This window comes from Ricinus communis, chromosome 3 (assembly GCF_019578655.1).
Source record: "Ricinus communis isolate WT05 ecotype wild-type chromosome 3, ASM1957865v1, whole genome shotgun sequence".
Taxonomy (NCBI): Eukaryota; Viridiplantae; Streptophyta; class Magnoliopsida; order Malpighiales; family Euphorbiaceae; genus Ricinus; species Ricinus communis.
In genome coordinates, this window is record NC_063258.1 from 32,728,242 (window position 1) to 32,992,565 (window position 264,324).

At 34.4% G+C, this 264,324-nt stretch overlaps 33 protein-coding genes, 3 long non-coding RNA genes and 2 pseudogenes across 59 annotated transcripts; 24 read left to right on the forward strand and 14 right to left on the reverse strand.

The window, feature by feature from the left end:
- Positions 1 to 233: 233 nt before the first annotated feature.
- Positions 234 to 1,510, reverse strand: LOC8265225 (protein ENHANCED DISEASE RESISTANCE 2-like). Its single transcript, XM_002515339.4, has one exon. The coding sequence runs from the start codon at positions 1,324 to 1,326 to the stop codon at positions 397 to 399; it is 930 nt and encodes a 309-aa protein (XP_002515385.2). The 5' UTR covers positions 1,327 to 1,510; the 3' UTR covers positions 234 to 396.
- A 2,975-nt stretch (positions 1,511 to 4,485) lies between these two features.
- On the reverse strand, positions 4,486 to 6,194 carry LOC107260943. Of its 2 annotated transcripts, none has more exons than XM_048371578.1 (3): positions 5,885 to 6,194; positions 5,698 to 5,767; positions 4,486 to 4,731 (listed from the first exon to the last, which is right to left on the reverse strand). In XM_048371578.1, the coding sequence occupies exons 1-2, from the start codon at positions 5,972 to 5,974 to the stop codon at positions 5,708 to 5,710; spliced, it is 150 nt and encodes a 49-aa protein (XP_048227535.1). In that variant the 5' UTR covers positions 5,975 to 6,194; the 3' UTR covers positions 4,486 to 4,731; positions 5,698 to 5,707. The 2 variants fall into 2 exon arrangements, with proteins under 2 accessions (XP_048227535.1, XP_048227534.1); XM_048371577.1 differs by having other exon boundaries at positions 5,694 to 5,767; positions 5,885 to 6,189.
- Positions 6,195 to 7,861: 1,667 nt separating this feature from the next.
- Positions 7,862 to 15,328, forward strand: LOC8265224 (uncharacterized protein slr1919). Its single transcript, XM_002515338.4, has 14 exons — positions 7,862 to 8,153; positions 8,374 to 8,494; positions 8,580 to 8,826; positions 8,943 to 8,984; positions 9,568 to 9,639; positions 9,778 to 9,913; positions 10,108 to 10,265; positions 10,472 to 10,556; positions 10,982 to 11,148; positions 11,295 to 11,456; positions 12,070 to 12,219; positions 12,681 to 12,941; positions 13,562 to 13,840; positions 14,352 to 15,328. Exons 1-14 carry the CDS (start codon positions 8,096 to 8,098, stop codon positions 14,610 to 14,612), a joined length of 2,199 nt encoding a protein of 732 aa, XP_002515384.1. The 5' UTR covers positions 7,862 to 8,095; the 3' UTR covers positions 14,613 to 15,328.
- Positions 15,329 to 16,795: 1,467 nt separating this feature from the next.
- LOC8265223 (probable protein phosphatase 2C 59) lies at positions 16,796 to 21,257 on the forward strand. Of its 3 annotated transcripts, XM_048371736.1 has the most exons (10): positions 16,796 to 17,026; positions 17,138 to 17,391; positions 17,981 to 17,995; positions 18,305 to 18,432; positions 19,276 to 19,374; positions 19,485 to 19,643; positions 19,741 to 19,827; positions 19,928 to 20,019; positions 20,507 to 20,581; positions 20,755 to 21,257. In XM_048371736.1, exons 2-10 carry the CDS (start codon positions 17,312 to 17,314, stop codon positions 20,923 to 20,925), a joined length of 906 nt encoding a protein of 301 aa, XP_048227693.1. In that variant the 5' UTR covers positions 16,796 to 17,026; positions 17,138 to 17,311; the 3' UTR covers positions 20,926 to 21,257. The 3 variants fall into 3 exon arrangements, with proteins under 3 accessions (XP_048227693.1, XP_002515383.1, XP_015572576.1); XM_002515337.4 differs by lacking the exon at positions 17,981 to 17,995 and having other exon boundaries at positions 16,802 to 17,026; XM_015717090.3 differs by lacking the exon at positions 16,796 to 17,026 and having other exon boundaries at positions 17,378 to 17,391; positions 17,981 to 18,102.
- On the reverse strand, positions 20,625 to 22,040 carry LOC112534119. Its single transcript, XR_003078431.2, has 2 exons — positions 21,414 to 22,040; positions 20,625 to 21,042 (listed from the first exon to the last, which is right to left on the reverse strand). It is a non-coding gene; the product is annotated as an uncharacterized LOC112534119 (long non-coding RNA).
- Positions 22,041 to 24,817: 2,777 nt separating this feature from the next.
- On the reverse strand, positions 24,818 to 26,255 carry LOC8265222 (zinc finger protein CONSTANS-LIKE 4). Its single transcript, XM_002515336.4, has 2 exons — positions 25,404 to 26,255; positions 24,818 to 25,314 (listed from the first exon to the last, which is right to left on the reverse strand). Exons 1-2 carry the CDS (start codon positions 26,094 to 26,096, stop codon positions 25,009 to 25,011), a joined length of 999 nt encoding a protein of 332 aa, XP_002515382.1. The 5' UTR covers positions 26,097 to 26,255; the 3' UTR covers positions 24,818 to 25,008.
- Positions 26,256 to 30,635: 4,380 nt separating this feature from the next.
- LOC125369414 lies at positions 30,636 to 32,336 on the forward strand. The gene is made up of 2 exons (XR_007214982.1): positions 30,636 to 30,981; positions 32,074 to 32,336. It is a non-coding gene; the product is annotated as an uncharacterized LOC125369414 (long non-coding RNA).
- Positions 31,303 to 32,075, reverse strand: LOC8265221 (protein GLUTAMINE DUMPER 3). The gene has a single exon (XM_002515335.4). It carries the CDS (start codon positions 32,058 to 32,060, stop codon positions 31,509 to 31,511), a length of 552 nt encoding a protein of 183 aa, XP_002515381.1. The 5' UTR covers positions 32,061 to 32,075; the 3' UTR covers positions 31,303 to 31,508.
- A 6,219-nt stretch (positions 32,337 to 38,555) lies between the features above and the next one.
- Positions 38,556 to 43,509, forward strand: LOC8265220 (uncharacterized protein At1g32220, chloroplastic). Of its 2 annotated transcripts, none has more exons than XM_048371722.1 (10): positions 38,556 to 38,802; positions 39,318 to 39,435; positions 39,547 to 39,635; positions 40,593 to 40,648; positions 40,740 to 40,795; positions 41,025 to 41,118; positions 41,798 to 41,847; positions 42,196 to 42,238; positions 42,544 to 42,635; positions 42,933 to 43,509. In XM_048371722.1, the coding sequence occupies exons 1-10, from the start codon at positions 38,744 to 38,746 to the stop codon at positions 43,110 to 43,112; spliced, it is 837 nt and encodes a 278-aa protein (XP_048227679.1). In that variant the 5' UTR covers positions 38,556 to 38,743; the 3' UTR covers positions 43,113 to 43,509. The 2 variants fall into 2 exon arrangements, with proteins under 2 accessions (XP_048227679.1, XP_002515380.2); XM_002515334.4 differs by having other exon boundaries at positions 38,558 to 38,802; positions 41,768 to 41,847.
- A 248-nt stretch (positions 43,510 to 43,757) lies between these two features.
- LOC8265219 (transcription initiation factor TFIID subunit 10) lies at positions 43,758 to 45,854 on the forward strand. Of its 2 annotated transcripts, XM_002515333.4 has the most exons (6): positions 43,830 to 44,280; positions 44,370 to 44,434; positions 44,573 to 44,635; positions 45,069 to 45,126; positions 45,207 to 45,257; positions 45,497 to 45,854. In XM_002515333.4, the coding sequence occupies exons 1-6, from the start codon at positions 44,167 to 44,169 to the stop codon at positions 45,575 to 45,577; spliced, it is 432 nt and encodes a 143-aa protein (XP_002515379.1). In that variant the 5' UTR covers positions 43,830 to 44,166; the 3' UTR covers positions 45,578 to 45,854. The 2 variants fall into 2 exon arrangements, with proteins under 2 accessions (XP_025012473.1, XP_002515379.1); XM_025156705.2 differs by lacking the exon at positions 44,573 to 44,635 and having other exon boundaries at positions 43,758 to 44,280.
- Positions 45,855 to 45,995: 141 nt separating this feature from the next.
- LOC8265218 (glutamate receptor 2.7) lies at positions 45,996 to 52,093 on the forward strand. Its single transcript, XM_002515332.4, is given in 6 exon segments — positions 45,996 to 47,840; positions 48,898 to 50,240; positions 50,343 to 50,655; positions 50,758 to 51,035; positions 51,037 to 51,162; positions 51,337 to 52,093. Coding segments are annotated over 6 exon segments (2,865 nt in total). The 5' UTR covers positions 45,996 to 47,575; the 3' UTR covers positions 51,877 to 52,093.
- Positions 52,094 to 54,095: 2,002 nt separating this feature from the next.
- LOC8265217 (glutamate receptor 2.7) lies at positions 54,096 to 59,787 on the forward strand. The gene is made up of 5 exons (XM_002515331.4): positions 54,096 to 54,596; positions 56,582 to 57,924; positions 58,027 to 58,339; positions 58,439 to 58,845; positions 59,007 to 59,787. The coding sequence occupies exons 1-5, from the start codon at positions 54,332 to 54,334 to the stop codon at positions 59,562 to 59,564; spliced, it is 2,886 nt and encodes a 961-aa protein (XP_002515377.1). The 5' UTR covers positions 54,096 to 54,331; the 3' UTR covers positions 59,565 to 59,787.
- A 1,620-nt stretch (positions 59,788 to 61,407) lies between these two features.
- LOC8265216 lies at positions 61,408 to 74,155 on the forward strand (annotated as a pseudogene).
- Positions 74,156 to 74,710: 555 nt separating this feature from the next.
- Positions 74,711 to 75,661, forward strand: LOC125369474. Its single transcript, XR_007215173.1, has 2 exons — positions 74,711 to 75,126; positions 75,246 to 75,661. It is a non-coding gene; the product is annotated as an uncharacterized LOC125369474 (long non-coding RNA).
- Positions 75,662 to 76,425: 764 nt separating this feature from the next.
- On the forward strand, positions 76,426 to 80,192 carry LOC8265214 (glutamate receptor 2.7). Its single transcript, XM_015716990.2, has 5 exons — positions 76,426 to 77,128; positions 77,293 to 78,623; positions 78,716 to 79,028; positions 79,137 to 79,546; positions 79,631 to 80,192. Exons 1-5 carry the CDS (start codon positions 76,855 to 76,857, stop codon positions 80,048 to 80,050), a joined length of 2,748 nt encoding a protein of 915 aa, XP_015572476.1. The 5' UTR covers positions 76,426 to 76,854; the 3' UTR covers positions 80,051 to 80,192.
- Positions 80,193 to 86,660: 6,468 nt separating this feature from the next.
- On the forward strand, positions 86,661 to 91,776 carry LOC8265212 (glutamate receptor 2.7). The gene is made up of 6 exons (XM_002515326.4): positions 86,661 to 86,777; positions 86,921 to 87,225; positions 88,739 to 90,081; positions 90,177 to 90,489; positions 90,576 to 90,982; positions 91,074 to 91,776. Exons 2-6 carry the CDS (start codon positions 86,949 to 86,951, stop codon positions 91,647 to 91,649), a joined length of 2,916 nt encoding a protein of 971 aa, XP_002515372.3. The 5' UTR covers positions 86,661 to 86,777; positions 86,921 to 86,948; the 3' UTR covers positions 91,650 to 91,776.
- A 186-nt stretch (positions 91,777 to 91,962) lies between these two features.
- LOC8265211 (histidine kinase 5) lies at positions 91,963 to 97,983 on the reverse strand. The gene is made up of 12 exons (XM_048372203.1): positions 97,549 to 97,983; positions 95,644 to 96,548; positions 95,434 to 95,490; positions 95,067 to 95,294; positions 94,888 to 94,981; positions 94,459 to 94,796; positions 94,324 to 94,373; positions 93,877 to 94,217; positions 93,678 to 93,781; positions 92,752 to 93,540; positions 92,400 to 92,579; positions 91,963 to 92,247 (listed from the first exon to the last, which is right to left on the reverse strand). The coding sequence occupies exons 2-12, from the start codon at positions 96,352 to 96,354 to the stop codon at positions 92,125 to 92,127; spliced, it is 3,015 nt and encodes a 1,004-aa protein (XP_048228160.1). The 5' UTR covers positions 96,355 to 96,548; positions 97,549 to 97,983; the 3' UTR covers positions 91,963 to 92,124.
- A 7,249-nt stretch (positions 97,984 to 105,232) lies between these two features.
- Positions 105,233 to 111,442, forward strand: LOC8265210 (ubiquitin carboxyl-terminal hydrolase 18). Its single transcript, XM_002515324.4, has 11 exons — positions 105,233 to 106,049; positions 106,490 to 106,685; positions 106,799 to 106,887; positions 107,084 to 107,169; positions 107,270 to 107,432; positions 107,540 to 107,663; positions 108,736 to 108,893; positions 109,226 to 109,310; positions 109,462 to 109,674; positions 110,140 to 110,201; positions 110,699 to 111,442. Exons 1-11 carry the CDS (start codon positions 105,787 to 105,789, stop codon positions 111,156 to 111,158), a joined length of 1,899 nt encoding a protein of 632 aa, XP_002515370.1. The 5' UTR covers positions 105,233 to 105,786; the 3' UTR covers positions 111,159 to 111,442.
- Positions 111,443 to 111,641: 199 nt separating this feature from the next.
- On the reverse strand, positions 111,642 to 119,656 carry LOC8265208 (B3 domain-containing protein REM14). The gene is made up of 17 exons (XM_048372392.1): positions 119,393 to 119,656; positions 119,004 to 119,313; positions 118,725 to 118,831; positions 118,396 to 118,633; positions 117,881 to 118,008; positions 117,762 to 117,801; positions 117,251 to 117,372; positions 116,929 to 117,169; positions 116,136 to 116,263; positions 115,829 to 116,060; positions 114,592 to 114,701; positions 113,607 to 113,919; positions 113,024 to 113,145; positions 112,698 to 112,953; positions 112,463 to 112,566; positions 112,145 to 112,382; positions 111,642 to 112,023 (listed from the first exon to the last, which is right to left on the reverse strand). The coding sequence occupies exons 1-17, from the start codon at positions 119,453 to 119,455 to the stop codon at positions 111,932 to 111,934; spliced, it is 2,844 nt and encodes a 947-aa protein (XP_048228349.1). The 5' UTR covers positions 119,456 to 119,656; the 3' UTR covers positions 111,642 to 111,931.
- Positions 119,657 to 121,907: 2,251 nt separating this feature from the next.
- Positions 121,908 to 125,766, forward strand: LOC8265207 (UDP-galactose/UDP-glucose transporter 7). Of its 3 annotated transcripts, none has more exons than XM_002515321.3 (8): positions 121,911 to 122,208; positions 122,306 to 122,499; positions 122,588 to 122,693; positions 122,811 to 123,056; positions 123,693 to 123,803; positions 123,908 to 124,066; positions 125,071 to 125,214; positions 125,305 to 125,766. In XM_002515321.3, the coding sequence occupies exons 2-8, from the start codon at positions 122,459 to 122,461 to the stop codon at positions 125,467 to 125,469; spliced, it is 972 nt and encodes a 323-aa protein (XP_002515367.2). In that variant the 5' UTR covers positions 121,911 to 122,208; positions 122,306 to 122,458; the 3' UTR covers positions 125,470 to 125,766. The 3 variants fall into 3 exon arrangements, with proteins under 3 accessions (XP_048228216.1, XP_002515367.2, XP_048228215.1); XM_048372258.1 differs by having other exon boundaries at positions 121,911 to 122,172; XM_048372259.1 differs by lacking the exon at positions 123,693 to 123,803 and having other exon boundaries at positions 121,908 to 122,208.
- Positions 125,767 to 129,105: 3,339 nt separating this feature from the next.
- LOC8265206 (probable xyloglucan glycosyltransferase 5) lies at positions 129,106 to 133,380 on the forward strand. Its single transcript, XM_002515320.4, has 5 exons — positions 129,106 to 130,440; positions 130,948 to 131,256; positions 131,359 to 131,649; positions 131,926 to 132,039; positions 132,122 to 133,380. The coding sequence occupies exons 1-5, from the start codon at positions 129,718 to 129,720 to the stop codon at positions 132,764 to 132,766; spliced, it is 2,082 nt and encodes a 693-aa protein (XP_002515366.1). The 5' UTR covers positions 129,106 to 129,717; the 3' UTR covers positions 132,767 to 133,380.
- A 1,656-nt stretch (positions 133,381 to 135,036) lies between these two features.
- Positions 135,037 to 140,942, reverse strand: LOC8265205 (probable cyclic nucleotide-gated ion channel 14). 2 transcript variants are annotated; one of them, XR_007215189.1, is made up of 8 exons: positions 140,039 to 140,942; positions 139,426 to 139,948; positions 138,702 to 138,914; positions 138,052 to 138,353; positions 137,622 to 137,733; positions 136,892 to 137,128; positions 135,840 to 136,650; positions 135,037 to 135,382 (listed from the first exon to the last, which is right to left on the reverse strand). XR_007215189.1 is itself a non-coding variant. In XM_015717070.3 (7 exons), the coding sequence occupies exons 1-7, from the start codon at positions 140,065 to 140,067 to the stop codon at positions 135,925 to 135,927; spliced, it is 2,142 nt and encodes a 713-aa protein (XP_015572556.2). In that variant the 5' UTR covers positions 140,068 to 140,940; the 3' UTR covers positions 135,037 to 135,924. The 2 variants fall into 2 exon arrangements, 1 of the variants encoding a protein (XP_015572556.2); XM_015717070.3 differs by having other exon boundaries at positions 135,037 to 136,650; positions 140,039 to 140,940.
- A 2,619-nt stretch (positions 140,943 to 143,561) lies between these two features.
- On the reverse strand, positions 143,562 to 145,480 carry LOC8265204 (serine/arginine-rich splicing factor RSZ22). Its single transcript, XM_015717067.2, has 6 exons — positions 145,326 to 145,480; positions 144,808 to 144,913; positions 144,604 to 144,692; positions 144,278 to 144,488; positions 144,038 to 144,151; positions 143,562 to 143,879 (listed from the first exon to the last, which is right to left on the reverse strand). Exons 2-6 carry the CDS (start codon positions 144,894 to 144,896, stop codon positions 143,843 to 143,845), a joined length of 540 nt encoding a protein of 179 aa, XP_015572553.1. The 5' UTR covers positions 144,897 to 144,913; positions 145,326 to 145,480; the 3' UTR covers positions 143,562 to 143,842.
- A 1,037-nt stretch (positions 145,481 to 146,517) lies between these two features.
- Positions 146,518 to 148,275, reverse strand: LOC8265202 (annotated as a pseudogene).
- A 4,393-nt stretch (positions 148,276 to 152,668) lies between these two features.
- LOC8265201 (cytochrome P450 714A1) lies at positions 152,669 to 156,773 on the forward strand. Of its 2 annotated transcripts, none has more exons than XM_015717083.3 (5): positions 152,669 to 153,259; positions 154,453 to 154,655; positions 155,233 to 155,486; positions 155,587 to 155,956; positions 156,182 to 156,773. In XM_015717083.3, the coding sequence occupies exons 1-5, from the start codon at positions 152,965 to 152,967 to the stop codon at positions 156,605 to 156,607; spliced, it is 1,548 nt and encodes a 515-aa protein (XP_015572569.2). In that variant the 5' UTR covers positions 152,669 to 152,964; the 3' UTR covers positions 156,608 to 156,773. The 2 variants fall into 2 exon arrangements, with proteins under 2 accessions (XP_015572569.2, XP_002515361.2); XM_002515315.4 differs by having other exon boundaries at positions 152,676 to 153,259; positions 154,429 to 154,655.
- Positions 156,774 to 156,902: 129 nt separating this feature from the next.
- On the forward strand, positions 156,903 to 158,847 carry LOC8265200 (trifunctional UDP-glucose 4,6-dehydratase/UDP-4-keto-6-deoxy-D-glucose 3,5-epimerase/UDP-4-keto-L-rhamnose-reductase RHM1). Its single transcript, XM_002515314.4, has 2 exons — positions 156,903 to 157,202; positions 157,389 to 158,847. Exon 2 carries the CDS (start codon positions 157,430 to 157,432, stop codon positions 158,537 to 158,539), a length of 1,110 nt encoding a protein of 369 aa, XP_002515360.1. The 5' UTR covers positions 156,903 to 157,202; positions 157,389 to 157,429; the 3' UTR covers positions 158,540 to 158,847.
- A 19,074-nt stretch (positions 158,848 to 177,921) lies between these two features.
- On the forward strand, positions 177,922 to 179,556 carry LOC8272784 (probable sarcosine oxidase). Its single transcript, XM_002535055.4, has one exon. It carries the CDS (start codon positions 178,111 to 178,113, stop codon positions 179,344 to 179,346), a length of 1,236 nt encoding a protein of 411 aa, XP_002535101.1. The 5' UTR covers positions 177,922 to 178,110; the 3' UTR covers positions 179,347 to 179,556.
- A 211-nt stretch (positions 179,557 to 179,767) lies between these two features.
- Positions 179,768 to 191,461, reverse strand: LOC8265195 (trans-Golgi network-localized SYP41-interacting protein 1). Of its 11 annotated transcripts, none has more exons than XM_048371982.1 (11): positions 191,191 to 191,461; positions 190,746 to 190,885; positions 189,709 to 190,224; positions 189,461 to 189,548; positions 183,756 to 189,370; positions 182,651 to 183,524; positions 181,890 to 182,557; positions 181,108 to 181,249; positions 180,916 to 180,997; positions 180,705 to 180,819; positions 179,845 to 180,109 (listed from the first exon to the last, which is right to left on the reverse strand). In XM_048371982.1, the coding sequence occupies exons 2-10, from the start codon at positions 190,794 to 190,796 to the stop codon at positions 180,717 to 180,719; spliced, it is 8,139 nt and encodes a 2,712-aa protein (XP_048227939.1). In that variant the 5' UTR covers positions 190,797 to 190,885; positions 191,191 to 191,461; the 3' UTR covers positions 179,845 to 180,109; positions 180,705 to 180,716. The 11 variants fall into 11 exon arrangements, with proteins under 11 accessions (XP_048227944.1, XP_048227943.1, XP_048227941.1 ...); XM_048371981.1 differs by having other exon boundaries at positions 189,700 to 190,224; XM_048371980.1 differs by having other exon boundaries at positions 189,461 to 189,559; positions 189,696 to 190,224.
- An 8,755-nt stretch (positions 191,462 to 200,216) lies between these two features.
- Positions 200,217 to 202,005, forward strand: LOC8265193 (probable WRKY transcription factor 11). Its single transcript, XM_002515307.4, has 3 exons — positions 200,217 to 200,996; positions 201,370 to 201,495; positions 201,579 to 202,005. The coding sequence occupies exons 1-3, from the start codon at positions 200,332 to 200,334 to the stop codon at positions 201,751 to 201,753; spliced, it is 966 nt and encodes a 321-aa protein (XP_002515353.1). The 5' UTR covers positions 200,217 to 200,331; the 3' UTR covers positions 201,754 to 202,005.
- Positions 202,006 to 207,721: 5,716 nt separating this feature from the next.
- On the forward strand, positions 207,722 to 211,006 carry LOC8265192 (exocyst complex component EXO70A1). The gene has a single exon (XM_002515306.4). It carries the CDS (start codon positions 208,335 to 208,337, stop codon positions 210,384 to 210,386), a length of 2,052 nt encoding a protein of 683 aa, XP_002515352.1. The 5' UTR covers positions 207,722 to 208,334; the 3' UTR covers positions 210,387 to 211,006.
- Positions 211,007 to 212,069: 1,063 nt separating this feature from the next.
- On the reverse strand, positions 212,070 to 218,151 carry LOC107260940 (LRR receptor-like serine/threonine-protein kinase EFR). The gene is made up of 5 exons (XM_048372393.1): positions 217,994 to 218,151; positions 215,458 to 215,583; positions 214,439 to 214,520; positions 212,386 to 212,590; positions 212,070 to 212,269 (listed from the first exon to the last, which is right to left on the reverse strand). Exons 1-5 carry the CDS (start codon positions 218,149 to 218,151, stop codon positions 212,070 to 212,072), a joined length of 771 nt encoding a protein of 256 aa, XP_048228350.1.
- Positions 218,152 to 224,638: 6,487 nt separating this feature from the next.
- Positions 224,639 to 226,055, forward strand: LOC8265185. Its single transcript, XM_002515299.4, has 2 exons — positions 224,639 to 225,405; positions 225,491 to 226,055. The coding sequence occupies exons 1-2, from the start codon at positions 225,089 to 225,091 to the stop codon at positions 225,948 to 225,950; spliced, it is 777 nt and encodes a 258-aa protein (XP_002515345.2). The 5' UTR covers positions 224,639 to 225,088; the 3' UTR covers positions 225,951 to 226,055.
- A 3,323-nt stretch (positions 226,056 to 229,378) lies between these two features.
- On the forward strand, positions 229,379 to 230,242 carry LOC8265184 (putative peptidyl-tRNA hydrolase PTRHD1). The gene is made up of 2 exons (XM_002515298.4): positions 229,379 to 229,803; positions 229,902 to 230,242. The coding sequence occupies exons 1-2, from the start codon at positions 229,426 to 229,428 to the stop codon at positions 230,082 to 230,084; spliced, it is 561 nt and encodes a 186-aa protein (XP_002515344.2). The 5' UTR covers positions 229,379 to 229,425; the 3' UTR covers positions 230,085 to 230,242.
- Positions 230,243 to 230,540: 298 nt separating this feature from the next.
- LOC8265183 (coatomer subunit beta-1) lies at positions 230,541 to 235,700 on the reverse strand. 3 transcript variants are annotated; one of them, XM_048371708.1, is made up of 7 exons: positions 235,454 to 235,700; positions 235,061 to 235,116; positions 232,575 to 234,631; positions 231,665 to 232,174; positions 231,391 to 231,476; positions 230,949 to 231,189; positions 230,541 to 230,852 (listed from the first exon to the last, which is right to left on the reverse strand). In XM_048371708.1, the coding sequence occupies exons 3-6, from the start codon at positions 234,618 to 234,620 to the stop codon at positions 230,985 to 230,987; spliced, it is 2,847 nt and encodes a 948-aa protein (XP_048227665.1). In that variant the 5' UTR covers positions 234,621 to 234,631; positions 235,061 to 235,116; positions 235,454 to 235,700; the 3' UTR covers positions 230,541 to 230,852; positions 230,949 to 230,984. The 3 variants fall into 3 exon arrangements, with proteins under 3 accessions (XP_048227665.1, XP_048227666.1, XP_048227664.1); XM_048371709.1 differs by lacking the exon at positions 235,061 to 235,116 and having other exon boundaries at positions 232,575 to 234,653; XM_048371707.1 differs by lacking the exon at positions 235,061 to 235,116 and having other exon boundaries at positions 235,454 to 235,699.
- A 6,256-nt stretch (positions 235,701 to 241,956) lies between these two features.
- LOC8265182 (15-cis-phytoene desaturase, chloroplastic/chromoplastic) lies at positions 241,957 to 243,607 on the forward strand. Its single transcript, XM_002515296.4, has one exon. It carries the CDS (start codon positions 242,002 to 242,004, stop codon positions 243,445 to 243,447), a length of 1,446 nt encoding a protein of 481 aa, XP_002515342.1. The 5' UTR covers positions 241,957 to 242,001; the 3' UTR covers positions 243,448 to 243,607.
- A 1,531-nt stretch (positions 243,608 to 245,138) lies between these two features.
- On the forward strand, positions 245,139 to 249,675 carry LOC8265181 (pentatricopeptide repeat-containing protein At5g10690). Of its 2 annotated transcripts, none has more exons than XM_002515295.4 (11): positions 245,139 to 245,645; positions 245,744 to 245,876; positions 246,214 to 246,311; positions 246,435 to 246,596; positions 246,713 to 246,781; positions 247,026 to 247,161; positions 247,639 to 247,871; positions 248,106 to 248,183; positions 248,539 to 248,607; positions 248,970 to 249,146; positions 249,338 to 249,675. In XM_002515295.4, the coding sequence occupies exons 1-11, from the start codon at positions 245,274 to 245,276 to the stop codon at positions 249,611 to 249,613; spliced, it is 1,803 nt and encodes a 600-aa protein (XP_002515341.2). In that variant the 5' UTR covers positions 245,139 to 245,273; the 3' UTR covers positions 249,614 to 249,675. The 2 variants fall into 2 exon arrangements, with proteins under 2 accessions (XP_002515341.2, XP_048228064.1); XM_048372107.1 differs by having other exon boundaries at positions 245,504 to 245,645; positions 245,744 to 245,872; positions 246,209 to 246,311.
- A 749-nt stretch (positions 249,676 to 250,424) lies between these two features.
- On the forward strand, positions 250,425 to 251,168 carry LOC8265180. The gene has a single exon (XM_002515294.4). The coding sequence runs from the start codon at positions 250,532 to 250,534 to the stop codon at positions 250,910 to 250,912; it is 381 nt and encodes a 126-aa protein (XP_002515340.1). The 5' UTR covers positions 250,425 to 250,531; the 3' UTR covers positions 250,913 to 251,168.
- Positions 251,169 to 251,358: 190 nt separating this feature from the next.
- Positions 251,359 to 253,981, reverse strand: LOC8265179 (uncharacterized protein ZK546.14). Of its 2 annotated transcripts, none has more exons than XM_002515293.3 (2): positions 253,762 to 253,981; positions 251,359 to 252,871 (listed from the first exon to the last, which is right to left on the reverse strand). In XM_002515293.3, the coding sequence occupies exon 2, from the start codon at positions 252,829 to 252,831 to the stop codon at positions 251,566 to 251,568; it is 1,266 nt and encodes a 421-aa protein (XP_002515339.2). In that variant the 5' UTR covers positions 252,832 to 252,871; positions 253,762 to 253,981; the 3' UTR covers positions 251,359 to 251,565. The 2 variants fall into 2 exon arrangements, with proteins under 2 accessions (XP_002515339.2, XP_015572496.2); XM_015717010.3 differs by lacking the exon at positions 253,762 to 253,981 and adding an exon at positions 253,418 to 253,723.
- Positions 253,982 to 264,324: the final 10,343 nt, after the last annotated feature.

Consider the following 264,324-nt stretch of genomic DNA (forward strand, 5'->3'; position numbering starts at 1 on the left):
AAAATATCAGTTTACTAATACAAGCCCCCACCACCACACCCTACACATGAGAGGGAAAAAACAAACACCAAATACAAACCAAAGCATCCGCTCAATTTTATCATTTTTCTTTTTCACTCATCTCTTTCCGCCATCTTCTTCTCCATACCACTGCTTGTAAAAAGAATAAAACAAAAAGTGCACGCATTCCTAACAAGTAACTAATATGGCGCAAATGAAATTAAAAATAATAATAATAATAATCCTCGCATCGTTATTTGTTATCATTTATTATCTACAACCATCAATCCCCGTTAAAAAGGGAACCACCCAAACCCAACATAACAGATTAACAAAAAGCTTAAAAATTAAAATCAAGTAAAATGAACAAGAAAAAGAAAAAAAGAAAAGCATGTGTCATGCGTTCTCGTTTTCATCTTCATCATCGCCAGACTCGTGGTGTTTGACTTTAGCTAACCCTAATCCACGCGCCACAACGTTCACACTCGGCGCGTCAACTACAGTTGCCGACGACATCTCCATTTGACAAATCCTAATGGCACCAATTAATTTCTCAGGCAACTCGTCTTCGGCTTGAGCTTCCACAACAAACCCCATATCAATCGTGACACTGGTGACATATCCCAATGCAAGATGCAATATAGCAGTAGCAATCTTAGAGCTACCTATATCAACATCAATCTCCAGATAGTTAACTCCTCTATGATAATTACAATTTAACGCTTTACCTAACAAACACGCACTATAATTTCCTACTGTTTTTTTCACTATCCACGGTCCTTTCACGATTCTGTTAACGATCTTAAACCGTTGATTCCTAAATGCATCATCACCGTTAATAAACCGATAGAGTAACGAACCGGTCGGGATAGGATCTTCTGTTACAAAGTAAAAAACTGCACTGTGTTGTTCTTTACCAGGAACTTGAAGATTAACAGCAAACACGAAACTTTTTAACGAGTTTCCTTGAGATTGTGATTTTTTAAGAGCCAGCGACACGCGGTTATCTAGACGAGCGAGTACGTTGTCGAGTTTTGTGCTCGACTTAAGCCAGTCCATGCCGGCGGGAGTGAGTAAGTATCCGCCTGAGGCGGGAGATTTTTGTCGTTTAGTGAAGTAGTGTTTAGAACGGAGAGAGAAAAGTTCACCTGGAGGTGATGCCCAGCCGTTTGAACCATTTTCGAGGTCTACGCGGCGGAGGGATCCACCGTTGATTGCATCGGAGATCCAACTGTCGCTGGACGTGGTGGTGGAGGCGGTGGAGATGGATCTGGAGACGGCAGTTTCGGTGCCAGAATTACGGTGTTTTTGTTTGGTTGGGCACATACTTAAAAAAATTTGTAGTTATTGCAATTGAGATGCTGGGAGAGCAAGTGATGTTGTAGAGTCAGAGACGCTGCTATTATGGTGGTTTAGGGGGAGGTAAGGAGTTAGTTTGCACCTGTATTTCCAAGAAACTACAATAGAGCCCTTCAGCATCCGAGTAGTTGGCAGTTGGCCCGCTTCTTTTTTTTTAGATTGTTTTCTTTTTCTTTTTTCTGATAAGTAAGAAAATTATAATATATATAATAAAAGATAAAAACCGAACGAAACTTTAACTTGGTTTATATTTTTAATAAACCCCATTTATTGAATTTGACTTATTTAATTTGGTTTGATTTAAAATTAAAAAGAATTAATTTAACTGAATTAAATGAGTTAATTAAGAATTTAATATGTTATTAAATCTAATTTTGAAAATACTTTATATAATTTAATTTAATTAGTTTAGTATCTCAGTTTAGCCTCTTGGTTTTCATTTATACAAAATTTAATTTATTCAATTTTGGGACATAATTCAGTCTTATTTAATTTATTAAATCAATTAAATGCAAACCTTACTAATTAGTATTCTTGTTCAATAAATTTTAATTCTTAATCCTTACCAATATTACCTAATACCTAAATAGCTAATCCTATGTCAAATGGGAAATTTTGGTTGATTTTTCTCCACAATTACTATCTATAAATTCTTTTCTAAGGTGCTATTTACAAGACAAGCCTATTATAAATATTATTACTATTGAAATAATTTTCATTACGAAGAAATTCATTTACTATAATTAATATCTTATTTATAAAATATTTCACATTTAAGAATTTAAAAGAAATCTAATCCTTATAAGATGACTATTAAACTAAACTTACTCAAAATAAATGGCTTAATCTTTCTTGAAAAATAGATATTGTGTCATGAGTTTAATATACTCTTTGTCCATCTTATGGTGTAATGTAGTGATTCTAGAAATTTAGATAAATAATTACTTTTATTCCTATAAACTTTTCATTGTTATTTCTTTTTATATTTAATATTTAAATATGCTTTGAATCTCAATGGCATGAATAAAAAAAAATTATCGACAGTCTTATCGCATTGCTTCACGTGTCATTTATAGATGAATAAATTTTATAATCTTAAAATCAATTTGTTCTAAAATAAAAGAAAACCTAACGCAATAGTTGCATTTTTGAATGCTGTTTCCATGTTCAATTAGATGCGTGCGAGAATTTTATAAAGTATTGATTGGTGGCGTTGAGATTTTAATTTGTTTGGTATATTTTCTTTATGTTGAGTTGTTATAATAAGCTTTTTCTTTAATCAGTAAGCTTTTCTTTATTCGGTCGTATTATTCAGCTTTTGTTCTTTTTCCAAATTTTAAACGAACTTTTACACTTAATAATGGCAGATGTGTTATTCTACAAAGAGAAGAGGGAGCTTTATTGGATCAGAAAATGGAAAGCCTGTACATTGGTGTTGACGATGGAGATAGGGACACGTGGGAATTAATAAGGATACTGAAGACAATTAATGATGCTACGACAAGGAGCATAATAAAGTCACACGAAAATTTGACATGCACAGGTCACCACAGGACTTCGTGGTAACACGTGGAATTATGCATCACAGCTCGCCAATAGCCACTGATTATTAAATTAAAATATGTTTCCACGAGCTCTTCGCTTCTCTTCATTCATATAAATTAATTAATTACTATAACTAAATAAACGCTTCTTTTATGTGATTATATTATATTACGATATATACTACTGCCTTTTTTCTTTTTCTTTTTTTTTTTGAATTGTACAGATTGTCAAAATTAGAGAAGTAGAGATATGATTACTAGAATTTGTTTTCTTAGGTGTAAATGAATGATTAACGATTACAAAAGAGGAATATTGCTTAGTTTGTCCATTCGCGTAAAATCCAAATATTTTATGTTTGTTTAGTATTATTGTCTTCTCACTTCACCATTATTACAAAAACAATTGCAAAAAAGTTTTGGCAGCTATGAATTTTCTAGTAATGATTTCCCTTTCCAATTTTATTTCTATATGTTTTTATGGATGTTGCTAGGTGGTGTATTAGGTTAGTTGTTGAATGCTACATTCTATTCACATTATTATCAACATTAAAATAAATTACATTCTTATTAATATAACAAGTATATAACAAAACCATATAATTCTTTTTTTTTTTCTGAAAATAATAAATTATAGGCTTTAGTGAGATGGGAAAGAAACAACATATTTGGCTTGGTAAGGCTACCAAATACAGACCCATATATGATAATTCTCATAAACTAAGTGGGTATTCCTGCATACTGTCTCGACACAATCTGTATTTTTCATTGTTTTATTTCTCTCCGAGTCATAGAAATCTTACTTTCGGTTCCGTGCAAAAATTAGAATATGACACTACCGCCACTCAATACATCACAAAGATTCTAAAATAACAGCCACCTAACATGTACCTTTTATCAACACTAAAATTTAAATTTAAATTTCACTAATTCATTATTTAATTATTGTCTGTACTATAAAACTGATAAAAATACTTACAGCTAAATAACGTTAATTTTACTTTTATAAGCAACCATAGAAGTGAATCTAAATGGCCAACACTGAATTTGTAAATATGTTAAAAGTTTTTTTCTTTTTTTTCCTCTTTTCAGAAAGAAGTCTTAAAGATTGTTAATAAGCCAGAATGCTCAGTGAAAAAAGTAAAGTGACATCCTCTTTGATATACCAGCAACCAAATTGGCGCACCCAACGTTGAAAGCAAAAGGCCCAAGTGAGCATAGCATATATACAATATGACGTGGAGGATAGACTCTTTTTGTTTTTGAGAAGCAGGCATTACTTTTGAAAAATGGACTAAGCCTGCTCCCCAAAGTCCAAATGTATGGCCCACATAAAGTTTCCCTGTTAAGCAAGAGGAATGCAGAATATGTCCATTAAATTCAATAGCCAAGTAATTGACTATTTCCTAATTCGAATTGCAAGAAAGGATAGTATTTTCGAATTGCAAGAAATGGACTAAGCCTGCTGCACTCTGAAGGAAGAAAAAATTTCAGTCTCCTCTTTACTCTTTCCTCTCACTTTTTGCTAACAACTTATATGCAATGTAATAAACAATCAAATATGGTATTGGTGAATGCAGAAAGATGAGCAATAGAGCAAGTATGATCAAATAATCAAGACAACATTTGTCCAACTATTCCATGGTGTAAACATCAAGGATAATACAAAGCACTCAGTGATGCTTAATGTAGCATCAATTCCAGAGTTAAGAAGCATGCAGTAATATGATGTACAAAAAGAACACAGACTACATTAACATGTAAATGCAACTTCTTTGAATTGTTGTATAACCTGTCTAACAAAATCCCATCCAGCACTAGGAACAGTTACCTGCAAACAAAAAGGAAAAGTGGCAGTTGAAGCTTAGTGTGTTGAAGCAGCAACAACCAAAAACTTGTAGCAAAACAAATGCGTTAAAAGGGTATGGACCTAGTAGAAAAGGAAACAAGGGTAAACAAAACATGTGCACATTCAAAAGCAGCAACTTAGCAATGCTTGTACCTTGCAGCAGCCTTAAAACATAATTAACAGCCAAAAACAAGGAGGAGGATCATTTACCATGAGGCTAATTACAATGAAAACACCAAGTTTGTACTCCATTTTGGGGGCTACAAAGGAACCAAAATAACCAAATACAATCTGTTCCTTGTACATATTATTCACATTTTGGGCAATAACCATTACTATGACTGGAAAGGGTAGCATAGCAGTTTTTAATTATTCCCAAGTTAGTTTCAAAGTATTCACATTTTTATCACAGATCTAACTGCTCGAGCTAGTTGACAATTAGGCTAGTAAGGCTTGAACCTAAAGTGTTGCCAACAGGATCATTCTCTGATCCCAAAATGAGGGCGCAAATAGATAAAGGTGCATACTAAATCATCAAAGTATGAGTATTTAAATTCATAATAGGGAACCCTAAATTTGCTAAGCAATTATTCCTAATGTCTAGTCAGTAGTACAGTTGACATATTATAGGCCTCATGGCCAAACATCATCAGTCAGAAGAATTGTATATGTCCGAAAGCATTCAAAATATATATATGTATACTAGTACCTGAAACTGGGTATTTCCTGATTATAGCAGAAAATGCAGATTGATCATGCAAATAAACTTTCTTAAAGAGCAAAACTAATTATTGGACACGAATATTTATATACCTTAGGAATCTTTAAATCTAAATTTCAGCAATTTGAAATTTATATTTAATGCCCAAACTCAACATAATTTCGTACAAGTTAAAGAATATATGGGAAGCAGGAAAGCATTTGGGGAGAAGTAGTTAAGAAACCTGCTTTATCTAATTCAATGTGCCTTTCTTCTCTGAGGCTGTTTGTCAGTAGCTAACCTGTACATCCAGTAAACCTAAACACAAAAATCAGAGAAACAAATCAAAGATCTACGCTCAAATTTGGGGATAAATCTAATTGAAATTAAATTATTTGAATTTATGAATCTTCTTTTTGTTCTTTTGGACAGTACCAATGCGATGACATGAGCTGCTATTAGAATAACCACTAGTAAAGGCACCAAATCGAGAAACCATGGTCGCGGTATAGAGTCCTTTGCCATTTTTTTTCCTTCAGAGGGAAGTGTGAGAGTGTGTTAAGCCCTGAAAGGCTGAAACCAGGGTTTTCGAATTTGCTTTGCCTTGATGCTGGATGTTAGAGAAGCATGTGTCGTATCGACGGGATTTTGCCGTTTTGGTTCCGGGAAATTACTGAAACACCTCTACAGAGTTGCCTGTCTCAAATTCATCTGGCGTGATTTTCTACCAGCTAAATTATATCTACGCGATGTTGCGAATTTATATTACAACGTAAATAAATTCTTAATTTTATTACACTACATATTTTGGGTGCATAAAATATATATATATATTTTAATACATTAATAAATAAATAAATATAGCTAAAAATATTGTATATGAACATGATAATATCTTAAATTATTTTTTAAATTATTTTTCAAACTCAATTATTTCTCAAAAGTATGTAGGTAATAATAGAATTTATAATAAAAAATGAGATTTATATAGTAAAACATACCATCCCCTTATACATAATCACATTCATATATATGTATTATTAAAAAAAATAATAACTCAAATTACTAATAATAATGAACATGATCAAATTAATAACTTGGCTAAGTAATATTGCAAATTTTGATTACCAAGGTCTCCTTAATGAAATTTAAATTATTTTTTTCAAAAATTATAAATACCATATAAATCAATTTAGAACAAATAAATTTTGAAAAATTATAATAAAATAAAGCGTTTTAAGTAAATATATATATTTATATATAAATATTTTAATAATTTAATCAGTTTAATATTTTAATTTTTAATATAATAAATAAATATTTAAATTTATATTTATAATATTATAATATTTTTAACTTTGTATTTATTTATATATATTTTATGAAGTTGTTTAAATATTAAATTAAAATTAAATATAAAAATATAAAAATATTTTTATAATTTAAAATTTGAATATTTATTAAATTAAATTTAAAATTAAAGTATTAAATGAACTCATCATCAATGTAAATTCTTCTTCACTAAATACATAAACTCTATTGTGCGAAATGACATGGAGACCGGCTGAAACAGCATTTTCAAGCCTAGAAAACAAAACGGCTCCATCAATTTGTGTTGTTGTTCCCACGTGTCATAAGAAGACCAAAATAATAGCCTTGATTTGGATAGAGCGGAAGCATAAGTAAGCGGCTGAACTTTATTGATCAGCGTAGGATAGACTACTTAAGATTCAATTCAAAAGGCCCTACTTAGTTTCATAATACGGCGCCGTTATGCATGGCAGCCGTGTGCAAGGCAAAGGAGGCTACGGCAATTGGACAGAAATGGCTATGTGGGCCGACGCCGTTTTGGAGTTCATGCGTACGCAAGGAAAGGGTTGCCAAAGTAATTTCAGGAAGTACAATTCAATTGCAATTACTACTGTTTATTGCCCATAAGGGCTTTTTATTGTTTTTAATAGATTATGCACGGTCACCACCATTAATTATGCATTTGATATTTTTTTTTGGCTTTCACCACCCACTGTCATTTTCTTCCTCACCATCATATTAATATATAATATTTAATTATACATTTTTAGTCTATAATTCAAAACATCTAAAATATAAATGGAGTGATAAAAATATTATAAAATTGAGCAGTCACTGCAGTTTTCAATTTGCATTTGACCCATTTTTAAAAAGCATCATGCAAGAAGAATTTTATATATGTTATAATTTTTAACAAATATTTTATAAGGCACATCTTATTAATTTCTTTTTATACGTTTATAGAAAAATATACTGATAAGGTTAACTTAGCTATAATGAAATGGTAATTAGGTAAATACAATAAGTTTTAACTTATAATATAATGGTTGCTCTCGGCATGGTTAAAAAGCTAAGGTATAATAAAATCCAAACCTCGGGTTTGAATGAGTTTTGGATTTATCCAGGCTTAGCCCAAGTGTAACGGACGACTCGTGGAGGTGCCGAGTATGCTAAACGTGGCAGTTTTCTGAATTCCTAAAGTGCAAAATTCACTAACCGCTTGTCGTCGCTTATGCATTTCAACAAACATTTACTTTGCAAAAACTCTTAACCAGTCACTGGTAGGAGCATGAGCTAATTCAGTTCCAGTCCTTTGATGAGATCTTACAATTCCCGATGAGGAATGTTTATGCAGGTCTCAAGCGTCATCGCCATGCCTCATTTCTATCCAAAAGTAACTAATCTTCCTTCTTCTTCTCCTGCTTTTTTTTTTTTTTTTCAGATTGATTTCGCTTGTTTATTTAATTATTTAAATTTAGATTCTAATATTGCATAAACTTGTATGGCTATAAATCATAATAGTTAAACAATTACCATGCTAATGTATATTATCAGTACGTATCATAACATTTAAATATGACACTTACAAGTTAATGTATGTGTTCTTATTGCAGCTTTATGTCGTAACGGTAACGTTTTGTTGATTCTGAGGAATTGTACATCATTAGGTCGCAAAGATATTGATTTCAGAAGGAGACGAGATACTTTGTTTCTGCCATACTTGCAGTTTCAAAGGTTACTAAATGCTGCTATTATTTATTATTTTTAGAAGGATTTTATCAAATTATTACTGTGTTTTTAAGTGTGATATTTGGTGCAGATTCTCCACAGGTTTTACTAGTGTACATGGCGAACGGCCATCTGCAGAGTATGCAAAATTGAGGAAGGAATCGCTTGAAAGTGAATTTGGGATAGCTCTTGGTGCTTATAGTTCCAAAAGAGTATCTCTCATGTACCGGTTTGGTCCATTTTTAGCCTTGTATAGAGCAGCTATCATTTCTTTTCATGTGTTGAAGTTAACTCTTTGGCAACTTTTTGTTCGAGACATTAAAAAACGTGCCATCAAGGTATTATTTAACAAATATTTGTTAGCTCATGTTGAAGAATTATTTTAAATTTGTATTGTGGAGAAGTAGTAATATAATTCTGGTATTTTGCAACGGTAATTTCAAATTTGTTGCAGTTTCGAGAAACTCTAATCCACTTGGGGCCTTTCTATATCAAGGCAAGTGATGCTGTTATGAAATTGACAAACTCAATTATCATTTTGATTAATGTTATTCCTTTGCTTACAATTAAAGCATGTAACAATTTTGCTGCTTCTTACATATTGCGCATTTTCATGCTAGATTGCTGTGAGACATGCTATCTAGTTCTACTGCATTCTCCTTTATGTGCTGCCTAAAGTATTTATTGCCAGAATCTGCTGACAGTTATTCTGCGACGTCCTTCTGAGAGTTTACATCTGTTATGAGAGGTTCTAAAGGATTGATTGTCTTCTGCACTTGTATTCCCTCTTCAGTGTGTAGTTATTATAATTTTAGATGAAAGATGTGAAACTGGATATTACCCTTTGATTTGTTTGTGACCATTAGTCTTCTTGGTGCAATAGGAGTTGAGAGGTTGTGCAAAGGATGGATTAATAATTACTAATATAGCTCTAGAGGTTCATCCTGGCCTTTATTTATTAAGATTGAAGAACTATGCTCCAGAAAATTCCTAACTGGACAGAAATTTTAAATATAAAGTAAAAATCTTCGGCCGCTTCCTGGGTTTGCATTTGTGATCAATCTTGTTTCAATCTGCAGCTTGGTCAGGCTTTGAGCACAAGACCAGATATATTGCCAACTGTGTACTGTCAAGAACTTGCTAAGTTACAGGTAACCGCTTTTCCCTTTCATGAGGCACTTCACTAATGGGTCATATGATCTGATATATGATTTGCATTTAAGATGTTACTTTCCATTTTCCTTTATTTTTTTCGTTCTTGCAGTCTTAAGTTTTTCTCTTCTTACTAGGATCAAATACCACCATTTCCTACCGATGTTGCAATTAAATCCATTGAATCCCAGATTGGCGTTCCAATTTCACGAATTTTTTCTAACATTAGTCCGGAGCCTATTGCTTCAGCATCCTTGGGGCAGGTGTATAAAGGTTCGGTACTCTCTTCTAATAAACTGAAACCAAAATCCTCGTTGTAATTAGTATTTGTTTACCCTTTATATGTCTTGGCCGGGCTATTTTTTCCTGTTACTTCATGTTACCAACATGTGGGTGTCAGCGGCGATGTTTATGTTATGGAAGTAACACAATCTAAATCGTGTCATTCATTGCTTCAAGTATTGCAGCTCATCTGCATTCTGGTGAGGTTGTAGCTGTCAAGGTACAGAGACCGGGTATGTCAGTTTTGTTGACCCTTGATGCGCTGTTATTTCATATGATTGGTGGTCAATTAAAGCGTTTTGCGAAGGCCCGCAAGGATCTATTAGTTGCAGTAAATGAGGTGGTGAGTGTTCTATAACTTGTGTGAGAATGCATATGCACACTAATACACACACATCCGCAATTTGCCTTTCTTATTTTATTCAGTGCACTGTATTCCTTGGTGCTAATTTTTCTCTTATTGTGCTTTATTTTTATCTTTTTTTTTTATAATTATTTTTAATAATATTGTACATGCTTGACATCTTCAGGTGTATCTTGAATAAACAGGTCAGGCACATGTTTGATGAAATTGATTACATCCTAGAGGGGAAAAATGCTGAACGCTTTGCTTCTCTTTATGGCCGTGACCCATGTATGTTATCCATGCTTATAACTAGTGCATTTATATTTGTTAGTTGAATGCCATTACCTTTTCCTGTATAGAACTTTTAGTGTTCTTATTGTGAATCCAAGTAATTTGTATGCTTACTGATGTTTCCAAACCTGGATTGCTTGGCAAGGCATTTCTTCTTCACTATGAGTTGATAACTAACTATCGTGCCAGTAGCTCATTCTGAACTCCCACCCCTATTAGCCATGTTCTTGCACCTCTCCTTTGACTTGGAGAACTTGCTGACTGGGTTTTAATATTGAGGATAGTTAAGTTTTGTATGTGTATATGAATCTGTCTTATTTCAAATTAAGCAACTGTTCGCTGCCTGCTTTCCATGCTTGCATGTGTGGTTGCATTATGTAATTTTGTTGTGTCAGATTGATAGGTTGTCTTGCATTTAATAGGTAACAGCATGCACCAGAAGAAAGCAAAGTCTGTTAAAGTTCCTAAAATTTATTGGGATGCGACCTGCAAGGGTGTGCTTACGATGGAATGGATAGATGGAATCAAACTTACAAATGAAGCAGCACTAAAAAGAGCGGGATTGAACAGAAGGAAACTGATTGACCAGGTAGAACCACAGGGCAGTTTACAAAACAGTTCCTTATGATTTCCTTTTGTTTGTGTTCTCAGTGTCTGCCATATCCATCAGTTATATTGTTGCAGACGATTTTGGCCTCATATACAAACTTAAAATGCTTTTGATTTGGCTTCAAGGGTTTATATTGCTCCTTGAGGCAGTTGCTTGAGGTGGGGTTTTTCCATGCTGATCCACATCCAGGAAACCTTGTTGCTACTGACAGCGGCTTTCTTGCATATTTTGACTTTGGAATGATGGGGGATATTCCTCGCCATTACCGTGTGGGACTCATTCAAATGGTAATATATCTGTTTGGTTGATATCTGTAGACAGCACAACTTTTTTTCTTTGGTTTGTATGTGCGACAGTGTGAGGCTTTCTTTGACTAATTGAGAAGAACTTTAGCATCCATGTATCACATTCTATTGGTATTAAAGAGTATTTTACTCTATTTGAATGCTTGGTTCACATATTCCCAAGAAGAAACAATTTTTTTAATCACATCTTTCAGTTTAACTGAACTTCTCAATTACATTCAGACATCTAAAGTACCTTAGTTATTCTCAGATTGGCCACTGCATCCTCATTTTTAATACTGAAAATGTCCATTCTTAGTCGTGCACATGTGGAGAGGCAGGTCAAATTCACACGCTATGTACTACTAGTCTACTCATTCCTGTTGTCCATTTATTTACAAATTGCAGTTACTCTTATTTATTATGTTGAGGATTTCCCGTTTTGGGTTTATAATCTTCATTCTCTTGCTTAAATTTCCATCTTTCTGTGGTTTTTGACCTGGTCATTGTAAGTGTCTAGTAAATCCTGTAAAGTCAGTGTATTAGAAATATGCATAATGATGATGATGACAAGTGACAACTGTTGTCTTTGTTCATAAGTTTGTATCTCTTTCAGCTTGTGCATTTCGTTAATCGGGACTCGCTGGGTTTGGCAAATGATTTTCTTTCTTTGGGATTTATTCCTGAAGGGGTTGATATCCAATCAGTTTCAGATGCATTGCAAGCATCCTTTGGTGATGGGACGAGACAATCTCGAGATTTTGAGGTTTGTATTACTTTTCTCTAAAGAATACATTTCTTTCATTTCCTTATTTCTCTCTGTTTCTTGTTCTTCTGGATCTATGTTGAGAGGTTCTGTCAGTTTCCTTCATTAGATCATAATATCAGCAAAGTAAGTATTAGCATGTCAAGTTGTTCAATTTATGTCCTTAAATTATGCAATTTCAGGATAAGAAAATAACATTTATGACAAGATCAGCATTTCAATTCACTAGGCAATATTTCAATTGGGAATACCATATATCAAAATTGGAGGTACTAGTGACATAATGTGAAGAATTGGGGTAGATGAGTGGACTGAGTAGGTTCTCAACATCCTAACATTAAACATGACGGCCAATAGGATGTTTATGGATCTATCAAGGCTCGAACTTTTATTTCTCTGCTGCTTTAGTTTGGAATAAAACAAAACGTCTTGACTGCTGTTTTCATGCTTGTACATTTCAGGCAATAATGAACCAACTATATGATATTATGTATGAATTTGACTTCTCCCTTCCCCCTGATTATGCTTTGGTGATAAGAGCACTTGGATCACTCGAAGGTACAGCAAAAGTTCTAGATCCTAATTTCAAAGTGATTGAGAGTGCCTATCCGTTTGTCATCGGGAGGCTTTTGGCAGACCCAAATCCTGACATGAGAAGAATTTTGAGGCAACTTCTTATCTGCAATGATGGGTCCATAAGGTGGAATCGATTAGAGCGCCTGGTAGGTCAATCTAGCTCCTTAGAATTTCGTTCTCTTTCACATATTTTGGTCATGCTTTCACCAAATTAGTTTTTGCTGCTTTGTACGGAAATCTTAGGATGTACTGCTAAGTATATACCCTACTGGTAATCTTTGGTTAGATTTATATGCTGTATGTTCTTTGAGATAAATCCACAGAAATGAACCTGTATTATCCTCAATACTGTGATGATTGTGAATATGATGATCTTTGCTTTTCATCATTCCCATCTCTTTTTAATAACACTTGGCAATATTATTTTCCCCATTATTTGCAATATACAAACTGCATGCTATGTCGGTATAGTATTAGTTTTATGCTTATTGATACCCAGTTTCTAATCCTTGCTTATAAGCATGCATTTTTAAGATGGTACTCAAAATATGCAGATACCAAGGGCCAATTTTTCATTTTTATTCCTCAGGTCCTAGTAGTTCTTTCTTTTGTTTGTTTCTATGATATTGAATTCTTTTTTTCCTTGGTTGGTTATGGTATCGAATTTGCTTTTAGAATTTAGATGGTTAATTACTATATTGATTTTGCTCACTGTTTCGCATCCATATATCCTACTTATTGTGCAGTCGTTCCTGTCTTTATCCAGATATTAGCAATATCTGAACAGGCTTCAGAGTCAACTGGAGAGGCTCCCAAGTCTGAAGAAGATCTTACAAATCCTTTTGGATGGAAATCATTTGACATGCGCTCTGTTGTTGGTGCAACTGAAGATCTTCTGCTCTTCATTCTATCTGAAAAGGGTTGGAGGGTTCGTGTTTTCCTTATCCGGGATTTGATTAAGGTAGTTGATGCATTTTTAGAAGATGAAGTTGTTGGTTGCATATCTGATGAAAAATACGAAGCAAGTGAGGCATCTAAGAGTGAGGTTTGTCCGAATTAGTTTTATTGCATCTTTTCACAATTTGGCGTTAATTGCTAAGCGAATCATATTCATGTCTGTGCTAGCTATGTTCCAAAGAGTTTACTAGATTTTGTCTCTATGTTTTTACTCTTTTTGGACATCCATATCAGTGATCCACCAGCTTCAGTTTTTTAGATGGCTCAAAAACTAGGTCTGGTCATTGTGTTGACCAAATAGCATTGTCGCAGCTCTTTCTTCTCTCCTGAAACACCTTTTCTCTGGCCAGTTATAATTATTGTATGTAGTAATAGCAAATTTGTTTTAATTGAAAGCAAACATCTTTTGGATCTAAATCTAGAATCACCGTCTCTGGTTTTACTTTTGCATGGTCATCTTGATTGCAGAAAGATGCGCATATGCACGCACAAAAAATTAAGGAAGCAATGAAAATAAAGAAAGCACATATGAATTAAAGATCAAGTGATGCTGTGTTTACTGATGTTAGCATGTTTTATTATTTGTTCTTCAACTGCAGAGTCATTCAATGGTCATGAGGGTAGTTGATGGGTTCCAGTATCTTCGTCAAGCAGTAAAGTTGGCCCCAGAGATGTGGACAGTAATGCTTATACGGTTGACATTGAAGCCCGAGTCCCGTGCATTTACTCTTGACATTATTTCAGCTCTTACCCTTCATCTTAGCCATAAACTTCCTGAAAATTTTTGGAATTCTATGTCTAAAATTCTTCATAAGTTGGAGAGGAACTACAGATTTGATGATAAGAGGAAAAACCCTTGATTTCTATTTATGATTTTCCTTTTTTTCCAGCATGAGATTTCCCACAAATGTTTGATTGAGAAGAAATAGATGATACCCTTAACATTCCAGGATAATGTACATATCTAGAGAAAGCTCACTGGTTTTAAAGGTGAATCAAACGCTATGGAGAAATCTCATTTCCCTGTTCTACTGTTGGATGGCAATGGAGGATAATCGAGAAGCATGTGCATTTATTGGGATCGATTGCAAATGTGTCCAGGTTTTGCACCCAAGGTCAATGGAAGCTTGGCATGGAAGGTCAAGAGCTTATTCTTTTAAGCTACATTAGTGGTGAGACCTTCTAGGTTGGTAACTTTTCATTTTAGCAGGGAAAATAATGAAAGCACCATATACTGGCACAATCTTAGATTTTGTTATGAGGCCTGCACAGGCCAGCAAAAAAACAGAGGTTTTTTCACTCTTTTATTCCCTGCTTTTGTTTTCCCTATTATTTGTAAGGCGCAGCGGAAGGGAAGAGGAGAAAGTAACAAGAGGGAACGATAGAAGCAACTCTGGTGACATGTCTCATTCAATTAATGTATTTTTCCTTGATCCAAGGCAACTTGCTTAGAAAAACCTTGAAATTTATATTGGTCGGCTAGGTTTGACAGATTCTGATTCCTGTTATGCAACCCATTGTTATGTATAATAATAATAATAATAATAATAATAATAATAGCATATTCATTGGTAAATGAAACCCTACCATGGTTTCATATCTTTAATCCTGACCCGGTCCCGGTTCATTTCGATTGATCAGTACGAAAAATCTCTAATGAGTAATTTCATTATCAAAGCAATCAATCTTAAAGAAGCAACAGTGACGTCAATATATATGTTTTGAGTAATGTTATTAATTTCAATATTTTCCTTATTAATTTAGTATATTGCCTAATGTGCTATTATGATATTGGTATATACAAAAAAAAAAAAAAAGAATAATATTACATCAATTGTTATCATGAATTAACTAAAAGTATGTCTTACGTACAAATACCAGAACAAACCAATGCATTCACCTGTTTTGATCCAAAACTATGGTCTTCTTCCTTTATGTTTTATTGGGAAATTTATATTCCTATTTTTAAATATATGTAAACTTATTTTTTTATAATATTTCTAATATATGTTTTTACTCAATTTGTCCGTATAAAGTTGTTTAAACATTATTAAAAAATAAAATTTAAATATATATTAGATAAATTAAAAATTAGATGTGTACATATATTATAATATAAAGTAAAATTCAGATACTTATTAAATTAAATTTAAATATTAAACTGATTAATCAATATAAATATATATTTTGCTATATTTTATTTCTCATTTTTTAAATTTATCTTTTAATATATATTTTCTTTTTAAAAAAAATTAAAATATATTTCCTTAAGTATATCTAATCTTTAACTTCTTTTCCCTATATATATATATAAAGGATATTGAAAATATTAGATTATTATGTTTAAATGTAAGATAATTGTTATTGATGTAACGAGTGTTTGTTTATTTTGATTGGGTGTCCTAATTTATTCTTTATTTTGTTTTAGCTTCAAAATTTATACCTAAACTAGCAATCAATAAAAAAGATATTTCATTCCATTTCTTTGATATAATTGCAAATTAATTTATTAGTAAAATACATAAATCCATATTTCTCATGATAATACTAATTCATTCAAGCATGAAAATTTAATAATTTAGATTTGTTGTAGTAAGAAATTTACCATTTTGTCCAAAATATGTTTATATTTTATGATATTAATTTAATTTATATTATAATTATTACTAGAGAGAGCCACCTAATAAAGTCAACAGGTGATTAGCTCACTTAAGATCCTTTTTAACTACTACTCTATAACACACAATCTGACCTTCATCCAGAAAGAAAAATTACCCTGAGACACACCAGAGAATTGAAAGCTATTACTGCCTACTGCATGGACGACACGTGTATACTTGATTTCATCAAACATGACCTGTCTTTGACATTGACTAGGTCCTATTGTAAGCTTGGCTCACGCATAAGACGACGCGTAAGGATAATAAATTAAAATTAAAAAACAAAATAAAATCCCATTTTTAGTATGAAATAACAACTCCCTTCTTTTTAGCTAAAAATAAAACAATTTTTAAAAAAGAGAATTCAGTTTATTAATTATTTTTCTTAATTTCAAAATTTTTTAACAGAAATTTGTCAGTCTGATCTGGTTTTTTGAGCTTCCCCTTTCTTTAACAGAAAGAAACAGTAATCGCCTCATTCTTTGCTTTGCTTTTTATTTTTGAGTTTCATTTTCTCTCTCTCTAGAAAGCTCTTAGCTCTCTTTTCTAATCTCTCTCTGAAAAGACTCAGAAACTATCTATGATGGAATTTCATTTCTGTTCCTTTCCTTCAGGTAATGAAAATTATATGTGTTGTTGTATAGCTTCATGAACATATGATTATGATGATTTTATGTTTGAATTGATTTTGAATTGATTTTGAATTGTTTTGTCTCTATTTGCAGGTTAAGTTTGAGTCATCTGCTGATGAATTCATAAATGTCAATCAAGGATAGGCTTAACATCTGCTGCAATAAATATCAAACTAAAAAGAAAAGCTGTTAGCTGTAGTTAATTTTGTTTTATTATAATAATATTTAAAAGATAGGAGAGGAAGGTGAAATTTAAAAGGAAGAATTATGGGATACCTAAATTCAGTACTGTCTAATTCAAATCAGGTTCATGCTGATGATGCGCCTGTTAGCGGTGGTGGTCTCAGGTAATTTTTTTTTTTTCTATCTTTTTTTTTTAAAAACCTTTTAATTAATGGCTTATTATTGTTGAATTAATAATTATTTGATCTAAATGTTTAGTCATATGTGTTTGCTTCTTTGTTGATCATAATTGATGTTTTGTCCTATAATGAATTTTGTTAAATTTAGGTGCTTTTTCTTATTTTCTTATTCTGATTGACTGTATGTTGGTTATGTATGTTAAAAATTTATTGAAGTTACACCATGTTTGTTTAAAAATGATGTATCTAGATATGGTAAAGTTGAACGATCTCTTCAATTTTCTTCCTTTTAGATTAGGTCTGCTATTTTTGTCTTCACCTAATTGCAGAACCATGTAGTGCTTCTTATTCCATTGGTTGTATGGGTGACAATCTTTTAAACGAATTATATCCGATGATTGAAGAGAGAACATAGAAAAGTAATTAATGTTTTGTTAGTATGTGGTGGAATTTTGTGGTCGGTTCTTTAGCAAATTAAATGACTGAAATTCAATTGGATATTCTGTGGAGACTAATTGAATTCAAAGGGTATCTATGTTATCTTGAGACTCTGTTTCTGTTGTCCGTTTTGCAGCTGTTTATTTCTATAGTGAGTATCTTGTGTGCTGTTTTCATATTTTGGGCAAAGTGCAAGATGAGACAAACACATCTTATTTCACATATTGGAATGAATTTGGAACTCCTCTTGCGAGAAAGGTTGTTGGTTATCATTTATTTGTTAGTTGTCCCTAGTGGAATGACTTATTATCCCTCTGGTCATACCGGGTCATATCGGGATATGTGGCTAGAGGGATCACATCAAAGGGCTTTAACTTCATCCCCTGATCAATAACCTTACATCTTATTTGTGTTAATAGGATTTTTCTGGTACTAAAATCTGGCATGTTTATTGCAACAGTCAAAATGGGAAGTTCAGTTATGGATATGCAAGCTCTCCAGGGAAAAGATCTTCCATGGAAGATTTCTATGAGACAAGAATTGATGGTGTTGATGGAGAGATAGTTGGCCTGTTTGGAGTTTTTGACGGTCTCTCTCTCTTTCTCTCTCTCTCTCTCTCTCTCTCTCTGTATGTGTGTCTTTCCACTTTAAGTATTGCCAACAACTATAATGAGCATACTAGGATTATTTTTGCAGAATACATGCTAATAATATCAGATTTTGCACCAAATGCAGAACACATCACTGCTCATTTAATTATGAATACATGTTCCTCCTGGTCATTAAAAGTCATAATTTCTTTTTTCTTTTTGGTGTGGGCAATGAGTTAATTTTCACTAAAAGGTTGTTCTTTCATTTATTATCATAGTGTTCCATCTCTGGCCTTTGCAGATTTTTGGGTTCGGTTGCTTTTGTATTTGAGTATACTATTTCATTTCACCAGCATTCCATTTCCTCTAAGTAGTCATTAAATAGAGGAAAGGTGGCTGAAAGTATTTGCAGACTGTTAGTTTTTGGGCATCTGCTCCAATGTGGTTGCAGTACTTGAAGCCATCATTTAGGTGCCATTATTGGCTGTGGAGCCAGCATGAATTTTGTTTTATGCTGAGGTGGTCTGTACCAGTTTGTTTGTGCATCTGCTCCAATTTGGTTGCAGCACTTGAAGCCGTTTATTAGGTGCCATTATTGGCTGGGAAGTATGGGATCAGCATGGATTTTGAACTTTTATGCTGAAGTGGTTCATACCAGTTTTGCTCTACCAATTCCTTAACATGGCCATTGCCTAACTGTGCTTGGTTTAATCGATGAGATAATTACTGTACGGCTTTGGCTTTAGTATAGTTGTAACATCACATAGCATGATCACATTTTGAAGAAATATCCTTTAATTCTATCAGTTTTAATGGTAGAAATCCCTGTTATGCTTTGCAGGTCATGGAGGTGCACGTGCAGCTGAATATGTGAAACGAAACCTTTTCAGTAATCTGATCAGTCATCCAAAGTTCATTTCAGATACAAAATCTGCTATAGGTCTTTCACTTTCTAAAACTATAACTTTAGATTTGATCATTTTGCGACTTCATCAGCCAACAAGGCAAGGCAACTTCATTTTCTATCTTAACTTTTCCCTTGCACCACAGCTGATGCATACAATCACACAGACTCAGAATTTTTGAAATCAGAAAATAATCAGAATCGTGATGCTGGATCAACTGCGTCCACTGCCATTCTTGTCGGTGATCGTTTACTTGTTGCAAATGTTGGAGACTCCAGAGCTGTCATATGCCGGGGTGGAAATGGTAAGATTCAAAAGAATTATTTTTTTAGGATGCTCAGTCTTTGAAATTTTTGGGTTTATAATGTTGTAAATTAAGCTATTATTTCCATTATATGCAGCTATTGCTGTTTCTCGAGATCACAAGCCAGACCAAACTGATGAGAGGCAACGGATTGAGGATGCTGGAGGATTTGTGATGTGGGCAGGCAAGGACCTTGCAAAGCCAATACTATACTTTTTATCAATGTAGTGAAAGCTTTTCAATGATGTTCTCACATTCTTGATGAATGAAAAAACTAACAACAGGGACTTGGAGAGTTGGTGGAGTTCTTGCTGTCTCCCGTGCATTTGGTGATAAGCTTTTGAAGCAGTATGTTGTTGCTGATCCAGAAATTCAGGTCCGAGTGTTCTTATTCTAACCATTTTTGTTTGTACATGTTATATTTTCTGGTAAATCTTAGCAAGCAAGAGATGAAAAGGAAAAGAGTTGGGTTGACTTTCAAATTTGAACTCCAAATTGATTTAACTTGTAATGATGGATCTGTCAATATTTACATGTGTTATGACAATTTACATGTGTTATGGAACTTCATAGATCTGCCAATGGTTAGATGGACCATGGACTTGTCTGTTTAACTGTATGGGCAAGCATGGGATGAGGGCTGTACCACGCTGCTAAATTTTGGAAGTCTTGTTCATTGCATTTGAGATTTCTCTAGTAGTTATCTTATCCAATCAATTACTCTTTTAATTTAAGGAAAGAAAAAAAATGCTCTTATATAATTTAGAGTTTGCTTCAGATTTCTTTTGTTTGTTTTTATTCTTTTTCATTCCATAGGAAATTCAAGTGTGATTTAGTCGCTGACATAGTTTTGGAAATTGCAGGAGGAAAAAATTGACAGTTCGCTTGAGTTTCTTATCCTTGCAAGTGATGGACTCTGGGACGTTGTGACCAATGAGGTTTGCCATAAAATCCAATTTGCCATAATGCACTTACATAATGTAGACTAGAGAAGGAATTTGTCCTTTATAACGTTAAATTTTTGTCAAACAATTTGAAGACAGAATGAGCGGGTTGTTCATTGCTGCTAGCACCATCCGATGCTTTATATATTCTTTTTCTTTTTTCTCAGGAAGCTGTTGAAATGACCAGACCAATCGAGGATCCTGAGCAAGCGGCAAGGAGTTTGCTGCAGGAGGCATACCAGAGAGGCAGTGCGGACAACATTACCTGTGTTGTTGTCCGATTTTTAGCAAATCAAGCTGCAACTTCTCGTGGGACTGCTGCTGTTACTTCCGTGTGAGCACCGTGCTATGTTGCTGTAGTAGGGTGTGATTTCACAGATAACCAGAGGAATTGTGGGACGATAGAGTTTGGTGGTGTATAGCTAGTCAGAGAAACTGGAGTGTGGCATCCTGTGCTAGGATAGAGAAGATGGACAAACTCAATGGGCAGTTAATAACTATTGCTTATTTTTTAGCCTCTAGTATAGACCTGTATCCCAGTCTAGTTTTGTGTACTTTGGTTCAAGAGAGATATAAATGTCCACTTGTTAATTTGTAAAGAGTCTGAAATTAAATGTTCCCTATATGTTGTAAAATGTGGTTTAAAATCCCTTCTGTTGCATTTCTTCAATATTGGTATATTCCCTATTGTCAAACTAAATGTGATACTCTACTATTTCATGGACTTGCACCACACTGGTTCTATATTTTATTTTTGATAGACTTGGGTGCATCAGAATTTAATTAAGTTGCATCCTTTTTCCAATCCCTTGAATAGGATTTGTACCTGAATCTGTAAACTTTTGATGATGGATTGAGCAGGGCTTCACAGATGATTCCCGAATGTTAGCCTTGAAGCTCCTCATAACCTGCCGTTGGATCTCGTTACCAAGAAAGGCACAACGAAGAAGAATGAGCTGTTAATATGCTTGAGAAAAGAGAACAGTTAATCTATCAAGTGAAGGTCTCTAATCAATTTACTTATAAATCCTTAAAATCGCAATGAATCAGGAATTTCAGAGTAATTGAACACACGACGAATAAGTATTCGAGCACTTGATTAAACTGAAAAGAGAAATGGAAAAGGACATCTTCATAATAACTAAAGAAAGAGAGGACTCGGACTCAGAACAGTAAAGCAGAGTCGGCAAGGCAGAGTTTGCCATTACGCACGACGAGCGAACAAAGCAATTTTCTGTCATCACCGTCCTCCCCTAACCATATATATATGCATATGCTAATAATTGAAAATATGCATGCAACTCATGACACATGAATCAGTTTGAAAATTAAACAGAAAAAAGAAGAAAGAAAGAAAGAAAGTAAGTCGCACATGAACAATTATATCAGCCAAAGCTAATAATAATATGAGTTTCCATAAGATGGCTGCTGCCTCTATGGGATAGAAATACCCAACTTCTATAACTATTTATAGGACTACTCTGCCTTGCTCTTCAAGGTTTTGAGTAATATTATAAACATTAATCATGATGGCTGAAAAGCACTTTCCTTTTTTTTTTTTTAAATTGATTAAGAAAAGAAAAAAAAAAAAAGGGAAGTTTCTATTTAAAAAGATTGAATTTTCTGCCTTGCTTACCTACCAAGAAGTTTATATTTTAAACATAGACAGCCATATAGATGAATTGACTATTCAATGATTAGATGCTTCTCATGGCCTAACTTCGTTTAAAAATTCTTATAGTTATAGAGACACTAAATAAATAAAAATGAGTATATATCAATTAATAATATCATGTAATCTGAGGTAGTTAATTTTAAATAATTTTTTAAATAACATTGAATATATTTAGTTAAAGTTAATTACTTAGGTAATATATCATCATTAATTAATCTAATCCAATTTTATTTAATTTATCCATAAATAACATCTACTTTATATTTATAGTTTTTAGAGAAGGAAAGGCATGGTTTTCATAGTCCCACCCCATAGTTATTAACAGTGATCACTCAATTATTTTAGTTTGAAACGAAATATCCAAACTATAGAAAAAATTATTAGGTAGATTTGTTGGACCAAACTAATTGTAAAGTGATATATGATATTCTTTCTATTAAATGTTGTATTTGTATTGGTTGATTTTTTTTTTATTATCATTAATTATCCATAATTAAAAATCAATCAATATAAATATAACATTTAATAAAAAATATCAAACGTCACTGTGAAATCAGCTTACAGATCTCATCTAAAAGCTAAAAAACTTTAGATATAATAATTTAGGTAGAATTTCTGTTATAAATAATAAAGAGAACTTTTTAAAAATATTTTGAAATTAATAAAAATATCATTTTTATTGTGCAATTTTTTTTAAATATTATTTTTCTAACTCCATTTTTTTTAAATTTATGGTGTAGTTGTTTTGCAGTTGTTTTTCAACTATTTTACTCAAAAATAAACCAAAAATAAACTAAAATCGTAACTTTAAAAACATATATTTTTGAATTCAATATTTTAACATAGTAAAAATAAAAAAGTAAAAAATATACCATAAACCTAATAAAAAATAAGAAGAAAAAAAAAAATTGGTGTTTCTGATTTACACTATATCCGTCTAAATTTAGAAATAATTGCAAAAGTCCTTATTTTATTTTGTTACATTTTTACGCTTTCTCATTGTACTACTTGAAGTGACCCATGGTTCGCTATAAGATTTAGTGGACCACTGCTTTGGGTGGAGAGGCTAATTTCATCATTTGAGATAATAGCCACATTGTCATGAAGTCTTTCATTTTTTACTTTCTAGTTATGGCAAATACTAGCAATTTGCTCATGTATAATTATTTTATTAATTTAATATTTAAAATTTTATTTTATATATTATATAAAATTTAATTTATAATTATATTAGTATAAAAATAAATTTTATTTTTAATTTTATGAAATTTTTATTTACATTTATATTAATTTTTTATAAAAAAATTATATAATATATTTTGAGAGATTTCTGTATATATTATATACTAACATAAATAAATATAAGTTCATCAATTTTAATTTTTTATGTATTTCATTGTAACTTTAAATAGTTATGCTTCATTTAATATTTATTATTTCTATTGAGTCCTTCTGTTAAATTTTTACATAATCTTTTATTGATTGTTTTAATATGATCAAATATAATGTTTTAATTTAAAAATATATTTATTGAAAAGTATAATTTAATAAATAAGTAAGTTATAGAAAGCACTCCAAGATAAATAGTGGTTAAAAAATATTATCATGGCAATTTTAAAGATTTAAGATATTAAAGTATCTTTTAGTGAACTAAAAATTTCAGCTAATTAAAAAAATATAATTAGATTAATAATATAGATTTAGAAAAATTTTTTAAAAAAAAAAGAGTAAGTTTAAAAATTTAAAAATAAATGAGTAAAGCAAAAGTATGAAAATATGTCAAGATAATTGCTTTCTTTAGGACAATACATGTGACACTAACAAAAACATTTCAAATGAAAATATTAGTACTAAGAAAAATATGTGAAATGTAGTTGAAAATTAAGAGTATATTTTTGCAAATATAAAATCAGCTTAAAAGGAGATATTTGTAAGTGTTTTTTTTTTTTTTTTTGAGTGGCTAAAAAAAGGATTTGTGTAAACAATCCTATATTTATTGGGTTCTGGCCCATTGACGTAATCCAAGCCCAAGAAACTGGAATTGTTTGTTAATTGACAAAGGAATGGAAGCCTGATAAGAACGCCACATGTCCTTAGTAACATGGATTGCAATTAATAGATTTGAATAATAATCTTAACACTACCAATATGGATCTGGATTCTGATTTACTGACTCAAATTTGCATTTAATTTAATTTACAAGTGAAGCCGCTGAGATTATTTCATATTTTATTGGTTTGCCTTTACTTTTTTTCTTCTCTTTTTTCAAATAAAAATTAAATACTTGACACTGATTCGTTTTTACTGCCAAAGCACCCAAAACAATTATTACAAAGAAAAAGTCAAAGATCATTATCCAGAGACAGAAAACTCTGAATTCCTTGCAAACATTTCCCAACTACCTGCAACGCTAGTTACTTTTCATAATTTAGTTCAATATGAACCAATAATCACTCAGCTTTTAGGAAGCCAGAAAATTTGGTACGGCCTTAACCAGCTCCAATTCTTCAATTTAGTTCGCCAGAGTCTTATGGGAGTATCTTTAGAAATAATGATTAAGAAACTCATACGTCATTACATTTATTTTAAATTAAAAGAGAGAGAAAGAAAATCAATCTAGGGTTTGTCTCTCCATCGTTGAGACAGTGTGCTTAACCTACATGATATGTACAAGGCAATAAAAACAACTGCAATTAACAACAAAAGTGAAACCGAAAAACACTAGCTTTATTAAGATGGGATTAATTTAAAACGACGGAACGACGCCGAATGCGTTGATACTACTACTACGATCAGCTTCGACGTCTATATCTGTACGTTTCGCGAATCTTCCTTTGATTCTTGGTCTTGTTTCGGCGTAAGCTTTTCGCGACGCGTATCTAATTGTTTTCTCGAACTTTCTGTTCTTCCTTTTCTCTCTGTACCTTAATACCCTGGCTTCTCTGTCAACTGCCGATAGCTGCTGGACTGACTCCATCGTCGATTTGCTATACGGATTCGATATATCCCCGCCGTCTGGCACCACTCCGACGTCTAGCGATGACGATGATACCTGAAGTCGCAACCATACGATTAGAAAACTTCTTTAAATTTGAAATTGTTACTAAATAATCACAAATCCAGAGGAGAAATTTAACTTACGCTATTGCTAAGGCATTGTGCGTTATAACCGTAAGGAAAAGGCTTGGATCCAGTGAAGTCAAGCTCAAAGCAGTTGTCGTTAACAAACGGAGCTTGAACGTTTTTACTACTCTTAACCGGAACAACGCCGTCTGTTCCGGAACTGTTCTGCTCCTGCGCTTCAAGTTTAGGATCTCCAGGTCCGTAATCCAGATCCAGGTACGGATCCATATCCGAGAAAACATACTGACCCGTATTTGGATCCGAATTCTCCACAAGCTTAGTGTTTGGAGGATTTGGAAGTAGCCACGATGCTGCTTCAGCTTCTTCTCTACTAACATCGGCAGCGTCGCCATCAACGTCTGAGAAGTAACGGTCGTCAAGGAGATTGACGGCGTTAGGTTTGTTATTGACAGAGGAGACGGAATCGTAGAAGGGAGTAATAGGAACACGCTCGTGACGGCGTGCTAGAGGATTAGCAGAGTGGATGTCCCGGTCGCAAGTGACGCAGAGTGCTGCAGCGTCGGCTTTGCAGGTGACGTGAGCTGGAGCTTGCTCGCAGACTTCACAAATAAGGACACGAGCGTGGCGTGAAGCGAGTTTGTTAGCAGCGTGGATTTTGGAGTCGCAATTGATGCAAAGAAACGCGGAGTCTGGTCGGCAAAAGAGAGTTGCCGTCGCCGATTTGCATGAATCACAGAGCTTCGAAGCCATTGCGAAAACTAAGCGGGGGTGTCTGTCTCTCCTCTTTGTTTCTTTTGTTTTTTTTCTCTTTTTCTTTGAACGCGAGAAACAGAAAGGTCTGTCTTCTGCTTGCTTGTGTAAGCATTGAGTCTATCTAGTGGGGCCAGGGAGATCTAGGGATAAGCGAATAGGAGACGGACATGTGGATAGGGGCTTAGCCAAAATTAAAAAAAGAATAAAGAGATTTTATGGGGGAAATATAATATGGGATTTATTAGCAAGTAAAATATATATAAAAAAAAAAAAGAAAAAAAGTGGAGCCCCCGTGAAAAGGGGTTGAAGGTTGGGTTCTGGATTGTAGTCGAGTATGAAAAGGAATAGTACCAAATTGGCTTCAAAAGAAGGAAGGGGGTAGTGTGTTAATAATAATTATAATAATAATAATGGAGAAGGTGGGACCTACTTTTCTTGACAAGTTGGTGTTCGAGATGGATCTGTCCATGCAGCATCAGCATCTCGGCCATCCTTATTCCTTCCCTATCCTTGGATATAGGCAAAGGTTTTTGTTGCTGCATTTGCTGGCATGCATTTTGCAGTCCAATGTAGACTTAATGTTCAATTACTTCATCAAATTGCATCTGTCCATCAACTTGACTTGAGTTTTATTTTTTTCATTCTACATAAAAAGCGCTTCGTACCCAAATCTAATCTATTTTTGTCTTAAATAATTGCTGTGTAACTTTAGCTTTTAAGTCCAAATATCATGCCTTCCCCAAATAACCCATATGCCCAAATTTATATATTTTCAACTGTCCTCGTCCTTGGGCTTCAATTTATTTTAAGTTTTTATGTGCGGGCCTATTCTGTACGCGAGTGGACTGGAGTGTGTGTGGTATGTTCCAAAGTTGAAACACAAACTCCTCTGCTAACGATATCTGTTACACGAGGAACTGACAGCAGACAGGCACTGTGAATCCAGAAATGGGTGCAAGATCAACGTGTTGAATTGCCTAGTCCCCTTTTCTCTTCTTTCTTTATTTTAATATTATACTGAAACTGTCAGCCACTGAAAAGTACTATCCAGCACATGCTATTGCAATAAAACTGGGCCCTCTCGTCTACTGTCCTCTTTTCTTATCCTAGCTGCTTTCTTCTGATTAAGCGAGTATCATTCAGTACTTTTGTTTATATATGACCCCCTCTCCCTCCATCGCAACAACCCCCTACATGTGTTTTTTACTTATTCCTGTTCCAAATGTTCAACGGCCATCAATACTTGTAGTGGTTTTTGTTTTGGCATACTATACTATATACTCTTTTCTAAAATTAACAAGGAGGGGGTTGTTTATCCTTTAGCCTTATAATTATTGTATGTGTGTTAATTGTGACAAGAAAATTTTGTTGAAGGGCGAGGCTTGCCTGGAATGTCTGTGCTTAAGACTCGAAGCTCATTCTAGTTGCCTATGCTGCGGACCTATGTTAGGCAAATTATGCCCTGCGCCGCACCATTGATCAGTTAGGGAAATGGAGGTTGAAATTATAATCGATGAATATTCTTTTCTTATCAATTGTTTTTGTTAAAGTGCTCCAAAATCAGCGAATGAGCTAAGCTTATGGTTGTAGCTTCCCGAAGCAGCTCTGCTCTCCTCGGTGCAAAGATGGCTACCCCAACATCAGTGATCCTTATTTCAATATCGTTGCTGGGAAGGGTATAAAATGTAGAAGCACTGTACGTTTACACTCTTATACTCCTTACGCAGGCATGGAGAATTAAGAAAAAACATATTATTTTTGAGCACCTCTCAAGATTAATATCAATGCTTCACTAGGATCAATCCTCGTATCCCCGGAAAAAGTTAGTTGCGCATGGAATAAAATGTCAAATTCTTCCTCCTCTTGCAGCCAACTAAGGCTGATAGCCAGACAAGAAGAGCATACACCTCGAGCACCACAAAAAGAATTTGAAAACCTTTATAATGCAATCACTCGATCACTGTAATTGTACTTCTCAACAGAGAACATAAAAGTTATACCAAAACCACATGTTTCATGAATAATGGCAAATTTAGTGCACAAAAATGTTGCTAGTAACAACAGTAATTATGATTGCAGCAATTGTTTTAACATCAAGAAACCAAATTTAGGAATCTCTGTCACACACATAAACACTGGTTTCTAATTAATGGATGGAGAATAGGCTTGTTGTAAGATCTACTATCAACTCAATGTTGCGCAGAACTTCAGTTAATACCTAGCAGCTCTTTCCATAATATAAAGCCTTAATGATCACAAATCAAGTGATCCACTTGGAACAGTTCTAGTTTGGGTTATAGCAGCACAAAAAGAGGATCACAAATGCAAAACTGTAGGACTCTATGCTGCTTTACTTCAGAATAAAGCGTATATTTAACATCAGGATGCTCCTTAATCTTAGCAACTTAAATCTTTGACTGCCTATAGCTGATAATGCAAGATACACATATGCCTAGCCTAATCTTCATCCACCTGAACAGCAATTTCAGAACCTTGGATTCGAGGATCCTAAACATCAATGAACTACTATTATAGCAGCAAAATCCAAGAGGTTATTAGCTTAATTGATGTCCTCTTAGCTCATATGAAATTAAACCCTTCTAAAGTCATTAATCGCAACAATGGAAAGAGATATTTTTACAGCAATGCTCTCCATTTCCGAGACCTTTATTGCACAGGTGGGTCATCTTGGTATTAGATCAATACACAAGTACATAACATTGAAGTCACATCCCCCATATCCTCCATAAATCTGTCCTTTTATACAAAGAGCCTATACTGTTAAAGTATAAAGCAAGGCCTATATAAAACTTAACAAAATAAAAGTTGAACAAAAGCCTCTGATTCGATTATTCAGCAATAAGATTGTCTCGTGAAAAAGAATTCAGTAAAAGGGAGGAAAAGAAATGCTCAAATTATATCACAGCAGCAAGGATAGGAGACACATTAGAAAAACAATATGAATTGGATATCCATTTAATTTTCATAACTATATGAATTGGATTGAAAATTGTATTTATATAAAAGAAAATGTTAATTATTAACGATCAATTTCATGTCCAGATTAGTTCAAAATTACTTACGGCTTGCTTTCTACAGAAACTACAAAAGGGCCGCATACAAGGGCCCAAACCCAATATTCATTCTTTCTTTCTCTTAAGATGTACTTTTACATGCTAAATTAAGACAAGGAAAGAAAATGGTACTGATCTGTTAGGGAAGTGTCTTCATGTGCTGGAAGACATACATCTGTTGCCATTTGTCTGAAGTTTGGTTAGTAGGTGGCAATTTTAGGATTTGAATCTCTATCTCTCTTTTAGTTTGTGCGGATAGATTTGTGGAAATTGAGGATTTGGATTGCGTCTTGTATAAATTAATTTTATAAGTTTTTTTGTGAATTTGATTTGTAAATTAATACTCTCTATATTCTTTCTTTTTTATCGGATTTAATTTTAATTTAACTAATTCAAATTTAGTAATATTTCCAAATAAGTTCACAACAATCGGATTTTGAATATTGACTGCATAAATTTTACGTTGCCACACTTGACGAAAATTACAAATTTCCTTTAATGAAGAGGGGCTGACGTGGGACTTCTTTCACCGTCGATATTCTAAAGAAATTATTGTTTATCGATGGTGAATATTATAATGCTTTATTGTTGATGAGTTATTCATAATTCATTGAAATTGACTAAAATTAATGTGAGATCCTTTTATATAAATTCTATAAAGATTGATTTGATCAATTTTGGATGAAAGTTAAAAGTTAGTAGAGAGACCAATCACTGTGAAATCATAAACAAACATTAATTTTAACCTCAATAATTGAGGTTCTGGTAAGGTCTTTTGGTTGGATTCGGACTTCCCAATGGGAGGAAAATCTTCAGGCTGGAATATGAAACAACTTTGAATTGCATATTGTGTCACTGAAACTACAAGTACAAAAATTTAATTTTAGAAAAAAAAAAGATATGCAGACGTAATATCTACTATCATCAATGTGCATGTATCTTATATGCTAGATTACTATTAGAAAAATTATGATCTTAACAAAATAAAATTAATGAGACTCGATGTATCAAAGTAAAAGTACAAAAATATAGTATGAAATTCTTTTATTTAGCCTGACTATAAGTACTCATTTATACATTAAAGTGGTAAATAAATAATATTATATATATATATATATATATATATATAACACTATTATTTTATTAATACTTTTTTTGACATTTAAATTTTGCTCTCGAGTTTTTAGAATCGGTGTACTGACTTGTATTGTTAAGCTATCAAGTGTATTGACTTATGGATAATATACTGAATAGCTTTTTTAGTTGTGTACATGGTTTTTCATTAATGAATTTCTTATTTGTTTGAAATATGTATATTTATATTTAAATTATTAAATATTTATTAATTTTTATTTTTAGAATAAATAAATAAAATATTAATTATTTAATATTAAAATACAAACAATTGAATTCTTTTTTATAAAAAATATATATTTCACTCGTTTAGTAATTAGGTGTAAAAACTAATACACACAAGAATAATGCAAAAATAAAAATATGGAGGGCAAATATGCGTTTTGCCAAAACATAACGTGGCATTCCATACTAAAAACTAGCGGCTTCGTCTCGCCGCGCAGACAGACAATCAATTTACACGTAGCTTTTCAAACCACTAATAGTCCAACACGTGTCTTTCTACTCTTTGCATCCCGAGAAAGACAACAAATGGCCTACCTCATCTTTCCTTCTTCTCTCTACTTTAATCTCCAGGTGCCTTCCTACTCCTCCGACTATCCTCACCGATCACCACAAGAATTTTCCGGCGACCCAGAATGAGGGAAACAATACTTAGTAGAGAATATGTTCAGGTCATTTTCTTTATACTTTTATTCTCTATTAGTACTACACTACTTATAAGTGAATCAACAATGCCTTGGACACAAAAAGATTGTTCCTTCAAATATCTTATTTATCACTAACATGTATTCTTTCATTCTTTTAGTTTTGTTCTACCTAATTCATTGTCCAAAAAAGAAATTCTACCCAATTCATTTCTGCAGATTTTATTTGATGGGTGTTAATTCCTCTGGCGTGGACAATTTCACTTAAGAAGGTATTATAAAATACATGGAAAACTGAAAAATGTGAATAGGAAAGGTTAATATTACTCTGTAAAATTTGAGCTGTAATTAGCTGGAAACAGAAACTCTCTCATGCTGCTCATCTATTGCATCTCAGCAAAAATTTACACTTAATTTGCCGCAGGAACAAAGGGCATATAACCCACAACCCGAACCCCCAAAAATATAACCAAAACAAAACCAAAAAAGGGAAATTGGAAAAAAAAAAGAAAAGAAGGCCAAAAAAACGAAAAAAAAAAAACAATTGCAGCAGCTCAAGGGCTTTGTTCTTGGGCTTGTCGGTTCTCTTCATTTTCACCTTCTGTTTCTGCTGTTGCAGTTGCGGTTGTAGTTGTTTGATCAAGATTACCAACTCCTCCTTTCGTTTTGCCTTCATTCTCTGTTTTCTTCGACTCTGTTTTCTCAATCTTAGAACTTTTATCACCAAAAGAGGGAGCTCTGCTAGAAACAGGAGTAGCCAAGAAAGTTGGCTTCTGATCACCAGCCATTATGACCAAAATCTTTTCCTCATAGACCTTGTCATTCCCTGCTGCCTTGTTTGCACCACCTTCTTTTTCATTACCATTTTCGAGATCATCACCACCATGACTACCTTCACGGTTGTCTACTCGACCAGAAAGTCTCCAATAAGAGCAAGCTAAGATTAACAATGCAAAAGCAATCAAACCCAACATCGCTGCCAAGCCTCCAAAGAGGTATGGAACTGGAGAGTGCCATGGCGAGCGTTGTGGCTGAGAGATCAATGGTGGTGAAAGAGTGGCCTCTGTTGTGGCAGCGGCATTGATTAGGATTCTGATGGGTCTCATTTTTGTATTTCAGATTTATAAATCGTAGGAAGCTGATGCTAATGTAAAGAGAGAGGGAAGTGTAGAGTTGGAAGCTGAGAAACAGAGGAGCAAGAGCCAGTATTTATAAGCGGGTAGTTTTGCTTTTTAATTGAGTTCACGGATTTGGCCCTGCTGTATACTCCTTTTTTCATGTGTATGTGTATGTTCTTTCTCATGTATGTAACCGTATTCAAATGGGTGCTTTTGGTGTGATAAAGCCCATTTTTAGTCCTTAAGCTTTTGTGTTTTGTTCTATTGGGTCCTTTAATTCCAATTTTGTTGCATCAAGCTGTCTTATATTAATTTATATACTACTCGTTAAGGGTTCTAGTTCAGCATTGATTTAGATTCGATAAACCTTAACTAGCGCTTATCCCTTAAGGTTTTGGATCAATTCATGATCCAAAATCATTGACCAAGATTGATTTCATGTTTGATAGTCAATTCGAAGTTCAATTTTGTTTGAATAACATATTGTTAGCTTGCCGATGCTTCTAGTCGAGAAGAGTAAATTTAGTAACCTGAATCTGTTTAGGAAGTCATTATTTTTTATTTCCCTTGTTTTTAGGCTTTACCCTTTTTATTTAAATAAAAAAGACACAGAAGAAGGTTATAATTGACTTTAAGTTATATGAAAGTTTCATATGACCACAAGGAATTACAAAAACATGGAGCACACCAAATAGCAGGGTGAAGACTCACGTTATTTCGACCATTCGGACATGAATGAATAAGAAAGTAACCGGTTTTTCTCATCGCAACTGCATGTATTATTGTTTTTGTTTAGATTAATTAAGAGTCATTGAAATATTGTGTTGTTTTATTTAAGGGTGACCTGCAAGATTAAGTGATGATAGGAAAATATATTGAATTTGCCATTCACAATTGATTTTTCATTGTATCAAAAACATATTGGATCCAGACTTTAATTTAAGACTCAATGTAACTAAATGATAAAGTAAAAAATAAAAATAAAAATGAAAGCTTGATTTAGCCAAGCCCACAATGCGTTGACATATATAGGGTGAATTTGAAATATCCTAATCTTCTTCTAGATATCTGTATGTTTCTAACAGAAGAAAACGAATACGACATTTGTAGATCTCAGTTGGGAATAAGTTTCTTGAAGATTATGATTGTGAAATAATATTCTTTTTGCATGGATTACTATTTTGATGCTTCATTCGGGTGATATCTTTCCACTGTGCTACTAATAGATTTCTACGTTGATACATTTTTGTGTTTCCTACGTGGATTCCTCAATTTCGACAAGGAGTAGATGTTAAACCCTAATAGTTGCATTGGAATGTTATTAGCTTCCATTATATAGAAAGAAAGATATATATATATAGAGAGAGAGCTTTTATATAAAATCCAACAGTAAATAATATAACAAATAATGTAAATTATTCCCAAATCCCCACTAGCCAATGAGCGTAGATTACAAGGCCAATTTCATGTATTTGATAAATAATGCAGTAATTTCCTATGCAAGCAACTAGCTAAAGCATATTAGCTGAGCAAGGGAGCACTATATATTAACTAATTAATTGCAGATACATTTGGTTGGGGGGGCGGTCCATATCTCATGCAACAGTTAAAACGCACTAAAATATGTTTGTTGATGAGATATGTGCATAAAGACATCAGAGAGAGAGAGAGCATAATCATTAAGTGAAGATAGAATGGAATAAACATTGTGGGTAAAGTGGCAGCCAAGTTATTGTGGCTTTTCCTTTGTTTCATCATTTGCTCTGTGATTTCATCCCATATAGGACTGTCTACCTGGAAAAGCACCACCTCACTTGTTAAGCCTTCCCAAATACTAACCCAAAAATAAATAAACCCATTAATTTCTTTTAATGTATAAAAGACGATCCATGTACATAGTGCAAATTAAGTTACCTAGAGAATCCATATTATGGTGGTAACTGAAGTCACATGTGAATATATACGTTGGTTTCCCAGTGCAGGGTAGACATTGGTATCAAGAACATGAACTTAAAATTGATTGAATTATATTACATTTTAATTATAAGAAAAGATTGAACTGTATATACGCAAAAAGCCAGCTTGCTACCTCTATATCATGATATCTACGCAGTTGACTTGATATCTGCAATTAAATCAACTGCATTTGTTAGTTCAGCCCTAAGTATCAGGTTCACTCGTGAAATTTAGTTAGGTTATCAACCAGCTGTTCTGAGAATATGCTTCTTTTTCATCTTTACATTCATTTCCCTGTGCTGATATTTTAGTTGTACTGGTGAAGAAAATTAAACATGTCTGCATCTATATTGCCGATCATTCAAGTCAAGTGGTCAACCTTGTGATCGTATGGACATACTGTACCTTATAAATGGGAGAAAAAAAAATCAAAATTTTCTTTATTTTAATGAAAAATCTAGCAACCAATCTGATTTCGAGGTCTCAAATTTAGGATTTTCTTTTTCCAGACACTTTTTAAAAAAAAAAAATTAATCTCTCTTATTTATTGGAAAAATGAATAAGCAACATCTAACTTATATGAGGGTTGATTGTGCAGAAAGTTTGAAATTTTTAAAAAAGAAAGAGAATTATATAGAGAAGAAAAGAATGAATAAGGGACCAGCTCAGGAGGATGACGAGTGGGGAGAATGGCACCCAAGAACTTGGTAGAAACTGTTGGGAAATGAGGCCTTTTCGCACTTAGCCTTTGTCCCAAGTTGCCACCATTATTTGCCTCTTGCTTTGGTTGCCACCGTCTCCGCTTGCCAACCAGGGACCCGCGCTTCGGGCATATTTTTGGGTCTTGGCTCTTTGCCCTTTCTACGCCTACTTAAGCTATGAAGCAAGGAGGTTGCCTAAGGTGGGGATAGAAAGGCACTCACAATTGAGGTGGTGGATCCCTAGCCCTAACATCTTCCATTGTGCCAATCTCCCCTTTTTCTTCATTTATTTTGTTTGTGGGTTCCATAAATCCGTCATCAGCATGTTTGTCGTACACTTGCAAGGACTAGTGCTTCTTTATCATACTTCATATATCTTGCCTACCCTTTCCTTTAACCAACATAGAAAGATTTATTCATTTTCAGAGTACATTTAAAATTGGCACATTTCACAGTAGTAGTGGTATACTTCTGAAAGAGACCGATTAAAATTAACACTTAATCTGATACTTCATTAGTAACATCATCTTATAAATGACTATGACAAATTCAAAACTCAGAATGTTGATTTATATTGCAAGTGAAAATCCATATTGCTTATGAGTGATTTGTTGTATTATTCTTTCTTTTTTTTTTTTCTTTATGTAGAGTTACTTCAAGTTTGGAATATATGTATTATTCCGTTATCTTTTTCCTTTAGTATAAGTTCATAGTGTTCCACTTTCTCGTTTAGTCATTAAACTAGTTCTTCTTTTAAAACTGGTTCTATTTCAATCTAACTTGCTCCATATCTTTCTTTATTTTATTTTATTTCATTTTTCTTAATTAATAAGTCTGAGTTTTCTTCCATTATTTAATGTCAATAGATATTCTCAATCTTCCACTGGGAGTTGAAATTCATTTCAATACTTTATAAAATTATTCATACTTTCTTGAGCAGATAATCAGATTCCACTTTTGTACTTAATCATGATCTTCATTTTTTAATCAATGTTCTCGATCACTAATCTTTCATCGTATAACAAATCACACCCATTGTAGAGATGCCATTAATCTGCTCGAGAGCTAATTATGTCTTATATAATCTATTACTATCCTCCTCTGAAGAATAAAAAATATCTAGTGGGTGCATAAAAAGTGGTGGCAAGTGACATATTAACAATGGCTTTAAATGGATTTTGTGGCGACCCTGTTCTTTTTTTGCTATGAAAAGCCATGTGTAGTAGTTATATCTCTATCGAAGCTTAATTAATTAAAGAAGAGAGAATAATATCATTTCCCATCATCATAGAAAATTGTTGGTAATGATATAAAATTAGAAATGTCGACACACACACACACACACTGGTAGTGGATGAGGCACTTGAATTAAATTGGGGCCAAATTCATTTCCACTTCTGCGTATAAACTAATCTATGTAAATCCCAAAGAGGAAGAAAAAAGAAAAATAGTTTTTACTTAAAGATTTAGATTTGGTGTTGGAATCTTTAGTCACAACACAAAAATATGATAGGGAGAGAGAGCACTTGGTTCTTCAACTTGGGTGGATCAATGACGTAAATAGAGATTCTTTAGTTTTCAATTTTGGGTTTGCTTTTGAATTTCACCTTAATTTGCAGATAACTCTGCCGGAACACAGGGATGTGCCCGCCTTCCACACATTTTTAAGACTCACATGCATATATTCTACCCATTTTTGAGTGTGGGGCGCCCTTCTTTTATATTCATTGTAAAGACGAAATCTTATCCAATCCAGAGGTAAAAACTTGAACTCAAGACCTGCACTTCTCAAGAACAATTGCTTTTATCACTTGAGCTAGACTTCAAGTGTGATTTTATCCTAATTAATTTTTTCAATTCTGAAGTTATAATAATCTATATACCATGTTCAGTTATTCATGCACATGCAGTATAAAATTTTATTATTCACACTAGTTAGCGTTGGCAAAATATATTAAAAAGAGATTAAGATCATCCATATAATATATAGGGTAATTATGGATTGTTGTCACACATTTATCCAAAACAAAGTGATAGCATAATCTAATTATAGATTAATGATGATAGTTAGATACTGGAGGAGAATTTAGGGTTATGCATTTTTTCATTCTGCAAAAGCACAAAGTGCAAGACATGTGAGTTTGTTCTTCATATACGCATAAAAATTTGACTCATCGAAAGGATCCTAAAAACATATACTAAAGTGACTAATATCTTACTTTTATTGCAATGCACCCTGCTGTGCCATTGCTGTTGAGAACAAAGCTTCCTCCACTCAAGATTTCTTTTGCTCTTCTAGTGGATCCTATATATGTTATATTCATCTCAAGAATTTAAACCAACTTTGTAGGCCAATTTAGCTCTGCTTCTCTTCTTGATTTGCGAATATCTTGTTGGGTATTTATTTATTTTCAAAGACAAGTCAGTTATTGTGCAGCAATCACCACCCTGACACCCCCACTTGAAGAAATAAAGAAAATTGAATGAAATGTTTCAATCATGGCATGTTTGTACCCCAGATCTTTCAGTAGCCCAGCTGTTGGAACTCATTTATGCTTACTCTCCAATCTTACAATTCTATTATTTCCAAAAAACAAAGAATGTTTTGGTATTCTGGAATAAGAGCAGAAGATATAATGCATGTGATTCCGCAGTCTTTACCAATAAAAAGGAAAAAATTCTTGCCTAAACTTGTTGTATATTCCCTTTTATACACCAAATTGATTAATAATTGACATATAATTATTAGTTTTAAATAATAAAATATATGTCAATTATTCAATAATAAAGTGCAAAATGCTCATTTATACATATCACTTTTCTATTTATTGTGATATATATACTAAGTCTATGTAAGAATTTCTGTTAAAAATTTCATATTTTTCATTCAATTAAAAAGAAAGTGTGGTAAGAAATAACTTGGCTATTACCAGCGTGTTGCATTTAATCATGACAAAATTGTATTTTAAGTGATTTATACTTTTTTTTTCTGATTTTTTATTTTATTTTTAAAGCAGATTTGGTTAACATGTTGGGTTAAAAAGAAAGAAATATCTTTTATTATAAAATAAAAATTAAATCACTGCATTTTTAAAAAATGAGGTAATTTTTGACATTAAACCACATTAAATCCTAGATTCTTCAGCATATTTTAATAAAGCCTAATTACTAATTAAATTCTAAATTTTATACTTTTTAAAAATTTTATTTAGTTCTTTTAAAATTTTAAAATCAATACTTATACTTTTAATTTATTTTTAAAACATTTCTTCGGTAACAATTTTTAAAATTTAACAATAAAAAGATGATGTGACAAGTCAATTTTACTTATTAACATAAGAACTAGTGAGTTAATAAAAAATTTATTATATTTAGATATAAAATATGTGAAAGAATGCATATATGTGAAATTTTTAATGGTTATACTCTTAAGTCTAAGATAAATTATTTTTACTGATTCATAATAATTATTTTATTAGTAAGTAATCGACTTTCCACATTATTTTTTTACCGTAAAAATTTAAAAATTATCATCAGAAAATATTTTTAAAAATAAATTAAATAAATTTATTAAATAGTATAAAATTTAAGATTTAATTTATAATTACATCTTTTAATAAATAAAAGAACAACATGTCAAATTGAAAAAGGAATGTGTGGATTGTTTCTCCATAGAAAGAAAGAAGGCCTAGCCGAAAAAACATAATGTAGAAATCTCCAAACCCAGCCCACACCAGAATCCATATAGGCCCAGTCAAAAACGCTCGATCCAGTGAAAAAGAAAAAGCACCGTTGATCAGGTACACAAGACAAACACCCTAAACATTCTCTTCACAGTTTCGTTCTCAAGGTTGACATCGAGCCACATGTGTCGCAACCTGTCACCTCCGTTACGCGCCATGTGTTCTTCCTTTGGGTGCCTCCTTGCGTGACTTTCCTAGTATTAGATGCTAAAGACACTACCGGAGAAGGGGAGTTCAAGTTGTTTATCAGCAAAGGTTAAGGAAGCTAATAATGAGGACGCCAGCCTCGAGATTGATCCACTCAAAGCCATCTCTCTCCGGACTACTATAGTATGCGCTCTTTTGATTTGTTTTTCTGTGAATAATTTTTTTTTTTGTTTTAATTATTATTACTGATGCCATTATAGAGTTTATATTGAGTTTTGATTGTCGACAGTTTTATATATGAATTTAGATTCTGGAGTGCGTATGCGCATTTGCGTTGAGTGTATGTTGTGTCGCCAAATAATGAGGATATGAAAGTTTTGTTACTTCTCTTTGTCCTAGGTGGTGTTTGGCTGGCACTAAAATTGGCAAAGGAATGCAATTCCTGGAATATAATTTTTTTTCTTCTTCTTAATTTTTGTGTGCTTGGTTCATAAAGATGTTTGATTGATTTGAATTTATATTGAAATGGCGTATATTTTTTTAAATTTTACTATTAGGATTGTCCCTAAATTTATATTTAAGTTATTTCAGAAGTAAAACTTGGAAAAGGATTCTTGGGAATCAGAGATTGATTTCCATTTCCATTCCAGTTCCAATTCCATGAGTAACCATACATGCCAACCATTTTTTGAAAACAGTGCAGTGGCTGCATCTAGGAATGGGAGATATCTATCAACCGATTCTAATAAGGTAGATGAACCATTTAAAGTTGAGGAAGCGGAGACAGTAAATGTACCTCCACCAGCAGCAGAGAAGGTATGGCATTGCTGGCTTGAGGGTTGCGTTGCAGGCCATTAGTTTGGTCTTTTTATATATACTCATCTGTGTGGTTTTGGGCATTTTGATTGATAAACTATCAATTTGCAGTTGCTTGTATTGGGTGGAAATGGATTTGTTGGCTCCCATGTATGCAAAGAAGCTCTGGACCGTGGATTAAAAGTTGATAGCCTTAGCAGGTATTGATACGTATGCTTCTCCTTGTTTATAATTCATCACATGCCTTTGATTGGGATTGATGCTTATTTTGGTCCACGTTCAGTTTATGTGTCTGTTTGTGCTCAAGTAGTTTATCAAACATCAAGGTTAATACATAGAAGTGGGCTTCTTATCAGGCCATGTAGATTCCCGCAATGTGATCATGGATTTTTGAAAATTGAAATATGCAGTTGCAAGGCCATCTGATATCAAACAAGTCAAATTACAGGAGATATTTATGTGTTTTATTGTTATAATCAGAGGCTTTTATTCATGTACTTAAATTGACAGATCTAGGTTGTAATCTAATGAAATGTGCTTAATCTTTATCCGCATAACTTGGTTGTAATACTTGCTAAGTTATGTCATATAGATTGGAAAAGTGCTTTGCCACATCTATCGAGACAGTTTGTATGCCTGTCTTAAGCCGTCTTTATTTTCCCTCAGGAATGAATTATTTGTTTAGCGACTCGTTACCTTTTTCCATAGTCACACAATAGTTTTTACTGGATAAACTTTTTAGTTGCATTTTAAACATAGTCTGTAATAACTAAGAAACTTTTGATTCATGATTTTCAACCTCAAATAGCTCAATGTATTTATAGACCAGTTAAAAAAAAAAAAGAGAAAAGATTTCTTAGCCTTCGTTTGCTGAAATGGGTGTGAAGCCTCCATCAACTTTGCGGCTTTTGGCTCCTCCATCAAGACTGATTCTTACTATCTTAACGTTGACAATGTGGCCAAAGCTGGCTAGAGGATACATTCTAGCTGTTTGCGCTTGCCAGTCCAGAATTTAAAGTTATGGGTCATTATTGATCGTGGAGATGTTTGTTGTACATGAGAAGCTTTGACCTTTCTAAAATATGCAAAGAATCTTTTCTAGTGTAGACAGTGTTGTTTTTGTTGGTTTCCTTAATCTTAATGTTTCTTCCTTTCAGATCTGGTAGGTCATCAGTACGTGATTCTTGGGCCAACGCTGTGACCTGGCATCAAGGTTTACTTTCTTCCATATACTTTCTCGATCATGTTATCTTATGACGTTATGATGCCTCTAAAACCTTGAACTGTTGATTATTCTTTTCCAGGAGATCTTCTTTCACCCAATTCATGGAAGGAGGCATTGAATGGCGTTTCTGCTGTTGTATGTGGTTCCTCACAATTCTGTAGATTATCTTATCCACTAGAAGATCAATTCTAAAATAGTTCTCGTGCATCTACATGTGCAACAGTCCTTTGAAAGCAGAGCATTTCAACAGGATAGATGTGTTCTTTGATGTTTATGATTAGCTGGTCCATTCACTAATTTTAGTGAATTTTTTTAAATTTCCTGTGTTGGTGGTCCATTCACTTATTTTAGTGAATTTTTCTAGATTTCCTGTGTTGGTGGTTTTGGCTCGCACTCTCACATGTATAAGATCAACGGAACTGCAAACATCAATGCAATAAGAGCTGCTTCAGAAAAAGGTACGGTATAAAGCAAATGAAATTTCTTGCTGGATCTGTCATTTTTTGTCAAAGTAGCTGAAAGTTGTTTAAAATAAAAGCCCCAGGCAGGCTGATGTCAGCTTTCACCCACCCTGCAATGCTTTTAGAAAAAAGAACTCCTGGTTTGTGGCTGTATTAGGTATCTAAACGGCTTCAGGCATATGCAGGACTATGTTGTATTGGTAATTTCAAATGGGGAAGTTCTACTTTTCTACATGGTTCTTGTTACCTTTATTCTTTATTCATCTTAGGGATGCAAACAATGAAAAGAAATTTAACATTGCATTTTTTGTATGGTTTTTGCTATTTCTTTTTCCTCACCTCCTTTTTTTTTACTGAAATTACATGTCTGCCATCTTGCAGAAAGCCTTTTTCCATCAATGGCATTAGAATTATAAATATTGATGGCATACTGAAATTGCCGAAAGCCTTTAGGATTGTATTGAGAATTACAAATATAATAACCTGTAATATGGCTTGCCCTTTAACCCAAATAGTTGTCTATTAGATAGACTTTTGCAGTTAATTTTCTTTCATAGTGATAGATTTCTAGCTCATTGCTTAATTAATGTTGTGGATTTTACTTGTTTTCTCTGCTTAGATAATGGGACTTCATTTTTGTTTACAGGTGTAAAAAGATTTGTTTATATCTCTGCAGCTGACTTTGGCTTGGCTAATTACTTACTGCAAGGATATTATGAGGGAAAGGTATTATTACTATTTGATGTTGATATCAATTGGCACTTAGAATTTAAAAGTTAATTCAAAAAAACTGAAATTATGGTTTCATTCTGCCGATATTTTTAACTTGGTTTTATTGTCTTCAGAATTTTGGAAGCAAGGGTTACTATCAAAAGCTTTAAGCTGACTATTTTTTCTTTTTATTTTTGTTGAATTTGTTTACTAACAGACTCTGTTGAGCTTACTATATATGCATTTGTTGTTTCACAAGAAGCGGAACACTCTTGATGTAGACATGACACATTGATACTAAATACCTTCCCTTTTGCATTCATATCTGATGGAAAACTTTTACTTGCATTCTCTTTGAAGTAGAGAGCTGCTGAAACAGAGTTATTGACCAAGTTTCCTTATGGAGGTAAAATCTCTTTGCCTCTTTGCAAGTTATGTACAATTTTGTGCTGACATGTTTGTCTACGTTGCTGAAAAAACTGGAAACTCGAGAGACCTGCATAAGAAGTTTTTAAGTTTGAATTTCTCTCCTTAGTTGCAATTATTATTTTTTGAATTTCTCTTCCTTTTTCTGGCTTATATCAAAATCTTTGTGCTACTAATGTATTTGCTAATAAAGTGGAAATATAATCTTCGTGTTACCAGTTAGTTAATACCATTCTTGTTGTGATGCGAACCTGTTGAGAACATTTTTCACTTTCCCATACTCAGGAATAATTCTCAGGCCTGGGTTTATCTATGGGACTCGCAACGTTGGGAGCGTGAAGCTACCTCTAGGTGTAATTGGTTCTCCTATGGAGATGGTAATTGCTTGTGCTTTGTCCTTATATACTCGTCTATTCTATTAGGTTTAGCCAATCCAATAGTGATGGGTAGATGAGATAGATGTGAATTTTTGGTTTTCATGAAGCCAGCGTGATATATCCTGTGCAATTTACCTCCTCGTTTAAACCCCTCGACTTGTGTTTTTCTCTCCAGCAAAAAAAATGCTTGAAACACCTCATGATTCCTGAAGTGTTTCAAGCAATTGTTCGATGTTGATTGGGTATTCTTTATTCCTTATTACTTCTAATTAACTAATAGCATATACATTGCTGCAGCTTCTTCAACATGCAAAACCACTGAATCAGCTTCCACTGGTTGGACCCCTGTTCACTCCCCCTGTCAATGTTAATGCAGTGGCAAAGGTTGCAGTGAGGGCAGCAAGCGATCCTGTTTTCCCTCCAGGCATCATAGACGTATACGGAATATTACGATATACTCAGCCAAGGTCAAGATGAGTTTTCTAGTTTGTTTTGCTCTCCTTGATTCCACATTATAGAGAAAAAAGAAGCCGCAGATGTCACAGCTTCGAGTTCTTCTTCACTGTTCAATGGAAGTTGTTAGGATTTTAGCTGTTAAGACTCCATTGGGTTTAAAGAGATTCGTTGGGATTACATCTCTCTGATGAAACAAAAATGCAAATGCCAGAATAATAAGTCGAGCATTTTGGAAATTGCCCCATAATTACTGAGCACCAAATGCAATTTTTGCATCATAGTGGTGGTCTAGTCTGAAGGAATCAATAATTATTTGCTCTTTTGTCAAAACGACGTCTAGTTCACCTTGTAATATATTTATATTCTAGATGAATTCTTATAATCCAGCTTAATTATTGAAGCTTCTTCGTTTTAGCAACTGCTAATTTTGAAGTCTTTATCTGTATAGAAAAATCCTCCATTCATTTTCTTTAAGAATTCTTTTCCGTAAAGACAGCTAATTGTATTTTGAAGGAAATTTTAATTCCTTTTAAGGAAGTTAGTGACATTAGACAGAAAGAACTTGATAGTGAGAGAAAATTATGTGATTCATATTGTTTTTTCTTATTTTTAATTTCTCTTTTTCAAAAGTAATTTAAAAGCCTTTTTAAATTATTAAAAAATCTTTTTAATAGTTTCTTTAACTTCGAAAAATGACTTTTTAGACGGTATAAAATCAGATCAAAATTCAAAAAATTTATATAAATCTTAAGCAAATTCTTTTTACACATTTTATTATGTGTGTGTATATTTTTGCAATTGCTATTAATATGCACAGTTTTTGGTAAATACGTAATCTAATGAGAACTGGAACCTTAAAAGAAAACCTAAGGTGGGACCCAATAGCTGGCAATCGTGAAACGCTGATATCAGAAGACAACGGCGTCGTGGAAGCCCTGAAGCCCCATCTTCTTCTTCTTCCTCGTATTACTATTGTTCGTTACTAATACATCCCAGCACTGTACAGAAGCCCCGAGTAATAAGTGTGCAGAAAAAAGAGAAACAACTGCAACAAGAAGAAATAAAAAGAAAGAAAATGAACCAAAACAGTAATAATAGCCAGCAGCAGCAGCAATCGAGCGATGGAAGGCATGACGATGACGCAGCTCTAACGGAATTCCTCTCTTCTTTGATGGATTACACTCCTACTGTAATCAAAGTTCTTTTAACTTATTACTTTTTGTATTTTTGGTAATTGGTTAATTAATTAAATTTTGTTTCTCTCTGTTGAATTTGCAGATACCTGACGAATTAGTGGAACATTACTTAGGCAAGAGTGGATTTCAATGTCCAGATGTTCGATTGTAGGTACTCTTATAATCTAGGGCTTGGTTGATTATGATTTTTAATTAATGCCAATTTATCAGAAATTAGGGTTTTATTCTTTGTCTTCTTTGAAATGCCATTGTCAAAGATTATTATTGTTACTTTCTTTTCTTCAGAGTTAGATTGGTAGCTGTTGCTACTCAGAAGTTTGTTGCAGAGGTTGCCAATGATGCTCTTCAGTATGTTTCTTTCGATAAGTATTATAATTCACTGGTAGACACGACTTCTTTTGGCTTTGACATGCAACATTCTCATTGAACATTTTAAGCTTTGAAGAAAATTAGGGGTAATCGCAGCTGAAGATGGTTGTGTACATGGCTATATAGATTTATGCTCTGTAAAATAGCATGATCTGGAGATGGCCCTTATTTTTCTCTTCCTGTTCACCTTTGTTGGAAAGTCTAAAACTGAAAGAATTCCATTTTATTTAGTTATTTTTTCATGTTTGGAAACCTTATAGTTGCTACATTTCATCAAGGCATGTCGCTAGATAATACAGTTTCTTGAATTCACTTTTAGGGTCTTTCAGCCACTTTATCCAGTGCTAGTACATTAGCTTCTCATTGCTCAGGTCACAGTGATGATAATGTCTCACTTGTTCACGTATTGTAGGCAATGCAAGGCGCGTCAATCAGCAGTTGTCAAAGACAAAAGAGAGAAGCAGCAAAAGGTGAGATGATGATCCTAGTACAATCTTATGTCTGTATATTGGTATAATTTTGCAGCTATCTTAGCATGCGTTGTCAACAGGATAAGCGCCTAATCTTGACAATGGAGGACCTCTCTAAGGCGCTGCATGAGGTTAGCACCAAAATATTCTAATTTCCTTTATCATTTTGGGGACCAAGTTGTATTCCAGTTCCAACCCCTAATTGCAGTCCTGCTTCTTAGGACCAAGGTTAATCATCATTTTTGTTATATAGCATGAGAAGTGCATGTAAATATATGCAGCTGCTGGTTGAGGGGCAAGTTGACACCTGATCTCTCTTCCTATTGTGCTTAGTCTCTAATATGTGATCCGCTTGCTACTGAATGTGCAGTATGGTGTAAATGTGAAGCACCAGGAGTATTTTGCTGATAGCCCATCAACCGGTATGGATCCTGCTTCAAGAGATGAGTAATCTGGCTTGGATTTACAAGTTTGTTGTTTTTCACATTTGTTTTGTATGTTTAAGTTTGTAAACAACTTCATACATTTCCTCTTGCTGTTCAAGCATTCTGCTTACGAAATAGACGGTGTTTAGTTTGGAGAGAAAATGTTTTAGTCCTGCATGCCATTGTAAACATTGGATGTCTGGCTACTCTGCCTTCATGTTTCCCTGACCTCTTGATACTGTATATGTATATGCCATATGCGATTCGAAAATTGAAGTTGGAAGCTACTGCTTTGGAATCTAATAGGTAACCTATTATTTGGGTGAGCTGCAACTGAAGCATTTTTTGTTCTTACAAATCCTTTTGACTTTAGCTGGGAATTGCATGACATGCAAAAAGTATCATTACATGCCATCTAAACACAATATCAGAAAGGGAAAGGGAAAAAAGAAAGCTACTGCCTTGAAACTATTCTAATGACTATCTTCAAACATGTGCTATATAATTTGGATTTTGTTAAGGACTTGATTACTAGGAATTTACTCTGAATCTACTTATTTCAAATAAATTACTAGGATTATGACCATGACTATGACCGTTATATGGAATTGGTTCTTGATTTCCTCCTCCAAATCCAAGTCGTTTGTTCACCTAATCAGAGTAAGGATGCTTCATAGAAATGGGAGCTATATGTGGAAAAATAATAGGGAAAATAATTATTAGACATGTTTGTGACTAATGTTTTCTGAGTCAAATTATATGATAATCATTTTGCAGTAAAGGTCTGATTATCTAAGATTCAAGAAGTTCAATTCTAAAATGGAGAATAAATATTTGCATTTATCCACAGTTATTTTACCCTCTTCTTCCTAATCTTCAACTCCTAAATAAGATTAATAAAGAGCCTTGAGCTATGGAAGATATGTGTGGCTTGTATAAAATAACCAGTACCATTCATTCATTATTACTATGTTTATTTTTTAAAGATTACTATTAGGCATTAGGACGTACCAATTGTCCTTCTATAGAGTACGTATGGTAATAATCTTTTTTTGCACAATCATACCTTCTCCTTATTGATTATACATATGCTTTCTGCCTCTCGAATTACATTTTCCCAACCGAAAGGAAGAAGTAGCTAGTAATCAATTAACTGAGTTGCCAAGAAGAAGACCGAATTATATACCTTAACAAATAAGTAAGGCTTCGGTCAAACTGAAAGAGAAGAGAATAGAAGAAAAGTAAATGCTAATGACATTTATAGCCGAGCTTTAATTTCCTGAAACCACACATGGCACGTCGATTTGGACTTCAGCCAAAATAATGAAAGGATCTCTGAGCTGCAGCACCTACTGTTCATGCTTCTTGTCAGTTTTATTGTTATACTATTTGATCACTGTTTGCTTTTACATTTTTCTGTAATACTGTATGTATTCTTACTCTGTAATTTTTATAAATGAAATTTCTGTCTAATGAGAAAAAAAGAAAACCATTACGGGCTATCGGTTGCTTCTCGCAAACTGACGGAGATAGAACTAACTAATGTACTTTTCTCTACCAAAAAAAAAAAAAAAAAAAAAAAAAAGAGGAAAAAGAAAATGAAAAATTGAATTGTCTGAAGAAACAAAGAATTTTCTGCCACCAAACAAGTTTTGATTTGGTCAAGCTGAAAACGAAGATACTATAACACAAGACATGTCTTGGATGATATTGCCGCACTCCCAAGTAATTAGGGAAATTAAACTCATTGTGGGCTGTGCTAGCTTCGCATCTAAGTGCATGAATGCTACATGTCATAGCGTATTAGCATGGAATTTCCTTGCTATACTAACTAGGTCACTTATTAGTAACCACGTACTGTTCTATCTTTCATTTGAAGTAGTAGTTTCATATGCTCTTCCTCCTGGCACAGAAGTAAACTCTTCTTTCATCCTTTTATATACTTTTCCAGTCCTGAGATCTTATATATAAACAAGAAATATCCTGTTGAGACTGGAGGCAACCCGATACCACTAGACAGACAGATGAGGAAGCACGCTTCAGTACTTGTCATCTCTTTCTCTTTTCTTGTCTTTATCTTGTTAACAAGAACGACAATGGCACAGAACACAGCAGTGTCTGTGAATATAGGAGTGGTTCTTGACTTAGAGCATTTGGCAGGCAAGAAAGGACTGAGCTGCATCAACATGGCCCTGTCAGACTTCTATGCTATCAATGGTCATTATAGGACAAGGTTGGTCCTGAATACCAGGAACTCCATGGACGATGTGGTTGGTGCAGCTGCAGCAGGTTTCTTTTCTTTGTCTCTCTCTCGCTCTCTCTTCCAATCTCTTTTTGGACGTTATATATTTTTCATTCGTATTGAGCATATATGAAAAGCCTCTCTCCTTAAAAATTATATTTAGATAGCAAGTATGCACTCTAAAACTCAAGCTCCCCTTCTATCTTTCACTTTTCCTTATTGAGCAGTATGTTTAAGTGTTGCTAGCTATTTGGGATCAAGTGTTGGCTTTTTCTAGATTTATGTTGATGATGGAAGAATAGTATCTGATATAGCATTTCTGATCGTGAATGCTTTTCTTTATTGGTTGACAAGATTTGGCTCAATCTTTTAATAAAAGATAGGGTCTGAATTTAATTGCAGGGAACCGACACATTTATTTTCTAGTTCTAAGCACTTATTTCATGTAATGAGGTAATGGAACAACCTGTTTTTAATTAGTTTGATGATAGGAACCATGTGACTATTTTGTACAATTGTAATGTGGCAATTTGAGTTCACTAGTTATCTTTGGCTGTTTATTGATAGAGAAGCTACTTGATCTACTACCCCAAATATCCTTAGAAAATCCTGACCGATCTTATTCCAGTAAGCAAGCATCTGATCCAAGCTTAAGCCGCGGTATTGACTAATGAACGGATAGCTTTGCTTGCTTTACCAAGAGCCCAAAATCCTTCAAAAATTTCGGCATGCTTCTACAGGTCACCCCAAAAAGCACCCTCCATAGGTCGAAACTGTTGCAGGAAAAATTGACTTAGACCACTTCCAAAGAAAGAAAAACAAAATCATACGAAGTTGTTTCCGATATTAAAATTGGATATTTGTCTCTTAATTAAAATGTCCGAGTTTAGTTTCTTTTTTTAATTCTTTTGAAAGAAACACTTATTTAAGCACATAAATATTTGCATCTCTCTCCTTTTCTTTTGGTTGCTATAAGGGACCACTATCATGAATTGACTATCAAACCCATTTTTATATACAAGATCAACATGTCATATAACGTGATCACAGAGGCTTTAGTTCTAGTCGAGTTCTGATTTTTCTAAATCTCCTTCCAAAACACAGCACTGGACTTGGTAAAAAATATGGAAGTGCAAGCAATTATAGGACCAACAACATCTATGCAGGCTGACTTTGTTATTGAGCTTGGACAAAAAGCTCAAGTACCCATCATATCCTTTTCCGCGTCAACTCCTTCTCTTACTTCTATCCGGAGACCATATTTCTTCAGAGCAACACAAAATGATTCAACTCAAGTGGGTGCCATCGCTGCACTAATTCAAGCTTTTGGGTGGAGAGAAGCAGTGCCCATTTACGTTGATAACGAGTATGGCCAAGGAGTCATACCTTATTTAACTGATGCTTTGCAAGCAATTGATGCCCGAATCCCTTACAGGAGTCTAATCTCTTTCTCCGCTACTGATGACCAAATTGCTGAAGAGCTATACAAGTTGATGAGTATGCAAACTAGAGTTTTTATCCTGCACATGCTACCCTCTCTCGGCTCTCGGCTTCTCACTAAAGCAAGAGAGGTTGGAATGATGAGTGAAGGCTATGTTTGGATCATGACAAATGGGATGTCCGATTACTTGCGTTCTCTAACCCCTTCTGTTATCGAATCAATGCAAGGTGTATTGGGTGTTAGACCTTATGTTCCAAAAACTAAAGAGCTGGAAATTTTTTACGTTCGATGGAAAAGCAAATTCCTGCAAGATAACCCAGGAACTGTCGATGTTGAGTCGAGCATTTACGAACTATGGGCATATGATGCTGCTATTGCGTTGGCCATGGCAATCGAGAAAGCTGGGGCTGCAAAGATTGACTTCCAGAAAGCAAATACTTCCAGCAATTCAACAACTGACCTTACCACTTTTGGGGTCTCTCTAAATGATCCGGACCTTCTTCAGGCATTGTCAAACACTGGCTTCAAAGGCCTTGCAGGAGATTTCCTTTTCGTTAATGGGCAGCTACCATCGTCGGCTTTCCAGATAATTAATGTAATTGGTGATGGAGCAAGAGGACTTGGATTTTGGACACCCCAAAAGGGACTTACCAAGAAATTGAACTCAGTGGCAGTCACAAATTTGTATTCTACTTCTGAATCCAATCTTGCACCAGTGATATGGCCTGGGGATTCATCTTCTGTTCCCAAGGGATGGGAGATTCCAACAAAAGGGAAGAAGTTGCGAATTCTAGTGCCAGTGAAAGAAGGTTTTAATGAATTTGTAAAGGTGACAAGAGATCCTAGTACTAATACCACAACTGTCAGAGGCTACTGCATTGATGTTTTTGATGCTGTAGTGAAAGCATTACCTTATGCTGTGACTTATGAATACACCCCCTTTGTCAATCCTGATGGAAGCAGTGCAGGAACTTATGATGATCTAGTCTATCAAGTGTACACTGGGGTAACTTCTAATCATTTTTGTGCTGATATGACATAAATTCCTCATACGGCTGAGTCATGAGCACAACTTTCTGTCACTTTTTTTCTTATTCTTTCATCACAGGAATTTGATGCTGTGGTGGGAGATACAACTATAATCGCAAACAGGTCCTTGTATGTGGACTTCACATTTCCTTACACAGAATCAGGAGTATCAATGATAGTGCCAATCAAGGACAACAATAGTAAAAATGCATGGGTTTTCGTGAAGCCTTTAACATGGGATCTTTGGGTAACAAGCTTCTGTTTCTTTGTTTTCATTGGTTTTGTGGTCTGGGTTCTAGAACACAGAATAAATGAAGACTTTAGAGGACCTCCTTCACATCAAGCCGGCACTGCGTTCTGGTTTTCCTTCTCGACCATGGTTTTTGCCCATCGTGATTCTACTACCCCTTCTGAATTCTCACAACTAATTTGTGCTTTTAACTTTTGGTACAAATTGAAGAACTGATACTCTTTGTTCTTTGTATTTATAACAGGGGAAAGAGTGGTTAGCAACTTGGCTAGACTAGTAGTTATCATATGGTGTTTCGTTGTATTGATTCTCACTCAAAGCTACACAGCCAGTTTAACAAGTCTCCTGACAGTCCAGCAGCTCATGCCTACTGTGACTGATGTTCATCAGCTCATTAGCAATGAAGATAACGTAGGCTACCTTCAGGGTTCTTTTGTTTTGGGAATCCTAAAAGGGTTGGGTTTCCATGAATCCAAATTCATTAGCAATTCTACTGAAGATAACGTAGGCTACCTTCGTAAAAGGAACTAGGAACGGCGGCATTGCTGCTGCATTTGACGAAGTACCATATATTAAGCTGTTTTTAGCACAGTATTGCTCCAAGTACACCATGGTTGAACCCACATTTAAGACAGGTGGCTTTGGATTTGTAAGTTCTCTCTTTTTTTTTTTTTTTAATTTTGTTTGTTTGTTTGTTTGTTTGTTTGAGATCCGAATGTAATTCCTACCCAGAAACCTCAAAGGGCCGGAGACGACTCCAGCATGATTATTTGTGCATTTGTAGTTTCTGACATGGGTTTCTTATTTCTTTTGCGAGTTTCAGGTGTTCCCTAAAAGATCTCCATTAGTACCTGATGTCTCAAGGGCAATCTTGGATGTGATTCAAGGAGATGACATGAAGAAAATTGGAGAAGCATGGTTTGGAAAGCAAAGCAGCTGTCCAGATCCTAGCACCACTGTTTCTTCCAATAGCCTTAGTCTCAGAAGTTTCTGGGGGTTATTTTTAATTGCTGGAACAGCTTCAGCTTTAGCTCTCATGATATACGGAGCCATGTTCACCTATGAGCATTGGCAGATTATCAGGCGTTCTGATTCAGAAGCTAGAATATGGAGTAGAATTGTTCATTTGTTGAGAATATTTGACGAAAAAGACTTGAAATCACACACTTTCAGAAAGAGTGAAGCGAATGAGATAAGTATGGGTGCTCCAAGTCCGTCAATCTATTCAGTCCAGACAGATTTTCCTGGGGAACAGGGCACACCTTCTGCAGAATATGGCGATCCAAATCCAGAAGAGCAACCAACTCAAGCAGTAGTGCTAAACATTGAGCTTGTCAACTCAAATCAAGATTCAAGAGAATAGCCAACAACTTGAAATAGTCTGTTACAACTACTAATTGGTAGATTATTAGCATTGCTTATATGACATTTGTAACACCATCATCCATAGTTGTATACTAAACTAGGATTTTAGCAATGTAAATATTATTACTTGTGGACTACGAAATGTCTCTTCGTTTAGGTTTTGGAGGACCTTGTTAATCTGGTTACTGCATGTAAAATGATATATTTTCCCTTTAGGCTGCGTCTTGAATTCCCAGGCAAAGCTCGAAGGTAGGCTTTAAATTTCAGGCCCTAATATAGAGCATATTTTACGATTCAGGTAAAACAAAGCAGTTCTCCAAATTTTAGCCGTACCGGAATTGCACAACGTTGCAAAAAGTAGCCTGTTACATGCCATCTAAACACCTTTGAGAAAAGAAAAGGAAAAAGGAAGCTACTGCTCTGAAATTATTGTACTAGGAGTGTATATGATAATGACTATGACCATAGTATGGAATTGTTTCTTGATTTCCTCCTCCAAGCTGAAAAATTGACAAGAATTCCAAGTTGTTGGTTTATCTAATCTTCTTAGAACGTCAAGGTGGCCTTGCTGCATTGAATTCCAAGTGTGCGTTATGTACAAGTAAAGACTTCATATTATAATATTTGTAAACGTCCTTGTTGGATGTTGTTCGCTAGTTGCTACTCTTGATTTTGGACTCAAGAAAATCCTGACCATAATTTAATCAAAGTCCGATATGTTATGGAAATTTTCTTCTCACAATCTCTGGCATTTTATGATTAAACAAATTTGTGAAATTCTAGGATGCTTCATTGAAGTGGAGGTAAGTTTGTGGAAAAGTAATTATTAAACATGTTTCCAACAAATTATTTCTTAGATGTTGGGGCTTGATGACATCACAGAAAAAGGGTTTTCTCTTTTTTCTTTTCTGGGATCTGAATCAAACTAATTTTCATCTGATCAAATGAAATGAGGTCATTTGCCACAAAGGCTTACATCAAAAGCTCAAGAAATTACATTTTAAAAATGGAAAAACTAATAAATTTATGCTTTTGTTCCCAATTATATTACCTTCTTTCTATTAATCTCAACTCCAAACTATATAAAGAAAGCCTTGAGCTACACATGTAAGAGATATAACTTATAGAAATATACCATCACCATAATGATCACTATTAGGCATTAGCGCTGAGCAATTGCCTTTTGCAATAAGATAAAGGTTAGTAGATCATTGACAGAGACATACAGAATAGAGTTGCCAAGAAATAAGACCCGAATACATACCTTAACTAATACGACTTGAAATCGAGACCAAATCCTACTTCAATCTGGACTTTAGACTAACGAATTTGAATAGTAAATGTGGTATAACAAAGGTCAGGAGTAATTGAAAAAGCCAAACTCACTGTTATATCTCTTGAGATTCTGAGTATGAAGATCCCAATGAATTGACTAATCCACAAACCAAAATCCTTTGTATGTTGTGACTTGTGAGAAATGAAAACGAAATTCAAAATAAAAAGGATCTCTTTAAAATTTTGCTTTTTGTTACTTATTTCCCTTTGACAGAAAATGATTGATGTTTTTATTAATATCTATTAAGATTGACAGGCTAGAACTTGGAGCTTCCTCCTTGTTTGGAATTATGATTTTAGAAAATTAGATATACAACCTAGATTTTCTTATATTCTTTTTTCTCATTGAATTTGTGGTATTATAATAGAGATATAAATTTTATTATTTTAATTAAGCTAGATTAAAAAGTTAAATTTTTTATTTATTTGTGCCTTTTTATTTTTATTTTTATCATCCTATTTGTATATATTACATATTTATTTATGTGTATATTTAATTGAAATGGTTTAAAAATATTTCTTTTCTCAAATTTATAGATATTTGAAAGCTAAAAATACAAATTTCCCAGTCGTTGTATTTTTAAAAGACAAAAGAAAAAATCAATTAAGTATTATGGGTTATCGGATGACAAAGATAGAAGTCAAATTCTGATACATTCATCCCTTGAAAAAAAAAAAAAAAACAAAACTGAACTGTCTAAAAATGTAATTTTCTGCCACCAATATACTTTGATTTGGTCAAAGGTAAATGAAGGCACCACTTAATAATATGGCCACATTCAGTAATAAGGAAAAATCAAATCGTCGTGGTTGTACTATCTCAGAAACTGAATGTATGAATAGTGATAATTCAAGTCGCTCTGCTCGGTCTGAAAGTGACCTATTACCAAATAATAAATGAGTTTTGTTTTGGTCTTTGAAGAGAGTGTATTTGGCATAAATTTTTGAGGCAATCACAGCATGAAATTTCCTTGCAATAGTAGCCACTGATTTGTGGCTACTGTGCTACCTTATATTCAAATAGTAGCACAATATGCTCTTCCACCAGGCGTAGGAAGTACACTCGAGTTGTTATCTCATAGAACTGGAGGCAACGAAATACCAATACAAATAAAAAGATGAGAAAGAACAACCCAGGATCTGTGATCTCTTTTTCCTTTCTGATCTCTCTTTTGTCGACAGAAATGATGATGGCACAAAACGCAACAGTATCAGTGAATGTAGGAGTGGTTCTTGACTTGGAGAACTTGGAAAGCAAGAAATGGTTGAGCTGCATCAACATGGCCCTGTCAGACTTCTACGCTACCAATGGTCATTATAAGACAAGGTTGGTCCTCTATACCAGGAACTCCATGGAGGATGTTGTCGGTGCAGCTGCTGCAGGTTTCTCTCCCTATCTTCTTTCTGGATTTTTATAGTGTTTTTTTAAGCATATATGAAAAGTCTCTCTTGGTTGTCAAGGAATCACGAAACCCAAAAGTTTAAGCTCAAGAATACTTTTTATATCTACATGTATAAAAATACAGATATTAGTTATGCAGTCTAAAAATCAAGCTTCTCTTCTATGTTTCACTTTTCCTGTCAAGTTATAGATTCATGAGCAGTATGGTTAAATGTTGTTATATATAATTACATGGTTTCTGTTGATTGGTTAAATGTTGTTATATATAATTACATGGTTTCTGTTGATTAATGTTGACGATGAAAGAATAGTACCTCATTCACCAATGGTGACCAAGAAAGATTAAATTCTTTATTGGACAGAATCATTTTATACTCAATACCTATAAAACATATTTAGATATTATTGAAATAATCTATATATATTAATTTTTAGGACCTAATTCTTTTTTATAGGTGTATTTAATTTTTGACACGTAAAATTTTTATTTTGATATATGTATTATTTTTGACATATAAAATTTAAATTTTTGTATAATTTTATAGTTTTTTCTATTAATCTATTGATTAACAAGTTATATTACTAATTAAACACATATATTACTAATTAAACACATACTCTTATTCTAAGAAATATCATATTAAATATATTTTAATATTATAGTAACCAATAAATAGTTTTCTAATATTATAATAATACTAATTTTATTCTAAAAATAATATATTTAATTATATTTTAATATTATATTAATTAATTAATTAATTTTTTAGTTAGATAATAATTCTAATTCTAGAGAATGACATTTTAAATTATATTTAATAATGAATCAATTATTAATTATACAATAAGTAATATCAATTATATTAATATATTAATTTATATAATATTAGAAGTAATTAATAAATAATTTTTATATCATGCATTAATAAAATTTTAAAATTTAAAAAACTAAAGACATTTAAAAACAATTACTTTACTATTATTTTTTAAAATTTTATAAATTAATATTAAATATTAAAATTATTATTAAATTGTATATATCAACTTGATTTTATAATTAAAATAATTATAACGGTCGCAAGTAACACATAGACAAAAGACTAGTATTATCTAATTTAGATGGATAAAAATTTTAAGTTTAGATTTTTGCATTTATACTCTGTAAGCTATTACTTGTGTGAGTATAAAAATAACTAATTGTATTATATAGTCTTTAAATAAATCTAATCTATCATGTAATATAAATAAAATTAATTATATATTAATATTTATTATTTGTAATATTTATATAAATTATTTTAATCATGAATGATTAATGCTAATAAATAATCAAGTCAATATAAAGATTAAATCCGCTAAGAATTACTCCCCAAATAGATTAGGAATAAAATTATTGAAATTACTAGTTTGTTTGGGTTTCACTTGTTTTGCTTGTCTGTGTGGTTGCTTGAAATGGGCAGCTTAGATAATCCTGACGTGGCCAGCTTCTGACCTAAGCTTAAGCGGCTGTGTTGAATAAGGAACGAACAGCTTTGCTTGCCTTACCACGCAGTGGCAGTATACCAGAAGGCTTCATAAATCGCCCATCCTTCTCCAAGTCACTCAAAAATGTCGTCTTAGATCGAAACCGTAGCCGGAAATTGACCAAAAAAGAAAAGAAATAATAATAGAAAGAGAGTTATTTCAAGTATTAAATTTACAATATATCTTGTTTATCAAAATGCATAAGGTGATGAACCCAAGTTCCTACAAAACAAAGAATTGAATTATCTGTGAAATATTAGTAATTAGCTTATTTATTTTGGGCTATATCGCTTAATTCTTTACACATAACAGACACTAGAGTTTGAAACTTGTCAAAAAGAAACATAAATATATGTGCATGTATGTCTCTCTTTTTGCTCTTTCTATTTAAGCCGCCACAAATCCATAATATCGAATTGACTATGAAACACATTTTACACAGCACTGAACTTGATAAAAAATGTGGAAGTCCAAGCAATTATAGGACCTACAACATCTACGCAGGCTGGCTTTGTTATTGAGCTTGGACAAAAAGCTCAAGTACCCATCATATCCTTTTCTGCATCAACTCCTTCTCTTACTTCTATCCGGAGACCATATTTCTTCAGAGCTACACAAAATGATTCAACTCAAGTGGGTGCCATCGCTGCACTAATTCAAGCTTTTGGATGGAGAGAAGCAGTGCCCATTTACGTTGATAACGAGTATGGCCAAGGAGTCATACCTTATTTAACTGATGCTTTGCAAGCAATTGATACCCGAATCCCTTACAGGAGTCTAATCTCTTTCTTCGCTACTGATGACCAAATTGCTGAAGAGCTATACAAGTTGATGAGTATGCAAACTAGAGTTTTTATCCTGCACATGCTACCCTCTCTCGGCTCTCGGCTTCTCACTAAAGCAAGAGAGGCTGGAATGATGAGTGAAGGCTATGTTTGGATCATGACAAATGGGATGTCCGATTACTTGCGTTCTCTAACCCCTTCTGTTATCGAATCAATGCAAGGTGTATTGGGTGTTAAACCTTATGTTCCAAAAACTAAAGAGCTGGAAAATTTTTACGTTCGATGGAAAAGCAAATTCCTGCAAGATAACCCAGGAACTGTCGATGTTGAGTCGAGCATTTACGAACTATGGGCATATGATGCTGCTATTGCGTTGGCCATGGCAATCGAGAAAGCTGGGGCTGCAAAGATTGACTTCCAGAAAGCAAATACTTCCAGCAATTCAACAACTGACCTTACCACTTTTGGGGTCTCTCTAAATGGTCCGGACCTTCTTCAGGCATTGTCAAACACTGGCTTCAAAGGCCTTGCAGGAGATTTCCTTTTCGTTAATGGGCAGCTACCATCGTCGGCTTTCCAGATAATTAATGTAATTGGTGATGGAGCAAGAGGACTTGGATTTTGGACACCCCAAAAGGGACTTACCAAGAAATTGAACTCAGTGGCAGTCACAAATTTGTATTCTACTTCTGAATCCAATCTTGCACCAGTGATATGGCCTGGGGATTCATCTTCTGTTCCCAAGGGATGGGAGATTCCAACAAAAGGGAAGAAGTTGCGAATTCTAGTGCCAGTGAAAGAAGGTTTTAGTGAATTTGTAAAGGTGACAAGAGATCCTAGTACTAATATCACAACTGTCAGAGGCTACTGCATTGATGTTTTTGATGCTGTAGTGAAAGCATTACCTTATACTGTGACTTATGAATACATCCCCTTTGCCAATCCTGATGGAAGCAGTGCAGGAACTTATGATGATCTAGTCTATCAAGTGTACACTGGGGTAACTTCTAATCATTTTTGTGCTGATATGACATAAATTCCTCATACGGCTGAGGCATGAGCATAATTTTCTGTCACTTTTTTTCTTATTCTTTCATCACAGAAATTTGATGCTGTGGTGGGAGATACAACTATAATCGCAAACAGGTCCTTGTATGTGGACTTCACATTTCCTTACACAGAATCAGGAGTATCAATGATAGTGCCAATCAAAGACAACAATAGTAAAAATGCATGGGTTTTCTTGAAGCCTTTAACATGGGATCTTTGGGTAACAAGCTTCTGTTTCTTTGTTTTCATTGGTTTTGTGGTCTGGGTTCTTGAACACAGGATAAATCAAGACTTTAGAGGACCACCATCACATCAAGCTGGAACTGCGTTCTGGTTTTCCTTCTCGACCATGGTTTTTGCCCATCGTAATTCTCCTACCCCTTCTGAATTCTCACAACTAATTTGAGCTTTTAACTGTTGGTACAAATTGAACTGATACTCTTTGTTCTTTGTATTTATAACAGGGGAAAGAGTGGTTAGCAACTTGGCTAGATCAGTAGTAATCATATGGTGTTTCGTTGTATTGATTCTGACTCAAAGCTACACGGCCAGTTTAACAAGTCTCCTGACAGTCCAGCAGCTCATGCCTACTGTGACTGATGTTCATCAGCTCATTAGCAATGAAGATAACGTAGGCTACCTGCAAGGTTCTTTTGTTTTGGGAATCCTAAAAGGGTTGGGTTTTCATGAATCCAGACTCAAAGTGTACAAGTCTACTGAAGAATGCAACGAACTATTCGTAAAAGGAACTAGGAATGGCGGCATTACTGCTGCATTTGAGGAAGTACCATATATTAAGCTGTTTTTAGCACAGTATTGCTCCAAGTACACCATGGTAGAACCCACATTTAAGACAGGTGGCTTTGGATTTGTAAGTTCTCTCTTTTTTCTAATTTTGTTTGTTTGTTTGTTTATTTAAGATCCGAATGGAATTCTTACTCAGAAACCTCATGGGCCGGAGACAACTCCAGCATGATACTTGTGCATTTGTAGTTTCTGACATGGGTTTCTTATTTCTTTTGCGAGTTTCAGGTGTTTCCTAAAAGATCTCTATTAGTACCTGATGTCTCAAGGGCAATCTTGGATGTGATTCAAGGAGATAACATGAAGAAAATTGGAGAAGCATGGTTTGGAAAGCAAAGCAGCTGTCCAGATCCTAGCACCACTGTTTCTTCCAATAGCCTTAGTCTCAGAAGTTTCTGGGGGTTATTTTTAATTTCTGGAACAGCTTCAGCTTTAGCTCTCATGATATACGGAGCCATGTTTACCTATGAGCATTGGCAGATTATCAGGCGTTCTGATTCAGAAGCTAGAATATGGAGTAAAATTGTTCATTTGTTGAGAATATTTGACGAAAAAGACTTGAAATCACACACTTTCAGAAAGAGTGAAGTGAATGAGATAAGTATGGGTGCTCCAAGTCCGTCAATCTATTCAGTCCGGACAGATTTTCCTGGAGAACAGGGCAGACCTTCTGCAGAATATGGAGATCCAAATCCAGAGGAGCAACCAGCTCAAGAAGTAGTGCTAAATATTGATCTTGTCAATTCAAATCAAGATCAAGAGAACGGGCAACAAGTTCTGAAATAACCTGTCACAACTGCTAATTGGTAGATTTATATCATTGACTATGTGATAATTGGAACACCATCATCCATAGTTATATACTAAAATGACTCTTTCTTAATTATGTCTGAGAGGTCTTTGGTAATGCATGTAATATATATGTATTTTATTTTGAAAAAAAATAAAATTCCTGTATCTGGAATTCCAAGGCAATGCTGGAAGCTAGGTAGTTGTCCAAATTCTAACACGTCTGTTTCATCTAATATCCTTTGTCTCCAAAGTATATATCTGGAGCCTGTTGCTTTTCTATCACCTGTAATCTGGCAATAGACTCTAACATTACATGTCATATTTTTTTTTTTTGTCATATATTTAAGAATTTATGTTTTTAATACTTCTTAGTTACCGTTTTCGTGGATAGTCCCATGCATGGTCAGTATTGTAATCCGCTACTAATATTAATAAAATAAAAATGATTGTAAGTTAGACTTAAATTTTTAATAATGTTGATTTAATTAAATTGAAATCAAAGATTAATAGAAACAAGTTTTCCTACTTTGCATAAAATAAAGTAATCATCCATTTCATTTTTTTTTTTTCCTTTAGAAGAGGAATCATCCATTTCTTAAACAAAATAATTATTACTAGGGAAAATTACTAATACCCCCTGGGGTTTGCCATAATTTACAACTCCAACCTACATTGTTAAAAGTGAATTAGTTACCCCTGTCATCGGCCCCTCCGTTTATGAACCGTCAATTGAAACGTTAGTGCTAGAGAAAATGACTTATTTAACACTATGTAATATGAGTCCCTTTCTCTTTCTTTATCAATTAAGGGTTTTAAACCTATAAAGAACTGTAGTTATTTTTTTTTATTTAATCTATTTTTTCTCTTTTTTTCAGTTACAACCGCTCATCGTGACAACAAGATCATTCTCTTTTAATTATTTTACTTCACTTGTTTTCCCCCTCAATGCACGCCCTCCGTTGTTGTAGCTGTTACCACCATCAACCACCACAAGAACAAGTTTTACTGATCGAACTTGTATTTGTTAGTTTTGAGTGGATCTATTTATGGTAGTGTGTATCCGTTTATGATGGAGGGCATTACTATTCTCCACAACAAGGATCTATCCCATTTATGGCAGAGATGGGTGGCAGTGATGAATGGAAGTGGTGGTGGTGGTGAGACAGACAATAATGGGGACATAATAAGGTTTAAGAAAACTGGAAGAAGCTTAAGTTTTATTTATGAGGAAGGGACATGAGCAGTTATAATAAAAGAGCCTATTCTTAGGGATGGTTGTACTAAGGTTTGAACGGATTCAATTTCCTAAAACTATGGAGGAGAATCTTCTGATATAGCTTGCCAAACAAAGACAAGAATTTATCCTCCTCATCTTTCCTTGCACCCCATCCAAACAAGGACTAAAAGGAAAGGCAGTGATCAATTAAACGAGTTGCCAAGACCAAGAAGAAGACCGAATATTAACCTTTAAATTATGGAAGTCTTGAAATTGAAGAGAAGTAAACGCTGACGTTACATCCGACGTTTAATTTCCTGAGAACACAGTATCCTTCAATTTGGACATTTTAGACAAATGGACATGCGTAATAAATGGTATATATACTATCTTTTTTTATTATTTTTATTATTATTGTTTTTTTTACTAAGAGGATATTAGAGCATTTATTTATTTATTTAATAAATTAAGAACTAAAAAGAAAAAAAGATTATTCCACTCCTTACATTTTTAAATTAAGAAAAAAGAAACAAATTAATTAAGCATCGTGAAATTACGATTTGCAGAAATACAACTCAAATTCTTATTAAAAATTGGCAGAAATTAAATAAGATGTATCACTAAAATAGTAACTGATACAGAGAAGATAATGATCAGGAAACTAAATTACAAAAAAGGCCTGAGCAGATAAATGAAAGCAAGTTAACTAGCAAGGCATGCTGACAAACTTTAAGTTTGTACCCACCAGACATACTTTGATTTGGTCAACACAAAACCGAAGATACTCACTCCAAGTAATTGTCAAAATCAAATCATTGTGGGCTGTGCTATCTTAGTATCTAAGTGCAACAATAATAGATGCCACATCTCAAAGCTGCATACTGCGTTTGATTGATTTTTTTTTTTTTTCTAATTATTTGAACAGATTGTACTTGATGTATTTTAAGGCAATTAAATTTCTTTGACACCTAGTTAGTGATTAGTCTGTTTTTAATTTGAGTAGTAGCATAACATGCATGCTCTTCCTCCAGGCACAGAACAGAAGTTAATTCTTCTATTCGTCTTCTTTTATACTTTTTAAATCCTGAGATCTTATATATAAATAAGAAATTTTCTGTTGAAAGTTGTTATCTCATACAACTGGAGGCAACCCAATATCTGTAGACAAAAGGATGAGAAAGAAGGCTTCAACACCTGTTATCTCTTTCTCTTTTCTTATAATTCTTTTTTTGACAGATATGGTGATGGCACAAAACACAACAATGCTAGTGAATGTAGGAGTGGTTCTTGACTTAGAGCATTTGGCAGGCAAGAAAGGGTTGAGCTGCATCAAGATGGCCCTGTCAGACTTCTATGCTACCAATAGTCATTATAAGCCAAGGTTAGTCCGTCATACCAGGAACTCCATGGAAGATGTCGTTGGTGCAGCTGCAGCAGGTGTCTCTTTCTGATCTCTCTCTCTCTCTCTCTCTCTCTCCCTCTCTCTCTCTCTCTCTCTCTGGATTTTATACATTTTTCATTAAAATTAAGCGTGTATAAGCCATCTTTCAAAATTTATCGATATCAAATTATTTAGTCTAAAAATTCAAGCTCCCCCTTCTTTCACTTTGCCTAGGACATTATTCTTTCTGTCAGATGAGCAGTATGATCAAATGGGATCAAGGGTTGAATTTCTCTATATAGCATTCGTGACCAAGAAAGCTTAAGTTCTCACTTCTCAAGTGCGTGGTCTTTTTTAATTATATTGTTTTTATTAATTACTTCTAAAATGAGGAAAAGAAATAACTATCCAGGCCGTAATTCCTTTCCTACATCTGAGGAGAGTTTTTATGTAGTAAAGCATATCCCAAAGCAGCTAAGGAGAGCATTGCAATTCATTTCTTACCCAGCTTACTGCAACTCAGAATGAATGGAAAGCATATCAGAAAAAGTCGTGAGTTCCAAAGCTTTGAGAATGGCAAGAATCTCCGCTAGATACCAATAGGAAAAGAGAATAGCCCTAGAACGACACCATCCGTAATCATACCCCTAACTACTCCACCAGGTTTCCAAAGGCCGATCCATCCATATTCCATTTAAAGGGATTCATCGATGGTGGAGAGCACCGCATGCTACAAATGAATTATTTTATTTAAAAAGTTAATATGACCGAGATTTTATATTACTGGAATAGTTTTTCGATTATTATCTTTATAACATCAAATTTTTAAATTATTTTTATACAGGCAAATGAACTTTGTTTTCTTATTTATGTGAAATGCGTCAAATGTTCTTTATTTTGATTGCAAAATTTGGTTCAATCGAGTGAAAGATTAGGCCTGAGTTTAGTTGCAACAGTTAAGAGGGCATCTCCAACGACTGACACAATAATTATAATATATATTTAGAAAATGTAACATAGATAATGAAATAACCTGTTTCCAATTAGTTTGAAAAGTTGTTATGATGCCATATGTGATGTGGGAATTAGAGTCATTATATGTGTGCATTGACAGAAATGTGTCATCTGCGAGGTGGTAGTACATATATCTAAAGACCCAAAATTCTTCATAAGTCGTGCCATGCTTCTGCAAGTCACCTAAAATTATTGTCCTTGGATCGAAATTATTACACGGCTTTAAAGAAAAATAAAAGAATTGGAGAATTATAACAATTTGTTCCAACTATTAAGTATGCTATAAATATATGTTTGTTGATTACATATTGTAATATGATGAGATAAAAACTCTATAACAAAATATATTAGCTCTAATCAATTCTAATTTCTCTTTTGAATCTCCCTTCCGAAACACAGCACTGACCTTGATAAAAAATGTGGAATTACAAGCAATTATAGGACCTACAACATCTACGCAGGCTGGCTTTGTTATTGAGCTCGGACAAAAAGCTCATGCACCCATCATATCCTTTTCTGCATCAACTCCTTCTCTTGCTTCTATCCGGAGAACATATTTATTCAGAGCTACAAAAAATGATTCAACTCAAGTGGGTGCCATCGCTGCACTAATTCAAGCTTTTGGATGGAGAGAAGCAGTGCCCATTTACGTTGATAACGAGTATGGCCAAGGAGTCATACCTTATTTAACTGATTCTTTGCAAGCAATTGATACCCGAATCCCTTACAGGAGTCTAATCTCTTTCTCCGCCACTGATGACCAAATTGCTGAAGAGCTATACAAGTTGATGAGTATGCAAACTAGAGTTTTTATCTTGCACATGCTACCCTCTCTCGGTTCTCGGCTTCTCACTAAAAGCAAGAGAGGTTGGAATGATGAGTGAAGGCTATGTTTGGATCATGACAAATGGGATGTCCGATTACTTGCGTTCTCTAACCCCTTCTGTTATCGAATCAATGCACGGTGTATTGGGTGTTCGACCTTATGTTCCAAAAACTAAAGAGCTGGAAATTTTTTAAGTTCGATGGAAAAGCAAATTCCTGCAAGATAACCCAAGAACTGTCGATGTTGAGTCGAGCATTTACGAACTATGGACATATGATGCTGCTATTGCATTTGGCAATCGATAAAGCTGGGGCTGCAAAGATTGACTTCCAGAAAGCAAATACTTCAAGCAATTCAACAATTGACCTTACCACTTTTGGGGTCTCTCTAAATGGTCCGGACCTTCTTCAGGCATTGTCAAACACTGGCTTCAGAGGCCTTGCAGGAGATTTCCTTTTCGTTAATGAGCAGCTACCATCCTCGACTTTCCAGATAATTAATGTAATTGGTGATGGAGCAAGAGGACTTGGATTTTGGACACCCCAAAAGGGACTTATCAAGAAATTGAACTCAGTGGCAGTCACAAATTTGTATTCTACTTCTGAATCCAATCTTGCACCAGTGATATGGCCTGGGGATTCATCTTCTATTCTCAAGGGATGGGAGATTCCAACAAAAGGGAAGAAGTTGCGAATTCTAGTGCCAGTGAAAGAAGGTTTTAGTGAATTTGTAAAGGTGACAAGAGATCCTCGTACTAATACCACAACTGTCAGAGGCAACTGCATTGATGTTGTTAATGCTGTAGTGAAAGCATTATCTTATGCTGTGACTTATGAATACTGTTAATATTGAAAGAAAATCATAATGTACATCATCAAAAGAAGCTTAACCTAAAAATAAAGGAAAGATGACTATTTATACTCTAACATGAAAATAACTATATTACCCTTACAATAAACATTTAATTACAGTATTTAACATTCCCCCTCAAACTCACGATGCGATATCAACAAGCATCGAGAGTTTGCCAGATAAAAAACGAAAACGTGAAGCAATTAGACATTTTGTAAATAAGTCTGCAAGCTGTAAGGAAGAAAAAACAAAAGGTAAAGTCAAGGTGCCATTCTGAAGATGATGACGGGTAATATGAAGTCGATTTCGATATGCTTGGTCCGTTCGTGAAAGACTGAATTGTGTGCAATCTGAATAGCGCTCTTATTATCACAATGTAAAGGAGTTGGTTGCCGCAGAAAGACACCCATATCAGCAAGCAACCATCGCAACCAAACTATTTCACAAGTAGTAGAAGCCATAGCGATATTGACATCCGTTGAGGATCGAGAAATGACGTCTTCTTACTTTTCCAAGAGATAAGGGAATCACCTAAAAAGATACAAAATCCGAGTAGTTGATTTGCGGTCGGTGGGATCACCAATCAGCATCGGAGTAAACACATAACTCTAAAGATGAAGCGGATGAAAATAGAAGAGGAGGTATCTCAAAATGAACGTAATGAATGTAGTAGGAGAAGTAACAAACCCATCGACTATATGAACAACATATGCAATATCGAGTGATAGTAAGATAAACCAAACTTTCAACAACAATCCGAGAACCATCAATAAGCGGCGTTGAGCTCAATTGGAGTAGCAACAGTCTTATTGTCGGGGAAAGGCGAGCACGCTCAAAAATATCGGAAATGTACTTAGATTGAGAAAGAAGATACCCTTTTGGAGAAGAAGCAACTTCAATACCCAAGAAGTAATGAAGGGAACCCAAGTCCTTCATAGCAAAACAATGAGTCGGACTAATCCCGACAACATCATCACCGTAATAATCATATCATCAACATATAGAGAAAGCAAAATTCGACCGGTAAGTATATTTGATAAGCGATGCGAGTCACGGTGGCTAGGATGAAAACCAAGTGAAGTAATTACAAGAGAAAACTTCTCAAACCAAGCGAGGAGCTGTTTGAGACCATAAAGAGCCTTTCTAAGTCCTGCGGACTTCACCGGGATGATGATCAAGACCGGAGGAGGGACCATATAAACTTCTTCATGAAGATCGCCATTCAAAAGGCATTTTGACATCCATTTGAGTTATATCCCAACGGCGAGCGAATAAGAGTTCGAACTGTAGTCATTTTAGCAACGGGAGCAAAAGTCTCTTCATAATCCATACCATATTCTTGAGAATAACCTTTAGCCACTAAACGAGCTTTATACCTTTCAATAGAACCAGCAGACTTAGTTTTAATCTTGTAGACCCAACGAGAACCAATAACACGTTTACCTGCAAGAAGGAATACTAAATCCCAAGTATGGGTTTGGTGAAGAGCAGTTAACTCCTCAGCCATGGCACGCTGCCAAAGAGGATCTAGAATGGCTTCTTTGAAAGATGAAGGTTCAAAAAGACGATGAATAGAAGCGAGAAAGGAAACAAATGAACTCGAATAACAAGAATAATCAAAATCAGGTTGTTTAGTGGACTTACGATTGCGTGTAGGGATACGATAGTATCCATGATCTCGAGGAGATGATTGGGGCGGAGTGTGTAGTAGAGGAGCCAATAGAGGTGTCAGGAATGTCAGCAGAGGATAGCTTATCAACATCAGTAGCAAAAGGGTCAATATGGATAAGATCAGACATAGATATATGGTGAGGACGGTCAGGAATTGTAAAATAAGGAATATGTTCAAGAAAAACAATATGACGAGAAACATATAATTTATGACTAACTGGATCAAAACAACGATACCCTTTTTGACCTGCACCATAACCAAGAAAGACACATATAGTAGATCGAGATGATAGCTTACTGCGTTCAACATGAGGAAGAAGAACAAAATATGTAGAACCAAAAACACGAAGAGAAGTATAATCTGGCGCACGACCATACAATCTTTCATAGGGAGACAAGCCATAATTATGAGAAATAGGAATTCTGTTAATTAAATGAACAGAAGTAAGAACTCCTTCCCCCCAAAATTCACTAAGAACACTAGCAGACAACAAGAGTGATCGTGCAGTCTCTAGAATGTGCCTATGTTTTCTCTCAGCAACTCCATTTTGTTCAGGAGTATCAGTGCAAGAAGTTTGGTAAATTATACCATCTAAAGTAAGTAGATCCTTAAAAGCATGAGAAGTATACTCTCCCCCCAAATCACATCTAAAACATTTGATAACAGCTGAATGTTGGGTTTTCACAAGAGATCGGAACTCATTATAAATGCTAAAAAAGTCTGAACGACGTTTCATAAGATAAACCCAACAATAACGAGTGCAATCATCAATAAAAGATACATAATAGTGAGAATCCCCTTTTGTAGAAACAGGAGAGGGTCCCCATACATCAGAATGAATAAGATCAAAAGGAGCAACAGATATAGTAGTGCTTTTAGGAAAAGGCAATGCATTAAACTTGGCTAGTTTACAACCACTACAATCAGAAATATCATGAGTTTTCAGATTTCCTAAAGCTCCTGTAGAAACTAAAAATTTTAAACGAGACACAGAGACATGACCAAGGCGAGAGTGCTACAAATAAAACACAGATGAAGAGGGATTCAAACGAAAGGATGACAAATTCACACCAGGAATAACAGCCGCAATGTGAAGGGTTTTGAGTTGATCCAATACATAAAGTCCTCCTTCTCTATGACCGATTCCAATCACTTTCTGAGACTGTGGATCCTGAACAAAACAAGCAGAAGAAGAAAATGAGACTGAGCATCCAGTATCACAAATATGACCAACAAAAGAAAGATTCAAAGCAAGACTAGGAATGTGATAGACATTAGATAAAGATAGAGAAGGCGTAATAACCAAACCAACACCTTGCAATGGCATAGGTGTACCACTAGCAGTCATAACAAGAACTGAAACTTTAGGGGTTAGAGAAGTAAATGATGATAAATTAGGTGACATATGGTTTGAAGCACCAGAATCTAAAATCCAGGAGGAAGGGAATATACTTGAAGAACTAGATGACAGACCTACTTGAGAGGAAGCAGACATGACATGAGGCTGAGAAGCAAGAAACTGCTCAATCAGTGATGGGTCTAAGGAGGAGGTTGACAAGGCATTGTGAGGACGAGGTAGAAGAGGAGGTCCATTGTGGAAGCTGCTGATGAAACTGTTGTTGTTTTCCTTTGCCCAATTTCGGACACTGAGATTTTCAATGACCTTTTTCCTTACAAAACCCGCATTCATCACGAGCAACAGATCCATATGGCCTGAACTGAGATTTAGAGTTTGATCGAGGAAGTATGGCAAAAACAGATGGAGTAGAAGCTGGAGAAACCTCTTTTACAACCGAGGACTTCAAACGAATTTCTTCAGCCAAAAGTTCACTAACAAGGAATCAAGGCGTTGGATGACGATGCGAGAATAGACCCACAAAGTTCCTCAAACTCATCACGAAGGGCCATTAAAAGCGTACCAATTTGCCTCTCTTCGTACAATATAAGGCCCAAAGGCTCGTGAATTGAGTTACGTGAGAGCCAACTGATCCCACAAATCAGTCATCGTAGAATTCCTGAATACTCATACTTTTCTGCTAAAGAGCACGAATGTCAGACTCCAACTGGTATTGCTTTGCAAAATTAGGTGATCCCAAACCTCCTTATATTTTGCTAATTGGGTGCCTATCGAATGCTTAAGGAATTATTGATCCAAGTAATAATTTTTGAATTATCAACTTCCCATTTATCCAATAATGCCACATCATCTTGAGGCTTAATATAGGCACCCGAAATATATCCCCACTTTTGTTTCCCTTTCAAGAAATTTTTCATTACGTAGCTCCAATACGCATAATTCTTACCATCCAATCGAGCGAATGGCGCTTAGGCGAATCATCTCTAGCTTGACCATACAGACATAAAAGAAAGGAAAATTCAACAGAAATCAACAACAATCAATTACTCCAAAGAAGGGGCAACAAACCTACTTTTACAAACCGATAACAATCTTACAAAGCCTCTTTTACAGATTGCTTATGTGCCATAACCATTTATCAATATGAAACCACAATATATAATTTTCCACCAAGCAAATAAATTTAAGCCACAGCCCCTATCAACAAATCCAACCTTAAAGAATTTTGTTGACCAGGTGGCATGCCAACATCATTGTTTGCTGCAACTATCTTTAACAATATTCTCGTCTTTACAAGAATTTCATCTGAAACCAACACGCCACGAACAACAATAGTCTGCACAACAGATTGAACAAGGGAGTTTTGTCGAGCAGGTGGCATGCAAAGTGGAAATGGCAGCGCCGGCAGTGCGAAAAGAAGAGGCAAAACCGCGCCTTCACGGGTTTTCTTTATCTTCAAATGGGTTTCCAAGATTTTGGTATAGTCGATGTCGAGGCGGGCCGTTTTCAGACGCAGACGTCGAGGCCGTTCGTGAAATCCAACGCCCTTTTGGGTTTTCTTTATCTTCGAATGGGTTTCATATTTGCGAAGCAACGCTTTCATGTACACACAGTCAACAACAACGACGTCGTTTTCAGTAAAAGCCAGTCTCTATACTAGAACGACACCATTTTCCTTATGTTATACCAGACAACACAGCAGCAGAGGCTAATCCTTCTGCTAGTCCAAACAACAAATAGAACCGAATGTCCTCATTGCAAAATAAAACAATTTAGCTCTGATACCATGTTAATATTGAAAGAAAATCATAATGTACATCATTAAAAGAAGCTTAACCTAAAAATAAAGGAAAGATGACTATTTATACTCTAACATGGAAATAACTATACTACCCTTACAATAAACATTTAATTACAGTGTTTAACAAATACATCCCCTTTGCCAATCCTGATGGAAGCAGTGCAGAAACTTATGATGATCTAGTCTATCAAGTGTCCACTGGGGTAACTTCTAATTATTTTTGTGCTGATATGACATAAATTCCTCGTACGGCTGAGGCATGAGCATAACTTTCTGTCACTTCTTTTTCTTATTCTTTCATCACAAAAATTTGATGGTATAGTGGGAGATACAGCTATAATCGCAAACAAGTCCTTGTATGTGGACTTCATATTTCTTTACACAGAATCAGGAGAATCAATGATAGTGCCAATCAAAGACAACAATAGTAAAAATGCATGGGTTTCTTGAAGCCTTTAACATGGGATCTTTGGGGGGGTTAATTGTACCGTTGGTACCAAACCTTCGCACTTTTTTCCAAATGGCACCAAACCTTCAATTTGTTTCTTTTTGGTACCATTCCTATTATTTCAAACAGAATCAAGCACTTATTTGCTGATGTGGCTGCCGGATTTTGAATTGATAACACACCACTTGCCACATCTGTTGCTGACTCAACAAATAGTTATCCAACTCAGCAATTAAAAACATCTAGTTTTTATTCCCAATTTATAACCCTAAACCCCAAATAAAAAATCCTAAATCAGGAAAATTTCCAAATTATGAAACCTAGTTTTTATTCAAACCATTGTCAGATTTGCAGAAAAATGGTAGTAGGAGGCTGCACTAGCAGCAGTAGCGAGGATGAGCAACTCCCTCCTCAAGCTCGACGTGGAACGGCGAGGAAGGAAAAGGAAAAAGGCGTATGGAGGAAGAAGTTTGGGTACGGTAGTAGTGATGGGTGGCTAGAAATGGTGGAGATGGGTGGGGAGAGGTGCAGCGGGGCAGGAAGAAGAAGCAAGAGGATGGGGGCTTGAGTGATATTTTTCAAAAGATAAAAATTTCCATAAGCACCCCCTCCAATTGCTGACTAGGAATTAAGTTGTTGAGTGAGCAACAGGTGTGGCAAGTGGTGTGTTATCAATTCAAAATTCGGCAGCCACATCAGCAAATAAGTGCCGGATTCCTCTTTGGTACTGGCGGAAGATATAGAAATAATAGGAGTGGTACCAAAAAGAAACAAATTGAAGGTTTGGTACCATCGGTGCAATTAACCCGATCTTTGGGTAACAAGCTTCTGTTTCTTTATTTTCATTGGTTTTGTGGCCTGGGTTCTTGAACACAGAATAAATGAAGCCTTTAGAGGACCTCCATCACATCAAGCTGGCACTGCGTTCTGGTTTTCCTTCTCGACCATGATTTTTGCCCATCGTGATTCTCCTACCCCTTCTGAATTTTCACAATTAATTTGTGCTTTTAACTGTTGGTACAAATTGAAGAACTGATACTCTTTGTTCTTTATATTTATAACAGGGGAAAGAGTGGTTAGTAACTTGGCTAGACTAGTAGTAATGATATGGTGTTTCGTTATATTGATTCTCACTCAAAGCTACACGACCAGTTTAACAAGTCTCCTGACAGTCCAGCAGCTCATGCCTACTGTTACTGATGTCCATCAACTCATTAATAATGGAGAGTATGTGGGCTACCAGGAGGACTCTTTTGTTTTAGGAATCTTAAGAGGCTTGGGTTTTCATGAATCCAAACTCAAAGTGTACAATTCTACTAAAGAATGCAATGAACTTTTCGTTAAAGGAACGGAGAATGGTAGCATTGCTGCTGCATTGAGGAAGTACTATACACGGAGCTGCTCCTAGCATACTTCTCCTAGGTTTTTTTTTTTTTTTGCTTTTTCTGTTTCCTTGCTTATTCTTTTTTCCTTTTATAATTAGGATTCATATGGCATTGCAACTCAGGGACCTCATAAGCCTGGAGACAACTCCAATATGACACATATATATTCTTATTTCGTTTGTGAGTTTCAGGTGTTCCCTAAAAGATCTTGTTAGGTATGGCTCATATACCAGTTTAAGGGATAGATGCTGTAGTAGAGCGGAGTGAGTGAGTAGAGCGCAGCGCAACGAGCGAATGGAGCGGAAAAATCATACATGGTTGAGAAGATGGAGTCTTTGCAGAAAAATCATACATGGGAGTTAGTTCAGTTTTCTGAGGGAAAGAAGGCTATTGGGTGCAAGTGGGTGTACAAACAAAAATCAGCAGTATCAGAAAAAGAAGGGGAAAAGTTCAAGGCTCGATTGATAGCGAAGGGTTTTTAACAGCAGAAGGGGATAGATTATGATGAAATTTTTTCTCCTACAGTTAGGCATACTTCGATCAGGGCAGTACTTGCATTAGTAGCTAGTTGGGATTTGCATTTAGAGCATACGGATGTTAAAACTGCTTTTTTGCATGGTGATCTAGAGGAGTAGATTTACATGCAGCAGTGAGAAGGGTTCACTCAACTTGGACATGAGCATCTGGTTTGCAGGTTACAGAAATCATTTTATGGGTTGAAACAGTCTCCAAGACAATGGTACAAGCGGTTCGACTCCTACATGATTCAGATTGGCTACAAGCGATGGGAGTATGACTGTTGTGTCTATGTTAAGAGCCTTGATGATGGTTCTTTTATTTTTCTGTTACTGTATGTTGATGATATGTTGATTGTTGCAAAGAATATGCATGATGTCCTTGGTCTAAAAGCTCTGTTGAGCCAGGAATTTGATATGAAAGACTTAGGTGCTGCAAAGAAAATTCTTGGAATGGAGATTCACAGAGATAGAGGCTCAAGGAAACTGTGGTTATCTCAGCAAGGCTATGTTGAGAAAGTGTTAGAGAGGTTTGGGATAAGCAAAGCAAAGCCAGTGAGCATTCCATTGGCAAATCATTTTAAGCTTTCTTCAGAACAGTGTCCTAGGACAGATAGGAAAATTGAAGACATGGCAAAGGTTTCATATGCCAGTGCAGTTGGTTGCTTAAGGTATGCAATGGTATGTACTCGCCCTGACTTGGCTCATGCTATTAGTCAAGTTTGTTAATACATGTCTAAACCAGGTAGGCGACATTGGGAAGCAGTCAAGTGGATTTTTAGGTATCTGAAGGGTACTATAGGACATGGAATTGTTTACGACAGTTAGTAAGATGATCCTTTAGTTGTAGGGTATGTGGATTCAGATTATGCTGGTGATTTGGATGATAGAAGGTCTATGACTGGATATGTTTTTACTCTTGGTGGATGGCCTATATGTTGGAAATCAACAGTTCAGTCCATTGTGGCATTATCTACAACTGAAGTTGAGTACATGGCAATAGCTGAAGCTGCTAAAGAAGCTTTATCGCTTACTGGGCTAGTAAAGGAACTGGGAGTTTAGCAAGGTGGAGTTCAGTTGCATTGTGATTGTCAAAGTGCTATTCATTTGTCTAAAAACCAGGCATACCATGCTAGAACTAAGCATATTGATGAGGTATCACAAGATTAGAGAGTTGATTGCATCTGATGAAATATTATTGTAGAAGGTTCATACTAGTGAGAATGCAGCTGATATATTGACTAAGCCGGTTACTACCAACAAATTCATGAATTGCTTGGACTTGTTGAACGTTTATAGTTGCTAGACAAGTATGGTAGCTCAATCCACTTTGGTGTGTGAGAAACTCCATGGTTTCATCTCCTAAGGGGCTTGATATTCGCTAAGGTGGAGATTTGTTAGGTATGACTCATATACCAGTTTAAGGGACAAATGCTGGAGCTAAGCGGAGTGAGCGAGTGGAGCGCAGCGCAACGAGCGAATATATCTTTTGTATTTATAACCTAGTTAGAGGATTAATAAAAGTGTACAGCCGCTCATCGCTTCCAAGGACGTAGGCACATTGTTGAACCTCGTTAAATTCTTGTATTCTTATTTTTCTTGATTATTTGTTCATATTCCTATAATTATTAGCCTAATTTCTCAACAGATCTCCATTAGTAGCTCATGTGTCAAGAGCGATCCTAAATGTGACTAAAGGAGATAAAATGAAAGAAATTGAGGAAGCATGGTTTGGAAAGCAAAGCAATTGTCCAGATTCTAGCACCACCGTTTCTTCCAACAGCCTTAGTCTCAGAAGTTTCTGGGGCTTATTTTTAATTGCTGGAACAGTTTCAGTTTTAGCTCTGATAATACGGAGTCATGTTCACCTATGAGCATTGGCAAGTCATTATGTATTCTGGTTTAGAAGCTTCAATATGGAGTAGAATTGTTCATTTGTTCAGAATATTTGACCGGAAAGACTTGAATTCACACATTTTCAATAAGAGTGCATTGAATGAGGCATGTACGGATGCTCCAGGTCCATCAATTTATTCAGTCCGCACAATTTGTCCTGAAGGACATGGGACACCTTCTGCAGAATATGTTGATTCAAATCCAAATGAGCAGCCAACTTAAGACGTACGTAGTGCTAAAAATTGAGCTTCTCTGGTGGAGTTGTCACTTTTGCTGTCACATTAGAATGATATTTTCATCTTTTCTCGTTTTTGTAGAACATATATGATGTAATATTTACTACCCATAGTTGAGGGTATGTCCTAAAATCCAAGAGTTAGATTGTTAAGAGTCGTCTCTGTAGTTGTTGGAACAAGGTATGGAATAGTTTTGTGTTATTTTTTCCTAGTGCAATCTTGGCTGCTATATAAGCAACTTTTGTTAACGTAAAATTAGAAAATGTTTCCAGCATTCTTCATTTTTCTTGGCTCTGGACTTCAACATTGTCAATACAATTCGAGATTCAAGAGAATACCCAATAACTACTGAAATAATTTGTCACAAGTACTCGTTTGTAGATTTTTCAAAATAACGAAACAAAATATTCACTAAATTTTGTATTTAGCTTTATTTTGGTTATAAAGGAAAATTCAGAAATTACTAATATGATACTTAAAAGAGAGGAATTCAGCGTTAAAATGAGAGAAGTAATCTTGTCATTTACAGTAGTAATTCGACTTTCCTTCCATTCTCATCTCAATTTTGGGAGAAAATCTTTTTATGGGTTTCTCAAATTTCTTTTCTTTCCCAACTTTCTTCCTCTCCCTTTGTTTCCTTTCTATTTCCAACCGTCTCCAAACAAAGGGCTAGATTGGGACGATTTGGCTATTCTGGAAAATGCATGTAAAATTAATTATTTCTTTTCAGGCCGTGTCTGGAATTCCCAGGCAAAGCTCTAAGCTAGGCTTATAAATTTGAGGCCCTAAACTTCTGCAGAATGTGAATTGCAATTCGTTGCTAAAGGTGGCTTCCTCTTGAAGCTAATGGTGATCGTTGGACTTTAGGGCAGCTCATACAATGTCGCCCCTACCTGGAAGTACGAAGATCAGAAAGTAATACAAAAAAGAAAAAACGGATGGGAAGCGAAGATCCAGGTAAACAAAGCAGCTGTCCAGATTCTAACACCTCTGTTTCATGTAATAGGTAGTATCTGGAGCTTATTTTAATTTAATTGCTGGAATGGATTCATTTTTAGCTCTGATGATATCTGCAGCGGTGTTCGCGTATTAACGCAGCAAGTGCTTTTGTCTTCCGACTCAGGATCTTCAATATGAAGGAGAAATATTCATTTGTTTATAACGTTCGAGAAAAGACTTGGAATCGCCCAATTTTAGAACGGATTGAAGTGAAAGATGTATTTTCTTTCTGTTATCCATAAATCTACTCAGTCCATACAGATTTTCCTCTGCTTTCTGTAGAATATGGATTCCGATTGCAAAAAACCCATCAGCTCAAGACTCGGAGATGGTATCAAATCCTGAGATTGCCACCCCGAATCAAGACCCAACAACAATTATTCAAATAACCCGTCAAAACTACTAATTTGTATGGTTTTTAGAATTTGTTTTGTACCCATCTCCCATCATCTATAGTTGTGTAATAATATATTGGCAAAATGCAATTTTTAAATCATTATCTTTTTAGTTTTATTTTATTAAGTACTATAATTTTTATTTTATCGTATTGAACTCTTGTATTTATATTTTTATTTGTATTAAAAATCTAATGGTCATTAATTAAAGTAAAACTAAATATAAAAGTTAATAGAATAAATAAAAATCTCATAAAATAAAAAGTCTTTGATAAAATAAAAAATAAAAATATAAAAGCTTAATAAAAAAATTAAAATCTTAAAAGCTCGATAGAAAAATAAAAAAGTCTAGGGGTTTAATAATAAAATTTGCCTAATTTGTTATATTTTCAATCTCTAACTTATTAGTTTTACATAGATAAAAATTTCAAATTTTATAATATTTCACTCTTATATCCAATGTTTTCAATTATTGTAAATTTATTATAATCAAATTGAATTGATTTTCTTAAGTGAAATTAAATAATTGTATTGATATAATAAATCATTAAACTTAATATGACTTTTCATCAATTTTACAAATGTTTGGTGTATAAATATAAATTTTTATTTAAGTATGGTTAAAGACAATAATTTTAGTTTTTTAAATAAAAAGTGAAGTGTCACATGAGTTCTTCGTATTTTAAATATTAAATTTCTTTTTGTATTTTAAATACTAATGTCAACAAGATTTTCGTGTCACACTAAAGGTCAACTAATTTTTTTATGGATTTTGTCAATTAATCAAAAGTATGAAATTGTTTATTTTGGATAAATTTGCAAAAATTAAAAGAATGTTCAAAACGCGGGATTTTATTATACCGAGTGAACGGAATTCTTTGAAGGCAAGGACAAGCGTAAAAGAAATAAACTGGGAAACAGCGGAGCGCTTGAAGATTAATCCGAGGAAATGTGCTATGAAAAACAATGAGGGAAAAAACAGAGGAAACAGAAGACATGTTGTTTGCATATATGATGTTGAAGTTTGTTGTTAATTTTGCGTAATTGTATCATGAAATTTACTTGCGAGCGGCAACCGGCTGCAGTCGGTGATTTCTATTCGTCTAATATATCTTCTGATTGGTTATGAGTAACAAAGTTAACCTAAAAAATTTCATGCATATCAATTCTTGTTGGCGGTATCCATAATTTGCATATTCCATGCGGGCTTTATATTTATAAATATTACTCGTATCTTCTATGTTCTGCTGAAGCACAAAAACCCAAGAGATCCAAATAAGCAAGCAAAAGGATGAGGAGGAGCCCTTTTCAGCCTATATTATTTTGTGTTTTCTTGTTTATTTATTCAAGGTTGTTTCTCATACAAATGGTGGTGGCTCAAAACAAAACAATCCAAGTGAATGTGGGAGTGGTACTTGATTTGGAGGATTGGGTTGGCAAGATGGAGTTGAGCTGCATCAATATGGCCCTCTTAGACTTCTACGCCAGCTATAATCATTACCAAACCAGATTGGTCCTCAACATCAGGGACTCCAAGAGAGATGTTATTGGTGCGGCCGCTGCAGGTTCTCTCTCTCTCTTTCCTATTGATGTTAGCTTGTAAATTATATTCTTGTTTCCTTAATTATGCTAGATATCTAAACATGGGACTTTTCAAGTATTCTTGCCTCCAATATCTAGTGTGATATGGTAAGAATGACTTTCAATTGTTGTTTCTTTCTAAATACAGCGTTGGACTTGATAAAAAATGTTGAAGTGCAAGCACTCATAGGACCATCAACATCGATGCAGGCAGAGTTTGTTATTGATCTAGGAGAAAAAGCTCAAGTACCCATCATATCATATTCTGCATCAAGTCCGTCTCTTACTTCCAGACAGAGTTCATATTTTTTCAGAGCTACACAGAATGATGCAACTCAAGTGAATGTCATTGGTGCAGTATTTCAAGCCTTTGGATGGAGAGTAGCAGTGCCCATCTACATAGATAACGAGTATGGCCAGGGAATTATACCTTATTTAACTGATGCTTTAGAAGCAATTGACACCCGCATTCCTTACCGGAGTGTTATTTCTCCGTCAGCTACTGATGACCAAATTGCAAAAGAGCTTTACAAGTTGATGAGTATGCAAAATAGAGCCTTTATTGTACACATGCCACCCTCTCTTGGCTCTCGGCTTTTCACCAAAGCAAGAGAGGTTGGAATGATGAGAGAAGGCTACCTTTGGATCATGACTGATGGGATGACTAATTTCTTGAGCTCAACAGCTCCTTCAATCATTGACTCGATGCAAGGGGTATTGGGTGTCAGAACTTATCTTCCCAAGACAGAACGGCTTGAAAATTTTCAGATTCGATGGAGAAGGAAATTTCAGGAGGATAATCCGGGTGCAGTCGGTGCTGACTTGAACATTTATGGACAATGGGCTTATGATGCTACCATAGCACTAGCCATGGCAATAGAGAAATCTGGGACTGAAAGCTTAGGCTTCCTAAAGGAAAATGTGTCTAGCAATTCAACGGATCTTGAAACATTTGGGGTATCTCAGGATGGTCCAAACCTTGCTCGAAGATTATCACATATTAGTTTTAAATGTCTTACTGGGGATTTCCTATTTCTTAATGGGCAACTGCAGCCATCAACCTTCCAGATAGTTAATGTGAATGGTAATGGAGTGAGAGGTATTGGATTTTGGACACCAGGTAAAGGTCTAGTCAAAATATTGAATTCAACAAAAAGTACAAGTGAATATGAGTCTAGTCTAGCTCCAATCATATGGCCAGGAGACTCAATTTCAGTTCCTAAGGGTCGGGAGATTCCAACATATGGGAAGAAATTGCGAATAGGTGTGCCAGTAAAGGATGGTTTTGGTAAATTTGTGATGACGACAAGAGAACCTACTACAAACACCACAATGGTGACAGGCTACTGCATAGATATATTTAATGCCATAGTGGAAGCATTACCTGATACTCTGAATTATGAGTACGTTCCCTTTGGCGAGCCTGGTGGAGAGAATGCTGGAAGTTACGATGATCTCGTCTATCAAGTGTACCTAGGGGTAAAACGCCTTAATTTTTCTCTCCAATTATGCACTTAACGCTAAATGCATATTTTTTCAATGTTTTCATGTCATTCTATCTGCGACAACAGAATTTTGATGCAGTGGTGGGAGATGTAACAATTATCTTGAACAGATCCCAGTATGTGGACTTCACCCTGCCATACAAGGAATCAGGAGTAAACATGATAGTACCAAACGAGGACAACAAGAACAAAAATGCATGGGTTTTCTTGAAGCCTTTGACGTGGGACCTTTGGGCAACTAGCTTTTGTTTCTTCATTTTCATAGGACTCGTCATATGGATCCTTGAACACAGAATAAATAATGATTTTCGAGGCCCTCCTTCACATCAATTCAGCACTAGCTTATATTTTTCCTTCTCAACCATGTTTTTTGCTCAGAGTAATTTCCACTCCTTTCCTTTCTTGTTTTCATGAATTCAGTTGTTTATGATTCAATAGATCACTGATGATCTTTGATTTCAACTTTTCATTTAAACTTTCATTACAGGGGAGAGAGTGTTCAATTGCTTGGCTCAAATAGTGTTAATTGTATGGTGTTTCGTGGTATTGATACTCATCCAAAGTTACACCGCCAGCCTCACAAGTCTGCTAACAGTCCAGCAGCTCCTGCCCACTGTTACCGATGTAAATCAACTTATAAAAAATAAGGAGAATGTTGGATACAAGAATGGTTCTTTTGTCCGACAAGTCTTGAAGAATTTGGGTTTTGAAGAAACCAAGCTCGTGGCTTATAATTCTTTTGAAGAATGTGACCAACTTTTGTCCAAAGGAAGTGGGAATGGTGGCATTGCTGCTGCTTTTGACGAAGTGCCATATATGAAGCTGTTTCTGGCACAGTACTATTCGCAGTATACCATGGTGGAGCCTATTACCTATAGGACAGATGGCTTTGGATTTGTAAGGATTTCTCATCTCCTCTTAGTTCTCTGCCTTTCGTTCTCTTTCTCTTACGTGCATCTCTTTTGTTTTGTCGAATACAAGGTCTTTCCTATAGGTTCACCTCTAGTAGCAAAGGTTTCAAGGGCAATTCTGAACGTGACTGAGGGACCTAAAATGAGGGCGATCGAGGAGACATGGTTTGGCATCCAAAACAATTGCCAAGATGTTAGCACGTCCATCTCTTCTCCTCGGCTTAGTGTTAAAAGTTTTTGGGGACTTTTCTTGATTGCAGGATTAATTGCAATTATTTCTCTTGCCATCTTCATATCCATATTTATTTACGAACACTGGCCCTCTGATTCCAGAGATTCTGGATGGAGTAAAATTATTTATTTATTAAGAATTTTCGACCAAAGGGACTTAGAATCGCATACTTTCAGAACTGACAGGAATACTACTAATCGTCCCAACAATCTCCACAGGTTTGCTAGAAGGAACAGGTTCACCATCTGGGGAACATAGTGATGCAGACACAAATAGGTAGGCATCGAAAAAGAGCAGTAGTACAAAATGTTTAGCTCATCGCTCTGTCTAGTTAGAGAAATAGCAATCAAAAGGAAGGAATTAGGTTATAATAATGATATTAAAGTGTGTTTTAAATCAATCCATCTTAAGTTCAGATTACATATATGTTTGCATCAACTTATGGAAAATTTGCATCACTCTAGGTTGGTGCAAAAATTCAGCATAAAATTATAACAAATTTGTAACTCAATTAACTATATGGTATCAGGATGCTTGTGTTATGAACCTAAATAATAATTGACCAAAAAAACACTCTTATGTTTATTCCATATATCTCAATGTATTTATACAAAATACCTAGATCTATTTAAGGTAAGTTAACTATATAGGAATAATTACAAGAAATAAATACAGGAGTATTACAGCTATAATTCCTAAATAAGTATATAGCTATATATGTTAACTCTCTCCCTCAAGTTGGTGCATAGATATCACACATGCCCAACTTGGATAATGATGCATAAAATGAGCCACTAGTAACAGCGTGAGTCATCATGTTGGCCAGCTGATCTGCACTCTTAATTCAAGGAACCTTTATCATACCAGAATTCAGATTATCCTTGATATAATTCCTATCAAGTTCAATGTGCTTAATTCGATCATGTTGAACCAGATTGTTAGCTATCTCAGTAGCTGCAGTATTATCACAATAAAGTACCATAGGTTTCTTTTGACTAAACCCGAGTTCTTTTAAGAGAATTTTTAACCAAGCAAGCTTTGTGGTTGCATGATGAAGAGCCCGGTACTCAGCTTCTGCACTAGACAATGATACCACATTCTGTTTCTTACTCCTCCAAGTCACCAGATTACCTCCAACGAATGACATATAGCCTGAAGTAGACTTGCTATCTAATTTAGAGCCAGCAAAGTCAGAGTCTGTGTAACCCATAATATCCAAGTGTCCATGTTTGGAGAACATAATACCTTTACCTGGAGAGGACTTCAGATAAGCCAAAATACGATTCACTGCATTCATGTGTCGATCACTTAGATTGTGCATAAACTAACTGACAACACTAACTGCATATGATAAATCAGGCCTAGTGTGGGTTAGATAAATCAATTTTCCCACTAGTCTCTGATACCTCTCCTTGTTAGTCGGAACCTGATCAGGATAGATAGATAAACCATGATTCAACTTAATGGGAGTGTTTACAGGTTCATGGGCAGAATTACCAGTTTCAGCTAAGAGATCTAAAATATACTTCCGTTGGGAGAGAAAAAGTCCTTGCTTGGACCGAGATACTTCAACACCTAAGAAGTATTTTAGAATCCCCAAGTCATTCATCTCAAACTCTCTGGCCAAGTAGCTTCGAAGTTTCTCTATTTCACTAGCATTACTACCTGTAACAATCATATTATCAACATACACAATAAGCAAGGTAATATCATCATTATGCTCCCTCTTATAAAATAGAGTATGATCTTCCAAAACTTGCTTAAAACCATACTCATTCATTGAGTAGCTCAGCTTGACAAACCATGCCCTTGGCGATTGTTTCAACCCATACAATGCCTTTTTTAGCTTGCACACCTTACCTCCTCCTAGTGTAAATCCTAGAGGAGGATCCATATACACCTCCTCTATCAAATCACCATGGAGAAGAGCATTTTTTACATCAAACTGGCGTAATGGCCAGTCTAGATTGACTGCAAGAGATAGAATGACTTGAACGGTGTTCATCTTAGCCACAGGAGTAAAAGTCTCTTGATAGTCAATCTCGTAGGTTTGAGTGTAACCTTTGGTCACCAGTCTAGCCTTGTACCTTTCAATTGTCCCATCTGACCTGTATTTCATTATAAACACCCACTTGCATCCTATTGTCTTCTTTTCCTGTGGCAACTCAACCATCTCCCAAGTAGAATTTTTTTGGAGAGCCTTCATTTCCTCTTCTATAGCAACCTTCCACTTAGGATCTCTAAGGGCTTCCGAAAATGACTAAAAATAGACACAGAAGACAACTGAAGAACAAAAGCTAGATGAGCCTTAGACAGACAATGATAAGAGATAAAATCAGAAATAGGATAATAGACATTAAAAGATGATTTGGAAAAACCCAACCTATCAGGTTCTCTACATTCATGAGGGGGATATCTCCTACATGATCGTGATCCATAACTTGTGGATTCAAAATAACATTTTCTAATGTTACAGGACTAGAATCTTTCTCTAAACTTGAAGTTGTAGGAGAGTGAACACATACCTCAGGGTTAATAGTAGAAGAGTCATCCGATGGCATGGTAGTATCATCAAGAGGGGCACTAGAGTCAAGAAAAGGCATAACAGTGGCATTATGTTTTCTTCTTGTATAACCGTTTTGAAATAACCTAGCTGGTCTTTCATTCTTTTTCTCCTTAAATTCAAACTTAAACTTAACATAACAAGTATTATCTAAAGATTTCTTATTCTCCATAATAGCTGAATTCTCCCCCTTACTCGACATCCACAACTTTTTCTCTTCTAACCATAATCATTCCTCTTCCTTACTACTAATCTCCCCCTGAAGAGGAAACATAGATACATCCCCAGAAAAATAAGATACTTGTTCACAAAACTGAACATCCATGGAAATATAATATTTACCTGTAGGAGGATGAAAATATTTATAGCCTTTTTGAGAATTAGAGTAACAAAAAAAACACATTTAAGAGCACGTGTATCAAGCTTATCCCTATATATAGAGTGTACATGAACATAACATACACAACCAAAAACCTTAGGACAAATATTTATAGCAGAAGGAATAGAATGAAATTGTGATAACATCCTTAAAAGGGTTTGAAAATTAATGATATGAGCAGGCATTCGATTATTAAGAAAGATAGCAGTCATGACAGACTCAGCCCAAAACCGTTTAGGAACATGCATAATAAAGCTTAAAGCCCGAGTAAGAAGTTGTTTGGTGTAGGATGCCATGTTCTAGGAAGAAATTGGTAAGAGACTAATTTACAAACTCACGACCATTATCATAATGAAAAACTTGGAACTGAGTATGAAACTGTGTGATAATCATTTTATAAAATTGAGGAATCACATGTATAACATTACTTTTAGATTTCATCAAATATACCCAACTCACTCTAGTACAGTCATCAATAAAAGACACGAAGTATTTATGGCCTGAGACAGATGGAGTAGAAAAAGGACTCACACATCAGTATAAACACATGAAAAAGGAATAGAACTCTTATTGAAACTGATTTTGAAAGGAACACGATGGTTTTTAGCATAAATGCATTGTTCACATCTTAGACTAGAGATAGCAACATTGTGAAACAATTTAGGAAATAAACGCTCTAAATAAGAAAAAGATGGATGCGCCAAACGACAATACCATAAAAGAATCTTCTCTCTATCAAATGACTCTCTCCACTTGAAAACCATGGCTAGGTTCAGATTTAAATTCCATAGCCCCCTCTAAGTAATAAAGACCTCCTCTTTCCTTACCAATACTAATCGTCATCTTTGTACGTTTGTCCTGAAAGACACAATGAGTAGAATCAAATATTCCATAACAATTAAGATTTTTGGTAATCTTACTAATGGAAAAAAGACTATCAGAAAGATCAGGGGCAAGTAAGACAGATGACATTGAGAATGTAGGAGAAATTGAGACATTCCCAACTCTTGTAATTGGCATAGAAGTCCCATTAGCAACCTGTACAGACTTAACAGGTGAAAACATTAGAGAGGCAAGTATAGAAGAATTACTAGCCATATGGTCAGTAGCCCCTGAATCAATAACACAAGTGTTAGAAGCAGTAGAAACATATGTCAAACTAGAATTACCTTGTTGAGGAGACACTTGAGAGACATGAGAAGCAGAAGGTGGAGAAGTGTCAATAACAACAATCTGAGCATATTTCTTATTTTTCTTCTCAGCTTGTTTAAGTTTATACCACTCTGGATAGCCATGCTTCTTCCAACAAACATCTACTGTATGCCTGATACTATTGCAATGAGTGCAGAAGTGAGAATTAGAAGCAGTAGAATTCATAGGAACAGAAGAAGTCACTTGAGATGTGCTCTTTTGGATCATTAGAGCTGAAGCCTCAGAATGATTTTCTGTTCCCATGGTGACTTGTCTCTGCACTTCACGATGAACTAAAGAGTAGGTTTCTTCCAAGCTTGGTAATGGGAAGGTAGCCAAAACACGACTACTAACTTAATCCAAACTGTGATCAAGACTTGCAAGAAACATATAGATATGATCCTCTGTAATATGCTTTTTTTGTTTCTCAATATCAGCAGCACATGTCATGTCATTGGGCCTACGATAATCAAGCTCCATAAAAATTGAGTTTAACTCATTGTAATATTTTGGGAGAGGTCGACCACTCTAGCGCAATTGAAATGACCTCTTCATCAGTTCATATATTTGGGAAGAGTCAGAAACATTAAGATAGCTCCTCTTAGCCGCATCCCAAGCTTCTTTAGATGTCCCGCACTGAACAAAGTGTGACATTAGATTATCAGTCATGGAATTAATAAGCCAAGACTTGACAAGGGCATCTTCAGCTTCCCATTCATCATAGCCCGGATCATCTTCTGTAGGTGCAGCCAATAATATAACCCTTCTTCTTCCTGCCAGCAATATGCATCTTTAAAATCTTTGACCAAACACGATAATTAGAACCATCTAATTTAATATGGATTTGAGAAGAGGTCTTATGAATGGTCACCGTCGAGAGTTTCTTGCTATCAGGAATCTCTTTGTTGTTAGTTTTAGTAGACATTGCAGCTAGATGACGGCTAGGGTTTGAACAAAAGAAGGCAGCGGAAAAAAAATTTCTTTTGCTCTGATACCAGAATAACAATTGACTGAAAAAACACTCTTATATTTATTCCATATATCTCAAGATATTTATACAAGATACCTAGACCTATTTAAGGTAAGTCAACTATATAGGAATAATTACAGGAAATAAATACAGAAATATCCAGCTATATATGCTAAGTAACCTAAGCCAAGAGAAGGAATGTCTCTTCTTAAAAATTATGTGGGGAATCATTATTAAATCCTCTTTGAAATTGTCACAACTGCACAAGTCAGGAGAGCTGAAAATGGAGTCAATTGCAATCTTGAATACTAGGGAGCTGGTTAGGAAGAAGAGTATGATTCCTCAAGTACTGGTGCAATGGGCTAATCTTCGTCCAGAAGATGCTAAATGGGAGGATATGCAATTTTTAAAGGCTCAGTTTCCTGATTTAGTCCTTGAGGACAAGGACAAACTTAAAGGGAAGGGTATTGTTACGAACCTAAGGCAAGGGAAGGAAAGTCCAATTATCAGGTCCAATAACAGTAGTAGCAGCAGTAGTAAGCTGGCCAATTCAGTTGTGGGTGATAAAGGAGGCACGAAATAATAAGCAAGAAGAGAATGAAAAGAATCTATTGTTAATTAGAGAATTGCTTGCTGTATATACTATTTTTTGTCATTTGTCATTATTTGTCATTTGTCATTTTCTTCATTTCTAGTTATTATACTATATTTTCCTATTATGGCAGCAGCTATATAGCCAATAGGAGAGGAATGCAATGATTAGCAAATGAGCAATACAAATTCTCTTCTCTCATCTAATTCTTTTTCTCTCTCTCTCTCTTTTCCTTCTTTCCTGATTCTTTTCTCATTTTTCCTCTAAATATTATGTTCTTTCTTAGATCCTTGTAGAGTTTGCTCGGTAATGTCACAGGTATACAGCAGCTTTCTAGAAAATTTAATGAAATATTTAACTAATCATATTACAATACTATTCATTATGCTGATCATTTTTGCATTAACTAATTAAACTATGAACTGTCATCTACATAACTTCATCATCAGCTTAACCAGCTCATTTGTAGCTTCCTAGCTCCTCAACTTCTTCTTCAGCTACTGTAATTGTTGGCTTGGACTGCCATATATATCCCAACACACATATATCTAGTCACAAGTGCCTTTTGTAAACAAAAATTTTCTTCAAAATTTTTTTTTTCTTTTTATATTCAGTATTCATGTAGGGTCATACTTTAGGAGATTACTGATGATTTCCAAGGAAAAGTCTGAAAGGATCCTAAACTAATTAATAAGATCTCGGACTTAAAACAGAAGACAAGAAAGTGATAGGCGCGCAGCTAAATTCTTTATTTTCTTGCAAGTTGCAACCAAACCATATATAAAGTCTACTTTGGCTCAGACTTCAGTAACATGAGAAAGAACATATGCATGTATTAAATAAATGGAAAGTGTATATGATTCAAATACTTTGATTTAGTCAAAGTAAACGATGATGGGTACAAGACAAAGGGAGATCGTTGACGATGAGAATGGGGCTCTCCATTTGTTAATCGGATGGCATAGATCCTCTGTTAGTAGGAGGAAAACAAAACCCTACTCATATCTTGAATTGAAGGAGTATATGAGTATCAAATATTCAAGTTACATTTGAAGAAGAAGAAGAGGACTACTCAAGAAAAACCACCCAACTCTACTTCAACTATAATATTGATGCTTAGCATGAAACTTTCTTTGCAAGTAAGAGAATACCATGTTAATTAATTAGTTAAACTAATTTCTCGTAAAGAGAAGTAGTAAACTTCATAATATTTAAGAATCTTTTATAAGCTTAAGCAATCCAAGGATGAAATTTCCTCGCAAGTCGCAGATTAATCAAGTAAAATAAAAGGTAATGAATGAGACAGTTGAGAACCCAGGCACATGCAAAAGTAAACTTTTCTTCTCTGATTTATTAAATACACAAACAAACACACAGACACACATATATATAGCTGTCGATTGATTTGGTAAATCTTGTATTGTCGTTGGCAGTTCTGTTTCATAAAGTTTGAAGCATCTGATGAATATAAGGAGGGAGATGAGAAAGAGCCCTTCAAAATCTGTTCTCTCTTTCTCTTACTTTCTTTCATTCATAGGAATGGTGATGGCACAAAACACAACAATATTAGTGAATATAGGAGTTGTTCTTGACATGGACAGTTCGGTAGGGAAGATGGGGTTGAGTTGCATCGACTTAGCCCTATCAGACTTCTACGCCACTCATGGTTATTACCGGACCAGGTTAGCCCTAAAGACCAGGGACTCCATGAGAGATGTTGTTGGTGCAGCTGCAGCAGGTACCCGTCTCTTTCTGGATTTAATTTGGTGTTGAATTTGGCAAAAAACATGTCATAATCGGAATAAAATTCTCTTATAATCAGATTTTTCTCTTCCCACGATCATAACAAAGATGGTAAATAAAATATATACAGCAATAATAAATAATTAATATTATAATAGAATAACTAATTAAAATTTCCTTCCGTTTTGAATTCTTTATTTAGCCAAATAAGTTATTAAGATTTTCACTCTATTTATGATTTTCCTTAATACCTATTCCAACTCCAAAGTCAGAAAAAGAAGGATCTAATTCATTGTATTTGTGTATACAAGATGCCACGCATTAACTATATGTATTTATTTATCTACTTATTTCTTTCACCATAATTAGATGTGGAGTTTATCAAGTCAGTCCAGGATTAATTGGTCGTGGTTTATATCATTAAGAAAAGTTAGTATTTGATTTTTCTGTGTGTTGTCTCTGCTGCAATAAGGTTTTTGTCGCTAGAAAAATTAAAAATGTCTCATCTTCCATAACAAGAATTCTAAGAAGATCAATTCCAACTCCAAGTTGTCTAGTATTGTTGACTAATAAACGGATTTGATTGTTTTATTAGGGAGACAAATAATCTTCAAAATTTGTTTCAGATTGCTACCAAATCTTATTTACAATATGCTTAAAATAACTGAGAGTACATTAATTTCACCAATCATTTTCATAGATAGGAGAAATTGTACAAATTTCTGAGAGTAATTCTTTTCTTTTGACTACTTCCATTGTATTTTAATACAAAATAGCTCCACATTTGGAAAAATACACCAAATTATTGATAAATTTTGTTTTCTTTTTTACTTTTTTTTTGGGGGTGTTTAAATTTTTTAAATTGTATGCTTTATTACTTCTGATTGTACTATGCAGAAAATACATGCAACACTAAGAAAGTACATATAATAACTAGAAAAATCTTATTTGTAAATAAGAAAGAAAGAATTGTAATACTTTTTATTTTTTGATTCATGGGATATAATTGTAGTAATTAGAATGTCATTTTTGCAATTTACTTTTTGAAATCATTATTTATAACTTAATCAAGCATTGTATTTTTTGCATTTTCTTATAAGAATTATAAACCAAAGAAGGGGGAGGAAAAAAAAAGGTATAATGTAGCTAATTACCGAAAAAGAAATATAAAGGGGAAAATTGAAAAATAAAACAAATCGGGCATTTAATTGGCTACCGCGTTTTTATGTTGCTAAAAACTCCACTTCGTTGCTAGAAATTGGTGGCAAAATATTCTTGCCAGAGCGTCACATATGTACAATCCTTTAATGTCACTAGATATTATTCGTCGCTATTGATAAAAAAAAAATTATTATAAGCTTTCAGACATCAAAATTTATCGGACACATCTGGGAAACTTTAAAAGTATAACTTATTATTATTATTTATTTATTTTTTAAATACTTTGAAAAAATATTCTATTTACGAAGGATTTTTAATTTTACGTTCTGAATTTCTTTCAAAAACAGCATTGGACTTGATAAAAAATGAGGAAGTGCAAGCAATCATAGGGCCAACAACATCTATGCAGGCTGATTTTGTTATTCATCTTGGAGAAAAAGCTCAGATACCCATCATTTCGTACTCTGCAACAAGTCCTTTTCTTACTTCCATAAGCAGCCCTTACTTTTTCAGAGCTACACAAAATGACTCAACTCAAGTTTATGCCATTTGTGCAATGATACAAGCTTTTGGCTGGAGAGAAGCAGTCCCCATCTACGTTGATAACGAGTATGGCCGGGGAATCATGCCTTATTTAGTTGATGCTTTGCAAGCAATTGATACTCGTATCCCTTACCGAAGTACCCTTTCTCCTGTTTCCACTGATGATCAAATCGTCAGAGAGCTTTACAAGCTGATGACTATGCAAACTAGAGTTTTTATTGTCCACATGTCATCGTCATCTCTTGGCTCTAGATTTTTTACCAAAGTAAGAGAGGTTGGAATGATGAGTAAAGGCTATGTTTGGATCATGACAGACGGGTTGACTAATTTCTTGAGTTTATTAACTCCTACTGCCATTGATTCAATGCAAGGTGTACTGGGTGTTAAACCTTTTGTGTCGGAAACTAAAGAGTTGGAAAATCTTCGAGTTCGATGGAAACGAAAATTCCAGCAGGAAAACCCAGGCAGTGATGATGCTGAATTGACTATTTTTGGACTATGGGCATATGATGCTGCCATCGCATTATCCATGGCAATTGAGAAAGCTGGGACTGCAAAATTTGGCTTCCGCGGGGCAAATGCTTCCAGCAATTACACTGACCTCGCGGCTCTTAAGGTCTCTCAAAATGGCCCAAGCCTTATTCAAGCGTTGTCAAATACTAGCTTCAAAAGTGTTACAGGAGATTTTGTTTTTGTTAATGGGCAGTTACCATCATTAGCTTTTCAAATTGTTAATGTTATTGGTGACGGAGCAAGAGAACTCGGATTTTGGACACTAGGAAACGGACTTCTCAAGAATTTAAGCTCAATAACAGCTACAAATATATATTCTAATTCTAAGTCCAATCTCGCTTCGGTTATATGGCCAGGGGATACAACTTCTGTTCCTAAGGGTTGGGAAATTCCGACCAACGGGAAAAAGCTGCGTGTCGGGGTGCCGGTGAAGGGTGGTTTCAATGAATTCATAAAGGTGACAAAAGATACTAGCACTAACACCAACACAGTCACAGGCTACTGTATAGATGTTTTTGATGCTGTGGTGAAAGCCTTACCTTATGCTTTGCGTTATGAGTATATTCCCTTTGCCAATCCTGATGGTAGCACTACAGAATCTTACAATGAATTGATCTATCAAGTGTATTTAGGGGTAAAACTTCTAATCTTTCTTGTATTAGTCCACATTGCATATCTTTGTTTTACTAATGGGCGTCTTTTAATCAATTTCTGTGACTCTATTAACAGAATTTTGATGCTGTGGTTGGAGATACAACAATTATCTTCAACAGGTCCTTATATGTGGACTTCACTTTGCCATACACAGAATCAGGTGTATACATGGTCGTGCCAATTAAAGACAAGAAGAAAAAAAATGCCTGGGTTTTCTTGAAGCCTTTGACATGGGATCTTTGGGCAACAAGCTTTTGTTTCTTTGTATTTATTGGATTCATTGTGTGGATCCTTGAACATCGAATAAACGAAGAATTCCGAGGACCTCCTTCATATCAATTGAGCACCAGCTTGTATTTTTCCTTCTCGACCATGTTTTTCGCTCAACGTCAGTATATTCCCTGTGTTTTTCGTTCTATTGAATATTGTATCTAGCTAGCTTGACTTTATTATTTTCTTTGACAACAATTACAGGGGAAAGAGTGGTTAGCAACTTAGCCAGGATAGTGGTAATCATTTGGTGTTTCGTTGTATTGATTCTGATACAAAGTTACACAGCCAGCTTGACAAGTCTGCTAACAGTACAACAGCTCCTGCCCACTGTTACAGATGTTTATCAACTTATCAAAAACGGAGAGTTGGTGGGGTACAAGAGGGGTTCTTTTGTTCCAGATATTCTAAAAAGCTTGGGTTTTGAAGAAACCCAGCTCGTGATTTATGATTCTGTTGAACAATGTCACGAACTTCTATCCAAAGGCAGTAGAAATGGTGGCATCGCTGCTGCTTTTGATGAATTGCCATATATGAAGGTATTCCTGGCTAAGTATTGCTCTAAGTATACCATGGTTCAGCCTATAACTAAGACAGATGGCTTCGGATTTGTAAGTTCCCACCATTTCTCTTCTTCTTTGTGCTTTTTGCTTATGCAAATGTAGCTTCTGATACGGGTTTCTTCTATTTTGTGAGTTTCAGGTGTTTCCTAGAGGATCTCCTCTGGTACCTGATATATCAAGGGCAATCTTAAATGTGACTGAGGGAGATCAAATGAAAAGAATTGAAAACGCATGGTTTGGAAAACAAGGCAATTGTCCAGATCCTAGCACCTCTGTTTCTTCTAATAGCCTTGGCCTCCAAAGTTTTTGGGGCTTGTTTTTAATTGCCGGAATAGCTTCAGTTTTAGCTCTGATGATATTTGCTGTCATGTTTGCCTGCGAATATAGGCAAGTTTTGATATCTTCCGAATCAGGAACTTCTATATGGAGCAGAATTCGTGATTTGTCTAGCATTTTCGACCAAAAGGACTTGAAATCACACACTTTCAAGAAGAGTGAAGCGGATGAGATTATTGTTCCTTCTAGCATGGGTGCTCCAAGTCCATCAATCTATTCTGTCCATACAGATTTCCCTGTAGAAGAGGAGATATCTTCTGCAGAATATAGTGATACAAATCCTAATGACCAAGCCCTTCAAGAGGTAGTGCTAATTAGTATTCAGCTAGCTGACCTAAACCAAGAAACCCCAACTACTGAAATAACCAGTGAATGGTAGTGATTATAGATTTTTGGCCATGATCCTTAGTTGTATATTGACATCATGTTCACATGAGAGTAGCAATGTAAAGAAAATGTTATTGTATGATGCTAACTTGTTGATCTTAAGATAACTAGTATCAAGCTCGCACATCTCAAATGAAGAGAGGCCAACAGATACTAACCAGGAAGACAATTAATTTAAAGTAGGAATAACTCAAGCAGCCAAAGATGTCCAAGTTAACTTCTTCTGTACCTACACTACTTCACTTTGAAGTGCAAAACCTTTACTGAGTCCAGAAATTTCTCCAATCAATGAAAAGACATAAGAGTTATAAATTCTCGGACCAAAAGGAGGAAAGGAGATTGGTATTGATGGATCTATACAACTTCTATTGAGATGTTAATGGCTGCAGAGAACATGATACATTGCTTACAAAACTTTCCTGGCATTCTGTCATTCATGTACAGGAGCATAAATTTACATGGGGATGTCATGGAAAATATTGTTCTAGGCACTCTTTTAGTTTTTGGAAAGTGACAGGCTTTGAAATAAATGAGTCCATACCATTAGCATAGCATTCCTCTGCGCTTTCTGACAATGCATTTGCGGTCATCTGCATTCACCGCCTACATTTGTTAGTGTATATGAACATACATAAATAACTAGAAAACATGAGTATTTTCATGTTTGTTTGATGATAAGCATGAACCGGAAACAAGAGATAACTTGAGAAGTGCAGTGGCTACAAGGAGTGAAAGAGCATACCGCAATTATAGGGGTCCGCCTTGTAGACGGCATACAACCTGGACTATCTGGTAATGAACTGGAGAAAGGTGCAGACAGTTCAATTCCTGCTTTGGTAGCAGCATCCCAACTGCCAGTTTCTTCAAAAGAACGAATCAATCTTGTGGCTTGAAGGCCATCCATAACTGGCATGCAGACATCCTGCAAAAATTAGTTAACTATGAGGGCTCAATCCAGATTAATACCATCTTTAAAACTAAAACGATCCTATTTTCTCCTGAATATTTATGTCCTACTGTTTGTTCTTGTATACTCATATCCACAAACTTGAACAAATGAAAGCATCAGAAAAGCATTTCCAAAATAAAATTACCATCAAAACAAGATCATAACAATTGCCCTGAACTGCACGCACAGCTTCAATACCATTGTTAACCACATCTATAGTATGGCCCAATTGCTTCATCATTGAACGTGTCACCATTACATTAACATTGTTGTCTTCTACAAGAAGGATCTTAGGCTGTAATTTTGACATTGGTACTTGTGGACTACGTCCACATGTGGGCTGAGAACTTATATCGGATTTCTCCTGTGCAAAACATGACCCTTGGGGTTCCCTTTCTATTGCCTGTGCATCCACTTCTCTGCATGGTTCTACGTGGCAAGTGGAAACCATGGTACAATTGTGCAGTTGACTACTGTCATCTTGAAACTGTTTGCTTCTACAAGCCACATTCTCATTATCAGGTTCGGGGCTGTGACTATACGAACTTTCAGGTTCAGATAATGTGTCAGCAACTTCAACTGTAGAACAGGCATCCTCAACTGAAGCTGTCTCTTTTAATCTAACGTTACTAGAGGGAAATGAGTAAAGATTATCTGAGAGTCCATTCAGTTTATGAGAATTATGGGGAAAAATTTTTTGAGTCCTGGTGGATCCATTAGAAGAGAATGGAGAGCCCAAAGTGAGTGGTTGGAACGAAAAGAAGCCAGCAGTTTCATCTTCTGTTCCAGCATCATGATCTGCCATCTCAGAGAGTTCCTCAGCATCATCAGAAGAATCACACATCGAGGATACCTTATATGGTAAAATAAACGTGAAAGTAGACCCACAGTTTACCCGGCTAGATACAGTAAGACGGCCACCCATCAGCTCAACCTAATCAATATTCACAGAGATGTCAGAATGTAGTCTGAAAATCTTTATTTGAAACTACGGGAATGGTAATTTGGAAAACCCGTTATATTTGGCACGTATATAAATGCAAATAACATTTGATGGTAAGAAGACTTCACCAGCTGCTTGCATATTGCAAGACCCAATCCTGTCCCACCATATTTTCGAGCATGATCTGCGCTGACTTGCATGTATTTTTTAAATAGAGTAGGTAAAGCATTTTCTGTTACATGACACCAAGAAAACGTAAAGAGCACTTACAATAAGAGAACTACAAAATATACTAGATAGCTGAAATAAAGCTGATTAGATTTGCACCTGGTATTCCAATTCCAGTGTCATAAACATCACAGCGTAGCCAGACTAATGTTTCTTGTGATTGTGCTTCCTCCTCTTTATCGCCATCCATTAGTTTTCTATTTCGACTGGGGGTTCTAGGTTCATCATTAAGTGAATGATTTTGATGAGGATTGTAGGAACCATTTTGATCATTGTTTGTTTGGGATGCCAACGTGCATTTCTCCTCTTTGGATGCATTTGCTGTTGACGGACTAGCAGATGACTTCTGATGGTTTCCATCTGCTTTTCCAAAACATGGATCTGCGACCACATAAAGATTTATTCCTACCTTGCCTTCATGGGTAAACTTGATTGCATTGCTGTAAAGAACAGATATTACAATGAAGGATCAACACAAAGCCTGTAAGAACACACACAATCAACATAATCTTCAACCGAAGTTCTCAAAGCTACATAAGCTAGTACCTGATCAAGTTGGTTAGGATTTGCCGTATTCTTAGAACATCTCCAATCACCTGAAATTGAGGCATTACAGGAACATCAAGGAATTGAGGTGGATTCAGCTTTACCAGCCTGTATATCAGAAAAGCAGCTTCTCACCTCAATAGGAACATCATCCGCTACACATCCTTCAAGGATCAGAAACTTTTTTAGTGATGCAGCAGCAGTTTGGAGTACATGCTTGACTACCTCTCGCGGACGGAATTTTGTAGCTTCCAACTTCATAACACCGGACTCAACCTTGGAAAGGTCAAGTATATCATTTATAAGTTGAAGCACCAGATCTCCTGAAGATATCATGACATTCAGGAGTTGTCTTTGTTCACGGTCAAGGTTCGTGGTGGAAAGAATCTCAGCCATGCTAACAACCCCTGATAGAGGAGATCTTATCTCATGAGACATAGTTGCTAGCATTTGTTTTGCGCGCATTGTCTCCTCTGCAGAAGCAACAAAGCAAGATTACAATGAGGTTCTCTTTTCTAGAAGAAGCAGAATTGGCCATCGGAAATTTTCACTGCAGAAATGAACCTGTTATATGGATTGTTTTATTCAGTTCTGTTTCTTTAGCTTTTTGTACTGCTATCTCCTCTCGAAGCTTTGCCATCTTCTCTCTTTTCCTTACCTATTGTATAATCAGGGGCTTAAATGCTCATTCCTTTTCAAGATAAAGAAAAATCCTGACCGACTATGAAAAGGAAGTCCTTTACCTGGTCAGTTACATCCATTCCCATATAATTTATCCCAATTGTCACCCCTGACTTGCTAAATACAGGTTCTACATAAATCAAAAATGTCTTCGACCCAAATAATTCAGTCTCAAAAGTAATTTCCCTCTTTGCAGGCAATCCTTTTTCCAGAACTTCTCTCTTGAAATCTTGTGATTCCTTAACTCCTGCTCCTGAAAAAATTTCCATATCTGTTTTTCCCAGTATGTCCTAGAACAAAAACTGAGAATATGAGAATCTTAACTTCACTCAAGCAAACAATTCTGTAAAGTGAAAACAATAGGGAAAACTTCAAGAAGGAAACAAAGACCCTACTCAAAGAGGAAAAGTACCAGTTGCAATTCATTACCTCCTCCCCTAGACGAGGAAAATGATTGTAGATAAAGCGATATCTTAACTCTTTGTCCTGAAAGAAAACATTTTCAGCAAATCAGCCTCTTCAACTAGAAATGGACCTTCAGTTAAAAGTAAGAATCATAAGATTACACAATACAAGTTGGAACTGGAAACAACCTGGCAAGAAGCAAAAAAGAGATTACAGTCTTAGAATCATAATTACCTGATGGCCCATGACAACAGGAGCATTTTGGAGTATAAAATGCAAGAAATTATCTGCTCTTTTCAGAATCTGCGAGAGTTCTTCTACTGGCGATGACTGCCTTTCCAAATCCTTTATGCTTTCTTGTAATTTCTCAATAAGTACCTGCTCTCTTTGAATGCTGGCCTCCAATAATTTTTCTAAATCCATGGTTCGCTGCTTCCAGTACGCAACAGTATCATATTCAGCATCTACTACTACTCTCTTGTTTTGAACTGTGACATCTTTCTTCCTTATAGGAAGAACTTGATATAAATCAATAACCTCATCTAGAATAGATATTGGACGTTTATCACTACCATATCCTTCTTCTTCAAATCGAAAATCTTCCAATATCTCTAACTTTTTGAGCTCAACTTCCTGCCTCTGTTGGCTTAGGATGTCAAGCTCTTCTTTAAGAAGGCGCACGGCATTTATCTGCTGATATTCCCAATGCTTTACAAGGTATGCCAGCTGAGAAGAGCCCCTGTCAGTGTAATTCGTTAGCTCTATCAGACGGTGGAAATCAACTATACTTGGCTCCTCAACTATTGTGACCTCCTCCAACATATCTTGATCCCCTCTTGGCTTTTCTACATTGTAAGGTTTTTCACTATCAATATCTTCAGGCCACATTGAAGGAACAACTTCAATGTCCATGTCTTCAATTTGCTCAGTTTGATCATTATCCATCTTGCTGAATTTGGAATTGCTTACATTCACTTCATGCACCTATGGCAGATATGAAAACCATGCAACATGCAGCAGTATATGCATCTGAGCCAACTGCAGTCCAACTTTTTCGAACATGTATCATACAAGATTATCTTCGAAGTACAATGGTAGAGACCAACTTTTCAAGGAGAAACACTGAATCTTATTAGGACCTGCAAAACAACAACAAATTGCAGATGGAATCACATCCAGATCATTACAAACAGAAAATTAAATAAACCTTACCAGAATTTTAAATATATACTATATTTACATGAGATAACCAGTAACAGTAACAAATAAGAAACCTACCATACAACAAAATTGAAAAGGGAAGTTCGAAAGATCATTTATCTAGGCCAGAAGGGATACAGAATAACAGAAAAGAAGAAAAATTAAGGGAGAATGACTATGTCACCAGCGAATTATGCTACTTCATAATAAAGTGGGTATTCTACTTCAAGGACGAAGATAAAAGTAAAATTGAAGTAAATTGAGTTATAAAAAGCAACTAAGTATTGCAAAACCAAGTTGCAGATGGTCCCAGGTACCACAATTCAGAGCAACTTTGTTAAATTAAGGAATGATCACCCTTTACAACTATTTATCAAACTGAGTAAGAAAACAAAAAGAAAAATAAAACAATAGTAGTCTTACTATAAATAACAAGGAAACTCAAAACTATGAAGTTGGCAAGTATGTTAGCCCCAAATAGTTAATGGAAGAAATAAAAGGCATTCATAAACTGAACAAACATATGGTAGAATACTAAAATTCAAGACGGTCATAAAAATCTAATCAGTTGATCAACTTCCATAACAAAATGATGATGTTGGATTCAAATTCTGCCATTGAATTGAAAACTAAGACTTCACATAAACTTGTTCTACCATTAAATTTCTTTTTTAAGAAAAGAAAAAAGGAGAAGTCTTTATTACATCACAATCATATCTCCTACTTAACAACTTGAATGTTACAACTGGACACATGTCTTTATGAGAAACTTCTAAAATCAAAATGTGACATTCTGCACAGTTCCAAAACTTCAATAAGATCCAACAAACAGAGCCAGGAGTCAGAATTCTTCCATGAAAACGCATACCTTTTGTTTGAAAATAGAAACCAATCAAATTCCAAAACCAAAAACAAAGCATTGAATTGAAAAGAACTGACCTTTTTGGTTAAACAGAAGCAGCCCAGAAAAGAACACCAAAGTAAGCTGCTTCTTTCTTCTTCTTCTTCTTTCTTTTTTCTTTTGGTTGCAGAATGGACACAAACCTTTTCACTGTAGATCTGAGGAATCTCCTAAACTGATGGGAGTCAATAGTATTTCAATAGAATTGTAAAAAAAAGGGAAATGGTTAATTAACTACTGCAAGAGAGAGAGAGAGAGGAGAGCATGTGAAGGAAATGAAAAACAAAAATGAGGGGAGAATAGAGAGACCCAAAGAAGCCATGTGCAATTGAAGGTCAAAAATATTAGAGAATTGTTAAGCCTTTTCAGTTACAAATTTTATATATTAATTTGTTATTTCTTTCTTTCTTTCTTTCTTTCTCTCAAGCTATCTGTGTATGTTTTTGAGGTTACATTCAGACTCTCTCTTCTCTCTCTTTGCAGAAATCTTTATATATATATATATATAAATGTGATTGCGTTTTCAATCTCTGTACGTGAATAGATATACATTCAACCAGTCACAAAGAAAAAAGAAAGTTGCTTTCTCTGTAAAAAATTTCTTTTTACTTGTTTTTGTTTTTTAAATGGAGCAAATTTTGTTCTTGTTCCCCGCCCTTCACTATTCCTAGGTGACGCGCGTATTTCCACGCGCATAATTGGCGACGGCGGAGTTGGATTTTAAATAGACGATGGTATTGACTGTGTGCTGCAAAAATCTTAATTACAAGGATTAGTTCTACTAGTTTGATTTATTATTAGTTTCCTAATTCGGAAATTCCCACTTCAATCTCAATTTTCATTTTTTCCTTATTGTTCGTTAATAAATACAGCAGAGTTATAATCCTAATTATTTAATTTCGTGTCCCACTAACAGAGATAAATAAGTTAAATTTAAAAAAGAAAACTAATAATTTTGAACTTTGCAGACAAACTTATCCAGAGACTTAAAGAAATCAAATTCAAGCTTTCACTTATTTATTTAATGGGTGATGAAAATTAAAGTTATTAATTATTTGATCTCTGAAATTTATTTTCTTGAACTTAAATAATATATTAAACTGATTTCTAATTTCTTCAGTCATATTTAAAAAAAATCATAATTACATCATTTATTTGCATGCATTAGAGTTTGGTCATTGCGAATACTAGAATCAGTTGGATTTGGTACCTCCATGAAAGGAATATATATATATAAAAATGCACTTGACTTTAAATAATTTCAAAAAAAATTAAAAAAGGCCCCAGTAATAATTTACATAAGGAAACAAAATATTGAATTCAATTAGTTGGAAGGACATGGTATGATAAATTGGTCTGTTTTTATAATGGGACAGTTTGAATTCCCATATATTTAATATTTATGCAACTAAACCATTTCCAATCTGGCATTTCTTCTTCTTCTTTGTCTGTGTAGCAATTCTCCACGTGACTAACTCTGCTAACTCACTTTCATGGCCAAGAAATCTAAACAATCACAAACTTTATTTATTTACAATCTCATCCGCGTTATGTTAGTTAGTTTTTATTTTTATAAAAATTATAAAAAGAAAAAGGAAAATGATGAAGTTTATCACAGTCCAAAATATTATGGTAAAAAAGTTTGCAGTTTATAGATGGAGACAGCATTCCCTAATACATGGGTTAGTTGGATTAAAAAAGATATATTGACTAAGGTGATACAGTCCCTCTCACTAGGTTGATAAATTAAGGGTTTATTTACCTAAATCCACTACTACTAGAGACCAATAAGATGGAAGCCAATGTTCATTCATGCAAACATTTCAGCTGATTGATTAATTGTTTTTCTATGTGTTCATGTGCACTGTTCACTAATAACAAGGATTTTAAGTAAAACAAATGCCTGTAGGCCTCTAAATAATTGACTTGTAATGGTAATTAATTAGTGAAATTGACCCTGCAAAAGTACATAATTTACACAACTATCTCACACATTTCCATACTTGTGTTTATTATTATGACTGACAGAAGTTTAAAATAATATATTCAGAGTGTCAAAGCTTAACCAATAATAAAAATTGGCCAACCCTGTCTCTCCCTTTTGTGTTGGGTTAGCCGGCCGGTTGGGGCAATCACATGGCCTTTGATTTATTTATGTATTTCTTGGCCGGCTTATGTCCTTAATAAGGTACATGTGCCTTCAATTTTTTTAGTTTTATTGTTTTCAATTTTCTTGGCCAGCTACGTGGATCGACTTCTTTCAAGTATAATTTAATTTTTCCTTTGGTAGTTTATTCATATATAATCAAAGTGAAACCTATCCTGCATATTAACTCATCTTAATTAGTAGTGTAGAAATTGGTTAAAGGAGCACTTCAATTTCTTAAGATCCAAGAATTTCACTTTAATTACATTAAGATTTTTATTTTGGCAAATTTATCTTAACCTAATTGGAAACAGTGATAATAATAATAATAATAATAATAATAATAATAATAGTTATTAAACTCTACATTTAATTTTAATTTGGTTATATCGTTTTAATTCGTTTTATTTTAATTATTTAATTTTAATTTTAGTTGTAATTCAGTCACTTTTTGATGTCATTTTTTTTCAATCACTCTTTTTTATTGACTATTTATGTCGTATATTAATTTTTTATTTATAAAATTTCTATGAAATACAATTAAAGCTGAATAATTGAAATGGAACAAATTAAAACTTTATAACTAAAATAAAATTAAATATAAGATTTAGTGACATTTATATTATTATCCTGAAAAATTACTAAATTTAAAGTTAAATTTTAATAGTAAAATATTCAAAAAATATGAGCACTTTATTTATATATTTTGATTATTTAAATATTAAAATTTTTTGGTTGTTCGTCTCAGTACTCTCTCAGCATGCAAGGTACTCGTATGCCACTAGTTCCTTCATCATTGGCCTCAAACTCATATTCAAATATGGAAAAGTTACACATTTGTTGGTTTAGAAACTGAATATCTCATTTCGATAGAAAGTGGATAATCTACTCTTTCCACGAGACGTAGGATCGAAAGGGCGAAATTTCATCTTCATCTAACCTCTACCACAATACCTTTCGATGGTGCGGTCACTAAAAAATTACTATCATTCTAAACTATTGACTTTCTCTTTTAAGAGAATTTAATTACAAAAGATCATTAGATTTGTTAAAAACTTTAACGGTTTTGAAAGATTGACGGAGAGTATAAAATTTTAGTAAAATTAAACTAAAAAGTCTAATTTACATAGAATTATATCTTAAAAATAATATAAAGATAATCAGATAGGAGAAAATAGTAGCATAACCAAAGTAAAGCCGTTAGCTAAAATAGGGACAAATAAATTGCCAGGACATATACTCCGCAAACAAATTAATCATCGGCGTGACAATATCTAATATTCATATTAATATTAATCTCATTATTTTCCTCCTTTTTGTGGGTCTAAAATTCTAGACGAACCTTCGCTATAGTGATTGTTAACTAAACATGCACTGCATGCATGAATCTTGAAGTTTATGGGAAAAAACGAAACACTACTGACGAATCTAAGCTTTGGCTACAGATTTAAAAAAATTGGTGTGCGAGCAGACGTGACTCGTGGATGCATCTGCTCGGGCAATGCGATTGCGATTAGGGATTTGAGCAATGCGCACCCTTTTCTTTATTTTATGGTTTTACGGATGGAAGAGAGGAAAGTAAACCGTCGTGAGGCGGCGGCAGCAGCAGACAACAGGTGGGTTTTGGGACCCACAAATGCTTCCTTGGGCAACTTTGTAATGCACACCCAAAATAGTTTTAGATCGCTGAGTCATAAATTATTTATATGGGGAAAATACTTCCACAGTTACAGGAATATCCCTCTTTGTATACACACTAGACAGATGATTAACATCAAATACCCAATTATTAAACTACTTGTTAATTATCTGCTCTATTATTTAAAATAATCTCTTTTTCTTTTTATTTTAAGACTAGAAAGGAAGGGTTCAAAATTTAGTTTATTTTGATCATTTACTATATTTAAAATATATATTTTTATTTATTTTAAAATAAAATAGTTAAGCCTCAAAACTTTAGCTCTATAAACACCATATATTATATATTATAATTTTAATTGTTAATATTTCTCAATACTAATAAAAAAATAATAACTTTTTTCAAATGAAAACATCCAAAAATAGCATAATCAATTAAATATAAAGCCAAGTTTAGCTTCCATCAGTCATAACAATCATCTTCGTACATATGGTTTTTATATTTTATAAAATTTTCCATACATTTTTTCCCATAGAATTATTACAAATCCTAACTGTTATTTAGTAATCAAAAGCAGCTTAGAATTATGAATTATTAATGATTGGGAGCTATGAAAGGAAAAGAAAAATGGTCGTGCTCTTCTGTCAACATAATGGATAATAAAGTTGCATATATATATAAAAGCTATAGCTGCAAGCAAGCCTTGGATCATGCAGAGGTCATCATAATGGTGACATAAATCAATAGTTCTCCAATGAACATATTCATGTGCGGGCAACAACACCATGATATATTATTAAAAGCCCTTTTTTTTATATTGGAATACACAGTTATGCACTATTATCATAAAAGCCCAAAATAATTGCTAATAAATTTATATTATAACTAGTAAAAATAAAAGAATTATTATTTTTGTAAAATAATTAACATAATCTAACTAATATAGAAGGCGTCGTAAAATATTATTTTATAATAATTATATATAAAAATTTTAAATTCTTATTATATCATTTATACAGCATTCATAACAAAATTTAATTTTTTTTAAGAAGAAAAAAAAGCAAGAGTTTGATGAAAGATATAGGGAGGATTAAGAGAAGATATGGAGCAATAGTAAGGACAAGGAGTGTAATCATGTAGATCCGTACAGGCACAGCAATAAGGGGGAAATATGTATGGGCGATGAAAAGCCTCAAACATGGGACCTCGATTCTACCATAAAACGAAAGGATCATTGGCCAATCCCCCAAATTCCGGGAGACCAAAAAAAAAAAAAACCACTTTCAATCTGTTAATTTTGTGTTTCGTTATGATCTTTCTCATTTCATAACTCCCATCATAGTATAATGCCCATGCAAAATGAGCTTTAAGACACACACACACAGACTCTCTCTATCTCTCTCTCCTGACAGGAGATCTCTTTTGTATGCATAAAACAACGAATTAAAATCTAATCCAAACCACCAATTAATTTCTCTAGTTTTCGGATACGATGCTACAAAAAATTTATCGTGACATAAAATAATAAATTAATAAAATATTAATATGTATAATAATGAATATTTACTGAATAATTAATTTTTTTTATCGTCATTAAATAGCTAGTGAATAAATATTTTAAAATAGTTTCTTTATATCTTTTCATAACATTTTTGCTTTATTTCTTAATTCGAAAAATCTAATTTATAAAATAATTTCACTCAGCGTCCGTTTTCCTTTTAAAAATTGAAACAAAAAAAAAATCTTAATTTAAATTCATCCTTATTTATAATTTATAAAAATTTCATTTTTCTACTACGACTATAATTATATGACTCATGAAATATAATTATAATTGTATAATTATAGACTGAAATCTCATTCATCAAACGGGATTTTATGTTTCTATTTAGGATACAGAGAATTTAAATTATTTTCTTATAATTTTATCATATTAAAAAAAATAAAATAGAATATTTTCTTTTTGAAATAACACACATTTCTATTTCTATTATATTTTGAATGCGCATCAAACATGTGCAATCACACGACACATTTTCATGTAATTGCAAATTAATCTGTGGAACTAAACAGTATGTCTAAGTGGTGGGTAAGCTAACTATTAGTGGACAGCACCACTCCGGGTTTTCTTGCTTAGTATCCTAATCCGGACCCCTTAATCAATTTCTCTCATTATAATTAACACACGAAACAATTATTTAGTTGCATGTCACATCATTTTCATACAAATGGTAATTTTGTTAATTTCTAGGTAAAATTTCGTAGCTTCAGGACAAAAGATTGCCTAATCATAAACCCACCCTACTTACCGCAATACTGCCCTAAATTTTATAAAGACTAGCCTTTTGCTTCTCATATATACAGTCATGCACCTACTCGAACCAACACGCACTTCTTTATAGGGGAAAAGGCAAATATGGGTTTATGGGCATTACTTTTTCTCTTTTTTTATTATTTTTTATGTTGCTCTCAGGATAGACACGTGCCTCTTTTTGCCACTTGGCAGTCCAATAATTTCACTCACATCTCCTATCAATCACTTCATAATAAAGCAGAAAAACATTAACAATAAAAAACTATGTCAATTATGTCCATGTACATATTAAATTAAGTCAAATGTTTTTAGATATTATACAATAATCAATTAATGTGGCAGAATAGAAGATTAATTAGGAGAGGAGAATTAGCTTTGGTTCCTTCCCCTCTTCATAAGAAACAATGCTTAAATTTCTCTTTTTGAAAAAAAAAAAAAAACTTTCAATCCCAATACTTTGCTAGAACTTTTTAATAGCATTAATCACTAATAGTTTATTACTATTATATAGTACAATATTAAACGAACACCATGTGGCCTTTATAAGATGAACGGAAGCATAGTTGGTAGTTTCCAAATGCAGCAATATCACTTAATAAGAAAGTGCGACCAAAGTTTTTTGGCAGGTGAACCATTAAGATAAAGTTTGGTTCTTAAGCAACACTTTGAGGTCAAAACGGTAGCTAAGTTGTTTTGTTCCTTGCTCAAGCAGCCACCGCAGTCCCCGATATCTCAATCTATTAGACAATTGCATTATCGCCCAATTCAATAAGCAACCGTTCGAAATATATGGTTGGGTTTTTCAGTGTCCGTAAATTAAGCAATATTTATTTTAAACATCTATCACAATCAAAAAAAAAATAACATTTATATATATATATATATTTTATTATTTAGAATTAATATTATATGTATCAATAATTTATTAATTTAATTTATAAATGGAGCGTGTACAGAAATCGATATAGAATTTAGAATTGCGGATATAAGTGTAGAAAAATATCCCTCATGAAGAATACCTATCTTAAAATCATTAATTATATGTACAGAAATTGGAAAAAAGAAAATGAAAAGTTATTCGTGGAGGAAACAGAAGGTGTGGTGAGTGGGGGGGAAGACGGATGAGAAATGCAGCAGGGGACAAAACGGTGAAGAGTCTTCTGATGTAAAGCCTCGTGCGCGTTGATAGATCTCAGCCCATTGTGTTTTGACTTGCATGGTGATGGCCCCCATTAATTCCCTTAAAAGGCCGAGCCCATTGCAATGTGAGCTCTGATGTCAAACCTTAAGAAATATTTTGAAATTTTCTTATACGGGTTAGATGATGTTAGTTTGGTAAGTTCAGAATGATATACTAGTTTTTAATTATTATTAAAAAAAAAAGAAAAAGAAATGGAAGGGGAAATGGGGGAGCAGGAGATGGAATAATTCCAATTCGGTAATGGGAGGCGAGTAAGATCCTTTGCTTGTATAAAATGAGCCCACAGACACAGTGCCACTCCATCAGCTGACCTACTTTAGCTCCTCAAGTCACATGCACTTAAAACTCTTAACCCCCTCATCTTCTCTTTCTCTCCTTGTTTTTTCTTAACTAAAGGTCATTATTTCCAAATTATCACGCTGACATATTATATTATAAAATCATATATTTTCAAAAAATATCAGACGTCAAAATAAAAAGAGGAAATAAAAATTTTTTAAAAAAAAGGGCACAGACGATAGGGAACCTAACCAGACAGACAATACAAACAAACAAACATACAAACATTTGTAGAGAGAAACACACAAACCCAAAGTCAGTCAGGCCCACCTCCCTTCCTCCTCCTCCTCCTCCTTCTCCTTCTTCTTCTTCTGCTCCCTCAATTTTTTTTTTTTTTTTTTTTTTTTTTTTTTTTTTTTTTTAAGTTTACACTCTCTAAACCCTAATTTAACACACACGTACCCATAAACACAAACTTAAAACTTCCCCTAATTTATTTCCCAAAACCCTAACAAGTTTCTATATCATTTTTTTACGTTCTTATTCATTTTTTCTTTTTTTATATATTCAGTCAGGTAGTTAGTTAGTTTCTAATTGCAAAGAAAATATAAAACTTAAAAAAAGTTCTAAATCACTTTGGAAGGAGAAAAGAGTCCGAATTGTGTATTTATATGTATGTATATGATAAAACGTGTAGATGCATGTCGGCGGAATAACGGTGGATCTCAATTGGTTCCTTCAATTTGTATTTACGTTATTTTTAATAGCTCTAGGATTGCTTCACTTGGTCAAGAACACGGCGTCGAAGTACTTCGAGGTCGACGCCCATTTCGAAGGCGGAGCTACGATTACTGCTGATCGGAATCAAGCCCCGGCGGTTCCGTCCATGGAATCTTCTTGTGCTAATTGCGGTAATCTTGGAACCAAGAAATGCTCCCGTTGTAAATCTGTTAGATACTGGTACTTTTATTTTACCTTCTTCTTTTTCTTTTTTCAAAAGATATATATTATGGATTAATTGTTTTACTTGTGGTTCTAATTTTTCATTTTTATTGTATTTCTTGATTCTTGTTTTATTGCCAGAATTGGTTACTAGTGGTAATTTATGAGGTCTTCTTGTTTTCTGATGTGAATGTAGGTTTTATTGTTTCTAGAATGTGATGATTTATTTACTTGTTTCTTTTTTTTTTTTTTACTTGTTCTATTATTTCATAACTATGTGTTTTGTATTTTCTCGCATACACTGCGTTTTATAGCTCTTACTTTAATGCTTGTGTTACGTAGTTTTGGTTCAGCAAATGACATTAGTCTTAGGGGCATTTTATAACTATTGCTTTTGGACCAGGCTTTGAGATTTTGTATGAATGCTCTAAAGTTTTAATCTTTCTTCTCGTTATCAGCTCAACAGAATGCCAAGAAGTACACTGGAAATCTGGGCATAAGTCAAAATGCAAGAATCTTGTCAGGGTTAATTCAGTTGAGAATGCAAAAACAAATTTTGGAGTTAAAGCTTCAGGCCTTGGAGGCAGAATTTCTTCTGGCATTGCGCTGGTTCCTTCCAATGGAATCACTAAGCTTATTAAGAAGCCAACAGAGGTATATATATTCTGGTATTTTCTTTTTGGTCCTGTTGTTTTCTGCTGTGTCACTATTTAACTGATTCTTATTTTATAAGAAGAGAAAATATTGATTTTCTATTACATATTCAGGTTCTGTTCCCCTATGATAAGTTCATTAAACTTTACAACTGGAACAAGGGAGCATTCCCTCCTTGTGGGCTCTTAAATTGTGGAAACAGGTCAGATTACTATACTTTACACTGCACATGCACATAAATCATGGCACAGATAGGCACAGTGTTTACTTAACTCAAGCAGTACTTAATCTTAATATAGTTGATCTATTTCCTATGTTAAAATTAGTATAGGGCATATGTTAGTTATGCAATGTTATCACTCGTTTTTTCTTTTATTCAATTGGCTATATGTCTACAGCTGTTTTGCCAATGTGGTACTGCAATGTCTCACATTCACACGGCCACTTGTTGCTTACTTGTTGGAGGAAGGCCACCAAAGAGAATGTAAGTTTGAATATTAGTTTGTTTATGGTCTATTTGTCCTCTTTTTGATGGAGGAAATTAGACATGCTTCACTCTCTGAAATCGTATATTTGCTTTGCAGGTAGACGCAATGATTGGTGCTTTCTCTGTGAATTTCAAGTGCATGTTGAAAGAGCAAGCAAAAGTTCGCATCCATTTTCACCAATGAGTATACTGTCTCGGTTGCCTAATATTGGCGGTAATCTTGGCTATGGGAAACAGGAGGATGCCCATGAGTTTATGAGGTTTGTATTACTTGTTCTGAATCCAGTTAAGTAGTTAACTTTTTCTTTTTGTAGGTTAAGCATTCCTATATACTAATTTCTTTTTTTTTTCCTCCCCCACTTTATAGGTTCGCGATTGATACTATGCAATCAGTGTGCCTTGATGAATATGGTGGAGAAAAGGCTGTTGATCCAGCCTTTCAAGAAACGACCCTTATTCAACATATATTTGGTGGTCACCTACAATCTCAGGTTATATATCTTATTATAGTGGAATGATGTGATTGGTGTTCTGGAATATTCCATGTAGTTGTGTGCATAAAGGGCATTATAATGATTTTTGGTCACATGCCTATATTGGGGACTATGTGATGTTTTCCTGTCAAATAAATGAAAGCAGTTATCAGTTAGCTCTTCTGAGCTGAGCTCAGCCTCTAAAAGATTTGATACAAGGGGGTGTATGCCTTGTAATACCTTTTTTTTCGTAACTTAAGGGTTAGAAATCAAATATAAAGGGCTCATCCAGTGCACAAAGTGCTTTCCGGCTAGTGTGGAGACAGGGGGAGGGTGAATGCATTAGCATGCAGCTTACCCCTTGGATATCGCAAAGGTCATGCCTTGAACTTGTATCCTATACATCATCAAAGGAGAAACTTTACCAGTTCCACAAGGCTCGCCCTCTTAGAAATCAAATATAAGGAGGAAAACAAAACCAAATTGCAACACAACCAATAATAGTTTGTTGCTCTGTTTTTTCTTTTTTCTTTTTTTTACATCTTTGCTGCTTATGTTGAAATGAGGAAAACAAAAGAACTTTTGCAAGTAAAAGGCTTAACAGATGACTGATTTGACTCGCTTGATTGGTTGAAAAACCTGTCTGCTACAGAATGTAACTTTTGAAATTGACCTTTGGGATGAAGGGAAGAGCTATGAGTTGTCTTAGCCTTTTATCAAGTCTTGCACTTGAATATCATGTGGAGACAATGTAAGGATAACATGTAAACTACCCTTGGAAAAAAAAGGAAAAAAGAAGGGAAGAATTGATGGCGGTGATTGCTTTCCTGAGGCGTAGCTCATTCACTTCACAACATGGACTAGCTTTATATATTTCGTCTTTTTAGTAGGCTTTTCTCTTTGAATATTTCCAGGATGCTTAGATTTTATTTGCAAGTGCGTGTCTTGTTTTATGGGTTTGACAATTCATGTGATTATGATTTCCCTGTAGATATACTTGTTATTTACTTAAACTAGCCCAAGCTCTACAGTCTATAGTTTTGATACTTCTTCTGAGAAGCTTTATGGTTCTCTTGAATAATTTTTGTAGGTGATATGTACGAAATGCAACAAGATATCTAATCAGCTTGAAAATATGATGGATTTAACTGTTGAAATTCATGGGGATTCGGGTTCCTTGGAGGATTGCCTTGAGCAATTCACAGACAGAGAGCAGCTTCATGGAGAAAATATGTACAGATGTGATGGGTATGGATGCTTGTCCTCTGTGCTAGTTGCCTCTTTTTTTGAACTGTCTTCTACTATTTGCCATGTATGTTGTAACAGTAGATCATTATTTTTCCTGTTGCATTTTATTTGGCACTTGTCCACTGTTTGCATCTTAGTATGGCCTTTGCACTTTATGTACACGATCAATTAAGTAGACTTTGTGATCTTCTGATATTAAACAGACTTTATGATCAATTAAGCCTTCTTATCTTCTATTTGGAGCATAACTATTTTACAAAGGATTTCTGTGCTCTCTTTTTTGTATGCATCCATGCATTTTTTATTTTAGGTTTGGTTTACCCTTGGTTCAGGTGCAATGACTATGTAAAAGCTTGGAAGCGTCTTACCATTCGACGGGCTCCAAATATTCTTACAATTGCCTTGAAAAGATTTCAGGTCTCATCTGAGCACATCTTGTATGGATGTTTCAAGTTTTTAAAACCCTTGTTAGCCTGAGTTTGCTCTTCTTGTTGTTAAATGTTAATCCTGAAATACACTTCTATAATTGATTTATACATGTAAAAATAATCTGACAATTTTTTTCCAGAGTGGGAGGTTTGGGAAACTCAACAAAAGAGTAGCTTTCCCTGAGAGTTTAGATCTCAGCCCCTATACTAGTGAAGGAGGAGATGGTACAGACGTATACAGGCTTTATGCTGTTGTTGTCCATGTGGATATGCTGAATGCCTCATTTTTTGGTCATTACATCTGCTATATTAAGGATTTCTGTGGGAACTGGTATAGAGTTGATGACTGTAAGGTACGAACACTATCTCTCTCTCTCTCTCTCTCTCTCTCTCTAGTAGCCAACATGCTCGTGAGCATTGTTCTTGCACATTTACGCACACCTCCCCTGATCTATGTATTACCAATAGCGCTCCATGCATATCTTGCCTTGCCCCCATTAAATCATTTGATCTAACTATAAGCATTTAGTTGGTCAGTACTAGGGTCTTCATGTGAAAGATGGTTTTTCGGTGGCTAGGATGGAAAATGGATCCCATGAGTGTTAAAGAGGTGGGGTAAGTTGGTGGGTTTATCGTAATAGTCCTTCTGGACTGGAAGTGTAAGGTTAAGTCCAATTCTCAGTTCTGTGATATGAAAACTGATTCACCACCATTCATTTAGCATGAACATGCATGCACACTTGTATAGTACTTCAAGTGTTATGTATAGTATGCTAGAATTTTTGCATTCCACTAATTGATGGTGCGATTTTTCTCAGGTTCGAAGTGTTGAATTGGAAGAAGTACTTTCTCAGGGAGCATATATGCTTTTATATAGCAGGTATACAGCTAATATTCAATGCTAGCATCTGCTGCTTAGCACCAAATTTTTTAATCAATCCATTAATTTTGGGAATCAGACTATAGTACCTTGTTATAACTATGCAGTTGACCAACTAGATCTTGAATGCTCATAACTGTATAAAGAATGGTGGCGATATATCGGCAAAAGATTGATATTATTTATTGGCTCAAGCGTATAGAACTTTTGAAGATGCACGGCACTGTAATAGTTCAGTGGGATCAGAAGGGGATAAAGTGGCTTCATTGAATTGCTTTTACTGTGAAATCACCAGTTTCCTTCTGCCCACTAGTCCATAAATATCCTTGTCATTTTCACGTGTATGGAGATGGAAGAACCACAAGTTAAAATCATTAGCCTCTGTTTGATCACTGTTTCATCTGGTTAAAAATAATTACATCCAAATGCATGAAAATGTTCTGTTGAAATCCCTTCTGATGGTGCTTTTATGATTTTATTTGCCTACTGTGTGGCAGGATTTCTGCCAGGCCATCATGTCTTAGAACCGTGGAACCTGCAAAGGAGCTGCAGCCAACAGAAAATGTAGGTTTAGGCTCCTGCACAAATGTAAAAATTGAATGTACAAACGGAAGAGTTGAATGCTTCTCTGGTGTAGAATCAATCAATAACACAAGTGCTACTGAGTCCCTAGCATCTGAAAGGAATTCAGGAATTGTTGATGATTGCGATGTTGAATTAAGTTCAGCTGTTCCAATGGACATGGATATTACTCGCACGTCAGATCTACTGGAGGCCTCTGATTGTGACAATGACACATCAGTAACATTTGATTATGATGCTGCAGGTGAAGATACAGTAAGGATTATCACAATTGATTCTGATTTGGATTCAGGTGTTCCAGTGGAATGTGGGAAGGATTCATCTTCTGTAAATGGCTGTTGTGAAAGAAGAATTGGGGAATGCGGATCTGATTAATTCTGAGGCAAGTTCTGGCATTGCGAAGTGGTGCAGATGACAGCGATAGGATTGGAGCTCAGAGAGCAGCAATAACAAATAGATATTGATGATTGCGGAACATTTTCGCTAATTATTTGTTAATATATTCTTTCTTTTTGTTATCCCATCATCAAAAGGAAAATTTGGGTTGGGAAATTTTTGTCTGGGGCTTCATTATTTACACAAATCTCGGATTTTATTTGTAACAACTGTAGATGTTGGCTTACCTTTCATTAAAAATGATAACCACGAGGATTCCTCTACGAATTTCCAGTTTAAATGAGTTTGAACATCATTTTACAAAATAAATGAAATTTGAGTCAAATTTGAACCGTTTGAATGAGATCGAAAAAATTATAAAACGGGTTAGAATCTGAATCGAATGCCAAGCATTTAGATGATTTTACATCCCTAGTTGTGGCCATCTATTGACTAACGCTCAAAACATTAGCAAGATAAATGAATAGAAATGGCATGTTAATATCATTAACTACAACTGCTGTGCTAACTGGAAGGCAGTCAATATCTACCTTTCATACCATTTACATAATTGTATTGATACCGAAAGGAGCATGTTCTACTTCTAGCAGACAAAACTCTTAAGCTTTCCAACTTTCAAAAGTAAAAACTGATTGCTGATGCAAAAATCCTGCCATATTTTACATGATCTGCTGAAAAAGAACTATTTGCTAGCAACTCTATAATTTCCTTAACATCTTCATAATCTTCAAAGCTCCACCTTCGGGTGGTCTTCATGTTGCAACATCTTCATAATCTTCAAAGCTCCACCTCCGAGTGGTCTTCATGTTGCATTTCCTGTTCCTCTTTGTGCCTTGGCTTTTACCTATCGAAACAACAATAAACAAACATTACCTTTTTCTACTTCAACATAAATTATGCTGTGATCAAAATGGTCTGAAGCTGCAATTAGCTATGAACTAGTTAAAACAGGGATTGAAGTTAACCACAGATTCTCATCACAGGCTTCTCTCCTCCCTTGATGACTTTTAACATCAATTCATCTCCCTCTCTTATGCCATTTGCTGCGGCAAATGCACTCCACCCACGTCCTATATAAATGTCATTGCTGCTACTATTTTTTTCCAGTGATACTGTCCATGAGCTTCCTTTTTCATTTGTAAGGATCATCTTGGCATACTCTCTGTTTAGATTATTCCTCCTTGCAAAATCTCTTGGAATTTTCTGCAAGTCAACTCCATATATCAGCAATAATGCATGATTCTTGATTGCAAGTAAGATGTATTAGGCTAACCAGCGCTCACCAGTTGGGAGTTCTTAGTATACGGTGCCTTCACGGTGACAGAAAACTGAGCATCTTTGGTTAATGAAGAGCCAACCTTTCTGGTCTTGAGACTTCGTTTCAGCCCTTCATATCATCATTGTTCACAAAAAACAAAAAAAAAAAAACAATCATCCCGATTATCCAGAACCATGTTCCTTCACAAGAAAAATAAGGAAATTGAAATAAAGCTTTCAAAAACCAGGAGACCAACTTACTACTCATTCTCAGTGTAGGTTTCTTCTCCTTTATGAGCTCAAAAATGAAAGAATCTCCTTTCTTAAGGTCATTAGCAATGCAGAAAGTACTCCAACCATCTTTAACGTAAACTGTACCGTCTGACTTCTTGTAACCTAAGTCCGCAAGCCAAGACCTACTTTCTTGATCCACAAGAACAATCTTGCAGTATCTATTGTAAAGACCATTTGCCTCTGCGAATTTCTTTGGAATATTCTGCTTGAAAAGATAAATAAATTTGAGGGGCTGATAAAAAAAAATGATTTTTTTTGAAAGAAAAACTCATATTCAGATTGTGTCTACTAACCTTTCTAGGATGACTGGCAGTGTAAGATGTCATATTCACCGCAAAGTGGGGGTTTTCAAACACAGGAGGATTACCTTTTCCTTCTACGCTAATCATGATTTGCTTGTTCTTTGTGAACTTTCCTGAAATATGGAACTCATTATTCACAAAACAACATTCTATGTAGTATTCTCCTCAATTGCCCACTAATATTGTCATAAATTTATTGGTACAACATTGTCCGAGTGATGGCAATCAAATTATGAACGTATCAAGTGGAATTAAGGTGTTTTGGGCTAAATAGTGTTTTCCCATTCTACAATGAATTAGTCAATCATAAAAAAGAACCTTGAATCTTATCACCAGACTCATATGAACATGTCGAAATCATCTAATAGGCAGGTAACTTGAGCAATTTTTTTGGCAAAGTTTGCCATGGTTGGTCCTCCCAAAAATTAGAAAGGAAAGATTGTTTCTACGTAGCATGTAGAGCATGAAACTGATGTTGAAGTGTAACATTACGAGATGGTGCATTGAACTTCTATTTACAAAACCTGCAAACATGCATGATATAATATTTAGTGACAGAGAGCAGTAAACTTACTAAGATCAGAGGTTTTTGCTGGTTCTTTTTCTTCTTCTGATGTTTCCATCTCTTCTTTTACATTAAAGGAAGTATATTCTCTCTCGCAGGCACTTGGATCAAACACCATGACATAAAAAACCATATCCCCTTCGTGTCTAAACACCAAGAAATCACCAATATGCAAGTCATGATATTTAGCAAAATCTTTCCATCCATCTTCAAACCGCCTTCCATTGATCTTCACATGCCAAAGCTTCCCAGCAGTGCTCCTTAGTACAGCTATTTCACGTCTATTTCCTTTCAAGTGCTTGAAAAATGATACAGGAATTGACTGCAAAGCAAGCATATTAGTCTTTAACTTGCATGTAAAATATGTTTCAAGCGTACTCACAAAAGAGAGCGAGAGAGAAAGTATTACAGGTTCATCCTCGAACCCTGGAAGTACTGGCTGAAAGAAGTGTGGTTTACTTGATGACATTCTTCTTATAGCCAAATTGAAAGAACTGTAAAAGTAGTTTCTTAGTTGCCTGGTTTGTTTTGCTGCTTGTTTTTTCTTTTATAAATGATGCCCATTGCCATCCTGTCTTTTTTTTGTGTCTTGTTGAACTTGTGTTATTAGCTCGAGTTGGTGGCAGTTGCAATTTGTAATTCCTAATTAAAAGGTCAGAAATTTCAGCTTTCAGGCTAAGTATGCCATAGGGTTTCTCAATTCCCTTTTATTAACTTGGGTTGAGGGAAGCGGCAGCTTTGATTAATTGGAAGGGTGATATTAATTATTAGGTGCAGGCATGCACTTGGAATTGACATACACCACCATCACAATAAGCATGCTGGAGAAGCAATTTAATGCCGTTTTTAACTTTTGAGTAAATGGTACTTTAGTTGACTCGACATATTCACTATTTTCAAAGCTGTACCTTCTTTGTTCGTTCTCCATGCATGTAGGTCATTTCGTTACAGGCTTTTCCCTTGATTTACAGCTTATAAACAAGCCAATAAGTACTATTCCCAAGCTAAGATCATTACCACAATCTCTGTAATCCTGTGTCACAATATGATGGGACAATGGTCTCAAGCTGCAGCTAGAAACTCCAGGAAATGCCGACAGAATTGCTGGAAAAGGGTCGCCAAAAGTTATGTAATTGGTAGTATTTGGGACTCGGACGATACCATTAATTTCCCATTTGCGTATAGAATCATTTTAGCGACGCAAGTAGTTTTGTCGGGACAACTGGACTTACTTTTAGCAACGGTATCGATAACATTAGAATGACGCTACGTAGTGACACGAAAAGGCATCGCGAATATATAACGACCATCGCAATTTTTACCTCCTTTTCCTCAATATGGTTGACAAAGAAAGGTAGAAGCTAGTTCCACATTGTTTGCAGAAAGAAAAACAGGAAACTGAAAATTCTACATCAGTTTGCCTTCAAGGATCCATACTCGATGAAACATCATGAAACGAAAGCAAACCATGTCTCTTGAAGGTTGGATCTGTCCTCACTCTGCTTCACAAATATCCTTGATCCTTTCCTTTCATAGCCTCATCTAAGGACTTTGCATCTGTCTGTTATACTACCATCAACAATGATGACAACAAATAAATGAACTCTCAATTCTGAGGAATTCCTCATTTTTTCTGCCCACGTCGGAATGCGCATCATTTATTATTTATTTGCATTGGATAGTTCATACATCTTATATCATGGATTCTGTTCAAGGTTTATCTCCCCTCTAATTATGATCAAATTATAAAGTTAATCTGTGTCATACCAACAACAGCATCTTTTTGCAGACAGCCCTTCACATTACAAATGTTGAGAAGCAACAACTATTTCAGGACAACACTTGGCGACAATGTTAACAAGGATGTTGCGGGTAACTAGATACTACTAACGTGATTCTCGCACTCTATAATTGGCTTGACAACTTCACAACTTTCTGAGCGCCCTTTTTCAGTGCTCTCTATGTGGTACTTTTCATTCCTTCATGTACCTTCTTTTAAACCTTTCAAAAGAGCAATGAGAAATAGTTATCTACTGCAACATTAACAACGGTGTGATCGAAATTGAATGAAAAAGGAGAGATGGTAGCCGAATTTCTTTAAGAGGATTTGGCTTGAACAGAATACTATTCTCAATCTATTTTGTAAGTAGTACCATGTACAAGAGGGAAAAATGATCTGAAGGCTGAAGCTGCATTAGCTACAAGTTAGATAAAGGAGAGATTGAAATTACCATATATTCTCAATACAGGCTTCTCTCCTCCCTTAATGAGTTCTAACATGTAGACATCTCCTTCTCTTACACAATTTTCTGCAGCAAATGCACTCCATTTATATCCTATATATATGTCCTTGTACTTGACTTTAAGTGAAACTAGCCATGACCTTCCTCTCTCGTCCATAAGGGTCGCATTGGAGCATTCTCTAGCTAGATTATGCCTCCTAGCAAAATTGATTGGAATTCTCTGCAATTCAATTACATACATGAGTAATAATTCATGATTTGTTTTAAGATTCTGAACTATTAGGCAAGTACTTACCAATTGAGAGAATTTAATGTAAGATGCTCTCACAGTAATAGCAACCTGGGGAAGTCTGGTTGATGAAGAGCCAGCTTGTGCAACATTATAAGTCTGCTCCTCTTCAGTCTTAGGATTTGTTTCTAACCCTTTATAACATAATTTCTCAGAAAAAGCATCAATGTTGTAAGCAATAAGGACAGAAAAATTATTATCCCAACCAATATAGACTTTGCATGTCAAGTTTGTTGATAAGTGTTTTTCTCCTAGAATCAGAAGCATGACTGACAAAGTGAGACAGAATCCTCATTTTCATGAATCATGTTGTCTTTGAGAGAATACGACAGCATTGACCTTTCATTTTTATGTAACTAGAAACAATTTATCCTTTGGATTAACACCATTACTTTTCGAGGCGCCTTCCAGACTCGCATACTATGTTGACATTTTTGTCTGTTACAATTTGGCTGCTGTTGCTAACTTAGTGATAGTATTGATATTTTAAGTGTTCTTGGGTAATATTTGCATGCTTTTTCTCTGCTTCAGTGATTGCCAAACATTGATTATCTGGACAGCTAAAGCATGTTTACTGATGTCCCTCATTAATATGACTTGACAGACATAATTATATGACATTGTTGCAACAATCATCATAGTCAAAAATTATCCTTGCCAATGCAGTGTTGCAATATATTTTCTGTATGATTAAGTGTGTTTCTTTAGATAGATTTTCCTTTGAGATTGTCGTAGAATAAGTTGGTCGAGGAGGAGTGCCTAGTACATAGATGCAACACAAATTAAGAGGAAAACTTACTATGTATTTTCAGTACCGGCCTTTTCCCATTCCCAATGAGCTCAAAAATGAAAGAATCTCCCTGCTTAAGGTCATTAGCAACAGAGAATGCTCTCCAACCATATGAAATATAAGCTTGACCATCTGTTTTTCTGCACCATAGTTTTGCTGGCCAAGACCTTCCCTCTTGATCGATAAGAATCATCTTGCAGCATCTATTGTCTAGACAATGCAGCCTTGCAAACTTCATGGGAATATACTGCTTGGGGATAAAAATTAGAGAGTTGATAAAGGAATTTTGATCCATAAATAGTTTCCAAAAGCAAAGGAATTAAGTACCAACCATTCTATACAAATTGGTTCTGCAAAATTTCATGTTTACCAAAAAGAAAGGGTGTTGAAGACCAGAAGGACAAGCTTTTGCTTTTGAGGAAGTTGTGGGTCGCTTTTTCTTTTGGGGCTTACCTGAATCATTGAAATACATCTCGGAAACAGCATTTGGTAATATAATAGCCAATAACTGTAAAAAGACATGCAAAATCTATCACCTTAATTAAGCAACCAATCTGCCAAGTATTAGGTGGTCTTTGTTGTGGTATGATTCAGCAACATTCAGCGTTATCTAGGCTATTTGTTCCATGATTTATCAACAATAAGTTTGAAAGAGAATTTTGTTTTACTTGGCATACAAAGTACGGAATTGACCTTGAAATAGGAGAAACAAGACTAATTGAAGATACAATCATACCTAATGATGAACTAAATGATCCATAGAAACTTTTGATCAGATATCAGAATATACATAACCCCCAACTAACTCAAACACACAATACATAATAGAGTAATGAACTTACTGGAACCAGATTCTGTTGCTACTTCATTTTTGGGGATTTTCTGCAGTTGCACTTGATCTATGAGTGGCAAATTATTATAAATAAATAATTAAATCGTTATGTATTGGGTTAGTACTTGCCAGTTGAGAGTCTCTAGAGTAAGATGCCTTAGAAGTTGCATTAACACTGTGACGTCTGGTTGATGAAGAACCAGCTTGTTCACCATCATAGTTCCGGTCCCTTTTAGCCTCAGTGTTTGCTTGTAATCCTTCACAACATGATTGATCAAAAAAACTTAAATTTTCTAACCATGAAGCGCTAATAAAAAGAAATTACCCTCACCAACACAAAGTTGTGCAAGTCATGAGGAATGTTTGTCTTTCCCCTAAAATCAAGCATAAACAATAAAAAGAGACAATATATCACATGTTAATCAATCATAATTTCTCAACAATTGATGCTATCATTGATAATAATCCAGAAAGCAAAAGCATATTCATCTATGTCACTCGTGAGTGTGCCATGAACAACTTGGTTACATGCATATGCTAGCTTAGTTGTCTAACAAAGGATGAAATTTGAATAGCTGCTGTGAAATTGGAGTAAGAAAAAACAGAAGTTAATATGAAACGTGAAAAAGATCAGGACAACTTACTATTCATTTTCAATAAAGGCCTTTTCCCATTCTTAATGAGCTCAAATCTCAATCTATCTCCTTGCTTAAGATCATTCACAATGCGACAGCTAGTCCAACCACATCCAATAAAAACTTGACCATCTGACTTTTTGTACCACAGCATTGTTGGCCAAGACCTTCCCTCTTCATCCATAACAATCATCTTGCAGCGCCTATTGATTAGACCATGTAGCCTCGCAAAATCCGTTGACATATGCTGCTTAAATATACAAATCAGACTGTCCAACCAATGTGTGCATATAAATATAAAACCATACATGTTCAGAGCATAGGTACTAATTACTGACCAGTCTAGATTTCTTGGCGCTATAAGATGTCAGTTTTATCTCAAAGTAAGGGCGTTCGAGAACAGAAGAACTAGCTTTTGCATATTGCTTCTGATTTTTGGACTTCTCTAAATCATAAAAACACAGTAACAGCATTCCGTAATATGAGATTCAGTAAAACATGTTTAAACAATCTATCACCATAAGCATCTAAACTTTGAATGGGCCTTTAATTTGTTCTTGAAATGGGGAAAGAATTTTATACCTAAATTACTGGTGAATAGTAAGCAATAAACTTACTAGGACTAGATTTTTGTGCAGGTTCTTCTTCGTGAATTTCAATTTTCTCCTCTTTTATAGAGAAGAAAGGGTAGTCTCTGGCACAAGTACTTGAGTCAAACACCTTGACATGAAAAAGCATATCACCTTCATGTCTAAAAACCAAGAAATCACCAACATGCAAGTCATGATGTCTAGTAAACTCTTTCCAACCATCTTCAAATCTTCTACCATTGATCTTAATAGGCCAAAGCTTCCCAGGACAGCTACTCAATACAGCATTTTTACACTCTTGTCCTTTCAAGTACTTGAAAAATGAGACAGGAATTAACTGCGAAACATAAACGTTTGACCTTAGATTCTTTGTAATTATATATAGAAACTCTAGAGAGAGAGGAAGACATTCTTACAAATTCATGCTCAAAACCTGGAAGCAGAGGCTTGAAGAAATGTGGTTTACTGGGAAGAAGCATTCTTGTTCTTGATATTGCAAAGGCTTCTTTTTTTACTTGCCTGTTGCATCTTTTTTATATGAAAAGGGCCAACATGCTTTTTCCTGGAAGGAAGCACAGGCGTCGAGTCTGTAACTGCTGAAGCCTTGTGCTGCTACTATTGGCCAAGTACGCTATTTAATCTTTGGCTCTGTAATCTAGGCAGCCAACTTCAGGACCTTGTGACAGGTATCTTTTGTTGTTTTTCTTCAATGCTTATACCACGGTCCGTGAATCCATACGAACCGGAGTCTTTACATTTCGTGTTAGGGAGGGAGCTACACCTCACTTTTTCTTTTAAATTTTAGAAAAATTTTATTTCTGTTATTTCACTTTTTTAAAAAATTGAACAATATTCTTTTAAATTTTTAAATTATAATAAAATAAGTTTATAAGAATTTATATTATATTAAAAATCATATATTAAATAAATTCTTTATATTTAAAATATGAGTCTTGTTTGACATATTATACAATTGTTATAATTATTTTACTATTAATATTTTAAAAATTTTTATTTTGATACGTGTGTTTATTTTTTAAAATTACAATAAAATGAGTTTAAAATATTATTAGACTAGATATATATTAATATTTTTTATTTATTTACATGTATTAAAATATTTATTTTCTATATGTATTATATCTATTAGATGTAATATTTTATACTAATTAATTTTTTATATTTAAATATTCATTAACTATCAACTTAATATTTATTGTGGTTAATGTTCATTGTTCATTTCGTTTAATATATTATTCATTAGTATTAATATTAAAATTTATTATCTAGTACTACAATGTTCATTGTCCGTACATATAATATTCATCAATATTTTCAAATAAAAATATAGACTATTTATGAAAGTTTTAATTGTTTTTGTAATGTATATTAAATTTTTTTATAATTGATATAAATATTTATCATCTACAAGCATCATATTTATTAGTTTGCCAATGGATATTCGTTATTGATGAAAATCATACCCACTAATCCATTCAAATGAATATATATAATATAAATATAACATAAATCGTTCTTACACAGTTGGTAAATAGACAAAAAAATCAAATTAAAGTTATACTATAAATTTTTATATTGTGGTGCATTTCTTTCTAAAATATGTGGTGCATTCTACTTTTAAAGTGTATAATATGGAGATTTTTGTTCACGTTTCTTCATTATTTTTAAATATTTTATAAATTAGAATAAAATAAATTTATAAAAATTAATATTATATTAAAAATTATATATAAATTTGAATTCTACATGTCAAAATTAAAAAAATAATATGTGTCAGAATATAATAACACATGTCAAAAAAAATGTATTAGACTATATATATATATATTAATATTTTTTATTCATTTACATGTACTAAAATATTCATTTTCTATATGTATAATATACATTAGATGTAACATTCTATAATAATTATTTTCTTGTTATTGAAATAATCATTATTTATGAACTTAATATTCATTATGATTAATGTTTATGTTCATTTTCTTTTATGTATTATTCATTAATGTTACTATTTAATGTTTATTGTATGGTATTGTAATGTTCATCGTCTGTATATATAATATTTATCAATATTCTTAAATAAAAATATTAATTATTTATAAAAGCTTTTATTGTTTTGTGATGCATATTAAATTTTTTTTTACGATTGATATAAACATTCACTATTTATAGGCATAATATTTATTAGTTTGTCAATGGACATTTTTCATTCATAAAAATCATAATATTAATTCATTAAAATGAACATTTATGATATAGATATAACATAAATTGTCCGTACAAAGTTGATAAATAAAAAAAAAATAAAGCTAAAGTTATACTACAAATATTTGTATTGTAGTACACATAAATTTTTAATAAAATTAAGTTAACAAACAATCAATATTTTATGTTTAAATAATAAACACTCAACACAATTTAATAAACATAAATTAATGATCATTTAATACAAAAACAATAAACATAATATTTTTTTTAAATCATGTCAGCATCTCACACGTGTCGGTATCTAATGAACATGTCAATCACTGACATAAATTTTTTTATAAATAAAATAACACCGGCTGAATTCGAGTTGATAAAGCTATAGGAACCGGAGTTGATCTTACAATTTGCAGTTTTTCTTGCTGCAGGTATCATAAGCTTGATTCAGAGTGGGCTGGCCCAAGCTCAAGCCCACTGCAAGTTCTCCACAACCAATACGACAGCGTCTCAACTTTAAACAAAGAACATTTACCGCCAAAGTATATAATCACGTTTTACCGGCAAAGAAGAGTAATTAACCAAATGAAGGCGACAGGTTTACTCAAAGTGACATTGATAATGAAGCGATTAGAGCTGTGATGGGGTACGGATGGCCCCATTAGATTAACTTAAGTGCACAATATCTAAAAAGCAATGACCCATGAAAGTCTCAATCTTAGCGCTCCAAATTTCTGCAAGAAAACAGAAGGCCATCAGAATCCATCACCATTTTTCTATCATGATTCATGGCTTTTGGACCTTCCATGCTCTTGCCAGCTGTTTCTTCATATCACACATTAATTTATATATATACATTTTTTGCATATACCAGTCTGAAAACAGACTCTACAGACACTCCTCACTCTACGCTTAAACCAACTCCAATTTTTCAATTTCTAGATCCAAGAATACAAAGAATTCTTATTATGTAATTTTTTTTTTTCCTTGACTATCTGTTTTCCAGGTATCTCTTTTTTTTTTTTTTTTTTTCTTAATGCTAAAGATGATTCATTTCGGTCTTTCTTGGTTTTATTTGAGTTGGATTTTGATTTTATTTGCAGGATTTTTAATTTGATACTATCGGTTCTTCTCTTGATTTGATGATGTGAACTGGGTAGACCGGCTGCAAGAGTGAGATTGTTCAATATAAAGAGTGATAGTGAAAAGTCGAGTTTTTGAATTCAAATTGATTGAATTGATATCAGTTATCAGCCATGGAGAATCGCAGCGATCAGGAAACTACTTCTTTTTTAAGGTTTTTATTCAATTTCATTGATTTTCTTCTTGTGTTAATTTGATTTGCATGAAGCGTTTTTAACTTGATTATGATTTTGGAATTGTAGTTTGTTTTCTGCTTTATCATATGGGATTGCGTCTATGGCTATGGTTTTTATCAACAAGGCAATTCTAATGCAGTATTATCACTCGATGACCCTTCTCACTCTGCAGGTATTTATTTTTTGATAAAAGAGAAAATAAAAGTTGAAGCCTTTATTTTTGTTCACTTGTGTTTTTTGGTCTACGATTTTGTTAATAACAATTATGTTCTATATTTGGTTGTTTTAGCAATTGGCAACCGCTTTACTTATTCACTTCGGCCGCCAAATGGGTTACACAAAAGCCAAGGGAGTAGACATGCAAACAGCGAAAAGCCTTCTCCCAGTCTCATTATTTTACAATGCTAATGTGGCTTTTGCTTTGGCAAGTTTGAAAGGAGTTAACATTCCTATGTATATTGCTATAAAGAGACTTACCCCACTTGCTGTTCTTGTTGCTGGCTGCTTTTCAGGAAAGGGAAAACCTACAACACAGGTTTGTGGTGCCTTATTTGATCTAGTGTATATAGTTACTGGTTTTAATCTGGTTCATACATATTGAGCTTTGTTTTACTGCTGTTGTGTCATATGTTTCTAAATTTTGTATATTTGATGTGAATGGAATTTTATTAGGTGCTGATTGAATTAGGAAAAAGTAACCACTTGGTTCATTCATTGGCTTGATTATGATCTGCAATGAGTTTGGATTAACACTTGCATTTGCACAATCACATTGCTTCTCCTTTTCTATCAAATATATTTTACTGGTTTTAATCTGTTCATACATATTGAGCTTTGTTTTACTGCTGTTGTATCATATGTTTCTAAATCTTGTATATTTGATGTGACTGGAGTTTTATTAGATGCTGATTGAATTAGAAAAAAAAAATTCACTTGGTTTATTCATTGGCTTGATTATGATCTGCAATGAGTTTGGATTAACAGTTACATTTGCACAATCACATCACTTGTCCTTTTTATCAAAATATTAGTAAATATATGACTAATGAAAGAATTGGGTTTAGCGAGACTAGATTTCTGTCCCATAGGTTATTGAAGAAACTTTTTCATTACTAGTGCCCTTGAATATGGTATTTCATTTAAACAATGATATGTCTCCATTCTATTTCAGGTGACTCTTTCTGTATTATTGACTGCTGCTGGGGTTCTAATAGCAGCACTTGGTGATTTTTCTTTTGACCTAATCGGTTACAGCATGGCTCTTACTTCTGTTTTTTTCCAGGTTGACTACATAGTCCTTAATTGCTCATGCTAATGTGTATTGCCCCATTGTGTTTTTCCCCTCTTTTTTTGCTTGCTTATAGTGGTGCTGCTTTAAAAATGTAGACAATGTACCTTGTGCTGGTTGAGAAGTCTGGTGCAGAGGATGGGCTTTCTTCAGTTGAAATAATGTTCTACAATAGCTTTTTGTCTCTTCCATTTTTGGCATTTCTAATTATAAGTACAGGAGAATTTCCAAATTCTTTGTCATTGCTATTTGCAAAGGTCAGAATCTCAAACCCTTCTTTAGGTTTAGATCTGAGTTATTCCTGATCACATTAGGAGTCGATCTCATGCATATGTTATGAAGCTGTTCACAGAATGCTAACTACTCAAAAATTTGTGCAGGCTACTGTGGTAACTCATAGTTATTTGGCACAGAACTAAACTGTTACAATGGTTTTTCAATTCTCAAAGTTATGTAGACTGTATAGGTGGTCACTTGACACCATTGTAAATTGTGATGGGAAATACCAAATTATTTGAGAAGTCTTTACTTTTCAAATTAACATCTATTGACTGTTTATCATCTCTATCACCCATTTACCAACATGAATCCTTTAGATGAATTGAGTTTGTGCCAAACAACCGTTAATTGCCCTATTAATTGGTATGCCATCTACAAGATATCTTTAAATTGATGGATCACCTTATATTGGTATTGCTGTGTATATTTCATTAGTGAGTTAACTGGTGCTGGGAATTTTGGGACTGTGGTTTGATGCAAATAGGCTGTTCTTTTAATTAATGATGTTTTAAGATAGTGTGTATAACTGTATCAAAAAGTTCCCTTTTGGTAAGATGCTTCATTTTGTAGTTTGAGGCTTAGATTCAAGGCAGATAAAAATTATTCTACTAGAAAAAGTCTTTGAAAAGAAAAAAAGAAGAAAAATTGTGGAGGAGAAGGAATTGCATAAATTAAACAAGAATCAGAACTTTCAAATCATTGTTTCATGGCGCTGTTATCTGGGTATTCTGAAAACCTGAGGTTCTATTTGAATGTCTCAAGTAGTCTTTCACCACCATGTATGGTGCTTGGTACATGCCTTGTTGTAGAATGATTTTTCTAGTATTATTATGGTCTACTTGTGCCTGATATTCCTAACAATTGCATTTGAGAGTACCTTTATCCCCTACATAAGGCTTAGTAATTCAAAAGGTCTAAAATGTGTGTTCAGTTAAGTAATATATCGTACAGATTTCTAACTTCAAAATGTTTAAAATTGCAGAGTAGTTCCTTATCATTTTTGGTGATTCTTATTCTTTCATTGGTGATGGGAATAGTTCTCAATTACACCATGTTCTTGTGTACTATAGTCAACTCTGCTCTAACAACTACTATTGTGGGAGTCCTTAAAGGTGTTGGATCCACGGTATGTGCAGTTTATCTTTAAGGTTCTGTTGCAGGGAATTGAATAGAAGCTATTAGTACATAAAAGTAAGTTTGTTTGTTTGATGCTCAGACTCTCGGGTTTGTCTTACTGGGTGGCGTCCAAGTACATGGTTTGAATGTGACTGGATTGGTCATTAACACATTTGGCGGGGTGTGGTATTCATATGCCAAATATCAACAGAAGAAAAACAAGCCACCGAAGGTGATGACAGACATCGAGGCTCATCGGAGATAAGTTTTATTTTGTAGAATAGCTCAGAGCCACCGCATAGCAGTGAACTGCTGTTTTTGTTTGTTTTTTTTGTTGACTCCCATATATTATTTTATTTGTATCATTTACTATGAGCTAATAGTAACTATCAAAATGGGAAATTATGAGGCGAGAGTGAAATAATTTCTTGTTTTTTCTTTTCCCTTGTTTCCTATAATTCTGTATGTTGGTAGATAGCGTACAGTATTTCTCTGTTTCTGAAATAAGCTTGAATATGAAAACAGCATTTATTTTTTAATGGTACTTTGCTGAATTTACGGATTTTTCTCTAATCAGGTGCACAATTATTGGATTTCATTATATGGGATTTCCAGCTTTTAATGGACTTTTTAGCCATATCCTGTAAAATGGACATGCAAGTTTCACTCGTCTCATTTTCCTGTTGCATCATTGTCACTGGTGTTTGAAATGAAAGAACTGGACTCGAAATGATCCCATAATACTGTAATTGGATATAGTGTTCCAAAATTAGAGAGACGGTGTTTTATTAGGTGGATAATGGTGTGGAATGTTCCACATCCCACCCCAGTTTTAAACAATAAATCCTTTCCTCTGCACAATGGAGTGGAAGGTACCACTTGCCTTAAGCAGCTGTAATGTAACTGAGCTATCCCTTTCCTTTTTTAATTTTAGCCCATGGTTTTAGAGCTGTTTGAAGCAGTGTTTTGGAAATGCTTGCTCACATTACCAGTGGGGTTTCTGTTATGCGGAACATTAGATATTTGATGGATGGTAGGTGGGGGCAGAATGCTTATGGATGGAAGAGAGAGTTTGAAGGACAAATATGGTTTTGCCATTACTATTTTGCTTTGCAGTTATGTTTGAAAATGAAAGGTGGCCGTGTTTAGCAAAATGTGATTCACAAACCCTTCTGTAAGTGGCATGTGTGGACCTTCTGTAGTTAGACTTGTTGTATTGTTAGTTGTTACTTACATTATTTCAACTTTGTACTTGAACATCCTTCCTTCCTTCACTAAAACACCGGTATACCATTCCTCTCTTTTTTATCAGGCTTGGAATTATGGAGTTAGCCTATCCCTTCCTCCTCCTTAAATCTTACCCCACTAAAATTCATTAACAAAAAGCAACCCCTCCTCGTCACTTAGTTCTAGAATTTATCAATTTTTTAACTACTCGCCTGCATAATCATTAGATTACTAATCTGATGATTGAGCTACAGAGATCAATACATACATAGCTCAGTATAATATACTACACACCAACTAAAGTAATAAATTGGGGGGACAAATCCAATCGCATACATGTGCAAACATGTGTTTTTAGTGGATTAAGCCCTATATTTTGCATGTGCAACTATATATATGTATGCCATTCGTGTAGGTCCAATGATTAACTTTGTGAGAATTTTACAAAGATTCTTATGCACTTGTAAAAACCTTGTTTTAGCTGGCAGCTCTTAAGATGGCTTTGCACTTGTTTTTCAGATAGATAAAAAGAAAAAAAAAAAAAAAAGGTGTAAAGAGAAGTGATTATTCCTTCCTTTAGCATACTGATGGACTAGTGGTCATATATTATTAAGTCCATAAATTCGTTTCTTTCACATAATCTGTAATCTTCGACCGACAATATAAAGTATATTTCTTTTGGCATTATGAAGGACTTGTGGTGGGTATCTGTAGGGCACTGGCTGTTCTTCGATTCAAAATTAGTGACCCCAAAAAGGTAATCCAAGGACTTGCTTTCACTCATTACTGATTTGCCCATTTTTACTTGATAACCCAATCATATGACCATTAACATTATAACAATTAAGAACACCGCACCATATATTATTTTGTATCCCCACCCTTTTTCTATTGTTCTTTAGCCTAATTTAATTAAGGTAATGATGATAGCGGCATACTGTTTATTTTTTGCATAAGAAACAGCCATATTCTATAACTATAACTGCAAAGGAAAAAGAAAATTCAAGGGAATCCTAACCTAATAAATTGCCATTCATTTGCATAACATTAATTAATTGACAGGCATGTGTGGTTAAGAAGCTTGTTAATGTCATGTCGGACTTATGTCAAAATGAAGATAGGGTCTGTTCCTTATCAATTTTGAAAAAGAAAAAAACACAGTATTTGATTCTAAATATTATGATTATGAAAAAAATCAGTAAAAAGATTGTTAATTGAAATGGTATTTAAAAACCGGAAATGAAGGTAATCAATTAAAAGAAATAAATCCCTGGAGATATGATAACCTGTTTTTTCAAATGCATGCACGTGTTATGTGTCTGTGTCCAAGAGTATGCAAATAAAGCAGCCATTCCATTGGTTGCATTGAGGAGAAGTAGTCAATAATATTGTTTTCATGAAACAGGTGTAATAGATGAGAGGTGAGTTTGGTGGGTGGACTCAGTAGCAGACCAGCCTTCCTTAACTTCTCCGCCTCACCGGCGTTCACTTTTCATTGATCACGTGTAGATATCCACATAAAAGCATTATATATGTATAAATGAGTTTAAATTGTATTAAATTAAAATAATTGAATTTATTGTGTAATAAAAGTTTAAAAATGTAATATATATATATATATATATATATATATATATATATATATATAATAGGTAAGAAAAGCAAGGAAATGAAGAGGTGGTGGTCCTGAAGAATAATATTCTTGTGCTGAAACACAAGCCAAGAAAAGGATCAACGGAAGTTGAAATACCCAAAGTGTTCGAAAAGGAAATGATAAAAGAAAATATCAAAAGAGAGCATAAATCCATTGTCTTTCTCTGTAAGTAAAGTTACATTTTATTTTCATGTCCACACACATGTCAAAAGGAATTTCGAGTTACGGTTCATATCCAACTTAATTCTTTTAATTTAATAAGACAAAATAAGATAAAAAGTATAAATCGTAATTCAATTTTCATCAAAGTTAAAATTGATATAATATTAATTTCATTTTGCTTTTTTTTTTTTCTTTTAATCTAAAGTTGCTCTTTTTTCTTGAGAAAGAAAGGAGATGACATCAATTTCTTGGAAGTCAGTAGTCAAAGACATTCAAACCCCTAATACAGATGGCCTTTTTACAACAATGATGAAGGGCAGTGTTGACATTTCAAGAGGGCCACCATACCCATTTTAGAGTATCTTTTTCTTTTGATATTGTTCACTTTATATAATTCAAAATTGTAAATATAGACAACATAAAGACCAAATAAAATAGAGAAAGGACCTGAGAATATTCTTCACTCATTTTTGCACCATAACCGACATGTTCCGGTCAAAATTTTAGGTTAAAATTATTGTTTAGTTATTATGGTTGTTTAGAGTTAAGACTGGTTTGGATAATTGTAGGAATAGGAAAGAAAAAAAAAAAGAATTAAAAAAATTACTTTTTCTTTTTCTAAGATTCATGAAGCTTAAACTCTAAAAGGAAATTTACTATTTTTCCGTCAACATTGTATTTGTATGAGGAATATATGACATGTTATTAATTAAAACATACGTTTCCTGGACAGAAAATTCTCCATTATTAACACAATATTTTTAATTTCCAATTATTAGGAAATACAATTTGGTCAACACCTAAAAGACCCAATTTCATCTAGATTTTCAGAGATTGAGGTGTTTTAGTTTACTTGCTAGTCAACTGATGTTTTCTCATGAGCTGATAATGATGTATAGTTAATTTTAGTGTGTGTATTTATACTTTTTCTTTTTCTAATCTACAAATGTACTTTTTAATTATATGGGGCAGATTCTATAATTGCTAGGTAATCCACCAAAGTGGTAAAATTTAGCAAGTTAAAAGGGGAATGGTTGGGCTTCGTCTTTGTTTCGTATTACTATTAGACAAATACACATGGTGTTAGGGTCTCTTACAGCTGCAGCAGATACCTTTCCTCTGCCAATTGCCATGTTGGATCTCTCAGTGAAGATTGTGTCTTTAGGAGGACAGAGAAGAACATCTCTCACTTCTCTTTCTTAGCTTCTTCTCCTTGCTACTACATTGTCTGTAGCAGGAGTATATAGCCTCAAAGCGAGCTTCTTTTGGTTTTTGATCTTGAGGGATCTTGTTCATTCTAGTTTGTCGTAAAATGGGCCTGTCACATTTCTTGGTTTTGGGATCTGGGTTTTGAAGATTTGTTCAATAAATTTTTCTTTTTTGTGGGTTTTGGTTCTTCAGTTGTAGATAGTTTATTTATTATTATTATTTTGTTGGTTCTTGTTTTTGTGAAGAAAGAGGAAAAACGAAATGGCTCCGAGATTGGATTTTTCAGATTGGTGGGCAAAAGATAGCAAGAAGGGTACTCCAGTCGTAGTCAAAATGGAGAATCCGAACTACTCTGTTGTAGAAATCAACGGCCCAGATGCTGCATTCCAGCCGGTTGAGAAGAGCCGAGGCAAAAATGCCAAGCAAGTCACATGGGTTTTGCTCCTCAAGGCTCACAGAGCAGTAGGTTGTGTTGCTTGGATAGCTACTTTCTTCTGGGCATTTCTTGGAGCTATCAAGAAAAGGTTGATCTACAGACAAGGAGTTACAGTGGCCAGTGAGAAGCTGGGCAAAGGAAAATTGGTACTTAGAATCATTAAAATGTTTCTAGTGACTTCTTTAGCAATCTTGGCTTTTGAAGTGGTTGCTTATTTTAAAGGCTGGCATTATTTTGAGAATGCTAATCTACACATTCCGAGGACTTCAGATTTGCAAGGCTTGCTACACATGGTTTATGTTGCTTGGATAACATGTCGGGCTGATTACATTGCACCTCTAATTCAACTTCTTTCTAAATTCTGTGTTGTCCTATTCCTTATTCAATCTTTAGATCGCATGATACTATCTTTAGGTTGCTTTTGGATTAAATACAAGAAGATAAAACCAAGGATTGTTGGGGATCCATTCAAGTCAGATGATGCTGAGGCACCAGGCTATCAGTATCCCATGGTTCTTGTTCAAATGCCAATGTGTAATGAGAGGGAGGTAAAAAGACTCCATCTATCTCTTATTCTCTTGTGTGCTCTTATGCTTCATAAAATCGATTTATGTTGCTTTCTGCTGGTGGCAAATTCTGGATTTAGGGGTTACTCTAGATTCTGGAATGATTGGAAATGCATCTTAACCAGTTGTAATGAGAAGGATTTTCCAAACTTCTTACAGATTTAAGTACTACGAAAAAGATAATATTTTGGAGGGCAAAACATTTTTGTACGAGTCATTTTTCTTGTTATTTTTTGACAAACAGGATGAGGATTTATTATATTGTTACAGAATTATTGCCCAAGTCAGATGCCACTAGCACTTCTGTGAAAAAATAAAAAATTTATGTCACTCCGATCATTATTTTAGCTCCCCATTGAATAGAAGTATCCACTGGAGATCATAGTAGGTATTGACATCGAAATTAGCATAAAGTAAATTAGTGGTAGAATTTTATGTTTGGTACTCTGTCCTTGATTTTGATACGCACTCTGCTCTCGCTTGATGCAGGTATATGAGCAATCTATCTCTGCAGTCTGCCAACTTGATTGGCCAAAAGATCGATTACTTGTTCAAGTTCTTGATGATTCTGATGATGAGAGCATCCAGTGCTTGATCAAGGCAGAAGTTGCTATGTGGAGCCAAAAGGGCATCAACATAATTTATCGGCATCGTGTGGTTAGAACTGGTTACAAAGCTGGCAATCTCAAGTCTGCAATGAATTGTGATTACGTGAAGGATTATGAGTTCGTTGCAATATTTGATGCAGATTTCCAACCTAATCCAGACTTTCTTAAGTTAACTGTGCCTCATTTCAAGGTGGATAAAGCTAAGAAATCTCCTTTTCAGTAAGCTGCCCTTTTCTGTCTAATTTTTATGTGGAATGAAAGCCAATTCACTTTCCTATATCTTGTGTTACAGGATAATCCTGAACTAGGGCTGGTTCAAGCGAGATGGTCCTTTGTGAACAAGGATGAGAATTTATTGACTCGTCTTCAAAACATTAATTTGTGTTTCCATTTTGAGGTTGAACAGCAAGTTAATGGTATATTCCTAAATTTCTTTGGTTTTAATGGAACTGCTGGTGTCTGGAGAATCAAGGCCCTTGAGGAGTCCGGTGGATGGCTTGAACGGACCACTGTAGAGGACATGGACATAGCTGTTCGGGCACATCTCAATGGTTGGAAATTCATTTTCCTCAATGACGTAAAGGTACTCTTCTGTTCCAATCAGCATAAATTGACTATCAATTTCTTTCTCTTGACAAATTATTGAGCATATTATGCAAAATAAATGCAGAATTGCTTGAAAACTGTGCTTGTCATAAAGTTCTGATAGTTTTCCTAAATGATTATCATCTCTATGTGCATGCTAATTATTAGTACATAACCTTGTTGAAGAGGAAGCAGGTGCATAATATTCTTTTCCTGAAAACATTGCAATTTTTAGCACATTTTGACAAAACAAATTATGCGCACAACCTTCTAGGTTCTTTGCGAAGTTCCAGAATCCTATGAAGCTTACAGGAAGCAGCAACATCGCTGGCATTCTGGTCCGATGCATCTCTTCCGCTTGTGTCTTCCAGCAATTCTAACTGCTAAGGTATCTTTTATACCAAATTATATGTTCAAAGAGACAATGCACTCTGTTTTACTAAAGGGCCTTCAATGCTCCAATCCTGCAGATGGCAATATGGAAGAAAGCAAATTTGATACTACTCTTCTTCCTATTGAGAAAACTCATCCTTCCATTCTATTCCTTCACGTTGTTCTGCATAATTCTTCCTTTAACCATGTTTGTCCCTGAGGCTGAACTTCCTATATGGGTTATTTGCTACGTGCCTGTGTTCATGTCATTCCTCAATATTCTTCCAGCCCCAAAATCCTTCCCTTTCATTGTTCCTTACCTCCTCTTTGAGAACACCATGTCAGTTACCAAATTCAATGCTATGGTATCTGGATTATTCCAGTTGGGTAGTTCTTATGAGTGGATTGTCACCAAGAAAGCTGGGAGGTCTTCAGAATCTGACTTGCTTGCTGCTGCTGAGAGGGACTCAAAGGCAACTAACCTATCACAGATACATAGAGGAGTTTCTGAGAGTGATCTTGGAGAACTGAACCGATTAAAAGAACAGAAAGAAGCAGCCCCTAAACCTGTCAAGAAGGTGAACAAGATATACAGGAAAGAGCTAGCTCTGGCATTCCTCCTGCTCACAGCTGCTGTCAGGAGCCTGTTGTCTGCCCAAGGAGTCCATTTCTACTTCCTACTCTTCCAAGGCGTGACTTTCCTCGTTGTGGGTCTTGATCTAATTGGTGAGCAAATGAACTAAGAAGAAATATCAGCAAGACAGAGACATGAAACATGCATGAGGTGATATTTGGCTAATATGCATCATAACCAATTCATATCACTGTTGCAACTGAGGAAGCTCAGTCCTTTCCTTTCCTTGGAAAATATGGGTGAAGGGTATATGCTCCAGTTCAATAAAATGAATTTTTCATTTATTACATTTGATTTGGAGATTCCAATAGGATTTTCCCTTTTCACCAATCATCCCACACCCCCAATATAGTCACACTGTTTCTTATTTTCATTTTTCACAGGGTACCAGTCCTTTTAGCTCTTGTTAAGCATTGAATTATTCTTGATTGTTATAGGAAGGATAATATGTTTCATTGTTTTTTTACGGTTGACTTAAATTCTTGCTTGGTTGTGATTTAGCAATTAAGATTCAAGCAATATTGTACTTGTAAAGTCTTCAAAAAAAAAAAAAGAAATGTTTTGAGTGAGGTTGAAGGATGAGCATCCTTCATGCTTTCTGGTTTTCAGCTTCCATCTTCCAAGTGTGTTTCAGAAACTATATGTATATTCGCACTTATTCTATTTTTATTTTATCTAATGTAACAAGAATTATCTTAATCTTAATATCTCCATCTGCCAATATATTATTTTTGTTTCTTCTGTTATTTGCTCATGTTGCATTGGATTTTGTAAATCTCAAAGCACGCCCATGTGTTTGTTTCAATAATTTTATTTTCCAAGAAGAAAAAAACAGAACAAAAGAAAGTGTCGGCAGGAAATGTGACCTAATAGGCTGAAGAAGATTTTAGCAGTTCTGAGATTAGTTCATGCAGCCATCAGGAACCACTGATCCCAATACAAGGGTCTACAGGGGTAATAATGGCCAACAAATCTTTAGCGGGCATATGCTGATTCTGGTATTGGTGTAGGGTTGATATTGGTGGAAAGGTATAACTAGCGGACAAGCTGATTCCTCTATCTGGTCCACTAAATTAAAATTTTTGTCATGGAAAGCCTATGATAGAAAATCTCATGATTTGACAGGTCACCCGTTCCTTGGCTTCTAACTTCCAACTTTTTGCATGCATTTATATAGAGCTGGCAACGCCCTGGAAAACAAGTAGGTTCGGCTTGACAAATAACATTCAGTAGGTCAAGCTTTACCCTTCATGCCAAACTATCTTCTTCTTTGTCTTGCTTATAGTAAGATCTCTGATAACCAGCTTATTAAAATAAAATCTATCCACCAAGCTCTAAAATAATTGCTATTCTGCACCTTTGATTTCGTTATTTCAGAATTAGGCAATTTTGGTGGTTTCTTAAGGTAACTACAACCCATTCACGACGTTTATGTTAACTACACTTTATTGTCGCTCCAATTGATCGGATTGAATTTCTTTTTTTTTTTTTTCATTTTTCTACATTTTCCATCTTTCCAACTTCTTTCTCTTTCTCATATTAGTCCTGAAGCTGCTTAGATCTGTCAGGAACTGAAAAACTGTCAAATATGTGACGTGCGTAGAACTTAGCTAGCACAGGCAATGAGCACAAATTGGAACTAGCGTTTCCAGTCACAAGCAAAACCAAGTGTCTGCAATACTATCTTGCCCTAAGGAAAAAGTTAAGGAGATCAAGACTGTTATTTGTAACGGATCATTCCGAAAGAGAAAAAGAAAAAGAAAAGCTGCCATTAGTTTCGGACGTTTTTTCAACTTTTACATCAGACTTGTTTCTCTTGTTATAGCGGTATCCTTGCGATGCAGCCAACACCAGAAAAGTAAACAAAACATAATTCATGATTAACTCAAATAAAAAAAAAGAACTTAAAAGAAAAAAAAAAGGCAGAATGACAATAGTAATAAATAAAAAATCCATTAAGGAAACATGTGAATGGAAAAATTCACCATCACTAAAAGGCTGGAAGAAACAGTTATATGAATTGTACGACAAGTGCTCTTTGACCTGTAATAATGGTGAAGCCATAGTTGCCTGCTAAAATATCTTTTCAATTGATAAGTGAAAACGGAAATAAAAATGCACAAAAAATTATTTAGAAAAACAAAAAAGAACTTGTAAGCCAAAACTCTGTAAAAAAAATTTTTCTTGCCTTTTCCTCGTTTAGAAAATTGGAGAGGGAAAAACATGCTATTCAGTTCAGTTATGTGTGTTTTGTAGGGATCAGAAGGGGGTCACAACGACACCCATAACGTCACACAATCAAAACAACCAACCAATTATGCAATCCAATCAACCTAAATTGTCACACAATCAAATTAACAAAGGAAACCAGCAACTAAATGCAGTAAATAACCGGCTATAATAAAAGAAAATAATAGCAAACAACATACACGATTTATACGTGGAAAACCCCTTCGATGTGAAGAGTAAAAACCACGGGACCTTTTGAGGAGTCCACCCTTAACTTCTCTTATTTATAAATTGGAGGAAAAAGAACCCCAAATCAGTCTACAAAAGATTCACAGCCCACCAACAAACACCAACAATGAGAGAATTGAAATAGAGAACAAAAAAGTGTAGAATTCACCCAAAAACAACAGCTCTGTCCAGAGACAATTCCTGATGAAACGGGGATCCAATTGACGATCCGAACGGTCAGAATGTAGCCCCGTGTGTCCTCAACAAGCTGACAAAATTTCAGCAAAATCTAACGGTAAGATCTTCTCCAGCGACCAAAACACTAGGACTGGTGCTGAGAAAAACGAGCAGGACAGCACCCTTTGGAACTCTCTAGTTTCCTCTCTCTTTTGTTAATGTTTTTTTTTTTTAACTGAAAATTGCTGTTCCCTTCACACACTAAGTGTTTACACAATAGCCTCTACAAGCTTCTCTTGAAAGCCATAAAACCCATGCCAAAGTGGACCCAAAAATAAGACATAACAAGTTTATCATAAAAGCCCATAATACATGTGTCCCAAAACAATAAAAATATTGTAAAATGGGCTGGTCCCATAACATGTTTAACTAGTAAACTATAATGAAACCCTACATCTAACAGGCATGCTACATGTACATATATAGACCGAAAACCACCGAGGAATCAGTAACCACATGATATTTGCAGGGAGCATTTATCAAAATACCTTTTCAAGATTAATCACTGGACTGGCTTTGCAGCGTTTTCAGTTAGGGGTGAGCGTTATGGCTGTGATATAATCAAGGGTCCAGCTAGTCATCGTCTGGCTCTGTCGAGAAGTCTGGCTCTTCAGGCTTTTGCAACTTGGGCATTTCAACATCCTTGATTTTTTGAGCTCCCCTTCTTGTGTTTGCAGCAAATCTTGAAGCCAGTATAGTCACACCAAGGTTCTGTTTTGCTTGAGAGGAAGTTGAAGATTTCATACTCTCCTCTTGAGTCGTTTCAGAAGCTACTTGTTCATCAACAGAATATGCGAATGACTCGCACATGGTCAGACTCCTCGCCATCATTCTCTTCTTGTGCCGACGCCATGCAGCCTGTATAAAGCAGGCGCCCCATGTCCTCCAGTGGTACGAGTAGAAACGGAATGTATGTTGTAGCTTTTTGCTATGGAGGCGTCTAAACTGATTAGCCACAAACTTGAGGTCTTCTGCGCGCAAGGCAAACGCTTCCACTTCCTCCAGTGCTCTTACTGTCCTCGTGGAAGATGGCAAGTTGAGAGTAGATTTTGGAAGCAAAGCCCACGCAAGAAGCTCTTCACCACAGAAATCGCCAGGTCTCAAAGTAATTGAATTGAAGAAACCTGTTCGGCCTCCGTTTGTGGTTGAGCTTTCTAGCCTCCCCCTGATGATGAAAAGCATCTCTATAACAGGATCACCTTCACGAACTATGCAAGTGCCTTGGGTACTCAACGAGGACACTAGTCGCTCGCATATGGCATCAAGTAGCTGATCATCCATCTGTGAGAAAAAGGGAACCTAGAAGAGGAAAAAGCATAAGCGCAAGACATCATTGCAGTAAGACACTTAAAGTCAACAGTTGAAAAGGAAACAGATAACAGAGAAAGAGAGAGAGAGAGAGAGAGCAAATTTATGTGGGTAACACTAACTAGTAGGTAAAATTTATGTAAACCCCATTACATTGGAGCAGAAGATGGTATATATCATAGAAAGCAAACTTTTTTACAGTCCTTAATGGTAACATGAGGGAGGAACTTACTCGTCGAACAAGATCCAAGCACAGGTGGCGCTGGATGACTCGACGAAGATCTGTAGGTAGTGCACGCAAGATCGTTTCTTCATCAACCCCTCGAGTTGCAAGCCACTTGTATTGAACAAATCGCCTAACTCGTTCTCGCAGATTTTGAGGGAGTTGGCGATGTCTCATCCACTCCTCAGTGTCTCGCCGCTTGAGCCTCCACTCTTCAAGTCTGACTGTTATAGATTGCAAGTAGGTCTACACCACAGAGAGCATCTTATTTATTCCAAGAATGAAATGTTAACCAGATGAAAAGTTTGTATAGACCAAATACAAACTGATGCATACTGCAAACCAAAAGGATGAAGCTCAAGAATGTAAATGAAAATAACTGCAGTTTCCTTGCAGCATATTCTGGAAGATACAAAGTGCATGTCTAGTACTGATGAAGATCATATCTTACGCTAAAAATTCCATTTTCCAATAAGGCTCTGTCTAGTATGCACTTGCTGTAATTTATTTCCTAGTACTTGATAGTTGATTTTCTTGTGACAAAAAAGAAAAGGTGAAACCAATGGTTTTTTAGGTTTCAGAACCAAAATCAATATTTTTGTTATCTGTGGGAAAGAACTGAAATTATTTTTATGATGGTGTATTGCATCCAAATATTTAACCTGTTATAACATAGAAACAGCAAATACAGTCCTATACAGGCTAAAAACAGTATAAAAGGTGCACACTTCCACATTACCTGCATATTTCCAATTAAATGGGCAAACAGAACCAGACCCAAGATGGCAATAAGTGTAGCAAATGCAGTTTCCCCAATGAATGTGCTTGTTTCCAAACCCTGGCCATAGGAACTGAAAATATAACAAGCAAAAAGCATCCATTAAAAGGTTATAATCAACCAATTTACATGGCACTTTTTACCACTACTCGCACATTATACACAGATGAAGTATATAAGCTTGCAGAAGAGCTATTTTAAGTTATGTGACTATCAATTTGTGACTCATGAAGATAATCATATGGTCGGTCTTTACATGAGTACTGGGGGGACCAAAAACTTCAAGTGATTTCCAAGCATTGATTCAAACAGCAAATAAAGATGATAAAGTTTCATCTGTCATCACTTGAAATGGAATTTAACATTTTGGTGCACTTTCATAAATTTGTACCTGAGGTTCTGCAAGCCCCACCAAAGACAATAGAAATACTTCTCAAGAAAGTCAGACGAGACAACCTTTTGTGTTACAGCATTTGCAAATATCCCATAATCAAATATAGTACTGTTTTTTGGATCACAGCTATTAAACACCTGAGTACTGTTTTCCCATAGTCTGCGTTCATCTTTGCTCAAAGTACCACAGTCTAAGTAAGAGAGACTGCAATTTACTGGACTTATTTCATGTCTACAAGCATACTTCCAGCATGTCGCCTGACGCTCAATTGACAACAGATACCATGAGGCCCCTAAAACCTACAAGATCAGAAGGCCAATCATTGACAAGACTGCACGAATGGCTAACAATAGAATAATATTCAGACCCAAAAGCATTTTTATACAGAAATAGACAAAATAGTAATGCTAAATCATTTAAAATGGAAGGCCAGTAGCCTGTTATGCTCCAACTGAAGAATTAAGGATACTGGAAGACAGAATAGGGAGAGTCTAGCTCTTCAGCATTTTCACATAAAGTGGCTGCTGCTCTTAAAAACATTCCTCTACCCTTGTGGTTGAAAGAGCAAGACTTGTACCATTGCAACATGCAATGGCCTAGGTATTAACAAAATATTAGCATACAAAATTTGACTTGAGATTACATACATGACTAGCCAACATATAGAGCAGGAGGTTGTAGGCAGCCCCAGCCCAAGCAGTCTTTGTGACTACTCCAGTGGCTTTGATGATCTCAGAACTTAAAGGAAAAATCAGATACAATCTTGGAATGTACTGAAGCAGAACAATCAGTACAAGAGCATTGTTGGTATGATCAGAATGGGAGCCTCTAATTGCCGGAATGATAAACCATATCACAATCTGCAAAAGAAATAATCTGAACTCATTTTTGCTTATGATTCAAATTCTGTGAATTAAAAGAGGATAAGAATACAAAAGCTCCACATACGAGGATACATAAAACAAAACCTGTCACAAGCCCGCAACTAATATCTTTAAAGAAAGGAACAGCCATAGTCAAGTTTATTCAAATGTACCCAAATTCAGAAATTGCAATCAAGGCTTTGAGAAGTGAAACATATGTCTAACAAATTGAGGAGAAACAGCAGTGACAAAAGCCACTTCAACCTCATCCCACTATATAAGGACTCCAAGTTCTTTATTTGATTTTTCTTCTAATTTTTCCACAAGCAAGCAGACCATAATATGTGCCGGATTATTCACTCTGAATAAGAGACTTCAATTCAGAAACTCAAATGAAAAGTATATTAGCTTTTAGGGAAAATCTTGCCTTCAATTCTCTGTCTGCACAACCAATTAAGTAAACAGGAAACAACATAGATGTCCAAATATGACAATTAATTACTTTTACCTGTGGAAGAGGTAAGGCTGCAATAAGATCGATGAAGAAATCTGATTTGAAATAACGCCAGGAAATTTTCTTGGGATCCACAACAAGTTCACCTCTGCCAAAAACTCTTGAACTGGGTGCTACGTAAGCTGTCCTGAACTTAACCACTAAATGTAATATATAGAATATATCAGCGAAAGTTCTAAAACATGTCACGGTAATCCCCAAATTCAGATCAGTATCCATACAAGAAGTAACACCCCTGTTTGCAACTGATGGTAGGTAAAAAAACAATGGATCAACGAAAAGTGCTACCAAGCAAGAGAACAGGAATACCCTGTTCCACTGCAAATAAACATCAGTTCCTGGATCAAGAATACGCTTCCTCCATGGCTCGTGATTTTCTGGGAATACTTTAAACCTTCCAAGTTTAGGAAATTTATGACCTGTTTTTGGATCACTTGCACTGCCTTCAGCTTTCAACAATTGGCCAGAAACTGTATATAAAGGCAATGGCTTTTCTAAATGCTGGATTTCATTAAACCTATAAAATTTTGAGAACCACTGATTAAATAAGCAAAAGCAAAGAAAGTATTTAAGGCAATCAAAAAGTTAAAACACTTCAACAACTTACCTCACTAGCTTCTCTTTCTTGAAATCCATGATTAATATTTAATCACTAAACATGCATCGTAAGAAAGGAACTTGAAAAGAAAAGCTAGAGCTTTTAAAAAAATTTCTCAAACAAGAATTGCCATTACAGGAACTTCAAGAAATGGAGGTTAACTTAAACTAAACCTCAAGCAAAGAGAAAACCCCAAGTTTGAGTACTAAAAGGAAAGTTAGAAAAGTTATTGAGAGAGAAGGGAGGGATAAGTGGTGAAAGAGAAATGTGGGGTTTTGACTTTCCATTAAAGAGCAAGCAAATAAGTAATTGCAAAAGAAGAAGAAAGACAGCTTGGATATTCAGTTATTTCCTTTTCTTTTTTTTTTTTTTTCTTCTGTGCATGTTTCTAAGTTGCCTGTTGCAAGGCTTAGGCAGTGACTGAGTTTGATAGAGAGAGAGAGAGAGAGAGAGAGAGAAGACGTGAAGGGCATGAAGGAATTTTCCTAAAAAGAAATTGTCTTAGTCAGACTCAGAGATAACCGAGTCCAAATAATAAGACAACAGCAGGGAAGATTTTTCTTTATGTTTTTCTTGCGAGTTGCTTTTGCAGAAGTTTTGATTGATTAAGCCCATGATTTCCTTTCGTCTTTTGCAGACGAAAAATCTGCACAACAGATAAAAGCAAGCAAATATTCATAATAGGAATCTCCTGCCAACGTGCGCCCTATTTCTTGCCTCTTACTTCACCAACCGTATCACTTCCTATTACTTCAACTCATTATTTTATTAATAATTCTAAATTATTTTTCTAATACAGTTTTAATATGCACTAAACAAGATAATAATGCAGCAGGCTATCACTGCTCATATACAGCTGTGGTTGGTAATTGGTGTGAAAGTGAAACTATTTTGGAATCTGCAAGCTAATGAGTGAATACTAAAGAAGCAGTTGCCAAATGGGAATTGCAAAGCAGAAGACATTAGAGGTGACAGAGCAACTGACATTCTTAAAACTAGAGATTCTGATGCTCAACTTTAAACACCAATTTGGCATGACAATCAATAATAAATCAATTCTGTTATTTGTATGGTAAGGTTTGCCATATTATTCAAATAAAGTTTAAATTAATATGGAAGTAAGTGGATATTTTAATTGAAAATCTGACAAAATAAATAAAAGTCTCAAATTTGAGATCCAATAATAAGGGAGTGATGGACAAGTCTTTCTGTGACTGATTGTGACTGTGAATTTCAGAAGAGATTTGATTTGATATAATTGGCCATAGACTTAATGATGAGTAATGTCAAAATTGAATTTGGAGTATTAATTATGTATTAATATAAAAGACAAAATCAGAGGATAGGAGAGTGCTGACATGTGTTAATATTATACGGTAACCCTCCACAGGTATTGCGGTCACTGGAACGTGCATCGCGTGTGCTTAACTTTGCCACCACGTGACCCATCCATATATTTATCTAATTTCTATCTAATGCCATGCCAGTACTCCTTTTAAGAGAATGGAGAACTAAGTCAGCCCAAAATGGTTTTTGCTCCTTTTTTACTAATTTTTTTTATTAATAGAATCACATAATGTTATAAATTTGATTCAATAAATTTAACACCGCATATGCTAAATTTGAAAGTGAAGATTTTATTTAGACAATTAAGCCGCTACTCAAACTACAGGACTCCTCCGCATCAATTTTTTCCCTTTGAAGATAGATACATTAGCCTGCAATTCTCCCCTCCTGTAGATAGATAAGGCTAATCGAGTGACCGACAGCTAGGCCATCTTTTGTACCCAGATGCGCTATCCTATTAGCTTGAAGCAAATTCTTTTAGGTTTATTATTAATCAAATTTTTAATTTTATCTAATTATTTTATAATTCTCAAATTTTAAAAATTATTATCAAAAAATTATTTTTAAATATTTAAATATTTATTTTAAATTTTAACATAATTACATATAATTATTAAAAATTTAAAATTTACTTAGTAATTAGGATTTAGGGGTTAAAGTTTAGTTAGTATAAATATTTTTAAAGGCACCATTTGTCAAAAAAGAAAAAAGAAAAAAACAAATTATATAAACAGATAGGTATTGCTGACATTATTTTCCATATGCCTGCAAAGAGCACAGATGCTTAAGCATGTTGTGTATCTGTATTATTTACAGCACTTCCATGAATGATTCTAACCTTAAAAATGAACTTTTCAGGAGCCAAATGAAATGAAACTAAAATGTATCAATCAATCTAAGTATGAATTCGTGTGCTGGATATCCAACAAATGTACTTGGAAATGACATACACCCATTATATAGCTTAAATAACACTGGCGAGGCACATGCAAAAGGAGTGCTCGTCTCTATCAAAAGACCTCATCCCAAAGCCCGCATTCTCAGACAAGATGCCAGTGTTTGCAGGCGCATTGTGGAACCACGATTAGCTAACCACCTTACCCACAGAATCAGGTCATGATGAAGGTATAAAATCTTCCTCAGTAAACCACATTTATGAGAAAATGCAATCTTAAGACGGATAATGCTAGTAGAATTCTGCTGGTCAAATACTCTAGACGAATCATCAAAACAAAACCAAGCATTTCCAGAGAAGTCAAAGTTACCAGGGGGTGGAAATTGCTGTCGGCTTGTTGGGACCCAAGGTTGGAGGCCGTGAAGTGTCTGCAGCTAAGGCTTGCATGCACTGGACATGTTGAAGATAAGAGCTCTTCCAGCAGCTCAAATATTTCACTAACTTGAAGTACACAAGACCAGCTCATAATAGTAGCCACAACACCCAGAAGATGACACGAGCAATTTCCAAAAGCATATGATAAGTGGAATAATAAGTTTTTTAATTTAAAAAAAAACCCTAATAATGAGATAAATTCCTTCACTTCTAGTCTCTAAGCAGCATGAAAACTCATTTTTAACCAGCATATGAAAACAGTCCACAGTGAGTGGCCGAGGTCATAAGTACCCTCAAGAAATCAACCACCCTATTTCAAGAGTTTCTCCACCACATCACAGCCTACAGAGCCAGACCACAACAACCTCCGACTCCCTTTCTATTTCAACCAAATATAGAAAAGCAGAAACTATTAAAACCAAATACAACCATAAAGGAGAAAAGCTCCTCAGTTTTACAAAGAAGAATGTCCAATTTAGTTTTAACTGTGCATTCCCAAATTTCAACCAACAGAATCTTCAAATTTATCATTTTTTCCCCTCAATAATTTATTTTCTTAAAAATATAGCGAGACTCACTTGTTTTAAAATTCCTAAAACCCAACTTCTGTGGAACAGATATAAGTACCTGCCAGAAGCGTTTGAAGCAGCTCTCTATCCTTTTAACTTAAATAAATAGAGATTGTGAGAGGTGTATCACAGCCGGAGAGTTCATTCAAACAGAAGCAGACATGTAGTTAGCTGGGACCCCAATTGGATAATCAAAATTGAAGATCCCAATGCAGAGCAGCCAAGAATGAAACCTCAAGTGTAGAAGCACAAAACCAACGAAGCAGACCCAGAAGACACCTCAACACAAAAACAAAAGCATAAATTTTTAGCACCAGTCTTACGGACAATCTGTCTCAATAAACTCATAAATAATACCTACAGAAACTTCTTCCAGGAAAAGTCCTAAACTATCCTACATGGAATATAGAAAATAACCAACATAGTAATAAGTATAAGAAACTTATCCAAATCCAAGAGGCTGAGGGCGTTGCCCATTTAAAACACAGTCGTACTGAAGTCCAAACATAATAAACACACTTAATCTTAGTATCGTCTCAACAACGGCAATTATACCAGAGTGCAACTTTAGCTCCTGCTTCGGCGTCGATCCCTTATACCATTTCTGCATCAAACACAGCAAAATGTGTGAGCATTCAGTATCATAATACTGGAACCAAACAAAAATTAAGATTCATAAAAGCTTTTCACTCTTTGAAAAATTTACTGGCTATGACCAATGAGTCTTGACAAGAATAACACCTCAGGGGAAGTACACCTCACCCATTGGCATATGGCAGCTCTTCACGACCACGGTATGGTGGTGACCTGCTATAACTGCGCCCACGAGGTGAAATGCTGCGGCGCTTGGGAGATCGTCCACGCGGGCTGTAGCTCCTGCTCCAGAGTAGTAATGTTACAAATAATTCATTTTGATTTCCAAGAAATCCAAAATTTTGATCAGAACATTTGGACATGGAAGAGAGACAAAGGAATTAGACAAGAGAAGAATCAAGATTTTACCTTCGACCATAGCTAGGACTCCTGCGATATCTAGGGCTGCGGCTGCGTCGCCTTCCAGAACCAACACGTAGGCGGCATTCACGGGCAAAATGACCAGGTTCCCCACATTCATAACACTTCAAGTCGGAACCACCAGAGCGACCACGGCCACCACCACGGCCTCCACCACCTCTTGAATTGTGAGAAAGCTCAACTCTCCAACCATTCTTGCCTGCAGCAAAAACAATTCATCATTTTCTATAACAGAATTTCCAGAAATAAAGATTGTAAAAGCTCTACCACAAATATTTAAAATGTGACAAGATGATACTTTATTAAAGATATACCATCTAATTCATGGATTGCATCATCTGCATCCCTTTTATCATCGAAGTCAATAAATGCATAGCCTGGTGGTCTTCGTGCAACCCATACACTGCACATAAGTTATACACATATTGTCAGCAGAATTTGGGAAAAAAAGAATAAAATAAAATTATCCCTGATAAACAAATATAGCTGATACAGAAAAATAAGCTAAAAATCTAAACCTTCTTATGACCCCAAATCTGCGGAACTCATCTTCAAGATCACGCTCAGTGACTCGAGGATCCAAGTTACCCACATAGACACGAGACATCGTATCAAAAGAAAAACCTGCCAAATGGAATAACAAAATTGAACAAATAAGCTTCAATATTTTCCTTTTAACCCTCAAACAAGAATAAACATTAACTAAAACCTTCCTCATTCTTATCAGTAATGAAAATATATCAGCATCTAATTATGTATCAAAAAGAAAAAAAGACCACAACCAGCGATAATTATTATTAAGACAGCTGCAAATCTCATGAATTAAACGAATTCTAATCTTGCTTCCACTAAAAGAAGATCCTGGAAAATATCACTAGTTTATCTTATTGTAAGAAGCTACTTTACACGATTAATGCTTCATTCGTTAAAATTTATATCTCTTCTTGTTTCTATCGTTCGTTAGGAATTTAACAGATAATACAAAAAATCTGATGCGGCAACAATAGAATAAAGCAAACAAGAAAGAGATCTGTACCGTCAGAGATTTTTGAAATCGAAAGAGAAGAGAAAAACCCTAGCAGCTAAATCTCGCTGCTTCGCGTTTATGTCTCTTTCTGCGTGCTGTTTGCGCTGTTAGGGCTTTTTTAAATTATTAAATAACGATAATTTACTTGTCAAGACCCTTCCCTTTCTTGCTATTTTTACGTTTGCCCCATAACTCAGGCAGGCCCTGTTATGTAATAATGTTTATAGGAGGTAAGGCCCATTTTCATCTTTCTGATTTGGATTTTAAGTATATGGCCCATTTAATACAATTTTTAGTCTCTTCTTTTATATTATCTTTTTTTAATTCTTAACATTACAGCTGCAAACGAAAAGTAAACTTTTGAACCTTTGCTTAGAAAATAAAAAATTTGGACCTCTGTTCTTCCAGCCCTTCTTTTTGGGAGGCCCCATATATAAGAGTACGAGTCTGTCTCCTTAGAAAAGGGGGAAAGAAATGTTTTAATGGCATTTGATAAAACACCTGTATAGGTTGAATTGGTAACACTTTGGCTTTTAAAAAATAAAGCAAAACCAGTATTGTTGTGAAAAATCAAGCTAATACAGTAAAAGACATTAATATAAATGAACAGAAAAATCATGGATAGTATGAATCTCAACCAATTTATAGGTTGTGATCAAGAGTAATTGACTCCTCCGAGTCCAAATCTCGTACAATAAAAATATATGCTTTTACATAATGGAAATAAAAGTATTGAAGTTTTTTATTCAAGAGTGTGTAGACAAGATGGTAAGAATTTCTTCTAGGTTAACTAAAGTTTATGGTTGTATTAAAACTCTTAAGGAAATATTTTACCACCCATAAAGATCTTGCTCGATTCGCTCTAAATTAAATCTAGATATGTACACAAAAAAAGTATTAAATTTTTAAAATTTAAATGAGTAAATAAATAGTTTTTAAAATTAAACAATGATATTAATTTTTATAAAATGGTTGTTTAATCATTAGAATGTAGTTATTTTATTTTGATGCTAATTATGGAAACTTAAAATATTAAAAACTATTAATTAAACTACAAAATCATTATTATTCTGAAAAAAAAATATTTATGTTAAATATTTAGAATATAATTTTTATTTTGAAGATTAAAAATATGTTGTGCTTTTAAAATTTTAATTAAGAGTTTCTTTTTATTAATTATTATCATAAAGATGAAGAGAAGTAAGAAGAAAAAAAAGATATTTTGAGGTGATAAAATCCAAAAATAGAGTACGCATAGAACAACTTGTATAATGAATGTTGTGGGTTATAGGTATAGTTAATGACAATATGAACCCCATCAAAAGGATAAATAAAGCCAATGGGATTAGGTGGGGAAGAGCAGAATTTGGCTAAGAACGACGAAGTTGGGGAAGAGCTAAGAACATGGACCATGCTTAGGTGGTATCCAATGTAACGTGGTCTAGCATGCACGAAGTTGGGCAATCATCTTCCGCAAAGTATAATATGAGGATCCACCTGGTTGCACTGCCCGCCTAGCCACGCGCCCTAAGGCTTGCGCCCTTTCCCTTGCGTTTCTACCCTTGTCTCCACTCATCAACTCCCTCACTCCCTCGCATATTGCTTGCCTCGAAACAAAAACAACTCCAGAGTCAGACCTGTTCACTCGTTTGATACTAATCCCAGCTCCAAGTCCATCCACTATCAACTTCTCATTCAAAGGTTGCTCGGCTATCATAGGTCAAGCAAGAATTGGCACACTACCTGATACATTTTCTAGCACAGAATTCCAACCACAGTGACTCAAGAATCCTCCTGTTGCACGGTGAGATAACATTGTACGTTGATCAACCCATTCCTTAATGACCAAACCTTTGTCATTGATCTTCTCTTCCATCCCATTAGGCAAAGACTATGTCTTTGAACGAACCACCAAAAGAAATGGAAATCCTGACTCCTCTAACCCAAAGGCCACCTCGTCTAATTGAGCATCCGGTACATCAGCTTGTGTACCAAATGAAATATATATCACTGAATTTGGAGGTTGCTCAGAAAGAAACTGCATCAGCATAAAGGAAGTCTTTTTGTTGGTATTTTCCATTTTGTCATACAAAAACAAGGGCCCCAAGAACCAAGCCTTAGCTCCTCCGCTATAATAGGATTCAAAAGATGGGATGTGACTTCTTTCTAGCTCTTCAAAACTATTAACAACAACAACCCAGCTATTAGCATCGGCTGCACCCACCTCTATGACTTGAGAAAGTAGGTTATCATGATCTTGCATGTTAAGTGTCTCAGGCAGGTCAGAAGGTGTTAAAGTGAAAGGAAGATTCATACCAGGCAACTCCAAAGGATAAAAAAACTGAAGCCGTTTTCAAATGTGGTTGATGTACCCAGACAGATTTGCTATTTGCCATAGATAAAACACCCATACCATGAAAAACCAACCTCGGAACACCGAATGACTGGCATACAGCAAGCGTCCAGCCTAAAAAGAAATCAGAAATGACACGTACAGGAGTAGCATGAGAATCCACCATGCTCTGAAGAATGTTCTCAAATGGCCTTTTGAGTTGTTTGGTGGCTTGAACAAAAGGAAGGTGGAATTCCATGGATGGAAGTTGACAAGTGCTTTCACAACTTATAGGCAGGCCATCAACAGCAGGAAAAGGAATTTCAATGAGAGATATAAGCGAGTAAGAGGCAACATAGTCTGAGATTGATTTAGCATTTCCTGGAGCGGTAATGATACTTACTTTAATGTGTTGGCGTGAAAGAGCTTTTGAAAGGTCTAGCAATGGAAGAGTGTGGCCATGAGCCATGAAAGGAAACACCACAACATGGGTTTGATCAGCAGATAAAGCCATCATCTCTTTCTATATATTTTTCATTTTTTCTCTTCAAGTGTTGTGTGTCATCGTACATAGAGGACAGTTTGCTTATATAAGCGACCTACGAAAGGACTTAGGAAATATCTTAACGCGGCTTATTGTAATGAAATTACTACTCAAAATTTGGAATTTGTAATCTTGCAGCGATACCAAACAAATCAATGAATTAAAAGAAACAAATACAAAACAAAATTAATTTTCTTGGCAGGAAAGACGAATCAGTCGATGATAATAATAAAAGATGGCTCTCCTAAAAGAATAAAATTTTGGTCAAATTCGAAACATAAGTTATTGTTGACCTTCACATGCTCTCTTCTTCCTTTCCACGCAGTATTCATTGTTAGGGCTGGCAGATTAATTTTTTATTATTTATTTGACTATATACAAAGAAAATTAATCATATTTATAAAACTCATAAAAATATTATAAATATAAATTTATGCATAAAAATACAATTTGTAGTATATAAATATATCAAGATGTCCATTACCTTGTTTGAAAAAAAAAATCAAAAAATTTTATTACCATTTCGGTCCAACAAAAATATCAACTAATAATTACTGCCCAAATATTTTTTTTAAGATTTATACATTTTAGTTTTACTTTCTTAAGAAAAAAGTTAATAATACAAATTAAAAATGAAAATAACTAAATTTTTATTTTATTTTTTAGCTTTAACAAGAGAAAATAAAACCATATTGCTTTCAAAATGTTTCCGATAAAAAAAGAAGAAGCCTTTATATAAAAGTTTAGAGGCGAATTGGTTTAAATATTTGATATAACTGATAGTTATTTCTCACTGAACAATTATATTAAATTATTTGGTAAAAATTTAAAAGATAGCAGTTAATAGCTAATTTAATACCATCCGGATGTTGATTGTATCATATCTTTTCCAGAATTTTTTCTTATCATTTAATAGCTTATTTTACTTTTTAATTTATTTGACCACTATTATCTTTATTAAATTATTAATAATAACTTACTTTTAGATGATATCAAAATATTAAATTTTTATATTTTGTAATAATTATTATTATTTAAAATTATTCTTAATGGTTAAATAATTATACTATTTATAATTATGGTATTTAAAATTAAATTTTTTATAATATTTATAATTATGGTATTTAAAATTAGAAATTCTTATTAGTAGAGTTTAAATTTAAATTTATACTTTTAAAATAGTTTTTATAAATTTTTTTAATAATAAATACTATTGAGCTAAAAAAAATAGCTATAATACTTTTAATTATTATAAGTTATTTTTATTAATTTATATTATTAAATATAATACAATATATTTAACGATAATTTATATCCTTAACGGTTATTTAACATGCTAACATTATTTATTAATAAAGAATTTCAAATAGTTTAATATTTTTACCCATCAGTATTAATTATTAACTATTAGTTATCTGCTGCATTGATTAGCCAAACAAAAATAGATTCTAAAAGAAAAAAAAAAAAAAGCAATCGTCTATTTGTTCAGACTTTATCATCACAAAAGAAATTATTACTCTAAAAAAAATTAGATTATATAATATTATAATAAAAATAAGCATCAGATACCTTTTTAATTATAAATTCTGTGACTTGCAAATTTTAGTTAAAAATAAATCAGACATCTTTATGATTGTCATATAAACATTAAAAAGAGAGATAAAGATCAAAACATATATTAATTAGTCTAAAAATACTCGGAATGGTATTTTCTTCAAAAAAGAAAAAAGAAAAGGAATAGCTTGGAATGTATATGATGCCCATTAACAATTAGATTTCAAATTAATTACAACATAATAAGATTCCTCTGCTTTCGTAAATATAATATTAAAAGAAAAAAAAGGCTGCATTCGGCAATGTATATCAGTAAAATGGAATTGCTTGTCCCAATTATTGAGTGGAATACTTGTTAAAATATTATGTATTAATTAATTACGTAATGGAACCAATTCTCAGTAGTTTGCAATTCCAATCTCTACATTATGTATTAATTATATTTAGTGGAATGCTTGTTGCAAAATTATGTATTAATTATTTAATGGAATGCTTCGTCATGCATCATTCTTATAGCTACTTTTACATATTCGTATAGCTTTAATAAAGAGTAGGAAAATAACAATTAAATTGATCAGTATATTAATCATTAATTATATAAATAATAATTAATGATTTTACTAAATATAATTATCAAATAGTTATTATTTACTGACTACCAGTTATCAGTAACAACTACTAATTACAGTGCCAATAACAACTTAATAAATATATTCTAAATTTTTAAATTCTTTCGTGATTTATATCACACGCATACATTTATAATTATATACTCATTAAAATGACAACCTAATTAACCAAATTATTATAATGGAATGCTTGTTAAAAATCGACTTATTAGTTTTATAATTTTGTGATCAGAGTGTTAAATTTCAAGTTTTTCTAGACCCGTCAGCCAAATTTTGAGTCAAGAAGAGAAAAATAGATGGAATTTTATAATTAGAGAACTATGATTCAATGAATATTTTAATAGGTTTAAGATTAAGAAACAAAGAATGGGAGTAAAACAATGAATGAAACAAGTCATTCTCAAAAAAGAAAAATACAAAAACAGAATAAAAATAATTGTTTTACAGAGAAATGTGATGAAGAAACTTGTTTCATCGTTATAAAAAGATCAGTCGTAGGAAGTTTGAAAAGTTTTTTAAGATTATATATATTTTATTTTGCAGGCCCAGTCAGCAATTTTCAACTTTTAAATTAATCCAGAATTTCACAATTATAATACCCAGACACAAAAGCACAATTTTGCATCAGAATTATGTCCTGTGCATTAAAATGGGGAAAAGAAAACAAAGAAGAATATTCTATTTAAAAAGCTGAGTATTTATATTAGGGACACCCATGAATCATGAACTGTACTCGCTCTCAACTAATTCCTCTTCACTTTCTAGTTGGATGGTTGCATTTGCATGCCCTCATTTCAAAGGATTTTGAAAGTTGACCTAACGGAAACATAGCTCCCATGGCCACGTGGGTGTAATTAAACGCCACCTTATCATATTAGTAAAACAATATCATTTTTTGAATATGAAATTACTCAATTTAAAGGCCGAACTGAAAAAATCGATTCAGCTGAAGATCAATAATCAATTTAATTATATACAACTACTACATTTCATAAAAAAAAATAATAATTCTTTTTACCCAGAAATTAGTATCGATTAATAAAATAAATTAAATAGATATTAACACTGAATCTTCAACCTAATTTTTAAATAAAATAGTTGACATATAAATTTTGAACGCGAGAGCTAAGTAGAAAGGTAGATTTTCAAAAATTTGAAAGCTGTATCAATAAATTACATGAATATAATTAGTTATATATATTAGAATATAAGTAGAAGAGAAATAGAAGTCTAGTGTTATATTTGATCGAGGCCAACCCTAAGAAATGTTAGGACAGGATTAGCGGTGGTCCAATGTGCTCCACTTTTATGTGACGTGGTGACCTATACAGAGTCCAATCCAACCGACCAAACCCTAGTTTTAGCAAGTTCCGGCCCTATGCAATTTTGGATGGCCCAAGCTTTCTATTTAAAAATGACCCTCAAATCTTCCCATGGAAACTACAGTTTAAAGTACCAAAAGTTACATATAATAATAATAATATTTAAATAAATTAATAAAAATAATTATTACTAAAATTAACAATTATAAAAAAAGTAAACTATATTTTAAAATAAAAGAAAAGAATAATGAATTATCAATTTGGGATGGAGAGAGTATTAAAAGTGCAAGGTGAAAAACCAGTTCCAAATGAGCATACGCCTTTTGTAATTTGTATGGATATTGCTCAAGTTTAATCATGAGGGTGGGGGCAGTAAAATGCATTGCCTTTGGTTTGCTAGCTGGCTATTAATGCTATCTACTTGTTAGCAATAGATAAGTACGCTACTCCTTTGAGTAATCAAAATCAGAGATGAAAATGCCTTTTTAATGGATAACTATTACTTATTTTAAGAAAGTAGATGAAAAAATCACCTCCTCCACGTCATGACATATGATTCTTTTTCTTTTTTCTTTCTCTCTTTTAAAAGAATAATAATAATAAAAGAAAATCTATGAATATTCTTTTTGTGTTACTATCTACTTGATGGTCATTACTGATTGATATTTAACGCTTTTAATATAATTTTGATTTACAGTTAAAATTTATTTGAAATAATGCAATTTTGTGCTTGTATGGTTAGATGGGGTGTTGTATTGTACGAATGCTTTAACTTTATGAAGTAGTGATTTAGAGAAAATAATGAAATATGGGGCGTGGCTTATGAGAAATGATATTCATACATAAAATAATTGAAGGGAAGCTAGGTAGTATAAATAATAGACTGCTGCTGGGTACCACTCCCGCCCTGTGATCCGACTCAATCTACCAATAAAAAGCAACAGTGTTTAGTTACTTATATCGCTGTTATCCTACTCAATCCACCAATAATAGTACTATGATCAGTTCCCAGAAGAGTCAATTCACTTTGTCCAATCATCAACGAGTATCGTGTCCTTCAGCTGCTTAATCCAATCATTTTAATGTCTTAAATATAATATCAATTGCTAATTAATTTAACTCCATTACATTACTGACACCTGGATTATTTCTTTTAATTGCCTTGTATATGTATATATATATATTGCAAGTGCCACCAGCACCATACTATCAAAAGAAACTTCCAAGTCTCTGAAAATCAAATTAATTCAGCAAAAGCGTGGAAGATATGGAGGTCTCTCTTGCACTGACACTCATCGTGTCTTCAGTGGTTCTTCTTCTACTCGCTGTCTGCTTCATCATTCATCTCTACAAAACAGTCTTGCTCAGCTCACAGAGGTTGAAGACGAAGCTCCATGTTCAGGGTATCAGAGGTCCTTCTCCTTCTTTTCTCTACGGCAATCTCTCTGAAATGCAACAAATTCAGTTGAAGGCAATGAAAGCTCAAAATCACGGTGAAATTGTTGCTCATGATTACACTTCCTCCATCTTCCCTTACTTCGAATATTGGAGAAAACAATATGGTAAGATTTTACATCTACTCGCCCTCCTTCTACATATACTTCTCTTTAGAATTAATTCCTTTCTTCTTCTTCTTTTTCTCCTTTGTTTATCCTTAATTCCTTTCTTTCAAAATAAAAATAAAAATAAAACCAATTAAATTTAAATAAAAAGAGTTCTTGAGGCACGTTAAATATAAACTCTCTTTCAAATTCTTAAATTTAAATCTCCCTAATATTATGGGTGAACCTAAAAAATAAAAAATAAAAACGTTAGTCTGTTTCCTTTCTACTATAGTTTCTTTCTTGTGTATTTTGGTTTTTAATTGGCAGATGCAAACATTTTTTTCTTTAAAGTAATAATTGTAATAGGAATCTTACCTTGTTATATATACCTACGTGCCAAAATTATCATTCACATTAAACGATACATTACATGGTCTGAAAATGATATTTGCTAGCATTCTACTTTTTATTATTCTTATTCTATCTCTTTAATCAAATATGCAAAGGAGGTGAAGAATAATATTTTAAGTAATTGACCAAATATATCTATATAATAGACAAAATAATAATTGCAGTCTTACCCTTTGCATCTTTAGAAAACTGACCAGCATATATGGGATTTATTTTGAGTGATTAATGTTTATGGACCCAAGGCAACCAGGTCTAACTAAAATATTGATGAAGGTCCATGCTTCAAAAGGAAGCAACTTCCTCTATCTTTCTTGTTCAAAATTAGATTTGAATTGTTGATGTTGGAACTTTTAAAGAATAATATATATTTCTAAGATTTATAAATCACCTTATTGATTGAGTTACCTAGTAATTTAATTTTATAATAATAAAATTCTCTTTTACTCCATGATGCTCATTCTTTCCATAATTGGTAAAAAAAGTAACTGCTTTTATTTTTATTTTTATTGCACTCTCTGAATTGGACTATTTTTTTTATGGGCCAATGGATTCGAGTTTTCTATTGTTTTTCTCCCTCTTTTTAATTAAATAATTTTTGTCATGCATATTGAAATAATATTAAGATATCATCGTTGATATATAAAATGATTTGATTTTATGTAATGGGCGGTCGAGAAAGCAATGGATGTGTAAATTGCAAGTGGAGTTCTGTAATGAAAAAGGATTTGAATAAGTTTAGACTAAAAGAGATTTTGGTTGGTGAAAAATGATTGCAGGTCTAATATACACATACTCGACAGGGTTTAGGCAACATCTGTATGTAAACGATCCAGAGGTAGTGAAGGAAATGAACCAGTCAATTAACTTAGACCTGGGGAAGCCTACTTATTTGACTAAAAGACTTGAACCCATGCTTGGCAACGGCATTATCAGGTCCAATGGCCACCTCTGGGCTCAGCAGCGCAAAATTATTGCTCCAGAATTCTTCAAGGACAAGGTCAAGGTATGCTTCTTCTAACATCTAATAACTCACTGATTAATGTCAGTATAAATTTATATAAATGTCATGCAACTAATAATTCACTAATTAATTCTTTGCCTCGTCTCGAGGGAATGCCTTCAAATCGCGACAGCAATTTCTGCTGTCTAAAAATTTTAAATTTAATGTTATTAATGCTTTAACAAATTATTAAAGCAATGGGATAGCCTTATTTAATCCAATTATTGCTATATATAATATTTTTATTAAATTATTTTTTAATTATAAGATATTATGGAATATAATAAAAATATTACAAATCACATCAAGTAAATAAAAATAGAAACAAATGAAGATGAAATGTGCAGGGAAGGTAAAGTGTGTAACATTACTTATATATATATTTCAACAGCTTGGTACTATTATTTTTTTAGAAAAAGAAAATATCTTCAAGGGTATTTAAGAATTTATGAGCCTATTGCTGTCATGATATCATTCTTAGAATAATTTAACATATAGATCTAATTTAAGATATGCACATACATTTGGGTCCATTTATTGTGAATGAAAAATAATTATTAATGTTAGGAGCATTGGACAGGGTATGGTGGGGCTAATGATAGAGTCAGCAGAAGCATTGGTAAGAAAATGGGAGGAAAGCATCACCGAAGCTGAAGGGGGTAGCCAAGCAGACATTAGAGTTGATGAAGATTTGCGAGGCCTCTCCGCTGATGTCATTGCAAGAGCTTGTTTTGGGAGCTCCTACTCCAAAGGCAAACAAATTTTCTCCAAACTTAGGAACATCCAAAACCTTCTCACCAACCAAAGCATTCTTTTTGGTGTCACAAGTTTTGGGTATGTTTTAGTTTCTAATTCGCACTTTATTATCTGATCTGATGCTGCAAATTCTTTCAATGCACCCATCATTTTCCATCTGTAATTGGGTCAATTGCAGGTTTTATGCTAGCAAGAACCACAAGATAATCACTAACTTGGAAAGAGAGGTAGAGTCATTAATTTGGGAGACAGTCAAAGAACGAGAAAGGCAATGCTCAGAGAAAGCTTCAATTGAGAAGGACCTAATGCAGCAATTACTTGAGGAGGCAGTTAACGATGGTGAGGCTACCAAGTTTTCACCAAAGCGATTTATAGTCGACAATTGCAAGAGTATATACTTTGCAGGTCATGAATCTACTGCCACTGCAGCCTCCTGGTGCTTGATGCTTCTTGCACTACATCCAGAGTGGCAATCTCGTATCAGAGAGGAGGTGAATCAAGTTTGCAAAGATGGGCTAGATGCAAATTCAATCTCCAACTTGAAGATGGTAAGTTAATAGCCATATATTAACAAATACATTTCCATTTTTTATGTTTTAATCAAAGTTCATATACGGGGTATTCGAGGCAAAGCATGTGAACTTAGGTACTGCCTTCTGAATGCTAGCCATGGGAATTGAATCCAGGGCCATAGACTGAGAAGCAAATCTAGCTACCATTCAGACCAATCCTCATGGTTCCAAAGCATAATAATGTTTGTTCTCTCTAAATAGGTGACCATAGTGATACAAGAGGCACTGAGGCTATATCCGCCGGCAGCATTTGTGTCAAGGGAGGCACTTGAAGAAGTACAAATAGGAAAATACACAGTTCCAAAAGGTGTGTGCATATGGACTTTGATTCCCACTTTGCATAGGGATCCAAACATATGGGGACAAGATGCTAATGAGTTTAGACCAGAAAGGTTCGCGGATGGTGTCTCTAAAGCTTGTAAATCTGCCCAAGCTTATATACCATTTGGAGTTGGAACTCGTTTGTGCTTAGGCAGAAACTTTGCTATGATCCAGCTGAAGGTCGTTCTCTCCCTCATTATCTCCAAGTTTACCTTCACCCTATCTCCCAATTATCAGCATTCTCCTGCTTTTAGAATGATTGTGGAGCCTGAGCATGGTGTACAGATTTTAATCAAAAAGGTTTAGCAGGAAAGAGTGCTGAAAAATAAACTTAAAAATAACACAATTATGCTATGTGTAATGGGCTCTTTTGTTGTACCATGGAGGAATATATGTGTCCTTTCCATGTCTTGACAAAAACAGTGTTTATTAGATGCCATTTAAGAATGTATTAATATCATAATTAAGTTAATTATCCTCCCAATGCTCTCTCTCTATATAGAGGGACTTGATTTGTATAGAATAGGAATGAAACATGTAAAACATAATTAAGAAAAGGAACTAAGACTTCATCCTTAATTACCAATTAAAGAGCCTTGGAAAAAAATTAATAGCAGCAAAGTAAGGATTCAAAAAACTAACTCCAAATAAAAGGGAGAATGCAACACGTTCGTATTCATATTTTGAGGTCAAAACAGAGTTCAAGATTAAATCCTTAATCTCTAACAATCTATGATCTCTCCGCTTCTTTCTTTTGTTCTCTAACCGTAAACATCATGATCCTAAATCAGAGATCAGCCACTGTTCTTTTCCTTTAACCTTTCATGAACATACCCCTGCCACTATTCTTTCGCTTTCACCTTCCATTAACATTCCCTTTGAAACTTGTCTTACACTCTTTGTAAGTGTGCTTTCTCTTTCTCTTTTTCTTGTTAATATTAATATTTGTGTTTCTTTCTTTTTTTCCTTCTTTTTAATGCATGCCATCTTGCAACAGGAGAAATCTATTGTTGGTGTTGGTTTCATTTGCTCATAGTATTGCATTGAAAGCAAAAAAGTTTCTAATCATTTGTTACGTTTCATGCAGTGACTATTAACATTTTTATACGGGCAGTTAATAAAGAAATCATGTCTTCTAATCATGCTCCATACGAACCCAAAAAGATCCTTATAACTGGTGCAGCTGGTTTCATAGCCTCGCATGTGACCAATAGGTTGATAAGGAATTACCCTGACTACAAAATCGTTGCCCTTGACAAATTAGACTACTGCTCTAGCCTTAGGAACCTTACTCCATGTCGGTCCTCTCCAAATTTCAAGTTTGTGAAGGGCGATATTGCTAGTGCTGATCTTGTAAATCACCTCTTGATAGCTGAAGATATCGATACTATTATGCACTTTGCTGCCCAAACCCATGTGGATAATTCTTTTGGGAACTCTTTTGAATTCACCACCAACAACATTTATGGCACTCATGTTCTTCTTGAAGCATGCAAGGTCACTAAGAAAATCAAGAGGTTCATTCATGTTAGTACAGATGAAGTTTATGGAGAAACTGACATGGAGACTGATATTGGCAATCCTGAGGCTTCTCAGCTCCTTCCTACAAACCCATACTCAGCCACAAAAGCTGGGGCTGAAATGCTTGTCATGGCTTACCATCGATCTTATGGCCTTCCTACAATTACCACCCGAGGCAATAATGTATATGGCCCTAACCAGTATCCAGAAAAACTTATTCCAAAATTCATTATCCTTGCGATGAAGGGTGAACAATTACCAATTCATGGTAATGGCTCAAATGTGAGAAGCTATCTGCACTGTGAAGATGTTGCAGAGGCATTTGATGTGATACTTCACAAAGGGGCTATTGGACATGTCTATAATATTGGAACCAAGAAAGAGAGACGAGTGTTAGATGTGGCAGAGGATATCTGTAGGCTGTTCAGACTGGATGCCAAGAAAGCTATCAGGTTCGTTCAAGATAGGCCTTTCAATGATCAAAGATATTTCTTAGATGATCAAAAGCTCAAGAAACTGGGGTGGCAAGAAAGGACTCCTTGGGAAGAAGGGTTGAAGATGACAATGGAGTGGTACACAAAGAATCCAAATTGGTGGGGCGATGTTTCTGCTGCTCTCCATCCGCATCCTCGTATTTCAATGGTAGTCCATTCGAATGATGATTCGTGGTTGCTGGAGGATGGATGTGCAAAAGAAGGTGACAATAATAGCAGTTGATGAATGAAGTCATACTAGAGGTTTTAATTTCAATCGACAGAGCAATGCCATGCTGATAATAACATCAAAAATGGAAGAGTGATGCTGGAGATGTTATACAATTGAAGGAGTTTCCTGATTCATTGTCAATTAAATTAGATTCCACATCAAGACTAGACTTCAGAAAATGAGTTATTTAGCACACAATTGCCTAATTTCTTTTTCAATTTTTGTGTAATTGTTTTGGTCTTTTAATTGCTCCCATTGTCAGGCATATTATATGTAAGTTATTTTCTTTCTCAAAATAAATAAATAAATAAATTACTATAGAGGATGTTCGGTTAACCATATTGTAACTCCATGAGTTATACACTTTTTCGTTGAGATGTCTCCTTTTTATTTTAGATGAAGTTGGGTAATTTTGTAGTCCAAAGTTTTTAAGTAATTTCTTTTTACTGTTGGAACATGTGAGCTTGTCTTGGAAACAAGCACATGGTTTCCAACTGTTTTCCATAGCTTGTAAGTCCCCATATAGTATTTAATTTCTTGTTTGACTTTGTACAAGTTCCTATGTTAGTGGCATTGGGAACTACAACTTTTGTAATCTCTTTCTCTATTTAAATCAAATGTTAAAGGCTGAAAATATAAGAAAAAAAAAATATATTTTTCTCTCAATTTCTCTTCATCATTTCCATATTTCTTAAGAACTTGAGCTCAGATTTAGCTCAATTTATAAGAACTTTAGCTCAAACCCAGCTAAGTTCTATTTCATTTCCGCATTTACAATGGTATCAGAGCGCTTGTCCTACGGGCTGTGAGGCTAAAAACAGAAAATCTAGAGAGTCAAACACGTGAGGGAGAGAAATACCGAGTGTTTGAAAGATTTGTGAGATTTTTTGAAAAGAAAACGAAGAACAAGAACAAGAATAAAACCAGAAAAATGGCTTCAAGTAGCCTTCAACGGATCACTTTATCATTTGTGGTCGGTGAAGATGAAAACTTGCCTCAAATCTCAAGGTCTATGGAAAGTGGTTGAGACAGATGAAGATCCTCCCGCTCTTGGGCCAAATCCAGCTCGGAGACCATGAAGAAAGATAAAGCCTTGACTTGCATCCACTCGGGGCTTGGCGGATCATGTTTTCACCAAAGATCATGGACTGGAAACACCCAAAGCTGTTTGGGATTACCTCAAAGAGAGCCTTGAAGGCAAGGCATCGAGTGAAAGTTGTGAAGCTCACGCCTCAAGATAAAGGATGACGAGCTAGTGAAAGATTATTCATCAAGAATGATGGATCTTGTAAACCAAATTAGGCTGTATGGTGAAGCTCTACCTGATCAGAGAGTGGTGGAGAAGATTATGGTCAGCGTACCAAGAAAATTTGAAGCTAAAATTCAGCTATTGAAGAGTCATGTGATTTGCAGAGGCTAACAGTAGCTGAGCTCACTAGCAAATTAGTAGCTCAAGAACAAAGAATCTCAATAAGAGATGAAGAGACAGCTGAAGGTGCTTTCTTTGTTTCTCGTAAAGGAAAGAAGCCAAACAGCAGAAATAGAAGAGGTACTAGCTACAAAAATCGAGCTCAAAACAGGGCAAGCTTCCTCCTTGCTCCATTTGCAAGAAAACAAACCATGCTGAAAAAGATTGTTGGTACAAAGATGGTGAAAAACCAAAGTACAAATGCAGCTTTTGCAACAAGATTGGCCACACCGAAAAGTTTTGTAGAGCTAAGAAAGTTCAACAAGCTTAGACGCAAGCTCAAGAGCAGGTCCTTGCAGCTGAGGAGGAGAAATCACATCCAAGAGAGCATTTATTCATGGCTTATCAAGCTAACAAAACAGCTCAGAATTACCCTTGGCTCATAGACAGTGGATGTACTAGCCACATGACACCAGATGCTACAAGTTTTACTAGCCTTGACGAGTCAATAATAACCAGAGTGAAACTGGGAGATGGCTCAACGGTTCAAGCTAGAGGAAGAGGCTCAATTTCTGTCAACACTAAGAAAGGTATCAAAGTTATCTCAGATGTTCTTTACATACCTGAGCTCAATCAAAATTTGCTTAGTGTGCCTCAAATGATTAGAAAAGGTTATGGTGTCTATTTCAAAAATGCATGCTGCTATATTTTAGATACCTGTGGTGTTGAGATAGCTAAAGTCAAGATGATTGGTAATAGCTTTTATTTGAAGCTAGATGTTATTCAGACATGTGCATTTAGTGTAAAAGAGGATGATAGCTTGAAATGGCATAAGAGGCTAGGCCACTACAATTTTAGAACTTTAAAAGAGATGCATAATTTAGAGCTAATTTTGAGTCTGCCTGAAATTGTAGCTCCAGAAGTAGAGTGTGAGGGCTGTAAGCTCGGAAAGTCACAAAGAACTCCTTTTCCAAAAGGCAGAGTCACAAGAGCTACTGAAAAGCTAGAAATTGTGCATTCGGATATTTGTGGTCCTATGGCAACACCTTCTTTGAGTGAAAACAGGTACTTTGTGCTCTTTATTGATGATTTTTCAAGAATGACTTGGGTGCACTTCCTCAAAACCAAGTCCTCAGTTTTTTCAATTTTCAAAAATTTCAAGAAGCTAGTGGAAACTCAAAGTAGCTGCAAGCTTAAGGTGTTAAGAACTGACAATGGTGGAGAGTACACTTCATAAGAATTCAGCTCCTTTTGCCAAAAAGAAGGCATCCTACGGTTCCATATTCTCCACAACAAAATGGAGTCTCGGAAAGAAAGAATAGAAGTGAACATGGCTAGAAGCATGTTGTTTGAGAAGAAGCTACCAAAGACTTTTTGGGCTGAAGGTGTAGCTACTTCAGTATATTTGTTGAATAGAATTGCAACGAAGGCAGTGGAAGGCAAGACCCCATATGAAGCTTGGAATGGTGTCAAGCCTTCAGTTGAGCATCTCAGAATTTTTAGCTCAATATGTTATTTTCACATTCCTTCAGTCAAAAGAACGAAGCTAGATCAGAGAGCTATGAAGGGTATATTTGTGGGCTATTCAACAGAGTCCAAAGGCTATAGAGTTTTTGAGCTCAGCAGAGATGTGAGCTTTGATGAGAGCTCTTTTTGGAATTGGGATTCACATGAAGTCGAGAAGCATGAGCTCCCTTCCTTATTAGCTCCTACTTTTGAAGTGGAAAAAGAAGAGAACATCAATGACGAGCTATTTGATGTGCAAGAGGTGTATGAAAGATGCAATTTTGTCTTCACGAGCCTTTGATGAAGCTTCCAAGCATCCAGAATGGATTGAAGCTATGAAAGCTGAAATTCAAATGATAGAAAAGAACAACACTTGGCTGCTCACTGAGCTACCACAAAACAAGCAAGCTATAGGAGTCAAATGGGTGTTCAAAACCAAGTACAATTCCGATGGCTCAATCAACAAGCTCAAGGTCGGGATTAGTTGTGAAGGGCTATGTAGTGACTATGGAGATACCTTTGCTCCAAAGATAGCTAGACATGACACTATCAAGTTCTGCTATCTATTCAAATGGGTCGGAAAGTTTTCCATCTCGATATGAAATCAGCATTCTTGAATGTTGAGCTCAAGGAGGAGCTCTACAGCCGACGGAAGGTTTTCAAGTGAGAGGAAGAGAAGATGAGGTGTACAAGCTAAGAAAGGCATTGTCAAGCAAGCTCCAAGAGCTTGGTACCAGAAAATTGATGCTCACTTGATGCAACAAGGGTTCAAGAGAAGTGATAATGAAGCTACTCTTTATTTGAAGCAAGAAGATGGAGAGCTCAAGATAGTGGTTTCATTGTATGTTGATGACCTCCTTGTTACTGGTAGCCAAAAAGAAGCTGTTTCAGAACTCAAGAAGCAAATGGAAAGTGTTTTTGAGATGTCCGATTTGGGCTTAATGAACTATTTTCTTGGGATGAAAATTCATCAATGCTCCTCGGAAATTTTCATATCTCAAAGAAAGTATGCTCTTGATATTTTGAAGAAGTTTAAGCTAGAAGCTTGTAAGGAAGTTGTAGCTCCAATAGCTCAGAATGAAAAGCTTTCGAAGAATGATGGAGAAAGCCTAGAAAACCCAACTGTGTACAAAAGCATTGTTGGCAGCTTGTTGTATCTTTCAGCTACAAGACCTGACCTAATGTATCCAGCTAGCCTTCTTTCAAGATTCATGAGCTATCCTACGAGTGTGCATCTAGGAGTAGCTAAAAGAGTTCTCAAGTTCTTGAAGGGTACCGTGAAGGATGGTATTTGGTATCACAGGCTTGACCAAATTGAGCTACAAGGTTATGCTGATAGTGATTGGGCTGGAAGTGTGGATGACATGAAGAGCACTTCAGGCTATGTGTTCTCGCTAGGCTCAGGTGCAATTTGCTGGAACTCAAAGAAACAAGAAGTTGTAGCTCAATCAACAATTTCGAGTATGTGTCGATTCGCATCAAATCGAGCTATATGGCTTAGGAAGCTCTTGTCAGATTTGTGTGTTGAGCTAAACAAACCAACTACAATCTATTGTGACAACAAGTCAGCAATTGCTATAGCTGAAAATCCAGTTCAACATGGACGAACCAAGCACATCAATGTGAAGTTTCACTCCATTAGAGAAGCTGAGAAGAATTTGGAGATCAAGCTCCAGCATTGCTCTTCAGAAAAGCAGCTTGCTGGTCTCTTTACCAAACCATTATCAAGACCAAGAATTGATTTTTTCCATAGCTTGTAAATCCCTATGTAGTATTTAATTTCTTGTTTGACTTTGTACAAGTTCCTATGTTAGTGGCATTGGGAATTACAACTTTTGTAATTTCTTTCTCTATTTAAATCAAATGTTAAAGGCTGAAAATATAAGAAAAGAAAAACATATTTTTCTCTCAATTTTTATTCATCATTTCCATATTTCTTAAGAACTTGAATTCAAATTTAGCTCAATTTATAAGAACTTTAACTCAAACCCAGCTAAGTTCTATTTCATTTCCGCATTTACATTTATCCAATAAAGAAAAATTGTATTAAGCTGAGAAAATATTATTGCCCACATAGTGGGCCAGAATATTACAAGTATGAGGAATATAATTAGACTTGCGGCTATTAAAAATTTGCTTAATGGTGGCAATATCATCAGATATTGTCTTAGCCGAAAAGGGTATTGGAAGGTACCCTGAGCCATCTGAATAACTGCTCAAGCAGCATCTGAGAACATCACTTTCCTCCAAGACTTCATGGAAGCCCAAGCCACGCTGTCCCTAAGAGCCAAGCTTTCGAGAATAAAAGGATCAGCAATGCCCAAATACACCTGAGCATGAGAGCTTCAAATAGTTGAACTATTCCTGATAGCCACGTAGCCCACACTTCCCCGTTGAAGAGATGATCGACTGGCAGCATCAAGATTAATTACAATCCAGTCTGACTCTACTTCTACAGGTGGTAAGGATGGGTGACCCCGGAGATTCCTTGGTAGAATATTATCCTTTGAAGCTTGTTTAAATTCATGGATGTCTTTTGCAACCTGGGAAACAACATCTATTTCCTTTTGCCAGATATTTCCAAAGACTAGCTTGTTACGGGACTTCCAAACTTGCCATAGAGTATGAGCTAGGATTTTGTAACACTCTTTATCCAATTGTAAAGCATTGAATTCAGCGCATATATGATCCCAAAACCTGAGTGATAGATGTGAAATGGATTGCTGATGAAATAATGCCCAAGGAAGAGATTCTCCAGACGTGCTGGGCAAAGGAACAGTGAACAAATAACTGCATGCTTGATTCCAAGCGCCACATCTTGGGCATGCACCCTCATGGTGCAGACGTTAAGCCCACCAAAGATCCCACCGGGATTGCATTGGAGAGCAATTTACAGAAAGATCTTGATCTTGTTGGGAATATGCATTTTCTATAAGTGCTTCCATCGAGGGTTGGGTGATAGAAATTGTGAAGTCTGGCTTTGCCTATATTTCCGCCAAGCATAATAGCCGGATCCCACTGAGTATTTTCCGGAAGGATGAAAATGCCATATCATTGTATCTGGCGTGTTAATGAATGCTGATTGGGATTTTAATGATTTTCGAGACTTGACGAGCTTGAAAGTGACGATGGAGCAAGGATATTTTCCAGGCTTTTGATGATGAATCAATGAAATAATCGATTGCTTGCTCCATCATATTGGGAGAAGAACTCAGGTTTATGACCTCCGAGATTGGAGTTGGAATCCAGGGATCTTGAAAGGCCTTGATAGTCCTTCCATTGCCAACTTGCCATCGAAGACCTGACTTTAGTAATTCTCTACCTGCAAGTAGACTTTTCCAGGCCCAGGATGCGTTGTAACCCACTTCGGAGTGCAGAATGTCCGAGTCGACGAAGTATCTTCCTTTCAATACTCTTGAGGTTAAGGAATCGGGGTTAGATAAAATCATCCAGACCTGCTTTGCAAGGAGAGATAAATTAAATCCCTGCAGGTCTTTAAACCCTAAACCTCCTGAAGATTTGCTGTGGCATAGTTCTGACCATTGTTTCCAGTGCATCCGATTTCCATAGCTAGATTGTCCTCACCAAAAATTTGCCATAAGCCGATTGAATTCCTGGCATATTCCACGAGGTAGTAGAAAACAACTCATGGCAAAAACTGGGATAGCATAGATCACTGATTTAAGTAGAATTTCCTTTCTAGCTTGAGAGAGCAATTTTCCTTACAACCCATAATTTTGCGGCTCACCTTCGTGATGATTTCAGTAAAGGTTTTTTTCTTTGACTTGTCAGTAATTGCCGGAAGACCCACATTCTTGATTTGAAAGAGACCAACTATGTGAACTTGGGTCCGAGATGGAGTGTTGGGACTAAAGAAAATAGCTGATTTGGCCGGATTTATTTGCTGGGCACTGGCTTGTCCTTAATTTTGAAGGATCGTGTTAAGATGAGTCGCCTAGTCATCCGCGAATAACAGATGGTTAATCCTTGGGTTGTGTCTAGCAATTTTGATTCCTTGAAATTGACCCCGAATTATTGATTGGGAACACATATGAGATAGTCCTTCTGCACACAATAGAAAAATTAGAGGGGAAAGCGGATCACCTTGTCTGATATCCCTGCATGGTTGAATGTAAACTTCTAAGGATCCATTGGTGTTTATAGAATATGAGACTGATGTGACCCATCCTATAATCCACCGAATTCAGATAATCTGGAATCCCATTGTTTTGAGCATCTGATGAATGTAAGCCCGTTCCAATTGATCATAAGCCTTGGCCATATCCATTTTTATAGCCATACTCCCTGTTTTACCTTGGCGCTTGTTCTTGATGCAATGGGTGGTCCCATGACATATGAGAATGTTGTCTGAAATCAGTCGACCCTTTGTGAAAGCACTCTGATAAGGGCCAATGAGCTTTGGCATTAATTGCTGGAGGCGTGTGACCAATAGCTTTGAGATGATTTTATAGTAAACTGAGCATAAGCTAATAGGTCTCCAATGGTGAATTTGCGAGGGATTGATACATTTGGGAATCAAAGAGATAACTGTGTGGTTGACATTTCGCAGCATGTGACCTCCTCTGACGAAGTCTAAGGTTGCTGTGAATGAGTCTTCTTTCATAATATCCCAATATTGTTGAAAAAAATCTTCCTATAAAGCCATCCCAGCCTGGGGCCTTGTCCGGGTGGATAGAAAAGACTGCATCGCGTAAGTTCATCCATTGAAAAAGGCGCTGTGAGCATTGTATCATCCGAAGCTGAAATTCTAGGTCGCAGATTTTCTGTGACACAGTTAAATTGAGTCGGATTAGCAGAAGTAAATAGTCGAGTGAAATAATCAATAGAGTCTTGAGTAATAGCCTTATGAGATGAAACCCAAAGGCCATTATAATCAAGAAGTCCTCGTATTTGATTGTTCCTTCGTCTTTGAGATACCACGGCATGAAAATAGCCCGTATTATTTTCCCCCAATCTAATCCATGACTGATGGCCCTTTTGAGCCCAGAATTTCTCCTCTTGAACAATAGCATGTTGAAGCATATTTTCAATAGCTCGAATGTTGTTACAATCTGTCCCTCCTGATGCTTCTTTAACCTGAGATAGTTGCAATTTGAGAGAAGCAAATTTCATTCTTGGAATTTTGATTGTGCTTTATTTACCAATCTACTAAAGCATGCCGGCAAAGTTTCAGCTTAGTCATGACTTTGTACATAGACGAGCCAGAGCAAGGATTGTGCCACTTATTTCGAAGAATTGAGACAAATTCCAGAGTATTTTCCCATCTGCGATCAAATCGAAATAGTTTTTTATGCTGGTGAGCAAAAGGAGATGATTCCAATAATAAAGGCTGGTGATCCGAGTCTATATCTACCAGATGAGAAATGATGGCATTGGGAAACTGAGAATGCCAAGCTATTGAGCATAAACCCCAGTCAATTCTTTCTTGAATATTATGCCTCCAAGCTCGCCTATTGTTCCATGTGAAAGTTGGACCTCTAAGAGGTACTGTCAGTAGCTCGATCATCCTATTAAAGAGAATGAAACTGTGCTGTTTGTGTCTATCAAATTCCTTACTCCCAACTTTATCCTTCGGAGATAACATTGCATTAAAGTCACCTATGTACAGGCAAGTCTGAATATCCAGTGCACGACAGTAAGCATATAATTCGCCCAGTTGATTACTTCTAGTTTGATAATTACAATGTAAACAGCAAGCAAACAAGTTCCAATCCAAATCAATATTTTTTGACAACACAATGACAGAAAATTGTGATTTAAGTCGGACTTGAATATTGATGCCCTGCCACCCTAGTGCTAGACCTTCCGAGATACCCACAGGACTTACAAATGCATAATCACAGAAACCACAACCATTCAAAATTTTGCAAACCCTAGTATCCGAGATTTTTGTTTCCATAAGATAAATAAAATCGGGAAGATGAGTTTTCACTAACTCTTTAAAATGACGAGTTATCAGGGGTCTTTCCAAAATATATAATTGCTATTATTTATTCTCTTTTTATAATTTTGTTTGGAGGTATAGTCATAATTTTTTTAACTTTCACATGGATTTCATTATGAACACGTTACACTATTATTTTTTATATGTTTAATACGGAGAGAACTTTTAAATATATTTAATTTGTTATATTATTTACAGATAAAATTAATTATGATATTATTTATTAAATATAATATTAAATTTAATAAATAATATCGCATATGTATTTAGTGTTATGGATTTTTTTAATATTAAATTAATAATTATATGCACGAGTTTCTCATACATGCATCGTGCAATATAGAGGATGAGAGCAGACGTGTCACTCTCCACCTTCTATTTTAATTATGTGCATATGTATATATCTGCTCATGGAAAATGACTCGTAGAGTATATGTTGTTGGGAAGTCATGTTACTGAACCCTCTGGATGACATGCTTTTGTGTGCTTTCTGCTTGATAGATATGCACTATTGGCTCCTAATTTTGTTGAGAGACAAGAAATCCAAAATGCTGCATTATTGTTCTTCATCCTCCATGGGGCATTAATCATTATCCTGGAACTTTAATTACTGATGCACATCATCAAACACTCAATTGGCTCAAACATTTTAGTGCTTTCTCCTCTCTTTTATGTAAAGCCATTTAAACGTAGACACATGCTTGCTTTTTTGTACAAGTGAATAGTAGGGTAATATATTGATCAAAAAATGTTTTTTTTTTTTTTATTATAAAGTTGATGTATGTCTTTATCAATTTTCATATAGAATTGATATATTATTTTTATCTATATATTATACTGATAAATGATTAATACATATTTAGTAATAAAATATATATCAATTTTTTAATATTAAAATATAAAATATTTATATCACGTATCATATTTTATGGCTTTCTTATCCCGATGGAGTTTTAGTACAATTCATATGCTTCTTTCTCCCTTAGAAGCTGTTCAGGATGTGTTGCATTGGTCGGTAGAGATAGGTTTGGATCTTTGGTGGATGAATCTTCTAAGTTTATCTTTTGCAGGTCTCCTCTAATGGTAAAGGCTATTACTCTAAGACGCTGTCAGACATGCAAGCTTTGAAGAGTGGCCTGTGAATCTGACTCCTTACTATCGATCTCATTTGTTCAAAATCATCACAAGGAAGGAGATCTCTTGGGAGCTTTGACCTATAATTAAGGATAAAAGAAGTTGTGCAACTTCTTTTTTAGTTTTATTCTTTCTCTTTTGTCCCTAGAAACTGTAATAGGAAGCTCAGTCCCTTTTGTGTCCTTTCCCAGAAGAAAAGAAATCCATTCACCAATTAAATGGATAAACATCACATAACCATATTTTATATAAAAGAAATTCAGCACTCTATATATTCAATTACTAATTTTTGTGTTTGTCCTCTTACTTAAAAGTTATTTTAAATAAAGGAGGGCATATATGTGTGTATATATTTTGGTTGCATATAATATTGACCACTTGCATAGTATATATTATGTAATGTTATTTGGACATTATGGAAAACCAGACAACTGAACATGCAAGTGGTCCAGCCCTAAAGAGCATTTGAATCTTAATGGACGCTGACAAAACAAACACGCATGCATGTCATTGTTAGAAGAATCAAAATGGAATCCCAAAGTCATGTAATTGGCAATATAAAGTTGTAAAATTTATAAAACCCATTTAGAGTTTATATACTTTAATTATTTTAAAATATTAAATAACGAAATCCTCCACCAACTTATGACCAATTAGAGAATAACATTTTGGACAGAATTCTCAACTTTTTTAAATTTCTTAAGCAAATTTATAAATAAATACTCATATGTAATTTGGCACATTTGACGTAAAAATAAAAAAATATTGTTCTAATAGGCTAATATATCAAAGAGATTCCTATGCTAATTATTATCAGCTATGGACTAGACCACGAGTATCTGGTTTTGCTGTAAATAAAATCGTGCATACTTTTAATGTGAGAATCGGTATTTACATTACATTTCTTTTCTTTTCTTAGTAATTTGAGGCTGTCACATAAAAAAGTCTGCTGTTGCTGTTCTATTAGTACATCCGTGGCCTTAAAAATCAATTTTGTTTATTAAGCTATAAAATAATTAATTTTACGATTTAGATTTTTTGATAGAATGAAAATTTTCCGGATGGCAAAGAAATGAAAATGTTGGAACATTTTTCGGAAGGCAAACCAACAATTATATTATAGCATTGGATAAGGGCTTCAAAAATTTATATTAATAATTGATTTAATCTCAATTAGTTGTTCATTGTATCAACTCTATCTTAAAATTTTTCTTTTATCAGTTAATAATTGGTTTGATTTTTTATTTATTTAGGTACTATTATTTTTATTAAGATTTATTAATAATAAGTTACTTTAAGTTGATATCATATAACTGAATTTTTATATTTATAATAAATAATATTATTTTAAAATATTTTAAAATTAAATATTTATAATATTTATAATTATTATATTTAAAATTAAAAAAAATCTATTTAAATTTAGATTTCTATTTTTAAAATAATTTTTATACATTTTTTAATAATAACTATAATTGAGTTAAAAAATTGACTATAAAATTTTGATTATAAATTATTTTTATTAATATTATTATTAAATAATATAATATATTCAAAAATTAATTATATATTAATATTTATTTAATTATTAATAGTAATTACTAATAAAAAATTTATATTTTAATCAATAAGCTATTACGCACTAGAAAAAAAATATTTATATCTAACAAAATTAAGTGAATATCTAAAATTATTAACCAGTTTAATTTATCAGCTAACTATATTATCAGCCGAACAAAGAATTGTGTTCGCGGTCAAAAGTTTTTAAGTATAAAATGTGTTTAAACGTGAGGCATTGAGATTAGTACTTGAAAAATGTAAAACCAGCTATTTATCTTGATCCTCAGAAAAGAAAGTTTATTATTTAATTTAGTGAATAATAAACGTTTTAATTAATAGTATAATGAAAATGGTTGCAAGGGCAATAACTATCTATTATCCAGTACAAGCGGTGGTCAGTGCAACTGGCTTGGCAAAGTCGTTCCACGTCAGAAAGTAGTGCGAATAAATGGTTGGCAATTGCCATATCTATTGTCTTCTACAAGCGGTTGACGGTGAAACTGGCTAGCAAAGTCATGCCACGTCAACATAGAAGGTCCTCTGCCCGTCAAATCAATCAACTCCGTGACACCAGCCGATGATTTGAGATATACACGTATACTTTGCATCGACTCTAAGCCCATCCTTTGATAACCCCATCAAGAAAATCAAAATTAATAAATAAAAGTTGAAAGGAATTTCTCTTAAAAAGAATAAAACCATAAAATAGAAGACTTATTTTTCTTTTCTTTTTTTTTCTTCCCTAGAAAGAATAACTAAAAGAAAGAGAACAAATAAAAAATATAAGCATGCTTTTATGATTAGTCTTACTATTTATTATTAAAAAAACTATTTTTCATTTATTCTAAATAAGAAAAAAAGAGCATTGGGACAGACTTATTTCCTCTTCTTTTATCTTTCCAATTGTAGCTTTAAAACGTATTTAGTAATTAAAGGTAATAAAATACCAAAGGGGGTTCATGGTACCACAAAGAGGCACCTTGCCATGGGGATCTTTCTGCTCTTTTGGATTTCGATAGCCGAATTAGCCCTTTTGGATCATACCATAAACAGATCGTAGCAACTATTAGTTCATTGTCATTGGATCGAGAAGAAGAGAGGAGAAGAGTTTAGAAGGCCATGAGAGAGTAAGAAATTGCTTAATGGAAACTTGTTTGATCTTTATTCAAAATGACTTCTCCTTATATAGGGAGGAGAGTCTCAACAAGAGTACAAAAGGAGGCTAAGTGAGAATCCAAATCATCCTCCACTTACAAGACAATAAGGACGACTCATCCTTCACTCACATGCCTAGTAGGACAATATACAATAATTCACTCTACTCACATACCTAATAGGACAACATACAATAATACACTCATATGCCTAATAATACACTCCACTTTCAAGACAATAAGGACGACTCATCATCCACTCACATGCCTAGTAGGACAATATACAATAATTCACTCAAAATAATAGGAGTGGCCGACAGCTTCACATGCTTAGAAAATATCGTCATATTAATCATCATCCATTGGCTGGGAGTCTTGCATGAGAGCTTCTTGTTGTGCTCTGGTTAAGGTAGGATCATCCAGTGGGGTCGGAAGATTAGAGAAACAGAAATATTTAATGGATTGTCCAGTTGATTGATGTCCATTGAATGTGCATACTAATGGTATTGAGACATTAGTCATCCTTGATTCATTTCTGTATTGCAGGGCCTGTTTTAGGTCTTCTATGATTGCTGGCGAAGCAAGATGCAGAGGACTATTAAGTGTTCTCCAATGGTAACAGATATTCTGGGTTGCATATGTATTTTTTGTCAGCCGGAGATAGGGCCTGTGTAATATGAAAATAGCATGGTATTCCGAAGCTTTAGAAATATTGTCTGAGAATAACTGATGCTCATGGATAAGTTTAAGGAGATCTCCTGTCCATTGATATGGAGTTTTGAACCAGGTAAAGAATTTCTATGGATATGACCCCGAGTTTGCTTCATTGTTGAAGAAGTGTAAAAGATTCATAATGGGCACTTCTATAGCATGATAACAGACTATAGATAGGCACCATAGGAACCATAACTCACTTTCATGCTTTGGATGTTCAGGAGATAAGTGATAAATCGGACACCAAGGGTAGTCCGGGAGTGAGAAGGTTTGTTGAAAAGTTGCCAAATAATGGAACATCATGTTCCGGGCAAAGTCAGTGACTTGTTTGGTTGTGAGGTTGTTGGGAAGATCTGGTGGTGAAGGAGATTGCAGGTTGGTTCTGGAAGATGAAGAAGCCATAAAAATTATGGGAAGATTTATGGTAGAGGTGAGAAGGACTATAGGCTGATTCTGAGGTTTGAAAAGTCTGGATAAGAAATCCGGGATTAGGTTTCTTATCCCTTTTATATGCTCAACCTTAAAATCATACTTGGCCGAACCATGACTTTAATCGCGATTGGGGCTCGTGCAAGGTCTTCCGGTTGGATTCAAGAATCTTTGGGAAGGAGGAGTTGTCCATCCGAACCGGGGAAGTGTTGTCCAATCAAGAAGAATTCAAACTTTTTTTTATCTCGACACCGCCCAAAATTTCCTTGTAGGTCGTGGTGATAATATTTTTCAAGAGGAAAAGCGGCCCGATGCATATCCACATAACTGTTCCTTGTCGTGGAGCTTTTCTAGGAGGATGGCCCTCCATGCATAATCGGATGCATCATTTGTAGAATAAGTTCTCCGCTGATTGTGAGGTAGCGGATTCTTTGTTGTTTGTTCCGCTCCCCATGGAGGAGGGTTCTTCTTGAGCATCTTGAGAGGTGGCACGTGTAACTAGACAGGGTATGGAATGGCCTCTCGAACATAATTTAGGATTCCAATTTGTTTCACCGATAAATTCTCTTCCGGAAAATTATCAAGTTCCTTTGTTAGGTGGGGACCATATGTAATCGGCCATTCTTGAATGCATACCGAGAAATTCAATTTCTTTTTCCGATAGCATAATGTCATGTGGTGGTCCTTTACCGAGAATAGTAGGATGTCGCCGATGTAGATCAAAGAAGAGTAAAGGATAGGCCTAAAAATCTCAATCATGGTCTTCCCGGAATTGAGATGGGGTCGTCTTGAGCCCAAAGGGCATAACGATCGGTATTAGGCATTAGGGATACAAAATGCGCCTTGTATCTCTGGGTTGGATACCGAGTTGCCAAAAGCCCGCCTTTAGGTCAAATTTGGAATAGTATTGGGCCTTTTTAGATATGGACTTTTTAGATTTTAGATCCGAGGAAGAAGGAAAGGAAATTGTCTTCGTCTTGAAGGAAATGGTTTAAGGGCTTATAGTAAGACTTCTACAAGCCTCTTTCTTTTCGGACCTTTTCCACATAAAAGGTTTTGGCAAGCCCATCTGAAGTAGTGGGTTCAATTAGACCATGCCGTAGCCTTCAAGCCGCATCGGAGCAAGGTGGGCGTCTCTATCAAGGTGACATTCCATGTGTGTAGCTTTAGTGGTTAATGTCTTCATTAAGTTTCGAGAGGCTAATATAAACGATTTTCACAGAGCAGCTTGAAGTGTGATTCGGACGGATTCTCGGCAAGAATTTTTTTTCTTGTGCTTAGGATGTGCTGTATAGAATTGGTGTCCAGGCTGACAGTTTGTTTTAGTGTAGTATAAAGTATGAAGTCTCTTGAACTTTATGCCATTGGAAGAATTTGGAGCTTTGAGCTTGATGATAAACATCAAACCCTATCGATATCCTTATCAAGATCCGAATGATGTCGTGCCATACAACTAGTAATCATCGAATCAGTATTCGGATCTTGCCTCGTCGCTTTGCGGAGGTTTGAAGGTTTGAATTCACGTACTACCTAAAGAATCGACTCATGATCACTGGGCTTCCAATACGAGGCCACATGAACTTGGATGTACACTGAGCCATTTTAGATTTGTATGGGAATATATGGGAACCGGAGGGGGTTTTGTAGTAAATTGAAAAGTTTCAAGAGGTGGAGAAGAAACAAAAGAAAAGCGATGCGGGGTTGGAGAGGAGGATATTGTATTACATCTTCCGAATATTCTTTCCTTCCGACTTTCTTTTCTTCGTGGTCGCATCGCATCAATCATCAAGATTGGTATTTTTCGACGATGTCTGAGTCTCCGTCAAGAAAGATTCTTCGTGAGGACTACGGAGTCCTGAGAACTCCATTTCTAACCCAAATAAGCTTTACCGGGGTAAGATCCTCTCTCGTCTAAAAGTAGAGATTCTATCTCCACTTGAAAAGAGTCCGGAAGATATAAAGACATGCCGACTTGTTGAATCATCTTTCACGACTTTTTGGATTCCTAGGACAATTTTTTGCATAGTGTCCCTTTCTTTTGCAGATGAAACATTTGTCAGATTTGTACCCTTGATTCCGTTTCTTACGGAAGTATTTGAATCTCTTTGGGTTCTTTTTCCTGAACTTGCTGCATTTCCGGAAATGATGTCCGGACTTCTTCTTATGATTTGGCGACTTTGCACTTAATCTTGAGGTGGTTCTTGTTGCAAGCCTTTTGGACTATCAAGTCCCTTTGAGATAACCTTTTGAATAACTCTTGTTGATCATACAGTCTCTTAATGGAAGAGAGTGTGAATTGCCAGATTTCGCCAAGTGTAATAGAGGTGACTGGTCTCTTTGTTGCCGCAATCATATTATTGACCTCAGATTGTATTTCATCCGGTAGAGAGGTGACGAAGGTATACTTTAGTGTATCGTCACCATCATGTCCTCCAATGACATAGTAGAGTTTGGACATAGCCGAATAGTGCTTTTCCAGATCCTTCATTTTTAATGAATAGCATTTTCGATCAAAGAACTCTTGTTTCTGCTGTCTTATGATAAGGTCATAACTCCCAAGGAACTGGTTATGGAGGATTATTCATGGAGTTGGCGAGTGACAAATTGAAATGTACTCAGCCGAGATCAAACCAATCTCTTAAGCTTCCGGTAAATCTTGTGATAAATTCGGCAATGACCTTTATGAGTGTGGCCCCTTCAAGGGTCATCTGAAGATCAATCCATGCCAAGAATTCAGAAAGCTTGTCCTTCCATTTCGATGGGGGTAGGTCATCAAAAGTGAACCAAGGTCCCGTGCTACCGGTTTTGACCTTGGGTTTGGAGCTCCGGAGCAAAGAATGACCGAGCATCCTCATCCTCAGTTCCACTATTTCGGATCGGAAGTGTTCATGAGAATCTCGGTGATGTCCGCCATCTCATAAGTATTTGAAAAGGATTCCGAATCATACGGTGAGAGATTGCTCGTATTTTTCTGGTGAGGAGGAGAGGTTTTCTTTTTTAGGTTTTGGGGTGTTTTGGGTAAAGATGAGAGAAAGTGCCAAATGGTCGATAAAGGGTTTCGTTCTTGTCAGGAAAGAAAAGGGAATGAAGAATAGTACGAAGGAGCAATAGCGATGACGGGCCAAGTAAAGGATGGAATTATAGTAGACTGGTCTCTCCGAAGATCATGCTTAATTTGATCTATTTGTTTCTTCAGTGTGATCTCCTTTTCTTTTTGTATGAAGGCGGGAGTAATGGGTCGAGGTATCCAAGCCTCTATCCGAGCCCGATACTTGAGCGATGAATGGAATGGAGTACTTCTTGTGAGAAAGTATCTAACTTATGATCCAGTTTTTGAGCCAGGTGTAAAGCTTGGTCCAGTTTCCCATCTATCTTTTTTAGATAAGTATTCTGGATGATCGAGTTGGAGGTTTGCCAGTTTAGCACCTCTTCTGGTGGTGTCAGGGGCTCTATAGATCTAGAGGGAGAAATCCTTGAAGGAAGAATTTTTGATCTCTTGTTCTCCGTTTTTCCTAAAGGAGGGAAATCCTCTGGCTGGAACATATAGCATCCTTGAATTAATGGTTGTGCCACTGGTAGATTTGGCTAGATCTCCTTTCTGCAGGTTGCAGAAGGGGCTTTCCCAAATTCGAGACCGAGTTGGGCTAACAGTACCTTAAATTCATCGAAAGAGATATCAAGGACTATCTTTCCTTCTTTTGCAAGGAGTTTGATAGCCTCATCAAATATTGGGAGTGGTGTTTTGCTCTTCTGTTGTTTCTGGGAATCATCTGGATCCCGGTCATCCGGCTTTGATCTTATCTCTGAACATGGAGTGTCCGGTGACATATTTCGAGGATTCTTCTTTGGATGTCGAAAGCAAGGTTCAGCATAGTTTAAGTCATCATTACAAGTGCATCCCGAGCGGCACATCTCTAGGGCAACATCCCAGACGAAGTGTCCTTTGACATGGACGGCGTAGATCTGGTGTCCAGAGGATTGGAATGAATGAATAGGGATCTTTTCCCTTGGCCTTGATATTGGTTGTATCATGGATGCTTGAAAGATGGATGGAGCTGAAGAAGTTTCTCCAGTCTTTGTGAAGATCGTTTTAACAGTCCCGTCTCTTTGTTGGATAAAAAGAGGGTCTGTAGCTTGAACAGGTTTAGTTTGGGATGCCTGAAGCTTCTCATAGTTAGTGACCCATTTTGTTGGGATCAGCTTTTGTAGATCTTCTTTTTCCAGTTGCCTGGGAGCTTGGACAATAGTAGGGATCTGGCCAGAGTCGGCCATAATGAACAACGCATCAGAGGAGGCTTGAAAGCCTGGGATGTGTAGATTCAATGCATGATCCTGTAGTCTATAGACTATTTGATGGTGTAGGGTTGCAGAGAGAGCGTTATCGACTTGATTCGCTCCTGTTATCTGGACTTGAACTTTTAGTGTAGTGGAAAGATAAGGATCACTGAGGGATAGATTGAAATTAGGGAAGAAGGTCAAGACAACACTTCCTGTGTTGAGTGTTGTGACAATCGTTCTGATCACTGCATGCTCATACTTGAGGTATCTTGTGTCCGGTAAACCCATCCTTCCATGATAGGATATGACTAGTCTAACCGAGATGGAGGTGTGTGTAGCCCTGTTTTCTCCAATTCTATGAAGGAGGTTGGGATTTCGAGAGTAACGCATCGCTCTTGTGTGGTAGGAAAGAGAAGAAGATTGGACATATTCTTTTACTGTAAGGGGTTGTTTATGGATAAGCTGGTTAAAGGTTTTTCTGACAAAGTTTTATTTCTTGAAAATATTGTAAGGGTTCATAATAGGTACTAGGGTGTTTTCTATTTGAACATTTTCTGGTATATGGGAGATCTCTACAAGATGGTATATCTTGTTAGATATGGTTTTCTTAAAAACAAAATATTCTTAAATTATAATATAAATACCAATTCAAATGTCTTTATTATTTTTAAATTTTTCTATAATATTATATCCAGAATTAATTTAAACCGCAGAATTTAATCTTTATAAATAATAAGACATTACTTTAGTAATTTTAATATAATTATATATTTAAAATTTAAATTTAAATTTTTTATTAAATTAAAAGAAATCTTAATCTTTCATCTATATACTATCAAATAATTATTTATTTAGATATATATACGTAATAGATTAAAAGAAATTATAGGTCGAGCCTTAAAACACTTACCTTCTTTAGTTTCTAATCAAATATATTTTGAGAATTATTTGTTTAGTGGGCAAGTGTTATTATCATTTCCTTTAGAATCAAATGTGTTTAAATTTACAAGGAAATACTTTCCTTATGGTCATGTAATTCAAACTTTAATTTATAGAGATACTGACAAATTTTATTGGCAAACCAATTTAGTTTAATATGTTTAAAAGAAATTATATTAATGATTTACACAACTATTGAACACGACAAAGGGAAATTATTATCTTCATGCAATAAAGCAGAAGTCAGAAGATATTATTGTCGGAAATAAAATGGTTTGGATTGCATTTATGTAAATCATAATATTCACTTTCATTGTAAACACCAAGTGGCACACATGAAATATACAATCTAACAAGTGGCTCTTTACGAGACCTCTCATAGAACGTTAATAATAATAATAATAATAATATCCATCTGCACAACTCAGATCCAGTCTCTCCTTCTCCTTCTTCTCTTAATATCTGCATTTCTTTGTCTACACAAACACTCATAAAGATGGAATATTCCGGCAATGAATTCGATGCTATAGTCATTGGTGCAGGCATCATGGGCAGCACCACTGCCTATGAACTAGCAAAACGAGGCAAAAAGACACTTCTACTTGAACAGTTCGATTTCTTGCACCATCGCGGATCATCACACGGCGAGTCACGCACTATCCGTGCTACCTATCCGGAGGATTACTACTGTGCCATGGCCATAGAATCCTTCCCGCTTTGGGAGGAAGCACAGTCAGAAATTGGCTTTAAAGTTTATTTCAAAGCGCAGCATCTAGATATGGGTCCTTCAGATAACAAGAGTCTACTCTCAGTCATCTCAAGTTGCAAGAAAAACTCGGTTTCTTTTCAAGTGCTAGACAGTCAACAAGTGCCTGAGAAATTCTCTGGTAGGATTAACATACCAGAGAATTGGATAGGCGTGTCTGCTGAGCTTGGTGGGGTATTAAGACCCACTAAAGCAGTGTCCATGTTTCAATCACTAGCATCTAGAAAGGGCGCAGTCTTAAGAGATAACACGGAAGTGAATAACATAATTAAGGACGACGTGAGAGGTGGCTTATGGGTGTTCGCTGCAAATGGTGAGAAGTTTTGGGCTGAAAAATGTGTTATTACAGCCGGGGCTTGGGTTAGAAAGTTAGTTAAAACGGTTAGTGGGCTTGATTTGCCTATACAAGCACTGGAAACTACAGTGTGTTACTGGAGGATTAAGGAAGGGCATGAGAGTGAGTTTACTATGGGAGTTGATTTTCCTACATTTGCTAGTTATGGACAGCCGTACGTATATGGCACGCCGTCGTTGGAGTTCCCGGGATTGATCAAGATAGCGGTGCATGGAGGGCGTGCTTGTAATCCGGATAAAAGGCCATGGGGTCCTTGTCTGACGTTGAGTTCTTTGAAGGAATGGATTGAGCGAACATTTTCAGGGCTCGTTGATTCTGATGGCCCAGTTGCTACTCAGTCGTGTATGTATTCAATGACTCCAGATGAAGATTATGTGATTGATTTTCTAGGCGAGGAGTTCGGGAAAGATGTGGTGGTTGGTGGTGGGTTTTCAGGTCACGGGTTCAAGATGGCCCCAGTCATAGGAAGGATACTGGCGGATCTGGCTCTTGATGGGGAAGCAAAAGGAGTGGACCTGAATCATTTTAGTATACAGAGATTTCGGGACAATCCTCAAGGGAATATGAAGGACTATGAAGACCAAGTTGATTTTTTTTCCAATCATAAGTAGATGTACTACGTTACTCAATTTCATGTAGATTAGCTTGACTGTCATCTTATCTGAATTTCGTTGCACCGCACCTCGCTTCGAAATGGCCCTCCTGCACGATGTACTAAGTTAATGTTCTTTTGGCCAAATCCTAAGTCTGGGCTTGCAGTGATCATTTAGCACATCAGTGCCGAGCATTTGCTGATATAAACTCAAAACGGTTCCAACTGATATCTCTTTAATCGTGTATTCGTGCAGTATGTCGCACCGAAGTATGAACTAACACTACAATTCCCAAACAAAGTGTCGAATAGGAATTCTACAAGCAATCCATGCACAAAATTACTTTTGTCATCAGACAAGATTTCCTGCTAACCTCAAGTGACCTGCCCCATAAGTCAAATACGTACAGAACAAAATTCCATACAAAGCATTGCCAGTGTTTAATTTCAAGAGATGAACCCTTTTTTCTTAAGCTTATAAAGAAATGCTGTGATGACAGCAACAAGATACCACCTCTGGTTGGATCCGAGTAAATAAATTCTGTAACTACGTCCTGTATAATGGTGGTAACAAGGATTTTCTGTCTTATTGGACGCAACCAAGCAATCTGAGATTTGTAAATAAAATGACAATCACAGTTGCTTGGTTGATTTGAACAATAAATCAATCTGGCTACATATTGAAAGGGAAAAAAATCACTGTACAAACAGGCTCAAAATCCATTAGGGTCATATACTGGACGGGAATTTGCAACCACCTTGCCTTCAGAATATATGAGAACCTGCAGATCACAGAAATCAGAAATTGATAAGTACAAGAAGCGCCGGCCAACACTCTGTACTTAAACCATAAAATTCAATGCATCCGACTGGCTGCCATTACACATAGATTTCAAAGTGCAAAGTATTCTTGGGCTAAAAGCATAGAGCATAAACACAGGATTGCTATAATAAGCATAAACTACAACAATGATCAGTTGATGACCATTACTTAACCCTCAACCCCAATAATATTTGTAAGTACAATATAATAAATTAATAAAAAAATAGTCATTTTCTTGTAAAATAAAATCTACTTCACAATTTAAAAGACAAGCTAAGCTAACTATTAAACTGGTCAAGTAAAAACTCAAAAATTAAAATGAATATAGAAAAATAAACTAGTGAAAAATGTACAATACAACTCTGAAGGCATTATGCTGCCAAACTTATAGGGAAATGGGAAAAAGCAAACTGACTAGAAGCGTAAAATACAAAGCCTATACGTTAATGATCTAAAAAGTACAAAATTACAAATGGGGGACAAGAGAAGCTTCCTCACTAAATTAAACCGGTCAGCACCAACAAGTAACTGAATGAGAAGAAATGATCACTAACCAGTTTGGCTGCTCAAACCACAAAAGTTGCAAGCAATGCGTGCAATAATGCCCAATAGATCATAATACCAAGCCTTAAGCCGGGTTGTCGCATTAGTGCCCTATCACAAGAAACCCTGGTATATTCCATGAATTAAATTAATTTCTTCATTAGAGAAAGATAGGTAAGCTTTAGATTAATACGGGACAAAGAGGACTATAAGAGTGCCTACCATAGACCATCAATCATGTCAGTTACAGGTCTTGTAAATTTTGGGACAACTCTGGATGTAGTAAGTGACTTGAAACCATGAACTGTAGTGGCGAAGGAAAGAAGCATTGTAAAATGTCATTGTTAGGCTACAAACAAAGTTGCTGGACAAAAAGAACAAAAGACCAAAAAAAAAAACTGTCCAAACTAGAACCTTTTTCGTCATCTTCATCCTCTAGCCTACTACTGCCTCTGCGATCCTTGTCAATATCGATAGCAACTTGATCATTATTGACTTTGCGTAAACTGCGAACTTGAGAAGCAGTGGAGGGCCCAGATACCGTCCATTTGTTTATCTGCATAAAGTCCATCCATAATTAAGATTTTATAACAATAAAAAGATTTATCAAATTTGCACTGCAACTACTAAACAGTTTTCACCTAGGAATTACAATGATTAAAACAGTGAATACACTTAAACTGTCTATATTGAACAATTTCACAGGAAAAACATCTGCATAATATAACCATCTAATATTGCATTACATGTCATAATCACAGATCCTCAACCTAAGAGTATACACCAACTTGCATTCACATTTATGATCACCAATGTGCATGTCTATGTACTCTGATGCACTGACTAAGATAAAGTAAGGTTCAAGTTGCCTTTCCTCGAGTTATTCACTGCTTTTGCTTCCTAATGTTATGTGCATAAGTCAAGACAGGACGAGAGGGCGAGAGAGAGAAAGAGAGATCTTCTGTGCATTATAGGCACATGCACAACATGTTTAACGAATCTTGGAATAAAATGACAAAGAATTACATGATTGATGCATATTATCAATCATCTGGCGGTCATCTGATACAAAAGTTACTGATGGAAATGTCTCACACAATCTCAGGCATTAAACAGGAAATTAAATGTTCTTACTGTTTTAAAAGGGCATAATGTAATTGCATATGTTACATTAACTTGTGCATTTAAAGACTCACCACAGGTTCCACTTCAATAATTTCAGAGTTTGAACTGGTTGGCTGCCCCAATTCTCCAGCAACTGCAAGCATATCTAACTGGGATTCTTTCTCACGCAAAGACTTCTGAAGATTTTCTTCTCTGCGTGTCAAATCCTCTACTTTACTCCTTTCCATTTGCAATAAAGCATCCCTAGTTTGAGCTGCTACCCGTAGATCCTCTAATTCAGACATAATTAAAGTGATCTTTTTCCGAATTATTTCTTTGCATTCGTGAACCTGACTACTATCATGAAGATTGACATCTACAGAAACCAGTGTGGCTAGCCATGTCAATAACTCACAGATCTCATCTGAATTTCTTTTATTGCTCGTCTGAGATGCAACAATAGCATCATTTGTGCATCTAGTGACTTCTTGTCTTAAGAATGAGATCTCACCATCACGATCTTGCAACTGTGACTGAAGCTTTTCAACCTCTGCAAGGAGACTTTCAGAAAAATGATGAAGCTCATCAAACTTGCTCACAGTGATGGAGAGCTTTTTCACAGCCTTCCCACGAGAAGCTTCAAGGTTTTCCACATCTAAATTCTTTTGCTGCACAACTTTCTCCAATTCATCAACTCTTTTTGTTAAATATTCCATCTGCACCTCCTCCTCATCAAGAGCTTGCATGAGGGCTTCAATTTCTGTAAATGGACATTCAATATTTTGCAATGTCTAGATTAAAAGCTAAAATAAGGTAACTAGAAAAAGACACTGAGAAAGGAAAACAATCTAACCTTGGTCTTTGGCAGACAGTATATCCGTCAACGATTTCACTTTCTCCTGTAACTCTGTTGAGGTGGTTTTCTGATCTTGAAGCTCCTTCACTTTTTGCTGCAATAGATCCCTTTCATCTTTGATCATTTCAACCTTTTTCTCCAAATCTTTCACATGAGATTTTGTGGACTGAAGATTTATGGAGCAGCTTGTTGCAGCAGCTTCGGCTTGCTTAATTTGACTAACGAGATCCTTGCAAATCATCTCTCTCTGAATGTCCTTCTCCTGAAGCTCCTTCTGCAAATTTGATATTATGATTTTCATTTCTTTATTGTCGCCCTCTGTAATCTCACATTTTAAGCTAGCAAATTGCTTCACAGACAATAGCAGTTTTTCTGCTATATCCTTGACATGTTGCTCAGATGAAAAATTACTCTCTCCACCAAAATGAAGGCCACCGTCACCAAATGTTGAGGGTTTCAAGTTCATCCCTTGATCTCCAAGTGTCAAAGAATTTGCAAATTCCGATCTTCTGTTTTCAATTTCCATGAGTGAACTGGAACAGGCTTCATAAAGCAAGGCCATGTTCCTGCGCAGTACAACAATTTCCATATCTTTTTCTATTCCGGCTGATTCTTTAAGTTTAATGTCTCTCTGCATGGTCTCAAATGATTCTTTTTGGGAAGTGATGCCTCTTTGAATGGACACCATTAGTTTGGAGACATTGTTAGCTTGTTGGTGAAATGTAACTGAGTGTTCGTGTAATATTACGTTAATGGCAGCAATTTGTTTAATGACTTCTTGCAAAAATTTACACACTTCAATAATAAAATCATCATCGAAATGGTCTGTAACAGTTGTTACTGATGAAAAATCCACAGCCATGAAATTTACCTGAGAAGAAAAGCTCAAATTAGAGAAAACAATTATGAATAGCACAAGCACCAAGCCAAAACTATTACAGGAAATTAAAAGGTCATGACCCATGAGAAGCAATACATGCAATCAACAACAAACAAGATATAAATAACAAAAAAAAAGGGATGTCTTTGGTTCAATAGCGGGTTTAGTCTGATTCGAGAAAGAAAAAGTAACTAATATACAGAATAAACACACCAATTATACCTTGTTTTGTGAAGGACTAGAAGTAATGCCATCAGATGCACTAAAAAGAGGCATTTGAACCCCATGATCAGCCTCTACTGTTTGAAGGCATGACACCACACCAGACTCAAGATTTTGCAGAAATTCCAAGTCTTCAGAGAAAAAGGCAGATAGTAAAACAGTGATGTCAAAGAAGCTCTTCCTGAGTTGATTTGCAGCAGATTTTAACAAGACAAGTTCAGAATTTCTTTTGTTTTTCTCCTCAGTGCGAACCAAGGATAACTTTTCAAAACGTGAAAGAGCTTCAAATTTGGCAGCCTCTGCGACATCCCTACCTTTGGAGAGTTGTGTAAGTTCAGCAGTGACTTTGGCTAGCTCATCTTGGAGGTTGTCATTCCTGTCTTGAACCTCATTCAGTTCTGCGAGCAATAGTTCTGCTGCTCTTCTAGATTTTCTAGACTCTTCCTCAGAAGAAGCCACAGCAGCATGCAAATCACGGCATAGTTTCCCGACGTGTTCCAACTTCTTTATCGGATCACTGTTATAAATTTCACCACCGACATCAAAATCTCCTAGAGCATTCAAAATCATGGAAAGAATATGTTCTTTCTCCCGTAAAATACTATCATTTTCAGCCATACGATTCCTCATGACCAAATTCTCAGATTCAAGGGCTTCTACCCTTTCAGAGAAACTAGTTAAGTCTCTCATCTTCAATTTGTAGTCTGTAAGAGCATTTTCACAGTGCTTAATCTCAGATTTCAGGTGCTCCAACTCAGTAGTCAACTCTTCAGTCATTTTTTTCAGACTATCACGTTGTTGAACCAAAGACTTTCCTTTTCTAACTGCAACATTTAACTTCTCCCTTAAAGAAGTAGACTTCTGCTCCTCTTGACTGAGTAGCTCTTGCAACTCCACTCTTTGTCTTTCAAGTGCTTCAACTGCACAAACCAAAGATTGTTGCTTCTCCATATAACTATCTCTTTCCTCCTTCACATATATTAGCTCACTCAAAGTCTCCTCCAGCTGTTTCTTCAGAACATCCACATTTGGTTCAGCACTATCCACTACATCTCTCTTCAGAAGAGCTACATCAGATACCAGATCATCCTGGATAGCTCTAGTTCTCCCTTTATAGAAATCTGCATCAGCTTCTTCAGCATGGTGCTCTTCAACAGAAGGAGTTGTGCATTTCTCTACAAGCTTCATCAGTAATCCTTCTAAACATTCAATATTATCTCCACCAGATTTCGAGTCTTTCACACCAGGATCCTTCAGTGCATCACAAACCAAATCTTGCAGTCTGCATATCTCGCCATCAATTCTCTGAATATGCTCCTCATTCCCAAGCTTTTGAACCAATTGGTTCTGCAAATCAGTAACCTCATTCTGCAGATTTTCGTTGTTGAATGCAAGCTGCACTGCCTTTGCTGAAAGTTTCTCATGGTCCCAGTTGAGAATCTCCACTCTTTCAGACAGGTTCTCTTTCTCTTGGATAACTGCTTGAATATCCTTCTCAAGGTCAGATATTCTCTTCTGAGATTCCTTCAACTCAGCATTCAAGGAAGATATTCTCTTTTGAGACTCTTCCAAATCTGCAGCTAGTGATCCACAATGGTCTTCGAGTTTACCAATGTTCTGCAGCAGAGAATTCTTATCATGGTTAGCCTCCGAAAATGCACTTCCTAGCCACTCAATCCTATCCTCTGGTTCCACAGACCGCAGGTGTGCGGGCATATCGATCCTGTCCAATAGTTCTTCCCATCTTTGCACCAACTGGTTCCTTTCCATCAATGACTGTTCCAGCATTTCATTTTGTTCAGCCAATCCATAAAATTTGCCTTGAAGATCCTCATATTTCCTTCTCAAGTCATCTCCTGAATTTGAGCTAGGCTGTACATCCTCCTTCCAGGCATCCATCATGACAAAACCAGCATCAGAATACGAACCGCCCACAGAACCCTTCTGGTCCAGATCAGCTGGGGGCAAAGAGTTTCCAGTCGCTGACCTGGCTAGCCAATCAACCTTCTCAATTATATCTCTTGAATGAAAATGCTCTGGCAGATCTAGATCTTCTAAAATCTCTTCTATCCTTTGAAGCACAGAATCTTTGAGAAGAAATGATTCTCTTAATGCAGTAGCAGAGTTGCGAATGTATGAAAGCTCAGATTCCAGAGCCTCAACACGCTCACCTGCCTCTGAAAAAGTCTTCAGTTTAGTTTCTAGCTCGTTCATTCTGGCATCCTTCAATTGTAACTCTTGGGAGCATCTTTCCAATTCACTGGATCTCTCTGAAAGCGACCGTGTGAGACTGTCACGCTGCTTTACCAACCCTTTCCCCTTAGCAACAGCAATGCCAAGCTTCTCTCTAACTGAAGCTACCTTTTGCTCTGACTGCTCAAGTTCACTCAGTTTCTCCTGTAATTCAGATTGCATATGAGAAAGGGCACCTTCAACCTGGCCTAAGTGTTCCTTAAGAAGAAGAATTTCAGTTTCTTGCTGAAGTTTCAAGGCAGTCAACTGATGTATTTTTTCCCGCAGTTCTGTCAATTCCTCCACCTTGGAAGAGCTAACTCGCTCATCAGCCTCCTTGTATTTACGAACAAGGGAAGACAACAATGACTGAAGACGTGTAATAGGTGGGCCATCTAAATCCACCTCACTGTCCTCCACTTTAACTACACCCTCGACATATTCTATTAACTTCTCAATGGACCTTATATCAGAACATCTTCTGTTCAATTCTTCAACATCTTCTGTTCTACTCATCAAGTCCAAATTAAGCTTTCTGTTGACAGACTGAAGCTGCAGCCTCTCAGCCAGAGCATTCTCCAATTGCTCCGTAAGAGTTTTATAGATATTGTAATCTGCAGGATCAAGCAATTTCTCATCTTGTAAACCAATCTCGTTGCCACCCTCAGAACTACATAAATCTATCACTAGTTTCCTAAGATCACAATACAGTCTATCCAATGTGCCACTGGTTAATACATTCTTCCCAAGTAACTCACTATACTTCTCATTCACTTCCTTTAATAAATTAAGGGTTGCTTCATGGTCTGAGCTAGCCACCTCAAGTTTCTCCTTCAGGTCCTCAATGGTCTTAATAGCTGCATTAATAGAAGAAGTAGCATGGCTACTTATGTCCGCAGAACCATGACCACCACTTGTTATGATGGGAGAAGCCGGAAACCCAGTGGAGTCATCAAGCCTCTTGACTGCTTCAATAATTTGAGCAACAGTAGAGTTCCACTCCTTCTCCGCTTCAACTACCCTATCAGCCGCTTCCTCCTGAAGATTTTCCAGTTGACCACGAAGTACAGAAGCCAGCTCATCTGAACTTAACCGTAAATCATTAAAATTACTCTGCATATCATTAATCTGTAATTCACAAATGGACAATTTTTCAAGAAGTTCACTGTTTTCTGCTTTGAGATTACTGTTTTGTTGCTTCAGAATTTCATAAAGACCCTCAAGCTCTTCATTCTTTTCATTAACAACAAAAACATGTTGCTTCATGGCTTCATAAAGAACCCCAAACTGAATGTTTGTTGCTTCTAAATTGTCAGTGTGTCTCTCCATGGCTTCAAACTGAAACTTGAGCTCCTTGATTGTGACATTAGCAGCATCAGTACCATCTCGCTCTGCCTTGAACAATAAACTGGCATTTACAGCATCCAGTGCTAACTGCTTAAGCACAGCCTTCAAATTTCCTGCATGCTCTTTTGTTGATGCAAATGGATCAGCCAATGATGATCGATCCTCTGTCAAGGCTGCTTCCTCCGTGTCGTGCTCTTCATGGTGCGTCTTTGACTCAAAAGCTTGAATCAGTTTCGATACAGCCGGAGCTGCCACTTTACTACTAGATCTACTCAAGAATCCTGCATGAGAATTCATGTCTTCAATTCCTTTCTCAAGTTTTTGCAGCACTTTTTCTCCCTCCTCCAATCGTCCTTTCAAGACTACAAACCCCAAAGAATCATCAAGAACTTCCAGCTCAAATGACTTGTGTGGTGGGACTCCTGAAAAGGCATCATGCAAGGACTTCTCAGTAGCTTCAGCATCTTGCTTTCCATGCTTTTCATGTGACTGATCATAAACAGCTTCACTTTCACAGCCTCTGCTCTGTAGTTCCAAGATCCCAACTTTATTTTGAGCTTCCCCTACTGATGATCTTTGGGCTTGCATGTCATTGATTTCCTTTATCTTAGCTTTATGTATTTCTAAACTGCTTTTAAGAAACATGTTCTCCTCAGTTAGCTGTTCAAGCCGTGTTATCACTTCTTTTAGCTCAAACTCCAACTGCTTGAAATCTCCATGATCTTTAGTTAACCTCTCACGAAGAACAAGAAGCTCAGATGAAAGTCTCTCCATTTCATGAACCGAATAATCTTTGTCCTCTTCAAGTTTCATTCTGTCCTCTGTTGCAATAGCAAGCTCCACCCTTAAATTGACATTTTCGACCTGTAGAGACTCCATCAAATCTTTAAAATCAGACAATTCAATAGACAGTTTCTCATTTCCATTAGCACAAGACTCCTTCTCCTTTTCAAACTTCTTGCAATCTGCTGTCACTGAAGCAAGAGTTCCACTTAAATTGGAACTTTCCACCTGCAAGGCTGCCACCCGATTTTTGCAGTCAGCTAACTCCTTCTTCAGCTTCTCATTCTCACTGAGACAAGCGTTTTTTTCATCTACAAGTTTCTTTTTCTCCTCAGTCAGCAAAGCAATAATCTGATTCAAGTTCTCATTTTCTGCATGTAGTGTCCCCACCAAATCCTTAGAGTCAGCTGATTCCTTTGACAGGGTTAATAAATCTGATTGAGACCTTTCCAGAGAGTTATGCAACTTGTTTGCTCGGGTAGAAACTTCCTCAACCTCAGCCTTAGCCGCATGAAACTGGAGTAGGAGCTCCTCCCTCCCACTAATGCTAGCCTGGAGTTCAGACCTACATTCTGCAAGTTCTTCAGCAAGGGAGTCACATTTATCACGAGCTTCATTGAAAGAAACTCGTAGCACAGATATTTCACCATCCAATTGCTGAAACTGGTGATCATATTCAGTTTGCAGATTTGACTGTTCAGTGAGTTGCAAGTGCAGGATATCCTTCACACAACTTGTGAGAAATAATTCTTCACTGAGTTTCTCCAGTAAAACGGGAGGATCATGCTGCAATGACATCGAACTACCAGTTGATTCTCTTGACAGAAGAAGCAACTTATACTCATCTTCATTGAGCTGTTTGATCGCCTCAATTAGCTGTGAGAAGCTGATTGGGCGCACATCAGCAGGAGAACATGCAGTGCATTCATCATTTGAATTTGGCAATTTAGTGAAAAGAGAGTCCTCGTGGCTTTTATCCACAAAAATAAAAGACTCCTCAGGCATATGTTGTAGCTTACAGGCCTCCACAGTTCTATTAGCTTGACTATCTTTCTTGTTTTCTCCAAAATGACCAGTCTCAGACAACGTCTCAGAATCTTCTGCATTAGATGCACCCACATGATCGACTTCCCCTGGTTGATTTGCCACTTCATGAACAACACCAAAAGTTCCATCTGCCACTGGAGAAGACATAGTAGATCCTTGAAACCCATCTAACACGTCCATAGCACTAGCAGAAGCAGATCCATCACCTGCACCATCATTTTGCTTCAGTTGAGAGGCGCTATCTTCCGTGACAGCCTGTTCTGAAGCTGCCATTTCTACAATTTCAGCATCATTACCTTGCTCAGTCAAAGCAGTTCTCCCATCTCTTTCAAGTGCCATGACATGGTCAGCACCAAATTGCTTCAAGCCCAAAACATCATCTTCCTGCATTGCCCCTACCCAGCAACAAATAAGAATTTAATTATACATCACATCTGTAAATTCGTTGCCCCAATCAGCCTAACAGATCTCCCCAATAAATGTAAAAAGAAATATGGACACAAAATAGTGTGGAGAGAAGAAGAGCACAACCTACATCTGTTACCTGATCTCCCCTTGCATGAGTCAAGGACATATCAGGGGAATCTTCTTGAGATGGAAATGAATCCTCCTCCCTATTTCTGCTCTCCACTTCATCTGTAACAATGTTATCATATCGAATCTCAACCCTGGCAGGAGGAGCTGAAACATTAATGCTTTCCCCAACATTAGGGTTCAAGGAGTCGACAACATCCTCATAAACTTCCACTGCCTCCTTATCCATATTGGTATTATCAGCCAATGAGGATTCAGGTGTTATCAAAATTGGCAGTGGGTCAATCGGCATAATATTAGCATCAGGAACTACTGAATCCTCAGTAGAATGAGATAGGGCAGAAACTATAACTCCCACATCGGAATCAAGGTTATTTTCCTTTTCCCCTTGAAGAACTTGAGGTAGGGCTGTGGCGTTTAAAGTATCAGCGTCAGATTCATGCTGCTCAGATTTGCTAGATTTTTTTGAGGATTTTCCATGGCTGCTACTACCTTTACCATCTTTTTTCTGACGATATTGTTGAAGCTGATGAGAAAACAAAATATTAGATTCCCAACAATCACATATATACGCTCTATTTGTTTGATGAGTTAAAGATCAAGCAAAATTATGAAAATCTTAGTGTTAGAACACAAGGTCCAATTTAAAAAGATCCTACTGCAACAATTTAGCGTATCTAAGGTTTTAAGTTTTGGTTTCAAGAGAGCAATAACAAAGCCATATTTCATTTTCATTATTTCTCGGCTCCATCCACCATTCAATCTGTATCTAATCTCGTGTCACAATCGGACAAGTAGAAACCTAACACTACACTCCGAAATTAAGGAAGAAAATTAATAGTAGAAAAGAGGGAGCGTGCATGACTATTAAATTACAACCTGCTTCACAAAATTAAGACCAAATATACTGTAAAGCAACTAATAATCAGAACTAATTCACTTCAAGTTTGAATGCTTGTTTGTTTGCACAAAGTGTCAGCTATGGATGAAGAAGTGAAAAGTATAAGGTCTAAAACAACCAAAAGTGTTATGAAAGGTCTGAAATACCTTTTTACGACCAGCAGCGAGCAGATCGGTACGGCTTTTATTCTTGTCCATCAAATCCACTCCGTTTTTCGAACCCACGCTTACTCCTATCCAATCAAACCCTTCTCCCTTCTCCAACTCTCAATCACCATTAGATCCTCCTAACCATGCCCAAACACAATAAAAATAATAAGCACAATAACACACATAAAACAAATATTAAATTAAATTCTTTTCTAAAAAAGAAAAACTAATTTGATAATGTTCATATCGCAGCCATACTGTAAGCATTGAGCTGTTAATATAAACTCTCGCATTTCTAACATTTCCTCAGCAACCAGAATAAGTTGAGAGTTTAGAATGTTTCACGAATCTAAAATCCAACAAAATAATCGTAAACCTGAAACCAATAACATTGGATTCACGAATCAGACCAAATTAATTAGACTGAAGAAATGAAGGATACCTTTTGATTCGGCTTCTTCGATCTATAATTGGTGTGCCGCGCAGTGGAGATTAGAAGCTGTTTGTTTCGTGGCAATTGCTTAGTTGGTAAAGAAGATTGTGTGTTAAAATGTATACTATTGTTGTTCTTTATGTTTCTCTTAGATCTAACGCAAAGTTCGTTCTTTTTCTCTTCTTGCTGGTGAAATGTCGTCGATAGAAGAAGGAGAGAGAAAATAAATTTTACTGTTTGGTTCATAGAACGGTGGCGTTTTCATGATTAACCGGTCAGGACCAATACCCACGTTACATTATAAATGGTTTTGCGTTGTCCTGTAAAAACTTCCCTCCTTTATGTCGTCCAAAGTCTATCCCAGAAATAAATGAAATTATATTGTTAAATAATTTATAAAATGCTATCATTCATTTAGAATTAAAATTTACTTATATTATATAATATATAAATAATATCGAAATAGGAAAAGAATTTATTTTAGCAAAAAGGTACAGATATAATCTTTTGTATGAATTATTTCTTTTCTTATTTATTTCGAACATAATGAATTATAAGTTGCATGGAAATAGTAGTTAAATTTTATCCCTAATTATAGAAATAATAAAATTCTCCTTAATATTCACAAATTGCAAATAATAAATTTGAGATTTATTAATTATAATAAAAAAAATTGAAAGCTCTCCATAAGAAAAAAGGATAAGCTAATTGATTGATACAGCCTGACAAAATAAAAGAGAGATTTCATTGCTCAATGTCTTTTATCAATAATTTTTATTTATATGGTTAGTTTTATATTTTATATTTATATGGTTTTAATTTTTTATTCTTTTTTTTTTTTGTATACTGTTATTCATTTTATTGACTGATACTTTTTTTTGTGCCCTTTTTTTTCCGTTTTCTTAGTGTATTTTTAATTGTTTTCTTCTTTTCTTTTCAGTTTTTTTATTTTATTTTTTAATTTCAAATCTTACCATTTTTATCTTTCTCTTATTTAAAATTTATATCTTTTTTATATTTTATTATTTAAATTAAAGAGTCATGATTCGGTTAGTTTTAATATTAACTTCAAATAGTCAAATATTTAAAAATTTAATTAAACGTACTCTTACCATTTTTATCTTTCTCTTATTTAAAATTCACGTGCTTTCATTTTCAATTATAAAAATACTTGTTCCGTATGTAGCTAACATTATTTTTTTAGTATAGTATTATGTATAATATTTATATAAATTTAGATTAACTTGGAATGAATGATGTTTATACATGAGAACGTGGTTTCTCATTAATGTGGAATATGTTGCATTTACATGTTCACTTTTCTACATCAACGTGAACTTTTTATCCATTTATTATCACATCATACACTTGATCACTCGATGATTTCATTTACAGATATTTTATATGCTTAATTACTTTGTATCTTAAATTGTAATAAACACAATTAAAAGCAAGTATTTTTTATATAATAGTTTTAAAAGTTGTTATTTAGATATTACAAAGATACGAAATATCACTGTATAAATTATTGAAATATATTATTTTTATATTTTTTTAACAAGATATTTAAAGTATATTACGGATATACTATATTTATATTTGAATCATACCTACATTTTCATTGATAAGATGTAGTTCTCATTTAATATTTTTTATGCTCTTTTTGATAGTTTTAACAAAATATCTATTAATATAGGAAAGCTTAAATTCTTTGAAATTATAATGCCATAAACTTCAAAGTTAACAAATTTTATATTTTCATCCCATTGTCTATTGAGTTGGAGCAATATTGGTATTTTTTCTATTTCTAAAAGAAAATATCAAATAAAATCAACTATAATATATCAATAAAATACTGTTAATATACTATTAGTTGTATATTTATAATTGTTTTAATTAAATTATCATGTATGAAATTATTATTAAAATATATAAATACATATAACAAAAATATTTAAATATATTTTTATATTATAATTAATAAATATTTTGATGTACAAGAAATACTTTTAATATATTTTCTGCTATTTATTGTGAATATGCAAAAGATACCAATAAGATATTAGAAAGACATCATTGATGTATCTTATAATGTTATGAAACTTTAAAAAATATATTGATGCGTCAGTTTTTTAAAATAAAAATTAAAAGTCAAAATAAAACGGTATTGCATGGATTCTCTTCAATATTTTATTATAACATTACACATAATATTTTTTTTTTTTTTACAATTAGAAAGCATATTTTTATTTTTTTAAATATAATGACCTTCAATTAAAATTTTTATATTTATCTCAACTTTGATATATTCTATTGAAATTTCTTTCAAAATATTATTTGAACTGCAAAAACACTTACATCGTTACTGACTTATGAGATGTAACTTGATTTGGATGTTCAAAGTTAAATCCACTTCGATTTGAATATGTTTTTTTTTTTTATTGTTCAATTTAGCAGTTGCAATAAAGTTGTTGTTGGATTAATCTGTTTTTTCTTTAATTTTTTGATTTTATTTCAGTTTGGGTGTCTCAATAAAGTTGATTTTTTTTCTTTTTGTAAGAGCACATGTGTTGAAAGGAAAACGTTATGCTTGGTAGGAATGAACTAAAAACTTAGAAATAGTATAAATAAATAAAAAATTCAATTGAGATGCCGAATAAACAAAATTAAGTATTTTTTACAGTAAAAACCTCGTATATACACGTGCTTTTCCTAAAATAAAAGGCGAGACCATTCAAAAAATGGGCTTGATGTTCTGTGTGGGAGTTATTGGAGGAGTAGGGTCCGAAATCAGTTTGTTAGTGCCTACAAACTGTAAGGGCTTCCTAATTTGCCATTTATGAACTTCTGATTGGGCCTTGATTTGCTAAGCCCGTTGATCATTCCATGGGCCATGGAGGTGTTTGTGTTTGGGACAGATTCTGTATTGGTTTACTTGTCGTCGTTCTAGGATTGTTAGAGAGTTGATTTCATTATTTATGCTATCTTCATTTGGAATCTATGAAGAAGTTTATTCCATCCAAATAAAAACATAGAAAATAAAATAAATTTATAAAATTAAAAGAAATATTTTTAACTCATTAAATATATTGACTTACTAATATGAAATTCATTTCATATTTTATTAGAATTTAGTTAAGTTATGACTAATTCTACACTAACTTTTAAACTAATTTTAACTTCATTCAATACATATAAATTTTAAATTTATAAAAAGAATTTATGATTTTCAACGCCAATAAATTTTAAAATTGATTTATGAAATAGTAAGAGGATGATAAATGATTTTCTGTACCGTTGGTTTTATTTAAAAAACATTTAAACATTTTTAAGCTGAAAAAATTAAATCAATAAAATGAATACTCATTCGAGCTAAAAATTAGATAATGATATTAACATTTGGATAATAATAATGTAGAGAATTACAAAAGATTGTTTTTGGACTATTTTTATAATAGATTATATCTACCCTAATCCTAATGGTAAACATTCATATATCATTATTACTATTTTTCCAAATCTTGTATGTTAACTATCTTTTAAGTGTTGTGCAAAGAAGCAATCTTAAATTGTTAAGGAGAGGAGCCTCCCTTGACCACTTGGACCTCAAAGTGGTCAAGTTGTTAATAGGGTCCTCTTTCATCAACCGCTTGGACTCATTGAGAGAGAAATCTTTCCCTGCCTTGTTTTTCTTTCCTTTTTCTTCAAAGGAAAATGTCCTTTTTAAGGAAAGCGCTGCCGTTAACTCTTTTTTAACTTTTTCTTGCATCTCAGAAGTCAAACTAAGCAAATTACAGTTTAGGCATATGTTTCCTTTAATGTAAAGAAATCGAAAATACTTATTAATTTTTCTTTTATAAAAAAAGAGAAAAATAGATTTAAATTTTGTCAAATTTGAAATATACACAAATTATCAGTCTAAATAAAACATTGATACTCAATGAATATTTATTTCCAATAGATAAAAGAATTTCACTCATCAATCGAACATTACAAACAATAAGATCTGAGATGCATAAAAGGAAAAGATTATGCGTATGTCCCAAATCAAACAAAATACAATCATTTTAGTCAATGAGAATATTAAAATCTCTGTAATAACTAAAATACAATATTCTTACATGAACATCTATCAATATCTTGTGTCCAAAAACATAGGGATCTGTTTTTCAGGGAAAAAAAGAAAATTGAATTAAGCCGGTCAACTCAAATTTTGATTAACAGATTAACAACTTAAAACAAATAGTCAGCTAACATTGGATTAAAATTAAATCAAACCGATAAGATTGATTAACTTATATTTAAAATTTGGTTCCAATAGGCTCGGTTCAGCTAATCTTTTCCCACCCCTAATAAGAATACACCGCCACAAATAACGAATGAAAAGAAAAAGAAATACAAAGAAGCAAAATATTGTTAGATTCTATATCATTTTAAATAAGAAAAATAATTTATTGCTGAGTGGGAAATTAAATATATTCAGGGGGGAATCAAATCAGGGGACAAATCCTTTCAGATGTCGTCTTGATAGCACTTAAAATGTTTGTTTTATATGTTGTCTTTTATTATTATTTATTATATAACAAAGAAAAGTCAAATTTGTATGGTCAATTCGTATCAAATGAGCTTCCAGATTCATGAATGTGATGATATATTTTAGGTAATACTTTTATTTTTATTTAATAGAAGATATTATTCTTCCGTATATAAATATCATATCGTGAGGTTCTTAAATTTGAAAAATAAATAAAAGAAGAAAAAGAAAACACCTTCAGATACTCTAAGCATCTTCTATTGACTTTCGTTTTCTCTATGTTTCCCAATCAATAGCCTCTGCTTATTGATTTGCTTTTAACAAATCCAGTGATCAATTTAATTATTATTGAGCATATAAATTTTTCATCTACACCAATAATCAGATGGATCATGGAATATATATATATATATATATATATATAATTCATGAGGCAATAAAACCTAAAATATATAACCACAAGATCAGTAATGGAAAAATTTCTAATATATTTATAGAATTAATTAATTAATTAATCTCATAAAAATTACGAATTTAATAATGCTATATCTGGCTGAAATTTATTAAAAAAAATATTCGTGAGAAAAAGTAAAATAAAAATAATAAAGTTGGAAAAGATATTTTAATGTTACGAAAGAAATTGATAAATTAATGTAAAATTTATTTAAAAAAATTATTTATTTTGTTAAAATTTAATTAACTATAATCAATTTCACGTAAATTTAGATACAAAATATATAAACTTTAAATTTATAATAAATTTATTTTATAAATTTTATAGATTTTAATCAAACATATTGTAAAAACTAATTAAAAATAATGGAGTCAATACTTACATAATTTTATTATTTATTTATTTGAAGTGAATAGCTTAGAAAGGAATAAATAGGGATAAATCTTTTTAGATTTAGTGGCACCCAATGTTATAGCAACTACTATTTCTTTGAATAATCTTTTATGACATTTATTTATTGAAGAAAATATTTTAAATTATATATACTATAAACCAAATTAGCTGCTTCTCCAGTTCACGTAATACAATTTTGTTGAAAGGTTCTAGAACACTCGTTGCTACCTGTTGATGTTTTGAATTAATATGTATAACTAACACATTGCATATTATCTAATACAAAATAAATTATGGAAATATAAATGAGTAAAGGAAGCCACTCATAAGGTGAAAGTAGGCTTTATGTTGGAATTTGATTAATGCAGAACTTATATTTGTCAGTAGGTAAGCCACTCGTAAAGGGTTATGTTAGTATTGTGAAAGTTAAATTGATATTAGTTGGAGCTTATTTATTTTGTTGTTACATTATTTAGAGATTTCATAATCATTTCACTTCCCACTAATTTAATTTTCATTTAATACAAGTTGTATAATAAAAAAATTAAGAAAAAATGATATTATAATTTGATATATTTTAATTGTAATACTCTTTGACAAATTTTGAACGATCTTATAAGACTAAATAATTCTACACTTCGCCATTTATCAAACAAATCTAATTTTATAAAATAAACTTTGTTATTCAATGGCCAAACTATTACTATTACTGTTAGTAATAGATTTAGACATAAGTTGTTAATATGATAAAGTCCAATGATCTCTTGTATAAAAAAATTAAATCATATTTTTTACTTTTTTTAAAATAAATTTTATATCGATATGTAATAAATAAGAGCAAAATGAAATGATGTGATGGAAACATATATATATATAAAATGTAAAAATTTGCAAAAAATGAGAGCCTTCACAATGATATTAGTTAAAGAAGATATAGAAGTCAGCGGTAGGCCAAAAAATAAAGTAGTTAAAACTCAATGCGGTTGTCATTCAATGGTGTATTTATTAGCAATCGTTTATTACACAAGTTGCGATGCGAATCATAAAATATTTGGTTGGAGGAGTTGCCTAAAAGAGAAGCAAGGTCAACTCCTTTGCAAAAGCAACACATTCGTGCAATTATACTATCATGCTTAATTATTAATATACATCAATCAACCATCCAAAAATACCTCAAATTTAAATTTTAAATTTAAGGTTTTAATTGTACTAATATATTTCACTGCGCAGCCCATTCTACAATAAATAATATTAATAATTTGTTACTATTATTATTATTATTATTATATTTCCTTAAGAATTAGAGGAGTTAACTAATTTGTTAAAATTGTCAACAGTTATTAAGATGTCTTTAGTCTTTATAAAGCAAAACGTGGGCCGACCACTAACTTCACCTGGTCGAGTCAACCTCACGTTTCTTTTGATCATTTCAGCCCTTCCGTTGACAATCTTTTCTTTTAAGTGCTCCTCTCTCTCCATCCATTTCTCTTCATTTTTCTCAATTTTTAGCTTTTTAAAATTTATTAAATATAAAAAAATACAAGATAAAAACAATAGATATTTCCTTTTATTTTAATTAAAGTTTTAATACCTGTAAAAAACTTATCCGATGTATTTTAAATTAATTATAAATACATCTATAATAAAAATTAAAATAGCTTATTTTATGTATGATTTTATAAATATGTCAACCCATTTTTAGAATTTTTATTTTTTCTAATATTGACTTTCATAAAAAAATATTGTCAACATATAAGTGAAGTTTGATTAGTCCACAATATTAATGATAAATTTTAATTTATATAATTACAAAATGCAAGGTTGAAAACCGAGTATTAACTTAGTAATTTAGTATTTTATTTTATTCTAATTTAAAAATTAAATTCAAAAAAATAATTTAATAAGGTATTGAGAATATTATAATACAATGGCATAAGAATTTGCAAAAAAAATACACAAAAAATCGACTTAATTATTATTTTATTAATTAAAAATGAAAATATTTTTTAAATGTCTAATTTTTTTTATTTAAATGAAGCAAAAAATAATACTAGTAGATACTAAATAAAATAAAATAAATATTTAAAATATTAACTGAATTTAAATTCAGTAGCAGTTTAATTTAATTATAGAATAAAAAAGAAAAGAAAGGTTTTTATGGTAAAATCTCAAATAAGAGTAAATTATTTAAGAACTACGGATGTGCCAAAAAGGAGATTTGTCTTGTAATAGTTTTTAATAAAAAGAATAATAGAAATAATAGTTATACCCACTTGAATTGGCTCCAGCTAATTAAACTCCGAGCAACGTGGCGGAATATTAATAGTTCTACCACTTCGAGGTTCTCGACAATAAATAAAATCGTAGTCAACTCTCACAGTCTCATCTCACCCGTTGGATTAAATATAAGTAATCGGAGGGTACAGGAAAGAGTTACCGGCAGCACCCGGTCAGCGTAGAAGAAAAATAGTTGGTCAACATTTTCGGGTTAAAAAAAAAAAAGAGCATGGCTCCACGTGATCCCCACTTCTGGTCAGCTTTCTTTCCCGCTTTGATTGCTCCTTTTCTTTAGCTGTGTTGATTATCCCATCATTAGTTGCGCATTAACAATTCCATTAGTGAGAAAATTACCTTATTAATCTTTTGATCCTTTTTTACAAATTAAATAAAAAAGAAGTTCTAGAAGGGGGTTTCTCTATTTTGTGCTGGAGAAATATTGACTTTTAAGGTGGGTATACTTATTTAACATTTATAATTGACTAATAAGATTAGGAATATAAAATGGAAATATGCAATTGATTACTTAGAAAAATGGACCATGAGCTATGATGCCAACAAAAGAAACAATCTTTATTTATTTGACCAGATATTGAGAAAATCCGGATAATTTATTAATTCCAGTTTCCTGTTTGGCAGCAAGACTGATATGGTTAAACCTTCTAGTGTTTTTCATCCCCTTTTGGAAGTATGGAAATGTTGAATGGATCAAATAATAGAAACTTGAAAGAATCTCACAATTCAATAAATTATTAATATATATTAAAGAAAACACAATCTTAACACCTTCAAACCTCATAATCAAAGAGTGAAGTAAAATTAACTTAAAAATTATAACTATCTAAGAATACGTAATGCTGAATTTAATATAGAGTTGTCTTAATTTTTGAAAGAAAAGAAAAAGATAGAGTTTAGTTATTTATGTTAACTTTTTTACCAAACAATTAACTAAATTCAAACAAAAAAAACTGATCAAGACAAACAAACATAACCAAAGATAGCTTTTTCAGCTTTAAGAACAAAGTTCATCTCTCTCTTCTTCTTCTTCTTCTGGTCCTGTCAAAGCAACACAGTTCACACTTTTCCTCTCTACGAAAAATTCAATTTCTTATTTATTTACTGCTCTTACAGCTCAAATTTGTCATTTTCCAACATGGACCCCACTATTAATTCAATTTGTTTTTTTTTTGGTCTTCTTCTTTCTCTTTTCTTTCTTTCTTTATATATTTATTACCCCAATCTCTCCCTTAGAAATTTTCAAACTCATCTTAGCCGTCAGATTATAACTGCTCTTTGACTTCACTTTTCTCTTTCTCTTCCTTCTCTCGCCCGGTTACCGGTCATTCCTTCCCCTATATCACCCCCCTCTCGCTCTCCTTTCCCCTACTTCCTTTTCTCTCTCTAACCTTAAAACCTCTAAAGCTTTTTTCATGGCTCATTGAGTTTGAGTTTTCAAGTCCTTTTATTCTCTCCTTCACAAGTTACTAAAAATATGGCAGTTGAGCTTATGAGTTTTGCAAAAATGGAAGATCAAATGGCCATACAGGAGGCTGCATCTCAGGGCTTGAAGAGTATGGAACACTTGATCCGTCTCATGTCTCACAAATCTAATCACGTGGATTGCACGGACCTTACTGACCTCACTGTTTCAAAGTTCAGAAAGGTTATCTCTCTTCTCAATCGGACCGGTCATGCTCGGTTCAGACGCGGTCCTGTTCAATCTTCATCTTGTTTATCATCCGCACCTGCACCGTCTGCCTCTCAAAGTATAAACTTAAATACTACTCGTATAGCCGCACCTCCAGCTCCAGCTCCGGGTGTCCATCCGGTGACAGCTCCGGCGGCGAGCTTTGTGCAGCAGCCTCAGAGTGTGACCCTTGACTTTACAAAGCCTAACATATTTAGCTCTAACGGTAAAAGCTCAGAGCTTGAGTTTAGTGTGTCATCGAGCTCGTCTTTTATGTCCTCAGCTATAACTGGAGACGGCAGCGTTTCCAACGGGAAACAAGGATCTTCGATCTTCTTGGCACCTGCTGTTTCCGGTGGAAAGCCGCCGCTCTCATCTGCGCCATATAACAAAAAGAGATGTCACGAGCACGATCATTCGGAAGACGTCTCCGGATCCGCTAGCGGCAAGTGCCATTGCTCCAAGAGAAGGTATGTGCGTGTGTGTTTGGTATTAGCATCTCCCATGCCTTTAGAATGATACTTTGACTTGAGTAACTTGACTCGCATGAATCGTTCGAGTTGGGAACGAGTTGTTTGAGTTGACTCGTCATTATTTAGGTCAACGAGTTAGGTTGTGGTTGAACGGTTTTGGGCATTATAATAATGGACACAGCGCAGCACGCGTGACAGTGACTTGAGAAAGATGACCCTTTTTTAAAAGCTTATTTTTCAACAAGGTGTAATTATGGTCGTCTCTTATCTTTGACCCGCTGACATGTCGGCTCGTAATATCAAAATATACGCATGATATCCAAATAATAATGGAAAATAAATTAATTATGTTTTTCTTTGTTAATCTCAGGAAAAACCGGGTCAAGAAAACAATTAGAGTTCCAGCGATTAGTTCTAAAATCGCCGATATTCCACCGGATGAATACTCCTGGAGGAAGTATGGTCAAAAGCCAATTAAGGGATCACCTTACCCACGGTAACTATCATAATTAATAACTGATAATTTTTGATAAATCAGGCATCATCTTTTATTTTGACTGTTTTCTTTTTCTTATATAGGGGATATTACAAGTGTAGCACTGTGAGAGGGTGCCCAGCAAGGAAGCACGTTGAACGGGCTACTGATGATCCGACGATGCTGATTGTGACATACGAAGGGGAGCACCGTCATACTCAAGCCGCGATGCAGGATAACTTATCTGGTGGTATTGGATTGGTATTCGAGTCAACGTAAAAAAATAGAACATATAGAGAAGAATAAACAGATAGCGTAGGGAAGATTAAAAGAAAAAGAAGGGAAGTTTAGATGTTAGTGATATCAAGGCGGTTGATTTGGATTGTAAATTTTTTGTTTTTAATTGGGAGGAGGGATGAGATAGATTAGCAGAATCTCATTCTGCCAAATCTTGTGGTCAAAGTAAATCTTAAAAGAAATTCTAATTATTTGTGACTTTTCCAGAACATTTCTTGTTTTGGTTTTTTGGTATTTAATCTTCTTAATTCAAAACTTCAACTTGGGTTAGACTGAATTAACTCTTTTTGATTGCTTGGTAATTAGGCTGTGAGATCTAATTTCAGTTAATTTTATATCTGTCTTGCTGTTATTACTCCGCTTGTTCTTATAGGGCAGGTCATAGTATTGAATTTATTATTTAACAAATATTGTTTTTCAAATTCAATATTTTAACTGTTCAATTTAAAAATAAATATGAAAATTATAAGTAAGACCAATAAAATTTACGTCTATAATTATAGTCATATACTTAAAATTAAATAAAATTTATTGACTATTAAGAGATTATAATTTATTGAATGTTTGATTTTTTAAGATTTAAAATTGAATTTTATTAGTAATATAATAGTAATCAAATATATGTTTATATTTTATTAAATTATAATAATAAAATTTGATAAAATAAAATAATAATAATACAATAGAGAAATTGAAAAGAAGAATTATAATAATGATACCTATAGAAGAATATATTATTAAAATAGAATTTAAACAATTATTTTTATATATAATTAGATTAAATTGTAATTAAGATCTTATATAATTATATAAAAATTATTTCTATATAAAATATCACGACATATCATTATGTGAAACATATCTTTTATAATAAAAGAATAGGAATCCATGTTAATAATGTAAGGAGTAATGATGTAGCAAATACATAGTTCTGTAACTAAAATAATATAACAGTATTATTTTGCATCTAGTTTAATGAAACTTTTGGGCTACCTTTCTGATAATTGGCATTAATTCTCAACGCAGTTTCACATGTATGTTTTAAAGTATAAAGATATGTAAATGAAAGGGAAATGCCGTAACGGATAGAAACATTGCCCATGAGTTTCCGGTGGTAGTCAAAATTCATCATTTGGACGAGTAGAAGAAGGCGCGGCCGCGCGTAGACTTTTATAATGGCATATAATTCTCCTATTGCTGTTGAAGATGGACACTCCTTTTACCCAAATAAGTCAAATTTCAAAAGCAAAATTGTACGAGTCCACTTAAAGATGGTACACAAACTCTATGAAAAATTAAAGACGCGTGATAGTCAAAATCGTCATCTCTTGGCTGCCAATGGTGGAGGGTTTGTTGTCGTATGGTATTAGATGATGATGCATCAGCTGATGTTGAAGGAGATGCCGATCGTGCCGGCGTTCACAGATTTGGTGTTTCCGACGATATCTTGCTTTACTCACTGGTGTATTTGAGCCACTACCACAGTATTTCTAAGTTTATTTCTTCGGAAGATGCTTGCCTTGTTTTTGTCGAGTCCGAATTGCCTCAAGTTTGACATCTTTATGGCTTGTCTTTATATTTTCATTAATTTCAAGGTCCTCAAATTTATCTATGTCTTCTGCTTTATGAATGAGATCTATTTTAATTGATAAAATAAATAATAATATGATTATAATCAAAATCATCAAATTAAAATAAGATCAGATTTGACCCATAAACTCATTATAAATATCCAAATCACCTTTTTAGAACTTCCTGTACTATTTTAACACACAACTTCCCATTGGTAGCTTATCGATCCTTTCTTTGCAGAGGGAACAGAGACATGCATACACTTCTCTTCTTGTAATAATAATAATAATAATAAAATGACAAGGATTTAGTGTATTATGTAAATGTAGCAAAATTGTTTTGTTCTCTTTCTTTTTTTTGGAAAGGAAATGTACCAAAATCGATGCAATTCCAACAACCAGCAACGAATTTTCAAATCAACAGCCTAAACCACTCTAACAACACCAAACACAAGAAAAACTATCTCTAAAAACACTTACTTGAAAACATTAAATTTCAGAGAACAACTTGGTTTTAATTCAGAATTTAAAGTTATGATACAATGATAAACCATGATATATTATCAAAAAAAAAAAAGTTAAATAAGGAAAAAATGGGATTTTTTTTTGCTAAAATGGCCGAAACATATTCAAAAAAGAAATTTTTATTTAAATTTAATGTATAAACTACAATAAAAATATTATGAGTATTTTAGATATTTGATGATTGATATATAGTTTATTATTTAAAATTAATTAATTTGTGTATTATATAAGAGAACATACACTAAAATTTAGATAAAAAAATTTATTTAAAAAAAGTGTTTGAGCCATTTGCAATAGTTTCGGTGGCTAAATTATAAGTAAAAATAGAAATGAAAATATAGTAGAAAAACAAAGTCATCACCCATATGTATATGTTTTTCATTTTATATGTCATATCTCTTTTTCAATAAATTGATGCCCGTTCTCATGGAATCCTTACATTTAAAAGTGCGGATGACGAAATGACCATTTGGAGGGTCAAACCGTTACAACAAACTAACCATGAATTTTGAACAAGAACGTGAACCCATTTTTGAGCGCTAGAATTTCTTTGTCAAAGCACATCTATATTAATAACAATAATAATAATAATAGTATATGGATTATATGCAATGACTTTCCTACCATAAAAGAGATTTGAATGAGAGGAAGACTCCTCGAAAGCAATTGTTATAAGATGGATCTCGATTTAGGATTTTATATTAACCGGAGTGTATAAATACGAGTGAAGAGATATTTTGCAAAACACACTATAACGATTCAGAATCAGATCACATGAGATATTGTCCGCTCAATCTAGGATTTTACATGAATCAGAGTCTATAAATACGAGTGAAGAGAGATTTTGCAAAACACACTGTAAGGATCCATAACCAGATCACATGAGATATTGTCCATTTTGGCCGCCAATAGCCTCACGGTTTTGTCCCTTTTTACAAAACACACTGTAAGGATCTGAAACCAGATTACATGAAATATTATCCGTTTTGGCCCTCAATGGTCTAACGGTTTTGTCCCTTTTTACAAAACACATTGTAAGGATTTGGAACCAGATCACATGAGATATTGTCCGCTTTGGCCCCCAATTGCCTCACGATTTTGTCCCTTTGACGGATTCGAGAACTTTCCAAGACATCACCCATCTTAAAATTTCTCTGAACCAAACACGTTTAACTTTAGAGTTCCTATAACTCCATAGCCAAATAATCAAAAGACATTACAGGTGATTAGTAAGCCAGGCTGTCGCACGCACAACATTAGTCATTTAAAATTGAAAGTGGAAATGAGAGAATTTACATTTTTAGCCAAGAAAACAACCGCATCTCATGTATTTAAAAAAAGTTGGTTTCTTCTCTTTTTTTGTTTTAATATAAAATTGTATTATTCTTATTTTTCTTAAATTATAATGAAATGAATTTATAAAAATTAATATTATGTTAAAAATTATATATTGAATAAATCTTTATATATTTATAAAAACTAGTAATTTATTTACGCGTTATACGACTTTTATAATTATTTTACCGCTACTATTTTAAAGACTTTTATTTTGACATATGTATTTATTTTTAACACATGATATTTTTATTTTTTAAAATCGTAATACATAAATTTAAAATTAATATTATATTAAAGATATTATTTTGAATATATATATTTATATATTTATAAAAATTACTCGTTTACCCACTGTTGTACGACCATTGTAATTATTTTGATTATAAATAATAATATAAATTATATTTATATATAAAAATTAGATCTTTTAATATTTTATAATTAATTAATTAAAAATAATAATTAATTAAATATTTTTAATGTCTTTGTTAGTTTTTTTATATTTTAAAATTCTATTAATATAAAAATATAAAATTATAAATAAATTAATAAGAAAACTACAAAATTATACATAAACTTGAATTCTACGGTTAATAATAAATACATGTGTCAAAAATAAAAATCATATGTATTAGAATATAGTAACATATGTCAAAAAGTTTTTATTAGACCATATACATATTAATATTTATTTATTCATTTACATGTACTAAAATGTTCGTTATTATATATTAGATGTAATGTTATATAATAATTAATTTTTTTCTATTTAAATATTTATTATCTACGAACTTAACATTCATTACGGTTAATGTTTATGTTCGTTTCGTTTAATGTATTATTCATTAGTGTTAATATTAATGTTCATTATATAGTACTGCAATGTTCATTGTTGGTATATATAATGTTTATTAATATTCTCAAATGAAAATATTAATTATTTATGAAAGTTTTTATTATTTTTATGATGCATATTTAAAAAAATTCATAATTGATATAAACGCTCATAATTTATAGACATAATATTTATTATTTTTTCAATGAATATTTGTCATTAAGGAACATATATAATATAAACATAACATAAATTTCCTTATATAGTTGGTAAATAAATAAAACACTAAGTCAAAATTATATTACAAATATTTATATTATAATATATATATATATTTTCAACAAAATTAAATTAACAAACAATAAATATTTTATATTTAAATACTAAATATTTAATATAAAACCAATGAACATAAATTTTTTTACAAACTAAAACGATGCGGATAGACCCCTCGACTCGAGAAAGCTATATGAACCAGGTTCCAATTACTGAGACTTATGAATCGGAATGGGCCATTAACATTTATACGGCCATTTCTTAAAGTTGGATTTACCTTTGGGCCTACACAATGATATTGGCAGGGCTTTTGCTTTGTATTTATGATATATATGTTTCTTTGCTGCACTTTGGCTATTCCAAATTTATATGCTTGCTCCCACTCCACTTGCCTTTTGTGTTTCTGAATGTGCCTATTTGATATTAGGAAAAAGTAAGAATATATATTTCTTAACAAATTAGTATATATAGTTTTATTCTACTTAAAAATTAATTTTTTATTATCATATTATTATTAATTTTTCTGATGTCATTTTTTTGCAGTATGCTTTTTCATTTTTATGACACATAATATTATATTTTATTAACTGAATTATTTTTAAGAAAATGTATATTTAAAATGAGAAATTAACCAAATCACAGCCCAGTGTTTAAAAAACTTTCTCCATAATCAATAAAAAAGAGAGTAAAAGAAGAAAGATGAAAAATTCCATTAAGGGATGTTGACTATTCTCAAACTTTATAATGAAATGATGCACTTATTTTAATCTCATCAAGAAATTTAGTGAACCCATTTGAACAATCATTGTAGCAAATGGGGTTGGGGTCAAATCAATGGTTCAAAAGCTTTGCAATAATTTCATCATACTTGTTCACTTTGGAATCATATTTTGTCATGATGTTCTAAGATCTAATAAGTACCAAAATTTGGATCTTTTTGTAAATCACTTTGATGGAGAGTTTGCAAGTGAAGGAAAATCACTTTAAACATCAATCTTGGGAGTATCTTATGATAATAAACCTCATTCTAATTCAAATGAGATGATTTTAGTATTTAAAAGGAAAACTGTTAAGTACCCATGAAAAATCATATGATGAATGCTATGAATGAAAGCCACGTGTACAGAACAACCTGATTAATACACCTGCCTAACTAGCTATAATTAATTTAAGTCGCTTTAATATTAATTAACAGTCTCCAATCTCTATATTTGTGGCTTTTTATACTTTTATTTTATTTTATATGTTTTTTAATTAATTAAATCAAACTCAGTCCTTTCTTTGTAATTTTATTCTTTACATCTCAAAAGGCCATAAAAATGAATCAGATTGTTTCCTAAAAAGCCACGATTGAAATTATTAAATTTTTTAAAGTACAATTAGGAAAAAAATAAAGGGAGAAGCTTTTTTGCCTTACTGTCAACCACTTTGGCATTGCTCTCTCAGAAAATGCAACACAAAAAGAAATAACAGGTGTAAATAAGATCTCTCTCCTTTCTCTCTCTCACAAGATTTTAGGGTTTTTCTTTCTCTCTCTGAATCCATAAGTCCCCGATTCAGATTCCTACACTACTCTTCTTCCCCAGCTCCGCTCTCTCAAGCTATTGAGCTAAAAAGCACCAAATTTTGACAACCAATTTCAATTGAGTTTTTTTTCCCCTTTCTCTCACTTCCTTTTTGGTGGTTGCGGATTTTAGTGAAAATTTCCATTTGCTACTTGTTTGGTTTGATTTGGTGAAGCTTCGGTGGAGAGCAGAAAATAATGAAGATTTGTATTAATATGAGTCCAGGTTGATTTTGAATTAAAGACATTTTCATTTGATAAATCCGACGACAAAGATCATGAGATCATTCATATACTAAAAAAGATGAAAAAAAGATCATCAATTCTTGATTGCGCCATGTGCCTTTGAGCTTATTGTAGCAGTCTCAGTTGAGTAAGATTTGAATTTTAAACTCCAATGTTGTAAATTTTTTTGGGGATTAGAGTTTAAAGTTAGAAACTTTGTAGGATTGGGATGGGGGATTCAGTTAGTGATAAATGTAATGGTAAAGATAGGATTCTAAATTTGATAGCTGCAAGAAAGTCATTGAAGCTAAGCTTGGACAAATCAAAAGCTTTAGGCTCTTCTCTTGAGAAAGCAGGGCCTAGATTAGATGAGATTAACCAAAGATTGCCTTCTTTAGAGGCTGCAGTCCGCCCCATTCGTGCAGACAAAGATGCCCTTGCTGCTGTCGGAGGCCACATTAACCGTGCTGTTGGTCCTGCTGCTGCAGTTCTTAAGGTTTTTGATGCGGTTCATGGGTTAGAAAAATCACTGTTATCAGATCCAAAGAATGATCTTTCTGGATATCTGTCTGTATTGAAGCGTCTCGAAGAGGCATTGAGGTTTTTGGGGGACAATTGTGGATTGGCAATTCAGTGGCTGGAGGATATAGTTGAGTATTTGGAGGATAATACTGTAGCAGATGAGCGGTACCTTTCGAATTTGAAGAAGTCATTGAAGAGTCTTAGGGAGTTGCAAAATGAAGATAAAAAAGCCAGCCTTGATGGTGGACTTCTAGATGCTGCATTAGATAAATTAGAAGGTGAGTTCAGACGTCTTTTGACAGAACATAGTGTGCCGCTCCCTATGTCATCACCTCCGTCACTGGGTCAACAGGCAGTGATTGCACCGTCACCATTACCTGTGAGTGTAATTCAGAAGCTGCAAGCTATTCTTGGGCGGTTGATTGCGAATAATAGGCTTGAAAAGTGCATATCAATTTATGTTGAAGTTCGTGGTTCAAATGTTAGAGCTAGTCTGCAGGCGCTTGATTTGGATTATCTTGAGATCTCTATAGCTGAATTCAATGATGTGCAGAGCATAGAGGTCTATATTGCTAAGTGGGGCAAGCATTTGGAGTTTGCAGTGAAGCACTTGTTTGAAGCGGAGTACAAGCTTTGTAATGATGTTTTTGAAAGGATTGGATTGGATGTGTGGATGGGATGCTTTGCAAAAATAGCTGCTCAAGCAGGTATTCTTGCATTTCTTCAATTTGGCAAAACTGTCACAGAAAGTAAGAAGGATCCGATCAAGCTTTTGAAGTTGTTGGATATTTTCACATCTCTGAACAAGTTAAGGCTGGATTTCAACAGGCTTTTTGGCGGTGCAGCCTGTATGGAAATCCAAAATCTCACAAGGGATCTCATTAAGAGGGTGATTGATGGGGCAGCTGAGATCTTCTGGGAACTACTACTTCAGGTGGAGTTGCAGAGGCAGATCCCACCACCTCCTGATGGTGGTGTCCCTAGACTAGTAAGCTTTATTACTGATTACTGTAATAAGCTTATTGGGGATGACTATAAGCCTATTCTGACCCAGGTTCTGCTTATTCATCGGAGCTGGAAGCATGAGAGGTTTCAGGAGAGGCTCCTCTTTACTGAGGTGCTGAACATAATTAAAGCCATTGAGCTCAATTTGGAGACATGGACAAAAGCTTACGAGGATGCTATCCTATCTAACCTTTTTGCGATGAACAATCATTATCATTTGTACAAGCACTTAAAAGGAACAAAACTTGGAGATCTCTTAGGGGATTCTTGGTTAAGAGAACATGAGCAATACAAGGACTATTATGCCACAATCTTCTTGAGAGATAGCTGGGGAAAGCTTCCGGGACATTTAAGTCGAGAAGGTCTTATTCTTTTCTCAGGTGGTCGTGCCACTGCTCGTGATCTTGTCAAGAAAAGGCTGAAAAATTTTAATGAAGCTTTTGATGAAATGTACAAGAAGCAGTCAAATTGGGTTATGCCAGAGAGAGATCTCAGGGAGAAGACCTGCCAGTTGATTGTGCAGGCAGTTGTGCCTGTTTATCGAAGTTATATGCAGAACTATGGGCCCTTGGTTGAGCAGGATGGAAGCTCCAGCAAATATGCAAAATACTCCGTGCAGACTTTGGAGCACATGCTCGCTTCTTTGTTTCAACCTAGGCCAGGAAGATATGGAAGCTTCAAAGGCAGGCAGCTTAGTGATAAATTCAATAATGGGGTAGCAGATCTTCGTCGGACAGCATCTGCGGTTGTGTGATTGTCCAGTTATCAGTCTCTCATGTTTAGCCTGAAAGGCAACCATACTCGAGCATCCACTCCATTGCTACATAGTCAATTCTTGTTCTGTACATATTTATATATTTATGGGCGTGGAACTGTTTAATGGCATCTTTCTTTCAGAGAAGGAACTTTCTTTTCCTCGTGACTCTTGTCAGACCAATGGCTGAGGTTTTCTTGCTGCTAAGAATTTTCATAAGCTAATTAAGTGCAACATAAACAATCTCTAATGCCTTGGGGATTCTGCGAACCGATGAGTTCTGAGCTCTAGACGTTATGGTGAAGGCTTACATGGGCTTGGCAAAAACCGTAGATAATACTTGAAGGTATAGCTTATCATTTTACTTTCATTTTTACTCATTGATTTAGTTAGTAGAAGTTGGTTGTAAAAACCTTGTATGCTAGATGTCATGTATAATTCTTTGAGATGAAGAGTAATTAGAGGTCTAGCCAGGATGAAATTGTTTACTGCTCAGAATTCTGAAATGGTCACAAGTATATGCTTATGGATGATTGTCAGCCATTGGTGCAATTGTATTACAAGAGCCTTGAATGTATTGAAAGGCAGAACCACTGTTGGCAATAAAATGTTTTCTAATTTATGTGGTCCCTATTTGTTGCGATTGAATTTCAATGTCTGGTCATGTTTACAGCATTGCTTTTATGCTTGATGGATCCAATATTCTTTTTGATAGTGTTATGGATTTGATTGATTCAGATGTACACTAGTGGGCATTTAAGAAAGCTCCGATATCATGATACTGACGCTGTTTCTTTGAAACACACCAACTACAAGGCCATTTAATTTCTTTTATCCATCATATAGCAAAATGCCCCCTCAGGGTAGCAGTTAAAAGAAACAACAGAAAGAAATAGCAGCTTGTCCGTCCGTTCACTTGGAAATTCATCTGATCAAGCTGCCCCGATTCGGATTGCTTCTATCATGGATTCCTGAAATACACAGGAACCTTTCTGCTCGGATGAAAACCTTCCTTTACATAGTTATGAAGCTCAAAGCCGTATTCAACATTTTGTCGGTTGGTCTCTTTCCTGTGAATATCTCCAATAGCAGGATGCCATAACTATATACGTCGCCTGATTTTGACACCTCATTCCCCATACCGTATTCCGCAATTTGCAGAAACCACTTGTTGTAACAAAAATATTCCAGGACATCAGGTAACTAGATCCGGAGAAAAAAGTATAAAATATATGTGATACTTTTGATGAAAAACCTGTTGGTATTTTCAAGCCAAGCAAAAGTTTTATTGGAACAAATAAATGCACTTCTGTTCAGTCAGGAATTACCCATTAATGAATATGCTCTATAATAATGAGACAAAAAGTCCATAGCTGGACTAGTGTAACCAACGGATCCTCTTAATGCAATGGTGTTTGGATGGTCAGTGGAATAGTTACGGATGGCTTCTGGCAAGTATCTCGTCAACCTAAGGTCTCCTGCATGTCCCACCATTTCATCATCTAAGAGAGTATTGCTTGGCTTGAGATCACAGTGAAACTAAAGGTGTTTGACAACCATGCTGTAGATACTCTATTGCACAAGCGGCATCAATGGCAATGTTGAGTCTCTTGAAGAAAAACTTAAAATCATCTCCTTCATCTGTTCCAAGCATGGGATACAACCACTCATCTAAAACTCCCATTAAACCATGAATTCCCAAACCAAAGCCTTACAATCATCTACTTCATAATCCACGCTAGAGCAGACAGTTATGAACTTGACAAATTTTTGGTGTTTGACATTTCTGCACACCTCACGTTCAACTATAAAACTCTTGGAATCAGCAGCAATTACCTTCCCATCCCTATTTAGAGTTCCTTTATACACAGACCCAAAACTACCTACACCAAGCAAATTAGAAGTGGAGAATCTTTCGACGGCTTTAAGCAGACTTTGGTAAGATACTCGATTCTCATAAGTACTCGAACTGGGTTCTACTCTTTTCCTCTTAACAAACAAGAGAAAGAGAAAACAGAGCCAGAAAGCAGGCGAAGTGCTCCAGAAGCGACAATTATCAGTTTCATGGAAAGGGCCAATCTCCCTCTTTTGGTCCCTTTGAACTTGCTTTCTGGTAACTGAAACTTGCCAATGCCACCATATGACTTGTTGTTTCCTGCAACTGAATTTGCAGTCGCACTCTTAAAGACCCTATCTTTTGGTATCTGTTGAAGACATAAGTTTGAAAAACAAATCACCAGACCAAAGGGTAAAGACCATCAAGGTTAAGTGTTCAGATCAAGATAAAAGGCCTCAGTACTAACCGCCATCACGGACGAATTCACAGAGGAGCAACCTTTCTTTCCTAAGGAAGAAAGGTCACTTCTACCTCACCCAAATCAAAAAATGAACGTTGGACATCAGATCAAGTGACCGTTATCTTTCTCATGTATATATTAGCAACAAAGTGTATCAATAATAAAAAAAATACAAAAACTGTAATCTTCATCACAGATTAATAAACATAAATTCAATCTTTTTCACATGGTATCAGAGCAGGATTGATCCTGTCATCACCTACCCAACAAATCAGAAATTTCTTCTTCATCATGTCACACAGTGATCTCACCAAACTCACAAACATTATGTTAAAGGGAAATCAGAACTATTTTAAATGGTCAAGAGCTGTTTAAGTTAGGGTTCATCACAGGAACCCTAACCAATCCAACAGTAAAAAACCCTAACCAACCAACAAAAGAGAAAATCGAAACCATCGAAGAATGGCAGACAAATGACCATTTGGTCATATCCCTCATTACCAACACGATAGAGCCTTAGATTGCCAGATTATGTATGCTTCTCGCATCATCACAGGCTGTGTGGGAGAAGATGAAAAACCTCTACGGACAAGAGCACAACTTCGCACACATTTTCAATTTGAAACAAGAGTTAGCACACATCAAGCAAGGGACCAGGTCTTGCGCGAGTTACGCGACCGAAGTGCTAACCCGGTGAGAGGAACTCCAGAGTTACCTCCCACCCATAGTAGATCCAGATCAAGCAAGAAAGCAACATGAACAAGATTTAGTCTATACCTACCTCGGCGGGCTCGATAAGAGCTACGAAGCTCTCCGGTCCCAAATTCTCCTATCTAGCAGCTTACCTCGGCTCGATGCTGTTATAGCTCTTATTCAGCAAGAAGAGACTCGACGCATCACCATAGGAGCATCAAACAATCACAAAAATGAAGGCAGAGCCTTTGCTACGCTCTCGAGAGCGGCCCGGCGGGGCGCTTGTCACGGCGGTGTAACCACTGCAGCAGTGGTTACACCTCAAATGTTCTTGCATCGCACCGAACCTCCGGCCGACTCGGCAGAGGCGGCGAGGAGAGGAAAGAAGAGGAGAAAACAGAGCGGGCGGCGTCGGATTGAGTGTGTCTAACCCTAAGGTTTATGACACACTCGTTGGGTTGGGGGCAACTAACGGGTCAGATTTCTTTAATCCATTGGGCGACATTCGACCTAGCTATTAATCCCGTGACTCATGGGCCAATCCTACCAAACTAGCAAAGATCCATTGGGCTGAATCAACCCGGCCCAATCCGTCGACTCGACCCGGATCCGGCCCAACTGAAAATTCCCAAATCTCGCACATCATCTCAGCTTCAATCCATGTTACAGTCTCAGCAATCTTGTGGGTCAGGTTTAGTATCTCACAATTACACAGATTTTTTACCTGCTTGTTCTGATTGGATTATTGATTCTGGTGCAACCGACCACATGACTTGGAATTCAATAAAATTGCACAATTTTGCTCCTATCAATTCCCAACATGTGATCGTTGCCAATGGGGATCGAGCCGAAATTTCTGATTTTGGCTCCTCCAACTTGTTTAATCACACCATACCAAATGTCGTTCTCTTACCTAGTTTTAAATCTCATTTATTATCTATTGGTAAAATAACTCAGTCTTTAAATTGCAATGTTATTTTCTCACCATCTACAGTGATTTTTCAGGATCGACTCACCGAGAAGACGATTGGTGAAGGATACCTAAAAAATGGCTTATATTACCTCACCCCCACTAGTTAGTGTCTCACTAAAACTAGCATTTTTCACCAAGGCCTGTTGATGCATAGGCGGTTTGGGCATCCGTCTGACAAAGTCTTAAATCAGCTTTTTTGTCTCAAAATAGATTCAGGCTGTTGTGATATTTGTAAGTTTTCGAAACATACTAAGTTACCCTTTCCTTTGTCTTCTACTAAATCTGAATCAATATTTGACTTAATCCACTATGATGTTTGGGGACCTGCCCCCGTTACCTCATATAGTCACTTCCGATATTTTATAACTTTTATCGATGATTATTCTCGTCTTACCTGGATTTATTTACTTAAATGAAAAAATGATGTTTTCACATGCTTCCGCAACTTTTTCAACTTTTTCTGAAATCAATATAATGCTAAAATTAAAACCTTTCATTCAGATAATAGTACTGAATATGTCAACAACCATTTTTCTGAATTCTTTTCACAAGAAGGCATTTTACATCAAACTACTTGCATTTATACCCCTGAACAAAATGGGGTCTCCGAAAGGAAAAATAGATATCTTTTGGAAGTTACTCGCACTCTCCTTTTTCAAAACAATGTTCCCCATTTTTTTGGTCGGATGCCCTCCTCACTGCAGCTTATCTCATCAACCGGCTCTCGAGTTCCATCCTCAACAACCTAAGCCCTATGAAAATTCTCAAGCAAAGAAAAATCGAACTAGGCCACATTAGAGTCTTTGGTTGCACAGCCTTCGTCCATGTCCGTAGACATCATAAACTTGACCCGAGCTCTGTCAAAACCATATTTCTAGGGTACTCTTCTGAAAAAAGGGGTACAAATGTTATGACCTTACCACTTATAAAATCTATATTTCCCTGGATGTCACCTTTGATGAATTTACTCCCTATTTTCCTGTGATCCCACTCTTCCCAAAGCGCCGTCTGTCGAATTATTCCCTTCTAATTCTCTCTTTTTTGACAGTTTTTTTTGGATAGTCTTTCTGACAGGGAGCCGAGTTCCGTGACGGTTTCTTCACCTCACCCTTCAGGGGGAGAATCTTTCACTCCTGTGGCAACTTCTTTAGGGGGAGATGAGTCACAACCGTAAGAAATTCCAGAAGAAATTGCCCTACGGAGATCATCTAGATCAACCAGACCTTCTGCTAAGCTAAAGGACTATGTGTCCCATTCAATATCGTATCCCATTCATCATTTTATTGATTATAATATTGTGTCAAAATCATACAAGGCATATCTAGACACTCTCACTTCTCACATCGAGCCCACTTCTTTCTATGACGCTGACACCGACCCTAATTAGTGTAAGGCTATGAAAGAAGAGCTCCAGGCCCTGGAAAAAAAATGAAACTTGGGATCTCATCACCCTGCCACCGAGTAAAAAACCAGTTGGCTGTAAGTGGGTATATAAAATTAAATATAAGCATGATGGTACAATTGAAAGGTATAAGGCTAGGCTAGTAGCAAAAGGTTTCACCCAGACCTATTGTAGACTACCAGGAAACCTTTGCTCCGGTAGCTAAAATGAGCACGGTTCGTATTTTACTGTCTGTTGCTACTAACTCAGGATGGAGATTGTTTCAGATGGATGTTAAGAATGTCTTTCTTCAGGGATCTCTGGCAGAAGAGGTGTACATGACTCTCCCCCTAGGTCACAAATCAGCCTCTGATCCTTCCCTAGCATGTAAATTAAAAAAGGCAATCTATGGGCTGAAATAGTCACTCAAAGCATGGTATGGCAAGCTAAGCCATTTTCTCTTAAATATTAAATTCAGCAAGTGTCCTTCTGATTCATCTATGTTCGTTAAACACACTCATATATGCACGATCATTATCCTAGTATATGTGGATGACATTGTTATAACAGGCGATAATAATGAAGAAATTGAAAAAGTAAAACAAAGACTAAAAAAGGAATTTGACATTAAGGATCTTGATCAATTAACTTACTTCCTTGGAATAGAAATAGCCAAATCTCATAAAGGGCTATTTTTATCTCAAAGAAAGTACGTTCTTGACCTTCTAAAGGAAATAGGAAAAATAGGGGCCAAGCCCATAGATACCCCAATAGAGACCAAAATTTGGCTTAACCTAGAGGACGACGATCGCTTAGATAACATAGGACACTATCAGCGCCTAGTAGGAAAATTAATTTACTTAACCGTCACTAGACTTGATATTAGCTATACTACGAGCATGATTAGCCAATTTATGCATGCTCCTCGTACCTCTCACTTAGATGCTGTTGATAGGATCCTAAGATACCTCAAGGGTACCCCAGGCCAAGGCATTTGGATGAAAAATAATAATAATACTAACATTGTTACTAGTTTTTATGATGCAGATTGGGCAGACAGTTGTGACAGAAAGTCTACTTCAGGGTTCTGCACCTTTATAGGAGGAAACCTAGTTACTTGGAAAAGTAAAAACAAAGATATGTAACTCGCACCGAGATCCAAGGTCAAGTCTGAGCCATGGCATCAATAGCTGGCAAGCTCATTCGGATTAAGCAAGTGCTCACTGACATGGGAATAAAATGCAAATGTCCGATGGAAATGTACTGCGATAACCAAGCAGCCAAACACATCTCCTCGAATCCCGTCTTCCACGAAAGGACAAAGCATATCGAGGTTGACTGTCACTTCATAAGAGAAAAGGTCCAATCAGGAGAGATAACAATTCCATTTGTCAGAAGCCACGATCAACTAGCAGATATATTTATAAAAGCTCTGGATAGAGCAAGTCACCAAAAGCTCCTTAGCAAGATGGGTTCCATTAACTTATTCGAACCCAACTTGAGGGGGAGTGTTGAAGACATAAGTCTGGAAAACAAATCACCAGACCAGAGGGTAAAGACCATCGGTCAGGTCTCGATCGATCTGGTAAAAGTCAGATCGACCGCTCATCACATACCTGAATTCAGGGCAAGGGAGCAACCTTTCTTCCCTAAAAAAGAAAGGTCACTTCTACCTCACCCAAATCAAGAAATGAACGTTGGACATCAGATCAAGTGACCGTTATCTTTCTCATGTATATATTAGCAACAAAGTGTGTCAATAATAAAAAAAAAATACAAAAACTGTAATCTTCATCACAGATTAATAAACATAAATTCAATCTTTTTCACAGTACCATACCGTCAAAATCATTGAAAAATAGGTTCAATCGCATTAATGAGCGATACTCTTCAAAAAATTTTAAAATTGTTCCATTAAGTTGTTGAGAGAAAAATCTAATCATATATGCCTTTCAATGAACTCAAGATTCCTGGGAAGAAGTTACCTTGCATGTACATAATTCCATGCTTGCATATCTGCGAAGGCGCTAGGAACTCCTCCAAACAACATGTAATCAGAAATATCCAAAACTCAAAGATTTCAGATTCCTACTTCTCTTTGAAGAGAGTCAATCAAATAGTTTTGGATAGATTCATATAGATTGTTAAGGATGGGATACTCATAACTTCTTTTGGGATTGGATCACTAAGATTGTTAGGATCAACAGTTACGGGCACTAAATTTTGTAATTTCCTGGGAGTTGGGGGATGCTACCAAACATACTATTTCGATATAAATTCAAATGCGTTAACAATGTTAAGATTTCCCAAACAATATGGAATGTTACCAGAGAAGTTATTTCCATAAAGATGCAGCTTTTTCAGCTTTTGAAGTTTTCCAATTTCTTCACGAATTTCTCCTGCCAACCCATTATCTTCCATGTACAGTATCTCGAAGTTGATCAAATTTCCTAACCCGCCTGGGATGCCTCCATATATATGATTAGATTATCATTCAGAGTCATTATTGAGAGGCTAGTCAAATTGGTAACTGAAGCTGGCAGCAATTCGAAAACGTCGTTGTGGTCTATAGCCAACAGCACCAAGCTAGTCGCATTAGTCAGAGGACAAAGTTCAAGTGACCCTCCTTTTCTGTTCCAAGGCGATTAGTGGAAAGTTTTAGCCAAAAGAGCTTATGCAGCTTCTCCAAACAAGGCACATTTCCACTAATTTCAATAAGTCGAACAGTAAATCTTTCCAAGTTAGAATCATTAGATAATGAAGAAGGAAATAAGCCAGAAAAATGATTACCACCAACATTAACTCCACAAGGCGAGGGAAAGCATTTCCCAAATTTGATGGTACAGTCCCTTGCAATTTATTTGCACGAGATACACTCATGGAAGGAAGATTGCATATAGAGGAAGGTAGAGTACCAGTCAATAGTACCCACTGAAAAGTAATACAAATTAATTGAATGACTAAGCGTATCAGGAATGCTTCCACCACAATTGTTAAAAGCTGTCAGGAGTGCCTCTAAAGATGAAAGGTTTCCAAGAAATGACGGGATCCCTCCAGTAAGCATATTATCACTCAGGTAAAGAATCTGGAGCCTGCGCAAATGCCCAATTTCTTGGGGAATTTGGTTGCTGAATCTGTTGTTTTGTAGCTTCAGTACAGGAGAGAAGTTGAGATTTCCCAAATGTGGCGATATAGAACCCTGAAGGAGCACGGAAGTTTAGGTTCAAGGTAGTAAGTCTTTGCTGCTTGTCGTAACATCATACCATTGGAAAAAATGGAAGGATGAATTATTTCCAGGAGCTGAGGAGGCAAGAGGATCATCAGCGATCTTGGCCTTGAATTCTAGCAAAGCTAGCTTATCAGTTTCCTTATTCCTCCCTCTAACTGTAGAACCAAAACACAAGAACAGAATAACAGCACGAAAGCAGAATCTTGAAATCGCCATGAAAACTGAAAGAACAGAATTAAATCACAAGATTGGGAATCACGTTAATCAAGTTGGGTCATCAGTCGAGGGTTAATATCTAGATAAGAACAGTGAGTAGCAGGAAATTCATCCTGGGTGCACTATACTATACTATTATTTTTATTTCTCACTTTTCTTTTCCCATAAACACTTTTTTCCGAAAACAAAATCGTAGTTTTGTGAATGATACTGAATTTGTTACTAAACAACTCCTTTTCTACTACTACTTGATGCAAAATGGCCGACCATTGTGAGATTTAATTAATCATACGGGTTACTAATTGTGATTGACAGCGATAACAAGTTTTCAATCACGAGAATTAGGATCTAATTGTTGGACTATATGTACATAATATGTTCAATGATCAAGAATTCTTCATAAGACTTGGAGAAAGTTCTTCATTTTGCAATTGAAATTTCATTGACATAAACCCTCACTTTTGTTTATTTAGTCAATTTTAAATTTAATATAACAAACATATGAATTTGATTTTTTATAATATTTAATACCTGTGACACGTATCTTTATTCAATACATCTACATGTATTACATAAAGTATTTAAATATTATTAACAATATTTATCCTCTTCTCAAAAATTAATTAAAATGAGATGGAACATCTCATTTTCTTACTATAATTTTTATGATTCAGTTCAGCTAACAAATCCAAGAACTAGGGTCTAAAGACCTCCAAGACCTGTTTTTCTTTTTTCTTTTCTTTCTTTTTTAGATAATCAAATACGAATCTTAAGACTCTGTTTGAAATTATGATTGAAAAACCCATTTTAGATCCAATTTCAGATGACCGTACGATTTAAAATAACAATCTTTCTACATTCACTATAATCTAAAAGGTTTCTATTTATTGGCACTGTGTAATATATATTATATAAAATAGAAGTTGAATTATTTTACAAGAGAGATTCTTTATCACATCACATGTTTAGATTAAACCATAGATAATTATGATAGATTAAGAGTTTGTTCTAAGTGGCCATGAAAGGAAGACATTAACAGATTTCTGGGATCCAAAAAAGAAATTAAACAAATTTAAGACCGACGGACAATATTATATTCTTACATTTCGGTCCAATTAACATTTAGAACAATAATTTACAGTGTCATTCTCCTATGCAGATAACTAGTTGAAAGCCTAACCTTTGCTCGTCTGTGGGAAGCCACAAATTGACACAGAGAATAGTAATGACAATTATGATTATTAATTATTAATAATAATAACTTCTTTTTATGACATCAATTAAAGAATTTTTGGTTAATAGAAGTCAACTGTAGTCTTTTTGACTTTGCTTCCTTCAGACCAATCCACTTACATTTTTCTTTTTCCAAGTTTCTTATAGTTAACAGTCCTATAATATTCTCTATATATAATTTAATTTTAGCTATTAACCATTGCAGATTCTTATAATACATATAAATTACTTTTTTATAAGAATAATTAACATCGAAGAACATAATTTACAGTAAATTATATTGGTGTAATCTGTTCGATTGAAATAAAAGTATGAGTTAGTGGTCTTAGTTGTCTGGGTCCCATAAGAGATTATTGGGGTAAACAAAAGATCCCTATCTTTAAATTGAACGATGGATTTGGATACACCGAATTATGAATGAATAAAAATAAAATATTATTTATAGGTATTAAAATAAGATTATCTAAAGAGATAAGGTTGGTATGCAAATGGGTAAGAGCAAGAGTGCAGCCATTGGTCGTTCATGGCATTGACCTAATTTCTCCCAATAAGAATTAATAATTAAATTCATTTTTTGGAATAAAATTAAATAGCTTGTTTATTAAGTTTGGATTAGAATATCTGTCTCCTTCTTCCATTGACAATGTCGAAATTAAAACATACATAATCATAAAATCTAAAATCAAAAGCTAAGCTATGTAAAATCATAAATTCCCATTGACAAATAAGCCATTGGATGCTTCTCAAATAATATGAATACTTTTGCTATTAGATCAAATAATACTTTGTTAATCTCTCTCTATGCAGTTTGGCACTTTTAATCATAATTTATGAGCAACATGTTTTAATACTTACAACTGGATCATCATCACCCATCTGGAATATTCGACCCGTACGATATAATTGGAGCCCACATCAAGTTTAGTTTGTGCTTATTTTATGAAAAAGACTATATTTTTTATAAAAAAACCATTGAGGTAAAGGCATTTAGAGTTTCTTGATTTTTATTATTTTAACCTTTTTGTATTGCCAGTTGTAATTCGACGTGGACTGGTCAACATATGGGTTAGTTGTTCACATTTATATATTATATGTTGCATTGGATAGTGTTTTATATATGTATATATTATTTCCTGAATTTTATTATATGTATTACGAAGGAATTATAATCTTTCAAAAAAAAAAAAAAAGAATCTCATGTGTAATTTCCATAAAAACTATATTTGGAAGAAAACAAATCAATCACCCAATTATTGTCATCTCATTGTAAAATAATATATTTACATTATTTTCTCCATATAATATGCTTAAATCATACTATGATCTATCATATATGTCTAAATGAAAACATTATTAATAAAGTTACGACAAAAGAGTAAAAGAGATTATTAGTAAGTGGGTTTTGTTGCTAAGTTTAATTGTGTTAATAATAAAATTATGCTCATAGAAATAATCTCTTTGATTTATAGTATAATTTTATATTATATGCTTTGTTTTCATTTTATCTCTATCATCATAAAATAAAAATTGTACTTCAACATTCAACTATTTATTTTTTGAATAGAAGTTTATTTAATAAGTTATAAAATCATTCTAAAACTTTGTTCTCTTATTTGAAGAATAAAAAGGGAAATTGAAGTTGAAGCGGACCCACTTTCTTTAAAGCTTGCATTTCAATTAGGCATCATAGTTTATTAAGTTTTAACTTAAGTTTACCTAATTCTTTTTAGAATTTAATTAATGGGTTAGTATGTGACTTAAGAAAAATTTAAAAGAATGTGATTTCTTGAATTTATAACCTTTTCTTGTATGAATCTTCTGATAATCTAATACATTCACATATTCTTTTTAATGGAACGTTATTGATAAATTTAATTGCTAACCGTATTAGAAGGATACAGTCGAAGAAGTTAGATAATTCAAATATATGTTTTAAATTAAAAGACAATTTAAAAGTGTTAATTTCCTAAACCATAAAGTTTGTTTTTTTCTTTTTTGGAAAGATTTTCCTATGGGGCAGGATTTTGGTATTTTCTTTGCTTGCCAACAAGGCTAGTTTTGTAGTACACTATTGGCGATAACAATCGTACATGTGGATGTTAAACATAAGCAATTTAGCTATATAAATTGCTCATTAGTTTGAATGACTTAAGAAAAAGGCACATCACCATCTCATTTGTTACATTAGAGTTTAAGGGAATTAAGGAGATTACTAAATAAAAGCTAGAATAAATGTTATTTTATCATATAGTTCATATTAATAATTCTAGTTGCATATTTACTTTCTGGTTATTTAATTTCTTTTATTAAACTAAAAATCATTATCAAAACATCGACTTAGAGTGTTTATAGTTATCTTCAGTAATTTGTGTGATAGTTGGTCTTTATAATATATGCTCTACAATTCCTTGTGAGATCGATCTCGTGGTGAGCTTACCCGAACTACCATTCGGTTCATACACTTCCGAGTACTAATTTAGACACATCAAAGTTAAATCATCAAAACACTTTTAATTATTTTTAGCTTACCGCCACAGAAGATGCACGAGTTGCCACAAAAAATTTTGTCAAAATTTTTCTCTTTTTTTACTCTAATATCCAACTACCGGCACTAAAATTTCTCTTTTTTTCACATTAATCTAAATTTAATTAATAAAAAGACCATTGAAAACTAAAGCAATTTAATTTCAACAATTAGGTAATTAGTACAAATTAACTTATAGGTTGCTATAAAACTAGTATAAGGTGAAATATTTTGGATATGATAAACAAAACTAAAATTTATATAAGAATTTAAGTTCCTCTTCCAGTATCTCCCTTTCTTGTACTTACTTCTTTAATGGATGATTTGTATAATAATGACATAAAATCAATTACTAGAGGAGATATTTAGATTCATTGAAGACGACAATTTAACGAAAGATGGTAATGGAAGCCATGATAATCCAAATGCGATGAATAATGAAGGAGGAGAAGATGAAAATAGGGAAAGATGCACATGTTTTTCGTTCTGAAAAAAATAAAATAGGAGATGATTTCGCTACAAATGCCTCTATGAACCATGAAGACATTGATGTAGTTAATGATTTGCTATATTTTTAAAAACAATATAAAATTTATTTGATTTGCTCTTTTTTGTTGAGTTTGATGCTATTATTTTTAAAATAAAAAGACACAAAAGAAAGAAAGAAATAAAAAAGAAAAGAAAGACGTCATGAAAGAAGGAAAAATTGAAAGAAAGAAAAAAAGAATGACCGAGTGATTCTAAGTTTCGACAATAACATTAATTAAGAAGACAATTATTACTTTTTTTAAAAAAATTTAAATTTTGCAACAAAGTTCTAACCTTAAAACTCAAAATTTATTAAAAACAAAGAAAATATTGCACATTTGTATTGTTACATATGAATCTACAAAGAATAAAAAAAATCTTACATTTTTTCTCTTTTAATCCGGATTAGTTTGATCATATTATATTATAGATTAATTCATAGACTAAATTGTGGCGTGAAAATTTTTCATGTGCATGTAACTTTTTACCTTCGAGAAAAAAAAATCACAAGAGAAAACAGGACCATAGCCTTAATTAATCATCAAGGAAAAAGATTACCCATTTGAGGAAAATATAGTTAATAATCATAGTTTGAAAAAGGTCAATGAGTTATTAAAAGGTTAATATTTCTGTTTTTGTCGTTAGTATTTGAGAGTAGGCCACTGGTTTATTTATACGCCTAGTAACCTACTCCCCCTCCTCCCTGTTAGATGCTAACATTTTCATCAACTTGACAGCTTTGTCAAAAAACACTGTAATTGTAAAAGAACCAAGAAACAAAGTGGATATTAGTTGTAACTCACTAAACTAAACACTGAACACTTTCCAACACAAAAGGATTATTATTTTTGTTCACTTTAACTATTTTTTCTATCACAAATAACGTTAATAAGTGATATGGTAAATTGATAGGATTGTGTTCGAACCTCTTTCACTTTAAAGGGGTTTTATTATTATTTAAGAAAAATACCTGTTTTTCTATATTAATAAAACGTGGGAATTATATATATATATATATATATATATATGTATATAATTGGACTTTAGTAGAGTGTATGTGGACATGATTCTGGGTGAGGTGGCAGCAGATGTTGTGTTAGGGGTGGAGGGGGAAGTTTATATGAGTGGTGGAAATAGGAGGGATGGGGGAGTTGTTTTCTGGTGGTGACTGGCGATGGCGAGTCACAGCGAACGTGTCAAACCTATTACGCCGGCGGCGGAGGTCTAGGATTTCTTTTTCTATGTTTGCTTCCATCGCTAATACTAACAAACAATAGTCACACTTAATTAAATATACTTACTACTGTAATAATAATAATAATAATATTAATCTTCTATTTTAAAAAAACAGTAAAATATTAATAACAACATATAATATAAATGTGCTTCTCTCTCACTTATCCATTTCATTTAAGCTCCTTTTCTTTTCTTTTCTTTTTTCTTATCCTCTCTCTCTCTCTGAAATAATGTTGAAATCTTTTGCTTAACCTTCACCTATCTCCACCTCTTATCCTGCGCACCTACTATCATCTTCCTTCTCTTCTCTAATTTCTGCTGCCTTTAGTAGATCACGAACAAGAGGTGAACCGAAGGGCTAACCGCCGTTATATCTTTGCTGCTTCCGTTTGATGGAGATATTGGTGGGTCCCACCTTCAGCATCGAGGTGTCTTCTCCTCAGGATAATCATCTCCGTGTTGATTCTGCTGCCCCTAATTGCATCTTCTTGAAAGATGAGGAGGATGATGAAATTGGAGGCCTGATCTCCACCAGGATCGGGCCTGGTATTCGGATAAATGAGCTGGACGATAACTCTACGGATAGTTCTTCTTCTATCGGAGCCCCGGATGATAGCGACGAAGAAGGAGAGGAAGTTGATAGCGGCAGCAGTTCCTCTAAAGGAGCTATTGTTTCTCTGGATGCACTTGAAGACTCTCTTCCGATCAAGTAATTACTCTTTCTTTTTATTATTTAAAAAGAATAATCATTTTGACAGTATTTATTGTTCATTTTAATTGATATGTTGTTGCAGGAGGGGATTATCGAATCATTTTGCAGGAAAATCAAAGTCATTTACGAATCTATCAGATGTGAGTAGCAGTGTGAATACAGTGAAAGATCTGGTGAAACCAGAGAATCCATTTAATAAAAGAAGAAGAACGCTGATGGCTAACAAGTGGTATAGAAGAAAGTCATCTTTCTACAGTTGGTCTAACCCTAAATCTATGCCGCTTCTTGCCTTGGCTGAAGAAGAGGAAGAAGAAGAAGCACAGCAACTAGATCATCGCCGCCATCATCATCATCATCATCTTCATCATCAAGAAGAAAGTGAATCTGAAGAAGAAGAAGAAGAAGACAATGAAGAGAGTAGTCATCCTAGACGACAACTGCCAAAACTATCAAAACTTCAAGACAGAAAGTTCAGGACTAGTTTCAAGTCTCATAGTTGTTTCTCTCTTACAGATCTGCAAGAAGATGAACAGTATCAATAATAAATTCCTCTTTTCTTCTTTTTACTTTTTAATTTTTACGCTTATTCCCACTTTGATGGCAATGTTTTAACCTATAAAATAAATAACTATATCTTCCTTCTTTTCTTCTTTTCTTTTTTTTTTTTTGATAAAAGAAAAAAGAAATTGTGCATCTTCGATCTAATTTCCTCATATTTTTTATATTTGTTTTTGTTTAGATGATAAGGCGTTTATTAGATTTTCTATGTATCAATACACTTTGTTTCTGCCTTCAAAGGACAGAAACAAATTTGTCCTTAGCTATTTAGATGAGGACACGATAGACTTTTCAGCTTTGTTAGATGACTGGGAGCAGCCATGTACAGTAATTAGGCAGACGGTTGCGTGCCAACTGCCAATGATGACTTATTGAATGTACCTTTGATCTTATCCTATCTTTGTAAAAGAATGCACAAAAAAAGAAGAAAGGGAATATGAATGTAAGCTGTGTGGATATTCACTTGTCAATTTCAAACATTTTCATCTCAAACCCTCTCTGTTTATTTATTCCTTTCTGGATTTTATTAATTTTATACTACAATATCTTCCTTTTCCATTTCAAATTTTATATTAAAGTTTGATTTTTAACTATCAAATTTACATATTACAAATCTTACTGTTCTCAGTATATATATATATTTAAATTATAAAATTCTATCAAATAAAAATCAAACTGTAATGATATTATTCATTTTTATTGACAGATGCTAGGATACTTTTCTTCAGAGAAATTAAATTTTGTTTCTGATCTCGAAGATGAATCAAAGAAGCAATGGTATGATTTAGGAGTTAGATTAACTGAAATATGGAAGTTTTAAATAATTCTTTTCTTTATGAAAAATTACTCTAGTCGAAAATTTGATTAAAATAGCTATTTCGATTCAATTTTAGTAATTTTAATTTAAAATGGCGAAAATTTTAGTCGAATCAAAATAAAAAGTATTTTATTTTCCCTTTTTTAAAGAAGCGAAACATTTTAACTATTTTTGTCTAAATAAAATGAAATTAATAGTTGATAATATTGGAAATCACATATTTATAATTATGTATTGCAATTTGATTAATATATTTATTAATTTTAAATAATTAAATATATAAAATTATATATATATATATTTGATAGGAAACATGCAGCATATTCTCTTCTTCATATGATGTCTTTGTCCTTACCATATTTCTTAAAGCTGGAAACCGGCATGCATTGTTATAATGAATAGGACCTTTGATGTGATCTCTTTTTTAAATTTTATGAAAGGAAGAAAGTTGAAAGAAATTTTGACATGGGAAACTTTACTATTTGGAATTATTCTTCTTCTTTCTATCACTGTAAAAGGGTTATTGAAAATCTAGAGTGTCAATACACACATGCATCATTTTGTGCAACAAATTGCTATATACCCATCATCACCAGAACCCTCTGTTTGTTGGATCCATGTCAAAATAATATATGGTAACCAAGCATATCAGAATCGTCTACTAGGCACTCAACTTGATAGAGTGATCAAATCACTTCGAATACAAGTCTCAGCTGGCATTCTAAAGATCGAAATATCCCAAACTTGACTAAAAAAACATGAATGATCTCTGCAAACAACAAAAAGACAAACCCTCACTTAAACTAGCTTAGGTTGCATAGAGATTACTCATAATGATTCTGGTTGCTAGAGTTGATTACGGCTCGGTTAATTTGGTCATTTTTAGAAATCTAAGTGAATACATAAGTTTTTAAATTTATTAATTCTAAATCTAAATCATTAGTCTTTTAGTTCTTAACAATATTCATATTTTCGATGTTTTAAAAGATATTTAATATTTTAGAATATTTATATATATATTCATGCAGTTAATTGAACTATAATTTTTTGATATAAAAAATAAAAAATTAAAATTAAAAACTAAATATTTCTAAAAAGAAATACAAAACTGAAACCGTCGGTTCAATTAATCTATTTTATTAATTTAATTTTTTATTTTCGGACAGATTTTCTTATCATCCCTACTAGTTGCCAAGAACAAAAAGAAAAAATAAAAATGTTATTGATAGGTTAAGTCTCTTCTTTTAAATCTTAAATTTCTCTTGGTATCTTTCTCTCTCTCTCTCTCTCTCTCTTTTCATTCTTTTTGCTTATTTTCTTTATCTAATTTATTATGAAAGTATTGGTCTTTTATTAACGCTCTTTTTTTTTATCTTAATAAGAACATAGATATAATTTGGTATCAATATTAAAATTCATTAATTTTCATATCATATGCTATTGTTTCTATTTATCGTGATCTTTAACCTATCTCTTCATAAAAACCAGTAAATAATTAAACAATTAAGTCTAATTATAATGCTTTTAACCTATACCTGAAAAGCTGAAAAATAAGGAAGAAAATAAATTAAGATTAAGATAGTATTTAGTTGTTGAAACCCATAAAATTTATAGAATTCATTATTAAATTTAAATTTATATACTTTACATATAGTGAAAGTTAATTTAGTATTCTCCATAATTAAACTTGTATGGAATTGATTATAGCTAAACTAAATTCTAACAAAATAAATAGAATTTTTAGATCAATTCGCATAATTAAATTAATATATTTCATAATACCAAAATATCTCTTTCAACTTTATCATTTTCATTTTATTTTATATTCTTTTTAAATGAAATAATTTTTTTTATAAATTTCAATCAAACATAGTATAAAAGATAATCTATTAAAAAGTTAGAACAAGAAAGTATAATAAAACTAGATTTTAATTTCTCATGTTTGAACTAAATGTATACTAGCTAAATATAATTTAATTTTAATTTTAAACTCTAAAAATAGAAGACATTAAACTATCATTTTGATATTTGTAGATGGTCTTTTTATCCACGTATTTTTTAGCTTTTTAAGCAAGAGAAAATATATCACTTTTTTTTTTAATTTTTCTTGTAGAATAGAAATAAACAAAATATAAAATTAAAAGAATAACTATTATATTGATATTTTTTTAATTTTTAGAAAAAATAAAATGAAAGTATTAGTTCATTGACAAATGATTACTACAACTATTATGTGATTTTACAGTGAAATATTTTATTCATGAAAGGAAATTGTTGTTTGATTTTCTATCTGTTAATATTCTTTATTCTCTATTTTATAGTCTTCCGAAATAAAAGGTTAATGGACAAACAGTTGTAAAATCACATGATTATTAATCGATTACACAAAAGAAGAAAAGAAAAAGGAATTAAATAAGACTAATCATGTCGGCTTCTTTTATTTGATTTGATTAAATCGAGAAATGGTAAAAGTCAAAAGTAGACACGTATTTATTTATTTTTCTTTGAGCTTAGACTTAATTGAAAATTGGTTATACTCCGCCTCCACACACAGCACAAACCCTTACGCACTTCTCCTGTCCCACTCTACCACAAATAATTACAACAGAAAAGATAATTTACGTGTCATTTTATTACTTGTAATGCCCACTCTCATCTCACCATGTCGTTTCAGTCTCAGCTTTACTCATTTCAGGCCATACGGATATAAAACTAGGGTTAGCGATCTAACCTCTCTTTTGCAGCCTCGGACGACTCGGCTCGGCACCAACTCGATGAGTCAGTCGAGCTCCGAGTCCGACGCAGCTAATTCGAAGAATGGTGAGGCTAGAGGAGAGATTCAGCCTGAGGATGTATTGGTGCAGTATGTGGTGTTGAGGAGAGACCTAATAGACACGTGGCCAATGGGGAGCGTGGTGACACAAGGATGCCATGCCTCTGTTTCTGCAATCTGGGAGAACAAGGATGATCCTCACACTCTCCAGTATTGTAGCCCTGAAAACATCGATTTTATGCACAAGGTGTATATATATATGAGTATCTCCCTTTCTCTCTCCTTTTGTTTGATTCGTTTTTATTTCATTGAATTGGGTCTTTTGTTTTGTTTTTATGAGAGAAGGTTACTCTTGAAGTGAAAGGAGAGGCCCAGATGTTGAACTTGTCAGAGAAGCTAACAGCCGCTGGCATTGTTCATAAGCTGTGGATTGAACAACCTGAAAACATTCCGACCTGTCTTGCAACCAGGCCTTATCCTAAATCTGCTCTGACTTTGTTTTTCAAGAAGTTGAAACTTTGCAAGTGATGCGTTTGCACATTTTAGTTGATTTCCTGAGATCTTGCTGTTCGTGAATTACTAGAAACTTAAGATTGGTTCAGCAGCTCGAATTTTATAGCTAATGAATTTCGCGCAATTGTCATTGCAAACTTTTAATTCAAATTTTGATTACACGAATTTTTTTATGGATTTCTTATTCACATTTTTGGTGGGACTCTGCTAGGAACTTTTGAGAAGAGTCAGCACAAAACATTCTTTTTTTTACCCACGCAAATTTGAGCCTTGGAAGTTAGCGCCATATTTGGGAATTTAGCTCAGCTGAAATAGAAAAAAAGTCTATGATTCATGTGATATCCCTTGATTCATCCAAATATTATTACCCTGACATCCAATTTCATGTCAAATCGCGTTAATAGGGGCTTTTAGAGCTCCAAAAGTCTACTTAACAAAGCGCATCAAGTAGGGGGCGCCAGGGAACAATGGATCAACCACATAAAAATCACAATGCTCAATTTTAGTTTCTTCCTCAGTAACATACTCAAACTACAAATTATGCTGAATTTAACGCTATAACAAAAAAAAAAAAAAAAAAGAATTAGAAGGGAAAAAGAAAAAAAAGAATCCTGTTTTAACAACTGAAAAACCCTCTACTTAGCCATGTTCATGATCTTTAACTGTAGAAATGTGGCTCCAAATACAACAAACGCCACTTTCAGAATAGCACTACTCCCCCTAGATACAAAGAGAAAAACAAAAATGCCGGAGATGATCTTTCAACTTCAATTTGCTGAGTACCTGCAACAGTTCACAAGGCAACAGTTCAGAAGTATCAGGAAGACACGAGCGCTACAAAATTTGCTACTTAAAAAGTAATAACCATAACAAAGATACCAGTGTGATACGAGACAGAAATGCTCAAGTTCCACTTTAACTGCCTCCCTTCTGCTTCAGAGTAATCTTATCCCCCAGGCTAAGAGCAATACCCTGGGTCTTGCTCCTTATCCTGATGTACCCACTAAGCTTCCCATCTGCCTGCTTCTCAATGCTTACATTTACCAGTGCATCCTCTCCAAAGACACTCTTGGCGTACAAGTTGGCAGCCAGAAACCCACAGTCACCATCTAGTGCAGATCTGAAGCTCACACAAACAAGATAAGACTTCGCTCAAACACAAACTTATATTCCAATAAAGTGAACCAGCATTAGAGAAAAAAGAAAAAAAAAAAAAAAGAATTTAAGCCTTTTCAGATAATACAGAAAGACAGCCCATGCAATCAGTCGCACAGACTAGCCAAGTATAGAGCAATATACTATGCAATTTGAAACAACTTACGGTGCAGTGAGACATTTCATGTTGGTTGACTTGATGACATGGTCAAGGAATTCCTTCTCATCTTGAATTATTGTATTAACAGCAACCTGGAACATAATTTACAAATAAAAATTCAGGACTGAAGGTCAACATAGTATTACCAGTCAATCTAGAAGAAAATATTGCAAGAATTAAATGATAATTTTATTGTTTCAGGTGAGCAAAGGTATCACAGAAATAAAGATTTTTTATCCTGGTATAACATAAAATAATTAAACGGAATATAAAAAAGTACCTTGTTTTCCCATTCAAACTCTGCCCACATTGTTCTAAAAGCTGCATCTGTACAAACTGCAGGAGAAATGTAATCCATAATATCGATGTGGATGTCATTGAGAACAACGACTGTTCGCTCATGCACATTTGATGTCTCATAAACAATGTTCCCAAAAATTACACCAGTCTCAGTTGAGGACACCTTGATGTTGGCCTTTATTTGCCTGCTAGATTCAGGAGCAAGTGTATAATTCTGTGGACGCTCCACAAGTTTAAGGTCACCCATAGTTGCTAACTCCAAGCATAAATTCTGAAGAGTTTCCTTTGTCCTGTTGATAACTGTAACATCAAGTACAATATCATAATGATGAACTGTTACATATGCCTCAGCATAAACAGGGTCACTAAATCCAGTGAGCTGAAGGATGCGGTTAAGCTTATTTGCATCATCCCCATCCTTGATAAACTCTCCAGTTGCACGTTTCAAATCATCTTGAACTTCATCTTCCAACTCCAGCTGACTCATACCCTGAAAATTAGATGATATCAGTATATGTGTTAAATAAATAATCACCTAGCCCTCTGAATTATCTTATCTAGAATCAAATAATGAGTTTGCAAATGGTCAACTAAATCTGAATAAGCAAGAGGACGAATAAAAGAAGAAACATTCAACAGATTTTTATGAGATCTTTCACAAAATAAGTGAAGTATAACCCAGTAATTTTTCCTGTCAGAAGACTGGCTGATCCAAATAAGCTGGATGATTGACAAGAAGTGGCATATAAGAGTCTAAGGGGAGACAATAGTCACAGCTTACTTCCAAAGAGAGTGTCACTTTCAAATCAGAACCAAGCAATGAAAATGTATAGGATCTCATAAGATAGAATACTAAAAATTAATACCAAAAAATTGCAAGGATCTATTACCTTCCTGCTCTTCAAATGGTAGAAATCAATAAGGTCATCTGGTTGTGCATGAGAAACCTGAGCTTTTGCCTTCAATTCCTCAGTTTCCCTCAACTGTTTCTCTGAAAGCATTTTTACAAAGCTCTGATGGCAAGACTGCAACCATATCTTTCTAATGTCATCACCAGTATTGCATAGTAATCTTATGCAGAGGAGTATCCTATCATAAGAATCATTATCAATTGGGTGGGGCAAAACTGGAGATTGTCCTAATTGGATCATAGAGACCATGATCAACAATGCATGTGAGGATGCCTTATTAACTTCAACTTTAGCAGGCTGCACCTCTTCCAATCTCAGCACGAGCTTTGTCAGAGTGCAAGCAACAACTGCTCCAAGGAAAAAATCACCAGTTAGAATAAGGGATCTCAAGTTCCCAGAAGCCAGCGTCCCTTGAACAAGTGTAGGAGGAGAAAATGCAGTTTCAGAGGCAGCACTCTGTGTCGCATAAGTCCCATCAGCAAGAATAGCAGGTCTTCTGGAAGATACAGTAATGGAATTGGCTTGCTGAGGCTTCTTTGAAGCATCAGTAGCTTCCCCTTCTTCTGAAACAGAGTAAAAAGGCAACTCTCCAAGACACTGCTTAATTGTAGCAATCCCACTCTCGATTTCAGAAAGAGACAAGCAGTACTCTCCAATGATCCAAAGAGCACAGGAACAGACCCTTGCAGCTCGGATTTGGTAGAAAGTGTCCAATAGCCTAGTAATTATAGAAACCCTTAGTTTAGGATTGGTTTCAATTATCTCACGAACAAAAACAATCACATCGATAGCTGAAGCAACATTGCTATCTCCAAGGAAATCCATCAACAGATGAACCACTGTGCTTGCTACTTCTGGGAACTTAATAGCACAAGAATGAATAGCTTGAATAAGCATTTGTCTGTACTCGCCATTCTTCTCAAGTTCTCCATTCTGAGTCTTAACAACTTCCTTCTTCAGCATAAGAACAACCTCATTGATGTTTCGTGGGGTAATCAACTCAAGGACAATATCAAGTGTCTTCCTCCGAATGTCAAGATTTGGGCTGGAGAGTGCCCTAAGCACATCCATAATCAGATCAACCATGATATCTCTGTGAGAAGACTTGAGCTCATTTAGCCGATCAAGGACAATAAGCTTCACGTTGTTATCACTCTGAGACAAAAGCAGCTGACAATAGCTGTCTGCTGCGGCTCTAATCGCAGTAGGGGCAGATGACAGAGAAACAAGTGTCCCGGCACATTCATAAATAACTGCAGTAGAAGGGGCGTTTAACAAAGATATAATGATCTTAATGTACTTCCCCTTCTCGCCGCGATTTGTTCTGCACACCTTCCGAATCAACTCCAACACAACCATCTGAAGCAACTCACCCCATTCAGAAACCTTATCGACATGGGTCAAAAGATAATTAATGGCTCGATCCTGTGCACAGGTAAAAAGCATAAGAAAAGCATTTCGCTTAGCAGATTGATCCTGCTCTGTTGAAAGAACCTTCTCAATCATTTCAGGAGCATCAACCAAGAGTTGCTCACCCTGGGGAAGCTTATATATAGACATCACAGCTAATATAGCATTCCTCCTGATATATGGATGTCGATGCTCCAGATTCTGAAGAACTGAAGGGATCAATGGCTCGATTATTTCTGTCTCATTCAAGCGACATAAGAACCTCAGTGTCACCCCACGAATGTATTCATTTGGGTGCTGAAGGTTGTTCCTCAAGTTTTGGCATATCAAAATCATTTCAGGCAACACCCGACCCTTGGCATCAGTTTTGTCAATAATCTCCAAATACAGAAGTAACAACTTTTGGACTGTGTGGTCCTCAGAAGGCAAGACATATCTAACAATTGTGATAAAGAGTTGGGGAAGTGTTTCACCATTCAACAAAAGACTAATTGCCTTCTTCATGGCATCAATCTTTGCTGGCACATCATTGCCTTCGAGTGCTTCCTTTATCTCATTGGCGATTGCTGGTGTTCCTTTGTCGAAGTGAACAAGCAGGGTACAGGACTTCTCCATATCTTTGTTTTCTAGAGACGCAATCAATTCATGCTAATTCAAATCAGTAACAAACATACAGCATCACTCAAGTGATAGAGTCGGGCACATATATAGCCACTATGAAATATAAGGAAATCTAAAAAAGTTCAATGCTCAGTAAATAAGTATAATTATCATTTTGATACAAATGAGTTGAACACAAGACAAGCCTAAAGTCATAATTAAACAATGACCAAAAATTGGCAAGCATGGTAAAATCTTCACAGCTTCCTGGAATTCCCACTCATCAAAAACCCTCCCAGTAAGTCTATGCCAAAAAAACCGAAAACTAAGTTTTTCATATGACAGATCTCGACTGAAGCCTCTACAATGGGCACATTTGATTAACACATTAATGCATAACTTAAGGGCTTAGAAAAAGTAGTAATATAAGCGTCACTGCATATCCAACCACGTACCTCAATTAATCAGATCTAAAATTCGAAATTCAAAACTGTTGTAACAACTTCAGGTTCTGAAAACTCAATAAAAATACACATCATAAATCTGATTAAGTCAAACAATTGAAACGACAATTCTCATTCCAGATCACGAATTGATAAATGCGACACCTAATTTATGAAGCAATAAACTGATGTACGAGTATCATCAAACTAATAAAATGAATGTAATGCTATTATTAAAAACACAAATAAAATTCAAAACCTAAAATTCACAGAAAGAAAAAAAAAAAGCATGTTTGGCCGCGGAGAAAATGCAGGGAAAGAGATTAAGTATATGGTGTTGCGTCTTATTTTCTTTATATCCAAACAGATCCTAACAATCAGGCAAGAGAAAAACAGAAAACAAACCTTATAGCGATCAGATCTAAGGAGAAGGCAGTGAATTTGGGGAGAAATGGAATAAAACTGAGTCCAGAGCGCGAGAGATAATTGCAATTTTTATTTATTTAGTTTGGAATCTAAAAGATGTTCGCATTTATAGGATATGAAATGAAGTGAAATCAAATTACACTCAGATCCAAGATCTAACCCTTGTGTCCTTATAAGCGAAGCTAATGAAGATGAGGACTTCTCAAGTGTAATTTTCTTTTTTCCTTTTCCTTTTTCTCCCCTTTTAATGGGTTTTTCGGTAAAATAGTTTGATAATATGACTAATTTAAAATAAATTAAGAAATAAATGCGACTAATTACAATTTCTAGTGCTATCAATTAAGGATAACTTTGAATTTCTGTTTTAATATAAATAGTTTTATATTTTACCAACAAGTTTAGTTCTGTATTAGAGATACCAACAACCTCTTAAGCTCTTAAGTTATATTTATTTTGTTATAAAAAATGTATATAAAAATTAAGTATTTAAAAGACTTTTTGAGTCATTTTTTTTAAATAATTCAAGAGTCATATTCTTTCACTTTAAATCTAAGAAAGAAAAAAAATAATTTTTAAATATATTTATTATCTTTATAAATGTGATATTCTCTTTCTTATTAATTTTTTATTAATAAAAATTTATTAGATAAAATAAAAAATATAATTTTTTAATATAAATTAAAATTAAAAAATAATTATTTATAATTTAATAAAGAGATATATAAGTCTTTCATATTTATAAAGTTGTTGGCTTACTAAAAACAAATAACTAATTACAATTCTTAGTCTACTCAATCATTCCATATTCAGTTTTATGCGTTAATGGACTAATAATTTATTTATATGGTGTTAATTTTATAAATTTATGACTCAGACTGGCCTACGCCCAATCAGAATATTAACATACTTTCTGCTGTAATTTTTATTAATGGGTTTACCGCCGTAAATTTAGAGTTATTTATTTATATATAAAAAAAATTAATTTACTTGAAAACGGAATGTACAAACAAATGATAAAATATATACACATGGAAATATAAGTCCGAGGCACATCTTCCCGATAGGCGAGAATGATAAGAAATCTACATCTATTCGGCAAAATATCTGAACGGTAATTAGATCATAATTTTGTAAATACAACATTTGATATAAAAACCATATGTTTTATTATTGATAAATTATAATATCTCTTCAATTAGCTTTCTAATTACAATAACTAATGGAATATTGAAATAAAAATAAGAATTAAATAATAATATCAAATTTATATTTATATATGTGTGCGTGTGAAAGTAAGGTTTTGAACATACTTTTTCTTTTCTACATGGTCTTTTTTCTATTTCTTAAGGTATTTTTCTTGATTTATATAAATTATTTTTATAGATTATTTCTTTTTATTATTATTATTTTTTTAAATAAAATATTTAAGAGACTTTATTTTACCTAAATTTTTTAACTTTCTTTCTTTCATTGATCTTGCATCTAAATTTTTTAACTTTCTTTTATTATTATTTTTTTTATAGAACTACTAACACTTTATTCGTGTCATTGCATGATTATTTTATTTATTTATTATATAATTTAATTTATAATTATATTAGTATAAAAATAAATTTTTACTTTATTTTATGATACTTTTATTTTTATATAATATATATATATATATATATATATATATATTAGTATTTTATAAAAATCATAATACATTCTTATCAAATTTTTCTATTTTTATATACTAAGATAAATAAATATGAGAAATGTATATCCTTATCAATTTTAACTCTTTATCTGTTTTATTGCACTAATAAATTCTCATATATTTATATAATACATATTTTTAATAAATAAGATTGTTAGAATTTTTACTATTTATTTTATTATTAATTTTTTAATACCATATATATATATATAGATTAATTTCTTTATTTATTACATTGGACTAATAAATTATTCAATATGTTACAATTTTTTAAACTATTTTTATGATCCAAATGTAGATTCTTATTCTTTTACTATTTTATTAATTTTTTGTTTATAATATATAAAATATATGTTTATATTCATGTGTATATATATATATACGAACATAAATATATATTTTAAAAAAAATAATAAGATTTATTATTAATATAAAGTACCTTTACTAGTTATTATACTTATTATAATTATTTTAAAAATATAATAATCTTATACTTAAATAAATTAAAAGAATACTATATCCATTGTTGACATTATCCGAGATCATACTATTTTTTTAATAAATATTTAAGTTACTATTTTTATAAATATGACAATATGTCATTTTCTCATTGAAAAACAATATTGACATGGCTTCATAAAATTTTGCCACATAAAAACTCATGGAAGAATTTAGAATTCTTTATATATATGTTGTCGATTTTATTTTTTTAACTCTTACTCTCCTATTTCTAAAGATAAATAAAAACTCTTAATTCTCATATTTCTTTTATTAATTTTTTTATTTATTTCATTTTATTTTATTCACAAGCTACCTGCCATCTTTATCAACTCAATTTCCTTCTTATGTTTTTTATGAATTTTTTTTATGAACAAATAAATTTATTTTTATTTTTATTTTTTTACCTTTTCTATGTTAGATTAGTTAAATTTAAATCTAACAGTATTTTTATATAAAAAAAGCATTTTAAGAGATGTTTGTTTATTTTCTAAAGTTATTTTTTATCACGATCCCATCTGTGGGCCCGTGACCGGCACTAGAGAATGTGTAGGCGTAAGGCCACCAAATCGCGTAGTAAGCCTGACACTCACTGACTTAAATAAATCTTATCTCATTTAGTACTATTGATTCCACAATTTCGTAACCATTAAATTTGCACAATTAATTCGGTCTGCCATAAGGATTAGGCTAGACCCGAAACTACAGAGCATTACAACTGATACATCTACTATTTCAACTGCGGATAATCTAAGATTTTATAAATTAACATACCAAATCAAATACACCATCCGATGATGAAGGAGTCGGGTTACTAGATAAGAGTCGCGGAAAGACTAACAGTCACGGATCTGAAAAACAGTAAAATTGAGACTGTCAATCTCGAAAGTGAGTTAAAATCATATATCCAAAAATATTTGCATATACTTCGATCATACATTTATTTAATTTGAAATAAACATAAGTCATGTAAAAATATATGTGTCATGCCATGCTTAAAAAAATAATTTTCACACACAATGGGACGGAGTACTTCAGTAGAACCCTAATCCCAACCCAACATCTCGATCAATCTCATTACTGACATCTCGACTAATCTCAATTTTAACATTTCGACTAATCTCATTCCAACAGGACTGACGCCCAGAGAGCGAAGCTCAATAAAGGATCTTACCTCTAGTTTGGTCACTTGTCTTAGTTTTTCGGCTCTCTTAATCCAACAAGTCTGGCGCCCAGAGAGCAAGCTCGATCAGGGTCCTTACCTCCAGCCTGAATACTTGATTTCCAACTAAGCCGGCGCCTAGAGAGCAAGCTCGATCAAGGACCTTACCTCCGGCAAACACACTCTAATAAGCCCAGAGAGCGATGCTCGATCAGGGCAATTCCTAATCTTTTCTGTTTTAAATTTACCTTTTTTTCTTTTTCCATCACTCTCGAATTTATACTAGAACACTCATCAAACTCTTATGTTCTACTGTCGTCCCATCCTGAGTCATTATGCAATGATAAAATCAATGATAAAAAAAGAGCATACATGAATAGTAATTAAAAAGCATAATACATATGAATCATAATTAAATTAATAATTAAACTTGCAATAAAATAATCACGATAGCAAATCAAACATTTATGCATGACACGTGCATAATCGATATATGACTTTAACTCACAGCTTTGGCGACCTCCTAGCTCTGCTCCGGTGCCTCGGGTGGAGCGAGCCGAACTGACAGATCATCTAACCACGGAAAACAATTAATTAATAACGCTGAAACAATTGATCATTAACCCTAGGTCTAGATTTTTAGGACTGACTATCTAAAAATCTCGACTCGGAAGAATTCTACTCAAAATCACGCAGAACCTCCCCTAAAACACGGACGTTTACCCCCCGTAAAACGGGTCCAGGACCTGCTAGAAAAACACTACAAATATTCAACAATTCATACAACGGGAGTCGGGTCCCCAAGACTTCACTATTTTTCCCGACTCTACCACAGCACAAAAATCACGACTACGACAGGCAGTTCGACAAACAATTAATTTGACTTACAAATATCATCTAATACTCAACACAAATCAATAAGCATAAATTAAATCAAAGAATTCCAAAATTAACGGGCCAAAGAAAATTACCGAGACGCTTGATCGCTCGGTCGACTTGCCCCCAGCCGCTGGAGTCCGATCGACGATCTGAACACACTATCGGACTCGAAACGACGCGCTGATGGCGATCCCTGCTTCTGATTTTCCGATCCGACCCCCGATCATTCGGAGAGATTTGCGGATGATTTCGGCCGTTGATTTGCAAACGAAGCCCGATTGCCACGAAACCGGTGCCATTGCGAAGCTTGAGCTGAGGAGAGTCGGGATACGCCCTCCGATTATCCAAAACTCGTCGGAGCTCACGGGAAAAACCCGAAAACGCCGCTAGCCAACATCTCGTCGGAACTCCCTCCTCCGGCCACCAAAATCGACGCCGCCACCGCCAAAAGAAAGCTCTCTCTAAGGGGAGCCGATCGCCATCGAGATCAGCCGACAAGGACGCCGAAAATGGTTGGAATGGCGTCCGAAAGCTGCTACTTCTTCCCGCTCTTCCGCCGCTCTTTGCCGCCGCTGCGCTCCTTTAGTTGTCTAACATTAAAATTTCCATTAAATCATTTTAAGTCAAACTAAATAATAGTAAACTTAAATTAATTTAAATAAAAACTCATTTATTAATTATTATTAATATAATTATTATTAAAATAAAAAAAATTTCGGATATTACATTTTTTATGAATTTTGATATATTCTTAAAAAACTTTTATCACATATTTTAATTATAATTTTTTTTAGCACATAACACTTTTTATATTCCTTGAAAACATTTGTGTGTGTTTTTAATAAATTATTTTTTGTCTCTCAATGATTTAATTAAAACCTTTATCGATTTATCAATATTATTATTTTGTTCACTTTTAACGATTACAAATTTAATTTTTAAATTTTTCTTTAATTTCTTTCGGATATTTTATTTACAGAAAAATAATATTGAAGCATTGATTATCAAACACTGAAATTTTCAATAATTCATAGAAGACTAATTGTAATAAAACTTAATAATTGATAATTTACGATATATAATTATTTAATATTTTATTATTATTTCATTAATATCTATATAAATAAATTATTAAATTATTTAATATTATTTTAATAATATTTTACAAGTATTATTGAATTATATTTATATTATTTATTATAGTTATATTAGCTATAAAATATATACGTATTATTTATAGAAGAAAAAAAGTAGATGTAATAGAAAAAATGTGTCTGCTACTCATTTTCCTATAAGACATGGGTGAGATATTTGACACTTCAACCATTTATATTTTAACTCTAATTCTTTTAAAATGCAAATAAGGCCTATAAATAATATAACCATCATTCGTTTAAAATATTTATAAATTTATTTTGAGTGAAAAGTTCCTTTAAATTTTTATCACTTTAATACTTAATTATCTTTATTTAAATGATTAATTATTTAAATATTTGATTAAAAAGAAATTTTATCACAGTAAAATATGCGATTGAAATCAAATTATATTTAAAATATGATTAAATAATACATAATTATTTGAGATAATTAGAAAAAGTTTAGAGTTTAACTTGATATATATCAATATCTATAATAATTATGTTCTAAACTTTTTCTGAAGCTTTAATTTACCTAGTAGCTTTTTATTGTATGCATTTGTAAGACTTATTTATATGAACAAGCTAAAAAGTAAAATAAAAATTATTAATAAAATATAATAGTTATTATTCAAAACTACAAATGATTTATATAGAAAATATATAAAATTTTACCATTAAAAGTAATCATATACAATATTTTTCAGTTAAATTGTATGAGAAATGAAAACAAAACGATACCATATGAAAAGAAATATTATAATAAAAATATATATTTTTTAATTTGAAATAAAATAAAATATTAATTATTTTAAATATTTTTTATTAATAATATGACATAATAGATAAATTAATATGTAATAAGTTAATTACTATATGTTTTGATAAAATAAATGTAAAAGTTAAAAAGCATCTGTACATTTTCTTAATTCTTAAATATATAACTTTCTTAATAGTATTAGCTAACTATTTTATCCTTGGAAGTTTTTCAAAAATTTCTTAAAGACTTTTAAAGAGTTAAAAAAATTAACAAAGAGAAATAAAAGGAAAAGAAATTGAAAACTTCTTTTTAATAAGGATAAATATAGTATGCTAGTATAATAGCAGTTTCCAAAAGAACATCTTCAAATGACGATCCACAGAGCCTTATCCAATGACACTCGCTCTCGCTCATCCTCTCCCCTTCTCTGCCTGTTGCTCCCATGTGTCTCTCTCATCCCCAAAGAATTTCTCAATCAAATTCAAACTTAGAGCATCATCGACGCAACAACTTTCTTCCAATCCAACGTCTTCAACTCCCAAACAAAAAACTGGAGTCATTGTAATTGGAGCCGGCCTTGCTGGTTTAGCAGCTGCAACCCGACTCAACTCCGAAAACGTTCCCTTCATCCTCCTGGAAGCTTCTGACGGAGTCGGTGGTCGTGTTCGAACTGACATCGTAGACGGCTTTATCCTTGATAGAGGCTTCCAGATCTTCATAACGGCATATCCTGAGGCTCAGAAACTCCTTGATTATCAAGCACTAGATTTGCAGAGATTTTACTCAGGTGCAAAGATTTACTTCGATGGTCAATTCTACACAGTGGCTGATCCTTTGCGTCATTTTTGGGACGCTGTAGAGTCATTAACGAATCCAATTGGTTCCATTCTCGATAAATTACTTATAGGATCAACTAGACTTCAGGCATTGGCGAAATCAGACAATGAAATATTTTCTGCCAGCGAGGTTACCACAATTGATTTATTGAAAAACATCGGGTTTTCGGATTCCATTGTTAGCCGGTTTTTTAGGCCATTCTTTGGCGGGATATTCTTCGATAGCGAGCTTCAAACAACGTCTAGATTGTTCAACTTTATTTTTAAGTGTCTTGCTCTCGGTGATAATACGCTTCCAGCTAAAGGAATTGGAGCCATTCCTAATCAGCTAGCAGCTAAATTGCCTCCTAATTCTGTTTTCTTGGATACAAGAGTTGCTTCTATTGATATTGAAAGAGCAAATCCTAGCGTCACATTGCAAAGTGGTGAAATTGTACAAAGTGAGATGGGTGTAATTCTTGCCGTTGAAGAACCTGAAGTGGACAAGCTTTTTGCGGGCAGGAATGATATTAAACCGGTTCAGAAAAAGCCGTATCGGAGTACAGTTTGTGTATATTTTTCGGCAGATCGAGATAAGGTTCCTGTTCAAGATCCGGCGCTGTTTTTGAATGGGTCGGGTAAGGGGATTATAAACAACATGTTCTTTGCAACCAATGTAGCTCCATCATATGGGCCGCCTGATAAGGCATTAGTATCAGTGTCGTTGATTGGACTGTTTGAGGATGTTTCTGATGATGATCTGACGGTTGAGATCGTTGGAGAGTTATCGGGTTGGTTTGGCAGCTCAATTGTGAAGTCATGGAAATATTTGAGAACATACAGGATCGGATTTGCGCAACCGAACCAATGCCCTCCGACTGATTTGATGAAGACATCTCGGGTTGGATCGGGTTTATATTTGTGCGGTGATTATATGACTTCTGCTACTTTTGATGGTGCTTTGGTTTCCGGAAGAAAAGCAGTTGAAGCTTTATTGGGAGATAGAGCATCAACTCGAGTTTAATCATCTTATCTAATTGTACTTATAAACCTTTTAAACCTTTTACCGCTTGTGTTTCTGAAATTGTTTTTTTTGTTATAAATTTTTTTAAAATTTTTTATTGAAATATGTACATTATCATTTATAAATTGCACGTGACTAGTTATTTGTCCGTACATTTCACCACTGTTATTATTATTTTAATTATAAAATCAAGTTAATAGATACAATTTAATAAAAAGTTTATATTTAATATTAATTAATAATATTTTAAAAATAATAACAACCTAACTATTTTTAAAAATATTCTTTTAATTTTTTAAAATTTTATTAATACAATAATATAAAATATTTTAAAATATATTTATTAATTAATTATAGTATTATGTGAATTGATACTCTCAATATAACTAATATTATTATATTATATTTTAAGATTAAAAATCTATTATATAATAAAAAATTAATTTATTATTGAATATAATATTAAAAATATAATTTTATATGTTATTTTTTAGAATTAAAATTATTATCTAATTATAAAATTATTTTATTAATTAATATAATATTAAAATATAAAGTATAATTAATATGCTATTTTTTATAATAAAATTAGTACTGATTAAAAGATTATTTATTAGTTAATATAATATCAAATATAATAATATTCTATTTTTTAGGATTAGAATTAGTATTTCATTATGAATATAACTTATTAAAATAGAAAAAATTATAAAATTACATATTAGTTTGAATTTTATGTGTCAAAAAATAAATACATATTATCAAAATTTTAAAAATTTTATATATAAAAAATTAAGCACACATGTGAAAAAAATTTAAATCTTAAAAATTAATATTATATATATATATATATATATATATAGATTTTTCTTTAAGGAGTATAATATAAAACCACAACCATAATTCTTTAATAATATTAAACTTTATTTATTATATCTAAAATAACCACGATAGATTATTTTTGGATGCTATATAGACTTAATTTTCACTATGTTATCCAAAATTTAATTTAAGTGATTAACATTTTAAAATAAATAATTAATATGATTAATATTTGTAATCTAATTTCTGAATGCATTAATCTTATTAAAAAATGTTTTTAGCTTTCCCTATTTCCTTTGATAAACGTTTCTAATATAGAAAGCACAAAAAAAGAATCGATAGCATAAGTTCAAAATTTCAAGACATGAGTTATTTATATTAATTTTTTTTATTTAAAATGATGCACTTCTTACAATTTGATAAAATTAATTTTTTTTATTTAAATTATATATCTCTTTATTTAAAAATTATATATTTTAAATAATTCAATAAGATTGTAATTTTAAAAGAACAAACTTTCATGAAATATGTGATTTATATAAAGATTTACAGTATCAATTCCCACATCGGTGGCTATTTCTTTTATCATGAAATATTCAATTGATTAATAAAATGTCACATCCACTATGCTATGCTATTACATGCAAATGCAAAAGAATAAATAAATTATTTGATTTTTAGCTAAAAGTATATTAATTAAAACTTAAAATTGGACAATTTTCCCAAAAGAGAAAACATCTCTAAAATCGGATAGACATCTTAAGCTCCAATCTATCTACTTGGAAGGCCCAGAAGGCCTAATACATGTCGGGGAGTCCAAGACAGTAACAGGCCATAATGTGCACCTCTTGTATACCCGCCAATGATCACCCTCGATACTCGCACTTTTTATCACTTGCCTTACTCTTCCAGTTTTCTCTCAACATTATCCTTTCATTCTCTTCATCGTATCAGTTTGCATGGCTGATGGATAGCTCTTCCATCGCCACCCACCACCACCACCAATGCATCATCAAATTCAAGTCTTCTCGCCTTTGGCTTCAAAACCTTTACCTTCTCTCAACATCATCTTCTTATCTTCCACTCCTACACGCCGTCGTTTACTCAAGATTCATCCTCGCAGCAGAAACTCCAATCTCAAACAGCTTACCTCTCGCGTCGTTCAACTCACTCGTCGAAGACAACTCCAGCAGATTTTTGAGGAAATTGAGGTTGCCAAAACACGCTTTGGGAAGTTAAACAAGATTGTTATGAATGCGGTGATGGAAGCCTGTGTGCACTGCGGCAATATTGATTCTGCACTTCGATTGTTTGAAGAGATGTCTAAGCCAGGAAGTTCTGGAGTGGATGGTGTCACATACGGTACACTGTTAAAGGTACTACTTCGTTATACTATTCTTATTCATCAAAGTCTTAGCAACTTATATTATTTTCTTCCCAATTATCACTTTAATTACTTATTACTCTCTCTAAGGGATTGGGAGAGGCGCGACGAATTGATGAAGCATTTCAGATACTTGAATCCCTAGAACAAGGTTCTGCTAAGGGAAATGTAAAATTGTCGGCGCCGATCGTTGTTGGTCTCTTAAATGCTATTATTGAGGCAGGTTAGCAATTTAAAGAAACAATTTAGCTAAAAAACGTAGATATTGTATTTTTTTTTAGTATAAAGAAGGAACCTAGAAATGTATTTGTGATGGAAAATTCGAATCAGTGTTTGGAAAGTCTTAAATTCAAGAATTCTATTGAAAAAAAAAAAAAGAATCTATTTAGTCAATTCACATGCCTGAAATGATAGAATTCAGTTCTTTGAACTTAACAAGAAAGGAATATTGACAGGAACAAAATCGTGATTTACTCCTAACAAAGCTAATATTTTTGTTGTATTACCAGTGTGATTGTGGTGCTTACTTCCATTGCTATGCTTGCTTTGTTGTAGTGCAGGAGATCTACGCCGTGCTAATGGTTTTCTTGCACGTTATGGCTTTTTGCTTCGGGAAGGCGGCAGTGCTCCTGTCTTGATATACAACTTACTAATGAAGGTTTTGTATTTTATTGATGCATACTTGTCTAAAAGAACTGTGAATTAAACTGCATGTTTCTGCTTTTGTTGTTTGAGCTTTAGAAGTTAAATTTACATGTAACATTGTTACTTGAATTTTCAGGGATATATAAATGCTGGATGTCCTCAAGCTGCTGTGGCTATGCGGAATGAGATATTACAATTAGGGTTAACCCCTGATAGGCTCACCTATAATACTCTAATTCTTGCATGTGTGAAGTCTAAAAGTTTGGATGCTGCTATGAGTTTTTTTGAGGAAATGAAGGTCACAAGCATGCATTTTGGAAGGCCAGTTTAGAGCCTCTGTATATAAGGAAATAGAATGTTATTTATGAACTTAGGATGGTTATAATAAACTATGAAACCTGTGATCTTTGGCAGGATGAGGCACGACAATCAAACAATGTTAATCTTTATCCAGATGTTGTCACCTACACTACTTTACTTAAGGTCAGTAAATTTTATATATGTTTGTTTGTTCAGTTCTGTAATGGGAAACTTGTGGGAGTTTAACGTGGAGAACTAGAGTGGTTTTCCAAGACATTGAATTACTTTTAAATCTTATAGAAATTGATTATTGGCTTTCTTAGCTTTCTCTAGGGGAAAAATCATCATGTCTCTGTGTTTGTTAGAAGCAAATGCTGAGTAAGATCTCTGCTTTTCTGTTATTTTTACTCGTTTTTCTTTTCTATAGGGTTTTGGAAATGCGAAGGATCTGGGCTCGGTGAAGATGATTGTGTTGGAAATGAAATTGCATCACACTTTATTTATTGATCGCACTGGATTTACTGCTATGGTTGATGCACTACTAAATTCTGGTTCAATTAAAGGTATGCTGCATTACAAATTTTGTTTTAGGATTCTAAAATCTTGAACATGTAAGGTCATGGGCTGCATTTAATGCAGAATTTGAAACATCATGAAGAATTTTATTTCAACCATAGTTATAAGAATGATGCATTGCTAAGTTGTTGATTATTGATCTTATACTCACATAGTTGAATATTGATAAAAATATCATGAATCAATAAGGAGACGTGCTAATCCTAAGTCGCTTGACTGAAGTGTCCATCTATCTGTTGCCTGCTAGTTTTGCAGATGCATCCTACTGCTTTTTGCTTGTCATTGTGAGCTGTTTGATCCAACTCAATATAACGGATGCTGGTTTCACATTTATTCTTCCGCTCTCTCTGTTCTTTTTGCTTTTGAGCATTAAGGGACAAAAAATTACTCTATTCTTTTCTAAGGAACTGATAATTATTTTTAAGCTGCTCATTAGATGTTTGTTTATCATATTCATATGTTAGGTGCTCTTTGTATATTTGGAGAAATTATAAAGCGTGCTGGGGTTAATCCAGATCTCAGACCAAAGCCTCATCTTTATCTATCCATGATGCGTGCTTTTGCTGTTCAAGGAGATTACAGTATGGTAAAAAATCTGCACAAACGCCTGTGGCCAGATTCAACGGGTACTATTTCTCCAGCAATTCAACAGGAAGCTGATCATCTTCTCATGGAGGCTGCTTTGAATGGTGGTCAGGTACTAAATTTGGTTAATTGATGTAAAATAACTTATCTTGGATTGTAACTGCAAAGTAGCAAATAAGTTATGCTTTTATACTTGTGGCCTTGTTATTCTCTAGATGGGAAACCACTTATTCTATTTCTCCAGATATTATTTTTTTAAAAAATTTCTTCAGCTCTTTGAGCGAATGATGTAAACGGGCAACCACTAAACCATGCATGTTTGCTTCTTTTTATCCTGTTTGGTCAGGTGGATGCAGCTTTAGAAAATCTCAGAAAGATTATACCAAGATGGAACGGCATATCTTGGACAAGTCGAGGAGGCATGGTATATATGTGCATTTGATTTTCCTTACTGGAAATGAAAGAGAAATTAGCTAATGAAATACATAATCACGTGTCATATTTAAGATCCATATAAAGATATGAAGCATGTTATCCAAAATTTTGCTGATTGTTCTTTGCAACGGCTCAGTGTTTGGCTTTCTTGCCAATTAAGCTCTTAAGTAGTATCAGTTACTATGAGGATGGTTATATTTTTGGTTAAATGTCAGTTCTCTGAATTTCGTTTTTATTGGTTTATTGATTTACACCCTTACTTTGATTGCTAGAGTTAACTAATATCAGTCTCAGTTAATAATATAGTTCCCGTTACCTACCCTTAGTTGACATTTCTAATGCAGGTTGCTGTGCGGATAGAGGCCTTATTGGGATTCAGAAAGTCAATTTTCAGTCCTTACCTCCTTCCTCAGGTACCCAATTATGCTTTTTTGTGCCCTTGCTGTTGTTTCAGCAATATTACTTGGATGACTGGTAAAAAAATGACATATGTATTCTCATTCTCATTTAAAAACATCAATTTGTGCAAGAGTGTTGTGATCAGTGATGGTTTTTGGTTTTGGAATTTTGAGATTGATGCTCATATTGTGCTGATTTAATATACTCTTTGCTCACTGAATCTTATTAGTGGAGCAAAATGAATGATGGAAGCTATCAAGAGTTTTCAAATTACATTACTTTTAACCCTTATTTTACTACCCGCATGACACATCATATTGACTTGTTTGGACACTGAAGATTCTTTTAATTGCCTGATTACATCTCCCTGATTCAGATTTCGTCAAGTGAACCAATTGAAACCATCATGACACCATTAGAAGAAGCTCAGCCACTACTTGGCACCCTGGAATTAAAGAAAGTGGTTATGCGCTTCTTTAGGGATGAAGTTGTGCCTATTATGGATGACTGGGGCAACTGCATTGGCCTATTGCATCGGGAAGACTGCACTGAGGTGATTGAGCATTGGTGTTTCTAAATTTTTTTTCTTGATTTTCCCTTGGTTTCATAAGCCTAGATGTCAATTTTGTTTAACCAGTTTGTTAGATTTTATCATCTCATTTAATGCATAGGAGACATGATTGGATACTGATTTGTGTTAACTGATTATTACTGAGCTAACACAAGGAACAAAATCTTCTGCAGTTGAATGCCACACTTGCAACAATGATGAGAAGCCCGCCTCCTTGCGTGACAACCATGACATCTATTGGCCATGTGGTTGATCTAATTTTGGATAAGAAGTATAGAATGGTTGTAGTTATAAAATATAGCAATTTAGATAGTATTACATACTCAAGTTCTAGAGCCGTTGGAGTTTTTACAGCTGAAAAATTGTATAAACTGGCTAAACCTGTATCAGAGCTGTTCGTCAGAGAACAAGGCTTTTGCAGAAGACAGTGTAAAAACCTTATTATGTAATCATATTTTATGATTCAGATTAAAATGAAATCAATGTGATGCGTGTTTATGCACACTTGGCATGGGTTTGCTGTCAGCTGTGCGGCTTAGGATGCAAGGTTGCCTGCCCCACTGCCTACTCATAAACTTTTGCTTCTTTGAAATTTTGCATCAGGTAGACGTAACATTAGCGGTTGCTTAAATGCAGGCTAGGAAGGCTTTTACTGTTAGTAAAGGTTTATTCTAAGCATTGGTTATGACATTTTCTATCTTTCACTCTGCAACTTTTATTCAATTTGACAAAGAATTGCATTCGGCCTACAGTTGCAATGAATCCTGAAATTCCAAACAACATATGCCGGTGCCAATGTTGTGAAGTAACCTAACAAATACTCTTTTGTGAGCGATTTACTTGGGTTCAATAGAGTCTCAATTCCAGTTAAAAGGAGTCAGGGTAAAGCCCAACAACGGAGAATGGACCCACAAAAGTCGAACCATATTGCTCTCTTTTTTTTCTTTTTTTTTTTTATATTTCTTAATTGCTTGAAAATAAATGTGTTCTTCTGATCATTGCTATACTGTCGAGTCAAGACTTAGTCACCAAGAATTGAGTTGCTGACAAACTTCCTGTAAGCTGTGCCAAAAATGACAGCCCAATCGCTATAATAATGTGCTGAAGCATAAAAAACCTGATGCTAACAGCTAATCAGTCATACACTAACATGTGACCGTGCTGTAATCCTAGCAATTGTCACGAAACAGCGACCGTTATTGTTAAGATGTAGAGACAGAAAATGCATTGCTGACACGCTTCCTTACATAAAACCGAGTGACTTGTCTGAGAATTCTCTATTAAACTACCCATATAAATATCCGTTTGCTTGTATCCACTTTCAGCAAATTAAAAAGATCAATTAGTTACCTAGCTGAGCATCAAAAATGGGTAGACAAAGACAACAGAACTGGACGGTGCTAGGCCACCTAAAGAAGGCCGTCAAGAAGTTGAACTTTCTACTAAGGTTTAACCTGAGGGGATGGCGCATAGCTTCTATTGTCCGCAATGTCTCTAAGCGGCCGCAACTTCGATTGAAGAGCTTTAATGATAGGTTAGGTTTGCATGGTTGCATCGAAGATTTAGAATCTGATCGAAGCGAGATGGTTAAAACCCTTCAAAGGACGAGAAGTTATGCTTCTGATGAAGATATTGACCAAAGGGCGGAGATTTTTATTGCTAACTTCCGCCGCCAACTTCTGCTAGAAAGGCAGGTTTCTTTGCAGGTTCGATATTACAGAGGGAATAGTTTCACCAGGGATTACTGAGATTTTTTGTGTGGGTATGAATTGTAGCCTTGACGTATCCTGGTAATAAGGGCGGGTTTTATAGATTTATACGCTTTTCTCGTCTTTTTTTTTTTTTCTTGTGACAGTTGATGCATTCATTTGTTTGATGGAGGTTTGTATAAGGAATATTTATCACATCGCATAATGTTATGACTAGTTGATTATATAGATATATACACATGTTGTGGTTACAATGTATCCATCCTTCATTATATCTTGAGATTTTTGAGTTGTAGTTTGTATTATTGAGATTTGTTCGTGCAACTGGACAATTATTAATCTAGAAATGAATTTGCAGGCCAAAGGCGTCATTGGCAATATTTAATGAATATTAAGTAGGGACTCGGAAGTTTGTAATAGAGAGAAACCATAAAGGATGGCTTTATCAATCGTCTTCAATACAAGACGCAAGAACCCAAAATAAATTAAATAGAAACAAAGTGTATATATAATGTATATAAAAGTCCAGCACAAAGTCATGCTTTGCTAAAACAGTTAAAACAAACGGTACCCACAAACTGCAAGGAAACATTAGCAACATATTGACAATCTCCTTTTGAATTTGTCAGTACTCCAAGGCTTCAGTTTGGCCAATCTGATACAAACATGTCTTGATCAGTCTAGATTCTTGATCATTTATTAGAACCTGCAGCAGTTTCATAGTCTATGACTGTCTCAAATGCACCAACCAATGCTTTCACCTTGTTTTTCCTCTTCTCAAGTAGCTTATTCTTTGTCTCCTCTATCACATCATTGTATGCTGCTGGTGATTCCTTCTTCCCTTGTCCTCCTTGCTTCTTTTGCATTGCATTACCGACATCAGGATTTCCTTCTTCAACACCTTCCGCTACATCTTCTGATCCTTCCTTCAACTTAAGCTCTTCGCTTCCTTCATTCTTCGTTTCTTCTACAGCTTCTTCAGAAGAACTAACAGCATTCTCTTCTTCTTTGTCTTCATCGTTCTCAACCTTAGTGTCATCTACAATCACCTCTTTAGGTAATTGATTATCGTTGCTTTCTTCTTTCTCCTGATGATCTCCTTCATGTCTATTGTCATCTTCAACTGCACGCAATTCATTTTCAGTTTCCTGAACCTGAACTTCCTGGTGGGGCGTACTTGGTACTTCAGAAACTTTGGAGATTTCAGAAGACTTAATAACCTTCTCATCTTCTTCACCATCTTTGGCTTGAGAATCTTCTACATCGTTCACATCTTCATCCTCGCTTTCAGCTTGTACCTCATTCCTCTCAACATTAAGTGTCTCTTCAGCCTCTTGAACCAAAAGTTCTTCATTCGTGTCTTGCTTGGTTTCAGCATCCAAATCTCGAGCTGTATCCTGATGAGGAGTACTACTGCCACTTGGAGGTTTCAATGAATGGGAATTCCTCGATAGACTTTTGCTCCTTTTTATTGTTCCTGAAGCAACAGGTGGCTGTTGCTGAGATCTTACAGGCTTAAGAGACTTGGAATTCCTTTCAAATACAGGTTTATAATGGATTCTTGATGCTGACACAGGCGATGGATTAGATCGGTTTGGAACCAGTCTGTCCCGAGAAGCGACTCTTTCTTTAGGGTCAGGAGAGATGAGTGATTTTTGTGCACGAAGAGCTGATGGAGGCCTGTCAAAAGATCTTCTTCTAAGAAGCTTTTGAGTGGAATCTTCATTGATAGTTTTCTTGCCAAGCTTTAAGGATTCAGATCTTGAGCTAAATGTAGGCCTGAGATAGTTTGGGACTGATTTGCCTGACGAGGATGGCGTTATTGATTTGTCTTTATCAATGGAGCTTGTGGTGGCTGCAGGTTTTCGATTAGCTGGCTTGTGGGTAGTTGTTGAAGAGGGTGTGGCCTTCTTCTCCTTCCACAAAGTACTGCTGCTATCCTTAGCTTTTGTTGCCATATATATGGCTGTATGTTAGACAACAAGTTTCTAATAAACCCTGCATTATCAAAACAACGATTAATAAACTAATACAACTCAAGAGGAAGTAATTATATGTAGGCTTGGATTGTGTATTCATTTTTAACTTAAAACCAGACAATACGAGCACAAGTTAATGAGCTTTAATGTACAAATACTGGTAGTGTTATATAAATATTTGATTTTTTTTGTAGTATTGTCGAGATATTTCATAGAAAAAGAACAAAATAAAATTCAAAAATGTTATATAAATATTTGAATTCTCTTGCAATTTTAAATTTAAACTTTATACGCAATATTTACCTTAATCTCTTTTGAGTTAACAACTCATAGTTTTTCAGTTATAAAATCAAAGCATTGGCACAATTTCTATAATAATGAACGATTGTTAAAAACCACAATAAAGAAAAAAAAGGCATAGCGAAGGAAGTTGCAATATGAAAGATGTTAGGTTTTTGACCCAGAAACAAGTATCATTTTACATAGAGAGTAAAGTGCAGCATTAGCTCATTTATAAATTTCCATATCAAAGTTTAGAGAACAAACAAGGAAAAGAATGGTTTACTTATGCATTTGAAAAGGTGCATGGGCCATCAATGTGTCACCCTTCTGGCATCATTGACTAAGGATTCCTGACAGATTATAAAAGTATTTCTCTACGCCAATTAACCAGATTTAAATCAGGCATAAACACAGGCTTCAACATTTCATCATATCATATCCCAGATGTAGTTTGCAACGCATAAAACGAATTATTAAGACGAAATACACTAGGGCATCGCGCATGAATTCTGCTAGAAAAATTATGTAATATTCTTGGGGGTTGGTTGCTTATATAACAAAAGGATCTATCACCATCTTAACTAACAGAAGCAAAGAGAAGGGTTTCTTGAAACGTATGTAACGTACCTTGATGAACGCAGAATCTTAGGGAAAGTAAAATGGCAGGAAGAAGGAAAAGAAATGAGTATAAGAAGGAAGAATGAAGAGGGAATCTTGGGTTTTGGGATTGATAAAAGGAGAGGAATTTGCGGAAAACAAGAAATTAAAGAGTTGGAAATGGGTGTGGCACCTAAGAATTTCTCCATGAATGAAATAATAATGATCGATCATCAAGCAACCGAGGAATGTGGAGGAATGTTGACCCTTTCAATTCACAACCATTTTCTGTTCTTTGCTACTAAAGATAACAACCTATTATTAAATACCAAAATCATTCAATGACACTTATCTTACTATTTATATATAAAGAATTTCTTAACTAGTCCCGGTATTATATATCGCATAAAATATAAATGGTAGTATATATTCAACAATATCGTATAATAAGCCAAAAATAGCCAATATTAATCGAATTGATGAAACTATAAGAGCTAAAAGTAACAATTCTTCTTCAAAAAGAATTTCTTAGTGAATTTACTTATGCTATATGTCACTACCAGTATCAACCAAGATTTCACCCACACTCAACTTAAACGTACGTCATCGATCTTATAGCTAGAAACGAAAATTGCATAAATTGTATTCTTTATCAAAATATGAAGAGGGTAATCATAACATGAAGAATAAATGATATTTCTGCCAAATGTCAAGATGTGATCCCAATGTGTATGTGATGATGATACAATGCAATCGAGCAAACCAAATTCCATCAACCATCATTTCCCTTTTTTAACCCATAATTCACGTCTAATCAATTTCATACTAGAAATTAAATTGAAATTCCAGGGGTAGAAGGATATGCATTCCAATTAAAGTCTAAACTATTTCATTTTTATTTTTCTTAAAATGTATATAGTTTACAGCCAATTAAGCTTTCCATATAGATGGAAAGAAAAACTAAATAAAGCATATTCTCTGGAAAAAGAAGCCAAAATCCAGCTTTCTTGTTTGTAATTATTGTCGTCTGTTTGCCTCTTGAAATGCTCAAAGATTTTCAACTTTTCTAATTTCTTGAGCTGGTCATTTCCGAGTATCGTATATATGATTCTATTATTGAATTTGGTATGATAATTAATGGGAAAATGTTGGTAAATTAATGGTTGACGTGATGGCCACTTAGTTGATGGATTGGTGTTGAGGAGATATTAATTAACATGTTTACTTATTGGTGGAAGGGATGATCATGTTTATATTAGAACCTGTCCACAAAATATGGTAATGGAAGCTACTCCTTTTGTTCCTTGATGGGGAAATTTACCTACAAATGATTTTTGGCTCTTCCAATAATATTACCAAAAAATTCAGACAGACACAAACAGGTAAAGAAAAAATCGTCTGATTACTCTGGATTCAATAAATATATTTGATGAGTTTTTCCTTAATTAGTGTTAGGAATAAATAAACTATAGTTGTTAATATAGTTAGATATGTTTATTATTTATATTAATTGATTACTATTTAATTTGACTTACAATTACAGTTATATATACTATTAATAAAGAAGTGAGAATTAGAGTTCAAGAAGAAGAAGAAGAAGAAGAAGAAGAAGAGATAATTACTTTTGGGAAGTTGTAAATCTCCATTGCGATTTTAGATGATCATGGCAGTCATGTATTATTCCAATTAAATGAAATTGCTAAATCGGAGATAAAAGAATGTAAAATCTGCATCAGATTTCAAGTTTATTTTTCTTTTTTTTATATTATTGAAAATGGGTATCTTCTATCAATTATATGTGTAATTAGTTTAATATATATTCATTAGTAATAACCACTGCTGCTGTGATTTGTGATATTCTAATTAAGATAATCATATTTTAAATTATTAATTCATTAGTTAATGCTACGTTGCATATAAAATATTATAAGATTTTTAGTGAGCTTATGAAAATATGAGTGAAGCATAATTATAAAACAAACATCAACAATACATGCATTGATTGTCTAAGTAATTAAAAATATGGAATAAAATTTAAAAACATGGAATAAAACTTTTCTCCAATTAATTTCATTTTCTCCATTGTATTATAATATATAGATATATAAAGGCTAAATACATATTTATATTTTTAAATTTATATTTATTAGTCAGTTTAATAATTAAATTTTTAATTTAATTTAATAGACGTCAGAATTTTATGTTTTAAAATATCTAAATATTTTTGACTTTTAATTATATTTAACATATATTTAAATTTTATTTTATGATAATATTTAAATATTCTTATGCAACGTATTGAATGAAAACACGAGTCAAAAAATATTAATATATTATTAAAAAAAATTTATATGTCTATTAAATTACATTAAAAATTAAATTGTTAGATCGACTAAATAATCAAAGTTAAGAGACATAAATACACATTTAGCCATATATAAATATAAACTTAAATTAAATGCATGCATGTATATAGAATAAAGTGAAAAAACATGCCACTAAAATGAATGCCATTGCCATTGTTTTATTTTGTTTTGCTTTATCACATTTCTTGTATTGGCTAGAAAATAGAACATGCCTTGTAAGGGAATTATTGGTCCAAATCTGTTGACATGTCTCTTCTTCTACCTCCTTTCTCTCTATATATATCATTTTATTTAATTCTTTTTTTTTTCTTTTCCAAATAAGCACCTGGTGAGTCATGGAGGCATAATTTAGAACAGAAAAATAAGGTTGGCTTTGTTGAACAGGTCACATCAAGTTCTTTCCACTTGTAACACTAATACACAACAATTAGGAGGATTAAGCAACAATCCTGGTTCTTTCTAGTTTCTACTCCAAAAGAAAAAGTATAATAGTAAAGGGCCTTTTGCCCATTGCTCCATATCATCATGCCAGATGTAATAGCGGCTTAAGCCAACCTGTACATAATCCTTTTTTTTATTTTGTTTTTTTAATTTCTTTAACAATAATTAATCCCCAGATATCCTCCTATCATAGTTTTAGAGATTTTTATTAGTGGTCAATTCACATAAATTATTGTTGTATAAAACATCTATGCTTATCTTAATCTTGCTATCAGACAAAAGGATGAGTACATATAATCACATCACCAACAGTAGTTTGTGATAAAGTTGGTTCTTCATTTTCATTCATTTGTGTTCCAATTGGCACCTTGCTTCTTTCTTGTTTTCAATTTTATATGCCAACTTTAATTTGCACATTCTTTTATTTACTCAAACACTTCTATTCATAAAAACTAAATATGTATAAGCTTTTTTCAACTTTAATAATCCAAGCACTAATATATACACATATTGGTCATTCCAAGTTAATTTACTTTTGATTTTAAAATTATTTAAAGAAAAAGAGAGTATGCTTATCATTTTGTTCTTAACAATTCTATAAGTAGAAGCCGGCACACGGGCACCTACTTATTTTGAGAGGTGGTTTTGGTCCACCATTGAATCAATACTTTTTGATACATAAATATTGATGCTTTGAATCTTTGATTATGACAAAAACTATTGGCAGACATTACAATATTACCTCAATTCCAACTCTTTGTGCTTCTAATTTCTTAGTACTTTCGAAAACACCGCCCCAAAGCAATTAAATTTTTTAAGAGCTTTAACATATATATATATATATATATATACATATTATAATATATTAGGATCTTACCCAATTGAAAAAAGAAGAAGAAAGAAAGTCTACACTTTAAGATGGAACCTAAATCAATAAGTAGGCAACTAATAAACTGGGATACACAATACTGCATATTTCCCAATAGAAGGAGACCTGCAAAGGAAATTGTTAAACGTCATAATCAAAACCCTAATTTAGATTATGCCGATCTTATAAAATTGGTGGAAAATTAAAAGGGGAAAGCAAATAACTAAATAAAAAGAAAAGATAAATAGGGAGAAAGTGATGGTGGACCACTACCATTAAAAGCCCGTGGAATGTAGCATTTACGGGTTCATATTTTGCTTACTTGGCCACCCGAAAATGGATTATGGATGAGACTTTTTTGTTATTTTATTTTTCATTTTCAGTAATTTGATATTTTAAGAGACGTTGGTTTCACATCTTTAAGGTCCTTGGTTCAGCTTTTATGGTAATTTACTAATTATCTATTGCAAAATACAATCAAATAAAAATATCATATTTGCAACTTATAAACCAACTCACTATTTACCCACAAAAACAATGAGAATTTTATATACTTGTGCTAATAATTATCATTTAATAATAAAGTACAATTCTTTTTTAAGATAATATATATAAAACCATAAAAAAAAAGGAGAAAAGTAAAACCATGAATAATAATTAATACTTTATTGACTAGATGAAGTACTTTCCAATGGAGCCACTTTGATTATACTGAGATTGTCTTGTTTTTCTCTTTCAAACTTCTTCAAACCTTCATATGATAATATTTAATGAAAAACTAATTTTTAATAAATTAATATTAAATTAAAATCTAAAGATAATTAAGCATCATAGTTTTTTTTTTTTATTAAAATAGAGAGTTGTTCATGGTATAATCCTCATGCTGTAAACTCAAGGCATGTGAATATCCTCAAGCTAAGACCACAAAGAGGCACCTCGCCATGGGAGTCTTTCTACTCTTTTGGATTTCTGTAGCCGAGTTAGCCCTTTTGGATCATACCATAAACAGATCGTAGCAACTATTAGTTCATTGCCATTGGATCGAGAAGAAGAGAGGGGAAGAGTTTAAAAGGCCATGAGAGAGTAAGAAATATAAAAGAGTAAGAAATTGCTTAATGTGAACTTGCCTGATTTTTATTTAGAATGACTTCCCCTTATATAGAGAGGAGAGTCTCAACAAGAATACAAAAGGAGGCTAAGTGGGGATCCCACTCATTCCACTCATCCTCCACTCACATGCCTAATAGGACAATATACAATAATTCACTCCACTCACATATCATATGCCTAATAGGACAATATACAATAATTCACTCCACTCACATATCACATGCCTAATAGGACAATATACAATAATTCACATAAAGTAATAAGAGTGGCCGACAGCTTCACATGCTCAGAAAATATCGTCATATTGATCATCATCCATTGGCTGGGAGTCTTGCATGAGAGCTTCTTGCTGTGCCCTGGTTAAGGTAGGGTCATCCAGTGGAGTTGGAAGATCAGAGGAACATAAATGTTCAATGGATTGTCCAGTTGATTGATGTCCATTGAATGTGCATACTAATGGTGTTGAGACATTAGTCATCCTTGATTCATTTCTGTATTGCATGGCCTGTTTTAGGTCTATCTCATGAGTCATGGTATTGTTCACCAAAGTTCCTGTGTTAACACTCCTCAGCAAAATGGTATTGCCGAAAAAAGAAATCGGCATCTTCTTGATGTGGCTCGATCTCTTATGTACTCTACCCATGTACCAAAATATTTCTGGGGTGAAGCCATCCTTACTGCTGCATACCTCATAAATAGGATGCCATCTCGGATTCTTAACTTCCAGACTCCCTGTCAAATTCTCCTTCAGTCCTTTCCCACTACTCGTCTCATCTCTACCATCCCATTCAAAGTTTTCGGGTGTTCAGCTTTTGTTCATGTCCATCAACAACACCGGGTCAAACTTGATCCTAGAGCTCATAAATGTATTTTCCTTGGGTACTCTCCAACTCAAAAAGGATATAAATGCTACTCACCGGTCACTAAACAATTCTATCACTCCATGGATGTCACATTCTTTGAGCAACAACCTTATTTCCCCAAATCTGATATTCAGGGGGAGACTAATTTTATCCTAGACTATCAGCTTTGGGATATTGAAGAATCACCTCATGTCTCTCATAATTCTGAATCACCTCATGCCTGTGATTGCTGGCGAAGCAAGATGTAGAGGACTATTAAGTGTTCTCCAATGGTAACAGATATTCTGGGTTGCATATGTGTTTTCTGTCAGTCGGAGATAGGGCCTGTGTAATATGAAAATAGCATGGTATTCCGAAGCTCTGGAAATGTTGTCTGAGAATAACCGATGCTCATGGATAAGTTTAAGGAGATCTCCTGTCCATTGATGTGGAGTTTTGAACGAGGTAAGGAATTTCCATGGATATGACCCTGAGTTTGCTTCATTGTTGAAGAAGTGTAAAAGATTCATAATGGGCACTTCTATAGCATGATGACAGACTGTAGATAGGCACCATAGAAACCATAACTCACTTTCATGCTTTGGATGCTCAGGAGATAAGTGATAAATCAGACACCAAGGGTAGTCTGGAAAGAAGAAGTTGGGTTGTATTGGGAGTGAGAAGGTTTGTTGAAAAGTTGCCAAATAATGGAACATCATGTTCCGGGCAAAGTCAGTGACTTGTTTGGTTGTGAGGTTGTTGGGAAGATCTGGTGGTGAAGGAGGTTGCAGGTTGGTTCTGGAAGATGAAGAAGCCATAAAAATTATGGGGAGATTTATGGTAGAGGTGAGAAGGACTATAGGCTGATTCTGTGGTTTGGAAAGTCTGGATAAGAAATCTGGGATTAGGTTTCTTATCCCTTTTATATGCTCAATTTTAAAATCATACCTGCTGAACCATGACTTTAAACGCAATAGTTGGGGCTCAGGCAAAGTCTTCTGGTTGGATTCATCTCTGAAGTATTTGAAGAGGATTCTGAATCATACGGACTGATGAGAGATTGCTCTGGAAGTTTGTCTTTAGAGGCTAGAGGAGGAGAGGTTTTCTTTTACTAGGTTTCTGAGTTTTTTGGGTAAAGGTGAGAGAAGGTGCCAAAGGGCTGATAAAGGGTTTCTTGTGGTTGTGAAAGAAAAGGGAATAAAGAATAGTACGAAGGAGCAATAACCGATGATGTGGAGGCTGCTGAAGTAAAGGATGGAATCATAGTAGACTGGTCTCTTCGAAGATCATGCTCAATTTGATCTATTTGTTTTTTCAGCCGTGTGATCTCCTTTTCCTTTTGTATAAAGGTGGGTGTAATGGGCTGAGGTATCCGAAGCTCTCTATCCAGAGCCTGATACTTTGCAGTAAGCAATGAATGAAGCTGGAGTACTTCTTATGAGAAGGTATCCAATTTATGATCCAGCTTTTGAGCCAGGTGTAAAGCTTGGTCCAGTTTCCCATCTATCTTTTTTAGATAGGTATTTTGGACGATTGAGTTGGAGATTTGCCAGTTTAGCACCTCTTCTGGTGGTGTCAGCGGCTCTAGTGATCTAGAGGGGGAAATCCTTGAAGAAAGGATTTCTGATCTCTTGTTCTCCGATTTCCCTAAAGGAGGGAAATCCTCTGGCTGGAACATGTAGCACTCTTGAATTGCTGGTTGCCAAAAGCCCGCCTTTAGGTCAAATTTGGAATAGTATTGGGCCTTTTGGATATGGACTTTGAGATTTGAGATCCGAGGAAGAGGAAATTTGTTGTCTTGAAGGAAATGGTTTAAGGGCTTGTAGTCTATGACAAGCCTCTTTTTTCCTCGAATCCTTTCAGACCTTTTTTCCACATAAAAGGCTTGGCAAGCCCATTGTGAAGTAGTGGGTTCAATTAGGCCTCACTGTGATGTCGGGCATTCCCGATCGGGCAAGGGCTAGGTCTGTGGGAGACATTCCCATGTGTGTGGCTTTAGTAGGGTTAATGTCTTCATTAAGTTTGAAGGGGAGGCTGATATAGAATTGTGAATTTTTCCATAGAGGAAGATGATGTTGAAAATGTGAATGAGATTCTGGACATAACTGAAGGAATTTTTCTGTGTATGGTAAGAATGGTGGAATAGTATCTGTCAGAGAAAACAGATTTGAAGTTTCAGTGTATGGCCGAAACTGTCTCTTAAACTTTATGCCAGTTGGAAGAATTTGGAGCTTTTGAGCTTGATGATAAACATCAAAACCTATCAGGATATCCTTATTTGGAAGATCCGAACCAATGATGTGCGTCCATACAACGCAATCGGGGAAAGAAGCGTATTCGATCTTCACATCTTTGTGATCATAGTGGTTTTGAAGGTTTGACCATTGGCCGCCTGAAGAACGATCATGGGCTTCCAATACTCCGATGGGAGAACCATTGGGTTTATCATGCTTCTTTGTGCTCCAAAGATGTCAAAGAAAGCTATTGTCGGTACAGCTTGGAGTATTTTGAAGATAGAATCTGTATGGGAATATATGGAACTGGAGGGGATTTTGTAGTAATTTGAAAAGTTTCAGGAGGTGGAGAAGAAACAAAGAAAGAAGACAGTAGGGTTGGAGAGAGAGGATTTTGTATTACATCTTCCAGAATATTCTCCTGACTTTCTTCATGCAGACCAATCATCAAGATTGGTATTTCACTATCGTCTGAGTCTGAAGAAGATTCTTGTGAGGACTCTGCGGAGTTTGAGAACTCCATTTCTAACCCAAATAAGCTTTTTGGGGTAAGATCCTCTTGCTCCGAAAGTAGAGATTCTATCTCCGCTTCAAAAGAGTCTGGAAGAGATAAAGACATGCTGACTTGTTGAATCATCTTTGCTGACTTTTCTGGATTCCTAGGACAATTTTTTGCATAGTGTCCCTTTCTTTTGCAGATGAAACATCTGTCAGACTTGTACCCTTGATTCTGTTTCTTACGGAAGTATTTGAATCTCTTTGGGGTCTTTTCCCTGAACTTCTTGTTGCTGCGCGTGTATTTCTAGAAATGTTGTCCAAACTTCTTCTTATAATTTGAACAGACGCAGTTGGCGGCTTTGCACTTAATCTTGAAGTGGTTCTTGTTGCAAGCCTTTTGAACTATCAAGTCCTTTTGAGATAACCTTTTGAATAACTCTTGTTGATCACACAGTCTCTTAATGGAAGAGAGTGTGAATTGCCAAATTTCGCCAAGTGTAATAGAGGTGACTGGTCTCTTTGTTACCGCAATCATATTGTTGACCTCAGGTTGTATTTCATCCGGCAGAGAGGTGATGAAGGTATACTTTAGTGTATCGTCACCATCATGTCCTCCAATGACATAGTAGAGTTTGGACATAGCCGAATAGTGCTTTTCCAGATCCTTCATTTTTAATGAACAGCATTTTCGATCAAAGAACTCTTGTTTTTGCTGTCTTATGACAATGTCATAACTCCCAAGGAACTGGTTATGGAGGATTGTTACTGCTGCCGATGGAGTTGGCAGAGTGACAAATTGAAGCCTAGTGTACTCAGGCTGGGACTGAAACCAATCTCTTAAGCTTCCGGTAAATCTTGTGACAAATTCGGCAAGGACCTTTTTGAGTGTGCCCCCTTCAAGGGTCATCTGAAGATCAATCCATGCCAAGAATTCGGAAAGCTTGTCCTTCCATTTCGATGGGGGTAGGTCATCAAAAGTGAACCAAGGTCCCGTGCTAGCTGGTTTTGACCTTGGGTTTGGAGCTCCAGTGGGAGCAAAAAATGACTGAGCATCCTCATCCTCAAGTTCCACTATTTCTGGACTGGGATCAGTAGCAGAAGTGTTCATGAGAATCTCAGTGATGTCCGCCATCTCTGAAGTATTTGAAGAGGATTCTGAATCATACGGACTGATGAGAGATTGCTCTGGAAGTTTGTCTTTAGAGGCTAGAGGAGGAGAGGTTTTCTTTTGCTGGGTTTCTGAGTTTTTTGGGTAAAGGTGAGAGAAGGTGCCAAAGGGCTGATAAAGGGTTTCTTGTGGTTGTGAAAGAAAAGGGAATGAAGAATAGTACGAAGGAGCAATAACCGATGATGTGGAGGCTGCTGAAGTAATCCTCATGCTGTAAACTCAAGGCATGTGAATATCCTCAAGGCATGTGTATACCATGAACAGCTCTCGGCTCCCCTTTGGTATCAGAGCCTTGGTGACAGAGAAGAGAAAACTAAACACCATGACTACAGAAATTACTACCCACACTTCTGCTCTACAACTTTCTCCTTCATGTAAGAAAATCATATCTAACAAGATAGACCATCTTGTAGAGATCACCCATATACCAGAAAATGTTCAAATAGAAAACACCCTAGTACCTATTATGAACCCTTACAATATTTTCAAGAAACAAAACTTTGTCAGAAAAACCTTTAACCAGCTTATCCATAAACAACCACTTACAGTAAAAGAATATGTCCAATCTTCTTCTCTTTCTCAGTGCTCTCTTACTGCTACCACACAAGAGCAGTACGTTACTCTCGAAATCCCAACCTTCTTCATAGAACAGTGGAGAAAACATGGCTACACACACCTCCATCTTGGAGCAGTTAGACTAGTCCTATCCTATCATGGAAGGATGGGTTTACCGGTCACAGCCCGTATGTCGTTACTGGACACAAGATATCTCAAGTATGAGCATGCAGTGATTGGAACGATCGTCACAACACTCAACACAGGAAGTGTTGTCCTGACCTTCTTCCCCAACTTTAATTTATCCCTCAATGATCCTTATCTCTCCACTGCCTTAAAAGTTCAAGTCCAGATAACAGAAGCGAATCAGGTTGATAACGCTCTCTCTGCGACTCTACACCATCAGATAGTCTACAGACTACAGGATCATGCGTTTAACCTGCAGATCCCAGGCTTTCATGCCTCTTCTGATGCGTTGTTCATCATGGTCGATTCTGGCCAGATCCCCACT

Bases quoted from the DNA above. Each gene is read 5' to 3' on its own strand.
- LOC8265206 (XM_002515320.4), top strand. From the start codon at position 129,718: ATGGCTCCGAGATTGGATTTTTCAGATTGGTGGGCAAAAGATAGCAAG. The intron at 130,441-130,947 runs GTAAAAAGACTC...CGCTTGATGCAG, and splicing joins CAATGTGTAATGAGAGGGAG to GTATATGAGCAATCTATCTC. The intron at 132,040-132,121 runs GTATCTTTTATA...CCAATCCTGCAG, and splicing joins CAGCAATTCTAACTGCTAAG to ATGGCAATATGGAAGAAAGC.
- LOC8265223 (XM_048371736.1), top strand. From the start codon at position 17,312: ATGGGATACCTAAATTCAGTACTGTCTAATTCAAATCAGGTTCATGCT. The intron at 18,433-19,275 runs GTCTCTCTCTCT...TATGCTTTGCAG, and splicing joins CCTGTTTGGAGTTTTTGACG to GTCATGGAGGTGCACGTGCA. The intron at 20,020-20,506 runs GTCCGAGTGTTC...TGGAAATTGCAG, and splicing joins TTGCTGATCCAGAAATTCAG to GAGGAAAAAATTGACAGTTC.
- LOC8265201 (XM_002515315.4), top strand. From the start codon at position 152,965: ATGGAGGTCTCTCTTGCACTGACACTCATCGTGTCTTCAGTGGTTCTT. The intron at 153,260-154,428 runs GTAAGATTTTAC...AAATGATTGCAG, and splicing joins ATATTGGAGAAAACAATATG to GTCTAATATACACATACTCG. The intron at 154,656-155,232 runs GTATGCTTCTTC...AGCATTGGACAG, and splicing joins TCTTCAAGGACAAGGTCAAG to GGTATGGTGGGGCTAATGAT.
- LOC107260943 (XM_048371578.1), bottom strand. From the start codon at position 5,974: ATGGCAAAGGACTCTATACCGCGACCATGGTTTCTCGATTTGGTGCCT. The intron at 5,768-5,884 runs GTACTGTCCAAA...TTTTGTGTTTAG, and splicing joins CAGCTCATGTCATCGCATTG to GTTTACTGGATGTACAGGTT.
- LOC8265212 (XM_002515326.4), top strand. From the start codon at position 86,949: ATGAATATAAGGAGGGAGATGAGAAAGAGCCCTTCAAAATCTGTTCTC. The intron at 90,082-90,176 runs GTAAAACTTCTA...CTCTATTAACAG, and splicing joins TCTATCAAGTGTATTTAGGG to AATTTTGATGCTGTGGTTGG. The intron at 90,490-90,575 runs GTCAGTATATTC...CAACAATTACAG, and splicing joins GACCATGTTTTTCGCTCAAC to GGGAAAGAGTGGTTAGCAAC.
- LOC8265205 (XM_015717070.3), bottom strand. From the start codon at position 140,067: ATGGATTTCAAGAAAGAGAAGCTAGTGAG. The intron at 137,734-138,051 runs GTACAAATTTAT...TTATATTTTCAG, and splicing joins TGGGGCTTGCAGAACCTCAG to TTCCTATGGCCAGGGTTTGG. The intron at 137,129-137,621 runs GTAATGTGGAAG...TCTGTGGTGTAG, and splicing joins ATTTAATTGGAAATATGCAG to ACCTACTTGCAATCTATAAC.
- LOC8265182 (XM_002515296.4), top strand. From the start codon at position 242,002: ATGACACTCGCTCTCGCTCATCCTCTCCCCTTCTCTGCCTGTTGCTCC.
- LOC8265208 (XM_048372392.1), bottom strand. From the start codon at position 119,455: ATGCTTCTTCCCAGTAAACCACATTTCTTCAAGCCTCTGCTTCCAGGT. The intron at 116,264-116,928 runs GTAAGTTTTCCT...TATGTTATAAAG, and splicing joins GCCGGTACTGAAAATACATA to GGTTAGAAACAAATCCTAAG. The intron at 112,024-112,144 runs GTTAACTTCAAT...TTGTTTCGATAG, and splicing joins GCCTGTGATGAGAATCTGTG to GTAAAAGCCAAGGCACAAAG.
- LOC8265225 (XM_002515339.4), bottom strand. From the start codon at position 1,326: ATGTGCCCAACCAAACAAAAACACCGTAATTCTGGCACCGAAACTGCC.
- LOC8265207 (XM_002515321.3), top strand. From the start codon at position 122,459: ATGGAGAATCGCAGCGATCAGGAAACTACTTCTTTTTTAAG. The intron at 122,500-122,587 runs GTTTTTATTCAA...TTGGAATTGTAG, and splicing joins GAAACTACTTCTTTTTTAAG to TTTGTTTTCTGCTTTATCAT. The intron at 123,804-123,907 runs GTTGACTACATA...TTAAAAATGTAG, and splicing joins TTACTTCTGTTTTTTTCCAG to ACAATGTACCTTGTGCTGGT.
- LOC8265211 (XM_048372203.1), bottom strand. From the start codon at position 96,354: ATGGATAATGATCAAACTGAGCAAATTGAAGACATGGACATTGAAGTT. The intron at 94,982-95,066 runs GTAAAGGACTTC...ATTATACAATAG, and splicing joins GAATGGATGTAACTGACCAG to GTAAGGAAAAGAGAGAAGAT. The intron at 94,218-94,323 runs GTACTAGCTTAT...TGTTCTTTACAG, and splicing joins ATCCTAACCAACTTGATCAG to CAATGCAATCAAGTTTACCC.
- LOC8265224 (XM_002515338.4), top strand. From the start codon at position 8,096: ATGAGGAATGTTTATGCAGGTCTCAAGCGTCATCGCCATGCCTCATTT. The intron at 8,154-8,373 runs GTAACTAATCTT...TTCTTATTGCAG, and splicing joins TGCCTCATTTCTATCCAAAA to CTTTATGTCGTAACGGTAAC. The intron at 9,914-10,107 runs GTTCGGTACTCT...CAAGTATTGCAG, and splicing joins CTTGGGGCAGGTGTATAAAG to CTCATCTGCATTCTGGTGAG.
- LOC8265184 (XM_002515298.4), top strand. From the start codon at position 229,426: ATGCCCACTCTCATCTCACCATGTCGTTTCAGTCTCAGCTTTACTCAT. The intron at 229,804-229,901 runs GTGTATATATAT...TTATGAGAGAAG, and splicing joins ACATCGATTTTATGCACAAG to GTTACTCTTGAAGTGAAAGG.
- LOC8265219 (XM_002515333.4), top strand. From the start codon at position 44,167: ATGAACCAAAACAGTAATAATAGCCAGCAGCAGCAGCAATCGAGCGAT. The intron at 44,435-44,572 runs GTAGGTACTCTT...TCTTTTCTTCAG, and splicing joins CAATGTCCAGATGTTCGATT to AGTTAGATTGGTAGCTGTTG. The intron at 45,127-45,206 runs GTGAGATGATGA...CGTTGTCAACAG, and splicing joins AAAGAGAGAAGCAGCAAAAG to GATAAGCGCCTAATCTTGAC.
- LOC8265214 (XM_015716990.2), top strand. From the start codon at position 76,855: ATGAGGAGGAGCCCTTTTCAGCCTATATTATTTTGTGTTTTCTTGTTT. The intron at 79,029-79,136 runs GTAATTTCCACT...CTTTCATTACAG, and splicing joins AACCATGTTTTTTGCTCAGA to GGGAGAGAGTGTTCAATTGC. The intron at 79,547-79,630 runs GTAAGGATTTCT...GTCGAATACAAG, and splicing joins GGACAGATGGCTTTGGATTT to GTCTTTCCTATAGGTTCACC.
- LOC8265195 (XM_048371977.1), bottom strand. From the start codon at position 190,796: ATGGACAAGAATAAAAGCCGTACCGATCTGCTCGCTGCTGGTCGTAAA. The intron at 189,560-189,695 runs GTTGTGCTCTTC...GTTGCTGGGTAG, and splicing joins AGATCAGGTAACAGATGTAG to GGGCAATGCAGGAAGATGAT. The intron at 180,820-180,915 runs GTAGGCACTCTT...GGAATATACCAG, and splicing joins GACATGATTGATGGTCTATG to GGTTTCTTGTGATAGGGCAC.
- LOC8265185 (XM_002515299.4), top strand. From the start codon at position 225,089: ATGGAGATATTGGTGGGTCCCACCTTCAGCATCGAGGTGTCTTCTCCT. The intron at 225,406-225,490 runs GTAATTACTCTT...ATGTTGTTGCAG, and splicing joins GAAGACTCTCTTCCGATCAA to GAGGGGATTATCGAATCATT.
- LOC8265180 (XM_002515294.4), top strand. From the start codon at position 250,532: ATGGGTAGACAAAGACAACAGAACTGGACGGTGCTAGGCCACCTAAAG.
- LOC8272784 (XM_002535055.4), top strand. From the start codon at position 178,111: ATGGAATATTCCGGCAATGAATTCGATGCTATAGTCATTGGTGCAGGC.
- LOC107260940 (XM_048372393.1), bottom strand. From the start codon at position 218,151: ATGGAAGATAATGGGTTGGCAGGAGAAATTCGTGAAGAAATTGGAAAA. The intron at 214,521-215,457 runs GTGAGGTGAAGA...AGACTTTGTCAG, and splicing joins AAAGATTCTCCCCCTGAAGG to ACGGATGCCCAAACCGCCTA. The intron at 212,270-212,385 runs GTTTGTTAAGAG...TGCTTGGTGTAG, and splicing joins CTCTGTTTTCTCTTTCTCTT to GTAGTTTTGGGTCTGTGTAT.
- LOC8265204 (XM_015717067.2), bottom strand. From the start codon at position 144,896: ATGTCTCGTGTCTATGTGGGTAACTTGGATCCTCGAGTCACTGAGCGT. The intron at 144,489-144,603 runs GTATATCTTTAA...TTTTTGCTGCAG, and splicing joins TGCAATCCATGAATTAGATG to GCAAGAATGGTTGGAGAGTT. The intron at 143,880-144,037 runs GTGAGGTGTACT...TGTTTGATGCAG, and splicing joins GAGCTGCCATATGCCAATGG to AAATGGTATAAGGGATCGAC.
- LOC8265222 (XM_002515336.4), bottom strand. From the start codon at position 26,096: ATGGCTTCGAAGCTCTGTGATTCATGCAAATCGGCGACGGCAACTCTC. The intron at 25,315-25,403 runs GTAAGTTAAATT...TTGCGACTTCAG, and splicing joins CACAATGCCTTAGCAATAGC to GTATCATCGTCATCGCTAGA.
- LOC8265210 (XM_002515324.4), top strand. From the start codon at position 105,787: ATGCATGTCGGCGGAATAACGGTGGATCTCAATTGGTTCCTTCAATTT. The intron at 106,686-106,798 runs GTATATATATTC...TTACATATTCAG, and splicing joins TTATTAAGAAGCCAACAGAG to GTTCTGTTCCCCTATGATAA. The intron at 106,888-107,083 runs GTCAGATTACTA...ATATGTCTACAG, and splicing joins CTCTTAAATTGTGGAAACAG to CTGTTTTGCCAATGTGGTAC.
- LOC8265183 (XM_048371709.1), bottom strand. From the start codon at position 234,620: ATGGAGAAGTCCTGTACCCTGCTTGTTCACTTCGACAAAGGAACACCA. The intron at 232,175-232,574 runs GTAATAGATCCT...TCTAATTTTCAG, and splicing joins ACCATTTGAAGAGCAGGAAG to GGTATGAGTCAGCTGGAGTT. The intron at 231,477-231,664 runs GTACTTTTTTAT...ATTATGTTCCAG, and splicing joins AGTTTGAATGGGAAAACAAG to GTTGCTGTTAATACAATAAT.
- LOC8265217 (XM_002515331.4), top strand. From the start codon at position 54,332: ATGAGAAAGAACAACCCAGGATCTGTGATCTCTTTTTCCTTTCTGATC. The intron at 58,340-58,438 runs GTAATTCTCCTA...TATTTATAACAG, and splicing joins GACCATGGTTTTTGCCCATC to GGGAAAGAGTGGTTAGCAAC. The intron at 58,846-59,006 runs GTAAGTTCTCTC...TGCGAGTTTCAG, and splicing joins AGACAGGTGGCTTTGGATTT to GTGTTTCCTAAAAGATCTCT.
- LOC8265179 (XM_002515293.3), bottom strand. From the start codon at position 252,831: ATGGCAACAAAAGCTAAGGATAGCAGCAGTACTTTGTGGAAGGAGAAG.
- LOC8265221 (XM_002515335.4), bottom strand. From the start codon at position 32,060: ATGAGACCCATCAGAATCCTAATCAATGCCGCTGCCACAACAGAGGCC.
- LOC8265220 (XM_002515334.4), top strand. From the start codon at position 38,744: ATGAGGACGCCAGCCTCGAGATTGATCCACTCAAAGCCATCTCTCTCC. The intron at 38,803-39,317 runs GTATGCGCTCTT...TTTTGAAAACAG, and splicing joins TCTCTCTCCGGACTACTATA to TGCAGTGGCTGCATCTAGGA. The intron at 42,636-42,932 runs GTAATTGCTTGT...ACATTGCTGCAG, and splicing joins TTGGTTCTCCTATGGAGATG to CTTCTTCAACATGCAAAACC.
- LOC8265192 (XM_002515306.4), top strand. From the start codon at position 208,335: ATGGGGGATTCAGTTAGTGATAAATGTAATGGTAAAGATAGGATTCTA.
- LOC8265193 (XM_002515307.4), top strand. From the start codon at position 200,332: ATGGCAGTTGAGCTTATGAGTTTTGCAAAAATGGAAGATCAAATGGCC. The intron at 200,997-201,369 runs GTATGTGCGTGT...TGTTAATCTCAG, and splicing joins TGCCATTGCTCCAAGAGAAG to GAAAAACCGGGTCAAGAAAA. The intron at 201,496-201,578 runs GTAACTATCATA...TTTCTTATATAG, and splicing joins AAGGGATCACCTTACCCACG to GGGATATTACAAGTGTAGCA.
- LOC8265200 (XM_002515314.4), top strand. From the start codon at position 157,430: ATGTCTTCTAATCATGCTCCATACGAACCCAAAAAGATCCTTATAACT.
- LOC8265181 (XM_002515295.4), top strand. From the start codon at position 245,274: ATGCATCATCAAATTCAAGTCTTCTCGCCTTTGGCTTCAAAACCTTTA. The intron at 246,782-247,025 runs GTCAGTAAATTT...TCTTTTCTATAG, and splicing joins CCTACACTACTTTACTTAAG to GGTTTTGGAAATGCGAAGGA. The intron at 247,872-248,105 runs GTACTAAATTTG...CTGTTTGGTCAG, and splicing joins CTGCTTTGAATGGTGGTCAG to GTGGATGCAGCTTTAGAAAA.